At 37.1% G+C, this 239685-nt stretch overlaps 6 protein-coding genes, 2 long non-coding RNA genes and 1 other non-coding gene across 9 annotated transcripts; 5 read left to right on the forward strand and 4 right to left on the reverse strand.

Moving 5' to 3' along the window:
- The first annotated feature begins 224 nt into the window (after window positions 1-224).
- On the forward strand, window positions 225-10159 carry coro1a (coronin, actin binding protein, 1A). The gene is made up of 11 exons (XM_051098623.1): window positions 225-389; window positions 2078-2281; window positions 4419-4541; window positions 5850-5979; window positions 6207-6388; window positions 7263-7382; window positions 7467-7571; window positions 7673-7818; window positions 7928-7985; window positions 9459-9674; window positions 9780-10159. The coding sequence occupies exons 2-11, from the start codon at window positions 2084-2086 to the stop codon at window positions 9867-9869; spliced, it is 1368 nt and encodes a 455-aa protein (XP_050954580.1). The 5' UTR covers window positions 225-389; window positions 2078-2083; the 3' UTR covers window positions 9870-10159.
- A 3704-nt stretch (window positions 10160-13863) lies between these two features.
- cldni (claudin i) lies at window positions 13864-17799 on the reverse strand. Its single transcript, XM_051098740.1, has 3 exons — window positions 17644-17799; window positions 16174-16306; window positions 13864-14967 (listed from the first exon to the last, which is right to left on the reverse strand). The coding sequence occupies exons 2-3, from the start codon at window positions 16303-16305 to the stop codon at window positions 14464-14466; spliced, it is 636 nt and encodes a 211-aa protein (XP_050954697.1). The 5' UTR covers window position 16306; window positions 17644-17799; the 3' UTR covers window positions 13864-14463.
- Window positions 17800-26460: 8661 nt separating this feature from the next.
- On the forward strand, window positions 26461-41850 carry ppp1caa (protein phosphatase 1, catalytic subunit, alpha isozyme a). Its single transcript, XM_051098690.1, has 7 exons — window positions 26461-26955; window positions 32955-33086; window positions 35412-35642; window positions 35746-35850; window positions 36811-37034; window positions 37106-37240; window positions 40077-41850. Exons 1-7 carry the CDS (start codon window positions 26901-26903, stop codon window positions 40188-40190), a joined length of 996 nt encoding a protein of 331 aa, XP_050954647.1. The 5' UTR covers window positions 26461-26900; the 3' UTR covers window positions 40191-41850.
- Window positions 41851-44190: 2340 nt separating this feature from the next.
- On the forward strand, window positions 44191-61145 carry kmt5c (lysine methyltransferase 5C). The gene is made up of 9 exons (XM_051098477.1): window positions 44191-44474; window positions 48784-48916; window positions 49102-49267; window positions 51143-51252; window positions 51364-51527; window positions 51654-51673; window positions 53282-53418; window positions 54120-54280; window positions 54477-61145. Exons 2-9 carry the CDS (start codon window positions 48804-48806, stop codon window positions 59996-59998), a joined length of 6393 nt encoding a protein of 2130 aa, XP_050954434.1. The 5' UTR covers window positions 44191-44474; window positions 48784-48803; the 3' UTR covers window positions 59999-61145.
- Window positions 61146-85944: 24799 nt separating this feature from the next.
- Window positions 85945-195910, forward strand: shank1 (SH3 and multiple ankyrin repeat domains 1). Its single transcript, XM_051098465.1, has 27 exons — window positions 85945-86003; window positions 117163-117705; window positions 136855-137058; window positions 139498-139569; window positions 139732-139840; window positions 141211-141365; window positions 141476-141643; window positions 143749-143865; window positions 144112-144189; window positions 144675-144741; window positions 145116-145285; window positions 147794-147918; window positions 148095-148243; window positions 151103-151216; window positions 151605-151680; window positions 174910-174992; window positions 175503-175627; window positions 175768-175903; window positions 176015-176095; window positions 184174-184182; window positions 184441-184467; window positions 184567-184623; window positions 186136-186248; window positions 186430-186550; window positions 187498-191089; window positions 191575-192477; window positions 192760-195910. Exons 2-27 carry the CDS (start codon window positions 117214-117216, stop codon window positions 192845-192847), a joined length of 7431 nt encoding a protein of 2476 aa, XP_050954422.1. The 5' UTR covers window positions 85945-86003; window positions 117163-117213; the 3' UTR covers window positions 192848-195910.
- On the reverse strand, window positions 156400-157785 carry LOC127156096 (uncharacterized). Its single transcript, XR_007825679.1, has 2 exons — window positions 157455-157785; window positions 156400-157157 (listed from the first exon to the last, which is right to left on the reverse strand). It is a non-coding gene; the product is annotated as an uncharacterized LOC127156096 (long non-coding RNA).
- A 1758-nt stretch (window positions 195911-197668) lies between the features above and the next one.
- LOC127156091 (uncharacterized) lies at window positions 197669-198555 on the reverse strand. The gene is made up of 3 exons (XR_007825677.1): window positions 198491-198555; window positions 198166-198204; window positions 197669-197963 (listed from the first exon to the last, which is right to left on the reverse strand). It is a non-coding gene; the product is annotated as an uncharacterized LOC127156091 (long non-coding RNA).
- Window positions 198039-198129, reverse strand: LOC127163629 (small nucleolar RNA SNORD88). The gene has a single exon (XR_007827515.1). It is a non-coding gene; the product is annotated as a small nucleolar RNA SNORD88 (small nucleolar RNA).
- A 1685-nt stretch (window positions 198556-200240) lies between the features above and the next one.
- si:ch211-51c14.1 (protein kinase C and casein kinase substrate in neurons protein 3) lies at window positions 200241-218384 on the forward strand. The gene is made up of 10 exons (XM_051098680.1): window positions 200241-200679; window positions 205992-206059; window positions 210026-210182; window positions 212140-212375; window positions 212587-212742; window positions 214022-214197; window positions 214308-214428; window positions 215161-215234; window positions 217247-217326; window positions 217422-218384. The coding sequence occupies exons 2-10, from the start codon at window positions 206000-206002 to the stop codon at window positions 217529-217531; spliced, it is 1170 nt and encodes a 389-aa protein (XP_050954637.1). The 5' UTR covers window positions 200241-200679; window positions 205992-205999; the 3' UTR covers window positions 217532-218384.
- Window positions 218385-239685: the final 21301 nt, after the last annotated feature.

Consider the following 239685-nt stretch of genomic DNA (forward strand, 5'->3'; position numbering starts at 1 on the left):
TACAACGATGAATATGAAACTGTCATAGTTGGTCCTCAAATGGTCCAGGGTCACATTCACAAAGCTGAATAGAGAGATAACATTCACATAAACATGTTGGCGAAACCGCGAAGTTCATGCGAGCGCACATCACGTTTGTGTTGCTATGACCACAAGTGTGAGATCAAGTTAGGTGCAGCTTCATGCAACGTAAATCACTTTAAAAGGAAACATAAAGCGAGGACACCTCCCATTCTCATCTACATCTCAAACTCTCACTTCCTCCTTGATTTAGAGTGAGCTCTGGCCACAACTGCTGGCATTCACCCACTTCTCTCCATCTGTCAAGAGTCCAGCGCTTCATCCTCTCGCCTCAGGAGCCAGAGTCCCTCCCCAGCCACAGTTCTCAGGTACGGTCCCCCGTCCTGTCACATTGTGTATTTATGTGTCGTGCTTCCGTCCGGTGTTTTTGGAAACGGTTCATAACTTAGCATCTTTATATGCGTTCCAAGACCAAGTAAGCTGACTAACTAGACAGCATAACAGGGCGCGCCTAAACGCTTCTAAAATGCCTAAAATGCGGTTTAGATAAACAGGTTTTGAAAAGCAGCCCAACTCTGCGACTCGTACATAACACACTAAGTTTTTACTCAGTTTAGTTCTGTTTTTTTTAATAGTAACATTTTGTCATTGCTAAATTTGTCGAGCTATGCCTTTTTGAACCGTGCCAAGGCACGGTTAAACATTTGAGGAAGTTTAGCAAGAGAACTAAACAGTATTTCCAGATAAAGATAAAGTTGAGTCCTGCATGTTATTGCATATAAATAGTGCAGCTTATATAAGCATTTGCTCTTATATCTTAAATAAGCTTGGGAAAAATCAGATAAAGCACTGTAAACAAATATATCAAGCCAGCATAATAGTAGTAAGCTAATAATATTAACATAATAAAAATAATAATAAAACTTTAAGCATTAGCTCTTGCAAAAATGAAAATTCTGTCATGGCTTACTTACTTCCGGTAAACACAAAAGATGTTAGGCTGAATGAATCTCTGTCACATTGTCACATCATGTCTTTCATTGACTTAAAAATGAAAATGCATGATGATAAATGAATGAAAATGAATGGTGACTTACTGAGGTCGACAATCGCTCGCTTTCTGCCAATTTGTGTTCCATAGAAGAAAAAAAAAAATCACAGGTTTAGAATAGCATGAGTACAACCTGCAGTTAATTACACCTTTTCAGTGCACTTTAAATATAATAATTATTGTGATACATTAACTGGATGTAAACAGAGCTGTTTTGTATATCTTGATGAGAACATTTTGCAGCATCTCCGAAGCAGGTTGAAATAACTCCATGTTTGGGTGGAAGGATGTGGTGTAACTGAAGTTCTGAGCGTCTCCTGCGCTCCCACACTTGCTGTGGTGTTAGTCCAGTTACGAGAGTTTCCTCTCAGTCTATTTAATGCTCTAATGCAACGTTTCATTTTTCAGTTTATTGCTGTGAACACAGAACATCAGTGATGCGTTGCAAATGAGTGAGGTTTGTTAGTCAGCTAATTATGCATATGCACAAGATTGCATTGATATGGGAATGAAACAGGAAAAAAGTGGTCAACGGAAAGTAAAACAGATGTGAAAAGGGCATTAAGCGAAATGCCTTATTTATAAAACCTGCAGACGAAGTGGCATCAGACTTGAAGAAGTAACCCAAGCATTTCCTTCTCTGTCACTTCATGCTAGTTTCCTTTTTCCTTCCTCTTTCTTTGAGCTTATTGCCTAAATGCAGTTTTAAACATAGAAAGTCGAAAAAGGCGCTGAACGGATACGTTCGGAACTATTCATTTACAGGAATTCATTCAAATTCAAGAGAATTTAGGTATGAAGAATGCAACCTGCAAGTGTGCAGGCGTACTGACCGCAACAAAGAGTTAAGATCTCTATCAAATGCTGGAATTGGAGTCACAAATAGCTAAACCCCAGAAAAAAAGCTTTAAACTGCACGAGCTTTAAGAGACACAAAACGTATTTTTCCTATTGTTTCTCATGTGTATGTTTCCCTGTGTCTCTTCCTTCTCTGGCTTTCCTCAGGTCATCATGTCTAGGAAGGTGGTCAGGACCAGTAAGTTCCGCCATGTTTTTGGCCAGGCGGTAAAGGCGGATCAATGCTACGATGACATCAGGATCTCCCAGATGACCTGGGACAGCAACTTCTGCTCTGTCAACCCCAAATTTGTGGCCATGATTGTGGATGCCAGCGGTGGAGGAGCTTTCATCGTCCTGCCCCTGAGCAAGGTGCATCCAGATAGCATGTCAGACTCATTAAGTTTGAATTAATTAAAGTATTTATCAAACAACCCTTGGATGAAGGGCAGTGTTTTAAGATGAATTTGGATAGTTAAATGGTTGGACGGATTTTTTGTACTGTAGTTTTAACCTGGTACCTGTTTCAAATGATCTTCCGAGGCCTATGAATTTTGAACTACAGACTTGTCATGCAGCGTTTGTCTAAATAAGGAAGTTCAAGGTTGAGTTTCATATGTACGTGTCACCAGACCTAGCATCTCTTCTCTTTATGCTCTCTTGCATCTTGTTTTTGCCATATTTGGAGTGCGCTGCTGTCAGCTCTGCACAGGATGTGGTGACAGCTTTGCAGATTGAGTGAGTGACAAAAACTGTGAGAAAAGGACAGCTGCCACTTAAGCTTGATGTGCCTCCTTTTTTGTGTGAACAGCATGGTTTACAATTTGAATATGTATTTTTTACTTTATAGAGCTTCATGACTTAAAAGTGCTATATTAACAAAATGCCTTTCACATGTTTGCATCTCTAAGAGAGAGATGGTGGAAACATCTTTTTGTCTTCCTCTTTTTTTGTACGGCTTTTTTTGCTTGTATAGTTTGTCATATGCCATTTCAATAGTTTTTTTTTTCTCATCTTTTTTGTCCATCATCTCTAGACCTCTGTTTCTATATGTTGCTGTCTGCATGGGTCTTATGCTAGAGAATGAATGGAAGTTCTGTCATATTCAATCTGCTGTGCATCTTACACTCGGTGCTTTGCTCAATGGCAGCCATTGTTTCCCAATGAACACGAGAATTCGAGTCAAGCCCTTTTATTTCGTCTGGGTGGCTTGAGGAAGTTTTGAAAGCTCAGTTTTGAGACTGATAACATGATCATCTGGTTCATGCATGTCATTAAGTGGGTGCATGATAGTATAGAAATACTGACATTCATTTTATCAGGTAAACTTTTAACTTAAGTTGTCTTGCTGATAATATAATTTTTATTTTTGTTAGATATTAATGTAGAACTAGTGGTCTCAGACATCTGTACCCTATTTAAAAGATGAATTTGTAAATGAAGAGTTCATTTGCAAAAACAACTCTAAACAACTTTTAACAATTTTCAAAAATCATGTTTTTTTAATTGTGCATTCCAATTAATCTCAGTCAAACTGCAGTTGGGTTATTTGATTAAGTACAAATAACTAAAAAATATATACAGCTAACTAGCACAATAAAACACAATAAAAACATAACATAATGAAAAAAACATGATTTTTAAAAATATAAAAAAATATATTTTTGTATTATATTATATAAAATATATTTTTATATAATATGTTTTTGCAAATAAAGTCTTCAAATACATGTTTGAATGTAAGAACTTAAGTCACTTGGTCTGACACTACTTTAATTATCTTTAGACTAGTTTTATTTTAACTGTAATTACATATTTAAATTAAAATTTTAAAATTAAATTTGAATTCATCATTTAGTTTTCTATTTGTATTAGTTTTTTAAATCTTTTTTTAATTTATTAATTAATTTTATTTAAAATTTATCTCTAAATATTTATCTTGATAAAATTTCACCATTATTTTACGTTTGGTAATTTTCTTTCATTTAATTACTAAGGCAACATTTCTCATTTTTGTTTTTCATATTAAACTTTCACATTAACAGTGAGTTTTAATAGTTTTAGTTTAAGTTACCAACAACAGTGCTTGTAATATCACTGTAATATTTCTTAACTTCTTGCAGCTCCTAATTTATTTCAGTAATAATTTATCAAAGGTTTCTGTACTTGGACTTGCACACAGCACTCACATTTAAAAATACGATTTTGGTAAAGTGAATGTGCTCTCCGTGTGCATGATGGGAACTCTTGCACAGTGCGGTCTTCTCTAAACGGGTTAGTAGTTATTAGGCATAATTGAAGGCATAGCTGTAAAATTGAGATCAGCTGACACAGCCCCCCTCATCTGTCTGAGATCTCTCCTGCTCTTTCTGCTCTGTTAGTCAGAGCAATTGAGGAGTTGAAATTCTATATTTAGTCATTTAAAGGTCTCGTGCATGGTTTTAGTTGGGTATGTTGTGTTTTCCGCTCCTTGTACTTCAACTTATTCTCCCTTTAATTTATATTTTAGACGGGGCGCATTGACATGTCCCTGCCCACTGTCTGTGGTCACACTGGACCTGTATTGGACATCGAATTTTGTCCACATAATGACAACATCATTGCCAGTGGCTCTGAAGACTGTAGTGTCATGGTGAGTGCCATGGGCCTTTGGCCTAATGCTTTGATCAAATGACATTTATGCACCAAAACACCTGATCATTAGTTGTACTAAAGTGAAAATGGTAGTATTATCCTCAGTTCTCAGCCCAGGGCTATTCAGATTATCATAAACATCACATTTATTAATAATAATTACTTAAATTATGAAAATTATGTGTACAAAGCAAGTCATATTAGACTTGCTAGTATGATGCTGGTATGAAAATTTAAGCTGGTTTAAAGAGGGAAATTATTAATGATATTTACTTGCACAACACTTCATATATCCTATAAAGAATAGATTAGCCTTACATAATTCTCATGTGTACTCTCTCATATATACAGATACGTTTCATACATGAGAAACGTTTAATGTTTTAAGTGTGTTAATTAATCATTCCTTTATTTTTACATGTCATTAAAATGTTTAGTTATATATGTATTAAATGTAAATTATAAAATAAATAAAAAGTATATATATATATATATATATATTTACAGAAACAAACTGCTTTGTGTTATTGTGTAAGCCAGACATAGTTTTTATGTCATATTTCAGTTTAAATCACAATATATGACAAAATAATTGCAATATTGTGCAGTTCTCTGTTTAAAAATTTTCAATGAAAACAGTGGAAATAAAAAATAGATGAATGTGACCATTAACCGATATCAGAGAACCATGAGCATGCAAATGTTTTTAATTTATTGAAATATTAACTGAAATATTGATCTTGTGCCATATTGACATATAAACATTAAAAATACATGGTTAAATAACCTACAGAGTGATAATTCAAATAAAATTGTGTTAATCAGTATTGATGCAATATTGAAACACTTCTTAAACCTGGAATGATTTCTGTAAATCCAGTGGTAAAATGCTGTGTCGCCACCTGACTAGTGACTTTTGTGTGAATGTGCACAAATCTTGAAGACTTTCTGACTGTATATAACCAGTAGGCTATTTTAAAAGATGAAAAAGAGGAATTAGGGAGAATCAATAAATGACGAATAAGTTGTAAATAATGTGTAAATCATGTAATCCATAAAAAGTAACTGTAGTCTGAGTACAAGAATTTTAAAAGTAGTAGTAACAAGTAATTGGAATCTGATTACATAATCCAGATTACATGTACTCAGTTACTACCCAGCCCTGAGCACCAACTAGCATAGAACCAGTGGTAATATATTAGTATTTGAACACAGCAACCGTACCGGTGTGACAATTATAATACTGTGGCAAGTCTAGCTCATACTACTTATGATTTGACTAAAAGTCAATGTTGTTATATAATAGATCTGGGAGATTCCAGATGGAGGTCTCATAACACCACTGAAGGACCCAGTTGTGAAGCTGGACGGTCACTCTAAACGTGTGGGCATCCTCAGCTGGCACCCCACTGCCCACAATGTGCTAATGAGTGCAGGTAAACCAATACCAGACACCCACACAACAGCCAAAAGTGCAGGCTAGAACTACACCCATACATGCACGCACTCAATCATGCAATATAGAGGCAGTTGAAATGGAACAATAGCGCCCTCTGTTGGTTCTTCACACATCTTAGGTTTATCATAAATCTGACAGTCTGTCACCTTATATACTACGTTTACCTTGTTGTCCCTCACTCTTTCTCTCGTTTTCTTCATGCAGGCTGTGATAACGTGGTCATCCTGTGGAACGTGGCTCGTGGAGAGGCAGTGGTCCGCATTGACTCAGTGCACCCTGATCTGATCTACAGCGCCTGCTGGAACAGAAACGGCTCTCAGATCCTCACTGCCTGCAAGGACAAGAAATTGCGAGTGTTTGACCCCCGCAAGGGCTCCGTAATCTATGTGCGTGCATGACTTCTCTTTAAAAATAACGCTAACAGTATAAATAATTCATATAGTTGCATTGTTTACCGTAAGCCACATTGATTTTGTTGTCCCATCCAGTAGGTTCTTGTCTTGTGGTGTGAGGATGCTCTAGTTGCAATACTTTAGTAGTTTTAAGGCCATTTTAAGGCATTTCATTAGTTTTTCAATCATCATGTGAGTTTTCAGAAAACTTGTGATGGAGCACATACTACAGAATAATTTAAAGTCATAGTAAATAACAGGAAATGGTCACTTTTAAACCAGGCAGCTCTCTGTTCATCAGCGCAGTGAATCCTTGTGAAAAACTTGAAACTGTTCCGAAATCTGCACAGAATTTCTAATTGTGCTTAATAATTTTAAAAGCCTGGATTTTGCTGGTGAAACTTTGGTAAAAGTAGTAAATGTGACCACATTTTTATGTCTTAATTTTAGCATTTTAATTTCAGTAAAATCATTTAAAGTAATCAGTGTTGGAGGTTACACATTAAGCTTGTTATGAAATCAAATTACTTTTTTTTTCAAGTAACTAGTAAAGTAATGCATTATTTTTTTTTTCTATTTATTGACTAATAAAGTATGCATTACAGTGCATGCATTACTTTCCATAAAAAGTAACTAAGTAATGTAATTAGTTACTTTAAGGAGTAACAAAATATTGTAATGCATTACTTTTAAAAGTAACTTTTCCCAAAACTGAAATTAAGTAGAAAAAAAAACAGCATTTTTTCAAAGTTGTGAACATTTTATTTGGTTCTTTATAGCTTTTTTTTATATATATATAGCTTTTTCTTTTTCTTATATGTTCATTTCTGCCAGCTCATTTACTGTCATGTCTATATGTGTGTTGCAGGAGAAGGACAAGGCTCATGAAGGCTCCAGGCCAATCAGAGCTGTGTTTGTGTCTGATGGGAAGATCCTGACCACCGGTTTCAGCCGCATGAGTGAGCGGCAGGTGGCGCTGTGGGATCCTGTGAGTACAGCATGCGCTACAGAGGCTGTGTTTTTCAGTTTAACAAGCAAGTAACTCACAAAAGCGTGTTGTTTGTGGTTGCAGAAGAACTTTGGTGAGGCCTTGACCCTGCAGGAGCTGGACACCAGCAGTGGGGTGCTGTTACCTTTCTTTGACCCTGACACTGGTGTGGTCTACCTGTGTGGCAAGGTAAGGACCTAAAAAAGGCATTTCAAGTTCAGATTTTATGATCACGAAGATCTGTTTGTTCCTGAAGCTGGATGTTTTAACCAGAGTGTATGGTTTGTCAGGGTGACAGCAGCATCAGATACTTCGAGGTGACGGATGAGGCCCCATACGTTCACTATCTCTCCATGTACAGCAGTAAAGAGAGTCAGAAGGGCATGGGATACATGCCTAAGAGAGGCCTGGAAGTCAACAAGTGTGAGATTGCAAGGTAAACACTTTCCAGCCTTTCACCCAGGATTATAGTGTACTTGCTTTCTCCCACAAACATACGAAAAGGTCAGCATTTTAAATTATGCATTATTTCGTATTTATTTTAGGTTCTATAAACTCCACGAGAGAAAGTGTGAACCTATTGTTATGACTGTGCCTCGTAAGGTAAGTTTGTCCAAGTCAATGATCAGCTTAAATGTTGTCAGTAAGAGTTTTTGTTTGAAAGAAGCTAACAGTTTTAGGCTATACAGGATTGAACAGATCAAAAGAGACAGTAGATATTTAAAATGTTACAAAGTATTTATATTTTAAATAAATACTGTTCTCTTCAACTACAACCAAATAATCCTTAAAAAAGTATTAAGCTGTAAAACAGTTTTCAACTTTGATGTTTTTCTGAAACAAGAAATGTTTTTTGAGCAACAAATCAGCTTATTAGAATGATTTCTGAAGGATCATGTGACACTGGAGTGATAATGCTAAAAAATCTGCTTTTCCATCAAAGGAATAAATGACATTTTAAAATATATTAAAAATAGAAAAAAATTACTTTAAATTGTAATAATATTTCACAATATTACTGCTTTACTGTATTTTTGATCAAATAAATGCAGACTTGGTCAGAGAATTAGACTTCAAAAGCATTAAGAAAACTGTACCGACCCCAACTTATTTGAATGGTAGTTTATTAAAGGGGACATCGGATGCCTATTTTCCACAATTTGATATGATTCTTTAGAATTTTCATGAAATGTCAGCAAATACTTTGGTTAAAATTCCTCAATGGTTGTGAAAAACAACATCTTTTGACCTTGTCAAAAACAGTCCTGTTCAGAGCGATCCGTTTGGGTGCACATCTCTTTAAATGATAATGAGCTCTTCCGTTTTGTGTGTATTTGATTGGGAGTTACCGTCAAAAACAAGACTAATCCACTACATCCTCAGTGGTTCTGATTTCGGGAGAACACTTAAAAATAAAGTGTCTTCACGATGCCATAGAAGAATCTTTTTTGTGTAAATGGTTCCATAAAGAACCTTTAACATCTGAGCATCAAAGCTTCTTTGTAGCGAAAGAAGGTTCTTCAGATTATAAAAAGGTAAGAAAAAATGGTTCTTTAAAGAACCTGTGACTGAAAGGTTCTTTGTGGAAGCAAAAATGGTTCTGCTGTGGCATCGCTGTGAAGAACCTTTTAAAGCACCTTTATTTTTAACAGTGAAAATGAAAACTGTTATGTCTTTTGTTACATCCAACTACAGAACACCTACATCATACTGCTCAGAAATGATATATATTATATACAAAAAGTGAATTTTGCATCCAATGTTCCCTTTAATGCACTCTTACAAATAAAGGTTCTTTACTGGCATCAGTGGTTCCATGAAGAACCTTGAACATCCATAAAAAATTTCGAATGCAGAAAAGGTTCTTAATAGTGGAAAAAATGTTCTTTAGATTTTTAAAATCTAATGGTTCTTTTAAGAACTGTTCACTGAAAGGTTCTTTGGGGAACCAAAAATGGTTCTTCTATGGCATCACCACAAAAACACCCCTGTTTTTAAGAGTGTGCCACACTGTTAATTGAGTGCTGCTTATGTGTTCCTGTGTCTTAATCCAGCATAAACATTTCTTTGCTTTAGTCTGACTTGTTTCAAGAAGACCTTTACCCCGACACGATTGGTCCGGAGCCATCGGTGGAGGCAGATGACTGGTTTGCTGGTAAAGATGGGGAACCAATCCTGATTTCGTTGAAAGATGGTTTTGTGGCTACCACCAAAAACAAAGAGTTCAAAGTCATTAAGAGCTTGATGGCCACCACATCAGCTTCCTCGAGCAACCGACAGTCTGACAGTGTGGTAAGAGAACAGAGGAATCCTCTACCTGTTTAATGTGCTTCATTTAACCTCACAGTGAGTTTCTGTCAAAGATAAACTCATTTTGCCTTTCTATTGCATATACAGGATGTGCAGGCTTTGCAGAACGAGATGAAGGAGCTGAGAGAGATGGTTGAGCAGCTGACCAAGCGAGTGAGTGAACTAGAGAGCAAGTAACTGAAGAAAGACCCCAGAAGATTTAAAAGAAAAATGCAAATGGACATGCACAAGATATGCAAATATATGAAATCATAAAAGGTGCATATTGGAAAGAACATTTTGTTAAATTATGTGAAAGCTTTTTCATGGGATATCATTTTATAGTCCATTTCAGACCAAATTTTTCTCTGCAGGGATTTTACTTTTTTTAAAAAAGAATTTTTAATGTGACCATATGTTTGAAGCCCATTTTAATATATCTTTTTTTTAGGATTTGAAATAAATGCCAGTGTTATTTTAAAAACATATATTTATGTGTCAGAAATTGTTCATTGTGCACACACAATTGTCTTAAAGGGTCATGAAACCCCTCTGTTTCAGCACTGGTTAGTTCTCACCACAGTTTTAAAAAATGCTGCAAAAGTGGGTGTGGTGCGCTGCGGAGCGGAGGGTGTAAAAGGGAAGAGAGTCAACTTCAGGTTCAGACAGTTTCATTTCGCTCCCATTGAGTTAACATAAATAAATGCACACTGAGTGGCAAAAAGACTTGAGTGGCAGCGTTGGTTTCAATGTGAACGCTACAACAGAACACACAAAACACCTCTAAAACCAGAACGAGCTTTGTGATTGACTGTATAAAGAGATTTTACAAGAAATCTGAGGTATATTTTTACAGACTGCTGAAAGATACTAAAAAGAGAAGCAAATTAATCTCTGGAATTCAAAGAAACAAATGGTCTCCAGGCAGCGAAACACAGATTTGCAGTTATCATTTTATGTTAATATGTTGAATTGTGCAGTAAAATCATATCCTATATATTGTATTGCAGTATATCGTATTGACAAGTCATCAGCTAAATATTTACCATCTTAAATTCTGCATAACTGGATGTTTTTAAACAAACACTGACAAAAACTATATATGTTTTTCAGCTGGACGCAGGGCTCTCAAGTCTCACGCATTCGCCGTGAGACGCATTTCAACTAGTTCACACGCTCTCACGCCACACCTTGTATTTCTCACGCTAAAAAGTAAGGGATAACTTGTCCCGCTATATACTGTAAAAAGTCCACTTCCAGAATAACAATTTACAAATAATTTACTCAACCCCTTGTCATCCAAGATGTTCATGTCTTTCTGTCTTCAGTCGTGAAGAAATTATGGTTTTTGAGGAAAGCATTTCAGGATTTTTCTGCATATAGTGGACTTCATTGGTGCCCTGATTTTGAACTTCCAAAATGTAGTTTAAATGCAGCTTCAAAAGGCTCTAAACGATCCCAGCCAAGGAAGAAGGGTCTTATCTAGCAAAACGATTGGTAATTGTTTTCGAAAAATAAAAATTTGTATACTTTTTAAGCACAAAAGCTCATGTAGCACAGGCTCTGGGATGCATGTCCACGGGTCGTTCTTGAATGATTCGTTCATTTTGAACTCGGGAAGAACGAGTCGTTTCGGGGAGTGATTCGTTCAGTCGCTCATGCGCAACATCCTATTAGGTTCTGTGCTGTTTCGAGTCTTCTGGTTTTTCGAGTCGTTCGTTCATCTTATGGGGCTGTCACATGATGCTGATTTTGCTAAAATGAACAAAATTACTCGACAAATGATTCAGTCATTTTGCTGAACGAGACTCAAAGGTCCGAGTCGGTAAAATAATCGAACTTCCCATCACTACTACAAATCACGTCTTCGAATCACCACAAGTTCATCGTCTGTGTACTCTGGCTCAAAAAGGTAGAGTATGTTGAAAAAGTCCATGTTATTTTCTCCTACAACTTCAGAATCGTCCAACATCATTGTACCTTTTTGTTTGTAGCGTTTGACTTACTTGCACTGTCTTAGTCTTTGTGGTTTGCTTTGTAAACACTGGGTCTGTGGTTCCGCCTACGTTTCGCATGACCTTTCGACCTGATACAATAGTAAGTGAACCTGTGCTACATGAGCTTTTGTACTTAAAAAGTATACAAATTTTTATTTTCCGAAAAAAATGACAGATCGTTTCGCTAGATAACACTCTTCTTCCTCAGCTGGGATCATTTAGAGCCCTTTGAAGCTGCATTTAAACTGCATTTTGTAAGTTCAAAATCGGGGCACCAATTAAGTCCACTGTATGGAGAAAAATCCTGAAATGCTTTCCTCAAAAACCATAATTTCTTCACGACTGAAGACAGAAAGATGTGAACATCTTGGATAACAAGGGGGTGAGTACATTATTTGTGAATTGCTGTTCTGGAAGTGGACTTCTCCTTTAATGGAGGAGGCGCAGACTTGCAGGGGGAGTTCATAGCTGTCTTGACAGTTAAATACCACCTACCAGCAAATATCGGAAATTAGAATTTTTTGTTTTCGGGTAAATTACGTCACTCAGCAACATGGAGGCGCACACACGGGATGAGGCAAGAGGTTGCATCGTCACGTGGCTGCCGCTTTCTCTAGCAGTGGACGTTGCCATTTGTATTTACTAAAAACTAACAAAATAAATGCAGTAGGCAACGCATTCTTCAGTTTTTTTCCCCTTCATTTTACGAATCAAATATAGTGAGAGCTGATGTTGGGGAATATAGCCAAACTTATGCAAAATTATTAGCTCTCCAACAGCTCTAAATTTTGGCTACTGGAAACTAAGGAAAGGACTAGATAATTGGTAAATCAGATAAAAACAGACAAACAGTTAATCTTAAAAAATAAAGCATATACATAAACCCAAATATGGAACTAAATCAGTTATTGAATAAACATGTGTCCTATTTTGTGTCCTAAACTTCTGAAACTTTTTGTCTCATATTTTAGAGCAGTCAATGCAATTTAGGAAAGAAATTAATCAAATCTGTGTTAAAATATTCAGATGTAACCCCTTTGTAATTTTTATATGTAACTGTAATTTAACTATACATTGTTTCTCAGCAACGGTAACCGATTAGTTACAGTTATTTTGTAATTAAAAAAAGTAACTAGTTACTAGTTAAGCTTGAGCCCCTACCACTGTCATCAAGGCATCAATATGTGCAACAAACACTTGCAATACAAAATGCCATTCATAAGCTGAATATATGTACTTTCTCTCTCTCTCACACACACACACAGCTTGACATGTTCAGGGCAAGTTCTGCAATGTGTAGGTCTACAGTATGTACTTTGAGCACTGCTGTTTATTGGCTCATTTGGGGCCAAATTTCTTTTGATTTTTGATACATTTGTATTTTTGAAATATACAAGACATTTTATTTAATTTTTTATGAATTTGACTTTAATCAAACTTACCAGTTGTTATAGTTTCTATTTTTTTGTGCTGGTTATGAACAATAGATGAAACCTAACTTCTAGCAAAACATTTATAACACTATACTTTCTATTATATCACCTTTTCATCAAGTTACAAAAAAATAGTTAACGTTATGTGCTTATGTTAACGTTAGTTAACGTTATTATGCCACGGCTATGGCAGGGACGCCTAGTTGCGCTCTAACACTAAATAAATAAAGGAAAATTTGGAAAGTAATTTGAAAAGAAACTGTTTTTGTACTTTACTTTTTTACTTTTATTTTATTGCATATTTGAGGAGTTGCAGCATAGTACAACTGACATCTGTTACAGAAAAAAGGAGAAGAAAAAAGGAGGACAAATATGTATTAGTTTTACTTTATATATTTAAACACCACATCACTTTTTGTGTTTACATCTGCCGGCATCGCAATTTATTTTCAAATAAACGACCATTGGTTACGGCGACGCAAAGAATTGTGGGTTATCTGTAGCAGCGAAGGATACACCGCATGCATCCGAATTCCTGTGAAATAAGGAAGCATTCGAAGGTTGCATTTGGAGTGTCCTACTTGCTTTTCTGTAATGACACAGCCTCTACGACGTATGTAGCCTTCGAATGCAGCCTCGGGAGGGTGCATCCTTCTTAATGAGACACGGCTATTATGCATAGTCTGTTGCCACGTCACAAAGTGTGACGTCAACACAATGTAGATTTTAAACCCGGCAATTGAAAATAGCTAAAAAAACCTCTAAATTAACCAGTTTTATTCAACAATTAAAATTAACGGATGCCAACATTGTCATCTATGATGTGCAACACAAACACCTCTGCTAAAATCTGGTGTTTCATGAACCTTTAAATCAGTCAGTTTTATTGAAAATACATGAAAGGCAATAGAAATGATTATGACCAAATACACACGCAAAAAAAAAAACAAAAAAACATTGTATTGTAAATGTACAGCTTACAGTAGATTCCCATACCCTGAAAAATCCTTACAAAAATATCCGTTCTTTATTACTTAAAAATATTGAATCCAGTTATTCAGTAGCATTTTTGAAATGACAAGGATTTAGCATAGATACAATGACCTGAAAGTATTTTGGACACAAGCTCGGCCCATCCCTGAAATGTTTCCCAAGTGCATCGTTTAATAGCTGCTTTAAGAAATTGCAGCATTAAAAAGCTTAAGGACAGTTTTTCTATGCTCCAGTAATATTTACATCATTCTGGATCTTGACCTTTTCAAGTTTGTTATTCTCGTTACCTACCAACTGTAAAGACTACTTGCTAACACAAACATATTTGACAAACTACAGCTTAGATTTTTGTGACTACTCCCATTTTGTCTAAACGTAATTCTTGCTTGGTGCAGAGGCGCTGTTGCTGTAGTATTTGGCGGTTCCGCTGGATCCTCCAGAGCGGGGTCTGCTGAAGCAGCAAAGCAAGCCTCCAGCCAGCAGGAGCAGGACTCCACCTCCCCAGCCCACAAAGATACAGGCACCCAGCTCTCTCTTCTGAGATTGGTTAACCAGCGGATTGTTGAAATCGCGCACGACATTATTAGCGGCCCAGCTGACGGGGATGATCAGCAACAAACCCGCGACGATCAGCCCAACAGCGGACACCAGACTCACTTTGGGTTTGACTTCTTCGTTTTCGATGCAGGTGGTGAAGTCGGCGCCGGCGCACAAAGTGAGCAGGGACAGGACAACGAGCATGCAGCTGATGATGGTCATGGCACGGGCCGCTTGAAGGTCAGAGCTCAGGATGAGCAGCGATTCGTAAGCTTTACACTGCTGCTGTCCGGTACTCTGAACCACACACTCCATCCACAAGCCCTCTTCCTGAACCTGTGTGGCGAAGGAAGAATATATAATGTACTTTCCCATCCATAAAAAAATCCTTTCTAGCGTGGAATATGAAATTAAACATTTATTTATTTGTTATTTATTTATTTAAGGTAACTTTTAAAAGTTTCTTCCCGTCAGAGCGGCCGTGGCCAATTGTACATTTTATGGGTCTTATTGGGCAAGACTTCTGGCCCATTAGCCGTGGGAACTAACGGAAAGAATAACAACGTGCAGTGAACAGTAAAACTGTTCGCGCTACAAACCGGTGTGCTCATAATTAGGATAATACATTAAAATAATGTGATGAGGCACATTAATTTGCAATATCAAGCAGCAAAAGAGCTGTTTTGTACAGCTAAAAATAGTTCGACAAAGACTGGAAGACAGATTCATAAAATTTACAAGTGGCCACACCTGTTCTTATGGCAAAAATGAGGTGGATTTTATTGAATTTTCGGATGAATATAAGTTTTGTGGAGCATGCAATTTTGGCATGTGCTTTTTTTTGTTAGGCCTATGGTTGTTTTTAAATTTTTCCCAGCAGGCACGTCAATATAGCGTCATATTGACATCAGCTTCAGACAGACTGATTTACAGATTATTACAGATTTACAGATATTTACCTTTCAGCTTTGATATATATTAGCTTTATTTCAAACAACGGAAACAATTTCGATTAACAATAATGACACTGATGTAACACGTACCATTGTTTAACGAAAATAGTAACCACAGCTGTGAAGCCATCCTTGGTAAAAAATGATTTTAAATTCAGTCTGCTCAGGGTTGCCAGGTTTTCACAACAAAACCGGCCCTGCTACTCAAAACTAGCCCAAAACTAGCCTAATCACGCTTCGAGGAGGATCCCCAGTTAAAAACTGCCTTCGGGGATAAGTTGCCTTCAAGTTGCCCTGGTAAATTTGCATTTTAGGGACTAAATGTGACGTTATTGGGGTTGCTTCATCCCGCAGACATCAAAATCTACCCGTGGCAACAGTGTAAAAGTAGCCCAATTCTGCGGGAAAACCGCAGACTCTGCAACACTGGGTCTGTTCCTTATATACAGCTGTTATGGGTTCATGAGATTTTAGAATATGTAGTCCGATGTTTATGTTTTTTTTGTGTCATTTTTACAGTTTGAGTAAATTATTATTTATTTTGGGTGAACTAAATATATATATATTTGATTATGCAGCAAATGTTTACCTGTGCAGTGATAATGTTATTGCCAATAAAAGCAGAAACCTTCCACCTTGGAACAGCAATGGTCACCACTGCTGCAATGAGACCTAAAATTCCCAGTGCCATACACACGATCTGTACACCAGACGAGCCCATTCTGAAAGAGGAATAAAGGAGATTAAACAATAATCAAAACAGGTTTAATTTTGTTACATTATTTGCACAAAATATTGATGCTCTCAGTTTGGAAATGGTGTTCAAACTAAAAGTAAAACCAGCCAAAAGGTGTGACAGTAGCACAATCAGCAAAAACAGTGGTGAAGATAGTGGTTTTAAATCCTTCCTGTTTGCATCGTATTTTGTAACACTAATTCTAGTCTAGTGCTTATGCATTTATACACAAACTCAATGGCTCCACCCTTTAGACAGGCCCATGCAAGAATTTGTACCTCAGGGTTAAAGCCGGAAAAAAACAAAATCTCCAAGATAACCCACATCATGAAGCAAGACTCAAGTCTCAACAGGTCCTAAAATCTGCTTTTACGAAACTGCCACTCCCTGAGAGGGGTCCCACGAACCCCTTGATCTATTCTATTCTAGTCAAATGTCGGAAAAACACTATGTTTTCAGTGAACTGTTTGTTTTTTTCCCCACACCCGCCTCCAAATGTCTATGGCTTTTTATTCACGTCGATCTCACTGAACTTCTCTTATATCTCCTCAGGGTTTGCTCTCGGCTGATTCATAAAACTACTGTTAGAATGTGTGGACTGCACTTAAGACCCCGCAGTCCACTATAGTGCGCTGCCTTGTCTTCCTACTCAGCACTAACAAGGTGCAATGGATTGATGAGGAGCTAGAGAAGGTGACCAGGTGGTGCGTGGGCACGAGCAAAATGACTAACGGTAATTGTGGCTGTTTTTAGTTGACGGTGAATCATTCAGCAGCGCTGTGAGCGATTAACATGCTGTCCGGCTCCTCCAAATATTGTATTCTTTCCATATACGCAATAATAATTTTGCTCTTAACTGAGTTAAAATCATGAATGAGCAAGGAATTTTGCTGTCCAGGATTCAGGTCAATTATATTATAACAATGTTAACAGAAATCCATAGTGAATCCCAAAACTTGATTTGTTCCAAGAAATTGTATAATATATAATGATTTGTTATGTTATATAAGGTAACATCCATATAAACATAGATATCTGCTAGATCTTTCTCAAAATACTTATTTGACATCCCAAAACAAAAAGGCACCACCCTGTAACCTTACGTAATAAGCGGTCTGAACCTGTTTAATATGAATTTATTGCTTTATTTACTGTTTTCTACCTTTTATTCTACTTATTTACTTTTTCATTTCACATAAAACATTTTGAATGTAATTTATGTTTTTTTTTAAATAAATTAAACATTTTAAAATCTTTTTCAAACGTAAGCTCAGTTTGTTTTAATCAACTAATTTTGCAAAGAGAAAAAAGTTTGAAGTTTACCTTTTATTGTTGCTCTTCGAAGAAAATTCTCTGTAAATTTCCTCTTGTTTTTGGACGAAGTCTTTTCGCGTTTTCTTTACGGTTTTTTCTTTACGTAAGTCTCCCACCTTACCAAACGGTTACCTCTTATAAAGGTGGTGTGATGTGAGGATGCTTTTGTAGAGGAATGCAGAGGGTGGGGTATAAATGACAGGCGGGTCAATAAAGAGGAAAAGGCCAGACTGAACTTGTTCTTTCCCCCCCTTCTGCTTTTTCCCCTCTCTTTTTATTTCACCGTCCTCAAGTTCTTAAATAGAGAAGGTCTGTCTTTGTTTTTGTTTTTTGGTTTGTTTGTTTCAAATAATAATAATAAACTGCATGTCATAAAGAATTAACTGATAAATTAGTTTTGAAATCCTTTTTTTTTTTTCTGGATGTGTTCAAAGTAAATGGTGTTCGTATATGTAGACTGATGTTATCATCACATACATCACATGTTATCATGCTACCAAATGGAAAGATTAGTTCTTTCGTGATACTATGAGTCATAAAGGACCTGAAACTGCTGTCACAATCATTGTGACATCTCAAAAACCTTGTATATTTACCTCATAAGCTTTGCCCAGTCACCGTCGAAACCACAGATGATGAATAGATACTGTCACATGTCACAAGGGTGGGTGGGCTTTAAACTGTGAAACATCAGGACTGGGAGACACAACAAAAACACAGCTGTGTGATGCAAGGATTGATTTGTTTAAAAATTGTGTATAAGAGATTGGACAATTTATTCAAAAATGTATTTGAAATACATTTATTTTGCGCTAAGCATACTACAAATACATTTACATATTTATGTGCTTAATAAAAATATCCTGCAATTGAACTTTTGGTATATTTAAAGTCTGCTAAATTGGTACATCTAATTAAGGGTGTAATGCAGTTGAATTGTCCGGAAGTAGGGCTGAGATCCAACTAGATATACAGTAGTCAACATTTGAAGCGGATCATAAAAAGTTGTCCTAAGATAAGAACAGGTATTCTATTTGGTTTAAGGACAAATTTAACGAAAGCTTTTGATCCACTTCAAATGTTGACTACTGTATACTGAAGTATATTTGATTGTGTTAAAGTGGAACTATTGCAAGAATACTTCAGATACACTTCAAATATCATGCATTTAAAGACAATGTTATACAGAGATCATACAGATATTAATAGTGATATTAAAACACATTTTAGGCATAATGTTAAGAAGTGTGCACTGTGCTGTGAAGAAATAGTCCAAATAAAGTTTCATTATAATTTTCTATCAGTACGTCTTAAGTGATGTCAGTAAATGGATTTGAAGAATGCTTTGTATGAAATAAATGTATTTTGAATAAATTATGGCATAGGATTTATTACTAAGGGTTTTAAGAATCAGAAATAGAGCTAGAAGAAGCAAGGGTATCAGAAAGATCACAAGATGACTCTGATCTCTCTCTCACATCCGTTTTTTTTATGAACTTAAAAATATTGCTGATAAGGCACGGACAAGTAATGCATTATATGCACTTTTGATGCTGGACAAGAAAAATATAATAAAGAAAAATCAGGGGGGAAAATATGGTTTCAGTTTTCCAGTTATTTGTATTTTATTTTGTCATTGCGTCATTTTGTTAAAACAAACAAAATCTAAATTTCTAAAAGATTAAAAAATGTGGTGTATATAGACAGAGAGAGAGAAATACACACACACACACACACACACACACACTGCTGTTCAGAAGTTTGGGATTAGCAAGACTTGTAATGTTTTTTAAAGAAGTCTCTTATGCTCATCAAGACTGCATTTATTTGATCAAAAATACTAAAAAAAAACAGTGATATTGCGACATATTATTACAATTTAAAATAACTGCTTTCTATTTGAATGTATTTTAAAATGTAATTTATTCCTGTGATCAAAGCTGAATTTTCAGCATCATTACTCCAGTCTTCAGTGTCTCATGATCTTTCAGAAATCAATAACTGAGTATCAAATAAGCACACTGAATGATTTCTGAAGGTTTGTGTAATGGCTATTAAAACAGAAAATTATTTTAAATTGTAATAATATTTTACCATATTTCAGTACGACTTGTAATGTTATTTAAAGAAGTCTCTTATGCTCATCAAGACTGCATTTATTTGATCAAAAATACTGAAAAAAACAACAATACTGCAAAATGTTATTAGAATATAAAATAATTGTTTTTTCTTTTAATACACTTTAAAATATAATTTATTTCTATGATGCAAAGCTGAATTTTCGTCAGCTGTTACTCCAGTCTTAAGTGTCACATGATCCTTCAGAAATCACTATACTGATTTATTATTAGAATAATCAATGTCGGAAACTGCTGGCAAATATGTTTTTGTAACCTGTGATACTTTTTTCCAGGATTCTTCGATGAATAAAAAGTTAAAAAGAACAGCATTTATTCAAACTATAAATCTTTTCTAACAATGTAAATCTATGCCATCACTTTTCATTAATTTAACACATCCTTGGTGAATAAAAGTATTAATTTCTTTCAAAAAAAAAACAAAAATTTACTGACCCCAAACTTTTAAACAGTAGTTTATATTGTTAGAAATTATTTCTATTTTAAATAAATGCTGTTCTTTTTAACTTTTAATTCATCAAAGAATCCTGAAAAAAAGTATCCGAGGTTCCAAAAAAATATTAAGCAACACAACAGTTTCCAGCACTGATAATAAATCAGCATATTAGAATGATTTCTAAAGGATCATGTGACACTGAATACTGGGTAATACTGGATGCCATCATGTTGCCATTTTCATTTGAATATTTAACTTTCAATAGTTTTTAGTGCATGTGGCAAAGAGGTTTACATACTTCAGCTAAGGAAAGAGGCTTGTACTAGAAATGCAAACAGTAAAAATTTTGTATTTGTACAGTAAATGTGTGTGTGAGATCAGAAAGACTTGTATTTGGCTTATTCAGTACTCAAATGTTATACCTATTTATACAATACAGTTGAATATTGCAATAAGTAAAGTATACCACCCCTATTAGTCAAACATTTTTTATTTTATTTATTTATTTATATATTTAATAATTTATTTAATTATTTTTTGTTATTATACCCTGAGCCCCCCTAAGTCCTAAAATCGCCCCTTCAGGATGCTGAAATCGCAGAAATAAATTCGATTTTGAATGTATATTAAAATAGAACAATGTTGTTTTACATCGTAATAATATTTCACAATATAGCGGGTTTTTTTTGTTTTTGTTTTTTTTTTGTTTTTTGATCACATAAACAACCTTGATGAGCATTAGAAACTTTAAAATACATTCAAAATCGTACTGATCCCAAACTTCGGAGGGGTAGTGTATAAGTCTAAACCTGAAATTTTTAACCTCTTTGCAGGCCTGTATAGGTAAGTTAGGTTAAATATATGGTTTTTTTTTTTTTTTTTTTTTTTTTTTTTAGAAAAAAGTGCAGCTTTTTTGTGCAGCTTTGTCCCTGTTGAAAAGAAAAAAAAATCAAAACTAGTCTTGGTAAATATAAAAGCTGGCCGGCTGAGAAGTGGCAAAAAACTCACTTAAACCGGTCGGGTTAAGTCATGCCACCCAACCCAAAATGAGTCAAATCATGAAAACATATATGTCTGAAATACATACCTTATATGGTATTCTTGTATGGCTGAGTTCTGTAAAAGGCTGACAGTCCTTATGTGGCCCACATGTGGCTGATAGACTAAATTTTTTAACCATATTTATGCCATACCTATTTTTTTTAAATACCCATTACACAGTAAATCTTAAACACATCTTTTTAAAATATAATATAAAAAAGTTTATATAAACACTTCCAAACCATAGAAGTGTGCTAGGGTATAAATGTCAAATGAGTAATTAAACATACAGTAATTGATACTTTTAGTAAGTCTCACCAGTCTTTCTCACTCACAGTCTGTCAGGAAAAAGGAGAGAAAAAGAACATTAGCATATCATAATTAGTATCATACATTAGATATTATTTGAAGCCATGACATGAAGCAAAGACGTGAGTGCTGCTGTGTAGCCCTTTTTAAATGAGGAAAACTCTATTTTATAACAAACTATTTTTTAGACACAATTAATAATATACATGGCATTAATAAAAATGTGAAATGAAAAGTATCCAAACATGTAAATTGCACATAAGCAGTTTTCGAGCAAAGTAACAAGCTGTGGACACTGAATGACTTGCCTGAGGTAAAGGTAATGCTGTTTTTTTTGACATTTTTCCATGGTTGTACAACTGATTGAGATTTCTGTATGAATAAGTGTAGATTACACTCCTAGAAAAAAAACTAAAAACAAAACTGCACTTACCTGAATAATGTGTGTCTGGGCAAAGGGTGTTGTGGTAAAGAGGGAACAAAGCGGGAAATAACGGACATATTTTCAAACTTTCTGTAATCCACCAATAAGAATACAAGAAGACACAAAGCAACCAATAGCATTGTTGAATGGGCTAAGATGTGGACTGCCACAAACATGCCACACATGACTATAGTAGGTTATCTGTGTTTTTCCAAGTAAAAGCCAAATGGTAACCACAAGTTAATTTATTCCACGGTGTGCCATAGCCAACATGTATCGTGATGAAAGCCAAAATATTAAATGTCATGGATTAACATTTACTGAGTAATTAACTTTTTTTGTAGAGGGTGTAAAAATAACTTCAGAAGGATGGCAGCCCTCCATGCATCCTAGGTGTATATGACTTCCTTCTTTCAGACGAATGCAATTGGAGTTATATTAAAATTTATCCTGGCTCTCCTAAGCTTTAGAATGGCATAGACGGGTGTTTCTCCTCATCAGTCCAAATCAAGTCCAATAAGCATGGCAGTACTGAAACACTATCTAAGGCTGTGTGCACACTTGGCATCTTTTTTTTAAACTGTCAGCATCTGTTTTACATGATAATCCTATGGAGTAAACCGTGTTTTCAAAAAAGTCCTGAGCGCTTTTTTAAACGCCACCGCCGGCGTCTTTTTCTGCAGCTCAGAGCGTCTTTTCAAGTTGAAAAAAGTTCAACTTTTTTGAAAGAATCGCCCTACGTCAAGCACCTTTTTGACAGCTGACCAATGACAAGTGAGTAGCCAAAACTGATGTTTCCATAACAACAAGAACAACAAGAAAATATGGAGAAGGTGCTGGTAGATAGACTTTTATTTTATTGTTGTCAACCGTCATTCTCCTCCCTGTTAACTTCAAAAACCGACGCACGGCTCCGATAGCCTTGTGGGCAACGAGTCAACATGAACACCGTTGCGCTTCGAGCGTCCCTTTTTTGAGTCCCAGCTCGCAGACCCTTACCGATACCGTCCGAACCCCCTCACTCTCTCTCTCCCACTTCGCTTCCTGTCTAAAAACTGCCCTATCAAATAAAGGACAAAAATGCCAAAAAATAAAACACTTCCTCTTTTCTCGACATTCATACTATTGCAGCTGTTGTTATAGCAACAAAAGACACCCTCGGCTGCAACGCTGACAGAATTTTTTTTTTTTTTTTTTTAACTAAAAAAGCGCCCTTGTTTTTTCTTGTCAAAAAAGACGGCAAGTGTGAACATAGCCTAAGCTTTTCACCAATCGCAAAGCAGTGGGACAGCTAACCAATCACAACACATTCCGTTTTTCAGAAGGTGGGCCTTCATTAAACCTGGAACTAATCGAGCCTTATGTGCCAGGCTGGGAGAAGTGTATTGTAATAATGTAAATTATGTTAAAAATTATGCAATTTTCAAGTTTTTACTTCAAAGTTTGCATGTCTGTAACTCAAGAAATATTAAAGGTATCTTAATGTCCTTTTAGATGTTGGGTCTTAACAAACTTTCCTTTTGGCATCTTCATTTTTAAGGCCCTAAATGGTTCAGTTCCATAGATATTGGATCTTGAATACGGCTCCTGGGGTAAATTGTTAAATTGTACACATTTTCAATGGTAAAAACCCAATGTGGGTCAATTTGCAAAAATATAATGCTTCTTTTCTTTTAAAGAGGAATATTTAAAAAAATAAATAATGTTGAAACTAGAAATGTAGTTTGTTTCCTTCTGTCAAAACAATTGCATTAAACAGTGCCATAAGTATTCTTTTTTCAAAGTTTGCCTATAACTCAAGAAGTATTAAAGATATCGGCATATGATTTTAGATTCTAGTTCTTAATAAACTTTTGTCTTGGAATCTTAATTTTCATGGTCCTGCATCGTTCAGTCCCAGTGATGGGCATCTCAATGAGGCTGCATTTTCAGATTGTTGAATATTACCCATTTTCAGTGCTTGAAAACCAAATGTTGGTCACTTTACATATAGCTGATACTGATTCTACTTAAAGTGAAATGTCTGAATAAGTAATGCTGAAACTAGAAATGTATCTTGTTTCCCTCTATCAAAACAATTGCATAGGACATACTTGAGTCATAAATATTCTTTTGTTTTCAAAATTTGCATGCCTGTAACTCAAGAAGTATTAAAGATAAAGAATCAAAACAGAGATAAAGAATGACCTGGATTAACTGTTAACTCTAGGTAAAGTATGAACAGTGTGAAATTTTACCATTTACTTTACCAGAGTTTAAATTTACACAGTGTTAGTTATTTCAAGTGTAAGAGGCCTTCAATATTTGAGGTACTCAGGTATCAGTGATTCTGCCAAATATGCCCTTAAGCAGTAGATACTACTTTGATTTATAACTATGTTTCTTTCTTCCAAATATCTCTGAAACTGATTCAGACTGATAACTATGATTCTTGCAGATATCCCTGAAACTGATTCAAATCTTATGAATAGAATCCAGAGAGCAAGGCAATGTGCCTCAACATGACCATGTCATGGCATTTATAGCACTCAGACAGGTATGTTCTATGCATTTGTTCTGGCAGAAGGAAACGAGATACAATTCTAATTTCAAAATGATTCTTCAGACATTGTTCTTTAAATAAAATAAGTATCGGCTGTATACTAAAGCGACCAACATTTAGTTTTCAACCACTTAAAATGTGTAAAATTCAACAATCTGGACACAGAGCCTTATTGAGATCCCCATATCTCCGGGACTGAACAATTCCAAAAGAAAAATTAATTAAGAACTAAAATCTAAAATCATATTGCGATATCATTAATACTTCTTGAGTTATAATCATGCAAACTTCTGAAAAACAATATTTATGGCACTCAGACTGGTGTGTTTAATGCAGTTGTTTTGACAGAAGGAAACAAGATACATTTCTAGTTTTAACATTATTTGTTCTTCACACATTCCTCTTTAAAAGAAAAGAAGTCTCATATTTTTGCAAATTGACCCACATTTGGTTTTTGACCACTGAAAATGTGTACAATTTAACGATTTACCCCTGGAGCCATATTCAAGTTCCAATATCTCTGGAACCAAACCATATAGGGCATTAAAAATAAAGATACCATAAGGAACAGATGTTAAGACCCAATATCTAAAAGTTAAAGTTATCTTGAGTTACAGACATGCAAATTTTGCAACTAAAAACCCATTTTAGAATGGTCACCATTGGCACACAATGCAACAAAGATTGCTAAAGTTGCTAACAGATTTTACTAAGAGAACTACACTGTAAAAAATAAAAAAAACAATTTGTTGAGTCAGCTTAAAATAATTTGTTACCCTGCTGCCTTAAAATTTGAAGGTTAGTCAACTTGAAATGTTAAGTTGTACTAAGTAACAACTTAGATATTTGTGTCTGCTAAACTTAACAGATGGGTAAGTAACCCATCTGCCTTAAAAGTTGATTCAACTCAAATATCTAAGTTGTCACTTAGTATAATTTAACATTTCAAGCTGAATAAACTTTTTCTGAGTTGACTGAACTTAAAATTTTAAGGCAGCCAGGTGTTTTACAGTGTACCAATCTCTGTGTAAAAATAAAATGATGATGCTGCCACCTTTTTGAAGTCATTCTCAGGTGAAAATTGCCATTTTGACCCCCCTCTACAAAATAGTGGATTATTCATTAAATATTCATCCATGCCATTTAATATTTTGCCTTCCATCACTATACATCCATCTATCTTTCTTCAGAAAAAAATATGAGCAAAATCAAGAATTTGAGCCGAGGACCTCTGGTTTAGTTGACACGAAATTACCCAACAGCTATCAGACACATTTGGCATAAAAGTTCTTGCAATCTGGGCAATAAACCAACTTATACAGGTTAAAGCTTATGTCGTCATCAAGGATCTGCAAAACAGGTTGTGAAATGATCAGAAAAATATTTTGCCTGATTATGGAGCAGAATCTCGGGAGTAGTGGGGACCAAGCACCTAACATTCGCCTAGTTTAACTTCAAAACTTTAGCACTCAAATGAAAACTAAACTGGACCTTTCCAGCCGAAATGTGTTGTACTTTACAGTAATCTCGCGCGTGTGTTAGTAAAGGCAGTGTTACTTGCTGTGTTCCGTAAAGTCTACAGAGGGCGCCGGTGTGTTAGAAAAGTATCCTGTAAGGAAAATATGAACAAACGTGCCATCAAACAGTTAATGTTATGACAACGTGATCGCCTCGATATAATAATGTGGCATTGAGCCATTATTTATCATAATGCTATAGTCCCTAAACCTAAAGTACTTTAAAAGCGCCCGCAATTTCATAGTGCGTGAACATCCCCTCACCCGCTCTCTCCTTTTTTCACCTCATTGACGTCATTACTTTACAACTCGGGGCGGAGCTCTGGAAATGAGATGTGTGTGAACGCCAGCCAATGAATGACCACACCCTCAGTTCAAATGTGAGATGTAAGCCAATCATCTCCCTGGGTTCACAAACGGAGGCGGGTCCTATCAACCTCCGTTGATTTCGCTCTTCAACAACACGGTCTTTTTTAAAGTTCCGTAGACGATGAGAGAAAGGGGTTGTGAGGATACGGAAAAATAGGGACGGTTTGAATATTGTAGATGCTCGTGGGACACAAAGAGAATCAAAAGAAGAAACGAAGGGGCATATCTGGGAGCTTTTGTATCATATTAACCGTTTCCTGGTGTTTAAATACGGGTAGGCAATAGCTAGCGCCATCAGGCTAACGGTGTTAGCAGCTAGCGATCAACCAAACGACAAAGGAAATATAGCCAGTAAATCCACATTTCCATAACGATATCTTTTATACGCTTTGCTTGTTCGGATCGGGGCCTTATTTTTTGACCAATCTCCAAGATAACAGAAAACGGCAGACTCGACCTGTTTGAATAAACCCGACCAAAATCCACTAAAATGGCGGAGCCGGACAAATTAAACATTGACTCCATAATACAGCGTCTCCTGGAAGGTGAGCATTTCTTGGCACATTTTCAATTATTAATTGTTGTTCTGAAACGAAATATGTAAAACCAGCAAATACTTATATGTGTGTGTTTGTATTGCATATGTGTCGCGTTATAGAATAATTGTGAGCATATTTTGTGCCCTGAAAAATGCCGGGGGAAGTGGAGCGAATTAGCAGTTGCTAGCCAACCAGTCTACACTAATTTACTAAAACTCTGCACGCGAGTTTAATAGCAAGAGTCACATAACAAAAACCCATATACCTCACAACTGCATGTTCTTTTTTCACTTTTTCATTATTTTAAGCTGATGTGAGCGGAAATCGTCCAGTATTTCATTCAGTGACTACTGCTGTGCTTTAAGTGATTTTCATTTGTATCCGAGTCCAGTTCACATTTGCTGTTTGGTTACCTTCCATTTTAGCAGGGGAAGTCCTGTGTCTAATTAAAACCGGCTGCAATAGGATTACTCTAACTAATGAGGATGTAGTTAGTGGAAGTGCAGCACCAAGTGATCTTCACAATAGAGGCTCTCACAACATGCTATGAACCGTGGGAGACGTGATTATTTTCAATGTTACTGATGAGAGTCTGGATTTGAACAGTTTTACTATATGAAAAGAACATTTCTGTACTTAAAACAAACGATTAGTGATTTGCGACTACACTGATTGTGAATGCTTCATCCCTCAGATAGGATTTCCTCAGAGTGCTGCTTGCTGTATAGTAGATGATGATTACTGGCTTTGGTTTTATTGCCTGTTTAAGGATTTAATTACAAAGATTTAATTGCGTAGTCTTTTAGACAGGATAGACGCAGGCTAATTTACAAAGTAATATCATATTAGATGGTGCCACAGAATTTCATCCTTTTGAAAGCCCTTACATCACTTTAATGTTCTTCAGGAACAGTCAGTTTTCTGTAATATGAATTATAGTTTGAACAGGTTTTTGCATGTATAGTCTCTTTTAGTTCCACGGGAAGTGTCTTTTGTACTTGATGCCTGCTGAGGGTAAACTTTGCGAAGCATAGCACAGATGGTCTTAATAAACCTAATGCAAGCAGTTTATCAAATATCTGAATCACATCAAGCATGTGTTGCATAACAAGAATGCTTTAGGCTTCTGAACTATCTACCATCTTTCCAGTCATTTTCGTAGCAAAGGAAGTTGCGCGTGAGGTCATAAGCAGGCCCACAAAAGCCCTTGTAGCTAATGCAGAATTTATCATTCATAAAATTTATACAAACTCTTGTGTATTAGTTTAATAAATGTTTTTGGCTTTTTGATCGCATAGTTTAACACGTTTTATCATACTTTAAGCTATTTCATTAAATTACAAGTATTTATAAATTCCATGTGGGCTGATGCTGGTGAACAGAAATGAGTTTATTTACTTGGCAAGAAAATGAAACGTCTTTTTCCCAGTATGTAAGAAAAGGGAAACGTACACAATTTAAATATAGTCACACAAGGACCTACAAAGGAAACAGATTTCCACATACGCTGGACCTTTTACCTTTTGGCTTCGGGTCCTGTTGCTGGCTGTGTAAACTTTTTTTTTTTTTTTTTTTTTTTTTTTTTTTTTTTTTTCCTTTCTGCAAATTGCAGTTTAAAAAGTAAACAACTATTTTCAGGCTTGTATTTATATCGCCTTATGTAATCCTGCTGTCCTTTTTTCCCCTTAGAGCTTGATGCCTCCATCCAAAGTCCTGATTCTCCTGAGGATGTTTTTTTTTTTTTTTTTTTTTTTTTTGACAGCTGCTCATTATTGAGTGCACATTATGCAAATTATGCGCATATTGTGTAGATGTATTTTACTTATTTGTGGAAAAAAGTGCTTTGCTCTGTAGTTGCACTCAAGACACGAATGTAGCACAGTGAACGTATCAAAATCTAAATGTCCCATTTACCAAAATTTTCTTGTGTACGTGGTTACTGTGCCTGTAGGTTGGAAATAATTACTAAAAGTTACATAACTAAATCCTCTCTTTTAATGAACACAGTGGTGAGTCTTTTGACAGGAGGTACCGTTTTTTTTTTTTTTTTTTTTTTTTTTTTTTTTTTTTTTAATCATCCGGACCCAACACTTGTTCTGCAGTATGTTTAGAGATTCCAGCTTTTAAGTCTAGATCCTTTTGGTTCATGCTGTGCTGTTCTGTACTGCAGCACTGTTCTGCCTGAAGCCTCATGGCCAACCAACGGAAAATCAATTGTACTGATTACAGGTGACACGAAGGAAATTTTTTTTTTTTTTTTTTTTTTTTTTTTTTTTGCTGGTTGCTGTTTTTGCCCTGCATCTGCTAACGTTTGTCGTTCCTGTTGAGGTGTGACATAAATAAGATGTTTTCTTCTCAGATTGTCGCTTTATCTCATTGCCTTCATTGGATTTAAGTGTGTAGGCTGTCACCTCTGAGAACCTTTTGAGGGGAAAACACATGGATGTCCGTGTGATGAGCGTGTGCGTGCCAAACCGATTAAGCGCTGGACTGTTGGCATGACAATGTATTTCCCCATAGCATGACACTGCTATACGCACACTTGTAGTTAAATTTGATTGATTGCTTTGCTTTTGTTGTTCTCTGGACTGGTTCTCTTATTCTCCAGCTACAGTTTGAGTGGTTTATTTAGTTGTTTATCAACTAAGTACACCCCCGTTTTTGTGGGCGGTTGAACTGTTCTTTGCACTACCTTTTATTTATACGTATCTATGGAATTTGGCACACCTAACTTCGCACACCTACTGGTTATCGTTTGAGTGTTTTATTTTCTTGTTTGTTATAGGTCCACCCCTCCCTTGTGTTGGGTCTAAGCTCTGTGATGCTTATTGGCCCCGTGACTAACTTTAGAGCAAGTGCTGTTAGGGCATTAGCCAGCCTTAATCTGGGTTTAAAGTGACGAGCGGCAGGATCCTATTTATACCCACTTTTCGCTGGCTGAGCCAAAGGGCTTCCGGTCACCATCCAGGCCTTAAAGACCTTCTTTTAGGTGACCCCACCTAGCTGTTAGACTAGCGTTTGGTTTGCGTCATCTGATTTGTTTGTTTAAAAAGTCCTCTGTTAAATACTGCAGCTGTGTATTAATGTCAGTTATCAAAAATGCGAAGTGGTTGTTCCATAATATGGAAGTCAGATTCAGCTTATTGTCTTGCCTTTATAGGCAAGGCAGAAAGTGAAATACAGCTTCCCAGGTGACTTGAGCGCAAACATAGACTGTTCGTGAGAGCGCTGTAGCAACCAAACAATTATCCATTATCGTCAGTGTGCACAAACAATAAACCTGAGGCAAGATAAATATAGAGCTTATCTAGAAATGAGCAGCACAGTATGGATGTCAAACGCACCAGTTAATCAAGCACTAAGCCTACATTTAAAATCAAGGAAAAGTAATAATACTTTCCATCAACATCTACAATACAGAGTACTAGTCTTTCTGCGGGATTATAAGTATCATGTATATATAGATTTAGTGCATGAGGGCAGTCACATGCATGTTTGTTTGCATGCTTATGTAATAGTTACACTACTGTTGAAAAGTTTAAAGTTGGAAACTTGAAGTGCATTAAACATTACAGTATGTAAAGGTTTCCCAAACTAGTGTTTGTGAAGGAACTGCAGGTGATTTATGAGTTTAAAGAAAGGCTAATAATGAAATCACAAAGTAATACTTAAAAAAAAAAAAAAAAAAAAAAAAAAAAAAAGTGGTAAAAAAATAAATTTTATTTGTTTACCTGTATGTCTTGTGACCGTAACCAACGTCAAAGAACAAATTAACATGCAGATGTGATATTTATTGGAAGATCTCAGAGAAAGGATCATATGACTGTTTATGAATTTGTGCTTTTTAATGTGTTTGAAAAACAAAAGCCTTCCAAAGACCTAGAAACGCATAGTTAAATAACCCATAGAGTGATCATTTAAGTTAACATTAATGTGTTCATCAGTAGTTGATGCAATGTTGAAAATGTGGTCAATGTTGATGCAGTGGTCAAATGCTGTTGTCACCTAACTAATGACTATTCTTTCTGTGAATGTCCATTTAACTTTTAACCATTCTGAATGTATATAAATGATAGGTTATTTTTGCCAAGAATATTTAAAAAATGAAGAAGGGGAATTGGGAAGAATCAATTTATTGCTGTTGTGTAACTAATATGCAATCATGTAACCCATAAAGTAAATGTAGTCTGATTATGAGTATTTTAAAATGTAATTTAATCTACAAGTACTTAATATTTGGAATCTGATTAAGTAATCCAGATTACATGTAATCTGTTACTACCCAGCTCTGTTGCTCAAGAAACATTTCTTACTGTTAATGTTGAAAACTGTTGGAAACCATAATGCATGTTTCAGAATTCTTTGAATAGAAAGTTCAAAAGAACAGCGTTTATTCGAAATCGAGATCTTTTGTACCATTATATAATGTCTTTACTATTGCTGTCAGCCAATTTAGTGCATCCTTGCTGAATAAAAGCGTGAATTTCTTAAATTCTAGCTGACCCCAAACTTTTTAACGGGCAGCGTAAATGTTTACTAGTTGTTACTTTGGTATTGAAAATTACTATTAAGAATTAAGTTTAATAAAGTGGTATCAGATTCTGAAATTTTGTCATTATGACAAACTGAATACATAAAGTTTATATTTAAACAGCTGCACAGATGTGTATTCAGGTTGAGCGTTCAGTCAGCCAGCTGTTTCTCTCTGTGGACCTTCATGTTAAATGAGACATCTTCTGTACTGCAGATTTAAATGGGTAGAGATGGCTGGATGCTAAGAAGCGCGCTCTCTCTTTCAGCCTTTTGTCCTGCACCATGAAACTGTTTTGGCAGTAACATTGTTCAGTTCGTTTGAAGTGGTGATTGTGATGTCATAACATTTTTTTTTTTTTTTTTTTTTTTTCTTCTCTTTTTCCCAGTGCCGACTATTTGTGTCCTTGGTTAATCCGTGTGAAACCTCATGCTTTAAACGTTTATTTAGAGGTGTAGGCTGGTTGGATCGATTTTGTGAATGTGCACAAATAAGCCATTTCTCAAATCCTTGCATAACTGCCCGATTATGTGAGTCACCAGGATACGCTCGGTACTATAATTCTTGCCTAAAGCCAGCTATGTGAAATGTATATTTAAAACCCAGCAACTGCTTGAACACAACTGCGGGGCTGCCTCTAGGTCTTTTATCTTTCTTTTCCGAACATCCTATCGCTTCTGATGTATGGCCGGTGCAACCTCGTAGATGTCATTTTCAGCCCTGTCCAAAGAGACTGCAATATGTCTCCTCTCCAGATACATCCTATGCTCTTTCTTTCATCCGCTGCTGCCAGCTAAACCCCCTGAACAGCGTGTCATGCAGCCAGTCGAAAAGGGCATGTTTGAATAATACCGCAGGTCTGCGTTGTGTGAGATGACAGTCTGTTTAGACCCTGCAAGCCTTCTCTGTCACAGCGCTGCAGCAAATCTCTTTGGAGCTCAACTTGTGTTTTATTTTTTATTTATTTTTTTTTAAGAGACTGCAAGGATGAGTACAGAATCTGTTGACCCATGTTTGGTTGTTTGTCATGAATATTTGATTCTGTCTGAAGTTCACTTGCACATGATCTTCAAAACAGGCCAGAAATCGCTCACAAGAAAGCTCTTTGCACAGTATTGTGGTTGTTAAAAGCCGTGTGTGCGGTTGTGTGCAGTTGACAAACGCTAAAGAGCGCTCAAGCAAACCTGCTAAATTCTGTAAATGCCTTTGCAGATTGAAAAGCAGTAGACGTGCATGCTTGAGCAGAGACACATGATATGGTGTTTAAGTGCATTGACGTCTGTGCGTCACTAGTCTGCACATCCCATCATTTCAGAGAGCCTCTTGAGTCGAGTTTATCATCCTCTAGATCTTCCTTCTATTTTTTGAACCATTTATCTTCTGAGAACCAAGTCTAATCTGGCACATTTTGCTTTTTTTGGCTTATTTCCTGCTTTTCTCATTTTGCCCCTTCTGTTTGTTTGTGTGTTTTCAGTTAAAGGCTCCAGGCCAGGCAAGAACGTACAGCTGACAGAGAGCGAAATCCGTGGCCTCTGTCTCAAATCTCGAGAAATTTTCCTCAGCCAGCCAATTCTGCTGGAGCTGGAAGCACCACTCAAGATCTGCGGTGAGTATGTTTGTCCTACAGGGTTCCCACCTTCATAGAAACCTGGAAGATAAAAAGAATTGATATTATCCTAAAGGCCCGTTCACACAAGAATGATAACTATAACTATATAGAAAATGTTCTAAAAATCGTTTAATATTTAGGAGAATAGTAGAGTTCACACCATGACTATAACAATAAAGATACAGGAGAACAATATCGTTGGGATCACTTTTTTTTATGATATATGATAAAACACTGACAGCTAATTACACTTTATTCAAATGTTAAAGGGCTTGTGCATTTGAAATAGCAGGCGGTGTTGTAGAGAAGCAAATAGACATTGCACAGCAAACAGAGTAACATGAAACATAAAAATTACCTCAGGAATTCAGGGCTAGTTTGAACAACATTGTCTTGTCTTTGTTAGTAGGCTAACAGTTGCGTATTGTTTTTATTCCACTACGCGACTATGTTAGATATCAGATAGTTTACGCTAGATTCACTGTTTACTGGACATCAGGGCGTTTTAATTTTTAATTTCTCAACTCCTTTTTAATGGTTAAATTAAATTTTATTAATCAAAGAGCATGTCTAATTAATTAAAATCATGAAACTTATGCAATTACACATCAGTTTAATAAAGGTTTAACAAAAATGACATGTTTAGGGCCCTGTTTTTTGTTTTGTTTTTTTCACCATGTGTTTTATTGTTCTCAAATTGTGAGTTTGAGCATGTCTAATTATTTGAATGCATACGTAGTTTATTTAGATTTATTCTTAAAATAGCCTTATGAAATTCTGTGTGTATTTAAAATGTTCTGGTTATCAAATGAAGGCATAAAACATTAACTTTATTTATCTTTTAATTATTGAAAATTAAGCAAACTTTTTCTTTTTTTGGGAAAACAAAGGAAGGAAATTACTATTAAAATTAAAACAAAGAAATGTTGTGTGATTATCCCCTAAAAAATAATGTTTGTTTCGTTTTAGTAGTAGTAATAGTACTAATATATATCTGGCACAATGTCTTAATGTTAAACCAGACTTTTATTTTGACGGGTTGCCATGTCTGCCTTTACATTTCTGTGTATATGATATAACGCTAGTTTTTCATTTAGTGAGACGACAAACGCCGAAATCGCCGCGAGCGTCACGCGTGCTTCAGTGTGTGTAGTAAACAAAACCGCTCGTCTGCTCCATTCATTAAAACAGAGACACGCAGAACATGCAGGGTTCACATTTAAATGGTATTTTTGCGGCATAATATTTACAGATACTAGTCCATATTGCGGTTTGATTTAAATATAATGACCTACTTTTAATTTATTAAAATGTTGACAAGTTCCGTTTTTATGACAGGATTCTGTGATTCTGCAGTATAGTTATTGTTGTATTTTATAGTTATTGTTATCGCTTTTGGTGTGAACGGGCCTTAATTTGTACATAACCCTTTTACAAGATGTATTATAAATCTCAGCTGTCCCCAGAAATTGTCTGAAGTTTTAACTCAAAATACCCCACAGATCATTTATTACATAATTTTGAAAATGTCTATTTTGAGTGGAAGCAGAGACGCTCTGTTTTCATGCATGGTCCCTGCCCCCTTTTCTGGAATAGGGCTGTCTCTCTACAGCTCGTTGCTCAGATATTCTGCTAAAAAAAAACATCTGTTTGGGTTTGATTATTGTGTCTATCACGCTGAAATCATGCGTTTTAAACCATATTAGTGTAAACTTCTGATATACAGTTTTCTGAGCGCACACATCCGAAGCAAGCGCACAGAAAGCGGCTGTCACACGGCATGTGAGTACTAAACTAAGTTCTCTTTCATGTCTTATTGCGCTTAACCTGTCAAATACACGATAAGTTTATGTTGAAAACACAAAAACAGTTATGCCTGTGAAGGTAAACAGCTGGGAAAGAAATTGCATGTTTATATTAGATGTGTGTGGCAGCAGCATAATATACAGTAAATAAAACAATAAATCCACTGATCTGGTGTCCTGGAGTGTTCTGTGCTGATCTGTGCAGGCAACGACAGAACAATTAGCATGCTTTGCTCAAACTTTTGCCATGCCGTTAGAGCTAAACCGTTACTAAACACAATAGTGGCGTCGTGGGTGGAACGTGCAGATTAAGGGGCGCTTATATTATAAGATCCCTTAAGTCATGGCTTGCAGAAAAAGGCTTAAAAAAAAAAAAAATAATAATAATGGATTATTCTTTTTCACGTTTTCTGAGTTGGTAGATGCACCGGGGACCCGATTATAGCACTTAAACACGGGAAATAGTCTGATTTGTATGATGTTACCTTTAAACACAATTTTTCCTTTGTGTGTGCAGGTGATGTTCATGGTCAGTACTATGACCTCCTTCGTCTCTTTGAGTATGGCGGCTTTCCTCCTGAGAGCAACTACTTGTTCCTGGGGGACTATGTGGACAGAGGGAAGCAGTCTCTAGAGACCATCTGCCTCCTGTTGGCCTACAAAGTCAAATATCCTGAAAACTTCTTCCTGCTGCGTGGCAACCATGAGTGCGCCTCTATCAACCGTATATATGGCTTCTATGATGAGTGTGAGTAACTGAATATTCTCTCTTACAGCTACATTACCACTTACGGCACCTTTCCATATTGCATTTTGAATGCTAATAAGCTTTTTTTCCCCAATCTCTTCAGGTAAGCGACGGTATAACATTAAGCTGTGGAAGACTTTCACAGACTGTTTCAACTGTTTACCTGTGGCTGCCATTGTAGACGAGAAGATCTTCTGTTGCCATGGAGGTAAGTGCATGCGGAGGTCTTCCGTCCCCTTGGCATTTTTTAATCTACTGTCATAACTCCTCTATTGACTTTGCAATTTCCCAGGAGAAGTAAAAATATAGCCGTATCACTGGGAGACCATAAAATTTGGTTCATTTGCACAAACTCAGGGACTTACTAAACAAGGTTTAGCGTACACTTCAGTTGAACTGCAGTGTGGTTTGCAGAAGCCGTGGGAGTAATCTACTCTGGAAATGAACTGTAATTGATTTTTTTTTTTTTTTTTTTGATGGCAATCATCATATCCTTAAAATAATTGCTCTGCTTGGCGAATAAAATGCAGTAAATATGGACCGCTGTAAACATAAAGACCCAGATGGAGTGCTCATATAAAGATGCTGAGGTTATTTTTATTACTTTGAGCAGCTTAAAATGATGTGTTCACTAAAACTGATGTCGTGAATGCATATGTGGGGGAAACGACACAGACAACCAGCATTTCCTGCAGCGCTTATCTACCGCAGCAGCACAAGAAAGCATATTTTAGCTTTGAATGTGCGGTTGGAATTGAATTGCTTTTACTGTCTGCACTCAAAAACAATGCAGGAAATGCAGTGTGATTAGTGTCATCTGATTCATAAAAGAAACAACAAGGTTGTTCATAAATTAAGATTTGACTTATTTATTGGGGGGAATTTTTTTTTTTTTTAATTTTGTGTATATATATTTTTTAGTTAAAAGGAACTCTGTCAACAACATTAAGTCATTATTACATTACATAATTTATTTTCATTTTGTTGGTAATGATGTTCTGTTTACAAATGTGGGGCCATTTATTTTATTCTTTTTACAGCCCACAGCATCTTTGTGTAGTGGTTTTTTTTTTTTTTTTTTTTTTTTTTTTTTTTTTTTTTTTTTTAAATAACAAGTTGCTCCATAGAAGTCCACTGTGAAACATAATGAATTGTTTTCCTGCCCCAGGCCTCTCTCCAGACCTGCAGTCAATGGAGCAGGTGCGGCGCGTCATGCGGCCCACGGACGTACCTGACCAGGGGCTGCTGTGTGACCTGCTTTGGGCCGACCCAGACAAAGACGTGCTGGGTTGGGGAGAAAACGACCGTGGCGTGTCCTTCACCTTTGGTGCAGACGTGGTGGCCAAATTCCTTCACAAACATGACATGGACCTAATATGCAGGGCACATCAGGTCAGTTTATCCCCACAAAGCATTGCAGCGTTAAAAGACTCTACAGAATGTGACGTTATCTTCTTGTGCAGGTGGTGGAGGACGGTTATGAGTTTTTCGCAAAGAGACAGTTAGTCACCCTGTTCTCCGCTCCCAACTACTGTGGCGAGTTTGATAACGCTGGGGCCATGATGAGTGTGGATGAGACACTCATGTGTTCCTTCCAGGTAGGAGAAGAGCTGTCATTTTCCTCCCTCTTTTGTTTTCACCTGGCTTTCCAGTTCCTCTGCAAATGCATAAAGTATGCTTAGATGTAATAGGACAGGCCAACTTCCTCTATAGATTTGCATTAGATCTTCTTCTGAAGGTTTGTTCTCTATAGTGACTATTGTTCCAAAAAGCTAATGCGCTGCCTACAGATGCTGTTTGTCATCATAGGCTTGCTCTCAGTACAAAGCCAAAAAAGCTAGACTCTTTAAAGAGATAGTTGACTTAAAAATGAAAATTACCCCTTGATTTACTCAGTCTCACACCATTCTAGATGTATATGACTTTCTTCTTTGTGACGAATACAATCAGAGTTATATTTAAAATGTCCTGGCTCTTCCAAGCTTCATAATGGCATTGAATGGGTGTTGAGATTTTTGAAGTCAAAGTGCATCCATTCATCATAAGTACTCCACATGGCTCCGGGGTAGTAAAAAAGGCCTCTGAGGTGAATCAATGCATTTGTGTAAGAAAAATATCCATATTTAAAATTTTATGAACCTTTCTGTTGTACGCACATTAATAAGAGAGTGGTGTTCCGGCAGATGACGTGGGAAGTAGGCGTAACGTAAGCTCTGGTAAGAGTGTGCTAGTCTTGTGAGAACCAAGTTTTCAGGAGCAAAGTTTCCTTTGTTTCACAATTTAAAAAAAAAACAAAAAAACCCAGACTCCACTTGGTTAATATTCAAAATTCTTTGACCTTTTTCTTCAGAAATCCTCATTTTGTACTTCATGATCAGTGTTTTATTTTGCTTTCTCCTTTGTCACCTCTGACCAGAGCTTATGCTACGCCCTACTGTATGTCGTCCGCTGGAAACGGCACTTGCTTGTGATTGAGCGTACAACAGTTAGTGGAAGCTGGAGACTGCGATTTTATAAAGTTCTGAATATGAATATTTTCTTACAAAAACGCATCGATACACTTCAGGAGGTCTTTATTAACCCCCTACAGCCATGTGGAGCACTTTCTTGGATTTCTATTGGACTATTGAATCTCAACAGCCATTCACTGCCATTATAAATCTTGGAAGAGCCAGAACATTTTATAATGTAACTCTAATCATATTTGTCTGAAAGAAGAAAGTCATACACTACCAGTCAAAAGTTTTTGACTGCTCACCAAGCATGCATTTATTTGATCCAAATTGCAGCAAAAACAGTAAAAATGTGAGAGAAATTTACTATCTAAAATAAGTTTTCGATTTGAATATATTTTAAAATACAATTTATTCCTATGATTTCAAAGCTGAATTTTTAGCATCTTTACTCCAGTCACATGATCCTTCAGAAATCATTCTAATATGCTGATTTGCTGCTCAAAAAAAGAAAATCGTTGAAAACGGCCAAGTAGATTTTTTTTTTTTTTTTTTCTCAGGTTTCTCTAACGAATAGAAAGTTTAGAAGAACAGCATTTATCTGAAATAGAAATCTGTTGTAACATTATTATTCTTTATTATCACTTTTGATAAATTTAAAGCGTCCTTGCTAAATAAAAGTATTTATAATTTCTTTACCAAAAAAAAAAAATTATACTGACTCCAAGCTTTTGAATGGTGTAGAGCATAATGTTACAAAAGCTTTGTATCTTTCTATTCATCAAAGAATCCTGAAAAAAATAAAAAATAAAATAAATAAAATAAAAATACTAGTACTAAAAAATAATGTATCTTTAACAACAAAACAGCATATTAGATTGATTTCTGAAGGATTGTGACACCGAAGGCTGCAGGAATAATGCTGAAAATTTAGCTTTGATCACAAGAATAAATTGCGTTTTATATATATTCAAATAGAAAAGTTATTAAAATATTTTACAATATTACTGCTTTTGCAGTATTTTGGATCAAATAAATGGCATAAAGGCTTGGTGAGCAGGAGAGAATTCTTTAAAAAAAAACAAAAAAAAAAAACATCTTATTGTGATGTTACCTAGGGTGGCTTGAGGGTGAGTAAATAATGGGGTAATTTTAATTTTTGGTTGAACTATGTTTAATCATGCTGTCATGTAAGATACCTCATTCTAAATGTGCCGTAATATTTCACAAGCAAAAATCTCTGCCTATTGTCAATATTGTAACAAAATACAAAATGTAATTGATTTAAAAACCTTGAGTAAATCTTTAGTTTCTGTTTTTAATTATAAGTTATTTTGGACCTGTTGAGAAATCTGTGTGGGGAAAATAATTTGGGTGTTTCCTTTGAATTAATTTCTAAATAATTTTCACAGGCAAAATACAATTTGCCAAACAATGGTAATATAATATATTTCAATAAGCTCAGTGGGGGGAAAAAAAGCCCAAGATGGTGAATGAGGCAGGGAAATGAAGTTTCGTGAAAAATAAATGTATTAATATTTAAATCAGTTGATTTTAAATTCTCAAATTCTGAGGAGTGTTTATGTAGAGTTCCAAAAATTCCCATTATTTTTGCTTAAATGTGCTGAGTTTAAAATTTTCAACCGTTTCACATTAGCATATGTTGCTGTCAGTTGTGTGTCAAGTGCCTTATGCCGAGTGTCCTTAGAAGGCAGCTTCCTATGTAGGCAGCTCAGCATTGCTAATGTCAAACTGTACCGAAATCAGTTGTTAGCCAAGTCTCCCACACAAAGTTGTCTATGTAGAGTGTTTTTAAATTGGTCAGTTGTGAGGTTTTAGCTCACTAGGTTTTGAAACGGAGCTTCTGCAGTGCTCACTATATGTATCGAAGTGCTCTCTATGTGGGTGGACATGTCTATATTTGGAATTCTGTTTGCCATTGCACGCTGTTGCTTACTCTCGTCCTCTGTCTTTCTCTCAGATCCTTAAACCAGCCGATAAGAAGCTGTACTACGGTGGAGGAGGTGGAATGGGCTCGGGGCGTCCAGTCACCCCACCACGAAATTCAGCCAAGGGTGGAAAAGCCAAGAAATAACACCCGCTGGATGACCCCTCCACCCCCAACCCGGCATCCTCTCTCCTGAAAATTCCCTGTTCTGACCCCACTCTTTCTCTACCTCCCTTCTTTCTTTCCGTCTCCAAACGGCTGTAAAACAAAACAGTACCCAGGGTTGAAGTCCTTTTCTCTCTCTCTCTCTCTTTTTATTTTTATTTTTTCCTCATGTAACTTTACAAATGTGTGTTTATATATGAGACTGCGTGTGTGAGCGTCGGTTATGTTTGTTACGCTCTTTGTGTTTGTTTTTCCACCCATCCTTCCCTCCCCCTCCACCACTCATTGCCCCCATCTCTCCACCTGTCTCTCTGTCAGGGAGCGTCTGACGAAGCCTCCGCGTAAACGCCCAGCCAGGCTCTGGGGAAGATTGAGACAGACAGAGGGGTCAAAAAGGGGTGGGTCGAGAGGTGCGGGTCAAGCCCCCCTCACCGTTTGTGTCCCTGCATTGTTTTGAACACAGAACTTGCACATCCTTCATTAGTTAGAGAGCCAGTCTGAGTGAAATGTGATACATGTGTATACACACACACACAAACACACACACACGCAGGGAGAATGGATGTGCAGAGAAAGCGTGAGGTAGAGAGAGACTGTCACAGGTGCGTAATTTCCATTTAGAGATCCAGTGATTTAAAACAAACAATCATGTTGGAACTTTTTACTTTTTTTGTAGATGGATCACAACAAAAGCTTTGAAATTCTTTGCTTACTATGTGTGTTTTTTTAGTGTCTTTTTTGAAAGACAATTATCAATAAAGAGAACTTTATTTAAACATCCTGTACTATCTATCTTACTGTGTCCAGTTCTCCCAAGTTGCGACTCTCTTCCTCAGGTGTTTACTGTCCTGTTCTCGCTTTTGTTCTCTATTTTGACTGAAGAGGACTGAATGTAGTCTTTCAGGGTTGACCAAAGTTGACATTTGCTGAGAAGGACTGAGATTGTGCGTGCACCTAATCATTTTCTGTTCGTCTCCAGCCTGCTTGCTGCCTCTCTTTCTCTCTGTGTGCTTCCTCTCAACTCCTTTGCCTTCCAGTTGTTTTTTTTTTTCTTTTTTTTTCTTCATTAACCTTTTTAATTACTTCAACATAATTACTCTTATCTGTCCTACTGGTCTGTCTGGTCTTCTCCTCTCACTCTTAACTAGTTAGCATTATCTGGGTTTGAAGCGCCGGGCGTCGCACCCAGCTCCCGGATCTTGCTTTGCCAGCTCGACTTGTCTCTTTCCTCTAGAGATCTGTTGTCCTTCCCATTCCCTTCCCTCCATTTCAAACTGTGTGTTTTGAGTTGCCAGGCAGGATTTAAAGTTTGATCCATTTAAATCTCAGAGGAGCTGCTACTGTAATTAGGATTTAGGAATTTTTCTGCTCGCTACACAAACTCCAATCACTGGTTCCAGCAGATGGCGCAAAACTCTTATTCACTAGTACTTAATGTGTTTGTGAGGGATGAGAATACTGCAAAGCAATACACTAGTGTCCTCTGCTGGCTCAAAGACACACTGAGTTCCTGCAGTGCCCTGCTTTGTATGTTCTGAGATGAATAGTTTTGTAATTTAAAGCAGAATGGTGACATCAAACAGGTCAACCTTTTTTTCTTCAAAAAAAAAAAAAAGTTATGCTTTAGATGCTCAGAAAGAGATCTCACAACTGAGGTCTTCAGGTCAAAGTGTGTCTTTCTTTGTCGATGTAACATTTCTGGTCGTTATAGGAGACTAGCATTGAAGTAATAAGTGTAGTGATTGTATTCCTACACACTTATGTTAACTGTGGACCACAAAACCAGTCATAAGTAGCATGTGTATATTTGTAGCAATAGCCAACAATACATTGTATGGGTTGAAATTATCAATTTTCTTTTATGACAAAAATCATTAGGATATTAAGTAAAAATCATGTTCCATGAAGATGTTTTGTATGTTTCCTACTGTAAATATATCAAAACTTAATTTTTGGTTAGTAATATGCATTGCTAAGAACTTCATTTGGACAACTTTAAAGGTGATTTTTCTCAATATCTTGGCCAAATATTGTCCTATCCCAACAAACCATACATCAATGGTTATTTATTCAGCTTTCAGATAATGTAAAAATCTCAATTTCAATAAATTGACCCTTATGACTGGTTTTGTGGCCCAGGGTCACGTATTGCTTTCTTGCATAACAGAACTATTTGTCATATACAGAACATAACAGTGGCAACAAAACATGAAAAATCTATGCCATTGCTCATCTGGCATCTAATTGTCAGTCTCAAATCTATCATAAATGCCATAATATAATCATATCACTCTTTTCTGATCTTGTATATGTTTTGGGGGGGATTTTAAATCGAGTACATGTGCAATTAAAAAAAAAAAAAAGGCAAAAAGTTGATGTTTTTCCTTTGGTTGACGGCCTTTCTTTTATCTCTGATCTCCTCCTCAGCAAGGCTATATTTGTGCACATCATATTTGCTTTACAGCAACACTGAGATTAAGACTTTTATTAGTAGTAGAGTTGTTGTTGTTTGTTAATATATAATTGTACTTTTGTTTTACTGACAGAGAACAGGCTATTTAGATGATGTGATTTTCTTCCTGCTTTCTCTTATAAAGCAATCAGGGATGTTTTTCCTTAATGCACTGTAGTACATTATTTCAACTGTATCATAATGAGAAATAAGCCAATTAGAGGTTTTAAGATTTTTCAGTGCAATTTGATTTCCAACGGTAAATCCTGTTTCTCGGCTACTGGAAACAAAAATAAAACAGTGTATTTGTACTGGTTGTTTCAATATTCATTCTATGTTTTAATAACTGAGCATCTTAGTGTATTTCGAAAAAGATTTTCCACTTTTAAGTAGGTGTTTTTTTAGTAAACTGATTTAAAAGATGACACTGCTTTTTTTTTTTTTAACTGGTATAGTGTAACGATTATAAATACTGAAATCATACAAATCTGAATTTCTGGAATCACGCTGAAAATGCTTAAATAACACAGCCTTGAAGCATAATTTCCAAGCCTGGAAAACCCATGGGAATGTTTTTTTTACCCATGGGAAATTTGTTTGGTATTTCTATTAAGCTGTTACAATGTATTCAAACGTTGACTAAAATGTGACCCTGGACCACAAAACATATAAGGGTCATACGGGTCAATTTTTTGAAATTGAGATACATAAATCTAAATAAATAAGCTTTCCACTGATGTCTGGTTTGTTAGGATAGGACAATATTTCACCAAGATACAACTATTTGAAAATCTTAAATCTGAGGATGCCAAAAAATCAAAATGTTGAGAAAACCACCTTTAAAGTTGTCCAAATGAAGTTCTTAGCAATGCATATTACTAATCAAGTAGTTTTGATATATTCATGGTAGGAAATGTACATAATATCTTAATGGAACATGATCTATGGTTAATATCCTAATGATTTTTGGCATAAAAGAAAAATCATTTTGACCCATACAATGTATTGTACAAATCTACCCATGCTACTTAAGACTGGTTTTGTGGTTCAGGGTCACAAATGATTAAAAATCCTACTTATCGCTATTTAAGATTTTCAATCTTGAACTCAAAAAACATACAAAAGCTCTCAAACAACCCCTTATGCGACGTAACAAACAGCGCAAAGATATTTAAGTATTAAATGTAAACAGTACAAAGACCACAGTGAGGGTGATGAATATTTAAACATCTACCGAGCATAACCAGAAAACCTTAATCCCATCAAACATGCATTTTCCCCAACAAACAGCCTGCTATTATATTGCATAACTCCAGGAGGTCAACAGGACACGGTTAAAGAGATGAGGCGGGGAATGGGCTTTCTCTCGGTCGCTGATTAGTGAAAGCGCTTGGTATTTTCTACATCTCCACTCCCATTGGCCAATCTCAACGCCGTGTAACTTGGACAGCCAATAGGAAGAGAGGAATAACGCCGAGATCCCTGCCACTCACCAAGCTAACCAATAGGAGCGCGAATATGGATGTCAAGGATTGGTTGAATTCACCTCCAGGACGAGACTTCTACGTTCGAAAACAAACGCAGTATAGAAAAATTAATGTTAGTATCATAGGCGAATCATCTCAACCCGACTGTCATTTTTTTTTGGTTTACAATCATATATCCGTTGCAGAAACGTAAAAATCATGGAATATGGGGCTATCAGGAGCAGATGGCAGCAGCGCTCGTAGCCTACAGGAAGAGCTAGCCTGCTAGCTTACAGACGAATTTCACTACGGACAAATCGACCAGAAATTTGAAGGAAAGCCCGTCAGGTAAATGCACAGGTTCTTTTTTATACAACACAGATGTGCGCGCGTCGCTTTTGCACGTCGTTTTTTATTCAAAGTGAGCTATATTTTGTTTAAAGATTCAATTTGGACCGCCGTGGTCAGCTTATGTTGTCCAGTGAGCTAACTGGACCCCAGTGGTTTCGGGTGAAGTCCGTTAACTCTGCTCGTCTGACAGTGATAAATGGCCCCTCGCGACTCTGACCGTTAATAACCAGCAGTTATGAATTGGAAAAATCAATTATCCTTTGACCTCTAGTCAGGTGTGTTGTTTAATAACTACTAATTGGCGCGATCAAAGCTGTTTGAAGACAGACGAAGGTGTCTCTGTGAGACCATGCGGCATGTAACGTTAATATTTACTGTAATATTGTTTTATCAACCCCTTGAGTGTCTTAGTATATTGTATTTTTTGCCATTGTGATCTCCGGACTGTCGTCTCCCGCTAAGGTCTTTCCGAGCTGGTGTTTACACGCATTCCCGGAGCTCTTATTTTCACGCTCTCGTACTACTCGAACTCGATTACAACTCAAGTGCTATAGTGTTTTCTGACTGAATAGCTGCCTTGTAGTGCAACTCTTGACCTGTCAGTGGAGAGAAGGATTATACGTTTATTAATCCCCGAGAGGGTGATATTTGCTTGCAAGACAGCAGCAATAATCAACAGGGTTACAAAACACAATACCAAACGGATACTGTACAGTGCACTGTAAAAGAACGTCTCTAAATAGGGTAAAACAGTTGAAATGAAAACGAAATTTTTTTATTGCAAGGAAGTACAGCAACATAAAGTGAAAGGGAAAGAGAAAGGGAGAAAACATGACACGCCCCAAATTGTTTAAAAAAAAGTTCTTATCCTATTGTTATAAAATAGCTTTAGTAGAAAGAGAATGGGGGGAAAGGACACGCAAAATTGTGTGAAAAGAAAATTATTTTATTGTTATAAAATAGCTGAAGGTATTTTACAGCAAGGGAAATGTCTGCAAGAAATATGTCAAATCTAGGCAAAGTCTTGACAAATTAGTTTTTGTCACTAAAACATTTACGATATAACACAAAATATGAACAAGAAGATCAATAGCATGATCTCTGCCTGAAAAAAAAGTAAAAACAAATCGCATTTTTAATAGTAGATTGATCATTTCAAATTCCCCAAAGAGATTTAACCTGTTTGCGATGGTAGAATATAATAAGTTAGAGAGATACAATATATTTTTAGGCAGTAACCATGCTGTTTTCCAGTGAATACTGTCAAAATCTTCCTGGAAATGTTAATATCTAGTGGATGTGTGTGTAATGTAACAATTGCTTTATATGTTTACTGATACTTTTTTATCAACAAGACAAAGTCCATTCAAAAAGTTTGGGCATACTTTAAATATCTTCTGTCATATGTAGGCTAGATTGATGGCACTTTGGCTGCATTGGCTGGCTCTGTGTTTCAAAGTGTCTTCCTGAGGAAATATGTATGGTATGTTTTTGCATTGTCAGACATTTTTTATTGTCATTCTTCTGCTATTTACACAGTGTAAAACGTAGTTGTTGACAAAATCCTGGCCGTTCAGATTTTTAGGTTCTCTTTTAGCTGTTGTCTCGATAATTGTTCTAAGTAACACTACTTTGTTTTGTCATTTAAATGTAGAGATTCACTAAATGCCAAATTCTTCATTCTGTATGTATGACCCTGGACCACAAAACCAGTCATAAGAGTAAGAGAAAGATTCATACATATCTGAAAGCTGAATAAATAAGCTTTCCATTGATGTATGGTTTGTTAGGATAGGACGATATTTGGCTGAGAATCTGAGGGTGCAAAAAATCAAAATATTGAGAAAATCACCTTTAAAGTTGTCCAAATGAAGTTCTTAGCAATGCATATTACTAATCAAAAATTAAGTTTTGATATATTTACAGTAGGAAATTTACTAAATATCTTTATGGAACATGGTCTTTACTTAATATCCTAATGTTTTTGGCATTAAAGAAAAATCAATAAGTTTGACCTATACAGTGTATTGTTGGATATTGCGGCAAATATGCCTATGCTACGTAAGACTTGTTTTGTGGTAGAGAGAAAGAGAGATGAACTCTTAACATCACAAAACAACAAATAATTACAATAATGACAAAACAACAACAAAAATTGTTGACACAGAGAAACAAATTTATAGCAGTACCCGCATGATTAATTCATGCTTCACTGCATGCTGGTAACTAGTGAACCCTTAACATTTCATGAGCGTTGTTCAAATTGAAATTCAACAGTGTTTGATTAGTTGGGACAACATGTGGGGGAAATGTCTTTGACTAATGTGGGGTTAGGTAGGTTCAAGGTACCACTTTTGCTCTACACATTATTCCTGACAGCTGAAGAAATATGTCCTTTGTAAAGGAGAAAAATATTCTATTATTTTAGCAATAAAGTAGTGAGATTATTACTTTCATGTGTACTGTTTGTGATTTAGTGGATTATCATTACTACTACTACTGTTACTATTACAGTCTAGCTGTTCTCAGTGAAAACAAAAGGAAATCATTTGGTATTTGAAATTTAGAAATGAAGCTTTACAGTGAAAAACATAAGGTTATGATGTAAAATGAATTTATAGATATTTCAGATTCTGTTTCTGTGTCACTAAAAATGCACATCAAATAATTAGATCTATGTCTACATGAATCCAGAGCCATATGTGACCCTGGACCACAAAACCGGATATTTGGCCGAAATACAACTATTTGAAAATCTGGAATCTGAGGGTGCAAAAAGCCTTTGAAGTTGTCCACATGAAGTTCTTAGCAAATCATATTGCTAATCCAAAATTAAGGTTTGATGTATTTACAGTAAGAAATTTGTGTCTTTTATGGAACATGATCTTTGCTTAATATCCTAATGATTTTTGCACAATATACCGGTACTTAAAAAGTATCGCAATACCCTGCTTTTAAAAACTGTATAATTACGCATTTTACTAGTACCGGTACTTTAAGAATGTATTTTAATAAGAGCCGTATTTCTGCGTGTCTGTGTTAGTGAATGGCGCAGACGCTTGCTGTGTTTTCAGCCTCTGCCGCCTCAATATATGAGTACATGAGCACATAATCTCTAGAACTGCTCTAAGAGTCACTTCGTGAGCATTTTACTGTTTCTTTTGCGGAAAACTATTGTCATATAATGAAGTCCCTAAGGGTCTTCACAGTAGCCCGTCAAAATAAAAGTTTGGTTTAACTTGACAGTCAGAAATATATTAATATATTACTTAATGTAAAGAGAGTACTATTAATAACAATAAAAATATTATAATACAATGTTTAAGGAATATTTACCAGAAAAAAAAAATATATACCATTATTTATTTACCAGAAAATTGTAATTACGCAACACAGTATTTCTGAAAAACAAAAAAGAAATAAATATCCTATAATAAATGAATTCTTTATCAAATCTAATTATCCTTTATAAATTCATTAGACATGCTTTTGATTATTAAAATGTAATGAAATCGATTAAAATAGAATCCAGAAAATGAATGGAAAACAGAGATTCACAAACAAAACTGAATTTGAGAAAAATAATGAAGTGTATTTCATAGGGCCTTAAAAACATGTAATTAAAAATAATAATATTAATAATAATAAATAGCTTTTAAATTCTCCATTTGGATCATCTAATATTCAATTGCTTTTCCTGTTGTTCTATGTTTTTTCTAAGTATCGGTTCAGTAGAAGTATTGTGAGATTTTAGTCAGGAATTGTATCGAAGTCAAGATTTTCTGTCATCTTTGCAGGACTGTACTATGAGGAGTGTACAAAGTAACATCTGTAGCAACAGTGTGAAAGTAGCACACAATAGACACAATACAAGTATAAGCATAGATAATCTATTTGTACAACATGTGTCACATGAATGTTTTCAAAAAGCTCGAGAATGTTTTAGTGTGGCCAAGTCCTTACTATAGTCTAGATGGTCTGATGTTTTAGTTTCCACTGAAGCTCAAGATACTCTTTGGATCATCTCCAATCATACTAAAGGACACTTGTGCAGCTTGACTGCTGCCGTCATTAGGGCAAAAATTCACTTTTCATTCATTAGAATGAATTTGTAATGAGCAAAATACAAGTATTTCCACTAGTGGTCTCAGATGTTTTGAACACCACTCTGGGCTTTCTTTTTCTGTAATTCGAAGGTTATATTTTTAGAAATCTGTATGAAAAATATAATTGCTTTGTTCTCTATTATGCTTGAAGGGCTTGCAGCTGTTTGAACGTGTAACTCACCGGCTTCATTTTGTTTCAGCATGTTGATGGTGGGCGACCATGGAGGGATCTTATAGAATGAGTGTGAGAGAGCTTTGTGAAACAGATGATCTGGCCACGAGTCTGGTGCTGGATCCCCTACTGGGGTTCAGCACCCACAAGATGAACATAAGGTACTTATATTCTTTGCGCTACTGCTTTATGCGTGATCAGCAGTTTTTATGCACGTTATTTAAAGAAAAATATTTTTCTAGTTTTGTTATTCCAATGTAATATGTTTGTTCTTTTGTATAGTAAATGGTAAATGGTAAATGATCAATTCTTTCATTCATGATTCATTTGTAATTTGTGAATGAAGTCCTCCCCCTGAGATCCGGCGATGGGGTTACCTCAGAGAGACACTTCTGCGGTTCAAGCGCACTCATGACTTCCAGGCCACCTTTGATGCCCTGTTGGATGGGGAATGGGTCAGTGGATATTTTACTGGGCTGGGTTCACATCGACAGGAGTTATTGAAGCAGCATGTGAGTATCATATCCAGAATAGCAGGATGTTAATTTGTTTTGCTGTCTGTACACGTGTATAATCATCAGTAAAGAGGAATTGTTTTAAATGAGAAGCTGTTGATGTGTCTAGTGTGGCAAGGATGGTTTGACTACATGTTTGTCTTTGCTAGATCAGTTGTTTGCCTTCTTGATGAGTACAGTCTCTCTGCACACATAAGGATTGTACTGGACCAAAAAATTGTTTGCCTAAGATAGACAAGGGCATGGGAAATATCTATTTTTTTGGTGATTAATTGAAATCTTTAGTTGAACAATCCAGAGACAGATTTAAATTATTTAAACTGAAAATGTTTAAATGATTATAATTAATCTTTTACTACCATTTGCTGTGTTCAACACCGTTAGATCAGAGAGTCTTTCTTTCTTTCTTTCTTTCTTTCTTTCTTTCTTTCTTTCTTTCTTTCCTTATGGGTGGTAGTCAGTACTCAAATTTCTGCTTGTTTCCTCGCTCCTCTGTCCTTGAGCCTGTGATACGGAAATAAATTTCATTTCAATTCTCTAATTGCACCGCGGAATGAGGTATGAGGAAGTTTTCAGAGGAGCTATGAGTGAGAGTACACTGGTGTACCTATGAGGAAGTCTTTCTAGTTGAAAAACCTTACGCATCATTCAAATTCTTCCCCCCCTTCACATCTGTCATCATTTTCATTTTTGTTTTACCTTTACAGTTTAAATAAACCATACATCTCATATGTTTCAACAGGGCACCTTGCTTTATTAATATTTATTTTGAATGTTTTAAATAACCAAACTGTAACAACAAAAGGACAGATCCAGTGAGCGTAGCTGATGACACTTTGAAGGGATGCTTGAGTGATCAAGAATATTCCAATGTACAAATAAGCCTTCCTTTTTTTTTTTTTTTTTTTTTTCAATTTATCCTCGTTTTCTTTTCTTGCATCCTTCCCACACATCCTAAGGGGGTGGAGGTATGAAAGGGAAACAAAATGGGCAAATATAAAAAAAAATTAGAAGCACACCCCCTTTTTCTTCCTTCCTCCCTTCCATTGATCCAGTTTAATTAAAGACAAGCACAGGGTGTCACTTTTTTTATTCAAATAATAAAATTAAAGGAATAGTTCACCCAAAAATGGAAATTGTCACTTACTCTTCTCCATGTCATTCCAAACCTGTAAATCTTTTGTTCATCAAAAAATTGAACAAAGAACAAAAAATTTTGATATTTTTGAAGAAATCTAAGAGCTTTCTGACCCTGCATAGACAGCAGTACAACTGACTGTATGTTCAAGGCCCAGAAAGGTAGTAAGGATATTGTTAAAATAGCCCATGTGACATCAGTGGTTCAATCGCAATGTTATGAAGCTACAAGAATACTTGTGTGCAAAGAAAGCAAAAATTATGATATTATTCAACAATTTCGTCTCACCTGTGCCAGCCTCTACTGCGCGTTCATGAGAGTACCTCGATGTCAGAATGTCAGCAGCACCATACTCATGCATCGATCTGTGAAGGCACATCAGCTGACACAGAAGAGAAGAACTTGTTGAATAAAGTCGTAATTTTTGTTTTCTTTGTCTACCAAAATTATTCTCATTGCTTTATAAATGTAAGGTTGAATGACTGATGTCACATGGACTATTTTAACAATGCCCTTACTACCTTTCTGGGCATTGAGCGTGGTAGTTGCATTGCTGTCTATGCAGGGTCGGAAAGCTCTCGGACTTCATCAAAAATATCTTAATTCATGTTATGAAGATGAATGAAGGTCTCACGGGTTTGGAACGTCATGAGGGTGAGTAATTAATGACGAAACTTTCATTCATTTCAGCGTGCTTTAATAACTGTTTTAACTCGCTTGTCTCTTTTCTTTAGATGTATCGCTATATGACAGCTTTTCTGTTGGACAGTGGAGTGAACATTGAGCCGTGTAACCGCTATTCCTCCGAGACCAATGGAGCCAAAATCACATCCACCCGACACTGGTTAGAATCACTATATATTAATTATTTAATCCTAACTCGTTATAAACTAGTCTGCTTTTTAAATTTTGTTTACTACCATATTTAAGGATATGACCATGTTGAATTCTCCAGGCTTGTGGGAGAACGGGTGGAGGTACTGCAGGGCTGTATAGCTGAGCTGAGCCCTGAGGATAGTGCCGTGCTCAGAGCAGGAGTGAATGACTTCAGTGTGATGTACTCGACGCGCAAGAGATGCGCTCAGCTTTGGTTGGGGCCGGCTGCCTTCATCAATCATGGTGAGAGAGCTGTATGCATATACTGATCAGTAAAATACTTCTTTTTTTCAAAACACTGTCTTTGGTAGCTTACAGGATCTGATTTTTTTTTTTTTTCTCTTTTTGTTTTTATTGTTGGGAAAAAAGACTGCAGACCCAATTGTAAGGTAAGAAACTAAATTAATACTTTTGCCTTAGAGGGAAATTTTTGAATTGCTTAGTTTGCTAGACCCTGTATATATGTAGTGTACCTTGCAGGCTAAATGTACATGTATATACAACTGATTCGTTAGACTTGTTTGTATAGTTTAACTAGGGGTTTCTTTAATTTGCTTTCAGTTTTCATGATGTATTCTCTCTATAATGTATACCAGTTTTTCTTTAGTACAAATGACTGATTCGATACGTGCGCATAGTTGACTGATGTGCTTAGGGTATTTGTTGCGCATTCGTGTGATGCACTTCTTGGTCAAATCCCCATCTTGGCATTTTGAAAGTAAACGCATAAGACAAGAATCTGTTATGTCACAATAGATCTGTGCAAGTGGTGAAATGCAGCCTAATAGACCTGTCACTGTCTGTTATTTCTTCAACAATTATCAAACAGCAACATTAATGAGATAAAGACAAAACCATTTACTGCTCATTTGTGGATTGCTTTAGTGATTTTAATAAGCCTTTTAAGAACAATTTGTTTTGTTTTTCTTGTAATTTCTTGTCTTGAATAATTAAGAAAGCAATGTTTACTTGAGGGCTATGTTTTAATGTTTTTATGTAAATAGTCAGGAGTGTTAAAACAGATTTTCCTAGGATGTCAAATGATTTTAAGAATTATGACACTGATATCGGAAAGAATTACGGAACTTGTAGTATCATAACCCTACCAATGATAATAATGCAAGCAGACGCAATTACGTGGATATTGGCATTTGTTTTTTGAGACGTGGTAGGATAAATATGAGACAATGTGCTGTTTTGTTGTAAAGGGAAGGGAGTATACTGGTGAAGGGCACTGTTGGAGAAATTAACATTTCTCCTGTGTCTGTTTTCTTTTATGTATATGCACATATATTCTACTCAGGTTGTGCTAACTTAACATATTGTGCCATGTACAGGATTTTGAAAAGCTCTGACAGATTGTGCAAACACTGTTGATTATGTGTATAAATAAATAAATAAATAAATAAACATTAAAACCTAGCTTTTTAAAGAAATTTTTAGCCTAATTGTAATTAAATTGACCAAAGTGACTATTTATAATGTTACAATTGATTTCAGTCTTTGTTTGTTGAGGAATCCTGAATAAAATGTTTTGTGGTTTCCACAAATACATTAAGTGGCACAACTGTTTTCAACATTGATAATGTTCTTGAGCACAAATTCAGATTATTATAATGAATTTTGAAGGATAATTTGACTAATGACTGGAGTAATGATGCTGAAAATTAAACTATTACAGGAACAAATTACATTTTAAAATATATTAAAATAGAATGGTTATTTTAAATTGTAATATAACTGTATAACTACTTTTGATCGAATACAGCCTGGGTGAGTATAACCGTATAAAAAAATGTAATGCACATATTTATAGTTATTATATCTTGTTTGAGTGAACAAATCTGACTTCAGTCCTAACAGGGCATCAACCATTGTTTAAAATTACATTTCCTTAATTTGTTTTCACTTGTTTCCTGGCATGACTAAATGGATTATAGTCACACAGTGTATACTGAAAAGTCATTTGCTCATACTGTATCTGTTCCTCCTATTAGTTTGTCCCTGGAGATAAGAATGGAGCATGTGTAAAAGTGGTGCGGCCCATCTCACCAGGGGAGGAGATTACCTGTTACTATGGGGACAGCTTTTTTGGGGAGAATAATGAAATGTGTGAATGTTGCACATGTGAGAGGTGAGCGAATATACATTAATACTGCTTCAGTTCAATTTGAGTTTATTTATTTGTATAGCACTTTTCATGGTACAAATAGTTGCAAAGCAGCTTTACAGAAAAATTAAGTTTCTACAATATATTTAGTAGTAGCTTACTAGTGGTGACAAGTTGATGTACATATGTGACCCTGGACCACAAAACCAGTCTTAAGTTGCTGGGGTATATTTGTAGCAATAGCCAAAAATACATTGTATGGGTCAAAATTATTGATTTTTCTTTTAGAAAGATTTAATCATTAGAAATTTTAGTAAAGGGCAACTTTAAAGGTGAATTTCTCAGTATTATTTATATACATCAATGGAAAGCTTAGAACAGATAATGTATAAATCTCAGTTTAAAAAAAATTTACCCTTATGACTGGTTTTGTGGTCCAGGGTCACATATGGCAGAGAGTATGGTAAAAATCAGTTAATGACGTAACAGACGATGACCACTATTAACAGTAATGATTATATGTTGTAATCAAACTTATAGCAAAGGCTGCTTCAAGGTTGTCTAATGTGGATATTATAGTAATGTTGGATCTATAATACACAATTATCTCAATGGATGCTTGTTATTGGTCTGAACTGTATAAGGCTTTAATGTCAATTAGGTTTCTAATGACAGAAATACATTTGAAAGCCTTTTATCAACTCTAATGATGCCAATCTATGCAGGAGAGGAGAGGGATCATTTAAGAAGAGAGACCAGTCACCAGATGTGGCTTGCTCCGGGGATCCTTCAGGACAGAAATACGAGTTCAGAGAAACCGACCTAAGGCTTAACAGGAATAGGGGAAATGGCACCCCAAAGCCATTTCTCACTGTATCAAACTCGGGTATGCTTGTTATGCCATTCATATTTAGTTATTTCTTCTTATCCTGGAGTGAAATGTGTGTGTTCTGAATGCAAATTGACCAAGGATGTAATTAAGCATCCCGTGCAGTGGTGAAATAGCCTGTATTGTTATAATCCCATTATTGCCAACCACTTAACTCAGGCTGTCTATTCTTCTTGTCTCATTCTCTTGTCAGCCTTGCCAATGAGGAATACATTTTCCCAACGGACGAAGAGGAACGCCCTTGTTTTGAGCAAGATGAGAAAGACTGATAGGTGGAGGAGGGAGGAGCATTGCAAACAGGTGGAAAAGAGAACACAAAATCTCTTATCATCCTTGCCTCACCCCGAGCTAAAGGAGCTGAGCATCTGCCTCTATCAGCACAGCACAAATTTCCTATTAAGCTGCAAGGACCCCTTGAGCAAAGAAAGGGCCCTGTTATACCTAATTGAGAAAGAGCGACCAAAACCAGAGAGAATCATGAGGAACAGCAAATCTGTCTCTCCACCACTCAGTAGTGCTAACATAAATGGACCGGAGGAGAGAAAAGATGAGGATGGAGAAATGTTGAACGGAGACCCCGTCATTAGATTTAAACCCTTTACTCTTGGATGTGTTTCCAGTGTACAAGAAAGAGACGGCATGAAGGCCAAGGGACGTAACGTTGATTCATCATCTGTCAGAATTGTCCACCAGGGCATTTCCTCAAGGACCAGGAATATTCTTCGTAGTCGTCTGAGCAGTCTCCAAGCAAGGAGTCGATCTAAACTCTCCAGATTCAACAAAAGGAGGACCAGACTGATCAAGTCAAACTCTAAACTCTCTACAGGGCAAAATGAATGCTCTGACTCGCAGACACGAGATGGGAAGCAGCAAAAAGGAAGCGAGGTTGAGTCCAAGGACACTACTAACCCTGTTTTAATTTCTCCAGGTAAACCAAGTACTGATAAATATGTGCACGTTGATGGAGACGCTGGAACTAACAGTGACAAATCATCACAAACAGAGAGCACGGTGATCAGAGAGACGCAGCAGAGAGTCTTTAGGGATTGCCTCAGGGAAGTGGCTGGCGACGGGAGAGACATCAGCGGTTCCACTGCTCCTAGGGCAGGTGATGTTAGTTCTTGTGTAGCTTCAGAGACCTCAGGGGATAACAAGCAAAACCACAGGCAGTCTGTCTCTTCTAGCGCTGTAAGCGTTACACCCTCTTTGTCTTCACCATCTTTTAATAGTCCCGTCTCTCTCCTCTCAGGGTCAAATCGTTACCTCAGAGTCAATCTGGTCAGGGTGGCTATCCCAGGAAAGCCAGAGGTTGAAAGTACAGGTCAGAGGGAGGCAGACAGTAGAAGAGACAAGGTTACAGCACCAGCAGCAGCGTCAGTACAGCAGAGCACAAAAATTAATGCGAGCAAAGAAAGCAATAGGCAAGGTAAGAAAGGCGTGAAGGAGTTGTATTTCACACCAGTAAATGTGGAGAGTGCAGATAAGTACCTAAAGGTAACATGTGATTTAGAGATTGGCCAAAATGCAGTCTCACAACCTGTTGTGAAAGAATTAATGGATGTGTGTGGTAAGGATAGGCACAGTGAGCATGAAATTGAAGGTAAGCAAGATAATAAAGTTGTAACGGTTGCGTCTGTTGAAGTCGCAATCCCAAAAAATTCAGAAGATACTGTAAAGAAACGGAAAAGAGCAGACAAGGTTGAGAATCAAACACATGTTGAGCGCATACCTGAGGTGCAAGATAAAGAAAGCAGCATCAAGAAGCAGGAAGAAGCAGCTGTTGATGGAAATTACTTGAAAAAGAAAGTGTTAACAGCACACTTTGGTAGCAAGACTGTTGTTGTTAAAGAAGCAAGGGTACTGTTGACGGATATTAGGAAGAGTTTGAGTTGCAAGTTTAGTCAACAAGATAAAGACGCTAATGACCAGCAACCTCCGTGCAGATACAGTAGTAAAGCTGATAAGATGAAAACACTATCACTTGCTGACAATAAAAAGACAAAGGACAAGCATGATGCACTTAATAACAAAAATAAAAACCCCAAACAAGGACTCTCGGCAGCTGATCAGCCAAATACACCTGAAGATACTCAAGTGAAACAGTTGGAAAACACTTTGATTTCCTCAGAACCTCCATCCGTGTGCATGGTTTCTCTGGATCATAGTCCCCAGAGCAGCATTCCCCTAAAGAAACGAGCATTTCGAGAATCGCTCGATACAGACCCAGAACAGGATGTACCTGCAACAGCCTGTGCTGACGTCACTAAAGGCAAAGAACCCAACTCTGACAATCTGTTACCTAAGCCAAGTGAAAGCAGCAGTGTGGATACAGCATTATTGAAAAGTTCAATACCAGAATCAAGTTCAGCTCTTAAAGACAATGTTGGCGTCGGGTCCAAAAAGCGTGGCTCATCCAAGTTGATCAAGACTTCGTCTAAGCAACTCTGTAAAGGTCCTCAGAGTGCTCATCGTGGCCCAGGCAAAAACAATGTCAAAGTTCCTGAATGCAAGGATACCACGAGTACTGTACATGTTTGTGAGAGCACAATCAAAGACCCTAAGAGTGAAACACCCAAAATTACAGAAGCAGTCAAATGCAACACGGGAGAGGAGAACCAAGCGAAAAGTGACAAAGGACCAGAGGACTGTGAGATTACGGATAACATTGACGATACCACCGGAGATGAGTTGTCTACCTCAAATGTTTCGGATAAGACCGACGAAGAGCAGAGGCTAAACGTCAGAATCCGCCTTAAGAGGAAAAGAGGAAAGGAGTGGTCAATGGAGTGTTCGGATGAGGCAAAAAGTGATGTGGACAAAACAAGCCCACAGCAATGCTTGGCTTTAGCTGACCCCTTTAGAGCCATTTTGGACTCCGTCTCAATTCTAAATGCAGAAATGGAGAGAATTCGGGGTCATGGGGAGGCCGATAATGGCGTAGGCTTGGAGAAAGCCACCAAAGCTGTTCAAGACGTGCTAGAACACTGCAGAAAAGAATGCGCAGCAAAGCCATGTAAAAGACAACAAAAAGTATCCGCTGTTCGCATCAACAAGAAGAATGTTAGTACACCAAAAGAAATTGTTGAAGACGGCGGTGATGTTCCCGACAAGCAGCTACAACAAAAATCATCTGACCCAAAAATTGAGGTGGACATTGATGACATTAAACCGTTACCTCTGATTAGATTGTGCAGGAGAGCTGAAGGCAAGTGGGAGGTGGAGTGGAAAGACGCTCACGACGAAGATGAGAGCACTGATGCTGTGCACAGGGAGCCAAAGAAATTAACATCTGTCTTTGCTACAGCAGCAATAGTGGAACAGATGTCTCACGGCAAAGTTAAAGAGGAAAATGCGCCTCCGTGCCAGCAACCAGTGGCGGGGCGTAGTTGCACCAAGGCGACAGAGACTTTCAGAGATCCACTGAGTTTTGAGACTTCGCCCTTACCATTATCCCTTTCGCCTTTGTCGCTTTACTCTCCCTGTTATGATGGGCTGGCAGGAGTAAGTCATGCCAGTGGGAGTATTCAAGCAAGAGAGAACGTAAGAGAGCACGTGTCGGACAATTTCGATAGTTCCAAGACTGGAGTTAGTAGACCTGACAATAAAGGAAGGAATGACATTTGCTTGAGTCACAATTTGTTACAGATTAATAAAAGTCTGTCCAAACTCCAGGCTCTGAGCCAGTCACAGGTATGTGAGAAAAGTGTGCCCACCAACACCAGTGTAACCTCCTCTCAGATTCAGTCTCCTCCCATTTCTCCCTTTGCCACGGAGTGTAGCTTTAGTAACTATCCCGAAGATGTGCTTGACTTTCCATGTTTGAATCTCGAAAGCTACGATCAGATGCCTGCGCAAAACAACTTGGCAGGCTCTTTAATAGATTACTGTCCTGGTGAACCTCATAACACCGGGTCCTTCAGCAGCCCCTTCTCCCAAAGTCCCACTGATGCATGGAATCCGGAGACTCCTTACCTAGGATCCCCAAGCCCAGTGAGTAACTTCAGTAGCGGCGAGGAGCTAAGTTTCCCGGATATTGTCTTTGCCCAGTCTGACACATCCTCATCTATTGGTGCATCTCAGCTGCTCTTTAAAGATAAGCTCTGTAATACAGCCACGAGTTCTGCTCCTCTTCAAGATCCTGAGAAGGATCTGTACTTGTCTGATGGAGAGTTGTCAAAAACCCCCATAGAGCTCCAGGTTCAGGACGATTCGGCAACACCGTTTCTCCCCAAAGACTTGACAATGTTTAACAGCGCATCTACAAGTGCTAAACAGCCTGGGCACCCAACTGCACGCCTGCATCCTCAGGATAGAAAGTTGAACTTTCTTGATTCCATTGTTAACACCAAGTCCTCCGAGTCAGGCCTTGCTAAAATTGACGGTAAAGACAAAATTCATGGACCTCTCAACTTGCATAGCTCAAAAGCTAAATCCGAATCTGTCTTTCCAAGCCAGCACACACAAAGTCTACTTGGTGCCGGACCTCAGAGTAACCTTGTTACGCCCTTCCATTCACTTCACGTAGGAAGTAAGTCCACCTCAATTGCTGACTATCCAGGTGCATTCAACTCTGGCAATGTGCTTTTTCGTAGCAATGACAAGAAGCTTCCTTTTTTCCCAAACACCAAGAATGTCTCGAAAGCCGAGGGAGGCCAGAATGCTTGTCGAATTTCTGTGGCTGCAGGCAGCTCGAAATCTCACAGCAACCTGGAAAGCCTCTATGCTTGTCCGGGTCCATCAAGTTCTCAGAGCGGAAAAGAGTCTTCTGCTAGGTGTCCTAATGCTGGGTTCTCGAGATTGGCTGAAAATCTACCAAAAAACCCAAAGAACATCCCTTCCAAACAGTACCCTGCAAATCCCAGTCAGCAAGGCGATCGCATCCACCCTGTTTATTTCATCAGCTCTAGCAAAACCACAACGAACATCTTCAAGAACAGTGCAGGTCTAAAACCCCAGATCTCAAGGAACGATAAAGATCCATCCCTGCCCTCCACGTTTTTGTTTCCCTCATCTCAAGGTCCTCAATGTTACAGTACAACACAAAGCAAGCTCTCAAAATTGGAAAAACCCCATGCTGTTGTGGCTCCCACTCAAAACACTCAACTTTCTGGAGTGTCTACTATCCAGCCCAATAAGAATCAGATGTGTCCAAATATTTCTCACTGTGATTCTTCTGACTTCAACTTCAGCTCCTCTCTTTCACCTCCGGCGTCGCAACACAGCAGTCCTCATCTAGGATACAGAGAATCCTCAATCCATGAAGTCCCTTTGATTAAAACCCAGTCAACCACCTTCGAACACGGTCAACCTCCTCACCAATCTTACGTGGTGAACTTCACCGGAGATCATTCGGTGACTCTGGGGTACAGCGAGGATGGAGAAAGCTTGAATTATTCTGGTTCAGGACCTGCAAATTACACTTACCATTGTCTAATGGAGCCTTCGGGAACTCAAGGAAGGCTGGTGGTGGAGGCATGTGGTCCCTCAAACTTCTCACCTCCTCCCTCTGTGAGTAGGTTCGCAGGGTCTAAAGTTCACGGAGTCCAAGTCGGCAAGGATCAGCAGCATCAGGGGACTGGAACTCACCCGTACAACTCTCTACACTTCTCCACCTCGCACTCGCAAAGCACCCCCATAACGGATCGCAAGCCTAAGAGACTTCGGCTTGTGGTGACTGACGGTACAGTGGATCTGGACCTACAATATACTGATTAGTAACGACCATTTGTCCTTGATATGCTGAGACTTTATTTATTTAAAACAACTTCGGTGTAATAAGATGTTCTTTTCATTTTCATTAAACTTGTATGAATTTATGTAAAATGTCCTGTTCTTAGCATCAAAAGAGTTTTCTTGAAATATTTAAAGACATATTTTTATTAGCACACTTAATTATTTGTATGCTACATGATGAATTTTGTTTAGTACCTTATTATAGAAGATAATATTTTTCATGCTAGTGGTTTCTGTATTAAATCAGAAAAATAGACACTCTGTTGGTCCTGTAGTACGTAAGACTCACCACATGATGGGGATATTGTTCTCCACATTGTGGAAATTTCCTCCTAGCCTTTTGGAGTTAGTTGTCTAGATCGCAGTTGTTAGTTGTTAAAAGAACACGTGACCGATCATATGTGAGAAAAATAAGCGTGGCTGGCAGCTTGCACAGCTCGGTGGGTTAGCGCATGAAGGACCAGAGCAGAGATCATGTGCTTTTAATTTGGGGTTGTTTAAATGCCCGTCCATCAAGTTGAATAAGAGTGTGCAGCCTATGACAGACACGCACTTTGAGCAGCTCTCGGACCTCCTGTATATGGTTTTGGGGATTCCTGCATGTGATAAAGGAACTGTAGCGGCTGCTACATTAAATTCACATAAATAACAAACACTTCAGCATTTTTACAGTCTGTCATGTCATTTATTTGAATAGCATCCCATCTTTTCCACACACTTTTTCACACACTTTGCAAGCACAAATGTGTTTTGGCGTTGAGTGCTGCTTTGTTTTTGTGTTTTTTTTTTTAACACCAAACATTTGTCTATATCAGCTTCATGGGGTTTTGTATCATATTGGGTGTTGCTTTGATACATTGGGCCAATGCATAATTAATTAGTTACCACTTGTATTACTCTAGAGAGATGTTGAAGCTGAAGCTGATACTGAGTCAGACTCACTTAACACTTATAGAATATTGTTACGATAATGTACTGTAGTCCTGTAGGTCACCTAGACCCAAAGCTTGACATCATCTCCAACCGTATGTTGTGTTTTTTTGTTTGTTTTTTTTTTGCCCCTCCAATACATGCAGACATGAGAGAGAGCCTTGGGCTGTTCTACATGTTTATGACGTAGTTGTGTTAAGCCTTGCCTTGGTCTATAAAAAGCCAGTGTATTAATTCTATTTATTTTAATATGTTCTTAACATGGTGCTTCAATATAACTTAATTTTTTGATTGTACTGAACTTAATGTATATTACCGTTTTTTAATATCTACAATTCAAATGTCTTTTTCCGGTATGTCTTGTATGGCCATCCTGTTTGTTACTTAGGACATTTGAGAGAAATTTTAAATTGTAATGTTCAACTGTAAAATTGTAAAAAATGAAATTAATGCAATTAAAATGAAATGATTTTAAATGAAACTGTTCATAGTATTTTAACATGCTAATATCTATCCATCTATCATCTATCGGTCTATCGTTCTATCTATCTATTGTTCTATTGTAATTTTCATTGAAATTATATAATATTAGTATATTGGTTAGGCCTTGTGGAGTTTTATTTAACTGAATAGTCTATAATATATATTTCCCTTTTTTTCCAACTCTGCTGATAAAGGCTTTTAAGTTTCATCAGTGTTCTCAAAGAGCACTACTAGTAGGTATTTCTTCAAGGTTACAGGTCTTGCAGGTATTTTCTGCAGTGTCTTATCTGGCCTAATTTCCACAAAGACTAGCCATAGAAGCGAAAAGGGAACATAAAATTATCTGCATATCATCTACTCACAAACACATACAATGCATTATGTATATATTAGCACATTTGTTCCACCCACAGTGCTTTATAAGCACTGTCAATTATCAATCACTGGAGCTTATTCAGATTTATCCCATCAGTAAGCTTTTTTTTTTTTTTTTTATCTTTTTTTATTATTTTATTATCAGTTTTCACATGCATTTTTAAAAAATTTAACTTTATTTTTCTAATTTCTTAATAGCTTACAGCTAATCTTTTTGATGTTTCTTCCTCTTTTTGTTTTAGCAGTCTTCCTCCAAAATATTTGGCTGTCTACATTCCATTTTTTTTTTTTGCTTTTTAGGAGTCAAAACGGGAATATTTGTTTATTCATTTCTATCCATGCTTTACATTTACCCAGCTGCTTCTGTTACAGTACTTCTGGTTCTTCCTTGTCCCTCAATCCTTCTTCCAAACCTTTGTCCACATCCTTTCTGATTCTTATTGCCTGTTCATCCCCTTTCCCCATTCATGACCCATTTTCTCTTGTCTCAACAGTGAGCAGAGGGTTAACGCTGAAGCCAAGTGGAACAGCTTTTTTCATAACGAGGACACAGGCAGCAAGGCAGTGGATAGAAAGTGAGGCGGCTGAACCTTTGAGGCACTGCGGAAAACACTGTAGGACCCAAAAACCTTGCTGTATCACCTTGCGCAGACGTAACAATTCAAGAACCCAGTCTCCAGTTTACTATTAAAACAGGTGACGAAAGACCGCAATTCATGCTGTTGACTCAAATCTGGTGACCCAAGGTTTTGCTGCTTTTGAAGACACTGCCTTGCTCACTGACGAGTGTTACACAAGATTTGTGCCACAAAAGAGATATTAGTTGCATCCTCCATTTTATATTGCTTCAGTGTGAGACAGGCACTAGTACGCTTGATTCATCTCTGCTTTCTTCTCTTTTTGAATTATTCAGTAATCCTTTCCTACACCCAACCATCCTTTCTCCCTCCCTCCCACCTTCCTGTACACGTAATGTTACCAAACATTTACAGTTTAAAATGGCAAAATGAACCTTTCCATCTGTTCCCCCGTGGTAACTTCAATTCTATCTCTCCATCCCTGTTCTATGCTCGTTCTGTCAAATGAAATCTTTCCAAGTGAGCCATTAAAAGACACTTCTTGATAATTGTTACGCAAGGAATCAATTATTAAAATCGTATTACTTTATTTAAGAGGTCCGATCATTTAAAATGTAAATGCAATTCAGTAAATGATGTTAGAAATGTATTGCTGAAACACATTACAAAGACCATGTAGTACTGAATTGTTGAGTTAAACAGTTTTTCACTGTTTTTGTGTCCAGGATTTTTTGGGCGAGCCTGAAATCATGTCTCGATGACGCACTGAAGCCTCTGAGCATGGGCCCTCCACTAACTATAAAAACTAGAGCACATTAGCATCAGCGGTTCACCCGCTCAAACGCGAGTTACTGCCATTACTGTTAGTTACTACAGTCTACAGTTTGCTAACTACACTCTAAAAATTCTGGGTTAAAAACAGCCCAACTTGGGTTATTTGGCAACCTAGCGCTGATTAAATATTGGACAGAACACATGCTGGGTTATTTTGACCCAGCTGGTTGGGTTAAATGTTTTCACCAAACATGCTTGGTTATTGTATTTTATTTAACTATTGTTTAAAAATTATTCAAATAGACTGGAAAAAAGCAAACACAGAATTACTAGAGGCAACAGCAATAATTAAAAAAAAACAAACAAAAAACATTTATTATTAAGCAAGAACACTTGGATAAAATAAGACAAATTGAATTTATTTGGGTGAACACAGCATAGTTTACAATATTGCATACATTTAAACTCGTTTAAAAAGTATTTTAGACATAAAAATGTAATATTTAAAAGTAGCATTTTTGTTTTATTGTATCCAACCGTTCGCTGTAAGCGCTTTTTACCGAAATAGCGCTAATTCTTGTGCCGGTGTGTCGCCCAAATCTTAGCCGGTGAAGGGCTGCTGTTCTCCGGTGTGACTGCGAACTTCAGACCGCGGCCTGGCGTTTCACTCGTAGCTGATAGATGCCGTGACTGACACCGAAACCTACTCATAAACAAACAGTACTGATATTAGAGAACATATTTTTACATCAAATTAAATTAAACTCAGTACTATAACGAATAAAATCGATTTATTTTATGCAAGGCAACAGGCGTTTCCATCATTCGAAGTGACCGCTGCTGGTGCAGCTGACTGACATCTACAATTTACAGCACAAACTTTATAAATGAAATATATGTAATATATACAAATGTATACAAACTTTTATTTCGCTGAAGAAGTGCACCAAACCGGCAGCGCTGAGAAACGCTCTCTCCTGTAGAGTGATGGGTCGTTCTTCAACGATTCGTTCATTTTGAGCGAATCTTTAATGTGACTCGGGACGAACGAGTCGTCTAGGGGAGTGATTCGTTCAGTCGCGTATGCGCAACATCCTATTAGGTACTGGAATAAGTTCACCTGTTTCGAGTCTTCAGGCGCTTCATACTAATCAATTCTAATCAGTTCTCTTTCCGGCTCAGACTGCATTGGATAAGCTTATGAGGCTGTCACATGATGAACGGACAACTCAAACCCGAAAACTTGTCAGATAAGAGGTGAGGTGAGCTAATCATAGACTAAAGCCCCAGGTAAACAACGAATTAATCTTTTCTGTTTCTTATAGCATTATAGTTTTGTCTCGTTTGTAGTGTGAGAACTCAAAAAGCCCGCGCTCTGACTTTAACTAAGCAGCTGGGTTGTTTCGTCAGAGACAGACTTGACCCAGCGGCTAGGTAGAAAAAGCATAATAAATGACCCAGCAACTTAGTTACAGAAAAACTACCTAGAACCTGGGTAAAAATATTAAAATTAACTCAATAAAATGACCCGACATTTGGGTTAAAAAAAAATAAGCCAGCATTTTTTAGTGTAACTATGCCTTTGTCGCGTAAATGTGTATTACCTGGTTGCGATAATTTACAAAACAGCACGGCCTCCTTATTTAAATATATTTGTATTTGACAGTTTAGAGAGGTGGCAGCTTTCCCGCCAGTGGGCGTGGTTTCAGCACTGACAGCGGACACGCCCCCAGCATTTGAGAGCAGAGAATACTGCTTTTTTTACTGACTTATTTGATCTACTTGTCACTTTTTATCATTCAAAACTGGCATTTTTCTTTGGTGTGACAAACTAAGAACGTATTTAATATTGCTTTACATAGACTTTTAAGTATTTTCTGATAGAAGGCTTCATTCGGTGTCCTTTTCCCCTCTCTGTTTTTTGCTTTTTTTGTCTAATTTAAAGGTCTTAGTGCTACAGTTTTCAGTATTCAGCTTCAACAACCTCTCCAGAATATTACGTGATGTTTCTAAATCTGAAGAGTAAATGCACTAAAAGTGTAACATCATCTCTAAATGAAGAACCGGTGACCTCTCTTAGAAAGCCGTGCATATGGCGCTATTTACCGAGACCCGGAGGAGCCTGAAAGCTTGTTGTCATATCCACAGAGGGTGGAAATGGATGGATAATAGATTAGGACAGTGGAAAGGAAGAGGCACTTTCACCCCTTTAGATTTGAAACAGGCAAAGCTGACAAACTGCCATATGGTATTAGTGTCTGTAGACGTTGAAATCGATCCAGAAGTGAATGATGAATTCTTTCCTTAACTGTACGTTCAAGTTCCACAGTCTCAATGTTAATTTAGCAGAAAATTGTATATTGAATTACCTGCCCTGTGACATTATGGTATTTGTAAGCTGTCTCAATCAGCGTCTTTTGCCAGTGGTTTTGAGCATGTCTGTTTCGGCTAGTATTATCAAAGACAGCATTAATATAATCATTAACCAAAAACTTTTTGGAAGTGGTTTGATGATTTTAGTTTATTTTTTTTTTTTTCATTTATGAGCTTTGGTGTGACAGACTAAGATGGTAAACGCACTGGTGTAAAACAGCTATACTTAATTCTCAGAAACAATTGTGTGATGAAGGAAAACGGGAGACAAGGAAGTGCTACGAATCTCAAGGAGGAAGATGGGTTGAGAGAATCTGCACATAGAGAGATAAAATGTTTGAGCAAAGAAAGATGTATGGGGGAGTTTTGAAGACAGCACCTGGTGCTATAAAGCAAAGTAAATGGTAGAAGTGATGAAAGCTTGATAACAACAGTGGGTGAAAATGGTGAGGGATGGAAGCGAGGAGTTTGTAGATGGAAGTTAAAAGCACAACTGATTTAATGTTGAAGGAAGAACCGTAAAGTGATTCCTGAGAAATATTTGCCCAAGTAGTAGGAGACACGAAGCCAAGACTTTGCAATGGAGAAATGTTTTTGACAATAGCAGGTGCAGAAATGACTGTCATATGTTCACTTTTGCAGTACTTAGGGCAGCATTGTCACTGAGTATTGCTGAGGTACTGCTCTGGTTAGATTTGTTGCAAATTGTCACCAGTTTTTTTACAATTGCTGCACAGCTGTGCAAACTGAAACCCAGTTTATTTCAAACAACTTTATAGTCTTGGCTCACACATTGATTTTCAGTAATGCTTGGATCCATGATCGTCTCACGTTAGGATGCATCAAAATATCCATCGTTTTGAAATACATTTCGGCCCTATATCTAATGCATGACATAGCAGGTAATAAACATTGTAGCCAGATTTACTATTTTAAATTGTATATTTACCGTCAGCCTCACCTGATAAATGAAAATGATATACAGTTATGCATTTGCAATTCAATATTTATCAACATAACTTTTAGCATTATTGTACTCTGGCAACACTACCAGGGGTGCACATGAGTTTTTTTTTTTTTTTGGCCTGGTTCTCATAGGAGTACCTGGAGATTTGGTTTGGTCCTCACACTGCACAAAGTGTGACCCATTAAATATAACTTAAAACTTTATTTAGGTTTTATATATATGTATGTATACACACTGCCCTCCAAAAGTTTGGAAACGCCCTAGAAAAGTGGGGTTTTGGACAATATTGGCATGAATCCTTTTTAATTTGTGATAATTTTGCACTGATAAAGGACAACACAAACTATGAAAAACATATTTTATTACATAAAAAGTTTATACATAGAAAAAACATAAATTTTGGATTCATCAAAATATCCACCATTAGCAGCTATTACAGCTCTGCATAATCTGGGCCTAAATTCACTGTATTCTAAACTTAATTGTCAATCAATTGTTGAAGCTATTAAGGTGTGCTGACTCAAAAATCTTTTAAAAACCTGGACCAAGTTTAAACCGGTAACCAGGCATCACAGCTGGCAAAGGGGCATGTCTGACTTTGACATGTATATATTGCCATTATTATGTAATCAAAATGAAAATTAATATTGCTGGTCTTCAATGATAATGTCAGCTTACTTTAATGTATTTGCACCAAAAAATAAATAAAGGATTTATTCTGATATCGTCCAAAACCACACTTTGCTAGGGGTGTTTCCAAACTTTTGGAGGACAGTGTATATACATATATTACTATATAATATCATATTTAACAATAAAAAGTGAGTTTTAAATAAAAATACAATTATTGTATAGTAAATCTTAAAATAAAATGATAATATGCATTTTTTGTATGAAATTTCAAACCTAAAATTAGCAAGCTTTATTTTGGCAGGTTGCTGGCTAGTTACATGTTTAGAGCATCAATTTTGCATTGAGCTTTAAAAATGCTAGCGAATAGGCTAGAATTATGCTTTCAAATATGATAACTTGAAAATTGTCAGTGATTCAGCATTCCGGATGGGGGTGGGAAGATGATTCCACCAGCCAGGAACGGTGAGCGAAAATGTTCTGGAAAGTGATTTTATTACCTCTCTGTGATGGTACCATGAGGTGTCGCTCATTTGTGGATCTCAGGCTTCTGGAGGGGATATAGACATGTAAAAGTGAGTGGAAGTAGGAGGGTGCTGAGCTCTCCAAGTATCAACGTCTTGAACTGGATGCAAGTCTCAACTGGTAGCCAGTGCAGGCAGATAATGAGAGGTGTGATGTTGGCCCTTCTGGGCTCGTTGATGACCTGTCATGCTGCTGCATTCTGAATCATTTGTAGAGGTTTGATTGCGCATGATGGATGTCCAGCCAGATAATCACTGCAGTAGTCCAGCCTAGAAATGACAAGGGTCTGGACAAGAAATAGTACAGCATGCTTCATTAGGAATGCCCTGATCTTTCTGATGCTGTGCAGTGCAAACCTCAATGATTGATTTATTTTTATTTATTTATTTTTTTCCACTTATTGAGTTTATATTAAATTATTTTTTTTCTGTAATTTATTTTAATTTATTTTTCTTCATTGAAAGAGCACCTGCATCTTTTTTAAGAAAGACCCTTTGACCCTTTGCAGGGAGTTAAAGGAGAAGTTCACTTCTGGAACAAAAATTTACAGATAATTTACTCACGTTGTCATGCAAGATATTCATGTCTTTCTTCAGTTCAAAAGAGATTTTCTCGAAAGAGTTTTCCTCAAAAACAAAGTCACAAAAAAGGAGCAGCACCAAATGTCCAAATTCCGAAACACAAGTTGGTGCGGTGCGTAGATCCACAAAAACATATAACAATCAAACAATCATGATCCGCACACGACTGTACATTAAGCTAATACTTCTTCAAAAATTCTTTATTAAATGCTGCATCAGAGGTCATAAAAATACGTGCAAAAGTGCAATAAATGTGCAAAGGTGCAAAACGTTTTCGAGACAAAGCTCTTCCTCAATGCCCCATGAATTGGCGCACACCTGCACCACATTAAATCAGTATTACCATTGACATCATAATATACACGCAGGCACAAAACATGTACATCCAATATCATAAAATAATTTTCTTATACCTATATTAATAGTAAAAATCCTTAATACCTCCATATAGAAAAAAATCTAAATATCCAAAAATACAAGATATATATAAATCCATCCAATCGTACACTTAGATATAATCCATATACAGATGTTTATATAATTTTTACAAGAAACAATTCAAAATCAATTCTTCATTCATACCGAGAGGATATAAAGACCTCAAATCAAAAATCCATTTGCACTCTTTTTGTAAAAGACGGCGTCTTTTAGTATTAGCTTGATGTACAGTCGTGTGTGGATCTTGATTGTTTGATTGCAAAAAAATTTAATTTCTTTACAACTGAAGAAAGAAAGACATGAACATCTTGGATGACAAGGGTGTGAGTAAATTATCTGTAAATTTTTGTTCTGGAAGTGAATTTCTCCTTTAACCAATCACAATGCCGAATATGCCGTTTTTGTCTGACAAAAAAAAACAGACAGGAGAGTAAATTAACTTTGGGTGACTTGAACTTGAAAAATGGTGTCTATTGATGTATTTTAGCGGTGAAAACAATATACCTTCTGTTGTTCATTCATGTTTATTTTGTGCTGTAACTAGTAATAAGGAAGATGGTCGGTTGACGTGCCGCTTAAACTTTGGCACTACAACGATCTGTCACAACACATTAAAGAATCATAAAATGGTATTTATTGTTTGAAAAAAAAAAAATAGCAAAATTTAAAAAATTGTTTCATACTGAAAGTAACCTGCTCTGTTTTGTCTGTCGGCATGATGTCAGTTTGGCGCGGAGAATTTGATGTATGGCTTGAGAGCACCATGGCTTGTCGGACATATCAACAGTAACAAAGGGGGGCGGGTCGTTGCGAATGGTCAGTTCTAGCAATTCTAGTTCAGTTCACAATCAGGAACAGAATTTGGAATTTTAAAAGCATTCTCAGTTCAGTTGGGTGATATCCTATTTTGTGGTGAGGCATTTAGATTCAAACAACGGTTATTACAGAAAAAGTTTCAGACAGAAACACATTGCGGTTTTAGTATAAATGTTGTGCCTTTGGCTGTTTTTTTTCTTTTATTCCTCCTTTTCTCGCCTTTTATCAACATGCAGTACACTATGTACCAAGTAATGTATGCATTCAGAGACTCTTTCCTTTTCAAATCTGATCACAAGTGCACACAAGAGAAGCATTTAAGATATTTCAGCTCCCTGCTTGATACTGCTACAGTGTGGTGTGTATAGGAGTCTATTAAATAGCAAGTGAGATAGTTTTGAGCAGCCTTCATGTAAAATACATTGATGCTACTCACTCTCATCTATTTACACTCAGTAAAGGTACTAAAGCTGTTTCTGGGCTAGTACCTTTTCAAAAGGTGCGCCTTTGTACCTAAAGGGGTGATATTGGTACCTTAAAGATACAGATTAGTCCCTAAAAGGTAAAATATGTACCTTTAGAAAAGATACTTTCCCAGTGACAGCTTTTATACCTTTGTTCTCTATATTCATCTGTCCTAATAAACACTCCCTGAACCTTTTTATCCCTTCTATAATATCTATAATTAATTACATTTATAACCCCTCTTACTTTCTCTTCCCTCCATTTTCCTTCCTTTTTCCTTCCCCAAGAAAATAAGTGATTCATTCCTCTTACAGATGCTTTTTTTTTTTGTTCTCAATTCTTGTTTTAACACGGTTGGCCTTTTCCGCAGAGCCAACATTTCCTCAGACCCCATCTAAAGGTGTGCTCGCTCATAAAACCGCTATCTTCCTCAATAGTCTTCACCCCATGCTGCGAATTGCTTTTCGTCTTCCTCATAATGAGTTTAGCCTGAGTTCACATTATTGCTTTGTGCAGAACGTGTAGCCTAATGTATTTTTCATTTCATCTCTTTCCTTCTTTCATGCCACCCTCAGAAACCGCCATAGTGTAAGACATCTCCTCCTCGTCCTCAGCCAGGAGTCTAGAACTCCTCACAACATCAAAGAAAGCTGGAGAGAAGGAGAGCGGGAAGGAGGGGTCTGCCTTGTATCTGGGTCCTGATGGAGAAGACGGTGGAGAAGAGGGGGAGGGGCAAAAGCGATTGAGAGAGAGAGAGAGAGAGAAAGGCAGGTATGGAGGGAGGGAAACAAGAGGATGAGAGAGGAACGAAGCCAACCAACCAGCTGAAAGAAAACGAGCGATCGGGGCTGTTTGAACGTGGCAGGGAGAAAAGGAGGGAGGAGGGAGAGAGAGAGAGAGAGAGGGTGAGATCGATTGTCAGAACCGAGGAAATAGAAGTGTTACTATTGCACGGCCACTGGAACGGTGTCTGCCCGCTGAGGATATGCATTGGCTCCCAGCGCTCACCGGCTCGCAGGACACGCTCTAAAATGTAATTTCCAAAGGCCTAATTGTTGCCGCGGTGATTTATTTTCCTCCATTTCATTTTTCTTTCTTTCTTTTTTTGTTTTATCTGCCTTCTCTCTCTCCTCTCCTTCTCTTTTTGTCGTTGTTGTATTTTCCCCCCCGTTTTTTTTTACCAGCTGCTGGATTTTCCCCTTCTTTTATAACTGCTGTCATTCTCTCCATTTACAAAGGAGGGATCTACAAATAGAGGCAACCACAGCAAGACAGTAAGTGGGGCTTATTTCTCTTCATGCCTGTGCCGGGGGGATGCATGGAACGGGAGGCTGATGAAAATGTGCGGAGGACGAGGGATGAATGGATCGCAAAAGGGGCTGTAAGAGTAGACGCTGGCTGGTGGATTGCCATTCAAAGTTGAGACATTCAGATCTGGAAATATGAGCTATTGGGAAACAGAGGCGACCCGTGCATGTGCTGGATCTGTTGTACAGAGTGAATGATGTGAGGTGATCAGGGCTGCTGTTGCTTATTATCTGTAGTTTGGCTGCAGCAGGAGAATCAGATCTTCCGTTAAAGAGACAGAGGTTTAAAGAGAGGAAGAGCTTGGCACAGAAAGAGATCATCGTAATGATAAAAATGACCAGTAAATCAGTTCCATGTGTAATATGTTTTTTCTCCTTTTCTTTCTTCCCTGTTTTAAAGGGAGAAGCCTGATATGCAGTATCCTGTCACTCCCTGAAACACACCCACTCACATACATTGGCATGCATGCAGACTTACTCACCGAGCAGTGCTAACGGACTGATCTGCAAGCGTGGCAGCTCTCTCGTATGATTGCATTTCTTAAATGCCACATCGGTTTTCTTTCCTGCTCACTGCCTTTTGTCATTCTTTCTCGCAAACATATGCAATGCATGACAGAATAGGGATAGTTTGCCCAAATAGAAATTTCTCTCATCAGTTATTCACTCTCATGCTATGTCAAATTTAATGTTGTTCTTTATTCTGTGGAGCACAAAGGGTGAAATATTGAATATTATTCCGGTTGCTCCTTTCCATGCAATTAGCAGTGAACTGAAGATTCAGAAAAGCACCACTGGAGTATCATAAATGTGGTCCATACGACTAGTGCACTATATTCCAAGTCTAGTCATCAAATTTAGGTTATTATTTAATAACCTGAGAGTAAGTAATGATCAGTTCTGTCATTTCCAAACACGTAAAACCTTTGTTCATCTTTGACCACAAATTAAGATATTTTTGATGAAATCCAAAAGCTTTCTGACCCTGTGTAGACAGCAATGCAGCTGACATGTATACGTCATGGTACTTTCCTGAATGTGTGTCGAAGACACAGAAGAGAAGAAATCACAGAATAAAGCTGTTATTTTTGTTTTCTTAGTATTCTCGTAGTTTCATAACATTTCAGTTGAATCACTGATGTCACATGGACTATTTTAACAATGTCCTTACTACCTTTCTGGGCCTTGTACGTGTCAGTTGTGCTGCTGTCTATGCAGGGTCAGAAAGCCTTTGGGTTTCATCAAAAATATCTTAATTTGTGTTCTGAGGATGAACAAAGGTCTTACAGGTTTGGAATGACATGAGGGTGAGTAATTAACGACAGAATTTTCATTTTGAGTGAACTGTCTCTTTAATACTTACCATAAAAAGTTGTGAATATAGGATAGGTACTTTTCAGGTGATTCCCATAATCACACCATTCGCTACAGATTCTTCTTCGCCCACAGACACACTGGTGCTCAGACAACCCACTGAATGCCCCTTAAGCAGACAGCCAACTCCTCACCTCACAAGCTAGAAGTGGCACACAAGTGAAGCGACGAGCAAACATTCTCTGCTCTGCACGGATGTGAAGAGATCTTGAGACAGTAGCGGTGTCTGCATGTGCATGTGAGTGTGTGTTGATTTGGTTTGGGACTGTCCTCTGCCATTATCTGCTGAATCTATTATTAGAAGCCTTTGTTTTTCGCATACATCCTCCTCTGACACATCGTCGGTGCTCAGAAGAGGGAAATTGTTGTACGTCTTTGCTGCGGTTACCCATAATTACATGATATATGTATTTCTAGCTAGTTATTGAGAGAGAGAGTGTGTGTGTGTGAGAGAGAAACAACGTGGGGGAGGGAAAAATAATAAGTAATGAAGCCAAAAAGAAATGAAGATCTGTAGTTAATTACCTCTACCAGCTGTTAAAAATGAAGAACGTGTATGGTTCTTTATGCTGAGAATGAAGATAATATTTGGAAAAAAAATTCTGAATAAATATTTAGGTGTTTTTACTTTTACTAAGTCTCATCACTAAATTTGGTTATTATGCTTAAAGGGATAGTTCACCCAAAAATTAAAACTCTGTCATTAATTACTCACCCTAATGTCGTTCCAAACTGTTCGTAATACGAATGAAGATATTTTAGATGAATATATTTCTTTTCTTTGCACACACAAATTTTTGTTTCTTCATAAAATTCCAGTTAAACCACTGATATCACATGGACTGTTTTAGTGATGTCCTTACTACCTTTCTGGGTCTTGAAAGTGTGAGTTGTGTTGCTGTCTATGCAGGGTCAGAAAGCTCTGAGATTTCATCAAAAATATCTTAATTTGTGTTTTGAACATAAACGAAGGTCTCACGTTTTGGACAACCTGGTCTCATGACAAAAACATACCTGGGGGAACTTTTTCTCAAGACATAAAATACGTACCAAAAAGTAAAATGCCCACTGAGTGGCACTGAAAGAGTGTTAGTCCCCCCCACCAGAACATATGAACACACATACGGTACGTTTTACAATAAAGGCTAGATGGTATACAGATGTAGGCCTACTGTACAATAATTACTATTTTTGCATTAGTGTAAGGGGTAGGTTTAGGTTTGGGGTACACTGTAAAAAATAAAAAACACAGTTTGTTGAGTCAGCTTAAAATAATTTGTTACCCTTCTGATTTAAAATTTTAAGTTCAGTCAACTAAAATAAGTTTATTCAACTTGAAATGTTAAGTTGTACTAAGTAACAACTTAGATATTTGTGTTTGCTAAACTTAACAGATGAGTAAGTAACCCAGCCGCCTTAAAATTTTAAGTTGATTTAACTCAAGTTGTCACTTAGTGTAATTTAACATTTCAAGTTGAATAAACTTTTTTTTGACTTGACTGAACTTAAAATTTTAAGGCAGCCAGGTTACAAATTATTTTAAGTTGACTCAACAAATTGTTTTTTACAGTGTAAGTGTAGACATTAATTAAACACAATCTAATAGGTAGAAAATTTAATTTATTTGATGTACCAAATAATGTACCATCTGCACTACATCTAAATCTACCCGATAGTATGAACAAAAGCGAATGTGCAAGTGCAATCATGCCATTTTAGCTTGTTTTCCGATCTCTCATCTTTTAGCTCTTTCATCGTGAGTAATGTTTTTCACGGGACTTATGCCCAAGGATTTCGCATCCTAAATCCAACTGCGTGCCACCTGAAGCACCGAGCAAGCTTGTTACATACAGTGTCTATTTGTGCTCCCCTGTCATGTACACCTACACTGTAAAAACAATTTGTTGAGTCGACTTTAATTTGTTACCCGGCTGCATAAAAAATTAAAGTTCGGTCAGCTCAAAAAAAGTCTTGTCAACTTGAAATGTTAAGTTGTACTAAGTGACCACTTAGATATTTGAGTTGATTCAACTTAAAATTTTAAGGACGTTGGGTAACAAGCCCAGCTTTTAAGTTTCACAAACCAAATTTTTTGTTAAGTCAACTCTAATATTTAAGTTGTCACTTGGTATAACTTAACATTTCAAGTTGACTAAACTTATTTGAGTTGACTGCCTTATTTTAAGGCAGCAGGGTAACAAATTAAGTTGACTTAACAAATTGTGTTTTTTGTTTTTTTACAGTGTACCCCAACCCTAAACCTATCATTACTGTATTAAAAAAAACTGTACGAAAACGATGTTCGCTGTTTTACCACCTCTAGTGTTCATTTCTTTTGGAAACCGCAGTTATATGTACTTATTGGTACGTATTTCACATCTCGCGATAAAGTTCCCCCAGGTACGTTTTTACCATGAGACCAGGTTGGGTTTGGAACCACATGAGGGTGAGTAATTAATAACAGAATTTTCATTTTTGGGTGAACTATCCCTAAACTCGAAATTATTTTCCAATAAAAAAAATACTAATTAAGAAGTAGGAAAAATTTAGGAAAATATGTAGAGTTGTAAAGACTAGAAGGGAATTAATTTCCTCACAAACAAAATGTTATCAAAAAAAAAAAGAACATTTGCCAATAGGATAAGAGAAACAAAAGCTTTTAAATATGTTTTCCTGGCACAGTTTTTGGGGCAGAAGGTTGTTGCCAACATTGCATGTAATAAAACATTTCTTTCTCAGTCACACGCTGTCACAACTGTCACACGCTCTCTTTTCCCACACTCTCTCTCTCTTCGTCTTCCCTCAAAACACACACATACACACAGAATCTCTCCGGTGTAGCGTGAGTGCGTTCGCTTCGAGGGGATATGAGATAGAATGACAGAGTGGATAATCAGACAAAGGCACACAAAGAGAGTTAAAATTAGCCACACTGAACGGGCCATTGATAAATTGGGAAACTAGAACGCCACTGACACCCTTCTACTAAATGCTCTGGAAAACCCAGCCTCTCTTCTCTCATTTGCATTGTCTCATGCATATCATGCATACACTTGAATATGTCCAGAGTACACACTTAAAAATAAAGGTTCTTTATTGGCATCGATAGTTCCATGAAGAACCTTGAACATCCATGGAACCTTTCAAATGCCCTTCAAAATGGTTCTTTTAGGAACTGTTCACTGAAAGGTTCTTTGGGGAACCAAAAATAGTTCTTCTATGGCATCACCTTTATTTTTAGAAGTGTAAGGGTGTGCAAAACCAATTATTTGTTGTGATGTATTATTATATACTTAGTCAGGTGATGAATTCTCAGCATCATTACTCCAGTCTTCAATGTCACATGATCCTTCCGAACTCATTCTAATGTGCTGAAAAGATTTCATATTTGTGCTTATTGGCTCTTCCGCGTCTTCATTTAGAGATGGCGCTGGTATGTGTGAGTACCGCCACTCTCTTTGTAGTTCAAACACTTCTCTCTCATTATGCTTAGCAGGAAGATCTCCTGCAACGCATCCTCACACTTGTAAGAGTAATGAGGAGAAATGTTCTCATCTCAACATAGTAACAGCTCACACCATTTCAGCAGGCTTAGATAAATGATCACACACTCACATAAAATCCACTGCAGGCGTGGACAACCTGACAGCTACCTCACAGAACAATTGTGATCAGTGTAGTCTGATGTTCTTCTCACACTGTCTTATGAAATGAGTAGATACAAATGTGACATTCAACAAACATTTCCAACCTGAGCGTTTTCTAATAACACATTTGCCTGTCTAAGCTAATGAATCCAGGCAGTGGGCGCTACCTGGCCAGCATGAATCGATACCAATGGATTTGATTAAATTAGGCCAGCGTGGAGGCCTGTTATGGTGTTCACTATTTCATTCCTGTTATTTCCTATCAGGTTATGATTGTTCTTTGTTCCATCTTGACTTTTTCACTATTCCTGACAACTTCCCCTCTGTCTCGTCCACTCTTTATTCACTTTACTTCTCTGTTCCCCATACAGTCAGTGAGTTTTTCCTTGCCCTCTAGTCCTTTTCTCCCTCTCTGTGTGTTTGCCCAACAGTTGAAGATGGTGAATCTCTCTCTCCTCTAATATTTACTGTGTAGGCTCTTGGGGAGGTATAGTTCAAGCTTTCGGGATTCAGCCCAGTCATTTTACGCACTTCCGCTCACGTTTTTTTTCTCCCTCTCTCATTCTGCTCGCGGTAAAGGACTGATCTGGGACAGACGGTCTCCCTTGCGCTCTGGCCTACTTCAGCTCTGTCCTTTCTCTCTCACCTCCCCAAACTCTTGCTTTCCTCTTTTCCACTTTCCATCTGCTTCTCCCTCTTTTGCCCTGAGTGTCTCTCTCTTTGGCGTAAGGGCTGGTGACTAGTGTTGGGAAAAGTTACTTGTGAAACTAAAACATGACAATGTTACGAGAAGTTGTTACATTTTGAGAACTTTTTCTCACTGAAAGCTGACTGAGACTCTGTCTTCATCAAAGTAGAAGTGCTCTGCTTGGCTTACAGATGTTTTTGTTTTTTTTAAAACATTAAAAATGCTTTTTATTGTGTTATGGACAAGTGTTTCTCCACTGACACATTTTGTCACATACAGGCTGTACTGCGAAAAGTGCAAACTGATTGTCATGACAACAACGGCAATGTATTTTGGCGGCCATACCTGCAGGCTCAAGGACAGAATAGATCCACTGCTACTTTGAGGCATCACCCAAAAACAGAGTTCAGCTGGATTTTTCTTAAGCACAAAGCTTTATTTTCGTTTAGCAGCAGCATTTGAAGTTTTTTGTAACTCAGATCTCACTGTGGGTTGAAGGAAACTGTGCCAAGCTCAGTGCATCAGCAAGTATGTTTATATGCACATTAAAAGTTCATCTTCTGACTAAAACAATATTTTTAAGACATTATATGAACACTTTAGTGCTTCTAAAATTGCACTTTTTAATTTTTTTTGCAAACATACACTGCCAGTCAAAAGTTTTTGAACGCTAAGATTTTTAATGTTTTTTAAGAAGTCTCATCTGCTCACCAGGCCTACATTTATTTGATCCAAAATACAGCAAAAGCAGTAATATTGTGAAATATTTTTTCCTATTTTAAAATAACTGCTATCTATTTGGATAGATTTTAAAATGTAATTTTTTCCTGTGATCAAAGCTAAATTTTTAACATCATTACTCCAGTCTAAAGGGTCACATGATCCTTCAAAAATCATTCTATTATGCTGATTTGCTTTTCAAGAAACATATGTTATTATTATTATTATCAATACCAGTAGAAACATCAAATATACCAATATCAATATTAAAACCATTGTGTACATTTCTTTTCAGGATTCTTTGATGAATAGAAAGATCAGCATTCATCTGAAATAAAAAGCTTTTGTAACATAATACACTATACTATTCAAAGCATGGAGTCATTTGACAATGGAGGACATTTATAATGTTACAAAAGATTTCTGTTTCAGATGAATGCAGTTCTTCTGAACTTTCTATTCATCAAAGAAACCTGAAAAAATTCTGCTCAGCTGTTTTCAACATAATAATAATAATAATAATACATGTTTTTTGAACAGCAAATCAGAATGTTAGAATGATTTCTGAAGGATCATGAGACTGGAGTGATGATGCAAAAAAGTCAGCTTTGAAATCGCAGGAATAGATTACATTTTAAAATATATTAAAATAGAAAACAGTTATTTTAAGTAGTAAAAATATTTCAAAATGTTACTGTTTTTGCTGTACTTTGGATGAAATAAATGAAGGCTTGGTGAGAAAAAGAGAGTTCTTTAAAAACATTGAAATTCTTACTGTTCAAAAACTTTTAACTAGTAATGTCTGTTGTTTTAAAGTGCCCTTATTATGCCATTTTTACAGTTCCTAATATTGTTTTGGGAGTCTCCCACAACAGGTTTACATGCAAACAACAGTTTAGTTTTCTCAAAATATGCATTTAATATCAGTTCATTTTCCAGCGATTCTCAAACGATTCATTTAAAGCAATTCAAAGATTCAGTCCCTCTAAACCCCTCATTTCCGTGAGCCTATTCTGCTCTGATTGGTCAGATGACCTGGCCAGTTGTGATCAGTCTACCACATTCAGTGCATGTCGGAAACGATACACTCGTTGTAGTTCCGTATTTAAATGCTCGATAGAAAATATAATCATGTATTATTAATTATACTTACAGGTTGTGATTCAGTGGAACCAGCTGGTTCAAATAAACTGGGTACTGAACCATCTTTAAAGAGCAAACGTTTTGTGAATCCCGCATTGAACTCTCTAAGATAAGAGAAGCAGTCGTCAGTAAATTGACGTGTTTGAAAACAGGTCAAGTTGTTTGCGGCCAGCCAACGTAGAGCATAGGTGCGTTGCACAGTGATGTGTAGACATCACGGAAGTAAGCTTTGAATGACTAATGATTTGTTCAGGCTGTTCAGAGTCCATTCTTTTCCTTTGGGAGACAATAACTTTATTTATCATGCACTTTCAGCTTTGCAGATTGTTTGCATTCAAATACAGCTACATTACACACTTGCATGAAAGGCACTATTGAAAATGGCATGACGGGGGACTTTAAGCTGGTCTTTTCAGGAGAGGAGGTTGATGTGTTCAATAGTTTTTGACTGTTGGAGTGGGACAGGTGTCATGTACTCTGGTCGTATCTGGCTTTGGCAGAACTAGAGTGTTGTGCCAAAGCCCCCGTGCACTGACAGAGCTCTTTCCCCTTGTGACTGATAAAAGACCCAAACACACGTCCTGCTGTTGAGATTGGTCTAGCACTTTGGAAACTCAAACAGAGCCAGTGTGAGATGGTGTCTACATCGGTGTGAGCACAGGGCATTGGGGTGTTTCTCACAGCAGTGGTTGAGCGTGTGTATGCACGTAAGTAGAACAGAATCCCATTGCTGAATCTCAGAGGACAGCATCACTCTCTGTTCCTCTCTCTCGTTTTCTTTCAGTCACTCTCTCTCTCGATTTCCCCCAATTGCTTCACTGCAAAAATGCAAGAGAAAATGTGGTTGCAGTAATGCAGTTGCATGCTGCCATTCTCCTTCCTTCCCGCTCGCTGCATGAGGATACGCTCATTCATGCCAATTGATTTGAGCGATTGGCCAGAGTCTCCTGCACTTCTGTGGACCGGATCCCAGTGTATTAGTGCTAATTGCACCATTGAGAGGGAAAGAGGGATGCAGCAAAAGAGGGGGAGTGGGGCATGAATTTTCCCAGCAGTCACCAGTGCATCATCAAAGTACAGCTATTTTTAGACTCGGAAGCAGTGGTGGTGAGCCGGTCGGCCCAGAACAGCAGTTTTAAACTGCCGTGGCAGTGCATTACGCCCCATATTGACTTTTCAGACAGTTTCGCTGCTTATGCACATTTATTAAGTGTTGATGTTCAGGTTCAGTAAGATGACTCTTAGGAGTAGCCTATATGTAATACTCCATATCAAGGGTTTTCAAACTGACATCCACTACTAGGGTGTCCGTGAAAAATTTCACAGAGAAAATAATCACTTAAGTAAGGATGGCCTACAAGATGGAAAATATATGAAATGCAAATTAGAAAAAGTTGAATAATGGATGTAGGGCTGCCCCCTAATAATCGACTAACTGTTAGTTGACGAGAATAGGCTTGGTTGCTCGAAATTGTATTAGTTGCTTAATCGCTGAAAAAAAAAAATTCCACAAGAAGTGGTGAAGCCACACAGTCCATGACGGCTGGAATACAGTACATCGTATGGAAAATGTATGTAGTAGCAACTTTACATGGCTGCTCAATCTAATTTTAACCTAAAAAATTTGCGCTATTCAAGTGTCTGTGCGGAGTGTAAAAGCTGAATAGTAGCGCGCTTACTGCATGACAGATGGAGTTGCCGGTTTGGTCACTTGCTCTTAAAATACTCAGTCGTTTTTGGTCATTCAGATAAAAGTAATACATCTTTTGAATCTGTAAAGACTCTGTTTATTTGTGTGCACTTAGTATAACAACGAAACATTGTGCTTTTGTAAAATAAAGCAAACAGGATATGCTTTCTGCCGTCTCGGTCTCTGTGAACTTGATCGTGAAACTTCGAAACCACTGAGAGGGAAAGAGGGATGCAGCAAAAGAGGGGGAGTGGGGCATGAATTTTCCCAGCAGTCACCAGTGCATCATCAAAGTACTTGCCTTACAGACATGAAAGACTTCCGAGTCTAAAAATAGTAAAAAAAAATAGCTACTTTGATGCACTGGTGACCCTCTTTCCCTCTCAATGGTTTCGAAGTTTCACGCTCAAGTTCACAGAGACCGAGACGGCAGAAAGCACATCCTGTTTGCTTTAATCATTTTACAAAAGCACAACATTTTGTTATTCTGAGTACACACAAATAAACATAGGGTCTTTATAGATTCAATATTTATAGGCGGGGTGAGTAGTCTGTAAAAAATATATCTATAGAGAGCGTAATGTCTACTTATAAATTAACCAATTAAAATGGAAAACAAATGTTTTCCATTATGTAATCTGTATGAAACATTCATACAGGCGCATCCACTACTGTGGAGATGATGAGTCAGTGCTTATTAGGCTATGTAGGCAATTAAAGGCTCATTATTATGATTTATATGGTTTATTAATAAATGTGCGACTAATAGTCAACTAATGCTTATAATGAATGACTACTAGTCGACTAGAAAAATCTTTAGTCGAGGGCAGCCCTAGATGCATTCATGAAATTTCCTACTAAATCAAACCAGAAAATTATTGTCTTAGGCTAAGGCAAGAACATGTTTTGAACACTTTTTTTATGTATTTTGTTGATTTCCTGCAAACAAACAAACAATAAATAAATAAATAAATAATCATCAAATCAAATAAACCTTGATTAAAAAAAAACAAACAAAAAAACCAACAAATTTAATTACTTATTTTTGTCATCAAAAAGTTTAAAAGCCCCTGCTCTATACAGTATGATGCCCACTACTAAAAACCAGGATGTTTTTTTCATCACCCTCTTAACATCCTTTTCCTTTAAGGAACCGGGTTCCCACTGTCTGGAAAACCTGGATATATGAGGTAGCCTATTATCCACAAAAGTTGATATGATTCTTCAGGGTAACATACTTTGGTTAAAATTTGTCAGTGGTAGTGTAAAACAACACCCATTTTACCCTATCAAAAACAGCTCTGTTCAGAGCAAGCCGTTTCGGTGCATGTCCCTTTAAATGCTAATGAGCTCTACTCACCCCGCCCCTATCTTCCATGGGGTGAGAAGCCGTTCTCTGAGAGACTGTAAACTTAAGCTGCGTAACTTGCTAACTAGCACATAGGAAGGGCGATTTGCAAAGATTCATAAAAAACCTTTATACATAGACGCATTTAGGTAGATCAGCGGCGTCGCATTCCCTTCAGAAACAAAAGTAATCCACTGTGTCTTCATTGGCTCTGATGTCAGGAGTTAATGACAACTGCTATTATCATTATTACATCCAACAACAAAACAACTCAATCGCTTAGGAGACATTCTTGTCTACCCCTGCTCCGGTGTCGAAACAATGGCGGACAGTTCACAGCTCACTCAGAGTGGGTCTAAGTTAAAATGCCAGTGTCAATCAAACAATCGTGGAAGCGGCCTGTCAAGTACTACATTATTCTGCCAGAAATCTGAGAATGGCTTGATCTGAGAACGGGGATATTATTTATAGAGATTTTTTTAAAAAAGCACTGGGTGGATTTTTATCATTGTATGGTGGTTGTGTACACACACTACCAACACACACTTACGTTCAAATAACATGTAAAAGTGAATTTCGCATCCGATGATCCGATTTCTAGTCTTAGAAAAGTTATGTAGATTGTTTTTTTTATAATGAATATACATTTTTCTAGTTATTCCAAGCTCTAAAATATTTTATTTGTCAGAAATTTTGAGTAAAAACATTTTTAAAACCCTTTCTCCACTAAGTAAATCATGAACACCTGAAAAATTCATTTAAAAAAGTGGGAGCCTTGAAAACATTCAGCTCTTAAAACATTTGGAAACCTGAAATTTAATTTACAGAAGCTGTGAGAGTTGGACCTTCTAATATAGTTGTGAAAAAATAGGGAACCTTGGAGTTGAAAAGGTTGTTTGTTTTGTTTTTTTTTTTAGTATACATTTGTTCATATTATTGACAACAACGGCCTCCGAAGCCTTTTAAGGGTGCAAATATTTCACCGAACATCTATCTTATTATACATAATCCCATTCAGTCTCATCAGTGAACCATGTCAGGCAAATGGACAAACATGTTTAACTTGTCTTTTTGTGTCAAACTGCAGTGAAGAATGAGCTACAGTGTGTTAGTGTGTGGCTAAGATGCGCTCATCTTCATTCAGAGGGATTATGCCGCTGAGACCTGCTTAATGAAGACGGGAGACAATCCATTACTCATGAATACTTCTGCATAAAATCGCATTGTTTGCAAAATCATATAGTTGCACACAAAACCTGTTGTAATCCAGCCATGCTTGCTTTTCTTCAGTTGTATAACACAGCCAACGCTTCTGATGAGAATATCAGTGTGCAGAAATGGCTATGGCTCACCCCTGCAGATCCTCGAAGACTGAATTCCATTAAGGCAAATGACGCCATCCGGTCTGTTTATTAGGAGCGTGTTTTAGCGTTGCGCTGAACAGATTAACTCTGTGTGTGATCCACGGCATTGGTTGATGAAAAGCTCGTTGGAGGCCGGTGATGCATGCCTGCTATCCTTCAGTCTCAGCTCATCTATTGCAGGTCTAATGGCCACATACTTCAGCTCACAGCGCTAGATGTCTAGCAGCTATGCTAAACTTGCAAATGTAGCTCCTCATACGCTGACGGTTTTGGCTCAGTTTATCAGTGTCAGCCGCACACAGACCATCAATCAACCTTCAGCTTAGCTGCGGTGGCAGTGTCAGCTCAAGTCAACAACTAGATCAATAGGCTTTTAGAGCTGTCCTTCTCTTCAGTCATGTCCTTTTTTAGGTTAATGTTGCACTGCGAGTTGACATGAAGTTCTATGAAGTCATCAGTTATTTTGCATAGCTAGTTACATTTATGAATGTTTTTAGCATTTTCTGGGTACTTAAAGGAATAAATCACCCTAAGGTGTAAATTATGTCATCATTTACTCACCCTATTATGCCCCCTTTTACAAGATGTATTATAAACCTCAGGTGCCAGAATATGTCTGTGAAGTTTCAGCTCAAAATACACCACGGACCATTTATTATATCGTTTTAAAAATGCCTATTTTGAGTGGAAGAAGAAACAGGCCATGTCTCTTTAAATGCAAATGAGCTGCTCCCCGCCCCTTTTTTCCAGAATAGTGCTGTGCCTTTACAGCTCGTATCTCAGATCTCTGCCAAAAAACATCTGTTTGGTTTTGATTTATTTTTACTGTTTGTTTTTCTGGACGCACACATCCGAAGAACGCGATCAGGAAGCGGCTGTCACACGGCATGTGAGTACTAAAAGTTCTCTTTCACACAAGTTTGTGTTAAAAACACACAGGAGTTACAAAAACACAGCTGGTTATATCTGTGAAGGTAAACAGCTGGGAAAGAAATAGCATGTTTATATTAGATCAGTGTATTAAGTGACAGCACGTAATATACAGTACTTATACTGCTGTTTGGGTCTATGCTGTTAATATTACCCAAACGATAAAATAAAAGCAGAAAATCACCAACTGCTCTGGACTGAATAACGTCAATAGCTTTAATAAGACGACGTTTCTTATTGGAATGCTGCTTTTGAATGCTCTGGCGTGAAGATAAACCTGACGGATTGTGTGCTCTGTTTACGATTTGTAGAGATAAAAAAAAGCAGCAGGTGGATTTTTATCATTAGAATTGGTTGTGTGCACACTGCAAACACACACTTAAGTTCAGAAAACATGTAAAAAGTGTATTTTGCATACTAGGTGACCTTTAAGTTGTTCCAAACCTGTATAAACACACAAAACAAGATGTTTTGAAGAGTGTTGGTAACCGGACAGTTATCTGTAGCCACTGACTTCTGAAGTTTTGAAAATACTGTGGAAGTCAATAGTTACCATGAACTGTCTGCTGATCAACATTCTTCAAAGTATCTTCTTCAGCAAAAGAAAGAAATGTAAAAAGTCTGACACAAGTGGAGGGTGAGTAAATGATGACAGTTTGCATTTTTGTGAGCTGTCCCTTGAAATGCACAACAAATATTTCTATACAGACTCTGGACTTTACATATTAAGTATCACCATGAGTTTGACTTCATTAGCCAAGGTTTGGAAGTCACTGGACTTTATACAGGGCTGAGAAATGCATATTGAACATTTTTCAATGACGTCAAAATGCCACTTTTGAAAATTTCAGGCTGTCCAGGACTCTGGAGCACTGTTAATATGTGTTTTAAAGCATTAGTTCACTTCCAGGATTAAAAATTAAAAAGATGTTCATGTCTTTCTTTCTTCATTCAAAAGAAATTAAGGTTTTAAGGGAAAACGTTCTAGAATTTTTCTCCATATAGTGGAATTCAATGGAGATCAACGGGTTGAAGGTCCAAATTGCAGTTTCAGTGCAGCTTCAAAGGGCTCTACACCATCCCAGCTGAGGAATAAGGGTCTTATTTAGCGAAATGATCTGTCTTTTTCTAAAAAAAATAAATAAATAAATGTATACACTTTTTAACCACAAATGCTAGTCTTGCGCTAGCTCGACTTCATATTACGTAGTCATGTTGGAAAGGTTGTGCGTGATGTAGTACCGACCCAGTGTTTGCAAAGCGAACGTGCAAAGAAAGTCAGACGCCCTTAAAAAAAAAAGGTGAAACAACAATGACGATTTTGAATTTGGAGGAGAAAGTGAGAATTTTCCTGCCCTACTTTTTTGAACCGAAGTACACAGACAAAGAACTAACCATGTGTGACCTTTCCAGCGTGATTACGTAATGCATGAAGTCGTAGACGCGCAGTAGTAGTTCAAGACGAGCATTTGTGGTTAAAAAGTATATAAATTATTATTTTTTTTTTAAATTACCAGTTGCTTCACTAGATTAAAACCCTTATTCCTGCAGTTTGGACTTTCAACCCATTGATCCCCATTGAGGTCCACTATATGGAGAAAAATCCTGGAATGTTTTCCTCAAAAACCTTCTTTTTGACTGAAGAAAGAAAGACATGAACATCTTGGATGACATGGAAGTGAGTAAATTATCAGGAAATTTTAATTGAGGAGTGAACAAGCTAATTGTTATTTTATTTTATTATTTTTTTAAGCAAGTTGTTGGCTTGTGTGTTTTTTTAAGAGGAATGGAAGAGGACAGAAAAAAAACAGAACAGAACAGTTCTTCTTTCACTGAAACAGGTGCGTGTTCAAGCCTATAGCTATTAGCCTGAAGAGATGAGCAATATGTGGCGGCATAAATTATAAGAAAACAAGAGCCCATCTGTGCACTTGCATCAAGTTTTAACAAACACTAGTTTTGAGTCATATTTTACACATCTTGTTATGAACACGAGGTAGTGACCTACCTGTTGGTATCTGCAGATTTATTATGTGTAGCACAGAGTTGTCAACCATCAGTTGAAATAATAGGCATAAGTGACTCGAGAGTAACATGATGCACATTATTATTATTATGTGGCTCTCTGGAATTCTTGGTCTGTCACAACAGATGTCTCTCAGGTATTTTGTATTATTCGCCATTATGTATTCACCGCTCATCTGAGTAAGTGAAACCGGGACTACTTTGATGTTTCTCATATCATGCTCATTTCATACAAATGCAGCTGCTGTGGCCTTGCATCTTAGTTATCATTTGCAGTGAAAATGACCTCAGACAACTTCAGTATTAATATTACTGTAATATTGCTCCAGACTGCTCAGAGTCAGGGTCTTAATCACTTTTTACACTTCAGCCACTTCAAAAGAGTTTTCAATTGGAAACCCTAGCGCCTTTAAATGGTTTTAGAATTTGTGTCAAAAGCAGTCATTTTCTTTACGTGTCATCTTTTGTTTTTGTTGTAATGTTCTGCCATCAAAAACATTGACATTTAAATCCAGCCAGAAAAAATCATAATATTTTGAAAAAGAAAAAAACAGAAAAAGACAGAATTACTGTAATGCCCTCTCATATTGCAGCAATGTGATGGTGTGTCCTCAGGTGTGTCAGAGCGGTTATATTGCCCTCACTATGTGCTCAGTCATCCGTTCATCCCATTTATAAGCGATTATGGTGAATGAGCCAGACCCTCATCCACACCAGGATCCCAGTTTTGATCCTCTTCTAAAGCTTGTGCGGAGCTGCTGGCCTTATACAGAAAGCTGTGGGTGGGTCAAGCAGGCAGACAGGCATCTGGAGGTTGTGCATTCGGCTTGCGATGATGGATTCAGGATAGATTGGTGTGATTGGCTGGAGTGGCTGTGTGCATTAATAATGGAGGTTCTGCCGGTTGTATTTATAGTAACAGTGGAGGGTGGCGATGCTGTGAATGGGGAATGATATATGACAGAACCTCCCTAACTACTCAGCCGCCCCCTTGCCTGCGAGGCCGGCATATGAGTGGACGCCAATTGCCGTGACTAACAGCTGCAGAAATAGCGGGCGGAAGAGTCCTGGAGTCATGCATGTACACACAAACAAACATAAACTTGCAACTTTCAGTGCTCCATTTAGCTGAAAACATCTTTTCCTTTGACGTATCTGAAGTTCTGTCCAAATAGTTAAAGAAATATTCGTTTGTGTTATTTTTGTTTTCTTTGTGCACAAAAAGTATGCTCGTAGATTTGTGAAATTACGGTTGAACCACTGATGTCACATGGACTATTTTATCGATATCCTTACTACCTTTTTGGGCCTTGAACTTGGTAGTTGCGTTGCTGTCTATTTAGGGTCAGAAAGCTCTTGGATTTCATCAAAAATATCTTAATTTGTGTTCTGAAGATGAACGAACGTCTTTCGGGTTTGGAACTTATTGTAATTAATGACAGAATTTTCATTTTTGGGTGAACTATCCACAGCTTTTCTCACAGACACAGTGGATAAACTTATTTTTTCCTTATTATCAAGGCGTAAGACTTACTTCTGGCTTTCTTTCAGCATAAGGTCAGTGTTGTTGGCTCTTCAGACTCTGTCCAGGTGGTCGCTCTTATGTCATACAGGGCGCAGATTCTCCAGAGCTTTGGTAATTATGAAAGAAGACTACATAATGAAGGCCATAATCATCACATTAACATTTGAAAGCAGAAAGCTTTCACACTAGACAGGATTGATTTCATTCACATCCCTCAAATGCATTATTGCCAGATTATTGCTTTATTTTCAAATCAGCCATGGACCATTGACTGCAGCACCCTAATTGATCGCTGTCTTAGAGATTAGAGCAAAGAACGAGCATTGCTTGTGTTGTCTCCATCAAAAGAGATTATTGGAAAGCGATTTTACGGAATCAATAATATTAAGTTATACTAAATATGTTCACAATACAGTCAGGAGATTCAGTAACACTGCTTTTGTACTCCACCTCATCAAACAGATGCTAAATCTCAAGCCTGCTCATAGCGTAATTACTCTTTAAATTAAAAATTATCATGCCTGCCATTCTTGGGAAATTTCTGACACAGGTTGCAGATGTTTCTTCATGCATGTCTCTAAATGTAATCAAATAACGCTGTTGTGAAATGGCACTTTTATCATTTCAGTCATACGCATCATTTAGCATTGTCCCGGGAGCGCGTATCCCTACGTTTCTTCAAGCGTAATGCGCAGTTTTCTGTGACAGCTCTGGATTTGGAGTCATGTGAAAGCTGGAGGAATGCTAAGTGCTTTTCTGTTCTTTTTATTGCTTTGAATCATTTAAAATGCAAACACAATTAGGAGGTGAAGCACGCGCACTTATTGTCAAAGCTGAGGGGCCTGGAGGAAAGGGAGGAGAAATAGAAGTGCTGTTTGAAGTGTTTCCATATTGATTGGCCTATATAGAATAGATTAGCATGATATAAAGACGATTCCTTGTCTGTCGGTTTTCCCTTTTCATCCATAGTTTGAACGCGCAAAGTCAAGTTTAATCTTCAGCTTCTTGATACTCTTCTCTCTGTTTTCCATCTGACATTCTCCACTAAAATTAATGAGAATATCAAGGCTTCTGTCATTAACTATCAAAGGAAGAAGCTTTTAGAGGCAGTAGTTAGTGTATGTTAATGAATAATGATTAATGTACATAAAAAAAAAAACATGTAGTTGAGATAAAAGCCTCATTTCATCTCTTTTTATGTTTAACTCTTTATGCATAGATGCTAAGCTAATGACTTTGAATGCACTGAGAATTTGTGGAATGAGGGCTTTGATGTGCTCATGCACAAATAAAGGTTCTTTATTGGCTTTTATGGTTCCATGTAGAACTTTTAACATTCATGGAACTTTAACATTTCACAAACAGCTTTTATAATGGAAAAACAGTGCTTCAGATTATTAAAATATTCTTCACACAAAGAAAAAATGGTTCTTTTAAAGGAGAAGTCCACTTCCAGAGCAAAAAATTACAGATAATGTGCTCACCCCCCTTGTCATCCAAGATATTCATGTCTTTCTTTCTTCACTCGTAAAGAAATTAATGTTTTTTGAGGAAGACATTTCAGGATTTTTCTTCATATAGTGGAATTCGATGGTGCCCCGAATTTGAACTTTCAAAATGCAGTTTAAATGCTGCTTCAAACGATCCCAAATGCGATTGTAAATAATCCCATCTGAGGAAGAAGGGTCTTATGTAGTGAAAAGATTGGTTATTTTCATAAAAAAAAAATACAATTTATATACTTTTTAATGTCAAACGCTCATCAACTCAGTTTTTTTATGGTTCATGACAGTTAGGGTATGTTGAAAAACTCCCATCTCATGTTCTCCCTCAACTTCAAAATCGTCCTATATCACTGTTTTACCTTTGTTGTTAAGGGTGTTTGATCATCTTTGCAAGTTCACTTTGCAAAGACTGGGTCTGTACTTCTGTAGCGATGTCGGTGATTTTGAAATGATTTTTGAAGTTGAGGGAGAAAATACGATGGGAGTTTTTAGACATACCCTAACTGTCTTGAGCCAAAATACACAGAGTTAAGGCAGAGCAAGACAAGACAAGCGTTTGAAGTTCAAAAGTATTTAAATTGTATTTATTATGAAAATAACCAAGTAAGTTAAAAATTGGGGCACCATAGAAGTCCATTATATCGAAAAAAAAAAAAAAAAAAAAAAAAAAAACACTGAAATGTTTTCCTCAAAAAGCAATTTCTTTATGACTGAAGAAAGAAAGACATGACTATCTTGGATGACAAGGGGGTGAGTACATTATCTGTAAATTTTTGTTCTGGAAGTGGACTAATCCTTTTGGGTTCTTTGGGTTTACAACTGCAAAAATGCTGTTTTATGTATAATTATCCAAGTTTTTCCTGAACACGGAAGTCTCACCCGACTGGAACGATGCTTTACATTTCCATTCTCTGGTGTTTCTAGTCAAATTAACGTACATTATTTTCCAAACCGAAACAGCGTATTTTTGCAGTAACTCGCCTGTCATATTTTAATGAGAGGGAAAATGACTGAAAACACATGAGCGCACACATCTTATATACAGCTCCCAATCAGGGCCAGGTTAGGAGGATTTTGTCCACAAAATGATAAGAGAACACATTATTTTAACATATTTTTTTATTAATTCACACACAGTATTTTAACTTAAGCCATGCTCACTTTCATACATACAGCGCTGGACATGGACGGATTTGCTGGTATGCAAAACATACTTTACACGAATTCCTTAAGCTTATTGCTGGTACTGTGGCAGCCTACAACAGCACATCTTAACCTTGCGCACATTTTTCTATGTAGTTATATTGAGAAAGTTTTAATTTAATTAATTCAGGCGATCTTTTTACCCTGTTTTAACATAGATTTCTATGGAGACCAGAACACAAGAGCACCCGAACAGAAGTTAGAATGCATCATTGTGGCGCTCAACAGTTACCCAGGAAAAAGGTGGATAGTGACTCTTTTTTTTAATGTTCTATGGTTTCCAGAATATATAATACAGTGGGAATCTAACCAAGAGAGCATGTTAGAATGTCTGTCAGATCATACCTTTAACGTGCCATTGATGTTTTATGGTGGTCATGTCATTTTGAAGGCTGGCAGGAATATTTATTATTGATTACGGTGGTTAGAAAGCTGCCCACAGAACTCCTTTAAATATCAAGCAGCTTCATTTTCTCAAGAAGAGTGCTCTGATATCTGTGACACCAGCTCCACATGTAATATTGACATTGCCTTTTAAATGTCAGACTGCTATAATTGACCTAATATGACACTTCTTCACAGTATTTTATGCTCAGATGGTGGAACAAAAAAAGAAAGCTGACAAATGACATTGTTTAGATTACTAAGCACAATCCAATAATTTTACAAACTATACAAAATAATAATTTTAATTTATGGTAAATAAAGACCATATTGTAAAATTAAATAGTGGAAGAATAAGCAATGGAGGGTACAATGAAGAGTGTAGTACACAGTATAATAGCCAACATGTCCTTTCTGTCATTGTCAGTTTATAATACACAAATGGGGTGGTTTTAAATTGATGGATGAAGTTTTGATACTGCAACTCAATCTGTCAAATCCCAGTGAGGAAGATGGGTTGTGGTTGGTTTGAAGCCTTTAATATTAGAAAGTGACAGCAGTTTGTATAGGTCTGTTTGATGGATGGCTCAGCAGGTCACAGCATGCGTGTTTATGTGGGTGTCAAAGCACTTTCCTACAAAACAGGGCATTTTCAACAAATGTTTACTGAAGAAAGGTGCTTTAATGTTTATTTAAATAAATTAATTTCTCTGTATTTTATATTTTAAATTAAATGTACACAACAGTTCAAAAGTTTGGGGTCAGTAAGACTTGTAATAGTCTTTAAAGTAGTCTCTTATGCTCATTAAGGCTGCATTTATTTGATTTAAAATATAGAAAAAAAACAGTAATATTGCAAAATGTTTTTACAATATAAAATAATGTTTTTTATTTTAACATACTTTAAAATAGAATTTATTCCTGTGATGAAAAGCTGAATTTTTATCAGCTGTTACTCCAGTCTTAAGTGTCACATGATCCTTCAGAAATCATTCTAATATACGGATTTATTATTAGAATGATCAATGTTGGATAATATCAACAGTTGTGCTGCCAAATATTTTTTGGAACCTGTAATTTTTTTTTCAGGATTCTTTCATGAATAACAAGTTTAAAAAGTACAGTGTTTATTGAAAATATAAATATTTTATAACAATGTAAATTATTTATTATTAACTTTTAATAAACTTTTAATTATTAACTTAATACATCCTTGGTGAATAAAAGTATTAATTTCTTAAAAAAAAAAAAAAAAAAAAAAGAAAAGAAACAATAAAAATGTACTGACCCCAAACTTTTGAACGGTAGTGTACGTTTATATCATGTTTATATCAAAATACAATTTCTGCAATTTTTGTAATCTGTTATTTTAGTAGCATAATTAACACCAAAATTAAGTTGCCAGTATTTACATTAAATTATTAGTTTAATTAAATTAAAATAAATTATTATTAAAATTATTAAAATTGTACATGTTTTTCATTCAATATTACAATATCTGTAAAAAAAAAAAAAAAAAAGAGAGAGAGAGAAAATGAAATGTCGAGCTGTCCAAATGGTTCAGATGTTAAATATATACTATTTCTGGTGTGTCACAAGTTAAAGGAATGGTAAAAATAAAAATTTGAAATGTGAGAAAATCATGCACTAACAGGGATGCTAAACAAGTAAGTGTTTGGTAGGTAAAACGAGTTTATATTTTTACTACAAGAAATTGAGTATTTATCTGATTATTCGATTAATGTCAAAGTTATGAAAATGTTGTATTATTTATTGTATGATGCATGACAGATGGAGGCACCAGTGTGGTCACGTTCTTAAAATAGTCATTTTGGTCATACAGACAAAATTAATACATCTTTTGAATCTGTAAAGACTGTAATTTGTGTAAACTCACAATAACAACAAAGGATTGTGCTTTTGTAAAATAACGTTAATTAATGCAAACAGGATGTGCTTTCTGCCGTCTCAATCTCTGTGAACTTGAGTTTGAAACTTCGAAACTCTGTGTATATTTGCTCTGCGGACATGAGAAATATATCTATCGAGAGCGAAATGTCTACTTTTAAATGAACCAATTCAAAAAGAAAAGAAAAATTCTCAGATTATGTAAACCATATGAAACATGCAAACAGGTGCATCAATACTACAGAAATGACAAGTCAGTGTCACTGACTTCATCTCTTAAACTGAAAGCAAAGAAAGTGCCAGTTTATCAGTAAATTATTAAAATGTTAATGCAGCCTCTCTGCTGTTTTTCCCAGATACATTCATAATTATTATATCTGCCGGTGCGCTGTGCCAAGCTTTTTTTGCGCGCTTGAGTGCTTATTAGGCTATGTAGACAATTAAAGGCTCATAATTATGATTAATTTATTATTATTAATAAATGTGCGACTAATAGTCGACTAATGCTTAAAGGAGAAGTTCACTTCCAAAACAAAGATTCACATATAATGTACTCACCCCCTTGTCATCCAAGATGTTCATGTCTTTCTTTCTTCAGTCGTAAAGAAATTATGTTTTTTGAGGAAAACATTTCAGGATTTTTTTTTCCATATAATGAACTGATATGGTGCCCCGTTTCTGAACTTCCAAAATGCAGTTTAAATGCGGCTTCAGCCAAGGAAGAAGGGTCTTATCTAGCAAAACAATTGGTTATTTTCATTAAAAAAAAATACAATTTAAATACTTTTTAATCTCAACGCTCGTTTTGTCTTGCTCTCCCTGAATTCTGTGTATTCTGGTTCAAGACAATTAGGGTCCAGTCAGAGTAAGACAAGATGAGCGTTTGGCATTAAAAACTTATATAAATTGTATTATTTTTATGAAAATAACCGATCGTTACGCTAGATAAGACCCTTCTTCCTCGGCTGGGATCATTTACAACCGCATCTGGGATTGTTTGAAGCCACATTTATACTGTATTTTGGAAGTTCAAAATCGGGACACCAAACCAGTCCATTATATGAAGAAAAATGCTGAAATGTTTTCCTCAACAAAAAAAAAAAAATCTTTACGACTGACGAACGAAAGACATGAACATCTTGGATGACAAGGGGGTGAGTAGATTATACGTGAATCTTTGTTTTGGAAGTGGACTTCTCCTTTAAAACGAATGTCTATTATCGACCAGAAAAATCTTGAGGGCAGCCCTAGTTAATATTGAGAATTGGACCTTGAAATAAAGTGTGACCTTGTTTTTCACTCAGAAACCAGGACTAAATTTTAATTATTTACAAAGGAATAGCAAGTAACACGTAAAATTAAATATTAAATTTTAAAAGACTTAAATAGTATATTCTTACAAAACATAATCCAATAATCTTTGTTTTATTTACAACTTCAAAACAAAAATTATACAGTGTGGAATTTGTGCCTCTACTGCTTTAAAAAAGTTGTGAAACGCCAAAGTGAACTGTATTCATAGGAAGTGTCATAATCTTTCCCATTTTTTTTCATTACCGTATCACTGCTCGGTTTGGCCTGTGTTTTTGGAATTGAATTTTGACATCTGGAGTGCTTGTGTAAATTGCACTTTCGCAGAGAAAGAGAGAGCATGTACTTGTCGGAGTGCAAGCTCCACTGATCCAGCTTCTTCCCACCCTCCCTCTCCACCATCTCTCTGAAACAGACACACAGAGACATTTTAATCCTGTGTTTGCCCATTCAAATCCCTCTGACGGCTGTATCATCGCAAAATATGTCCGTCACAAAATGCCAAGTCAGCTTGGCGTGCACCTGAGGAAGCCGTGGCAAAGCAGCGGTGTGGCCTGTCAGGAAGCCGCAGCCTGTACCGCTGCAATTCTGTCAAACACCGTTAGTCGGAAGAAGCCCTCAGGCCACGGTGCTGACACATCGCCACACGGCACTGTCTCACACACAGTAAACCAGTTTTATTTGACATGTTAATACAGCTATGATTTATCCAAGTATGTTATCATATTTTTGTGGAGTATTAGTTTGCGGTAAAATCAGTGTGGACTCTGAGAATTTATTCTCAAATGTGCCAGTTGTGTTTCCAATTGCAGTCTGAGAGGAATTTTCAGTTTTGTGTTTAATACTCTCAAACCCTTTTATTTGTAAATCAAATACTCCACTTAGAGATCAAATAACAAGAGATTTATCTCGTAAAGAGCTATTGCACAGAAATGATTAAAATATTAGTACTAATGAAAAAAGATAAAGAGTCGGCAAAATACACAATCAAACTTTCAGCTAGCGTTTAAGGGATTTATGGGAAACTTCTCAATAATGCAGCAGTTTATTGTTCATTCCAGTCTTTTCTGAGATTTTCTCTTTGATTTACCTCAGACTGTCAAGATTACATTTTAATTGTCTTTTTTTGAATGCAACTGTCTGAGTTTTAATTTTTAATAGCCAAACCCCCCCAGACTAAGAAAACCCTTTTTTCACTCTGCGGTGTTGATTTATTGTGGGCATATGATGTGTCTGATCCTTTTGTTAGCTGTTACGATAGCTTACATAGGATTTATTAAGCTCTTCCTAGTTGTATTGTGTAATCTGTATCCATTAGCTCTGTTTTTAACACAAACCTCAATGCATTAGTTCAGAAAACCTACACGCTGACCACAACAGCTGAGTCAGTGAAGCCTTTGTAGACCGCACAGATCCGAAGCGTCCTGTTTTGTTAAAGTTCGCTTGAGGGTGTCTTTTCAGACATGCAGGCAAGAAAAAGAAAGGCCAGGAGAGTTTATTGACAAATATAAGAGGAGGTAGTTTGATTGCGTAACATAGTCATGTTATTTAACAAGTGAACTTTAATGCAGTTATTTTGTCTGTTCGCTTTGCTAAAGACAAATAGAAACTGAATTTATTTATGCAGGGCACCTCCTACACTGCCAACTAACTCATCACATATTCATGAGACAATTGAATAAGATTGATAGGACTAGAGTTGGAATCTAGAGGTTATTAAAGGAGAAGTTCATTTCCAGAACAAAAATTTACAGATAATTTACTCACCCCATTTTCATGTCTTTCTTTCTTCAGTCGTAAAGAAATTGTTTTTTGAGGAAAACATTTCAGGATTTTTCTCCATATAGTGGACTTTTGTGGTGCCCGTGAATTTGAACTTCCAAAATGCAGTTTAAATGCAGCTTCAAATGTCTCTAAACAATCCCAGCCGCGGAATGAGGGTCTTATCTAGCAAAATGGTTATTTTCTAAAAAAAAAATGTATATACTTTTTAAACCTCAAATGCTTGTCTAGCTCTGTGTGAACTCTAGAAAGTTAGGGAAGGTCGAATAACTCCCACCTCATTTTGTCCTCCAACTTCAAAATCATCCTACATTGCTGCAGAAGACCCAGTGTTAACAAAGTGAACGTGCAAAGAAGATTAAACGTCCTTTACAAAAAAACGTAAAACAGTGATGTAGGACGATTTTGAAGTTGGAGTAGAAAGTTTTTCTACCTGCCCTAACTGTCTAGAGTTCACACAGAGCTAGACAAGACGAGCATTTGAGGTTAAAACGTATATAAATTGTAATATTTTTTATTTTTTATTTTTTTTTTAGGAAATAACAGATCGTTTCGCTAGATAAGACCCTTCTTCCTCGGCTGGGATTATTTAGAGCACTTTGAAGCTGCACTGAAACTGGGTGAGTACATTATCTGTAAATTTTAGTCCTTTAAAAGGATTGGTCACCCAAAATTTAAATTCTGTCATCATTTAGTTATCCTTACGTCGTTCCAAACCTGCATGATTTTTTTTTTCTACTGTGCAAAACAAAATGAAGATATTTTGAAAAATTTCAACTGTGTTTTCAATACCGTGAAAGTCAGCGTGTTCCAAACAGCAATGGAACCCACTGACTTTCATTCCACGCTGCAGTTCAAATGTTTGGGATCAGTAAGTTTTTTTTATGTTTTTTAACATAGATCTTTTTTTTTTTTTTCAAGATTCTTTGATGAATAAAAAGTTAAAAAGAACAGCATTTATTCAAAATAGAAATCTTTTCTAACAATATACGTCTTTACTACCACTTTTTATCAATTTAACACCTCCTTAGGGAATAAAAGTATTAATTTCTTTCAAAGAAAGAATTTACTAACAGTATATTATTGTATATTGTTACAAAAGATCACAGAAATAAATTATATTTTAAAGTATATTAAAATAGAAAAACACTATTTTAAATTGTAATAATATTTCACAATATTACTGTTTTTTTCTGTATTTTTAATCAAATAAAGACAGCCCTGATGAGCACAGAAAAAGCTATTTAAAAAAAAAAAAAAATAATAATAATACAAAATAAAAAAAACATTAACAAAAGTGTAAAAAAAAAAAAAAAAACATTTTTAAAATATCTTCTTTTGTGATCCACAGAAGAAAATCATAGTTTTGGAACAACCAGTGTGATTTTAGTATTATTTGTACACTAATATAGTATTTATAAGTATTTTGAATAATCTTTCATTTTTAAATTTTCATTTTAGTTTGTCTTAGTAATTTTTTAATGTGCTTCTGTCAGTTTATTAGATTTTTTTTTTTTTTTAAACGTTCTATATAGCTTTTATTTTTAGATTTAGTTTTTGTAATTTGAGTTCTTCAAACTTGAAACCTATTTCATTCAGTTCTGTTTAATTTTCATTTAAGTTTTAAGTTTAAGCTAAAATCAAATGTTAATTTCCATCTAATATCTAAAAGATATTACTGTTACTACCCCAGTTACTGTTGCTATGTCTGACAAGCCGTGGTGGTCTGACGCCACATATCACATTCTCACGCTGTGAAAAATACAGCAGAGAGGAAACTGAAAACACTCCATGACAAGACAGAGCAGGTTATTTTTGATATGAAACAAAGTCTCAGCTTTCAAATGTTGCCTTTTTTAAGGATTTCAAACCATAAATACCACTTTGTGGCTCTTTAATGTCATGACAGATCACTGTAGCGCCTCAGTTCAAGCGGCTGCGAATGGATCATCTCTTCCTCTTTACTAGTTATAGCACAAAATAAACATGAAAGAACATCAAAAAGACATCAGCACACACTGTTTTCAAGTTCAGATCCACAGACGTTATTCTACACTCCTGTTTGGTTTGTTTGTCAGACAAAAATGGCAAATTTGGCATTATGATTGGTCAGATCACCTGTCAATCAAACTCCTGGCAAACAGTCAGTTGTTAGATAGAATATCTAATACGTAGCTTTAGTTTACAATAAAAACACTGGAAACTTGAGTTTTAGGTGAACTGTCCCTTTAAGACTACAGTCTCGACTATCTCTTATCTTTTCCAATATCATAAAAGCAACTAAAATCAGCATGACATTAATATGCCTCGTTCCGAGTGGGATGATCCGTCCTGCGTTTGTGCCATCGCATGGTGTCTCCAATCATTTTTAAGCATGAAAAAACCCAAGCTTCAAACCCAGAGCCCACACACTTTCTCCCCCTGCAGCGTTCCGCTCTAATGTGTGTAACCTCTTTATGTGCTTCCATTCAGGAACGTTTCGGCGAGCTCTTTCCCATTGAGATGTCTGTGCTCTTATCAGTCTAGCCAGAAAACGCAGGCTAGCGAGGCATTGTTCGGCCTCTCGGAGGTGGTCGAGACTAGAGCCGTTTTCTTGTTATGACATTATCACCGCGCCCGTTGAGCCAGGTTTGAGCCCAGAGGAAATACGGCGCTGTCATGTGGGTGATGAACAGGCCGTGAGGTGACATCACTGTCACACGCGCGCAAAGAAAAGGTGGAAGTCGCTTGCCATCATTTCTGTTGTTGACAAGACATGGTGACCTTTCCACTCTCCCTTGCTTTGCTCTTTCCATACATGCTCGCTTATGCTCTCTCTCTGTCTCTTTGAAAAACGCTCATAAATGCTCTGTATGTGGGCTGCTGCTCTGTGCAAGAATCTCACGCTCTCCTTAAAGAACCACAGGTCACTGGTGATTGATGTTGAACTGAGAAGCATCATTGTGTGAACAGAATATGAAATCACTCCGCTTTAATGAAGGCATGATGCTGAGGTGTTTCATGAGACTAGTGGCCCTTGAAATCTTCTCTTTTCAAGCTCTCTTTCTTCTCTTTTTTCAATCCGCTTGACACGCCATAATTTTACTAATCTCATACGTGAGTATATTTTTAAGGGTGTAAGCTTATTCAACACTGTGAGCCAGATTCTGACTCAGAACAGCGTCTTTTGTCAGAGTACAGTACAGAATTAAAGAATTGGCTCCTTATCAGTTCATAAGTTGAATTGGAATTTGGATTTGAATGACAAAAGGAGAAAGTTTCTGAATCGCACTAACACACTAATGTGTTCAGGGGAAAATAAGTGTACTTCTGCCCTTGGTGCCTAAAGTTAATTTATTAAATATGATTAAATATACACTTCCATTCAAAAGTATGGGTATGGTAAGATTTTTTAAATATTTGTAAAATAAGTCTCTTGTAATTATTTGATGAAAAATACAGGAATCTACACTGCCCTCCAAAAGTTTGGAAACACCCCTGGCAAAGTGTGGTTTTGGATGGTATCAGCATAAATCCTTATCATTTTTTTGGTGCAAATACATTAAAGTAACTTGACATTATCATTGAAGACCAGCAATAATAATTTTCATTTTGATTACATAATAATGGCAATATATACATGTCAAAGTCAGACAGTCAGACATCTGTCTATCTGTCTGTCTGTCCTTCAGTTTGTTCATCTGCCCATCTGTCATCTATCTATCTGTCTGTCTGCTTGCTTGCCTGTCTGTGCTTGTCCTTCCATCTATCTGTCTGTCTGTGCCTGTCCTTCTAGCTATCTGTCTGTCTGTCCTTCCGTCCCTCTATCCGTCCATCTGTCTGTGCCTGTCCTTCCATCTATCTGTCTGTCTGTGCCTGTCCTTCCAGCTATCTGTCTGTCCTTTCCGTCCCTCTATCCGTCTGAGCCTGTCCTTCCATCTATCTGTCTGTCTGTGCCTGTCCTTCCAGCTATCTGTCTGTCCTTCCGTCCCTCTGTCTGTGCCTGTCTTTCCATCTATCTGTCTGTCTGTGCCTGTCCTTCCAGCTATCTGTCTGTCTGTCCTTCCGTCCCTTTATCCTTCCATTTGTCTGTGCCTGTCCTTCCATCTGTCTGTCTGTCTGTCTGTCCGTCCTTCCGTCCCTCTTTCCGTCCCTCTGTCCATCCATCCATCTGTCTGCCTGTCTGTGCCTGTCCTTCTATCTATCTGTCTGTCTGTCTGCCTGCCTGTCTGTGCTTGTCCTTCCATCTATCTATCTGTCTGTCTGTGCCTGTCCTTCCAGCTATCTGTCTGTCACTCCTTCCGTCCCTCTATCCGTCCATCTGTCTGTGCCTCTCCTTCCATCTATCTGTCTGTCTGTGCCTGTCCTTCCAGCTATCTGTCTGTCTGTCCTTCCGTCCCTCTATCCGTCCATCTGTCTGTGCCTGTCCTTCCATCTATCTATCTGTCTGTCTGTCCGTCCTTCCGTCCCTCTGTCCATCCTTCTGTCTGTCTGTGCCTGTCCTTCCATCTATCTGTCTGTCCTTCCGTCCATCTGTCTGTCTGCCTGTCTGTTCCTGTCCTTCCATCTATCTGTCTGTCTGTCCTTCCCTCCCTCTGTCCATTCACCTGTCTGTCTGCCTGTCTGTGCCTGTCCTCCCATCTATCTGTCTGAGCCTGTCCTTCCATCTATCTGCCTGTCTGTTCCTGTCCTTCCATCTATCTGTCTGTCTGTCCTTCCCTCCCTCTGTCCATCCACCTGTTTGTCTGCGCCTGTCCTTCCATCTATCTGTCTGTCTGTCCTTCCGTCCCTCTATCTGTCCATCTGTCTGTGCCTGTCTGTTCCTGTCCTTCCATCTATCTATCTGTCTGTCTGTCCTTCGGTCCCTCTGTTCTGTCTGTTGTCTGTCCATTTGTCTGTCATCTATCTATCTATCTATGTATTTGCCTGTCCTTCCATCCGTCCATCTGCCATCTATCTATCCATCTATCTATCTGTCTATCTATCTATCTATCTATCTATCTATCTATCTATCTATCATCAGTTGTAAATGGTATACATAACCCTGGTCTACTGACATTTAAGTAAAAAATCAGTCAGAAATGTCAGAAAGAGAGAGGGTCGCTGCGGTTGAGTGAGTTAAATTCTTCACTCTGTCTGAGCTATATCACAGATCTTGTAATATTTTCTGAATGTCTTTTGAAATTGCAGCCATTTTGGAGAAGACAGTCTGAGCGGGATCTGAGATCTTAATTAGCCCCATGGTGGAGAGTTGTCGACTCAGAGGGGGAGTTTGATTTGTAGCTTCCCCTAAGGTGCGTGTATGTGGAAGTACAGCTGTTTTCAGCTCTCTAATGTGATTTCTGTTATATAACCCGACGAGAATCATACAGAGTACACAGCAGAGATTTGAGCTTTTGGCATCTTTTTTCCCATCTGTAGGAATATGTTTCTCTGCAAATGTGACCTTGTATGATGTCTTTTGATGTGCCCATGTCATGATGAGTATTTGATTCAGTGACATAATTGGAAATTCCCAACACTTCAAAGTGAAAAAAAAAATGTCAGGAAATGGCGCTTCAGAAGTAGGTCACTGTTATTACCCACGTCATGAAACATGGTGCGCCGGTTATTGTTTTATGTGCTCCCGTGTAAAGATGGCTGATGGAGAGAGGGAATTAGAATGACTTGCTTCCATTATGTGGAGGAGATTGCAGAATAACTCTCCGAGGACTGAATCTCTCTGAGGGGCCGAGCTTGTGTCTTAGTTGGTTGATTGACATATGCTCTGACACACATGATTGTGAGGTCATAAGAGACCAAAGTGAATAATTGTGCACACACGTCATTTCCTGTCCTACCTGTACGGTCTGTCTCGCACACAGAGCACTAGCCTGTGGATAGGCACGTATGTACCTATGCGTTTGTGTATGCGTTTGTGTGTATGTAACTGAGAGAAATTGGCCGCTCCAGTTTCATGGTGTAAAAGTGGGGCGGTCTGTTCCTTGGAAGTTTCCCAGTATAATGTCCTGGGGGCCGAGATACTGAAAATATCTATCTATATAGATGCTTTGTCCTACATTAAAGTGAGGGTGAAAGAGAGAGAGTGAGAGAGCACGAGAGAGAGAGGGCAGAACACCTGAGAGTGTGCAAACGACAGAGAGTGATAAGAGAGAAAAGCCATTTTAGGGATGGATGAAGGACTATTCGGATTTTCCAGTTGAAAACTCAAAGGAGGTCTTGACGGAGAATAATGATCACTTATCTATACATATGCCTATTGTGGTTTGTGAATAAAGATAAACTACAAGAGCTTATGACTGACGTGTCCAAGGGCGTAACAATCTCTATAAGGCCTGGGACACACTAGACCAGGGGTGCACAAACTCGGTCCTGGAGGACCGGTGTCCTGCAGAGTTTAGTTTCAACCCCAATTAGACACACCTGAACCAGCTAATCTACTAGGCATACTAGAAACTCCCCGGTAGGTATGGTTAGGCAAGTTAGATCTAGACTCTGCGAACACTGGCCCTCCAGGGCCGAGTTCAGGCACCCCTGCACTAGACGATTTCAAATCTTAACTGATTTTAAAACTGGTGAAGACAACAGATTTAGGGACATTTTCAACCGACATATGTGACCCTGGACCACAAAACCAGTCTTAAGTACCATCAAAAAAACATTGTATTGGTCAAAATTACTATTTTTTCTTTTATGCCAAAAGTCATTAGGATTTTAAGTAAAGATCATGTTCCATGAAGATATTTAGTAAATTTCTTACTGTAAATATATCAGAACTTAATTTTTAATTAGTAATATGCATTGCAAACTTCATTTGGACAACTTTAAAGGCGATTTTCTCAATATTTAGATTTTTAATAGTTGTATCTCGACCAAATATTGTCCTGTCCTAACAAACCATACAAAAATTGGAAAGCTTATTTATTTCGCTTTCAGATTATCTCAGTTTCAAAAAACTGACCCTTATGACTGGTTTTGTGGTCCAGGGTTGCATATAACATTATAACATCCGAATGCACACATTACACAATTCAGCCAAACTGCGTAACCACACACCTGACAAATGTAGTATAATTTTGACAGTAAAATGAGATCTCACAGAGACTTGCGAGATAAAGTGTGACTTGGGAACAAAAAATGGAGGACGAACAAAGTCGTCAGCTGGTTCTCCTGGCATGAGGTTTGTTTTAAGGGTATAAAAACAAAGGAGAAACAAAAGAATATAGGTGATATTCTTTCTCAATACTCCACTTTTGTGGCACCCATGTTTTACCTATAGAAGCATGCAACATCCGGTTGATAAAGCTTGTTCACTGTCATTAGCCCTTTTCACACATATACAGTCTTTACTGCTGAATTACCAGTAAATGTTCTGTACTGTTAAGAGATCAAGTGTGAACAGGACCTTTTCAGAAATACCTGTAAATTCATTCTGGCAATTTACCGGTTTGAGAAGTTGTAACATTAAAAGTAAACGTGATGGATGTGATTATTCTGAGCTTTTATTATTAGTAAATATGCTTCTTTGACCATTGTGCCTAGTCTCCCAGCTTTTTCAACATTTCACTCGAGACCCAGCCTTCTTTTCGATTCATCAGGGCTATTGGATACTTCTATGCACGTCTTGTGTTTGTAAGAGCAAAAATATTATGTTCTTTTTGATCACCCTCTTATGCCTGTCACTTAGACTTCAAAAATGTTGTTGAATTGGACAGAGTGAAACTAAAGCGCTTTTACTCATGCAGGCGAATGAAGACAGTGGCACAGCTTTTAAAGATAGTTTTTCGATGACTGACGTCACAGCATTTGCTGCATTTTGGTGTTGTTGTGTGAATGGTCTCTTCTGTAAAGGCCGTTGCCTGTGTGAACAGCATAGCTGTGTATTTACTGGTAAAATCATACTGGTAATTTTACAGCAATTTACCATGATTGCTGTGTGAAAGGGGCTATTGGCTAGCGCAGAGATCACGTCAGAGTTGTAAATATCAATCATATTTTAACCTGAAATGTTCTCAAAAGTGCCCTGAAACCAGCCAACAGCTGGGAGACCAGCAAACAAGCATAAGCTGGTTTAAAATGTTTTTTTTTTTTCTCTCTCTCAGCAGGGCTCACACAGACTTTCAGAAATTTACTGGGAGAGCTGCTTTTTCACAAAGCTTCAACACTGTAAAAAAAAAAAAAAAAAAAAAAGAATAAAGTTCAGATTGTTTAAAAAAAAAAACATAGAAGTTTGAAATAAAAATGGCATTAATAACAGCTCTCAGTAACAGCTGATTGACCTGAATTTACTTATTCCCTACTGTAAATGCATGTTTTGTCAATAAATTCTTGTCAATGCAACTATAGATGTCTTGTTGAAAAAATCAGCCCACATTAATGGATTTATATCATTCTGTCATCATAAACTCATTTCAAAGCTGTATGAATTTCTTTCTTTTATGGAAAAGATATTTTGTTTATTTTATATACAGTTATCAATAAATCAAAAAAGACCTTCTTTTGTGTTCTGTAGAGGAAAGAAAGTCATGCAGGTTTGAAATGACATGAGGGTGAATAAATGATGACAGAATTTTCATTTTTGGGTGAACTATCACCTTAACATGACATGAACTGTGCAATCATTACTGCAGTCATTAAGATCTTGCAAGGTAAAGGTCTCGAACTCAAGCAAATCTCAGCAGACCTTAATCAGGTTAGATGCCATATTGATTGTAACACGGGTAAAAATGAGGCTGTAAAGGATAGCTTTACATTCTGCAGTGGCACGCACTGTATAAAGGTCCTAGTGCCTGTAATTTTCACAAAGTTTTGTCTACTTATTTTTTTTTTCTTTTTCAGAAAGGTGTTTGTCAGCTGAACAGTTGGTATTTTGTTAAACAACATTACAATCAATTGAATGCACTGCAGTTCTATCCCTCACAGCCTAGTTTTTATTCCTGTCAAAAATTAAATATGACGCTAAGGTCTAAAATAGTGCAAATCAACAAACACATTAAATGAAAAGGTGAGCTCTAAACATCTCATTATGACAAGAACAACAAAGCAAATCAGCTATCAGCAGCACTTTAATCCAATATATGTAACCGTATAATTTATTCATGCTACAATGCGTCCTGGGAGCTCACAACAATTCTTAGCAAATCATCAACAGGTTAAATATGAAATTGTTTGTCCAGACAACTCTGTTAGGCTAGTAGGGCAACATTATGGCAAAAGTGTTGATCTAACATGTGTTTTAATTTAAATGTAAAGTATTTTACATTTTCATAGCATCTGTGGTTTAAATGCTTTTGTTCCACAGCATGTGGAAAATATTGACACCCCTGATTGGGTCACAGTCAGCGATCAAAACTGAAAGGCACACAAACTTAAAATAACAGGCAAGATTGGTCTGTAAAAAAGACGTAACGCTACACAATGTGTTGCAACCTGCGGTGCCACATCGAACTTCAGAAACCTTGATTCTGAGTAATCGCTCAACAGGCACCGTAACCTTGAAGCTCATTAAAATTTTGTAGAAACACCAAAGTGGAAGTTCGCCTGGACAGAGTAAATGAGAGAAGGGACCCATGGGAGGATAACGAAAGAGTAAGAGATGGGGAGAGATTCTATTATCTTGCACTCGTTATCGCTCCGTGTTTCCTTCTTGCCCTACAGAGGGCATCAATCACTTCCTTTGTCTTGATTCATCTCTCCCCATTTGCTGATGATTAATTGAGATATGCTCAGTTCATTGTGTGCTCTGACATCCTTCATGTCCTATCCAACTATGTCCTTAAAGGAAAAGTTTACTCGAAAATGAAACATCTTACTCACATGTCACTCCAAACCCATATGTGGCATATTTTATGCAAAAATGATTAGTGTATAAATATTGAAGCTGCTATTAAATGAAAATTCACCGTTTTGTAAATGCATGTTATAGGTTTTATTGTGAACAAATCCATGCATATGTTTTAATTTGATTTTCACTTTTTAGTCAAAATGTCATAACTCGATCTTCTTGTAAAGCGACTCTTTGCTGTTCAGACTATATTATCATTTAGTCTGCTTAAACCCCACTTCAGTCATACAGACATCTACAAGATCACATTCATTTTTGGGTACAATGCCCACATCTCACAATCCATCTTACAATCCAATTAACCACTGATGTATAGAAGTCCCGGTCTAACATTTTTGTCTTTTTTGATAAGCCGTTTTACTCAGATTCTGTACGTCACAATACTGAAGAAATTATCTGTCACTATACTTCCGATTCATCGTTCATTCAAAAATTAAATATTACTTACCTCTGTGTTGCTCCAAAACCACTGTAGTGTTCACAGAAACCAACGGTTGTCAAGAAATGAAAAAGACAAAAATATAATATAATAGTATTTCTGTTATAGTACTGTTTTAATTATGTTTCTTCTGGACATAATTGCAGGGTAGATGCAAGCGGCATAGAATGTGAAATTTATCACTGATTATCCACCTTATTTTTCAGTGCGGAATTAAGCTGTTTTCTGGTAATGTGTTAGACGTCTGGTTCATAATCCACCATAGGGAAATAACGAGAAGAATATAGAAGTGCAGTAAACGGTAAAACAGTTTGCACTACAAACCAGTGTGTTCATAATTAAGATAATACAATTAAATAATATGGTAAGACACACCAGTCTGCAATATCAAGCAGCAAAACGAGCTTATTGTGCAGCTAAAAATAGCTGGAAGTGGATGAGACCGGAAACCAAACACAAAAAATGTACAAATGGCTGCACCCACTCTTATGGGAAAAAATAAGGTGGATAAAATGGTTCATTCCAGTCCTCGATTCTGATTGGTCAGCAGTTGTTTCGTTCATGATAAAGCGCGACTATGACCGCTTCACCATTCTGTGTATTACTACGCAACAATTTTAGCGGCACCCATAGCAACGTAAACAATTAATAATATAGCCTCAAAATGTTCTATGTATTATGTAGTTCAGCAAAAATAGCTGTTATTTATTTACTGAAGTATGAGTGACCCCTGCTGGCGTTATGTTCCATCATTCATCTTTAATTTTGAGACCACGCCCTTCACTTCATCAAAGAAACTGTTGTCAAGCGGTGAAATGTTGACGTGTGCGCGTGTCTGTTTGAAAGCCCGCAGTTTGCGAGGTAAGTAGGGAATATTACTGTATTAATTAGTTTTTTCTTTCAGGTATGGTTCTGTATGTACATACTTCCATCAGTTTGCACTTTAATGACCGTTACAAACCCACGCTGTGCCGCGAATAGCGTTGTAAACTAAAAGACGGACCAAGAGACGTTTTCTCATGAGTAGATTTAACGTTATTTGTGAGAAAATATCATATATGGTGTTAAAAGACACAGCGAATGAGAAGAGTTCGTATTCTTTGTTTTTATTTCAGCTCCATAAGATGAGGTACGTTACATAGAAACATTCTACTGCTGTTTACTGTTGCTGTCAGGAACTATTTTTTTTAGGGGATGGACAGTATTTATTGAACAAACTTTTTAAAAAGGAACATATCAATACATGCATTTTTTGTTTTAATATTTTTATTGTGTGATATCCGTTTTATAAAAGAAATATAGTACTCAACATTCATTTTGTGCTTATCGTTTTCGGTCAGGTAGGTTAAATATTAGGCTAATGACTTAATACTGCTTATACATATCTTTGCCACCTATTAAAGGGATAAATGAAAATTACCCTTTTATTTACTCACCCTCCAGGCATACTAGGTGTATATGACTTCCTTCTTTCCGATGAATTCAATCTGAGTTATATTCAAAATTATCCTGGCACTTCCAAGCTTTAGAATGGCATGGGCGGGTGTTTTTCTTCATCAGTCCAAAACAAGTCTAATAAAGTGCATCCATCCATAATAAAAAGTGCCTTTACATGACTCCAGGGGGTTAATAAAGGCCTCCTGTAGTGAATCGATGCATTTTTGTAAGAAACATATCCATATTTAAAATGTAATAATCACTTTAATCTATCTTGTGCTAACTGGTCGTACACGGCGGATGACGTAGGACGTAGTTTTAAAGATGAAACAAAATGCTGTCTTTAGTTTTAAAAACAGCTGATGAAAAGCTCAAATTAAGGTATAATTTGTAGGTATTAGTTCTTGAAAAAGACGTGAAATGTAGCGCAAGAGTTGTCTGAACTACATTTATTTATTTATTTAAGGCACTTTTGTCCGTTTGGGAGTTTTACAGCCCCTTTTTTCCCAGTAAGCTGATCAGAGCAGCATGATGAGTCTTTAAATCATCTCATTTTGAAGAAAGAAAGTCATACAGGTTTCCAGTGACATGAGGTTGAGTAAATGACAACAGAATTCAGATTTTTATTAAAGTAACTCTACCTTTACGGTTCCTTTAGCTCTTTATCATTCCTAAATTCCTCTATTTTAACTCTCTCTCACATATTTTCCAGCCATCATGCACCTTTTCCCACATGTGAATTCAGCTCCTCAGTGTTCTGCTTTTTAATCTATCTGTTCAATTCACATTTTTCTCCTCCCACTGTGCCCGAGTTCCTCTTCCCTGGATCCAGAACCTGCCGAGACTAATCCCTCTCTATCACCATCCTGGCCTTCCTCTCTTCCTGTCTTTCAGTCAGTCTCTCGGCCCAGCTCTTTCCACCCTTCTCCTTTTGCCCTCTATCTCAGCTCCCTCCCGCTTCCCCTCCCCTCATTTCCAATCCCCCTCATCTGTGATTAGTCAGCAGGAAAGAATATACTTTGTTCTTCAGCCAGTGTTTTTTTTTTTTGTACTCTTTCATTTTGTCCTTATCCATATGCTTTTCAGATTCTGCCAGCTGCTCTACCTCTGCTGAACATTGCTGTTTGTTTCTCCTCTTTCTCTTTCCTGCCTCCTCTGTTAGTTACTCTCTGTACTGTCAATACTCCCTAAATCATGTTGTTTTTGCCTGTTTCATTGCTCTGTTGATCAGGGATTTTCTGGGTGACCAGTAGCATGAATATGGTCAGTGTTTCTGCCTAAATTGCACACCATTTTATGGTTTTAGGGTGCCTGTAATGATAAAGGAGGATTGTACGACAGCACAGTTTCACAGAGCTTGCCAAAGGGGCGTTAGTTTGATCTTCGGTTGTAAATAAGAGGGCTTTGTGCTTCATTTATTGTATTTCTTTCATATTACCCTCTCTTCCCACTCTTCTTTTCTCAGCCATTGTCATTTATTTTCTCTGACAGTCATATTATTTCTTTTACAGCCCTTTAATGTGCCCATCACATATTTTCTGTCAGTTTTTCACACTTTTTCATCCCTCTGGTGTTATCCATATCTTCCCCATTAGTTATCGCTGTTCCTCTGATTTCTGCCCCTTATTCATTGTCAGATCTGGTCAGGCTGGTCATCATGCATCATGCGCCCATTCCATAACTCTTATCAGTTTCGTGTTCTCTGTTTTATACAGTCAGCCTTTACTATAAACACGTCTTTACTTGCCCAAGTTAAGGAGGAGTCGTCTTGACAATATCAAATTATACACTTTATTGTACAGCGGTTAGTTCCAGTCCATTAATTTGTTCAAGGCTTGTTCTGATGGCTTATTTAGTGCTAATATTTTGTCCAGAAGCACGACTTTTCACTGTTTTTATCAGTCCAGTGGCCTGTGCTGTCAGTCTGTGCTGGGGATGTGATTGCTCTAACTAAAAAGGAGATGCCAGCCTTTGTATCGATACAGTTTTTTAGCGGTGATCACCAAGATGACGTGCCACGTAGACTAGTCGCATTGGCATTAGTCCTCTAAAGCTAATCCCCCGTGTTGCAAAATTGTCTGCGATTGGGTTGTTCTGACCCAACTGTTGGGTGAAAAGTTTAACCCAGCCTTCTGGGAAGTTTTAAGTATTACTATATTATTTATGTAACTGAAAATTACTGTATTTCTTGCTTAAAATGAACCCAAAATACAGGTTGGAAATTAACATTTATCAATATGTTCAATAAATGAACAATTGAGTAAATAATTAAGTAATGAACATTTTAAAATAGCTTATTAATAAATGTTCACCATTTGATTATTGCTCATGCGTCTAGTAATTATGTGTCTGATTTTTAATTTACAACCTATTTTGGGTTCATTTTAAGCCAGCCATACTGTAATTTTGAAACAATATTTGACTTAAATAAAACTTGAACATTTAACCCAACCGCTGGGGCAAAACAACCCAATCGTTGGGTTTGTCCATATTTCACCCAGTGCTGGGTTACCAATAGGTTACTAAAACCCAGCATTTTTTAGATTGGAGCTTTAACACTATCTATTTTTAAGTTTATGTAAACATGTTGGAGATTATTAGCACAATATACACTCTATGAATCGTTTGAACAAATTGATAGAGTAAATGAATCAACAACTCATAATAGATAAATAAGTTACTTGTCGCCACCTACTGGTGTATAGATGCAGCATGTTTTTTAATATACTCTACTGGTTAAAAATTTTTATTTTATTTTTTTTTAATATGTGACCTTGGACCACAAAACCAGTCTTAAGTAGCACAGGTATATCTGTAGCAATAGCCAACAACACATTGCATGAGCCAAAATTATCGATTTTTCTTATTTGCCAAAAATCGTTAGGATATTAAGTAAAGATCATATATTAAAACTTTTTTTTTCTAACAGTAATATGCATTGCTGAGAACTCCATTTGGACATTTTTAAAGGCGATTTTCTCAATATTTTGATTTTTTTTTTTTCACCTTCAGATTCCAGATTTTCTAATAGTTGTATCTCTGCCAAATATTGTCCTATCCTAACAAACCATATTTCCATGGAAAGCTTATTAAGCTTTATTCAGCTTTTAGATTATGTATAAATCTCAATTTCAAAATATTGACCCTTATGACTGGTTTTGTGCTCCAGGGTCACATACAGTATGTTTTTGAAAAATGTTTCTTATACCCATATGGCTGCATTTATTTCCACAAAGATATTAAGCAGTTAATGTCTCTAAATGTTTGTTGTGCACCAAGTCAGCATATAAGTATAATATATATCATAATACAATGATCATGTGAGATCCAAAACTGCATTAATGGCTGCTAAAAATTCAGCTCTGCCATCACAGGAATAAATTACATAAATTACAAAGAGGAAAGTTATTTTAAATTGTTATAATAGGATTTCATATTTATTTTTATTTGATTAAATAATAGAGACTTGGTGAGCACTAAGGAATTCCTAAGAATTTATATTATAAAAAAAACATTTCAAAAATCTTAATGATTTGGTGGAGTATGTATTCAGCTTGAGTGTATTTGTCCATTAACTTAACTTTTTAAAAATCTTGTTGCATTGCTGTGCCAGTAGGCAGCAATTAAATGTTTATTAAAAGTTGCATTGATTCATTTACTCAACTGATTCGTTCAAAAATGATTAATTTGAAAATCAAACATGACGTGTTGCTTGGAGGAAGACGGGCAATGTTTGTTCTGCTGTGGCTTCCTTTGGAAATATTTGCATTGGCGGAGCAAACATGGACTAAGTAATTGACAATACTGTGCTGAAATTATAAGTCACATATCATTAATTTCTTGCTTATCAAACTATAGTGTAAAAAATAATAAAATGCAATCGTGCTGCTGGTCTTAACTTCAACTAAATAGTATATAGACTGCTTCAGATACTGTTCCTCTGCCACTTTGCATAGCAAGTGCCTTTTCAGACTACATAAATAGCATTAAACTCATTCACGCTCAGAAAATTGAATCATGCTCATGCATAAGCACACATGAAAATAAAAGGCAATCTGTGTTGTAATTGCAGTGCTCGCACACACACAGTTGACTTCTCTGTTCATAAACACATTTAAGCTTTAAATAACCGATGATCAACAACCTGAGGGTCAGAATATTGCATTGAACTTGAAGGGACGTCCTTAAGCCACTACTAAGATACTCTTTCAGGAAGTCTAGCTGTTTCCCTGCCTTCATGTGGGGCACTTCACAACAAATCCACAGGCTCACAGCTATTATGATTTGTGTGCTTTGTTGAAGATGCAAATTGGATGTAATTGTATTTGGCACATTGTCAACTTTGATAGCGCCGCTCTCTGTATATTTTACACTCTGTTTTTTTTAATCGAATGACTGCTTCATGCAGCTAAGATGTTCTAGGGCTATTTTCCCATTGTTTTGAATAGTTTGTGTTTGTGCTGAGGATATGGGCATGTGAAACAAAGGAATTATGTTGCCGTACCCTCAGGAATAGCTTCTGAATTAAGTGTCTGGAGAGACATTAACACCAGCTGCCCTCCAGTACAGAGTCAATAACCCTGGTGGCGGGCAAGCAATGATATCTTGTTCAGTGCTTCAATTGCTTCCTATCTCGTAGAGGTAAAACACAGCGTTTCTAATGAAAACACAGTTAAGGTGATGGCAGACATGGACGATTGGGAATTTGCAGTACAAGGTATGGCATAAATGAGAAATAAAAAGGAAAAAAGTAGAAAGATGCAAAATAGAAGAGCTGTTACTAGTGATGTCAGGCTGTTGGACTAGTATCTCTATGGCAGGGGTTTTCAAGCTGGGGTCCAGGGAAAAAAAAATTGCTAAGTGTATTTTTGTTGCTGTGACAGTTAACGTGCAATTTTAAATATTAATGAAATGTGTGAAATATAATTTGTATTTCTACATTCATATTCAATCATTTGACTCTAAACATTATGGGGTAGTTCCATGGAAAGGTCAACTTTACCATGAAAAAGGAAAGTTTTTACCAAAGATTTTTACTATACTGATAGCATAGATGTCAACATTTGGTAGTTCAAATATCCATGTAAGGTCTCTCTTAATTTTTTAAAGCATTTTTTTTAATTTTAGTGCATGATTTTCCATAGTCTGGTAAGTGCTATTTTCAGGCTTTTAGGCTATTTTCAGTCACATCCATAACAGTACATATTCCTCATAAACAGACCCTTAAGAATTAAAATTAAGTAACAATTCCATTGTGCTTCTCTATTTGTTGGGTATTATTGCATCTGGTTTGTGCATTTTAATTCGCAGAAATCCTACAAAGTATGTAGTCTCTCAAAAATGTTTTTTTTTTTTTTTTTTTTTTTTGTCACATCCATAACACATGATTATTTCCCTTTTTTAACATAGAAACCTTGTGCATAGACTGATATTTTTCTGCTGTTTAGACTCTATCAACAAGGATTTATTAAAATATAAACAGATGGTTTGGTATATTGGTAACACATACATTCTTTAAGCATTTTTGTCACATGCATAACGCAAAATGTCACATCGATAACGCTGGATTTGCCCTATGACATTATGAGATGACCGCAATTATTTTATTTTTTTGAAAAAACTGCAGATTTCTTAAAATGTTATCTGGAAACAATATATTTACTTTTTAAGTTTTTTTTTTTTTTCTTTATTTTAAAAAATATTATTCAGAAAAATATTTTTATCAGAAAATCTGCTTATAGGTTTGTGGTAAAAATAAAAAAATAAAATTAAAAATTAAAATCTGAGTAAATTTATTTAAAATACTTAATAGAAAGTCAGTTTTTCCAGATGTTTTAACAATTTGTTTTAGTACAATGACAACATAAAAGCCAGTTATTAAAGTTTGAAAATCTTTTTTGTTGTTGTTGTTGTTGTTGTTGTTGTTGTTCTCTTGATAATATATTACTTAATATTTTTTTCTCACACAGTATAAATAGGTGTTTATAACATTAAAATATATAGCTTCCAATATAATCTGATTTAACTTTTTGGAAAAAAGAACAAAAAATGCATCATTGTATCAGGGTGAACTTTGTGAAAGCTCCAAAATTTTTCCAGATTATATTGTAATTTTTCCAGATTATATTGTAACTATTATTTATTATTTGCTAAACTAAATTATTGTTCAATATAATGACAATGTAGAAGCCAGATATTTCGGTTTTGAAAACTCACACAGTATAAATGTGTTTCTAATAGGAAAAAAATAGAGCTGCCTTGTATAATGTGATTTACGTTTTTGTGAAAAATTGCTTCATATCATATCACATCACATCAGGGATCATCATATTTGGCATCGTAAAAGTTTGAAAACTCTGCTCTAGGGTTTGCGTATGGAGTGCGAGATTTTATGGGTAATAGTGAACACTTTCTGATACGACAGCTGATTGGCACGAGAACAAGATGCATTGTCATAAGATATCCCCCACATCTAAAGTGTGGGTGCAGCGTCTGAGCCACACAGCAGCTGGATGTGAGTGGCACTACAGAGAAGTAGTTTGTTCCCTGCTAAACACAGTAATCCTATTTTCAAGAGGTCTATTTGAAGGAGAGACACTCTCAGTGCCTGAGAGTGCTGGGCTACAGTGGTTTTGTTACTGATCTGGGACATATGAGGAGTTACAACACTGTGTTGAGTGCTGTTTGCGTGCGCGCGCGCGTGTGCGCGTGTGTGCGCGCATGGATGGCGGCAGGAGTCCCGTCTGTGCTGTAATACAAGAGGTGCACGAGTTTGTATTTGTAGAGAGACAGAGCCAGTGGAAGCCGTCTTCTGTAATACAAGCAGAGCCCGAGTGTCTGTACATTGACAGTTCACTCTCATTATTGTAAGGAGTGTGTTAGTTTTGCATAAGGGCAAGTGGGACATGAGGGGTAGGTGGTAATCTGTGAATGAGAATTGGCTTCTTGCCAAAGGGCCGTTCCCACGGAGATTGTTCTTGAGTTCTAGACAGTGTGCAGTGGAATTGGAACATAATGTTGATGTCTTGACAATTTGATCTGTTCTTAAAGGAATAGTAAGCCAAAAATGTAAATATTGTGATACTCTTGTTCATCTGAACATTTAATGAATATTCGGTTTGGTGAATTCAATATTCTGGCAGGGCGTCATGAATCACTTTTATGCTTAATAAAGCACCCAAGAGCATCAGCTAGGGTGACCACCTGGAAACAGGTGATTTTGCGGGACACGTGTGATGTAGATACATTTTCTACTGTTATGCTGTGTAAATACTGATTACAAATACTGATTTTTATCGTAAATACTGATTACGATAAAACGATATGAAGAGTTCGATAAATGTTCGATATAATTTATGCGGCAAAAGCTGCCACGTGCCTACATTTGAAATAACAAACTTTTAACTGTTTTTATCATGATTTAAAATGTATGCTTGCTACTATGGGAGACCAATGCTTAAAAAAAAAAAAAAAAAAACGGGTCCGAATAAATGTAACCATATAAAACTGAGGTTGCTACAATTTTTACAAATGTTACTGACAAAAATTTACCTCTGCATCCTCAAGCTACTATCAAATATGCGTTTCTAAGAGACAAAAAAGTGATGTTATTATTATTATCATTATCAGATAACCCAAACCTGTTTCTTGATTTGAAACAATATAACTCATTCGAACATTTTTTCTGTTTAGGTATTTATTTTAAGGAAAATGAATGGTCTGGTTTCTACAACTGGTGCTGTTGACTGGAAATTTTCACTATTGTCAGTGGCAGTTAATATTAGCTGGTTCAGTCCCAACACCTACAGTACCAGGATGATAAAGATGAAGCAAGGGTGGACATTTCAGCAAGACAATGATCCCAAACACAGCCAAGGAAACTCTCTATTGGTTTCAGAAAGAGAAAATAAAGCTGCTAGAATGGCCCTTATAAGAAAATAGAAACTAAAGATCAGAGTTTATAGAAGAGGCCCACAGAACCTTCAATATTTGAAGACTCTGTGGAAGAATGGGCCAAAATCACACCTGAGCAATGCTTGCGACTAGTTTCTCCATACTGGAGGCGTCTTGAAGCTGTGATTACCAACAAACAAAGTATTAAATAAATTTCAGTAGTTCACTACTTTTCAATACTTTTAAGTTTCTAACTGGACTGAACTGGTGCACAGGATGATGATGATAATGATGATAATTTTTTTTTTTTTTTTGTTTTTTTTTTTTCATTTATTTTATTTTTGGGAAAACAATTAATTTACAATTACAGTGATTTTACACTGGATCTAGGGCCCTATAAAAATTCATTTTTTTTTGTTTTTTTATTTTTCTGTATTCAGTTTATTTCTGTTTTCATGGTTCTGGACTCTGTTTTAATGGTTAAATTAAATGTTATTAATAAAAAAGCATGTGTAATTAATTGAAATCTTAAAACTTACACAATTTAACAGCAATTTACTAAAAGTTTAATAAAACTTACATTTTACGACCCTGTGAAATACGTTTTATTTTTTCCTCAAATTCAGTTTTATTTTTAACAAATTCTTTTTTTTTTTTCAATTTTCTGTATTCCATTTTAATCGTTTAATTAATTTTTAATCATCAAAAGCATCTTTAATTAATTTATTTTATATATTTTTAAAAATTATATATATATATATATATATATATATATATATATATATATATATATATATATAATTTATTATTATTAATGTAATTATTCCTTAAAAATGTTTTAATAATAATTTTAATAGTAGTAGTACTATCATTACATATAGTATTTCTGTCACAATTTCTTTTATTGTGACGGATTGTCATGAGGACCTTTAAGTTTCTGTTTGTGTATGATATGATGATAGTTTTTCTCAAAAGAAGCTGTAAAATGCTCATGAAATGATTCTCAGAGCAGTTCTAGAGATTATGTTCATGTGTTCATGTATTCATATATTGAGGCAGCAGAGGCTGAAAACACAGTGAGCGTCACATGCGCTTCAGTATGTGTGTAGTAAATGAAACCACTCGTGTTTGTGGCATTTCACACAGACAAGCACAGAACATGGAGGATTGATATTTAAATAGTCTTTTTGCAGCTTAATATTCACAGACACTAGTCCATATCGCGTTTTGATTTACGCGTACTAACCTACTTTTGATTTATTCATCCAAAATTTTACCAATTCCATGACACTTGGCGTTACTGCGATTCTGTCTGCTTTTTCCGCGTTGGGGAAATCATAGAGTCCTATGGATGCATTTGTAGTATCTGCTTTTATTGTTTTTAGTGTAAACATGAACTAGGCAAAGTCTCCTGCTATGAGTGCCATGTTTTGGAGCCACTGTGTCAAGTTAAAAGAAGTTCATCTTAATTCTGTCCCATTCTTAAATGTAATGCTTGTGACGCGAGACGCTTCAAAAACAGCTAGACACAACTGTCAAAGACCTCTAGTGTGCGTTTAAAAACGGCACGAATGCAAGAACACGTCTTGCATGAGCGGCCTGTTGTGTCTTGGTATGAGCTGCTGAGTGATGGAGCGATGTGGGATTGTTTGTTCTTTTATATTCGCTCGAACTCCTACTTCTGTTCTCTCAGTCTGCTCTCTCCTCCTCTCATCATCCACCTCTCGCTATTTCTCATGCTTACACTCCTCTTCTCTTTTCACAGTGTGTCTCTGGGGATGATGCCGTTGCCGCTGGTGCCACTCTCCCTGTCGCCATGACGATGCCGCTCAGCCCCCTCTCCAGCGACGAGGAGCAGCAAAGGATGCTGGGAAACAGTCAACACCTTTATCCAGGGGCGGAAGAGGAAGAGGAGGAGGAGGAGGAGGAGGAAGAGGAAATGGATGACGACGGCGTGGACGAGGAAGGCGAGGAGGAGAATGGAGAGCTGGAGTTGGACGACGAAGAGGATGTGGACGACGAAGATGACATCAGGCGAGGACCAGGGCGTTTGAGAGGAGGCAGGGAAGAGGGGCACAGGCAAAAAGGCACAATGGCTGGACGACTTCCAGGAGACCGACCGCTACGACCCGGCAACCCGGGCCACGCGGCCAACCCGTATTCGTCCAACCCTGGACCCACCCACCAAGCGCCGGCTAATCAGCAGCAGCAGCGGAAGCTACGAGAACGAAGTTCAAGCAACGCACCTGACGACACACACATAGCTATGATGGTCTTTCGGATTGGCATTCCTGATATCAAACAGACGGTTAGTCACACACACACAAACCCACACCTGCTTTCCAATTACCCACTCATACGCTATGCAACATCCGACTTTTGCTAACCATGCCTGGTTGAGCCCACAGCATACATATTAACCAGGCAGTCAGAGCACCACCGAACACCGTTCAGAGAATCAATTAGGCGAATACTGGGAGTGACACAAGTGTACGAATCTAAAAGCTTGGAAAAGCTGTTCAAGCGTCCAGTGCCATCTCAAATAGTCTGGCGCATGTTTTCTGCTATGGCAGGCCAGAACTTGCTCTCTCTTCAATAGGGCCAGACACCTATCGGTCAATACACATGACCTCTACTGCACAAAAGACCTGCTATATTTCTTCCCTAGCAGTACCTTATACATATATAAAATGTGAGTAGACTTTGAAATAGATCCCAGAGCACAGCAAGTTGGCAGTGGGTGAGCCACACACTCAACAAACACACATTTACTGCTGCGGCTGCCACTACGAAGCAGAAGTGCCATTAGCACTTTCAATAAGTTTGTTTACATGCACTTTAAAAGTTGTGTTTTAGTCAGTCTAGGGCAGTAACTCTTTTTTTTTTTTTTTTATGGGGTCATCGGATGCCTATTTTCCACAAGTTGATATGATTCTTTAGAGTCGTAATGAAAAGTCTATATCGTATTTTGGTTAAAATTTCTCAGTGGTAGTGTAAAAACACCCTTTTTACCTTGTCAAAAACAGCTCTGTTCAAAGCAAGCTGTTTCAGTGCATATCCCTTTAAATGCTAAAGAGCTTTGCTTACCTTGTCCCTCTCTGCCCTTGGGTGACCAGCCGTTCTGTCTGAGAGACTGTAAACTTCAGCTGCATTTTGACACGAAACTTGCTAAATAGCTCATTATTAGGAAAGGTGATTTGCAAAAATTCATTAAAAAAACTCTTATTTCTGTAGGTGAAGCTGGATCACGAATGATTTGCGTGAACATAGACGCATTTAGGTAGATCAGTGGTTCTCAAACTGGGGTACGTGAGGTGACGGAGGGGGTACGCGAACAAAATTCTGAGTTTTGGCATTCATTTAATTCTACGCCAAGTTAAAGTAATATTAAAACTGAACATGTATTTCTGACAAAGCAATGTCCAATGTAAAACCCAGGAAAATGGTCAAATACATGATAATCCAATCAGCTTACCTCATCTTTTGTGGTCAAAACTGACTGCATCCACACAAGCAGCGTGCATGTGATAGGATACCCACTGAATATGCTGCTTTAGCAAATCGCTCTGCTGTTCAATGTGTTTTTAAAGTAGAACACTTAATAGCATGAAGAGCACATATTGACATGGACTGTACATTGAGATTGATTTAAACCAGGGCTGTCAAACTCAGTTCCTGGAGGGCCGCAGCCCTGCAAAGTTTTGTTCCAACCTTGCTCCAACACATATACTATGCAGTTTTCAATTAAGCATGAAGGACTTGATTAGTTGGATCAGGTGTGTTTAATTAGGGTTGCATCTAAACTCTGCAGGGCTGCTGCTTTAAACTTTAGAGATTTAAACTCTCTTTGATACACATACCCTGTGCGAGATCTTGTTTTCATGTTTAAAATACGAGCAAGAATGCAAATTTCCTTGAATATCCAAACTATGGCAAATGTGAGAATTTTTTTACAACAGTTCACCAAAAAAGGTAATATTAAGTTATATTAAATATTAACATTTTACATTTTAAATTTAGTCTACATTTTAAACAGAATATTGTCATGTTTGTAATATTTTGCAATGAAATAATAATATATCCAACATATTGTTTTCAACAGTGTTTCGTTAGTTAACGAATTTGCAGATTTAAGCGAATTAGAGAGTCAGTGATGATTATTAATAACCCATTCATAACTACAGCATTTTGCTTCATTACTGAATGAAAGAATGAATTACGCAATTCCTGGCTCATTAAGGCAGTGACTTGCTGCTACCTGTTGGTGGTTTTATTCTTAAATCTACAAGTATCACTTCGATATGCCATAATTTATTGTTTATTTATTATATTAATAATACACTTAATGGAATGTTAAGAATATGACATAAAACATGGTATGCAATTAATAAGGATAGAAAATCTGCCTCTATAAAGGTAAAAAAAAAATGCACCTGTAAATCAGTTTAAGGGGGCAGATATTGTCCTTTAACAGAAAAGGTGTGACTGTGGTCTAAGTGGAAAAGAGGGGTACACAGAAAAAATGAAAGTAATCCTCAGCGTCTTCAGTGGCTCAGGTGTCGGGGATAAATGACGACTGCTATGTTCATTATTACATCCAGCAACAAAAAACCTCAGGCGCTTGGGAGACTTTTTTTCTCTATCTCCTGCTCCAGCGTCGAAACAATGGTTGACAGTTTTCAGCTCACTCAGGGTGGGTCTGTGTTGAAACGACCGTGTCAGTCAACTATTGTAGGTGTGGCCTCAGTCTGTGTGACGTCTCACAGCCAAGAATCAGAGAATGGCTTAATTTGAGAAAGGGGTGATGATTTATAGAGATCAAAAAAAAAAAAAACACTGGGTGGATTTTTATCATTATAGGGTGGTTGTGTACACACACTGCCAACACATATTTATGTTCAGACATGTAAAAGTGCATTTTGCATCCAATGACCCTTTAACTTGCACCAGTCTGATGCAAAATTGGACAAACAGACCTACATGTTATGATTATATCTACATTTGGTTTCAGCGCTGTGCGCATTCTCCAAAAACGAGAGGTGATGCGCAATGTGTATTTAGTCCTTCAAATTTTTGATTATGCATTGTCATACTGTATAGGATAACAACAACATTTGTATTAGGGCTGGGTAAAAAAAGATATGATTTTCTTTATTTTAACCAATTCTCATTTTTAAGAAAGAATATTGATTCTCAAATCCCAAGAATTGAATACTCTAGCCTGTTTTCAGTTAAAGTGCCCTTATTATGGATTATGAAAGTTCATATTTTGGTTTTGGAAGTCCCCAACCACAGGTTGACATGCATGCAAGGTCTAAAAACGCTTTCATTGTCTTGTAATATGCCTTTAACACACAACTAAATACGTATTATGCATGCTACAGAGTATATGAGAAAATAACAGTTTTTAAAGTATTACTCCACTTTCAGAATAAAAATTTCCTGATAATTTACTTACCACCATGTCATCCAATACATTTGTCTTTCTTCAGTCGTAAAGAAATTAAGTTTTTTGAGGAAAACATTCCAGGATTTTTCTTCATATAGTGAACTTCAGTGGTGCTCAATAGATTAAAGGTTAAAAATGCGTTTTCAATGCAGCTTCAAAGGGCTCTATACGATCTAGCAAAATGTTTGGTCATTTTCTTATAAAAATTCATATTTATACACTTTTTAACCACAAATGCTCATCTTGTCTAGCTCTGTCATGCGCATGTGTACTCTGTGCATTCCGGTTCAAGACAGTTAGAGTATGTCAAAAATCTCCCATCTCTTTCGGACGATTTTGAAGCTGGAGGAGAAAATGAGATGGAAGTTTTAGACATACCCTAACTGTACCCTAGTGATCGGATTTACCCTCACAGTGCAGAGCACAGCATCTTCTCGACTTCTCTATGCTATCCTCAGGAATCCACTATAGTGCTTACGGGAGGGGGAGGTTCAAGTTTTCCCAGGTATGCGCGTGCAACAAGTGGGCGGGCAGTACGCTAATGTTTCATGATGACGTCAACAGAGACAGTAACTTTCAGATTTAAAACTTTGTACAATGTTGGTTTAATGGTTTAATAAATGGAACATTGTAGCACACCTTCCATACAATAAATCGTAATAAGCTTTGTGCTTTGTTACTTTTGATATGAAACAAAGTTTTTGATTTCAAATTCTATCCATTTTCTTACAGTATTCAAACAATAAATGCAGTTTTGGCATTTGATGTGTTTAATGTGGAGGGACAGATGCTGTAGCACCGCAGTTCAAGAAAAGCCACAGTGCGAAAAGCTTGTAAATTGATTATCTCCTCCACTTAAATACCAGTTACAGCATGTAAAAAACTTCCGGTGAGGCCGCGGACGTAGTATACCAGTGGTATTTTGTGTGCTAATTAGCGAAGAGGTTTTTTAACGTAGAAATCACTTTCGTAGACACCTCACTTTCTGTCCAGTCATGTGCGTGATTCACTTTGCGTGTCATAATGTTCGACCCCCAGATCTTACTTTGCCAGTAAATTTTCATTGGGACTTATTTAATTATGACATTTTTAAATACCCAGTCATACAAGTAATATCAAGAATACAAATTATTTCAGGAAAATTAAATATTTGCCATACGCAATTAATATATGTGTACACTGTTCTTGTACATTTATATTGATATTCGTACTGGCATTTAATGGCACTGTTTGATGGGTAAATTAATTTATCAGAGTCAGAAATTCAACAAACAAACACACTCACGGTGCATATAAAGAGTCAATCTATGGAAATTGTGGTGAATGCTTCTTCCGACAGAGCTTCACAGGCATTTGGCTGCTTTATTTTTTTACTAACCAACAGATTGTGCTGTTTTCGAAACTCTTGAAGCTTTGAATCTTTTCCCAAAACAGTCAGAGGCTTCATTTGCCCATCACTCCTGTCAACTGTTGAATGAATGAGTGTCACGTCCCGCTTGTTTACTTGAATCGGAAGACGCTCCCACTTTTGACGTAAGGCCACGTGCGTAGGAAACATGTGGATAAACAATGTCATGATTTACCTCAACATTAACCATAAACTCGTTAGTCAGCTAGAAAAATAAACTCCAGAGAGGAGCATTTTGCTAAATATATGCAGCATACAACATATTCATTAAAATTTTCTACTGTTCTTCAATGTTTAATTTATGTTTAAATAAACAGCCACCATTTAAATGTGTATATTTCTAAAAACTGATTGTAACTTTGTAACTTTCTTATTATATAAACTTAACTGAGTGTAATTTAAGTGTTTTATACAGATGAGTTAAGTTTCACCTTAAATTATATAGTAATGTAGTGGGATATGGGATTAGTTAAGATATTTTTTTTTTTAAGAAAATCTGGCATGCACTATTTCTGATATATAGCCAAAATAATTGATATTAAATTGAATCAAATCGAATCACAAGCTTGTGAATCAACTGAATCAAATTGTGAAATTTGTGTCAAAACCCAGCCCTAATATTTATACTTCCGTGCAAAAGAAATTAATACTTTTAATCAGTAAGGATGCGTTAAATTGATAATAAAGACATTTATAATGTTCTAAAAGATTTCTATTCTTTTCAGAGTCCTGAATAAATGTATAATGGTTTCCACACACACACACAAAATAAATAAACAGCACAAATGTTTTTAACATTCATAGAAATGTTACTTCAGTAGTATCAAATCAAAATATTATAATGATTTCTGAAGGATAATGCGACACCAAAGACTGTAGTAATGATGCTGAAAATTCAGATTTGTCATCACCAAATAAATAGTGTTTGAAAATATATGAAAATGCCGATCCCACTCCCCTCTCTCCTCTCAGCTCCTTCCTGTCATCTCTCTACTGTCCTATTGCAATAAAAAAGACATAAAGAGCCCAAAAAATATGTAAAAAAAAAACCAAAAACATCTTACCTATCACAAACTTTATTACGGTATTGTAAATGTAGTTAGCGACTCAGTGATCCACTGGTCACTTTACTTATTCAAGCCTCATTATTTTCAGAAAGAGTTTCAAATAAATCACTGATATGTCCAATTACTTTGAACTATAACTATATTATATTTCACACATCTCTTGATATGGTATATAGTTTTACAGGATTCTGATTGCTCAGGAATCTATATTTAAATATGGGCTGACGCTGACTGGAACTGCTGAAATTGCCCTCCAGTGTGCGCTCATACGGTCTGTGTGTGCGTGCATATGTGTGTGTGTAAGTAAATTTTATTCAGACCTCTCCTCCATACAGATGTGCAAACCTCGACATTTTTTTTTTCTCAGATAAAGCAAAAAGAAAGAGCGAGAGAAGAATGGAAAAAAAAAGACGAAACAAGGGAAAGTACGTACAGGGACTCAAACATCCACATGGCAAAAATCCTTCCCAGCCAAAATCCTGTAAACAACTGTATGACTTTCAAATAAAAACAGACTCAAGGTGACCTCGACCACTTTAGATGAAGAACAAAAGAGGGAGGGGGGAGATGTGGGTTTGAAATAGCCCAGTAAAAAGCGAGTGATTTTTGTGCGGTTTTCAAGTGAAGCTCTTTTTCACAAGACAGATTAAGAGGTTCAATGGTTTGAGGAATGAAATCACCACTGCTGTAATCCGTTTATTGTACACCACAAATTAAAGCAGGCACTTTTAATTAAAGTCACTGTGGACATGTTTGCCAAAAGGGATGCAAACGACGGTGCTGCTTCCTCCCAGACTAGAAACACATGACAGCATCTAGTACTCTACAGTATGTGTTTATAGTTGTGCTTCATTCCTCTGAATGACAGTACTGAGGGTGACTTTACCATCATGCTCCCTAGCCCGTCCTATAGCTGTGGGCAGTGGCAGGAGATTAATGAATCATGAATAATATGATTATGCTTGATAATTGAATTAAAATGGCAGACCTGGGCCCAGAGTGTTCTTTTAGTGGAAGTCAAACTGAAGGCGGTTTTGCTGCCTCGCTGCCCATTCGACCACTTACTCAACAGAGCATTTTGATTTGCCTTTTAGGCACCGGAATATAATTTAAACTACCAGTCAAACATTTTTGAACAGTAAGATTTTTAATGTTTTTAAAGAAGTCTCTTCTGCTCACCTGCATTTGCTTGATCCAAAGTAAAGCAAAATAGTAAAATTTTGAAATATTTTACTATTTAAAATAACTGCTTTCTATTTGAATATATTGGAAAATGTAATTTATTCCTGGGATCAAAGCTGAATTTTCAGCATCATTACTCCAGTCTACAGTATCATATTATATTATATTATATTATTAATATTTACAATGGTTGAATAACATTTTTTCAGGATTATTTTTTAAATAGAAAGATTAAAAGATCAGCATTTATCTAAAATAAAAACATTGTACACTATTGGGTATTTGTAATATTACAAAAGATTTCTATTTCAGATAAATGCTGTTCTTCTGAACTTTCTATTCATCAAATTTGGCTGTTTTCAACATAATAATAATAAATGTTTTTTGAGCAGCAAAACAGCATATTAGAATGATTTCAGAAGGATCGTGTGACACTGAAGACTGGAGTAATGATGCTGAAAATTCAGCTTTGAAATCACAAGATTAAATTAATTTTTAAATATATTAAAATGGAAAACTGTTATTTTAAATGGTAAACATATTTCAAAATTTTACTGTTTTTGCTGTACTTTAGATCAAATAAATGCAGGTTTGGTGAGCAGAAGAGACTTTAAAAAAAACCTTAAAAATCGTAAAAAAACATTCAAAACTTTTGACTGGTAGTGTATACCAGTGTTATTTTAATATTATATATGTACTGTTACAGTTTTACAGTTTTCAGCTTAGTACTTAAGCTTATTTCAGGCAACAAAAGTTTTTTTATGTAACATCTGTTATTATATTATTTTATTGGTATATTTATAATTATATATATTTCAAATAATTATATTTCTTTTTTATTTTGATTAACAAAAATGTGTATTTTGAGCTGTAGAAAAAGGACAAGAAATCCTAGAAATATATATAAAAAAAACCCTGGTCATTTACAAAATCATTTGTTTCAATCACTCACTCAGAAATTATTTTTATTCTTGCAATCTACTGCCAAACCGCACGCACAGGATTGTGGGATATTTGCATTCAAATATTGACCAGATGGAGGCATTTTTGTAGACTTGATGTTACTCAAACACCGGATTTGGACGTGCCTGATGAGGGAGCATGTTCAGTTTCGGCAAGTTTTTGGTAATCTTTCTCTTTTTATTCTCCGTATTTAAGCCAAACTGTATCTGCTCTTGCTTTTTTACTCTTCTAATGTGGGATTGTAGAATTAATGTAGGTGTGCATGTGTGCAGTAGCCTGTGTGTTTGTGAGGGGGAAGTTTGTGTATGTTTGTGTGCGAGTGGAAGAGAGAGACAATGAGTGCTATTTTCTTCGTTCCAGTTATCCAAAGCTGCCTATTTACTCCAACAAGCCACTAGCAAATTGTAATTAGTGTAAGATTGGTTGATAGATGAAACAGGATGGCAGCGAAACACCTGCAGGTGATCTGAGCTGGATCGAAACACTCTGCCAAACATTTTTCTTGTGTTTTTTTTTTTTTTTTTTTTTTTTTTTTTAACCCATCTGCAACACCTGCCGGTGCAAAAATGATAAATGAGTCTGAAATAGAGTGATGCATTCATGATGTATTAGGTTATAAAATCAGAGAATTATTTTATTACAAATTATATTATATTAAAAGAAAATTAAAATTCACATCTATTTTCTGTGTTATTGATGTTATGAATGATTCATCCATTGTTTTGACCTTGTAATTCTTCATCAAAATGGCATAACTCAGTCTTCCAATAAAATGTCAGTCTTCTCTCTGATGATGTATGCCATGTCTTCTCCAATCATTTAGTCTGCTTAAAACCCACCCCACCATCATATAAAAATAGATGGCCCTATTTTTTTCTCTTCTAATAATTTCATTTGGACAAACAGTACAATCACAATATGTAAGAAAATATCGGACATTACTTCCATTATATTGCAGCTAACTAGTTATTCATTTTCTGTATACATTAAAGAAGGCAGTCAGGTGTCGAAAGCTGTCAATGTAACTTTCAGACTCTCTTTCATGTCTTTCTGTCCTATGTCTTCCTGATTTCAGTTTTGCCTCAAACCATGTTCTTTTATGAGTCTCTCTCTCTGTTTTTTTTTTCTGTGTGGAGTAATACGTCTGCATAATCCCAGTACATTAGGCCTGCTCTACATACCAGCTAATTCACCCTCAATAAACTGCAATTGCTCGTTAATTGTGGTTTAATGAGTTCGGGGAGAGACAGGAGGTGCGCAAACACAACTGAGCAAATGTAGGGCTTCGGGATTGCCCACTCACCCTTTAATGCATTAAAAGCTTTTGGACACAGATTTGCCATCTGACTTCAAGCGGCGACCCAAAACAGAATTGTTTAACATACAAAATGTATACACTGAAATGTATTAATATTACCACAAACTGCATAGGAACTGTATGCTAAATAGCGACAGTAATAGTTAAACAGCTGTGTTGGCAGTGCAGGGCGCTGAAGCCTGAGGGGCATCAGGGCATTATCAGAGTGACCCCGCATCTCACACTCATTAACCACAGAGTCTGCCTGAACCAGCGATCGGTGAGAGAGCTCAGAGCAATAGTGAAGAAGTAAAGATGGAGAAAGAAAGAGAATGAGGGGGATGGAAAGAGGATAGGACGCGTCAGGGAGGGAAAGTATTGCTAAGTTGACCCTTCGCAAAGACCCGCTCCCCTTAGTTACGCCACACATCATGTTGTCACAAATATATTGTGGAGCAAAGAGGAAACTGACAATGCACTGACAGACAAGACAGATTACTTTTTGGTATGAAGTCTCAGGCTTAAAATTTGGTCATTTTTTTAAGAAATTCAAACTCAAATAAATACTGTTTTGTGGCTCTTTAATGTGCCGTGACAGATCGCTGTAGCGCCTCAGTTCAAACAGTATGTGAACCAATCGTATTTTTATATTTACAAGTTAAAGCATGAAATAAACATGAATGAACATCAGAAGGTATTTTATTTTAACCACAGAAAGACGTCAAAACGCACAATTTTTCACGTTTACCAATGTTAATCCACTCTCCCGTCTGGTTTGTTTGTTTGTTTGTTTGACAAAGTGGCTTTCTGGCATTATGATTGGTCAGATCACCTGTCAATCAAACTCCCTGCAAAGGGTCAATTGCAAAAAAAAAAAAAACTCTTTTACATTATTTTCTATCTTAACGTGTTTTCTTTTTTTTTTTAAAGAGGTGTCTTCTGCTCACCTAGGCTGCATTTATTTAATCAAAAATATAGTAAAAACAGAAATATTGCAAAATATTACTACAATTTCAAGTAAACGTTTGATTTTAATACATTTTAAAATGTAATTTATTCATGTGATTTCACACCTAAATTTTCAGCATCATTACTCCAGTCTTCAGTGTCACGATTCTTCAAAAATCACCCTAATTTGCTGATGTGGTGTTCAGTAAATATCTCTCTATTATTACCATCAGTGTTAAAAACACGTGCTGCTTCATAATTTTGTGGAAACGGTGATACATGTTTTTCAGGAATCTTGTTAAATAGAGTTAAAAAAAAAAAAAGAGAGGCATTTATTTGAAATAAAAATCTTTTGTAACAATGTAAAAGTCTTTACTGTCACTTTTGATAAATTGAATGCGTCCTTGATAAACAAAAGTGTTAATTTCTTAAAAAATATTCTTACATTTGTTAGTTTCACTCCACTGGCTTTTTTTGTTTTGTTTTTTTTGTTTTTTTTACTTCAAGCATGAACTTCACTAATATCACATTTGGTTAGATTTGTGCTTTATAAAAAACTGTTTGCCAATGTCAAAAACACTGAGCAAAGACTGTTTCACACTGAGTGAGATGTGAAAAAGCGAGAGTAAATCTGTTCTCAGACACCAATGATAACAGGAACTCAGCATCTACTCCCTTCTCTTTTTTTGCGGGATACTTTTCTTTGGTGTTTGTTTACACTGGTTTTCGAATCATTGCTACAACTCTCGCCCTTTTGTGCAACAGCAGCTGCTCCTGGCACGTGATCTAAGCTTAAAGAAGTTCACTTCCAGAACAAAAATTTACAGATAATGTACTCACCCCATTGTCATCCAAGATGTTCATGCCTTTCTTTCCGCTGTCGTAAAAGAAATTATGTTTTTTGAGGAAAACATTTCAGGAATTATCTTCATATAGAGGACTATGGTGCTCACGAGTTTGAACATCCAAATTGCAGTTTCAATGCAGCTTCAAAGGACTATAAATGAACCCAGCCGAGGAAAAACTCCCATCTCATTTTCCCCCAACTTTAAAATCACTGTAAAGGGTTTTTTGTAAAGGGTGTTTGACCTTCTTTGCATGTTCACTTAGTAAATACTGGGCCACTGTAAATACTTCTGCAGCGATGTAGGACAATTTTAAAGTTGGAGGAGAAAATGAGATGAGAGTTTTTCAACATACCCTAACTCAGGGGTGTCAAACTCAGTTCCTGGAGGGCCGCAGCCCTGCAGAGTTTTGTTTACAACCTTGCTCCAACACACATACTATACAGTTTTCAATTAAGCCTGAAGGACTTGATTAGTTGGATCAGGTGTGTTTAATTAGGGTTGCATCTAAACTCTGCAGAGCTGCGGCCCTCCAGGATCGGAGTTTGACACCCCTGCCCTAACTGTATTGACCCGGATTACACAGAGTATGCATGCGCATCACAGAGCTAGACAAGACAAGCATTTGAGGTTAAAAAGTATATACATTTTTATTTGTTTTAGAAAATGACCGGTCTTTTTGCTAGATAAGACCCTTTTACCTCGGCTGGGATCATTTAGAACCCTTTGAAACTGCATTTTGGAAGTTCAAACTTGTGGGCACCACAGAAGTCCAATATATGGAGATAATTCCTGAATTTTTTTCTCAAAAAACATAATTTCTTTACGACTGAAGAAAGAAAGACATGAACATCTTGGATGACAATGGGGTGAGGACATTATCTGTAAAATTTTGTTCTGGAAGTGAACATCTCCTTTAAATCTAATTGGACAGTCAGTCTTTTTTTGCGTTCAGTATGAAAAGGCCTTAAAAAACATTTTTTCCAGTGATAGAGGAAGAGGAAGAAAATGAGAAGTAGGTGTAATTGTGAAGACTAGACGGGAGTGGTCTTGAAGAAGGCAATGATAGAGAGAGAGTAGGAGGAGGCTGTGAAGGTTATTTCCCTATGGATCTCATTAAAGTCTACTAATCCCCCCTGCTCTGGCCCTGCAGAAATGGGCTTTAGGGAGCTCCTAGAAAGAGAGAAACACACATGGAAGGTTACATGAAACATTGTACCAGTCAGACATGAGTAAACACTTTAGTTAGACTACAACATCACATAATGCTTGCATATAAAAGAAAGACAGTTTCAAATTACAGCAATGATTTACTTCTTTATTACTGGGAGCAGTTACTTTTTTTGAGTATACTTTTTAAGTGCTCTCTCCACCCTAGTGAAAAAAAAAAATACTAAAATGTATGTAAAATACATTTATTTCATGCTAAGTATACTACAAATACATTTACATACTTGTGTGTTTAATAAAAATACCCTGCAATTGTACTTTTAATATACTAAACTGGTATATTTTAAGTCGGTTAAATTGGAACAGCTAATTTTAAACTTAATTCACTTTAATTGTCCAAAAGTAGTGCTGAAGTCCAACTAAAGATATACTAAAGTATATTTGGTGGTGCTAAACTATTACAGATATACTTTAGGCACACTCTAAAATATTTTGCATTTAAAGACTAATTATTTAAAGATCATACAATCCTCATCAATAATGACATTAAAACATATTTTAGGCTTAATATTAAGAAATGTGCATTGTGCATAAGTAGTACTCCAAAAAATAAATGCATTTTAAATCTGTTACTTTTTTACTAGGGTGTGATTAGCTCAGTTACGTTTTGTCTGATATTTAAAATTTTCACACGCATATATTTCCATGTCCCTATTGAACACACCATGTAAAAATTCACCAATTTTAAGATGTCTGTCAGAGATGCCCAGTCTATAAAAACAGTGAAAAATGTTGAGTTTTAGAAGCTGGGTGATGCAACAAGACAATAAACCAAAACATAGGAGTATATCAACAACAGAATGACTTTAACAGTCCTGAGTCCTGACCTCAACCCAACTGAGATGCTTTGACATGACCTTAAGAGTGTGATTCACTCCAGACATCCCAAGAATATTGCAGAGCTGAAACAGTTTGTGAAGAAGAATAGTGCAGAATTCCTCCTGACCTCCTGAAGGTCTGATACGCAATTACAGGAAATGATTGATGGAGGTTATTGTTGACAAAAGAGTCAACCAGTTATTAAACCCAGCTATTCTGATTCTTTGTTCACCCTGCACTGTGAATGTTAACATAATATGTTACAGAAAGAAGACATACATTTTTGTGTTAATTGTTTAAAGTTTATGTAAAACAATATTAAATGTGTTCTGAGTTTGTCACACCACAAAAAAAAGTGTTATTAACCACCCAGCCAAATTTAAATGAATAAAAAGCCTTCCAAGTAAATAAAATAAGTTATCCAAATCTAAAAAAATGAGTATGAAAAATGAAAAAATAAGCAGTATTCTCTGCTTTCAAAAGCTGGGGGTGTGTCCGTTGTCTGCACTGAAACCACGCCCACTCACAGAACAGCTGCCGCCTCCCTCAACTGTCAGATACAAATACATTTAATTAAATAAGTGTTGTAAATGATCTCAACCACACTGTAAAAAATAAAAAATACAATTTGTTGGGTCAGCTTAAAATAATTTACCCTGCTGCCTTAATTTTAAGTTCAGTGAACTAAAATAAGTTTAGTCAACTTGAAATGTTAAGTTGTGCTAAGTAACAACTTAGATATTTGTGTTTAAGTTGATTCAACTCAAATATCTAAGTTGTCACTTAGTATAATTTAACATTTCAAGTTGAATAAACTTTTTTTGAAGTTGACTGAACTTAAAATTTTAAGGTAACAAATTATTTTAAGTTGACTCAACAAATTGTTTTTTACAGTGCAGATAATATGCATTTATGTGGCAAACTGTAGGCTGTAGTAACTAATGATCAATTTATACGAGCCATTTAACCCAGAGTACATCTTTATTAACATACTTTTCCTGCAGCTGTACATTGGGTGTCTGTAATATTTCAAATCCAGAGTAAAATATTAGTTTGTCATGCAGAGCAGTCCTTATGTATTATATCAGCAAAATGTGACATTTTTCTCTTCTGTATATTATACGCAGTCTGCAGGGATCCCGGCCCTCTGAATCAATAAGGCTAATCTAGGACATTTGGTAATGTGGGGCACCTAAACTCAATTGTGTGAATTTTTGTAATGGCCATGTTAGCAAATCTATGTTAACATGGCCCTATTCTAGCTGGATTGTTATTTGATAAAATTTTTGTTTGTTAGTCTGACAGTCAAAAGGGCAAATGTGATTTGTTCACTTATGTATGTGCACAATTACTTTTCCCCTGAGGGTGTTCAGATGTAAAGTAACAGAGATGGAAGTGCTTGTGCAGTAAATGATTTTTAACAAGCTTAGCCATGAAATAGACTTACATAGTAAGGGAGGGACAGCCTCACTGGTGTAGAACCGTTAAACCAAACTATTAAACAAAGGTTGCCTTTTTGATATTTTAACTTTTCTGAATGTTGTACCTCACTCTTGGCATCGCACTTAATGAGAAAATGGAAGTAATGGGTTCAAAACAAAATATTAGCTAAAGAACCGAGAAAAACAAGTATGAAAACGTCAAGAGAGACAGATGTAGCTCTTAAACAGAATCTTTATCAATACAGCAATTACACCAGGAGATACAAGCAAAGACATTTAGGTACATTTTGTTTAATTAGCTAATCTGTTTAGAACTTTCATCTATAAATTGTTCCTCAACGCTTTAAAAACACCACAGGATGTCAGGCTTATTGTCAGCGGGAAAAAAGAGAGGATGGCATTGTGAAGAAGTCTGTGGTTTGGACCTGAAAATAATAGCTCTTAGATTAACCGCCAAATTACTATAATTAGATATCATTATAATAAATCATTTTCCAGGTTGATTATCATTCCAACAAAATTATTGTAATCGCATGGGTGCAGATGAACTCACGTCTGCATCTGTGTTTTTTTTTTACCCATTTGCATTGTATGTGTAAAGTTAAAGGAGTAGTTCCCTTCCATAACAAAAATTTAGAGATAATGTACTCTCCCCCTTGTCATCCAAGATGTTCATGTTGTTCTTTCTTCAGTCGTAAAGAAATTATATTTTGAGTAAAACATTTCAGGATTTCTCTCCATAATGGACTTCAATGGTGCCTCAAAATTTGAACTTCTAACATGCAGTTTAAATGCAGCTTTAAAGGGCTCTAAACAATCCCAGCCAAGAAAAAAGGGTCTTATCTAGCGAAACAATGTCTTTTTTTTTTTTTTTCTAAAAAAAAAAAAAAAGAAAGAAAATGTATATATTTTTTAAAGGAGTAGTTCCCTTCCATAACAAAAATTTACGGATAATTTACTCACCCCCTTGTCATCCAGAATGTTCATGTCTTTCTTTTTTCAGTAAATACAAAATTGTTTCTTGAGGAAAACATTTTAGGAATTCTCTCCATATAGTGGACTTCAATGGTGCCCCCAAGTTTGAACTTCCAAAATGCAGTTTAAAAGCAGCTTCAAAGGGCTATAAACGATCCCAGCTGAGGAAGAAGGGTCTTATCTAGACAATTTAGAAGCTTTTTAACCTCAAATGCTTGTCTTGTGTCGTCTCTGCGATGTGCATGCATAGTCTGTGTAATCCGGGTCAATACAGTTAGGGTATGTTGGAAAACTCCCGTCTCATTTTCTTCTTCAACGTCAAAATTGTCCTACATTACTGTTTTACCATTTTGACCTTCCTTGCACTGGGTAGGTACTTCTGCAGCAATGTAGGGCGATTTCGAAGTTGGGGAAGAAAACAAGATGGGAGTTTTTTGACATACCTACCATACATAACTGTCTTGACCGTATTGTGTTCACGCAGACTTAGACACGACAAGCATTTGAGGTTAAAAAGTATATAAATTGTCATTTTGTTTTCAAAATGACTGATCATTTTGCTAGATAAGACCCTTCGTCCTCAGCTGGGATCGCTTAGAGCCCTTTGAAGTTGTATTTAAACTGTATTTTGAAGTTCAAACTTGGGGGCACCATTGAAGTCCATTATATGGAGATAATTCTAGAATTTGTTTTCTCAAGAAACATAATTTCTTATCGAATTTCTTCTTAAGACAGAAAGACGCGAACATCTTGACAAGGGGGTGAGTTCATTATCTGTAATATTTTTTTCTGAAGTGAACTTCTCCTTTAACCTCAAACGCTCGTCTTATCTAGCTCTGTGTAAACTCTGTTTTTTCCGGTCATGACAGTTAGGGTACGTCTAAACTAAAGTCTCATTTTCTCTGAGACAGGAGTTTTTAGACGTACCCTAACTGTTATGACGGGAAAAAACAGTTCACACAGAGCTAGATAAGACGAGCGTTTGAGGTTAAAAAGTATATAGATTGTAATTTTGTTTTAGGAAATAGCCAATCATTTCAATAGAGAAGACCCTTATTCCTCGCCTGGGATTGTTAAAGCTATTTGAACCTGCATTTAAACTGCATTTTGGACGTGCAAACATGCAGGCACCATAGAAATCCATTACATGGAGAGAATTCTTGAAGTTTTTTCCTCAAAAAAATGTAATTTCTTTACAACTGAAGAAATGAATGACAACAGGGTGAATATATTTTCTGTAAATTTTTGTTCTGAAAGTGAACTAATCCTTTAAAAGCCATTTTTTTACTAACCTAATGTCATTACAATCCTTTATACAATACTTTTTTTTTTTTTTCTTTTTTTCATACAGTGAAAGTAGATGTGAACCACAGGATGTCCAGCTCCCAAAAAGCACCCTAACAATAGTCCAGAAGACTTTCTTTTGAAGTACACGTTTTTTTTTTAATCTTCTAAAGCCATTTACTGAATACTTGCCTTGACAGCTGTGGTCACCGTCCACTTTCACTATATTGTAAAAACCTTGGATGTACTGCTATAAATGTCTTTTGTGTTCCACAAAAGAAAAAAAGTCATAAGGGTTTCAAAAGGCATAAGGCATGTATAAAAGATGATGAAATTTTCATTTTTGTGTGAACTATTTTGCCTGTCCTTGCATATGCAAGATGTTAGACTTATACGTACTGACATGTGAGTCATCTCCACACGTCTTGATATTCCAAAAGTTGTCCACTACACCTATGACCTCTCTCGAGCAGAGCTCCCTCCAGTGTAGTGCACTCCGTAAGATCACAGTGAAACACGTACACCATACCATAGCGCACCAAGGGACTGCTGAGATGTTTCTATGGAAACCTGCAGCTTGCTCTACTAATGAACTGGTTGCCATGGTGATGGGGATTGGCTGTGCACAAAGTGAGAGACTGAACAACAGAGGGAGGAAGAAATTTCACACTTCTCTGTGCCACTGCATGTACACACACATACACACATGCACATGAAGACAGTGGTAAAGAGAGCAGGAAACTGACCGTTTCGGACTTAACCCCCTAAACGCAACCGCGGACCAATCACAGCTACTCCTCAAGGTCAGAGGAGGGGATTTCTTTCCAGCACTCCGCTGCAGGGCTGTCCCATTTTCACAGTTCCTGGAACAGCGCTGCTGTCCCAAAATGCAGCCTGAGCTGCTCGAAGCTACCATGTCCCTTAGCCTGGAGCTTATGCTCAAGCTTGTAGGGTAGGGTGTAGAGCTTCAGGCAGGAACCGTGCAGTATTTGCAGAGTGGGGTGTGTCACAAATCACATTGCATTACCTGGCCTTCCTAAGCATCTATTACGGTACCTGAGCGAGCTGTGGATTATAGCTATTACTGCAGACTAATTATTCAATTAGCACTGCTGTTTAGCGCTACCAGGCTGACCGAAGACTCAAATTAGATGCTAATGAAGCTGACGGACAGTTGCTGGTCAAGGGTCTGCTAATCCGGCAGTGATGTTTCACCTGAATGAATCACAATGTCTCCCTCTAGTGCACATCAAACAGAACTCCATTTTTTTTCTTTTTAGGGTCAGTAGGGATAGTTAGTCAATACTAGTAATTATTTGGTACTTATTATTATTATTATTATTAATAAATTAAAATAAATTAAGCGTGTTTATTATATATATATATATATATATATATATATATTATACATGTAATAGCACACACATAAATATACATTGTCATTCAAAAGTTTGGGATCAGTACGATTTTTATTTATTTTTTTATTTATTTTTTTACAGAAGTCTCTTTCGCTCATCAAGGCTGTATTTATTTGATAAAAAATCCTGAAAAAGCAGTAATATTGTGAAATATTATTTAGATTTAAAATAACTGTTAAATGTAATTTATTCCTGTGATGCAAAGCTGATTTTTCAGCATCATTACTCCAGTCTTCAGTGTCACATGACTCTTTAGAAATCATTCTAATGTGCTGATTTATTATCAATGTTGTAAACAGTTTTTTTTAACCTGTGATTGTTTTTTCAGGATTCTTTAATAAATAAATAACCGCATTTATTTGAAATAGAAAGGTTTTCTAACAATGTACACTACTGTTCAAAAGTTATATTGTTAGAAATGAGTTATATCTTGAATAAATGCTGTTCTTTTTAACATTTAATTCATCAAAGAATGCGGAAAAAAGTATCACAGGTTCCCAAAAAAAGTAGCACAACTGTTTCCAACATTGATAATAAATCAGCATATCAGAATGATTTCTGAAGGATCATGTGACACTGAAGACTGAATATGTATATATATATATATATATATATATGTAATATTTCTATATTAAAATATATAAAATAGAAATAGAAAAAAATAATAGAAAAACTATTTTTCTAAAAAATAGAAAAACATTATTACTTGATGAGCATAAGAGAATTCTTTACAAAACAATTAATTTTTTTTTACTGGTCCTAAACTTTTGAATGGCAGTGTATGAAAACATTAATGTCTTGTGACACTAACTTGTGAAAATATTTCACAATATAACAAGTTTTACTATATTTATGATCAAAATGCAGCTTTGGTGAGCAGAAAACACCTTTGAAAAACTTTTAATGTTAGCGTCAATAATATAAATTAAAAAATACAAAACAAAAAAACTAATATTGTAAATATAAATATTTGAAATGTAATAATACAATATATTATTTGAATAACATAATAATTATATAATTATATATAATAAAATTGTATATAATAAAGAGCAAATAGTTAAATTGTGTAATTTTGTTAAATCAGTTTGTTTATCTAACAGCCATTTTTTTTCTCTTTGTCTCTATAGAAGTGTCTGAGGTTCAACCCTGATGCAACCGTATGGAAGGCAAAGCAGCAGGTGCTGTGTAGTCTAACTGAATCTCTAAGGGATGTATTAAACTATGGCCTTTTCCAACCTGCTACTGACGGGCACGATGCCAAGTTCCTGGAGGAAGAGAGGCCCCTCCGCGAATACCCACAATCCTTTGAGAAAGGAGTACCCTACCTGGAGGTACCCTTTCTTGTGTTCTCCTATTCATTTTAGGCATTTTCTTATTTTTTTTATTTATTTTTTTTTTTGCCTCTTGTTCTATAATTGAATGTGAATGTTGGTGCTAGGAAACTGCTGCTTCAAATTGTTTGTTGCCTAGGTGATAATAATTCTTTAAGCGGCTTCTCTGGTAACTATGAATCCTAATAACCCTGATATGATTTATTGGACATTTGTCTTACAATGAAAAAATTAAAATGTTTTGTATTATGTGTAGAGCACAGGGCAATATTATACAACAGTAGTAAACTCAAAATCTAATTAATTAAAGGAGAATACCACTTCCAGAACAACAGTTCACAAATAATGTACTCACCCCCTTGTTATCCAGGATGTTCATGTCTTTCTGTCTTCAGTCATGAAGAAATTATGGTGTTTGAGGAAAACATTTCAGCATTTTTCTCCATATAATAGAGATCATTGGTGCCCTGATTTTGAACTTCCAAAATGTAGTTTAAATGCAGCTGCAAAGGACTCTAAACGATCCCCGCTGAGGAAGAAGGGTCTTATGTAGCAAAACGATCAGTCATTTTTTTCGGAATTTTTTTTTAATACTTTTTAAGCACAAAAGCTTGTGTAGCACAGGCTCTGGGATGCGCGTTCACGACACTACCTACTACTGAATCAAGTCGAAAGGTCATGCGGAACGTAGGCGGAACTACAGACCTGGTGTTTACAAAGCGAATGTGTAAAGACTAAGAAAGTGCAAGTAAGTCAAACGCTGTTTACAAACAAAAAGCTACAACGATGTCCTCCTCTCAAGTTGGAATTTTTCACCATACTCAGTACACAGACGATGAACTTACACGTGATTCGTAGTAGTGATGGGAAGTTCGGATCATTTTACTGACTCGGACAGTTGAGTCTCGTTCAGCAAAATGAGTCATTTCATGTTACTTCCCTAACACATCTACTGCTGACACAAACGTTGATCACACTACAAACAAGACAAAACTATAATGCTATAAGAAACAGAAAAGATTAATTCATTGTTTACCTGGGTCTTTAGTCTATGATTAACTCACCTCCCCTCTTATCTGACAAGTTTTCGGGTTTAAGTCGTTCGTTCATCACGTGACAGCCCCATAAGATAACTGAACGACTCAAAAAACCCGAAGACTTGAAACAGGAGAACTAATTCCAGTACAGAACCTAACAGGATGTTGCGCATGCGCGACTGAACGAATCACTCCCCGAGATGACTCGTTCTTCCCGAGTCACATTGAAGATTCATGCAAAATGAAAGAATCGTTCAAGAACGACCCATCACTAATTCATAGCATCGTGGACGCGCATCCCAGAGCCTGTGCTACACAAGCTTTTGTGCTTAAAAAGTATACACATTTTTATTTTTCGAAAAAAATGACTGATCGTTTCGCTCGGCTGGGATCATTTAAAGCCCTTTGAAGCTACGTTTAAACTGCATTTTGGAAGTTCAAAATTGGGGCACCAATAAAGTCCATTATATGGAGAAAAATCCTGAAATGTTTTCCTCAAAAACCATAATTTCTTTACAGCTGAAGACAGAAAGACATGAACATCTTGGATGACAAGGAGGTGAGTACATTATTTGTAAATTGTTGCTCTGGAAGTGGACTGCTCCTTTAGCAAAAACTTTAACTCTTTTCATCTGAAGTTGATAATAAGGGTGGGCGATATCACTGATTTTCTTTTCATTCTGATACCAGATTGACTACTTCCAGCACCAATTTGATACTGTTTTTTTTTTCATTTATTAATTTAATTTAGGCTTGTGCTTCTGAGCATTTCTGCTTGTGTTCAGTTACAGTGCTTTTTTTGATACCTCGAGCTTGATGTTTTTTTGCATAAAATCTTACATCAGAATTATTTTAATATCATTTACTGTTATAGTGTTTTTTAATATTCTTGTAAACATTTATTATTATGGTTTCAGTTTTTATTTTAATTTTAGTCATTTTAATACTTTAACTTAAATATAGTTGTTTCAGTTAAATGCCAAGGCAACATTTTAAATTTTCGTCATCTTTTTTAAGTGTTTCACCTAATATTAATAACTTGCTTTATTTAACCTTTATTTAAATTACCTGTAAATATTTTTAATAGTGTTAGGTTAAGTCTAATAGTTTTAGTTCATTTTAAAGAAATAATAAAACAAAACTATTTTGAATCAACACATCAGTACTATAAAAGTATGCATCCATAAAGGAATTGTGCTAAAAAATAGAATTTAGTGCATCTAAAAAAGTTGCCCTGACTCAAAAGAACAGTTTAGAAAAGACCAAACATGTATGCTTATGCTCTCCTTATATTACATTACTCATCTTTACATTACTGTAAACATTTTTCCCTCCATAATCTGATGGAAGTTTCTTTGACGGCTGTCATTCCACTGATTTTGGCTGATTTTCTTTCACACAGTTCCGCTACAAAACCAGGGTGTACAAACAGACAAATCTAGATGAAAAACAGCTTGCCAAACTACACACAAAGGTAGGCGTCACCACAGAAATCATCTTATTCTTTATCAAAAATAGAAATACAAAGTGAATATTCAAGGTGAGCTACTTTCGTGTTAGTGTGTATGTTAAATACGATAAGTAGCTTATCCTCAGGGCACTGCCTAACATGAGTTGCATGTATCTCCCCCTACAGGCCAGTCTGAAGAAGTTCATGGACTACATCCAGGCCGGGGCTGTGGAAAAGGTAGCCAAACTTGTAGACAAAGGTCTTGACCCCAACTACCACGATCCTGATACAGAAGGTGAGGTGTCAGGGACTGCACTGTTCCCTTCCTGTGAGAGTTAATAAGCTTCCCATTAGTAAGCTGGATAATGAATTACCGCCAGTAGAGCATAAACTGGCCCACACACATGCTATATGCATATGGAAATCAGGCTGTATGAATATTCAATGAGCGTTTACAGGAATGGACATTTGCATCTTCTCAAACGATCCATGCAGTTTCCAACAAAAGTCATTTGGAGTTTAAATTATGCAACAAATGCGTGAAGTTAGCGTTGGACTCAGTGGCTGCCCACTAAATAAACAAACAAGAACCCAGTTACTACTCTTGGGCTGTTTAATGAGATGAAACAATTACTGCAGCTCAACGGTTCAGTTCAGTGCGTGTCAACAAAGACCACTGAATAATTTGAACACATTTGTAACGGGGCAGCATCTTTTATGCCATATTAATTCAAGTTTTTTGCACTTTGGCGAGCATTTGGTGAGGCGGAGACGTGGCCAGACGTGCCGTGAAAGCCGTTTTATGGACCAGATGACAATGCAGAGTAATATTAGCATTCGTTTGCGGCAGAGTTTGACTTGCAAGACGGCTACCTTGAGTGTTGTTCACAGTTTGCGTCGTCTGCGTAGTCACAGAGTTGATGTTGTGCTTGCCAGGCTGACAGTCACTTCTCAAAGCAGACCTTGCTAACGTGGAGTGAGAACTGCTGCACCGTTTGCAACCACTAGGAGGCTGATCTGAGAAAAAGTATTGTCTTGTAGTTAAAGGAATAGTGCAGCCAAAAACTAAAATAATAATTTTGTTTGCTCACTTTCATGTTATTCCAAACCTGTTTAAATGGATAGTTCGCTAAAAAAATGAAAGTGCATATCCTAGGTGCATATGACTTTCTTCATTCAGACGAATACAATGTGAGTTATATAAAGTAAATATATGTGACCCTAGACCACAAAACCTGTCTTAAGTAGCACAGGTATATTTGTAGCAATAGCCAAAAATACATTGCATGGATCAAAATTATGCCAAAAATCATTAGGATATTAAGTAAAGATCATGTTCCATGAAGATGTTTTGTAAATTTCTTACCGTAAATATATCAAAACTTCATTTTTGTTTAGCAATATGCATTCCTAAGAACTTAATATGGACAACTTTAAAGGTGATTTTCTCATTATTTGTATTTTTTTGCACCCTTTAGATTCCAGGATTTCAAATAGTTGTATCTCAGCCAAAAATTGTCAAAAATCCTAACAAAGCTTATTTATTCAGTGTGCATAAATCTTAATTTAAAAAAAAATTGGCCCTTATGACTGGTTTTGTGGTCCAGGGTCATATACATAACATTTATTATCTTAGTGTAATAACTGATCGCTTATGTGTGACAGAGACCCCACTGACTCTGGCTGTACAGACGGAGCCGGGTGGAGGGGAGATCATCAGGGTGCTGGTGATGGGGGGAGCCCACATTGACTTTAGGGCAAAGGATGGCTTGACCCCTCTCCACAAGGCTGTCAGAGCACACGCACACACTGCCCTACTGGTAACACATATATGAAACCACAATAGCTTCCCAGAACCACGTGAAGAATGAAATTATGCTAGTAATTAAAATTTATATTTAAATTTAGTCGTATGTTTTCTGTTTTTTAGACGCTGTTGTCTTTGGGGGCATCTCCTGATTATAAGGACCGCCGTGGGCTGACACCACTTTATCACACTGTGCTGATAGGGGGCGACACGTCCTGTTGTGAGACCCTCCTCTACCACAGAGCCAAGCTGGGACTCCGTGATGAGAATGGCTGGGACGAAACCCATCAGGTACAAAAAAATGTTGAGAAGAACAGCGTGTATGACATATACAGGAAACACATGAATAACTGATGTGTAACTGAGAACTGCTGTAATATATGCGCTACCAGTCAAAAGTTTTTGAACAGTAAGATTTGTAAGTCTCTTTTGCTCACCAAGTCTGCATTTATTTGATCCAAAATACAGCAAAAGCACAGATATTGTGAAATATTTTTACTGTTTAAAATAACTGCTTTCTATTTGAATATATTTTAAAATGTAATTTATTGCTGTGATCAAAGCTACATTTTCAGCATCATCACTCCTGTCTTTAGTGTCACATGATCCTTCAGAAATCATTCAAATATACTGATTTGCTGTTCAAGAAACGTTTTTTATGATGTCAGCACAGATAGCCTTGTGGGCAGCATGCCGACATATGGCGCAATTGCACTTTGGGTGTCCCAAGTTTGAATCCTGTCCCCCTCTCTCTATCTCTCTCTCAGACTTCCTTACTGTCATATCTCAATTGTCCTATTACAAAAAAGCAAAAAACGGTTAAAAAAAAAAAAAAAAAAAAAAAAAAAAAAAAAAATATATATATATATATATATATATATATATATATATATTAGAAATTAATATAGAAATTATTTTTTTTATTTAGCAAGGATGCTTTAAATTGATCAAAACTGATGCAAAGACATTTGTAATATTACAAAATATTTCTATTTCAGATAAATGCTGTTCTTCTATTCATTAAAGAAACCTGAAAAAAATCTACTTAGCTGTTTTCATCATCATCATAATAATGTTAATTATTAATAAATGTTTTTTGTGTAGCAAATCAGCATATTAGAATGATTTCTGAAGGATCATGTGATACTTAAGACTTAAGTAATGATGCTAAAAATTCAGCTTTGAAATCACAAGAATAAATTACATTTTAAAATATATTCAAATAGAACCAGTTATTTTAAATAGTAAAAATATTTCAAAATTTCACTGTTTTTGCTGTACTTTGGATGCATACAGTACCATTACAGTAAATTACAGTATGCTTGTTTTTTAACAAAGAAATGAATATCCTTTATTCTGCAAGAATGCATTAAATTGATCAAAAGTGACAGGAACGACTTTACATTGTTACAAAAAGTTATGTTTCAAATAAGTGCTGTTCTCCTGAACTTTCTTTTTATCAAAAAATCCTGAAAAATGTATCACGGTTTCCACAAAAACATTAAGCAACACAACTGTAAAATATTAGTTAAGCTGGTAATATTACGAAATATTACACGAGGACCAAATCAGCATATATAGTAATAAATTAAAAAAATTACATGTGTTAAATTTATAATGATGTTTCATAGAACAAAAATGACACTATATTTTTTAATATGTTTAAATAATAAAACATGTAGCCTTGGTAAGCAAAAGAAACTTCATTATAAACACTGAATCAGCCACATACTAACAAGAAACTGTGTTCCTTTTTTGACTCATATTACACTAGATATCATTTAGCATTATCAGTAATATTTTTAAAATGGGTATTATTACAGTGATTCATTTTTTAACTAAAAACAGTCAAATTGTTGTTGAAAAACAGACTTGCCAAGTTTCTACTCCCTTTAATAAATCACATTAATAAGCTTTTTTTGCCTTTCTCAGAGAAAGTACTTACAGGGAATTTGACTTAAAAACAGCCAAATGGAATGTCTAACAAGAATAAAAAAGTCATTTGCAGTTCCTGTTGGTGTAATTTAATAACAATCACAACTAAACAAGTTGCAAACAGAAGTTACAAACACAAAGGCAATAGAGACTTACAAGTTCAAGAATCCGAGCTTGAGTTTCTTCCAAGCACCACCAGTTGGGAATCACTGCTCAGTCCTTCTTCTCTCTCTGTGCATGTGTGCATTTCCATATCTATTTTGATTCTTTCGTTCTCTTCCTCTCACTCACACATTCACTGTGGTGTTAATTAGCAAAGGTGTCTGTTCTGACAATGTATAAAATCTATTCTTCTCTCCCTCTTTTCCCTTCCTCATGTCAAATGACTGTTTCTGCTCTTCCTATCCACTTCTCTCATTCTGTGTCCGTCCTATTTTCTCTTGCTCTCTCTCTTTCTCCAGGCTTGTCAAAATGGGAACTCTCAACACTTAGAGCACCTGCTTTTTTATGGTGCAGACTCCTCATCCCAGAATGCCTCAGGAAACACTGCCCTGCACATATGTGCTTTATATAACAAGGTATAACCGCTGGTCCTGACACAAAAATCAAGCCAAATAATAAAATCTTATGTCGAAAATGTCTGTCTTACACTAAGACAGACACATCTTAGTGCTGGTTAAGCATAGATTTCATTATTTTGTGTTGAAGTGGTGTATTTACTGGAGTGCTACAGTTGTGTGATGTATAATGCTTGTTATATTTTATGGCCAGCATCAGATGGCCTCAGTGTCTTCAGGCCGTTATTGTCTGATTTCATCATTTAGGAGAGCTGTGCCCGTATCCTGCTGTATCGGGGAGCCAATAAGGACACAAAGAATAACAGTGGGCAGACCCCCTTCCAGGTAATTACGAGACACTTGCAGATTGTTATTGGGGCTTGTTTTTCAAAGCTCTGTGTGCATGTTATTAACAGGTTAAATCAAGTAATTAAAGAAAACGAAATACTATATAATCAAGCTTTTAAAATGACATGATTCTAGTTATCATTGTTTTTTGTGCTCGTAAACTCGTTTTTTATTTTCGCACTTCCATCTGTTAATGCTAGTGGCACCATCGTTTGCTGTTTCGTAGCTCGTAGTGTGTTATCGTTTTTGTATGCGTTGCGAGTCCCAGGTGGAGTGAAGCAGCAGCGAGCGAAAGAGTTTTACTTAACCTCAGCCGTCTCCACAGAGCCAGCTGTGACTGTGATCGTGCGTTTGCGTTTAATATGAAGGGAGGTTAATGCGCGTGTGTGTTTGTGTTTAATATTGTGTTATTCCCCAGCCTTGGCGTCACTGTGCGTCATTCACAGATGCAAATATTAAGCGTGTGTGAACTTCTTTTCTAGGTGGCTGTGATGTCTGGGCATTTTGAGCTGGGAGAAATCATTAAAAACCATCGTGAATCAGACGTAGGTAAGGAGCGCAGATTTATTTCGGTTGTACCGGTATTTTTATTCTGTGTGAGATCATTTATTTGCTCTTCAAACTTTGACATTTGGAGCTTGATACTTTCGTCTCTCTTTAGCTGCCTTGCGACTCACACAGTCCCTAAGCAGTGTTCACTGCTCCCTACACACTCAGCAGGGGATCTGTTGAACTTCACTTCATTTGTAATGCTTTGCAACAACTTTGAATACAGACCGCACGTGCAGTGTACGATTGTACGCTTAAGATGGCCGAATATCCTGTGAAGTGCATTTTACAGGACATTATTGGGCAGTTGGAGCATACTTCTGTCTCTCTTGGCATCTGTCTACATTACTATTTCTCTCCTGATTTCATGCCAGTTCCTTTTTTGGAGTCTCCAAAGTATGCCCCCCAGAGGAGGGAGAGTTCTCGTACTCTTGGATTACCCCATCCTCACCCCTTCTTGCGGGCCAACAGTGACAACAGCATGAACGTTCCAGACTGGATCGCTTTTCCCAACGCTGCTGGATCAAACCTTGTCTCTGTGCAGGTAGTTATGAGAATTTTTTTTTTTTTTACTTTTATTTATTTGCTACTGTTCAAAAGTTTTGGGTCTGTAAGTTTCTTTTCCTTTTTTTCTTTTGTATTTAGAAAGGGTGCATAAAATTGCTCAAAGTGAAACTGAAAATATTCCACCAAAATATTAATATTATGAAAAATAGGAATAAGAAGAAATGTTTAAGTACCAAATCAGTTTGTGAAGGATCATGTGACACTGAAGACTGGAGTAATGGCTGCTGAAAATTCGGCTTTGCCATCACAGGAATAAATTGCATTTTAAAAATTATCAAAATAGAAATATAGTTTTAAATTGTAATGATATTTTATAATAATTACTGTTTTACTGTATTTTTGATCAAATAAATGCAGCCTTGGTCAGCATATTATTGTTTGAAAAGCAGTTCAAAACTTACTGACCTCAAACTTTTTAATGGTAATGTTGTTTAAATAAATGTAAAAGTAATGATTCATTAACAAATGTGCAAAATGTAAAAATTGCACATTAATATTAATACATTTGTAAATTAATTTATAAATTTGAATTCATAAAAGCTATCCATTAGCATGGGAGTTAAGGGGCTAACTGGGCCATGCTAGAAACTTGAATTGTTACTCTTTGTATTTACAGTTGAGGTCAAAAGTTTACATACACCTTGCACAATCTGCAAAATTTTTATTATTTTACAAAAATAAGAGGGATCATACAAAAAGCATGTTATATAGTACTGACCTGAATAAGATATTTCACATAAAAGATGTTTACATGTAGTCCACAAGAGAAAATAATAGCTGAATTTATAAAAATGACCCTGCTCAAAAGTTTACACACACTTGATTCTTAATACTGTGTTGTTACCTGAATGATACATAGCAATGACTGTATGATTTTGAGATTAATCTTTTCACACTGAGGACAACTGAGGGACTCATATGCAACTGTTACAGAAGGTTCAAACACTCACTGATGCTCCACAAGGAAACACAAAGCATTAAGGGCCAGGGGTGAAAGCTTTTTGAATTTGAAGATCGGGGTAAACTGAACTTATTTTGTCTTCTGGGAAACATGTAAGTATCATCTGTAGCTTCTGAGAGGGAGTACTAAATGGAAAAATATTTAGGCAAAATAAGAAAAATGTACACATCTTCATTCTGTTCAAAAGCTTACACCCCTGGCTTTTAATGCATTGTGTTTCCTTCTGGAGCATCAGTGAGTGTTTGAACCTTCTGTAATAGTTGCATTTGAGTCCCTCAGTTGTCCTCAGTGTGAAACGATGGATTTCGAAATCATACAGTCATTGTTGGAAAGAGTTTAAATAAACAAAAATGCTGAAAAACCAAAGAATTAGTGGGACCTGAAGCATTTTTCTGAAGAGCAGCAGGCAGTTTAACTGTTCAGGACAAACAAGGGACTCATGAACAACTACCACTAAACAAAAAAACACAGGTGTGGATCATTCAGGTAACAACACTAGAAGAATCAAGCATATGTAAACTTTTGAATATGGTCTTTTTTATAATTTCAACTATTAATTTCTCTTGTGGACTATATGTAAATGTCTTTTATGTGAAATATCTTATTCAGATCAGTACTAAATAAAAAATAACATGCGTTTTGCATGATCCCTCTTATTTTGGTAAAATAACATTTTGCAGATTCTGCAGGGTGTATGTAAACTTTTGACCTCAGCTGTATGTTCATACTTTAAGTGTTGGGGAGTAACTAGTTACATGTGTTACGTAACTAGTTACAGAGTTATGTAATTTATTTGCAAAATAAATGTTACAGTATGTTACAAAAAATGTGTAATTAAATTACAGTACTACTGAAAATGTTAACGATTACAGAGGGGGTTACATCTGAATATTTTCACACACACACAGATTGAATTGATTTCTTTCCCAAATTGCACTGACTGCTCTGCAATATGAGACACCAATGTTTCAGGAGTTTTAGGACACAGAATAAGACACGTTTATTTGATAACTGTTTTCTGTTTGGGTTTATGTATATGCTGTATCTGTTTTTTTCCAAGGCATTGTTAGTTGCCAGCTTTCCTCTTTCAAAAACAGTATCACAGCTAATAAACTATTTATTGTTATCATTTTAAATCTGTATTTAACCTTAGAACAACCTCAAAATAAAAAGAGGTGCTAAAGCCTGATTTTGTGGTGACTGTGCTTTTAAAATTACATTTTTATGATCTTAGTTCAAGTGATGCAGGATTTTGAAAGTCTGATAGTAATCAGTATTAAATAGTAACGTAAAGTTAACCCTGCCTGCTTTAAATGTTTGAAAATGATTAACAGCTAAAAAAATATTCATTAGAAATTTAGAAATGTAATCAAATGTAATCAGTTACATTGATAAAGCAATAGAAATGGGTACACTACTTATTGCATTTTAAATAGGGTAACTTGTATTCTGTAACCTATTACATTTCCAAAGTAACCCTCCCAACACTGATTGTTACTCTTCGTGTTTACGTGTATCTCTCAGGGTCTAAAGCATGGCGGCACGTTGCGTAGCTCCAGCAGTCCCCGTGGAGCACGAACCCGTTCCCCGTCCCGTGGCCGAACAGGTGACCGAGACGATCGGAGCCGGCAAACACGGGGAAGACAAGGGTGAGAAAGAGAGAGCAGAAAGGACAAGGCTATAGCTTGTCATTCAGCGAACTCTATGCCTAAATCGTCATCAAAATTCACGTCCCATGAAGACGGACACCTGAATGAGAAGAGCTGGTAATAAATGTGCATAAATGAATGTTAACCCTGTGTCTGATACGTGTGCCTTTGTACAGGGCGGGCTCTATCAGTAGTCAGGGCACAGCAAGCGGGCAACGGCGGCGTCTCTACAGTGCCGTGCCCGGGCGTGTGTTTGTGGCCACCCGCTCGCACTCAGCCCAGGGGGACCGCGAGATCAGCTTCAACAAGGGAGACAAAGTCAAAGGTGAATGGGTGTGGGTGTGTGTGTGTCTGCTTGCGTTGTGTGAGGGGGTGTGTATATATGTCAGCAAGAGTGCCATTAAATGTGTGTTTGTTTCTGTATGTTCTTCACAGGTGTGGATAAACGTTGTCTGTGTATGTATTCTGGTGATATGTGTTGGTATGTCAGTATATGTCCGTTCGCGAGCAATGTCAACATGCATGCGTGTGTGTGTGTGATTAGTTGTAGAGTCCATGTTTAGATCTGTCACTATAGCTTTATATATGCACGTATTAGTAAACTCATAAGTGATAGTGATTTTGCATGCGATTTGTGATTACAGTTGTTTGTGTGTACTGAGTGTGTATCAGGGGCGTCATGCACCTATGTTTTTTAAGTGGTACCGGGGCAGTCCTAGCTCTTTTGGTGCCCTAAGGGGTATTAGATAAAAACAGTTTTGATGGTTTTGAAGTGTGTGCAGGGGGGCCACATTCATCTCCAGAGTGAATATATTATAAATAAAATATATATATATATATATATATATTAATGACCCGTGCTGATTATATGAGTCGGAATGTGCACCGGCAAAAAGAGTGGAAAATGTACATTTTGGATGAATTTGAGGTTTTCACAAAAATTCTTTCACGTCTAAAGATCCAAACACTTTAAATGGTAATTAAACATTTAAAATGACCTTTATTTGTATGTTTTCTGAAAGGTGTACCTTTTTCCCTGCTCGCTTTTTGACAACTGGTGCTTCCCCTTAGCAAAGCGTTAGTTGTAAAGCACAGCATTCCAGCTTTGTTAATATTCATAGCAAATCCTCGATGGCATGAGTCTGAACCCGTGAAATGTGACGATCGGACCCATGCTGATGTAAACAAAATGACTGCATTGACTAACACATCCGAAGCATGTGCATAAAGACGGATACGACCCCGAATTACAATATTTTGAAAGGTCTGTCCTTGCAAGTATTCACGCAAACATAATCTGTTATGTCTTAAGTTAACATTTGGTTAACTGTTGGGGAACAATATCTAATGTGTAACATTACTGTAGGTTTTAATATATAGGCTGTTTGTCTCATTAATGTTAATCTAACAATGAAAAGAAAATAGGGAATCACTTGCTGCTCTTGATTGAACTGCTTTTGTAGTTTTAATAATCAGTTTATGTGTAATGAATACACTACAGTGATTTTTTTATATTTGATTAGCCTATTTGTTTTTCCTACTTGAATGCTTGTTTAGATGTAAGATGAAAAAAAGTAATGCACTATTTAAGTTGTCTGTCTTTTTTTTTTGTCAGGTATATTTTTAAGTATACTTTATGTAGTAAGAATACAGATATCAGTGTACTAGTAGTATACTTTTAAGTGTACTATTTCAATACTCCTTGGGACTAAATTGGCCCACTTTCTAGTATATAAAAGTATACTTTTAAGTATACTTTAAGTATAACAGTAGTAAACTTTGAGTACACAACTAGTTTACATCTATGTTTTCAGTTTGTAGTGAAAGTATACTAAAAGTGAACTTATAGGTATACTGATAGTTTACTAATTAAATACTTTTTTATGCATTTTTAGTACACTTTGAAGTGTAGTCTCAGTAAAGTACTACTTTAGTAGTTTTATATTGCAAGTATACTCATAAATTTTCTAAGTGAACTTTACATCATACTTTAAGTATACTGCTACGTCCCTATTCATTTTTATTAAGTATTAATTTATATATATATTTTGCTCATTGCAACTCATTTTGCCAGTACAGGTCACATTTCTTTTACAATCTCTCATCGTGAAAAACCTGGAAATATTAAGAAATTTTGAAAGAAATATAGTAAAATGTTGAAAGTTGTTGATCAAACCCAGCAATTGGGTTGTTTTGACCCAGTGGTTGGTTTAAATGTTTAACTCAACCGTGTGGGTAGTTTTTTAACTGAACAGTTTCTTCAAAATGATTGTATCTCTTGCTTAAAATGAACCCAAAATAGGTTAGAAATTAACATTTATTAATATGTTCAATAAATTAACATTTAATAATAAGTTGAATAAATAATTAAATAATAAACTTTTTTTAACTGCTTATTAATAATTTTTCACCTTATGATTATTGCTGAAGCCTCTAGTAATTATGTGTCTGATTTCTAATTTACAATCTATTTTGGATTCATTTTAAGTCAGCCATATAGTAATTAGTTGAGTTAAATAAAATTACCCAGAGGCTTGGGTTAAACATTTAACCCAACCGCTGAGTCAAAACAACCCAATAGCTGGGTTTGTCCATATTTCACCCAGCATTTTTTTTAATGTGTTTGAATATAAAATCCTCTACAGTTCAAAAGCATGGGGTCAGTAAATTAATTTAATATTTAATCAAAGACACATTGATCAAATTGATTAAAAGACATTTATAATGTTACAAATGATTTCAAATAAATAGGTATAGGTATGAGTGTAAATTTATCAATAGAAATTTCTCAGTTTTAGAACATCGAACAATCATACTGAAGTCATGGGAATTAATTAATAAGTGTATGAAGAAAAAAAAGACTATGATAATTGGAAAAAGTCATACAGTTCCAAGTAAATAATTGGTGGACTAGAGAAGAACTCAAATGGACAGAACAAATGTAGACACAGGAAGGACTGATTTCTGCTACGGCATTTTAAACAAACACTTTATTTTCTACCATAACCGTGAAACCTAAATGGTGATGGTGTTTCAAAATCCACTTGGCTCAAAAATGTGTCTGGTCATGACGCTTCTGTTCTATATAGTGTGTTTTTGTGGTTGTACACTGTTCATATGTTTACTGCTCACACACACACACACACACACACACACTGTTGTTTCTTTCTCTTGATTCTCTCAGTGTTGAGTGTGGGTGAAGGAGGCTACTGGGAGGGGACGGTTCGAGGGCGCACAGGCTGGTTCCCTTCCGACTGCGTGGAGGAGGTGGCTCTCCGCAGCCTGGAGTCTCGCTCAGGTGAGACTCCTCATGCACACGCACACACATCTCACACACGTTATAAGTATCAAAGACATCCACGCTAAACTCGGAGCTGTCATTTTGATAGTCCCATATGTAGGTGTAGGACAGTCGGACTGCCACAGCTTCTCTGTGAAGTTGTGATGTCAGACTTGGTGAGGGAGAGCAGCTATGATGACTATTAATAGTTTACAGCACTACTGGAGTGTGAGCGAGACCGATTGTGCCATTTCACGCTGGCTAAACTCACCGTGGTTTGGGCCACCGCGCTCTGTCAGAGCGGGAAACTTCAAGTCGGACATGTATTTTCTTGTCATGCTGTAGTTGCACCCTCACGCACCCAACCTCATGATGATGTGGATGCGGTTGTGTGTGCGTCTTTCAGAGAGCCGCAGCGAGAGAGCCAAGCGACTCTTCCGACATTACACCGTTGGATCCTACGACAGCTTTGACGCGCCCAGGTAAGAACACTTTCAAATTTATGGATTGCTGATATTTTGTAATGAAAGACTTCCTGCAGAGAAGACCTGTTTAGAGTTTGTTTATGTTGGTTTGGTGCCGATTTAGCTAGTGGACCAGTGTAAAATACTCGCTAAAGCATAAAATTCAAAATTACAGCATACAATGCAAAAATTGCAGTCAAAGGACATCTTGCTGGTTAAGGTCGTTAAATGGCATCTAAAATGCTGGTCTTGTCAAGATACAGATCCTTCACAGATTATTTTCTCACAGCTGTCAGAAACCATCAAAAGATTTGCTTTCTTTATCATCAACTTGCATGCCTCATGGGTTAGACTAGGTTTGGTTTAGCACGTGGAGAGTTTTCTGCCGGTTCTTCTGAAATGCTGCCGTTGGCAGTGACTCACCTGAGGAGGCCTTGGCGCCTTTTCTGGCACTGCTGTGAGTGTGAGTGATAGACTGACAGGCATGGAGACGGAGATGCCAGCATGTGATTCATGCATCTCAATATTTGCGGCCTGTGAGACTGGTTTTCGAAGTCAGATGCGAGTCTGTTATGTTAAATTCATTTCAGAATTAAATAGCTGAGACTGACACTGAAGAATGTGAGGTTGAATACAACTACCGTACTGTACATTTAGTCGTTGTCATTGAAGTGGTTAAAGTGTGGCATTGTGATTCAAACTTTATATTTCCTGTAAGTTAGTGTAGCCCAGTGTGGTAACCTGAAGGTTGTAGACTTGATTTTCACTAGTAATTAACCATTACCAAGTATAACATCTATGTCCAGGTTGTAGGCCCAAAAATATATATTTCTGTATTTTTTGGTTGAATTGCGATATATGGTATACATCACTGTATTTTCTACATTTTTCTATTTGGATTTTATATATATTATGCAAAAAAGAAGCTAAGATCATATTACATTCTAACATTGTCGTTACAATCTAAAAACAAAAAATGTTTTTTAAAGCTGTTTAAGCTGATCCAAAGTACAGCAAAAACAGTAACATTTTTTACTATTTAAAATAACTGTTTTCTATACAAATATATTTAAAAATGTAATTTATTCTTTTGATCAAATCTATATTTTTAGCATTATTACTCCAGTCTTCAATGTCACATGATCCTTCAGAAATTATTCTAAAGTACTGATTTGCTGTTCAAGAAACAATTATTATTATTACTATTATTATTATTATTATTATTATCAATATTTAAATCAGCTGAGTCCTTTTTTTCAGGATTCTTTAAGTTGTATTTTTTTATCATTTGTATAAAAGTGATAATAAAGACATTTGTAATGCTACGAAATATTTCCATTTCAGATAATTGCTGTTGTTCTGAACTTTCCATTCATCAAAGAAACCTGAAAAAATTCTACTCAGCTGTTTCCAACATGATGATAATAATAAATGTCTTTGAGCAGCAAATCAGAATATTAGAATGATTTCTGAAGGATCATGTGACTGGAGTAATGATGCTAAAAATTCAGCTTTAAAATCTCAGGAATAAATTACATTTTAAAATATATTCAAATAGAAAACTGTAATTTTAAATTGTAAAAATATTTCACAATTTTTCTGTTTTTGCTGTACTTTGGATCAAATAAATGCAAACTTGGCGCGCAGAAGAGTCTTCTTTACAAAAAAAAAAAAAAATTAAAACTTAACTGTTCAAAAGCTTTTGACTGGTAGCGTATATTTTAGTCAGAAAGTAAGCCCCACCTTCTCGAATGCAGATGAGCTGAAGCGCTCTTTGTTTTGATGGAGTTTATGTTACAAAAATGGTAAAACAATGTGCCTGGGGTTATTTTTTTATTCAACGTTAATTTTCTAGTTGTCATACTCTCATTAAGTTACAGTTTTCATCTGCTCAAGCAGAACGTTAACGCCTTCTTGTGCTTCAGCAAAGTATCTCTGGCTAAAACTAGCTAAAGTTAAAGTACACTGTAGGTCAAAAACACATAAAATGAAGGTCTACAATTGAGCGCCTCTTCATATTAAACTGGGTACATGTAAATTAATTTAATCTTACCCTGCGGTACACGAGTGTTGATCCTGGATGTTGTAATCTGCGATCGTGACGACCGTAACATGAGGCTACTCCCACTTGCATTGTGATCTGTAAATCCTGCTTCCAAATTAATCCTGTTACCCATCATATTTATTTTAAAATCTTTTATATATCCCTCCATGGCATATTTAAGTACCACTTGAATGCTCCTCGATGTGAGGTGGTCCTTATGTGTCCAAAATGTGTCAAAAACATCTTGGGAAAAGGTTTTCACACTGACAGCTGTTATTTTAAGACAGTTGGCAACTCCATTTGTTTGTCTGAGTGAGCAACAGTAACTAAGGGGGGCGGGGCTTACCAAAAGGTCAATTATTGCGCTGTTACTCTGCATGCGCACATCAGCGCTTGTTCATTGAAGTCTGTGAAATTTAGCGGACAGCAAAATGAAACAATTTCCATGACTGTCAGATGTACAGATGGAGAATATACCTGTCAAATGTAAGTTATGCACTGAGGAAAACACCACATTTCAAACGCATTAAACAGCAGTGTCTCTGTCAGATGGGGCACTTTAAACTCTACATATTAACTATATCTCACAAGTTATTTTAAAGCCCTTAATATAAAGTATGTCTCATGTTTAGTACAAACTTTTATGGACTTTCCTCCAGAAGCTCACTCTGTGTAGTCCGCTTTTTTCAGATGCACTCATATCAAACTGTATATAAATGGTATTGCCTCATACCATATTGTTTATACAAAATATTTATTGATATATCATACAAACTCGATATACCACCCAGCCCTACTAGGTTGCTCCAGGGAACTGTTCCTGTAATAGATGTACTGTACAGTAATTCACTTAAAGGGACAGTTCAAACAAAAATTTCTGTCATCATTTACTCACATAATTTTTACAAATTGTAAGACTTTAATTCTTCCACAGAAAACAAAATAGAAAGAAGATATTAGGGCCAACCATTAGTCGACGAGAAGAGGCTTGTTCGACCGAAATCTCATCAGTCGTTTAGTCGCAGAAAAAAATTCCATAGTGCGAAGTCACACAGTCCTTCACGGACAGATCGTTAACTGCTGGTCTATGTGGTAATATAGTACATCGGGCAGAACATCCAAACACTCACCTGTCATTCATCGATCTCATAATGGCTTTTCATCTGAAAGATGTAAGTGGCAACTTTACATGGTCGCTCAATCTAATGTTAACCTAGAAAAATGTGCACTATTGATGTGTCTGTGTGGAGTTTGGAAGCTGAATAGTAGTGCGCTCACTGCATGACAGATGGAGGTGCCGGTGTGGTCACCTGCTCTTAAAATACTCTTATCATTTTTGGTCATTCAGATAAATGTAATACATCTTCTGAATCTGTAAAGACTCTACATTTATATGTGTGCACTCAGAATAACAACGAAACGTTGCGCTTTTGTAAAGTAATTAAAGCAAACAGGATACGCTTTCTGTTGTCTCAGTCTCTGTGAACTTGAGTGCGAAACTACAAAACTCCATGTATACTTGCCTTACAGACATGAAAATGTATCTATAGAGTGAAATGTCTACTTTCAAATTAGCCAGTTCAAATAGAAAACAGATATTTTCAGATTATGTAATCCGTATGAAACGTGCATACAGGCGCATCAATACTACAGAGATGACGAGTCAGTGACAACTTCATCTCTTAAGCCGAAAACAAGGAAAGCGCTAGTTTATCAATAAATTATTAAAACGTTAATGCAGTCTCCTTGCTGTTTTTCCCAGACACATTCAGAATTATTATAACTGCCGGTGCGCTATGGCAAGCTTTTTTTGCATGCACTAGAGTGCTTATTAAGCTATGTAGGCAATTAAAGGCTCATTATTATGATTTATATGGTTTATTAATAAATGTGAGAGTAATAGTTGACTAATGCTTAAAATGAAGAACTACTAGTCGACCAGAAAAATCTTTAGTCGAGCACTAGAAGATATTTTGGTAACCAGTTTTGGTGGTGTTTCACTTTCATTGTATGTAAGAAAAAAAAAAACATCTCTGAATATTTTCTTGCATGTTCCATAGCAAAAAGTTTAATTCATTTTATGTTACTTTCTCTTTAAAGGGGTCATTGGATGCAAGTTCACATTTACATGTTGTTAGAACATTAATGTGTATTGGCAGTGTATGTACAAATCTACCCTATAATGATAAAAATCCATGCAGTGGTTTTTAATTAATCTGTAAAAATAATATTTCCTTTTCCAAATCGAGCCATTCTCAGATGCCTGTCACACCGACAGAGGCCGCTCCCACGATAGATGATTGACATGAGCGTCTTACTTCAGATCAGCTGTAACAGTCCAACCTCCTTTGTTTCGATGCTGGAGCAGGGATGTAAGTTAGACAAGAATATCTTAGATTGAGTGATTGAGGTGTTGTGTTGCTGGATGTAATAATGAACATAGTGGTCGTCATTTACTCCCGACATCTGAGCCGCTGAAGATGCAGTGGATTACGTTTGTTTGTGAAGGGAATGCGCCTCCCGATCTACATAAATGCTTCAATGTTCGTGCAAATCATTTGTGATCCAGCTTCACTTACAGCAGAAGTGAGTATAAGGTTTTTTTATGAATCTGCAATCACCTTTCCTAATAACATGCTAATTAGCAAGTTTCAAGGCTAAAGTAAACAATCTCTCAGAGCAGCAGAGAGTAGAGGGGGCGGGGCGAGCAGAGCTCATTTGCATTTAAAGGAACAATCCCTCAGATTGGGATGATTTTTGCAGAGCTCATTTTGACAAGGTAAAAAGGGTGTTGTTTTACAAAACCATTAAGAATTTTTAACCAAAGTATATTAGAGACTTTTCATTAACACCCTAAAGAATCATATCAACTGGGCATCCGATGACCCCTTTAAGATCCACTTCATGATGGATTTATAAACATGTTTTTGCATTCCAATATGCTGTTTTTCCATATTGGACCGTTTTTTTCTCTGTGAACATGCACTATGAATGCGTCTTTTGTGTAACAATACAGCACAAGTTAAAAGAAGTTCAGCTTTTAAAAACCATGTCAACCATGCCCCAGTCATCAGTAATCTCCTTTCGTAGGATGTTCACAAAAATGTGTCATGTGTCACCCAGGGACATTTTCAGGGGCTTGGGGAAACGAGGGGAGCTACTGAGGTCCTCTATGGTGTATCCTCCTTACTGGGCCTTGGGGAGCAGGGTGGGTCTAAAAATATTCAAATTATGTGACGCTTTGTGCGAGACTGTCATATCTGTTTTTGGTGGCCATGTTGTAATCTCACTCTCTCTCTCAGTCTGACTAACTGTCTGTGAGTCGTGTGCTGGTAAATTAACACCGCTGTGCTCTTTTCATTAGCACCTCACAGTAAACATAAAGCCACTTCATGTGATGTCATTGTGTCCCAGTCACGAAGAGAGCTCACGCTCATCTCATCCCAGCAGCCTGCAAGACAACACAATACAAGCCTAGCAAATTATTTACATACAGATATACACGTAATAAATCAGATTTTTCATTAATCCTCTGATTCTCGCTGGTCACACTTGCTTGCTCCCATTCACATGCACATGCAGAAATACACACATGTATCAAACACACAAATTGATACTTTTTACTATGTTTTCAGTTTCTAATTTTTTTTTCACCCCTTCCGCTTTTGGCTTTGTCACCCCCTCGTCCAGCTCCAAATCTCCCTTGCGCTCCCTCTCTCTCTCTTTTAATTCCTCCCATTTTACTCACCCCCTGCACTCTTTCATTTTCTCTCCATCACCCTCCCACCCCTGTGGTGACTCCATCTGGAGGTCAGACTATGAAGGGCACTAAAGAGAGAGAGAAAGAGAGGGATGAATGCATGGATGAATAAATGGATGCAGAAGCATTCTTGCAACAATTGACATGACCAAAGAAAAAAAAACTTTTTGCCACCAAAGTATAGTCTTTATACAAGTGTGAAAACATGTTAGTGTAGTAGTGAGCATTTCGTTGTCTAAATCACATTCTAAATCACATATATATTAGGGCTGGGCGATATGGCAAAAAATTTTAATCAGATTTTTTTCAGAACGTTCTCGTTTTTTTTAACCCTCTATTCTAAGTGGACCACACATGAAGTTGTCAACATGATGTAAATGTTAAACAAATCACTTGTTAAATATCTTTGCAGAAAAGATGCATGAACTACAACTACATCTTGTACAAACATATTATATAATACGAGGGAAATACTCAACCTCAAAAGTCAAGGTAATTCAAATTAAAAATGACTGAAAGTATAACACCAGTAGACTATTATAAATATAAATGTTCTGTAAAAACAATGAACAGCAGCTTTCAGCCTGTCATCATGATGCAAACATGAAATATCAGACATACAGTAGTTCAGGTTCACAGGTTTTTTATTAGATTGTACTGCTTTTTCATTGTTGTAAACATGGACACAGTTGAATGTTGCACTTGCATCTCATGCATGAAATGGCATTATAAAATTGTGGTGCTCAAGTTAAAAGTAGTTCACTCCCATCTTCTTGCATGTTTTTGCTATTCCACAGCCTGCGCTGCATTTTTGTCAACAAGCGATATGAGCGTTTCACACAAGAGCAGTTAATCACGTGCGCCAACATGTGGTTGGATCGTTATTTTCTCTTTACTATTATTATTGGCATATTGTCAAAGTGTCTAATTTTAACGTTTGGTAATATTTCTATTCAAAATCGCGATTCCTCAATTTCTAAAAAAATAAAATCATGGCAACACATTAAATTCTAATTAATCAGTAAAATCGGAAAAATCGCCCAGCCCTACTATCTATAGGAAAAAAATATAAAATACTATAAATATACTTTTACAGTATATAAAAGTAGCGTGTTAACTCAGGCGATTAATTTTAAAATATTTAAGGCAGTTAACGCAGGGGTGGGGCTAAGATTGGCCACCCCACTCACAACTGCTGCTTCTGTCTTTTTTCTCACTTTTCTTGACAAGAAGTGTGTCGCAGAACGTCTTTATGACCACATCAAACAGGAGACTTTTCAGACACGCACTCCAACTTCGCCTCAGCGACAGGCGCTAGTCAAATGAGCACAGGAAAGGTACAGGTGACGAGGGAGTGAACTGTAAACTGTGAACAGTGAACTGCAGTTAGATGAGGTGTAATCAGGCCATATGTCAGTAAAAACTAATTTACCTGTCCTGTCAGCCGTTTTACTGTGCTCCTAGCATGCAGTGGTGCACACTGTAGGCTGTATATTAAAGTGTAAATGAAACTACGAGCATGCAGTTTAAATGCAGTTTAAATGCGGCTTCAAAGGACTCTGAACAATCGCAGCTGAGAAAGAAAGGTGTTATGTAGTGAAAAGATCGGTTATTTTCTAAAAAAAAAAAAAAAAAAATTGAATTTATATACTTTAACCTTAAATGCTCATCTTGTCTAGCTCTGGATCTGGGTCAATACAGTTAGGGTACATTGAAAAACTCCCATCTCATTTTCTCCTCCAACTTCAAAATCGTTTCTACATCGCTGCAGAAGTATCGACTCAGTGTTTACAAAGTGAACGTGCAAAGAAGGTCAAATCCTTTACAAAAAAAGGTAAAACAGCGATGTAGGACGATTTTGAAGTTGGAGGAGAAAATGAGATGGGAGTTTTCCAACATACCTTAACTGTATTGACCCGGATTACACAGAGTACGCATGCACATCGCAGAGCTAGACAAGACGAGCATTTAAGGTTAAAAAGTATATACATGTTTTTTTTTTTTTTTATTATTAAACATAACCAATCTTTTTGCTAGATAACACCTTTCTTCCATGGATGGGATCGGTTAGAGCCCTTTGAAGCTGCATTTAAGCTGCATTTTGGAATTCAAATTCAAAATTCGGCACTATTGAAGTCCACTATATGGAGAACACTCCTGAAATGTTTTCCTCTTTATAACTGAAGAAAGAAAGACATGAACATCTTGGATGACAAGGGGTTGAGTATATTATCTGTTTTTTTTTTTTTTTTTTTTTTTTTCTGGAAGTGAACTTCTCCTTTAATTTAGTATTTAATAACTTTATTCAGTTTCGGTATATTTCCTACTTGCTGAAGGCCACAGGTAAATAATGAGTTTGTGAATTAGAAGTTGTTATTTTTTTTTAAGTCTGTAAATGTTAAAATTGATAGCTGTCAATTATACTGTTGAATGGCTATAGTCAATGGTTAAATATTAGGAAGAGAAGAACAGTTACCTAGAATTACATGATACTCACCTTAATCGCGATTAATTTCTGAAAATGTGCAAAAACATAATTAGTTAATTTTTTTTTAAACGATTGACAGCACTAAATATTTAATGTATTATGAATGAACATCAAATAACAATTAAAAAATGACATTTGTAAGATTTTATTAACCTAGATTAAATGCTATAAAAAGATTTTCATCAAACTGCCTCTATTGTTCCTCCAACCTCTTCTGTTCTCATCTCAGCCCCACTTTTCCAGAACCCCACACATGACTACGTCCTTTCTGGCATCGCTTCACCACCTCCATCATTGTTCTTCCTTCGCCGAGTCATTTTTAATAGCAACTTCCTCTCTCTGCATCATCCTTCTCTGCTTCTTGTCTTCCTTCGGTCCGTGCAAGCTCAACTGTGTCACAATTCCAGCGTCCCTGTCCCTGAGCACCCTGCAGCACTCTCTTTTTCCCTTCCCAGCGCACGTGATCTCTTTATAGGACAGTGATCTGCGTAATAGGGTCAAGGACGTACAGTATAATTTCAGGTAAAAGTTCAGCGAACAAGTCCGCACGAGCGCGGCTGCGCAGTCCTGCGCTGAAAACGTGCCAGCAAGTTTTCTGGCGTAGATACAGATATAGGAACACGCGTACCAATACATACTGTACTGTACAGGCACACATACGCCGTCTGCCACTATCCACACTTGCTTACCCCCTCTCTTCCTGCTGATTCTCCCTCTCTTTTGCTCGCTCTCGCTCGCCCTCCCCTCCTCTCTCTCTCTCACTCTCTTCATCACACACACATGCTCTGAATGAACAGCGGTGTGGTGTAGTCTACCATGCTGGAGGACAGAAAGAGTGTGAGAGTTGTAGAAAGAGGAAGAATAAGGCAGTAGATTGTGGATCCAGCAATGCCGTAGAGAGCGAAGGAGGCAGAGGGAGACGGAGGGGGAGGGCAGCGAGGACCAACATCGACATCCAACGAAAGAGGCTTTGACAGAGATGATGTGAGTTCTTGCTTTCTCTCCCCTTTAGCTCTCTCTTCCTCTTCTTGTCCATGTCTTTCTCTTCTCAGCTCTCTCATCCATGGCCGTGTTTCTTCTGAGAGATGGAGATGCGTGGCTGCATTTCCCTCTTTTTCGATTCCCTCGCTCGCTCTCCTCCTTCATTCATAGGTTCCGCTTTGTTTACAGACATTGTTAAAGGAGAGGGAGGTGACAGGGGTAGGGGGAGGGGTCTCTATCTACCTTCTAGTGCATGCGTTCTCTGGTGGGTACATTGGTGTGCTTGTTTTTAAAGGGATAGATCACCCTAAATTGATCATTCTGTCATCATTTCGCTCCAGAATGCTGTGAGAAGTTTAGTTGAATGACAGAGCTGCTCGCTTCCGTATGCATTTAAAGTAATGGACACTTTATACTGTAAAATGTGGTGATCTTTTTAAGGTAAATTGTTAGCTTAAAGAGCTATTTCTACCCAGTTTGTTGGTATAAATGAATGTATTTTGGTTGATTTAGTGATATTAAGTAATAGTTTTGACCTAAAACGAGTTTAGATTAGAACAGTTAATTTACCATTTTTTTTCCCAGTGTAGGGCAGTGGTTCTCAAATAGCATCGGCAAACCTCTAAGGGGGCCTCAAGATGACTTAAAATAATTTGAATTAGGACAAAACATGCATTGAAATAAGCTAAAATAACTAATAATCAAGAAACACACTATTTTAATTTGTCCCCACAACTGTTTGTTGCGCTTGAAGAACACAGTCATAAAAAAAATAAGCATAAATGATGTAGCCTATTTTTTCATAGAAAATTATTTAAATGAATAAAATCATAAAAAAAAAAAAAAAAAATTGTAATGAATATACAATTTTGTAGCTATGGCAAGCTCAAAAACTCGGGTAGAAATTGTGAGTAAAAGAAAAACATATATATATTCAGTAAATCATGAACAACTGGAAATTAGAGATGCACTGAAATTAAATTTTGGGCAGATACTCAATGCTTTGTAGTTTAAGTCTTACAAAATTAATTTTATATTATTTAATAAAATAATATATAATAATTATGCACAATTTTTTTAAAATAACATAAAATAAATTTTGTAAGACTTAAACTTAATTTAACTCAATAATTTTAATGATATTGAATTTAAAAAGCACAAGCCAATAAAATAATCACACTTTTATCAAAAGTAACAATCAAATTGGGCAAAAAATATATAAATATAAATTATCAATATATTATCTTTTATTCCGCTGTATACAACAGAATCAGATATAACAGTTTGTTTTTTTTTGACTAGTTATCCAGATAATGTATAGTCCTACAAAGCTATGATTAGATGATAGAGCATGTGAGCGGCATATATTTTCGGCTCATATTTTCAGCTGTTTTTTCACAACTCTTTTTAATGCATTTTCATGACATTTCCTGAAGGGATGCACCAAAATTTCAGCCACTGAAAATTATGGGTTGAAAAACAAAAATGCCATTTTCGGCCGATAATTTTCAGTGGCTGAAATTTTGGTCCAAATGAATTTTAAAAAAAAAACTGTATCCCCGAAGAACATTCAGTTCTTTTTAAATCATTTAGAACATTCAAAGCTTATTAAATAAATTAATTGCAATTTAATTTACTGAAACTAGGAGTGTGGGCTGTTAGAATATTTTTGTAAACCGTTGTAAGATTTGCAGTCCAAAAGGTTGAGAACCACTTGTATAGGTGTTGTCAAGCTCTGGAAATGATGAAAAACACCAAACAATTAGTCTTTTTGACTAAAGACTTAATGACTTTGAAAAAGTCATTTGATGTCATGACTCAAATTCAAAGTTGTTATTTACTGAAAATCTTGTTCAGTATCAGTGGTCGCTTTTATTGTATAAAAATATACAGCTTGGACATTTTTTAGAGAAAAAAAAAAAAACTCATATGAGAATAAGTATATGAAGACAAATTGTCATTTTGGGTGAACTATTCCTTTAAGTAAAGACGGCATGATTTTAGTGGGTTTAGCCACTACTCAAGGTCATTGCAGAAGTAAGGGGCAGTGTCAGTGTAGAACTATGATAATAAGAGAAGACAGAGAAAAAATAAAGGGCAGAGAGGGACAGAGTGTGATAGGAGTGGGAGGACAAGCAGAGGAAGGAACAAAGGTCAGATGGACAGAAGGGAGAAGAGGAAGCAGATGGGTGTGGAAGTGTATACATCTGCCACGGTGCAGAGACGGGGACAGAGCAACAGGTTCAGAGAGGACAAAAAATACACCACGTACACTTTAAGAGGCAGAGGAAGAGTGTGAGATTGTTCATATATGTTTTCTTTCCCAATAGTCGGTCGTGTAAGTAAACAGATCTGCTTGGCTCTGTCCAGTGGCCAGTGGGGTTTCCTGTATATGAATCTCTCCCGCTCTTATTGCTCGTGTGACAGTGATTATTCAGTTGGTACATGTAGCATGCGTGGCTAATGTCGCTGACCCATGGTCTGCTTATTAGTCTGATTAACACGCAGAGACTCTTGGACCATACAAACATTAAGCTCATTAACACACCAATTACTTTTTGACAGTTAATTAATTTATGTAATTATGTAAATTATTTTATTCAATTATTAATTTAAATCAGTCATACTTAACTCTGCACAAAATACTTATTGTGTCATTGTATGCATTTAAAAGTTATCATCTTAATTAGAAAATATCCCTTTAGTTCTTGAAGGTTTTACAGTAACTCTTGTAATTAATGCTTTTATAAAACAATATGTGACGCTGGACCACAAAACCAGTCATAAGGGTCATATGAATGCTGAATAAATAAGCTTTCCATTGATGTATGGTTTGTTAGGATAGGACAATATTTGTTCAAAAGACAACTATTTGAAAATCTGGAATCTGAGGGTGCAAAAAAAAACAACAACTAACTATTGAGAAAATCGCTTTTAAAGTTGTCCAAAATAAAGTTCTTAGCAATGCATTTTACTAATCAAAAATTAAGTTTTGATATATTTACGGTAGTATATTTACAAAATATCTTCATGGAGCATGATCCTCAAAGAAAAATAAAATAAAAAATGATCATTTTGACCTATACAATGTATTCTTGGCTATTGCTACAAATATACTTAAGACTGGTTTTGTGGTCCAGGGTCACATATGGAAAGTAACTTTAGTCAAATTACTAGGGTGTTCATTGCTGTAGTTTTAAAGACCCGACAAGTTTTGTGGCCATTAGTTGGTTTAAACTAATAAAACAGATAGTTTAAACCAATTTTTGTTTTGTTTTATTAAGGAATATAGACTTCATCTCTTTCACACTGAATCGAAATGTTTTATCTAAGTATAATCCAGCATAATTACATTGTGTTTGCAAAGGTTTTATTTAAGAACTGGTTTCAAACCAAGAGACATGGTAATTACTAGGACAAAGAAAAGCTTACAGGTGACGTTTTTGACAAGTATATTTTGCTTTTCCATAAAAATACTGTACACTGGAATGAACGCACTGTTACATAAAGTATGTACAGCAAGGATGCATTAAATTGATCAAAAGTGACAGTAAAGGCTTTTATAATTGTACAAACAAATTAATAAATCACTTTTTCCACAAAAATATAGATGTTTTAACACTGATAAAAACAAGAAAGGCTTCTTAAGCAGCGAATCAGCATATTAAAATGTTTTCTGAACAGTCATGTGACACTGAAGACTGGAGTAATGATGCTGCAAATTCAGCTTTGCCATCGCAGGCATAAATTATATTTTAAAATACATTAAAACAAACAAACAAACAAACAAAAAACAGTTGTAATGCTTTTATGTAATATTACTGTTTTACAATAGTAGCTTACAGTAGTAGCTGTTTTACGAGTGCAGCTAACCATTTAATTGAGTAAATTAGAAAAAGGAAAAAATGTAATTGAGTTAGCATGTGTGTCTAATCATTCTCAGAGGTATTTTGCAGCAGATTTATGTTAATATGGCTAATACTCAAACAATATTTATCCTAATGTTAGTTACATGAGTCACACTTCTGCTGTCTTGGCTATTGTAAAAATGACAGAAAATCCATATATGTGACCCTGGACCACAAAACCAGTCATAAGGGTCAATTTTTGGAACTTGAGATGTATACATCATCTGAAAGCTAAATAAATAAGCTTTCCATTGATGTATGTATGGTTTTGTTAGGATAGGACAATATTTGGTTGAGATACAACTATTTGAAAATCTGGAAATAATCAAAAATATTACTAACCAAAAATGAAGTTTTGATATATTTACAGTAGGAAATTTATTAAATATCTTAATGGAGCATGATCTTTACATAATACCCTAATGATTTTTGGCGTAAAAGAAAAATCAATCATTTTGACCCATACAATGTATTTTTGGCTATTGCTCCAAATATACCTGTGCTACTTAAGACTGGTTTTGTGGTCCAGGGTCACACATCACATTTCCTCAAACTCCTGTATTACGTGTCAGTCAGCGTACGACAAATCTGAGGATTGTGAATCAGGTGTGACTACAGGCAACAGCATCGAAAATTGCAATAAAAAACAAGTGTTCATTCAGTAGCTGGTGATATTGATGATGTAATAGGCGGATGGTGGTTCAGAGCTGTAGTGCTCTACGGCTACCCAACAAGAGCACTAGAGAGTGCTCTATCGCTCTCTCTCTCTCGTTCGTTCCCGGTGTCTCTCTACCTCTCAAAGGCTGCTGCCAGTTTTATGAATGGGAAAACAGTGACTAGTGGAGGCAGTGATAGAAACATCGCTCTGTTCTGCTGAAGAAGAGCGGAAGAGGCAGACGCGTACATGAGAGGGAGGAGTAAAAGAGAGACGGATGAGTGTGTGACAGTTGTCTTGCCCTAGTGTAACTGGTGCTTGGCATTTCAATTGCACCCTGCTGACGGTTTGATCTCCTGTACTGCAGCAGGTGTGCACGCATTCGCCATGTGCTGTTTTTGTCTACGTAAACATGCACTAGATGTGACCGTTGCGAAGCGGCTGTTTTTTAAGCGCCTCGCGCAATGAGCGCTGTTCAGATACTGTAACAGACACCTGCGATTCGTTCCTAGCTTTATTAAAACGCTGGACCTCCTAGCGTCCTTTACGTTCAATGCATGCATTAGCTAATCAGCAAACAAACTCAGTCACCTCAAGCCCCTCTCTCTCCCTCTCTCCCTCCATCAAATTACATCATTTCTCTCCTCTTTCATGCTAAACCATGTCTTCCAACCACACATTCTCTCTCTCTGTCCCTCTATCTCGCCCTCCCTCCCTCTCTTTCTCCTTGCCTCGCTCGCTCTCCCTCCTCCTCTGTCGCAGTCACAGTGAACCATCGCTCTCTCTCTCGCTCTCTCTCGCTCTCTCTCTCTCTCCGTCTTAAGTATGAAAGGGTTGGGAGAGCTAGGCCCTCGTTCTCACTCTCTCCGTCTCTCTCTCCTCCTCTCCTCCCCTCGCACGGCTCTCGCTTGCTGTTCTCTGGCTGGAAGAGGAGCAGCAGTAGGAGGAGGAGGTGGAGGAGGAGGAGGAGGGGGGGGAAATGGCGATGGGAGGATGCGGAGAGGAGGATCTCTCTCTCTCCCTCTCCCTCTCGTCGTCCTGGCCGTCGCTAGGCCCTATGAATCGCAGCGTCTGGTTCATTTACAGGTACTGGCTGTTTTCATGTTTTTCTCACGGTCGGTAGGGAGGGAGGGAGGGAGGTGGGCTCGGGAGAGCGCCGCATGTGTGCAAGGAACGAGCCGGAGTGATGGAGTGGATCGACAGGCAGGGATGTGTTGCAATGCACGCGTGTGTGCGCGCGTTCGGACGTGTGCGTGTGTCTATGTGCGGAAGAGCGAGAGCGCTCGCTCGCGCATTAGCCAGCGTAGCGCGTCTCCACCGCTGCATGCATGCGTGTGCGCGCGTGTGTGTGAATCGCAGCTTCTGTCTCTCTGTTAACGGCCGCAGAATACAATGTCTGCCTCCAGCCTGATACACCGCTGCTCTGATGGACAGAATGCTAAACCGGTGTGTGTTTCTGCGCGTGCGAGCGCGCGTGTGTGTGGGACGGAGGGAGAATGTGCTGGGCTCTATTAGCTGCTGATTTAGAGGAGTTCGCCTCACTGGAAGGGGTTGATGCTATTGGGCTCTTCTGTCATATGTGTGATTTGCATGTGTACATTCAGGAAATGAAGAATGATCACTCACGAGGGGACGTTCGCGCTGCTTTCTCGTAACCCCTGCTGCGTTTATTGTGGAGTGTGTTCTCGTGCAATGTCCGCTTGCCGTTTTTTGTGCATTGTGTACTGATGTTATCATGTGTTAGAACTGAAACTCTCATTAAGTTGGACAATTATGGTGCCTGCAATTTGGCTGGGTGTTGGTTTGTCACTATGAAGATTGTGTAAAATCTTAGTACATTGTGTAGGCTTCAACATATGTACAGTAGCTACATATGCGGCTACTGTATAAACTGTCTGTATCACTTCACAGGACGAACCTAATGCCCGAAACGTCAGAGAGAGAGAGAGGACGACAAGATGTGTGGCAGAGAGGTTCAGCGGGGTGTGAGATGTCTGTAACTTTAAAAAGGGAGTGCCAACTTGAAGCGAGACCATCACTTTCTGCACATCAATTCATTCCTGGCTTGTTTTCGATCTGGGCAGGGATGAGTGGGTGATATGGAGAATGGCCACCGTTGGCATCCCTCTGTGCAGGCGCGATGGAAGATATGTGAGGAGGAGTGCGGACGGACTGTTGGAGAGAAGAGAGGACTGAGATAGAAAGCAGGGTAGGAGGTGACACACAGAGGAGTTTCTGAAAGAGTTCACGGGGAGATATGAGTGACCCCCTGGCCCCGGGTTCGTGTTCTTTAAGAGGTTTGCTGAAAGCTTTTACATTTGGCTTTTAGATGGAGACTGGAGTTCGGAAGCATTCAAGGAAATAGAGAGGAGAGAGAGAGAGAGAGAGAGAGAGAGAGAGAAATGAACAGATGGAGTGGGTTGAAGGCTGAGCTTGTGTACAGTGTGACTATCAGCATGTGGGTACAGTATGGTACAGTTGAAACAATTTCTCACCAGCACCTGACTGGCACTGGACACACACACAAGCACTCACACAGACGTAGAGTGCAAACAAACTTGCGACGCAGATAATCAAGCTTCAAAGTGACACTTTTACTTACCATACAGATAGATAATTGAGAATGAATGGGGAAAAGTCACATGAGAGGAGGCAGTGCGTCCATCGCAATGTTTTTAGATATGCTGTGTTCAGCTGTGATTGGTTCATGCGATAAATCCCACTTCTTGTGTTTGTGTGTGTTTGCAAATCAGTCTGAATGAACAATATAATGGCATTAATGGGTTTAACCACTTTGTTTGTCAGAATAAGACTTGAAATGGCCTGAAAATATGACCTTGTGTGGGAGCTTTTAGTGAGTCAGCTTGGTGAAATTTAAATTTCATTGTCTGTGACCAGTATTTATATAGCTTTGATGACTGATGGTAAAAAATAAAAAAATAGTTAAAAGTTAACTATTAAGTCAGCACCGCGTGGACAGCGTGCCAACATTTGGTGCAGTTGTGTTTTGGGTGTCCGATGTTTGAGTCCTGCCTCATGGACCATTCCCGATCTCGTCCCTATCTCTCTCTCCTACTCACTTCCTGTCAAAAATGCAAAAACAATGTTTTTTCAACCAAGAAAATGTGACTGGGCCATGAATTTACATTTGATTAAAAAATGCCTCAACACTAGTAGATAGATAGATAGATAGATAGATAGATAACTGAGAAATGTCACATAAGAGGAGGCAATGCCTCCATCACGATATGATATGACTGGATATGTTTGGCTGTGATTGGTTCATGCGATAAATCCCACTTGTGCACATTTGCAAATCAGTCTGAATTAACAATATAATGGCGTTAATGGGAATAACCACTTACTTTGTCAAAATAAGACTTGAAATGGCCTGAAAACATGATCTTGTGTGGGTGTTTTCAGTGAGTCAGCTTGGTGAAATTTAAATTTCAGTGTCTGTAACCGATATTTATAGAGCTTTGATGACTGATGATCCTAAAAATTCAAAAATAGTTAAAAGTGAACTATTAAGTCAGTACCGATTGGCTTGTGGGCAGTGCGCCAACATTTGGTGCAGTTGTGTTGTGGGTGTCCCAAATTCGAGTCCTGCCTTGTCGACCTTTCCTGATCCCATCCCGATCTCTCTATCTCCCACTCACTTCCTGTCAAAAATGCAAAAACACCCCCCCCAAAAAAGTTAACTATTAAAAAGAATGTAAAATATTTTTTCTTTATTTTTCTGATGGTGTAAGCAATGCTTATTTAACCAAGAAAATGTGACTGGGCCATGAATTTACATTTGATTAAAAAATTCCTCACCACTGATAGATAGATAGATAGACAGATGTTACAAACTGAGCAGTTTTAACACAAGTTAATGCAAAAACTGTATATCTTACTTTGTATCTAATACCAGCGTTTGCAGGCTCACCAAACTCAAAATCATTTTATGTAACATAATTTTCAAATTTGTTCATTTCTGTGAATTAGTTTGCTCTCTTATAGCAAATAAATGTATAGAACTTGCAGATAATTTACACACTTGTTATCCAAGATGTTCATGTCTTTCTTTGTTCAGTCGATAAGAAAACATTTTTGAGGAAAACATTTCAGGATTTCTTTCCATATAGTGGACTTCTATGGTGCCCATGAGTTTGAACTTCCAAAATGCAGTTTCAGTGCAGCTTCAAAGGGCTCTAAACGATCCCAGCTGAGGAAGAAGGGTCTTATCTAACAAAATGATTCTTTATTTTCTGAACAAATTGGCAATTTCTATACTTTTTAACCTCAAATGCTCATCTTGAATAGCTCTACATGAGCTCTGTGTAATGTTTACAATGAGAACGTGCAAAGATCAAACGCCCTTTACAAAAAAAAGGTAAAACAGCAGTGTAGGATGATTTTGAAGTTAGAGGAGAAAATAAGATGGGAGTTTTTCGACATACCCTAACTGTCATGAACCGGAATACAGTACACAGAGTTCACGCAGATCTAGACAAGATGAGCATTTGAGGTTAAAAAGTATATAAATTGTCATTTTTTTAGAAAATGACTGATTGTTTTGCTAGATAAGACCCTTATTCCTCATATGGGATTGTTTAGAGCCCTTTGAAGCTGCATTTAAACTGCATTTTGGAAGTTTAAACTGACGGGCAGCATTGAAGTCCACTACATGGAGAGAAATCCTGAAATGTTTTCCTCAGGAAACATAATTTCTTTACGACTGATGAAAAAAAGAAAGACATCTTGAATTAGGGGGTGAGTAAATTTTTGTTCTGGAGGTGAACTTCTTTAACTTTCGTGGTTTTCAACTCAGGGCAGCCAAGGGCATTCTAGGAGTGTGATACAGTTCAATACACTCACACGTTCAGTGCACTTATTAATATGTGTCCCTGTGCGGACTCGGTTGTGAGTCTTTGTGTGCTTGCTTGGTTGTTTTCCACTTGCACAAGCTCTACTGTACAAGCCCACAAACTGTGGTGGTGAATTAACAACACGAGCGCAACGCTGGCCTGAATCCCTCTAACACTGACCTTATAGTCGAGCCCTGCCTTAATGCCACACATTAAGATTCCCCAAAACACTTTATCTTGGATGAAAGCAGACACATGGCTCTGGGCTGTACATGCACACCTGCAGCATTTGGGTTTGGAGCTTTATAGCATGAAGGCAGTTTTTCTGATGGCGTTTATCAGAGCTGCTGCACATGATTCATGAAATCACTGGCCATATGACTCATGGACTGGCAGAGACACTGTTGGACAAACAACCACACTGACTCACTAACACAGTAACTGACTCATCTAACTCACTGAAACCTATACCATATAAGTATCAGCATAACTGACTACTGGCTTCACACATTCATAAATATATCAGGGCAGTGACTGAATGACAGTGAGTGATATAATGACTGTGAATCATTCCTGTATACACTCATTAAGAAGCATATGAGTTGTGTCCCAAATGACATACTATACACTGTGTACTTACACTATGTACTCAACTCTCTATTGTATGGTTTTTGAAGTTTTCAGTGTGAACACACTATGGGCACTATTTATTCTACAAAATAGCATAGAATAGTGCATGAAGACACAAATGGGGATGCACCTAGGGTTGGTGAGATTTTATTTTTCTTCTTTTTGCATAAAGATTTTTACATGCCCTACAAACACTTTCACTGACCTCACTAACAAAAACATATGTATTTATTTATACATACACCTGTGTTTATTATTATTTTTATTTTGCAAATTATTGCAAATTATGAATGACACATTTTAGTGGTAGATTGTTCATCCTGTGAAAAGATTACAATATGTGACTCTGGACCACAAACCTAGTCGTAAGTAGCACAGGTATATTTGTAGCAATAGCCAACAATATATTGTATGGGTAAAAATGATCGTTTTTTTCATTAGGATATTAAGTAAATATCATGTTCCATGAAGATATTTTGTACATTTCCTACCATAAATATAACAAAACTTAATTTTGATTAGTAATATGCATTGCTAAGAACTTCATTTGGACAACTTTAATGGCGATTTTCTCAATATTTTGATTTTTCTTCACCCTCAGATTCCAGATTTTCAAGTAGTTATATCTTGGCCAAATATTGTCCTATCCTAACAAACCATACATAAATCCTAATTGCAAAAATGACTGTTTTTTTGGTCCAGTGTCACATATAAACAGACACACAGGAGGCAAAGTCCTTAACGTTTTTTTTTTTTTTTTTTTTTTTTTTTAAATCAAACGGAAATTCATGTCCCAGTCACATAAATAAACATTACTTACACTATCAGAAAAATAAAAATAAAATAAAACAATTCTATTTTATACAATTCGATTCTATTTTAATTCTATATTTTTACATTAACATTCTAATCAAAATTCTATTTCATTAAAGCCAAGTATGAATCTCATCAGGTCAGTGTTTTTAAGTATTTTGCATTTATTGCAAATTAATATCTCAAGGCAGTAACAATTTAAACAGTATATTTTATTTAGCTATTCCTTTTAATAGTTAACTTTGAACTATTTTTGAATTTTTCAGATCATCAGTCATCAAAGCTCGGTAAATATTGGTCACAGACACAGAGATTTACTTTAAATTTCACCAAGCTGATCACTCACTAAAAACTCCCACAGATCATGTTTTCAGGCCATTCAACAATGTGGTTATGTCTGAGTTGTTCACTTGCATTATTAAATTAGTCTTCCCATTAATGCCATTATCTTGTTCATTCAGACTGATTTACGAATGCGGAATGCGCATCAACACAAGAGATGGGATTTATCATATGAACCAATCACAGCTGATCATAACCAGTCATATCCAATCATATCGCAACGGAGGCATTGCCTCCTCTCACATGACTTCCCCCCAACAGTTACAGCCCACCAAACTCACGGCATGCTTTAGGAGGTTTGTTAAAACTCAATGGGCTCAGGGGAGGCGAGAGAGACGCCGACTCCCGCTGTAACTTTACTGGCTGGTGTCACTGTTGGACACCGTTTCTTTAGAAAAACAAATGATTTGTACACTTTTTAATAATTTTTCCTCATCCAGTATTTTGAAGAGACATTGCCTCCCTTGCCTCCTTGGAGAAAACGCCCCTGTGATATATATAAGACAACCAAAAAAATTAACATATAGTATTTATTTTATGATGTATAGATCTCGCAATTCTATGTATTCTGTGTCAAATGTTCACTACCTCTGCAGACCTCTGAAAGATGCATTGAGATCGCATTGCTTCACTTACTATTCTGAGCAAACAGTCCTTTGCCTAAATATAGATGTGATCTCAGACATAACAACCAGGCTTTGCCATATTTTTTCATATTCTTGCTGTGGCCAGTTATGTCCTTGGCCCAGCTTACACTGGTTTGATTTTGAAAACATTATGCTCGAGTGCTTTGTTGAGATCCCTTCGAGGTGAACATTGGCATGCTGAATGACTAACTCTGTTCAATATGGCTGCCAAGTGTGTGTACTGTATCACTCACTGTGCATGTCTACATATTAGTCTGGCTAGCTCCTATATCCAGTTCTGGCCGTTGCTCAGGCAACCGCCAACATCTCCCTTACAGTGCCCATTGCACATACAAACATCACATAGATGATCCGCAGTCTCTTTCCTAACTACAGGACAAAATGATTGTGTAATTGCAGTGGATGGACTTGTCCTGCCCCGTTTTCTGCTGTGTGACGTTTGAACTACGTTCAAGATTGGCACGATGTTGTGAAGGTTTGTGCGATGGATTAACTCTGCTAATTTTTTTCAAAATTTTGACAACTTATTTACTTGCCATTATTTTTTTTAATCATTCAGATTTGACTGGGTGGTTATTAACACATTTTTCTGTGACGTGATGAACTCAGGACACAATTAATATTGCTTTACACTGGGGTGGGAGAAAAAAATAGATTCTCAGATGCATCGCGATTCTCTCTTCAACGATTCAGAATCGATTTTGAGCTTGTTTTTTTCCCGCATGTGGCACGTGTGCACGCTTTGGTCGACGCAAGCAATTGAAATGAATGGGTTTCGTAGCGCAGCCCAGCACTTTCCGCGTTCGGTGTGAAAGATGCTAGACATGGGCGCATTGCTTCACAATGTGTGCTTTCACCTGCCGTGTTTTACTTTAGATATGCTTTCATTAATGCCATTTGGAATGCAGTACTATTAGATGCACGAAACTTGTGCACTGACAGACTTTCACGTGCGCCTTGTGTTTGTTGTCCTGAAGATCGATTGCAACTGCGGTTAAATGTACTTCAATTTTTGAATACTTTTATACGAAATTGATGTTCACACAGTCAGTTATATTTTCAGAGCAGGACAAAACATCTGATGTATCGAAAGAGATTTGTGTATTAGTGTGAATACAGTCTGTTAAAGCTGCCACTGTCTATGATCTCATCAGTAATAATCAAACGGCAATACTGCTGAGGAAAAAAGAAAAACCCATAACTATTGTCTGAAAACTTGCAGATACTTAAAGAACACTTATTTTAAATACGTGATTGTTTTTAAAACGTAGCCTGTTTATATAATAAAAAATAAAGTTTGCACAAGATAAATTTGATATAAAATTTATGAAAATGTAGCCATGTGCAGTAATATTGAAAACTGAGAATGTGATACATAGTGATATTGAGTTGATAATGAAAATTGTAATTGAACTGAATCATGAAACCAGTGAAGATTCACACCTCTACTTTTAAGATGGCAGTACTGACATACAGAGATATCAACTATAAACAAAAAGCAAAGAAACTGCAATTTTGGTTAAAATGTGAGGTTGTAAAGATGTATTTGCACAGCAGAAGAATTAATTGGGGAAAAAATGTAGATCAAGAATCGTTTTGGAATCGGATCGTGACTCCCAGAATCAGAATCGGATCGTGAAGTTCCCACCCTGACTTTAATATTTTATATTCAATTTAAATAGCTGTTTCCTATTTTATTTGATTTTAAAATATAATTTGAGTTTGGAATCATTTGTTTAGAATCATTTCGAAATCATTCTAATATGCTGATTTGGTGCTCAAGAAACATTTCTTATTTTTATCACTGTTGAAAACAGTTGTGGCATGTTATAAACAATTATGTTAATGTTTTTGCGGAAACAGAAGAGTTTTAGTATTGAAACATTGGCACAATTCACCTTTAAAGAGTCAGTACAGTCTGTCCTGTAGTGTATATGTTCATACACTGTACTCTGCTTTACTCGGCCTCTGACCCTCCCCCCGCCACCTCCTTCACTCAATAGCTTGTTCAGGATTTAAGTGTTTTCCTGACGCAGTGGAGATATTTACCATGTGTTCTGTCCTCTTTTATCTTCCTCTTCTACCCCGTAATCTCTCTATTCTCTACCTTTCTTTCTTTCATTTAGTGACTACATAATCAAGGAGAAGACAGTCCTCCTGCAGAAAAAAGACAATGAAGGTTTTGGCTTTGTGCTGAGAGGAGCCAAGGGTAAGAGCAGGGTGCAATATGTTCTTTTTACATATAAATATATGTTTCAGCAATTCATTAGTCACAAAGTTAAATCACATATTTGTCATTATGCAGTAAATAGACAGTCATAAACAAAATCATCACAAATGTCACTTGTTTTTGTTTAAAACATATTTAATGTTACTAAAGCTGATGGTGGGGTGGCAAAAAAAACAGTTGTGTGACATTACCCAAAAATGACTGTGCCCCAGAAACTGACAAAAATTCTTTTAATAAATCGACCCCCTGAAAGTCATTGAATAATTCACACACTGCATAAGAGGGTACATTGGCTCTTGCTCTTTATCTCTTACACACACATTTATACTGATGCGCTCCAGAACTGGAATGAGAACATTCGACGCAATCTTTTATCACTGTTCATCTTTTCTTTTTCATTTTCTCATAACTGTCCATGTATTGTAAACCTCAGTAGAACATTCTGCACATGCACACTACACTGATTATATAAATGTCCTCTCTTTGTAGCTCAGACCCCTATAGAAGAGTTCACTCCCACCCCAGCCTTTCCAGCACTGCAGTACCTTGAGTCTGTCGACGAGGGAGGCGTGGCTTGGAGAGCTGGTCTGCGAATGGGAGACTTCCTTATCGAGGTGTCTGCTGAACTGCATCATGGAACTTATATTCCGTTCTTCCCTCTTTATCACTACTTGAAGTCTCTCTAGATCTGTCCTCATTACTCAAGGTCTCTCTTTCTGTATCTTTCTGTATATGGTTTCTTTCTCTTTTCCAGGTGAATGGTCAGAATGTGGTTAAGGTGGGACACAGGCAGGTGGTCAATATGATCAGGCAAGGCGGGAACAGCCTCATGGTCAAGGTGGTCATGGTTACCCGGAACCCTGATATGGAGGAAGGGGTCAGAAAGAAAAGTAAGAGATACGAATTTAAACAGCAGAGACAACATTGAAGCATTATTTGATGATGTTGATCATCATGACACCAGTGACACTTTCTCTCTCTCTCTCTCTCTCTCAACACAGTCCCACAGCAGAGTAAAAGGCTGAGCACACCAGCTATCGCTCTGCGCTCCAAATCCATGACATCAGAACTGGAAGAGATGGGTAAGATGTGGGAAATGGGAGGATAGACGAATGGGGGGAAAGCTAGTGCAGTGTTTCCCAGCCTATTTTGAGCCCTACAGCCCCTTTACTATGCCTCAATTACCCCTTAATCAACACAAACCAGAAATGTTTCATTTTAATTTATATTATGCTGGATATCATTTACAGTTATCATTCTATCAAATGACAGTGTCAGGTGTTTTTATGTGGTACATACTCTACTGTTTAAAAGTTTGGGCTCATTAGGACTTTTTTTTAAAGAAGTGTAATATGCATATCAAGGCTGCATTTATTTGATCAAAATACAGTAAAAACTGTGATACCACCAAGTGTTATAACCCAACTTAAAATAGCTGTTTTCTAGTTCGGTAAATTTAAAAATTGAATTTAGCAAAGCTAAATTTTCAGTAGTCATTTACTCCAGTCCTCAGTATTACATGATCTTTCAGAAAGCATACTAATATGCTGATTTGTTGCTCAAGAAACATTTCTTATTATTATCAATGTTGAAAATGTTTCCGTGTCATACATTTAGTTATACATAAAGTTAAAGGGATAGTTCACCCAAAAATGAAAATTAGCCCATTATTCACTCACCCTCCAGGCATCCTAGGTGTATATGACTTCCTTCTTTCAGATGAATCCAATCAGAGTTATATTAAAAACTATCCTGGCACTGGATAGTTTGACATGGGCAGGTGTTTCTCTTCATCAGTCTAAAACAAGTCCAATAAAGTGCATCCATCCATTATAATAATACATAATAAAATACATTATAAAAAGTGCCTCACATCACTCTGAGGGGTGAATAAAGGCCTCTTGTAGCAAATCAATTCATTTTAGTAAGAAAAATATCCATATTTAAAACGTAGGAATCACTTTTATCTAGCTTGCGCCAGCTAGTTGTTCACGGAAGCAGCTCTGGGCAAATGACATAAGATGTCGACATTGCGCATACGCCACGCTGTGGAGAAACCAAAACAAAATAACGCTCATGAATTAAAAGTACAAAACGAGGATTTGTAAAGAAAAATGATTTCGATATAAACCAAAAGGAGACTAGATTTCTTTTGCTAAAGTAAGGAAACTTGGCTTCCTTTGCTCCTGTAAACAAACGTTGGTTTGTGCGAAACTCATCGGCGCATGTGCAGCGCCGACATCCTATATGTCATCCGCCCAGAGCTACTTCCGTGTACGACCAGTTGGTGCAAGCTAGATTAAAATGATTCTTACGTTTTAAATGTGGGTATTTTTCTTACAAAAATGCATAGATTCACTACAAGAGGCCTTTATTCACCCCCCCTGGAGCTGTGTGAGGCACTTTTTATTATGGATGGATGCACTTTATTGGACTTGTTTCGGACTGATGAAGAGAAACACCCACCCATTGCCATTCTAAAGCTTGGAAGTTCCAGGATAATTTTATTTTTAATTTTAATAATAATAATGTCCTGATTTTAATTTTTGGGTGAACTGTTTCTGTTTCTTTAAGAAGCACAGTGTTGTGATGCTTAATATTTGTCTGAGGGAAAAAAATGTGTTATCATTTGTCATCAAATTATTTTAAATAGATGGTTCACCCAAAAAAGAAAATTCTGTTATTAATTTCTCACCCTTATGTTGTTCCAAACCCATAAGACCTTCGTTCATCTTTAGAACAAAAGTTAAGATATTTTTGATGAAATCCGAGAGCTTTCTGACCCTTCATAGACAGCAACATAACTGATACGTTCAAGGCCCAGGAAGGTAGTAAGGACATCGATAAGATAGTCCATGTGACATCAGTGATTCAATTGTGATGTTATGAAGCTACGAGAATACATTTTGTGTGCAAAGAAAACAAAAATAGCGACTATATTGAAAAAATATATTTTATGTTCCCGAAGATGAACAAAGGTCTTATGGGTTTGGAACGACATGAGGGTGAGTAATTACAGAATTTTCAGACAGAATTTTCATTTTTGAGTGAACCATTTCTTTAAACATTTTGAACAGTAGTATATATAATGTAGCATTATTACATGCAAAAAGTACAAAACATATCATGCTAAATAATTGTAAACAATTATTTTAATCTATTAGCAGCCCTAAAGTGTTAAGGAGTAATCTCTGTGTTAGGGGTTCAGCAAAAAGTAAAATCTTATCAGCACTCCCTGCTTATGTAACCCCTGGGGTTTGCATACCCTCGTCTGGGAATCACTGCACTAGAGGTCAGGACCAGGTTTAGAGAGAGAGAGGACAGTGAAGAGAGAAATTCAAGAGAGGATGAAAGAGCCAAATAGTTTAAGAAATAGAATAGTTTGAACGGTCAGAAGGGGAAGGGATGGAAGAAGAGAGAGTGAATGGAAGAATAAACCATCAAAGTGATACACTGAAAGGAAGTAGAAAGGATGGAGGGAAGTGTTTGAACTGGATGGCATAGAGATAGAGAGGAAAAGTAAGAGAGAGAGAGAGAGACAGCATTAAGAATGTTCTTTCACTGTTCTTTCAGAAGTTCCACACTGTCACTACCAGCACCCCCACTACAGGTAACCCCCCAAAAACTGTCCCCTCCCAACCCTTATATCCCCCCCCGCCTTCCACCTTATCCCTCAATCCCACACCTGCAACCCCTCTTAGCTTTAACCCTAAACCTCAATCTAAACCACCTTCCCTGTAGTCACACACCTCTGGCTCTCAGAGAAACAGGTTTCTGAGTGCTGCGCGTGTTGCTGTAGTAACGCAGCGGGCGGTGGGCATTGCTAGAGAGGCACAGTATGTGCCGGCTCATGGTGTCACCATCACTGACAATCATTTAGTTTACCAATCAGGCTTACAGAACATCAAGAGAATCAGACTAGACCATTTCAGAGGCCCATCACCAAGACAAACCCTGCTTATTGTCATCTGTATCCAAATTGATGTGTGCCTTCCCCTATCAACCAAAACCAAACCAAAACCACCTCGGTAGTCCATTAAGGCATGTTTTCCCTTCTTCCTTCTCCCTTCTCTTCAGCCCAAGCAATATTCTCAGAGCTCACAGTCCCTAGTGGCACTTTGTCTACTGTAAATGCTCAACGCTCTCCTCAGCCCAGTTCCCATAATTCAGTAGTCATGCTTAGTCAAGTCAAGTCAAGTCAATTCACCTTTATTTATATAGCGCTTTTAACAATACAGATTGTGACTAAGCGGCTGTACAGTATTAAATAGGAAATAGTGCATCAGAAATGCAAAAGGGCAACAGTAAACACTCAGTTTTCAGCTAAAGGCAGTTCATCATTGAATTCAATGATGTCATCACCAGCTCAGTTCAGTTCAAATAGTATACTATATCAAAGTATAGTTAGTGTGAGGTGTGATGCAATTCAGCAATAGTGAGTACTGATTATAGCACTCAATCAGATTGGCTGGTTTCTGTGCGGGTTCTGGAAATCAGGGTGAACAGGTTTTAATTCTAATCATAGTCTATTTACAGTGCACACTTCTAAGCAAGAACTAAGTGTAAAAAGATGATGGTATTGAATTTTTATAAAGGTATTCACAGTTTATTTGAAGCACTTAGTAGCATGTAAAAAGGACATCCTTGTGCAAACAGTGCATATCCACTACAGATGGACAATATATCAGCTGTCATATTAATACCATTATAAGTTAAACAGGCCAATATGTATACACTACTGTTCAAAAGTTTGGGGTCAGTAATATCAAAGGGGTCAAAATATGAACAAAATTCATCAGATGGGACCATAAAGACCTTTACACTGTTACTAAGACTTTCTATTTCAAATAAAGGCTGTTCTTTTGAGTTTTCAATTTCTCCCTCACACTGAAAAAAGTGAAACTGAAAATTCTGTCATTAATTACTCTCCCTCGTGTTGTTCCAAACTCGTAAGACCTTCGTTCATCTTGGGAACACAAATTAGGATATTTTTTATAAAATCTGACAGCTTTCTGACCCTGCATAGACAGCAACACAACTAACACGTTTAAGGCCCAGAAAGGTAGTAAGGACATCTTTAAAATAGTCCATGTGACATAAAAAACAAAAATAATGACTTTATTTAACAATTTCTGCCTTGAACATTTAAAGAGTTTATTTGCAAAAACAGACAACTCAGTTTTTTTAAATTTTCAAAAATCATGTTTTGTTCAATGATGTTACTATGTTTTTATTGTGTTTTATTGTGTTAGTTAGCTGTATTTTTTTTGTTCTTTTTACTTAATCAAAACAACCCAACTGCCATTTGATTGAGATTAATTGGAATGCACGATGAAAAAACATGTTTTTTTTTAAAGATTGTTAAAAACAGAGTTTGAAAGGCAATGTCAATAAATTATAATGATCAAACAATCACAGGATGCCAAATTATTTTTAGGTGGCCTACCTTTTGATAAACACAAATAAATAAAAATTCATTCAGAGCCTGTAAAGATGCTTTTATCTATGGCACATAGGCATCTTGTTTCGTTATTCTTTTTCATTCTATTTATTATTAAAGTTATATTCTCCATTTAGCTTTTATTAAAGAAAGTTGGCCATAGGTACAGTGGTGGCCAAAATTATTAAAACGCTAGAGCCCTTTTCACACTGTGCTTTGATTTTGAAAAATTGCTGGAAAATTGCCGGGGTGCCTTCTGTGTAAACGCAAACACATTCCGGGATTGATTCCGGGAACGATCCCGGGTTGGGGACCTAGTAACATTGCCAGAATCAGTCCCGGAAAGTGCGCTGTGTGAACAAAAGCCAGAACCAATGCCGTAAAGGCTGTGTTGTAGTGATGACGCAGGTTATTGTGTGACTCTTTTACCGGGTGTTTTGACGGCAGATAAATGTTCACGATGAAAAAATATGTGCAAACTGGAATGAATCAGCGATCAGGGAGCTCCTCACTATCACTATCCATGCAGAAGCGGAGATCGTTCGCCCGTTTAATTGTACGCATCCCATTACACGTCACATCCAAATGTCATGTGTCTTTACGAGATCTTTACGGGTTGTGTGCGAATGCACACACGTATTCCGGAAGATCACTGGCAGTGTGAATGAACCAAAATCAAAAGATTCCGGAACAAATCACGGGACACATTATCCGTGTATTTTCCAGAATCACTGTGTGAAAGAGGCTTATTATTTTCACCAGCTAAAAATGGTTTTAAGTCAGTTATTCCTTTCTTTGAAATGTCATTTTACATTTCCCAACATTCATTTAGCTATTATTTATAATAATCCACTGAGATATTTATTTGCACAAGGAGTTTGACAACAGCCAGTGCTCCCCCTAGAAATCTGGGGCCGGTTGCATAAAAGGTTTAGACTAGTCTTAAAAGTTAGTCATCTAACTTTTTTTTTTAAAGACTGGTCAAAATTTTTCAAATTTAGTTACATAACTTAGATTAGTCTAAATTGAATCCAAAATATAAGACTGATTACCCTTTACTTAACTGCTAGTTGGTCAAACTAGTTCTTAAGTCACTGTCTTAACATAGAGGCTACGTTTATAGAACTGGCCCCTGATCTCATCATCATCCAGTCTGTCTCTGGAATGACATGAAGAAACAGAACAAACTGAGACAGACTAAATCCAGACGAACTGTGGCAACATCTCCAAGATGCTTCAAGAAACCTACCTGCAAAATTATAGTACTGTTAAAGATTTTAGGCACTTGTGTAAAAATGCTGTAAAAGGAGGATGTTGTCAAGAATAATGTCATAAATAGATTTTATCAATTAACTTCTATCAATTAACAACACCATCCTTTGCGTTAAAAGCAGCTTTTGCCCTAGGTGCACTTGTGCATAGGTTTTTAGTTAGCTTTGCAGATAGGTCTCTTGAAGCTTCTTGGAGACGTTGCCACAGTTCCTCTGGATTTAGTTTTTTCTTAGTTTGTTTTTTTTCTTCATGTCATTCCAGACAGACTAGATGATGGTGAGATCAGATCTCTGTGTGGAGCACTGGCTACGTGTGCAAACAAAAATCTCACTGGATTATTACAGTTAAAGAAGAAGTCCACTTCCAGAACAAAGATTTACAGATAATGTACTTACCCCCTTTTCATCCAAGATGTTCATGTCTTTCTTTCTTCAGTCGTAAAGAAATAGTTTTTTGAGGAAAACATTTCAGCATTTTTCTCCATATAATGGACTGGTATGGTTCCCCGACTTTGAATTTCCAAAATGCAGTTTAAATGCGGCTTTAAACGATCCAAAATGCAGTTGTAAACAATCCCAGCCAAGGAATAAGGGTCTTATCTAGCGAAACGATTGGTTATTTTCATAAAAAATAATACAATTTATATACTTTTTAATGTCAAATGCTCGTTTTGTTTTACTCTCCCGGAACTCTGTTTTTTCCGGCTCATGACAGTTATGGTATGTCGAAAAACTCCCATCTCATGTTCTCCCTCAACTTTAAAATCATCCTATATCGCTGATCTTCTTTGCATGTTCACTTTGCAAAGACTGGGTCAGTACTTCTGCAGCAGTGTAGGATGATTTTGAAATCATTTTTGAAGTTGAGGGAGAAAATACGATTGGAGTTTTTCGACATACCCTAAATGTCTTGAGTCAGAATACATAGAGTTCAGGCAGAGCAAGAAAAGATGAGCATTTGACATTAAAAAGTATTTAAATTGTATTTTTATAATGAAAATAACCAATCGTTTCGCTAGATAAGATGCTTCTTCCTCGGCTGGGATCATTTATAACCGCATTTGGGATCGTTTGAAGCCGCATTTAAACTGCATTTTTGGAAGTTCAAACTTGGGGCACCATACCAGTCCATCATATGGAGAAAAAATGCTGAAATGTTTTCCTCAAAAAACATAATTTCTTTACGACTGAAGAAAGCAAGACTCTGAAGAATGCATTCTCTGTAAATTATTGTTCTGATGGTGGACTTCTCCTTTAATAGCAAAATGAATGTTTAGAAATGTAAACTGATATTTCCTACTGACACACTACGTCAAAAGATAAAAATAACTGACTTAAAACCATTTTAGCTGTTGAAAATACTAGTGTTCTAATAATTTTGGCCACCACTGTATGTTTAATTTCTTTATCAATAGTTAATAGGTCTACATTTCTGAAATGAATTGTTTAATAAGAACGTTGTAAGAAAGTTTATAATTGCCATCGACCAAAATTTCTTTATCTGTGTATCCCTAGAATACAGCTTTTGTTTTCAGACAATATTTTCCAGTTTCATTGTTGGCAGAGTCTGTTATGCCATTATTTGAATGATCTACCACTTTGTTGCGTACCACTTCATCGGATCATCAGATTTACCTATCCCTAAACATAGAAACATACAAAAGGCAAAGTGTGGTTGTGTTTTTTTACATGTTGGCCAAGTGGTGTTTTCCAGTCTAATTTTTTATTTATTTATTTTTTTTGTCCAGAATAGGCTACTATGTACAAAAGACTTAATGGCAGATGTCTATGGACTAATGTAGGGCACAAGAGTAATGCATGTCTGCTGTTACATTTAATGCGGTTTAAGTTAATACTCCATTATAAAAACTTGATCAAAATGCTTTTGATGTGTCTTTAGTATCTTCTCAGTGTACTGAAGGTGTCTCAGGTGTTTAACGTGTGCAGGTATTATGTTATTTAATACCATGTGCCTAATGAAATGCAGCACTTTAATGTGAGCGAAGAACTCTCACCTTTTCAGATGTGCTCACCTCTCCACCTGGTGCAGTGCCCAACCTCACTGGCTGTCATGCTCTAAAGATAACCAAGATTGCTCTAGCATGAATGTCTTGCTGTACTGATACCTTATAAAAAACAGGCAGCAGCACTTAAATGTAAAAAGAAAGATGGAAACAACTCTAGGACGACAAAAGAGCAGATTATTTAGTTTTAACAGACAAGCAGATCAACCCCTCCTCTAATTCCCCTGGAATCCCTCAGCTTTAAATGCATACGGAAACACCGACACACGTGTACACAATCCCTACACGTTCACTTGTGGCTTTTATGAACCTTTCCTGCACACTTTTGTCGCACGGGTTGTTTTGTAGTTGATTGATTGAAATCCTAACTAACCTGTCTGATAACCTCCCTAATCTTTCTGTCTGTCCTGGCATTCCATACACAGTGGACAGAGGTAAGAGACACTTCAGTTTCACTTTAAGTGTTTTGTGTGTACAGGATTGGGAGTGTGCATTTTGTGTGCATCCTGGAAATTAGTGTTTTTTCTGTATGTTTGTTTGAAGTGCCTGACCTAAGTTAAAAAGAAAGTGTTCAACCTCTTGCTGCTTTGTTAGTTCATGGGAATGTGATTACAGCATTAACAGCTCATACAGTATTACTACAGGCTGATGGTGTTCTGCCTTACATTGACTCTCTGTTTGCTTGAACACAGCCTCTGCCCCATGGAAAAAAAAATCAGGTAAAGCACTTTGTCCACTCTATCTGTCTGGTATGAGACACTTGACCTAATTGGTCTGCAGATATTTCTTATTGGATGAAACCTTTCCATCTGTTACAGAGTTCGAGTCTTCACAAGCTACAGAGAAGAAGAGGACAGTTTATCAGATGGCTTTGAGTAAGAGGGTCAATGGTTTTGTCATACATCTGGTCATATATAGATAAAGGGATAGTTCACCCAAAAATGAAAATTCTGTCATTAACTACTCACCCTTATGTTGTTCCAAACCCATAAGACATGGGTTTGGTTCATCTTCGGAACACAAATTCATTTTTGATGAAATCCAAGAGCTTTTTGACCGTGTATAGACAGCAACACAACTGACATGTTCAAGGGCCAGTAAGGTACTAAGGACATTGTTAAAATAGTCCATGTGACATCAGTGGTTCAACCTTAATTTTGTGATGTTACAATACTTTTCGCTCTCAGATTTCATAAAAAAAAAAAAAAATTATTTGTGTGCTGAAGATGAACAAAGGTCTTACGGGTTTGGAAAGACATAAGGGTGAGTAATTAATGACAGAATTTTCATTTTTGGGTGAACTATCCCATCAAGAAATAGGTCCCACAAAAATGTATGTTACGTCATCAATTAGTCACTGTTACATAATTCAAAATCATATAACAGAGACTACGTTTACACTAGTGCATTTTCGTTTTAGCGTAACTTTTGCTTCATTTACACTACCCCGGCATTTTTTTGACCCTCGAAAATGGAGACGTTTTAAAACTCTGGGGTTGCATTTCAGTGTAAACAGACCAAAAAGGAGACTTCTGAAAACGATGGTGTGGTTACGTATGTTTGATGACCGTGTAAAAAAACAACACCATGCTCATTATGAATGTTCATGTGATATGCGTTTTCGGTTGTGTAGTGTGCACGGAGATCTTTTCTGAAACGCAGTAACGCCAGTGTAGACAAGAATCATTTTTATTTTTTTTTATTTTTTGCCATTTTGCTTTATTATGACAGGACAGATCAGAAATGACGAAGTGGGAGAGAGAGATAGGGGTGAGATCGGGAAAGGTCCTTGAGTTGGGATTCGAACACGGGACGCCCGGAGCGCAACGCCGCTGTTTGTCGGTGCGCTGGTCACAAGGCTGTCGGCGCCGACAGAATCGCTTTTATTTTGAAGTGCAAAATGTTAAAATGAAAACGCACTGGTGTAAACCTGAGCACCAAAGAGATATTTAGCACAATGTCTGAGCCACTCTATTTCATACAATGAAAATGGACCAAAAAAGAAGACCATGAAGCATCAGAAAAATAGTCCTAGTCCAAGTCTTATCAACCATATTCCAAGTAATTTGGAGCCATATCATTTTTCAGTTTTGTGTGAGGTATAGTATAGGCTAATACTTTGTGGTCATGCCTGTCAAGCAAGATTTTCAATTTACTTTCATTGTATGGAAAAGAGCAGCTTTGCTATTCTGGTGTAAATAAATCCCATTGAGTTCCATGGAAGAAAGAAAAGTTTTCAAAGAAACGTTGGTGAGACCATAATGATGGAGTTATCATTTGTTGGGTAGACATCTCCTTCAAATCAATTTAAGCTAAGAATAAATAGTTTGTAAATTAATTAATTGATTAATTGATTAATTATCTCTCTGTCTTTTATTCTATGACAGATAAACTGGATGAGATTTTAGCAGCAGCACAGCAGACCATCAGTACCAATGATGCCCCAGGGCCCCGGGTTCAGGGGGTAAAAAGAGAACGGGGCAGAGGCTTTTATAATGAGGTGTGTTTGCGCGTGAGACCATTGAAAGAGTTATTAAAGATCGCTAAGATCATGATGATTGTGAGTTGAGTTTTATTAGATAATGCTCAGGAAGTTTTTTAACAAATTGTCTGGCAAAATTGCATTTTTTAAAAAAATTGGTGCATAATTTTCTTAATGTTCTTTGTCTGTATTTTGGCAGCCAATTTTCGACCAGTCGGGAATGGGTATGACATCATCTGGGGCAGGGCTAGGCTACGACCGTGGTCAATTTGTGTCTGGCCACGGCCCCCCGCACGGTATGCTGCGACAGAAGTCCATCGGTGAGGCTGTCTGTTAGTCCATCTGTCTGTCTGCCCACCTGTCTGTCTAACCATACTGCTGTACGTCTATGGTACGTGCTTTTAGAGCACTCAGAAGAGTGCAGCTGTGGATTTGCCTTAATGTTTATCGTCTGTAATGTTTTGTTGCTCTAGAATAGAGGCCGTACATTTCAGTTTGTTAAAACAATCCATAAGAATCTTGTCAGGGGTTTGACTGGGTTACTGAAGAAACCAATTGCCATAACAAAGGTGAATTTATTTTATCTGGTGCTCAGCATCAGTGTTCATTCTTGGTTGGACTATCAAATTTAAAGCCCATTTATAACCCCCAAGATTATTAGCACAGTATTTGTAGGATAAGAAATGCTTTCTGTCCCATGCCTAAAATATGTAAAGCTGGCAATGTCAACATGTGATTAAATGTTCAATATGAAAAAAATGTATACACAATTGGGAACTTTATTTGTAAAATAAGAGCCTTTGTTTATATTGCATGCCATGAAATATAGCTATTTTATTTGTGTAATTGTGTCACTTCTTGCGTCATCAGGTAGACTTTATGTATGTATTGCATTTGTCCTTGTATAACACACTGTAACTAAAATTGGTCTGCACTGACACAGAAGAGCATTGCTGAAGTAGAGAGGTGAATGGCTTGTACATGTTACTGTTGGGAGATTGCCTAGTTATGGTAAAAACAGACAAGCTGACAGACAGACAGAAGTACTACAAGATGGTCTCATTTTTGTATCCCACTTTATTGCCCTCTGCTCATTTTTAGGAAATAAAGATATATTTTCCTTTCCTTCCTTTTTCTCCTTTCCAGCTCTTGTGCATTCTCTTTCTTTCTCACACATATTGTTCTTTTGTCTTTTCTATTCATTCTCCCTTAATTTATTTCCTTGAAAATGTATTTCATCTCTCTTTATGGCTTTCTTTTTCTACAGGGGTTCCAGAAGAGGAGAAGCAATTCCTTCATCCTCCAGCCATGAAGTTTGCCCGCAGTCTTTCAGTACCTGGCCCAGATGACATCCCTCCTCCGCCTACTACAGCTCCCCCTGAGCCCCCTTTCTCCTCAGCTCCCCCTCTTGGCTTTAGGGGCAAGACATCCCAGCAGCCGTCTGTTTCGGTGTCCCAATCCACTTCTTCTTCTGCACATTATCAGCTCTACTCGCAGTCAGTACATGTCACTCATGGACCCAGAGACAGGTCCCCTGGACCACCTGCTGGGTCCGCAACTGGGGACCTCTCTTACTCCCACGCTCAAGCCCACCCCTCTGTGCCAAGCAGGACTGCCTCCAGGAAGGTGATTGGGTACACAGGGGATCTTGCAGGGGCTGGAGGAGCACCAGGAGCCAAGTCTGCAGCATTGAGAAGAGGCTACAGCAATGCAGTCCCACCCACTAGTGTCGCTACTGTAATTCCCCAACAGCAGCAGACTACTCAGAGCCAACCTTCCAGGATGGACCGCAGTGCGATAGGGGCAGGAGCAGGGGCAGGTGGTGCACCGAAAGGTGGTGCCCGGAGAGGGAAGGGGCCCCTGGTGAAGCAGTCAAAGGTGGAGGATCTGCGTCAGGGTCAGGGAACACTGGAAGGGAAGGGGTCAGTGGAGAAGAGCTCAATTCCTATCCCAACCATCATCGTTAAAGCCCCTTCCACCAGCAGCAGTGGTCGCAGTAGCCAAGGCAGCAGCATGGAGGCTGAACCACCTCCTCCAGGAGAGAGTGACAGTTCTAAACCCCAACCTGTGGTTCCCCCACCTGCACCCACCGTTCCACCGCCAGCCCCTCCATCTATGCCGGCTCCTCCACCTCCATCGCTGCCATCACTTCGTACTCAAGAGAGCTTGGACTTCACCAGCCAGTTTGGTGCTGCCATAGTAGGGGCAGCTCGCAGGGATCGAGAACGATTCCATGAAGCACGACGAAAGAGTGCCTCCTTTTTTCTTTCTGCTGAGGAAGAGCTGGGTGGAGCAGGAGAAGTGGGAGGACGGACCCAGACTTCTCAACAGCAGCTGAGTTCCCAGCCTTCACCACGCCTGCGACCATCCAAATCTATAGATGAAGGCATGTTCTCAGGTGATACTTTTATCCACCACACACGCAGTATGCCTCCTGCCTTTGGCCTGCCTGAGTACTCCTCACCTGCTCCTCCTGGGGATTACCAGCCTAAGTCTGTACCTGCTGACTTCTATGGGGCGGGAGGCCGACAACAGCAGCAGCAGCAAGCCTCCACCACAACTTTCATTCACCCATTAACGGGGAAAGTTCTGGATCCTTCATCCCCACTAGGCTTGGCATTGGCTGCACGGGAACGTGCCTTGAAAGATGATGGTCGCATACGCAGGGAGAGGACCACTGAACATCATTTTACCCGTCAATTGTCCAGCATTGGGGCCTTTCCCTCATCCACTGCACAACCAACGTCACACATCTCCTACTCAATGGCCTCGTCTTCCTCTGCAACCTCCTCTGCTGCTCAGTCCTCAAGCTCCTCCTCGTACTTAGTTACCTCCTCATCACTAGCTGCCACCACCACATCCACTCGGCCTCCATCTCCCAGGATCCTGCGTGGAGCAGGAAGCAGCTGGGGTGAGGAAGCAGGGGTTGGAGAGCGTGCAGATAGGGAGGCTGCTGGCACCTCCGCTCCCAGAGAAGGCCTAAGAGTTCGTTTCTCAGAGGATAAAACGGTCCACACGCACCACTATCAGTCTCAGCACTATCAGCCCACCTACAAGGAGCGCGAACGAGAGCGGCAGAGAGAGAGGTCACGAGAAAGAGAAAGAGAGAGGGAAAGAGACATAGAAAAAGCTCAGACCCAGTTACAGCAGCAGTCCACACAGCCAACGCCCCAGCAGCCTCGACGCCCCTCGTTCTTGAGGATGGAGAGCGAGGCTGGGGCATACATCCTTTCCTTGACACCACCTTCCCCACCTCCAACAACAGCCCCTACACGTCCCTCAGCAGGAGCTGCAGGTGAAGGTGAAAGTGGCACCAGTCTGATGGTCCTCCCTCCCCCAGCTCCCTCAGTAGATGTAGATGATGAGTTTGTGTTTGCTGATCCTCTGCCTCCACCTCTGGAGTTTGCCAATAGTTTTGATCGTGGTTTGGGTTACTCTGCGATGATGTCTCACAATGTGGCAGCCCGCCAGCAGCTTCATCCTCATTCTCATCCTCATCCTCCACCTCCACCACCACCTCCACCACCACCTCCTCCCCCTCCAAAAGACTCCTTCATGAGTGGGTTCCCACCTCACACACCCCTGCCCTCACCCCAGGCAGGAGATTCCACAACTTCCAGCCTTACTTCCTATGACAGTGAGGTTGCCAACCTCACCCAGTCAGCCCCATCTCCCTCTCCATCTTCCCCCAACCCACTACCACCTCCCTCCCCCTCCACCTTGCAGCCCTCTGGGCCACCTCCACCTCCTTCTGTATCACCTCCGCCACCACCCACCTCCTACCATAGACCGTTTGGCCTATCTCAGTCACAACACTTATACAATAGTACAAATTCAGCTGGACGCTCCTCTTCTCCCACACCACCTCCTCTCTCTATTCCAGCTCCACCTGCCTACCGGGGCCCTCCAGCAGCAACATCCACCCCAGCAACTTCTGTATCTCTCAGAGGCGCCTCTACTGTGACCGCAAGCTGTTCCACAACTGCTTCTACAACTGTCGTCTCTTCTACTACTGCTGCTGCTGTCGCTGTCACGCCACACACACGCATAGCAACTGTCTCCACGGTAGCTACAGGGGGTAGCAGGCGGCCCAGCGCAGAGCATCATCCGCCACCCAGTGCAGCTGCAGCTAAGAGCGGCGAATCCCAGGAGACAGTCGTGGACTCTGGGATTGAGGAGCTGGACAGCCGAAGCAGCAGCGATCATCACTTAGACAACATTCTTGCACTCAGTGGTAGTGGGGTCAGAGAAAGATTGGAGAGAGCAGGGATGGGGAGCCTAGGTGGAGTTGGAGAAAGAGTTGGGGCAACAGAGGCCGACAGAACAAGTGGGGCAGACTTTTTAGAGTCGTACATGAGCTATCTTGATGGACAGACTTTTGAAATGCACAATGCCAAAGCCGCCAGCACTGCATCCACCTACCCAAAAACACAAAGGTACAGAGAAGGGAGCCGGGCTGGAGACCTTCGACGCCAAACCAGCACGGCACCCCCTGCATACCACCGTCGTAGGGAAGAGGAGGAGGAGGAGGATGAGGCAGAAGAGGGAGAGGAGGAGGATGCCCGTGATGGCTATGGAATGAGGGAAGGGCCAGGGATTGCTCGCTCCTCTGTAATGTACTTTGACCGGCCCCGCACTCCAGAGATAAAACCTCTGTGGGGTGATGGGTCGGCCGGAGCAGCACAGTCCATGGGGGAGGGAGGGGTACAGACCGGGGGGACATATGTGGAGGCACGTAAACTGCATCCTCCCATGTCCGGTATGAAGGCAAGCATCATCAATGAACTAAGCACCAAATTACAGCAGAGGAGCAAAGGAACGGAGAACTGGGGAGCTCAGAGATCACTGAGCAGACACAGGTATTTGTGTGTTATCAGTATAAGTGTATGTGCATGACTATGTGTTAACGTCTGCATGGTGGCCTTGAAAGCAGGCATGTGGCATGAGAATCTCTAAGCTGCACGAGCATTGTGTGATTTGGTATGCCATGAGACATAATCAAAATATGAGCCACTCAGTTTAAGAACTCCTGGGATATTCAGAATAACAGTGCGTGAAAATAATTTTGTAACTGGCATTTGATTATCAATGTCTCAAATGCCAATGAACTCTGTGTGTGTACTGTGTAACTGTGTCTGTTTAAACTGTTCCTCTCTTTTGTGATTTCTGCTTTTTATCGCACTGTCCATGTACGTCTGTCTGTCCCACATCAGACACAGGTAACTGCTGCACTATATCACTCTCGCTTTCTCTTGACTGTCAAACTCTTCTTTCCTTTTTCTCTCTTTTTGTTCTACCTCTTATTCTTCTGCCTTAATTTGCGTCGCATTTTCTCTCATTTCAGGTTCTCAGAGGACTCTACAGGTGCACTTAGTCCTCCCTCTGTCCGCTCTAGCTCCCCATCTCCTGTTCAGCTCTCTCAGCCTGCCTTGTCTCCCTCCCCGACCCCTTCTTCCCAGCCGCTCTACCCAAACTGGGCTCGGTCTCCTTCCCCTCAGCCCCCTGCTGCCTCATCCCAGCCTCCTCCCCGATCCCACTCACCTGTTTCTCCCTCTTCATATTCGCCGTACCCCACCTCACCCAAACACCGGCCCGTTTACCGCACCAAAGCCCTGGAGTTCCAGTTTATCCCAAGCCGCGAGTCACGTAAGGCAGAGTCGCATCACGCTCAGCGCAGGCGAGCGCCCAGCCCGTTAATTTCTCCCTCAGACCGCCCCAAGCTTGGCCCTCCCCGCCCCTCTTCCCTTCCTATTCTCCCCACCACGCCCCTCTATAGCAGCTTGTATGACCTCCGTGGTTCTATTACTCCACCCTCACCTGCCAATCCTCTTGGCGACCCTTACTTCTCCCCCTCTCCCCCTCTCTTTGCCCCCTCGGGGGCTCCGCCTCCTCCAAATTCCTCTCTGGTGGTCTCTCGCTCCTTGTCTCCCACCCACTTCCTGTCAGGGACTTCATCCCCACCACTCCACTCCATTCCTCCACCCACTTGCCTGAGTTATCCCCACCTCCCGCCCCCTTCACCCACCAAACCCTTCGCCTCCAAACCACTCCCATACTGGACCAAGTACGACGTTGCAGATTGGCTGGGCTACCTGAACCTGGGTGAGCACAGGGAGCGTTTCCTAGACAACGAGATTGATGGCACGCACCTGCCCTCTCTTACCAAGGATGACTACTTGGACCTGGGTGTGACCAGGGTTGGCCATCGCATGAACATAGAGAGGGCACTCAGGAGAGTGATGGACAGGTGAGAGGAGGGATAGAAGGGGAGGCAGAGAGACGCAAGGGAGGACAGCGATGGAGAGGGATTAGGGTGAGAAAGGGGTAGTGCATGAACAAAAAACGCTAGCAAAGATGAGGTAAAACATTGATATGCTATTGATTGCTAACTTCTGGGAACCTTTGGAGTGGACCGCTGCATGAGGTCCGGGATGGCATGGGGAAAGAGATGGAGAACAGAAAGGGGGATGCGGGTGACCAAGAGAAAAAATTCTTTCCTTATACTCTCCACCTTCCCCCCTATCATCAGGCTGTCTTCTAGCACTTTCCCCATTTCTGCCCTCTCCTCTCGAGATGAACGGACAGACAGAAGGAGAGACGAGGCCAACCGGAGTTGAGAGGACAGGAAAGATGAGGTGACAACTGCTGCCATCAGAGATTATTCCCTGAATTAAGAAAAACGCAGAAAAAGGTGACTTCAACATCAAACTGCCGACTCGCGGATGGAGAGATACAGGAGAAACAGAGAGCACTGAAGGCTTGTGGAACTGTGAACATGCCTGCGCCTATGTGTGTTTTGCTCAACGAAAACATGAACACCAACATACACATCCGTACATATCAACATCTAAACAGAACACACTTAGTTTGAGCTTGCAGGCACTCACAAGCGGATCAAAATGGAAATGAATCACATAGGGGAATCTAGCTCTACGAGGATACCCAAGTTCAACATGAGAAGGTAACATACTACATACCTGAGCCAAATAATTTGAGGGAAACAATCAAAATGCTCTTTAGCTTTCCTGTTTTTCTGTAGTTCTATAGGATGTGATAGGGAGAAAGAGAGATATTGAAACCTCCTTTGCTATCTTTCTCTTTTTCTCAGAGTCTGTATTACCGGCAAATATTTACTAACGGTCTTGTTTTTAGAGTAGATTCAATGGAGACCAATGCAGGGAGGGCAGGTACTGACAAACCTCCTGTCTGGCATGACTAGGGAAGCCCTTAAAATAGAGGTCAATTTAACGGCAGGCACTTATTTGGTAAGACTGTGTTTATGCTTGGGTTCCTGTTGTTTGTGTGTGAGTGCGTGTGTGCGCGTACTTGATAATGTGAAAGGTTATCACTAGAGGCATGACCGTGATTTGTTATGTGTTTTTACCTCACCAATGGAGGGATTCTATTTTGCCGAAGCCAGATTGAGGCTTGTGCTTATCTTGTATTTCACTAGAACTTCTTTACCTTCTCATGTCTTATAATGAAATAATATATATATACATAAATATATATATATATATATATATATATATATATATAAATATATATATACAGACTGGTCACTGTATTACAAACCCGTAGCAAAAATAAGTGCCCAGACCAACATAACAGACATGCACACATGCACTCAGTACATCCTCAGCCTACTGACAGCAACATACACAAACGTACGACAACGCCTGTCGATGACAACACACTCATCTGTTTTATTTATATAACACATAATGGGACACAATAAAATATCTATGTATGGATACAAGATGAAGATAGTTAAAACGCAAAAAATCTTTTAAAGAAGGAAGATGATACGACATTGTAAAAAGAAAAGAATATATATACTGAAAATTTATCAACATTTTTACCACAGACTCTCAAAATATAGAGGTGACTACGACTTCAACGAACCTATCAACGATATCAAGGCTCCATTTTAAAAGAGGAGACAACATGGAGATGAGGGAGAGGGAAAACCAAACTGCCTGTATTTCTTTCCAAGTCACTCTCCCTCTCTCCTTCCAAAAAAAAAAAAACACTCTTTCTATGGAGGCGAGGCTAGACGAACATGCACTCTGACGTGGGTGAGGGATATGTGCTAATATCTGTTTTAATACGATGATTGTTCCTATAACAATTTTTAAACTCTAAGTGGGTCTGGAGTTCTGTTGTTGATTTAACAAGAGATAATGTTATTTATTGCAGTCACTGTTCTCATCGTCCTTGCTGTTATCGCTATAAGCTGCAGTGTTTCTTGTTTGTTTCTGAGCGCAAACGCTGGACAGGTGTTTATGCTTGACCTTTTGTTTTTTAATTTGTGACCACGTGCAACGTGTTCAGATCTTCGTTACCTCTAGGACTTAAATTAGAGACAAGACTTTCATATCTTACAGTGTCCCTCACCCTCCCGCTTTTCCCTTTCAACAAAATTAATGTGACATCACTTTGTATGCAAGGACTATCAAGGAGTTCATTGTCTGTGGCTGTAGACATACCCTTTACATTCATATTCAAGTAAATCTAGTGACCTCCAGCCCTCATTTCCCATCACAAACAGTTGCTCAATCAATTAAAAGGGCTCCTCATCATCACATCGCACCTTTCATGAGATATTCGTCCTCTTTCCTCTTCCTTTCATCTGCTGTCACCTTGAGTCCAAACCACTAACGCCTTCACCTTTATGTTACCCTTCCTGTCTGTGTCTCTTTCAGGACCATCAGTAACGGTTTCGCCCCCTTCATCTCCCTCAGCCCATCTCGCATCTGTTCGTCTTCTCAGAATGAGTGTGGGATTCATGCATCATTCATCACAGCGCTCGCTTAACCTTAATCACCCATACTGGACAAAAAGATTGACGAACTTATTGTATTTTTGATGTTTAAGACTGGTAAGTATAGTGATGTTGATAACAGTAAGGACAATGAAGGAATTTATCATTCTGAGATGGAAAAAAGGATTCCAAGTTTTAAAGAATCTCTGTCTTCCAAATGTTTAACATGAGTTTAACGTGTAATCGAATCATGCTTTCTACACATCCTGTGTTCCCTGTCGTCTCATCTTTCCACAGTCAAATTCATCGAACCAATTCGCTTCAATAGCAGCTCGTCTTGTACCCTGATGAATGGTAAATATTCTCACTTTCCAATATTGTCCACTAGGTGGAGTAAAATTCACACAGTTCTCACCTCCTTGACAGTTTCCGTCGAGCGTCTGAATGAGTGATTGGACTATACGAAAAACAATGCAGAAACGGTTTTTCTGGTTGGGAAAGGAAATGTTTCAGTCTTTGTTCGGCCCTCAAGCTCTGCAGCTCAGATTGTCGATATTACAGCTAACAATAGAACAGTATTCAGACACGCTTTCACACTGCAGAGATATGCATAATCATGCCGAGGATACATGCACATTGAAAATCACATAGCCATTAAGAGGTCTTGGGCAGTGTGACCTACGAAGAGGTCACGGATCACACACACAGGAGCAACTGATGCAGTAGCTGTGCAGGGTGTGCAGAAAGCATCTTTTTTCTTTTAAATTGAAGAAAATTAACTATGAACAGATTAAGAGGTTATTTACAGAATATATATGTGTATGCGATTATACATATTGATATACACATATGAAATACAAATGTTTTAAGAAATGACTAAAGGTTATTAGAATTATAATAAAAGATGCAGGAATTACTTTGAGTGGCTTGTGGTTTGTTTACTATAGCTTTAGTACTATAGCATATGTTATTTAGTAAATGAAACCTACAGTTCTTTTAAATTTACATCCTGCTACACGTGTTTGCATGTAATACAAAAGCCAAAATAACAGCCAATTTCCCTTACAAAAATTAACCATTGTTTTATTATAGTCAAAGTGTAGTAACCATGTTTTTTGGCGCATTGATTAGCATTTGTATGACCACAGTTTTGCTACAAATGCCGTGGTTAAATTATGGTTAGTGTAGCAAGACCATGGTTAATATGTGGTTTCCATGGTTTAACTATACCCTGATAGCACACGTACATCACGGAGATGTCTATTTCACGTCTGCATTTAAATCTGCAATTTTCAGCGTGTTTGCTTATCTGCAATACGTCTGTTGGACGTTTTCTATCAGATGTCAAATATACAACTATTAGATGTCTTTAAGATGTTTATGATTTAAAATGTATGTAAACTTACCAACTTATCTTGCAGATGTACGTGTTTCTGGGTAATAGCTTTTTTTTATTATTATTATTATTTTATTTGTAGTAAAACCATGGTTAATTTTCATAAGGGTTACACAAATTAGCCGGTTCTTAATGAGGTGTGAAGTTTCTCAATGATTTTTGCATGTTTTGTGATAGTAGTGCCAGTTTTGTCCCGAGTAGTGAAGCTAAACATCCTCCAGGTCTTGCACATTCTCTGGCTTTCCAGCATCTGCGCATTTCCAACAGGAATTTAAAACGACTTTGAGATTCAGCTCTTCACAATAGAACGAATGAGGAACTTGTACACAACTATAACAAATACAAAAGATGCAAGTGTCCACAGATATCCATGAAGGAAATGCACTACATTAAGAAGAGCCAAAGGAATTGTTGTTTTGTCTCCTAATACGTGTCTTATGCAGCTTCTGAATGGCAGTAAGATGTTTACATATTCCCTTTCAATCTTTAGTAATTTTCAGGAAAACGGGCTCCCCCTGCTGCTCGATTTTGTTCTTCGTACTTTTTTTTTTTTTTTTTCTCCCCCATTGTTAACTTTTAACAGTGCTTATACTCAGTTCCTGGACCACAATTTTGCTGCAACTTTAATTAAACACACCTGATCCAGCTAATCAGTGTCTTCAGGATTACTAGGAACTTCCAAGCAGGTGTGAACTGGAGCTGGTTGGAGCTAAACTTTGCAGCAAGAGCTGTGGCCCTCCAGGAATTGAGTTTGAGACCTGCCTTATAACATGTTCACTAGTAGCTTTCCTAAAGATAGATTGCATTATGGAAAGCAATACACAAATTGATTTTTAGTTTATTTGCAATGCTCCTTGAGGGCCACAACACTGCAGAGCCAAGCTCCATCCCTAGTACCTGAAGTTCTGCAATTCTTTTTCCATGAAATAAGACAGCTATACATTCACATAAAGACAAATGGACACTTAGAAATAAACCTGTGCAAGGATAGTTTTTCAAAAACTTGTCTAAAGATTTTCCACTGACCCTCCAACACCAGTTTGAAAACCCCTGATTCAAATAACCCTGAAGAACTTGATTAACTGGTAGTTGTGTTACTTGGTGTTGGAGCTAAACGCCACAGAAAGGTCCCTTCCAGACCAGGATCAACATGATTGATTAGAACCAGCTTAAAATAAATACCAACATTCAGCAGGGTTCACACACCCTCACCCTCAGATTCACTTTACAGCGAATTTTTGCCAGTTACACATACATTAAGCACTTAATGTTAAGTGTACAATAAACTATAATCTGCTTTGACAATTTTTAATGACTGGGAACACTAGTTTAACATTTTCCAAAGCATGCAATCTGAAAACAACAGCAAGCTTGATGGGTTTCAAAGTCTCATTTATTAGTCAAAAAAAAAAAAAAAAAAAAAAAAAAAAAAAAAAAGTACTCAAAAATTAGAGCTCTAAATAGTTACACAAACACTACCAGCATTTGTATTGTCAAAACTTTTTACACATTAAACAGCATTTGCAGAAAGGCGGAAGCTCATCCACAGGCCACACTCACATGTCCCCAGATTCTGTAATAGAAGAAACATGTTTTAATATGCATGTCGCATTTAATTCCTTTTTTTTTTTTCCATTAAGTTTTAACAGCGCTTCTCAGATTCTGCCATGTCAAGGAACAGAACCGCACAGTGTCCTCAGATAATTTCAGAGCCCAGTGCTAAAACATCACAGAAGCATTTTACAAACCATAGTTTGTTTTAAAGGCACTCTCACCTTCAAGCAGCGGTGAGGAGTCCTAGTATGCTCGGTCTTCTGCAAAAGGAAAAGCAGACATCCAAAGGTAAGGCTAAAAATTAATACACGTTTTCAGCTAACGTTATCCGGCGCAAACCTAATTTAACAATGTAAGAACTTTAGCAAACTATCCATACACGCGGGACATCTACGCTAGCCACGTGGTAACAGTAGCACTAACCAACTCAAATCAAATATAAAATGCATTAACCTATAACGTTAGTAGTTTTACGTTAGTGATCGTTACTACATAAATCCTTGATAAAACACTAAATACATGTTTAACAATAAAACAAATACTCACCCACACATAGTACCTCGGCTTCGTCCACAAGAGATTGAGAGCTCTTCCACCCGCAGTGTGGCGCTTTATATATCTTGAGTAGGACCTAACTTTAGGTGTCCGTTAATAGCGCCTTTACAAAATCAAGCAAACAGCGCTCTGGTGCGGTTATAAACATGCCTTTTTAAAAGTGATCTTCTTTTCACTCTAGACTTTTTGGTTTTGTTATTAATTTAATCTGTCTTTTTTTTTCTAAATTGTAATCGTTGAATTTGGAGTAGTGTACTTTATATTATTAGTTTGAGATTAAACAGTTTTGTTTAGTTCTTTTACTTCTTTTTTTTAGTTGTATACGGGGACAAATTTTGAACCTTTAAAATACTAATCATGTCATTGCATCAACTATACTATACAGGCTTTCGTGATATTTCTATAGGCTACTTTGTTTCAAATTATGTATTTTTGTTTATTTAAAATCGAATAATATTGTTTTAATCATGGTTTGTTTTTAGATTAATTTCTTTCTTTTTGTATTGTTTTCTAGCAGATGAATGCAATACTGTAAATGTGTTATATATTGTAAATAGATAAATAGGTTATGATGTAATAGAGGGTTTACACTTACATCATGAATTACTCAGTTACCTGGATACTCGGATGTAAACAACAGGATGGATCGCGTGGTTAATGTACTGAATATGCTGTTCTGCTCATTTATGCTGTCTAAACCACGGGGAAAAAATGTGTGGAAGCTGCTAAATCATTTAGAGAAGGATTAGTAAGCAGGAAAGGGCACAATATTTTAAAGTTAATAGGTGGCAAAGATACGTACGAGCAGTATTAATTAAGATATTAGCCTAATATTTCACCTTCCTGACCGAAAATTAAAAGAACAAACACGAATGTTGTCAAGGTTCTTGCACTGGAAATCCTAGTTCAGTTTGGCCAAACACAAACGCCTTCGGTTCCTCAGACAGTTTTTTGCGCTCTTCTCCTTGGTTTGTTATCGTTTGGCAGTCAGGTAGTACTCCAAATGTTTTTCCAGGTCCGACCGATTAGTACTGCCCAAAAATTGACCATTTTCAGCAGCAAAAATCAGCGAAATATGCAAGTTGTGGTTCATTGGCGTTGTTTACGTTCAGTGCTGCCAATATGGCTGATGACGCATCCTAAAAACTCTGTGGAGAGGGATGAGGGTAAGATATTTGACCTCGATTATGACTTTTATGGCTTTAAGAATAGCACATAGATAGAACAGGGTTCATTATATTAATTTTTGAGATGCTATTACTGTTCCTAAGATTATAAAGATATAATTAAACCATGCATGCCAAGATATTTGAGACAGGCTCTTGTCAGTGTTTACAACAGCTGCCATATTTGTAATACTGAGTCACAGACCTTTGTTCAACACAATCTGAGGGTCTTCTCTCATCTCCCCCTCCCCTTCCCTCCCCTCCGCAAGAACCACTGGATGTTCCAGTGCCAGGCAGCTGTTGTGTGGACCTCCTGAGACCATGGGAATTGTGAGATTAAGCATTTTTGAGCCAGGTAAGTTGCTATAGTAATAAACATAGCTGTTACAAAAGACAAAAATTGTAACAATTTACAGTAGGGTTTCATTTGGTAACATTAGTTATTATTATTGCTTATTGTTAGTTTATGTTAGTTAATACATTAACAAAATGAGTCCTTATTTTTATTACCATGAGGTCTTTAAATAGATGGGTGTGTAAGAAAGCCTGCAACAGGTATGTGTCTCTCTTTCTAGGGTTATTCTTGAATGAAACACATCCAAACTAATTGTCTGGACTGAACCCACTTCATTACCACTTTACTGTGAGGAACAACTTTGTGCTTAAATGAGAGAGAGAGGGAGAAAGAGAGAGAGAGGCATGGAGAGGGAGGAGTGTTGTCATGTAGTATGATCCACAGAGCGAAAAGTCTGTTCGCCCGCAGCTGCTTCGGAAAGAGAGGGATCTGGAGAGAGGGAGGAGAGGAGAGGAGAGAAAGAAAGTGACAGGAAGCCACCTCATTAAACACTGACAGCGGGTCAAAGTCAGAGAAGAGAAGAAAGAGTGTGTCCAGAACACACCGTAACCATATGGTGGTCTTAGAAGTGGAAAAGCCAGCAGAAAAGGGGTGGTCTGTTACTTCAGAAAAGAAAAAAGTTTGAACTAAAAGGAAACTTTCCCTGAAAAAGTTAAGAGGTGAGTCTGATGTCTTCTTTTTCTCTGTCCTTCTGTTTTTTGGTATGTGTTTGTGTCGAGTTAGATCACATTGCATTGATGAGTTCTGCAGAATTCATATACTATTTCTGTCTGATGCATTCATAAGTTGCTATATATTTCTTCAGTGTGTGTTGAGTTATGTGTGACACTCAAAACGGGGACAGGGGGAGGAGAGAGAAAGAGAGCCAGGGTGGGTGAGGGGTATGGGGGTTTGAGGGGCTTTGAAAAGGGGGAGAAAAGAGAAAATAAGAGGAGAGCAGAGGGAGATTCACTGCAACGTCATGATGATATTTTCAGAGAAGTGGGTCATTCCCTCCTCTCCAGTTACAGGACCTTTTAAAACTTTCAAATAGTTCTTGATCTCCATTTTGAATGTACTATTTGGTCTTCTCCCAAATGCAATACTTTATAACACGCTCTTCTAGATGTGTTTTCCTTGACGTTTTAGAGTACCTCAACAATCTGCTTTTATCTCCAAAAAGTGATGATTCAGTCAGTCAGATGTGTTTATTCTTATATGTAATTGTACATTAAACTGCGATTTTATAATAGGTTGTGAAGACTAAACAGAGATGGGTTATGAAGATTAAACCCTTCTGGAGAATGTTAGGTTAGCCTCACACAAAAGGCCGCAAACAGGCAGCAATGGAAAAAATGAAAATACTGTTATCACATAGGTACCATCATGTTGCTTCAATCCTGCATAACTTTCTGCCTTGCATGGAACAAAAAAGGAGAACCTCTGATAAATGTGGTTGATATTTTTTTCCATGCAGTTGTGAATGCAAGTGAAATTATTTAATCTTCTAAACTAATGTAAAAGAGCATCTCAAAAGTATACATATGAATTCATATGTTTTGAGTGAAAAACATTAAATATTAATTCACCGAAAATTATGATTTATTATTTATTTATTATATATTATTTAATTAAAACAATTATTATTTATTTATTTTTTGATCTGATCATTTTTAGTCAGAATGTAGTATCTGAATCTTTTGGTGAAATGACACATATCTTGGATTTCTCCAGTCGTTGAGTTTCTTACAGTTGACCAAAAACCCGCATTTACATCTGCCCCCATCCAGTCAACAACCGAAAGATAGAAACAATTCTACATACTACATTGTTTCTTTTTTCCTAATCTGTTTCACGATATTCCACAATATGGAAGAAAAGATCATTCACAACTTTAAGAACTGTATCAGTCTGGTTTATGAATGATTCGTTCAGATTTTTTAACTAACTACATTAAAGTCCACTTTCAGAACAAAAATGGACAGATAATGTACTCACCACCTTGTCATCCAAGATGTTCATGTCTTTCTTTCTTCAGCCATAAAGAAATTATGCCTTTTGAGGAAAACATTTCAGCATTTTTCTCCATATAATGGACTGATATGGTGCCCCGAGTTTGAACTTCCAAAATGCAGTTTAAATGCGGCTTCAAACAATCCCAAATGCGGTTGTAAACAATCCCTGCCGAGAAAGAAGGGTCTTATCTAGCGTAGCGATCGGTTATTTTCATTAAAATAATACAATTTATACACTTTTTGATGTCAAACGCTCGTCATGTCTCACTCTGCCTGAACAGTTTTTTCCGGTTCATGACAGTTAGGGTATGTTGAAAAACTCCCATCTCATGTTCTCCTTCAACTTCAAAATTGTCTTATATCGCTGTTTTACCTTTTTTGTTAAGGGTGTTTGACCTTCTTTGCATGTTTACTTTGCAAAGACTGGGTCGGTACTTCTGCAGCGATGTAGGGTGATTTTGAAATGAATTTGGAGTTGAGAGAGAAAATACGATTGGACTTTTTCGACATACCCTCTTTGTCTTGAACCAGAACACACAGAGTTTAGGGAGAGCAAGACAAGATGAGCATTTGAGATTAAAAAGTATTTAAATTGTAGTTTTTTAATGAAAAAATCTAACTGAAAAATCCTGAAATGTTGAACTCAAAAAGCATAATTTCTTTACGACTGACGACAGAAAGACATGAAAATCTTGGACGACAAGGGGGTGAGTACATTATCTGGAAGTTCTCCTTTAACGATTTCATTCCAAAGATCCAACCTAAAATAATGCACGTGTCAGTGTGTTCCTCACACAAAACTATGAAAGACTTGAAACGTCTATTTTTTAAAAGGTGCTTTACCATCGTTTTGAAAGCTTGAAAGCTTGTTTTCGAAACATATTTTGTCTTCCGCAAAACTAAGAAAGTCAAATAGGTTTAGAATAACAATAAGGATAGGAAATTGAAGACAGATTTTTCTTTTTTGGGTGAACTGTCCCTTTAAGCTCGTCCCTGCTCATATTCTCAGAGAGCCCAAGACTGTCTGGAGGGAGAGGAACAGAGGGGGAACAGGAAGTGAGGTTAAAGTTCAAATATAGAGTGATTTACTATACCCATGACCCCTGCAGTGGGAAAAGGCGATAGGAAGAGAAAATGTGGGATGATGCACTGAGGCCCATGAACCCTCTGAGAGGGAGAGAGAGAGACAGACAAATAACAGCTTGTTCATGCACTTCCCTTCTGTCATCTTCTTCTCCCTCCGTGTCTTGTGACAAAATGCGGTCTATTACATTCACCGAAACAAATGTCCACAGGCATGTTGTGCAGTCGGTGCAGCTCAGACATGCGCCTGTGTAGGCATGTCAGCCGGCCACATGTGCTTATGTTTGCAAGCATATGTGTTGAGGAGCTCATCAACATGTGTGGTTTCAAAAGAGAACCAGTGTGTATGAGTATGTGTTGGTGTTGGTGAACTTGCACCTCATGTTTATTTTGGGACGGCTCAAATGTCAAAGCCCAGAGCTCTGGATCAAGGCAGATAGCAGTGGAGAGTATTAACCACTATCTGTCTGACTATAACCCCGCTTCAACACTCACATCTGCTTTGAGCCTTTTCATTTCTTACGCATTTTTCATCCTTTGATCCTCTGTAAACAACCTTGTATATAACTATCCTCCTTTCTTCAAAAACTAGACTTCAAGACAATTAAACTTGTTTGTTGGAGCTGTGCACTTTCCGACGCAGTTCGTAAACTGTAGTTTAAATAGAAGAAAGCTTGTAAAACACAACGCCCTCCAAGCATGCTATTAGAGACAGTATGTAGTGATTCAGCTCTGTCACACATATCTGACTATTGTCTGCCTGTTAAGACAAGCTAGAAATAATTCCAGCCATTTGTCCCTCTGGCATGTCGGATGGAGAGTACTAGCCCAACTACTGACCTCTGTTTCTCACAGCTAAATGAAGAAATAAAAACTACTAGTAATTTTGTTCTAAAGCTGTATCAGTAACTTTTTTTATTTGTTGCATTATTTAATACACCAGGCATTTTGGACTTATGCTGACACCTAGTGGTGTGGATACAGCATCATGCAAAAACTAAACCATCACAGAAATTCTAATGATTTCCACTACAAATACCAGTACAAACATTACTAACCATCAACTATTAACCATTAAAATCATTAGTAAATGGCTTTGTGTAGCGTGTTTTGGGACATTTTCCATTAGGATTTAGTGGTTTTAACAAGCCATCAATAGAAGATGAGAAATTACCAGTAGAGACCCAAAGGGACCATTACAGTTTTCATTAAAATCAATACAATTCCCATTATAACCAGTAAAACCATTACAAATTCTGTGATGGTTTCTGTTGTTTTTGTCAGCAGTGTAGTTAATGATGTCACTGTAGAAATGTGATATACATTAGTCAGCAAGGATAAATTTATTCCATAAATGAAAGTATCTTATAACAAGGGGTTACTAAGGTGAAGAGAATAGTATTTAGCTAGTCTTGTGATCTCAACATGGTAGCTTTCACAAAGCGACCCACCCTGTGCAGATTAAAGGGGTCATGACATGGATTTTTAACCATTTTTTAAATATTTTTTTTAATATGTTCCTTTGGGTTTACTTATAATGTTAACAAAGTTTCTTCCACAAATATGTGGAAAAAATATTATTTTCAACCTTCATTCTGACCCCTCTGTCTAAAACGAGCTGTTTTAAGAGGCAGGTCCTTTAAAGCTTGTCAGGAATTGGCCACTGTTATGATTGGCTAATGTCATTGCATAGGAAACAGTATCAACGTCCCATCGCTATTTCATGTGAGTGTTTTGACAACATGATCAAAAACAAACAAAAAAAACAACAACAGTAATTTCTAGACAAAGCATTATGAGATAATTTACTTACAGTTTGTGATGCAGCTGCAGTCAGATCTAGTACCGCTTCATCTTTCAACAAACAGTCTCTCCATGAGACTGTGCCTCATTTACAAAACAGAATGCTCTGATCAATCCTCAGACACAATCTGGGATGCCATTAAAAATAAACAATCCACTTGTTTCTTACACTGGGATCCTTCTGGTATCTGTACAAAAACGTAAACGAGCTGTTTAAATCAAATGCGCCGAAGCGAACGGTCTTTCATTTCATTTGTCCGACAGACAATAAACTCAGGCGCGTGGATTGTGTAAAAAATCAAACGTGCATCTGTATGCTGTATCCAGTGTAGATAAGGTAACGGCAGTGATTGTAATTTATATTTGTTTTTGACACAACTCATATTCAGCGTGTCGGGTGTTAAAGTATTAGTTCACTTCCAGAACAAAAATTTACAGATAATGTACTCACCCCATTCATCCCAGTCATCCAAGATGTTCATGTCTTTCTTTCTTCAGTGAAAAGAAATGTTTTTTTGAGGAAAACATTTCAGGAATTTTCTCCATATAGTGGACGTCAGTGCTGCCTGTGACACTCTCAAAGCTTTGAATCTTTTCCCAAAAGAGTCAGAGGAAAGTCTCGGTGCTTCACGAGGCTTCATTTGCCTGTCACTCCTGTCAACTGTTGAATGAATGAGTGTCACGTCCCGCTTGTTTACTTTGAACTGGAAGACGCTCCCACTTTTGACGCAAGGCCTCATGGGCCGTGGAAACTTGTGGATACAAATTTTTATTTTTCTATTATTTGTAAATTGTTGTTCTGGAAGTGGAGTTCCATAAATGTTTTGTTTATAATGAGGAGGACGTTTTGAGCTATAAAACTTGCAGGATGTTTTAATGGTACAAACACCTCTTAAATGGCAAAAGATCAAGGCAAATTTGATTTCTCATGTTATGACCCCTTTGAAACACAGCAGTGGTGATCTCATGTGAATGTAGATGATTTTAAATATTTTTCAAAGGTACTATTAATTATGTAAAACGGTTTTTAATGAGGAAAATGAGTGTGCATTTAATGCCTCACAGTGTTGTTTGTCATATCTCTGTTCCAGACTCCATCATGTCAACGCTCTCGGCAGAGACGGGCCCTGAGGATGCCAACAATCAGAGCTTTTGGATGGTAAGTGAGAGAGGGAGGAAGGAGAGCAATGACTCAGACAGGGTGATGGACCTCTAGAAAATACCATCCGCTTCTACTTTGTTATAAATATGTTAGCAGAAATGCATGTGGGTGATGTAGCTTGACTTGGTTATAACAGCTAAACAGTTGGAGCAATGACAGATGACATGATTTGTTTGGACATTAAGTGGAATGCTTCACAAAAGCTTCTGAACACTCTGCATTAACCAAATGAAGATTAATATCCAAGTGAAGTCTATTTTATTTCTTTGAGACTGCTGCAGTATGTTTTATGGTTCTTTAACCTTTAATCTCAGTCTATAAATTTCATCCATTGTGCCTCCACCCATTTTAATTAGCTCAGCTTTTGTCTCTCAGCTCCCTAATTGGTTTGCTTTCATGCTCTGCAGTGCTGCTGGGAATCATGCAGAACCTTGCCTTTTAATACCTTTATAAATGCTTGAAAATAGTACTCAGTGATGCTCACAGTAGTTTTTTCACTGTAAAGTGTTTTTGCTTTTGGTTTGTTCAAACACCCTGTGGATAAACAAGAGGTGTATTTGTTCGTGTGTTGTAGTTTTCACTTTTAATTTTCTGTTTTATATTTGTGCATTATTTGTGCATCCTGAGCATTTCTCAGGATTGTGACAGTTTCATGGTTTATCACATATTTTCCCTGACTGTGCCTTTATATGAATCAGAATGCATGAAACAGTTGCAGTTGAATTTTAAACACGATCCAAACGAACATGTAACATATGGTATGAGCAGTTTTTTTTATGTAAATTAGATTCTATAATTTCAAAATTGAAAGCAAAAACAGAATGGTCTGACCTTAGCTTTGTGATATTATGGTACATAAAACATATCTGAATGAAATAAAAACAGCAGACAGGCTGAATGAGACGCAAATTCAATCTCTGACAGCAGGTGGCCCTTTGCAGGCGTTAGAAGCGATACAGCGTTTCCTCAATTACAGCTGTAAACAAAGCAGCACTGTACTTTTAAATACTACATTAATATGCATTATATGGAGGTAAGATGAAAAGAAAATACCATCTAAACTTTTCTGGAAACAGTTCCTCTCAGAGACACATTCATATAAACCCCTCACCCCCAGTTCAGTGTTTATGGTTTTCTTTCATTGTGAACAGTGAGTTGGCTTAGCCTGCTACAGTATTTTCTCCTCTTTGCGTTCACCTTCAGTGTCTCTGGTTTCTATAAACTTCTGTTTCCAATTATTATATATATATCCAATTATGTTTATTTCCCCAGTTAAAGAATTAGTTGAATTAATAGTTGGGTCATTCTATAATTGTGGGTACATCTCATGTCCGTGAAGTATATTTTAAATATATTTCATCCAATATAAAGCCCCGATGCTTAATTTTCTAGTACACAATTATATTTTTTCCCAATCACACTACTATATGTTGAAAAAGCCAATATCTTTTGTTCAAAAATGATGTTCATATCACATACAACCCTGGTATTCAGCTGTCCGATTTTGTAAACTTGCTCATTCTACTCTGCTTTTAAGCATGAAAATTACCTCAAATATAATTCATTTCATAGTTTTGCCTTCAGTTAGATGAGGTTATCAAGACATTTGGGTGTGCGCTTCAAAAATAATAAGTGTTTATTGTGACATAACTTGTTTTATTTCTGTCTGAAAACCCATTGTCAACTAAGTTACCCCTCAAAAAGGAATGGTTTGTCCAATTCTCGCATAATTTGCACAGTATGATGATATTTCCTCTAGAAGACATGAATGAAACACTAGAAGTTATGTTCTCTCTCTTTCCTCTAATATTGGTTAAACTATCAAACCTGTTACCCAAGTATTACTGCTGCAAATTTTACTTTTTTTAAGACAATTTAACTAAAACTTATGTTTTGTTTATGAAAATGTATTTTAAACATACCATATGCTCAGTAGTTCTAGGCTTCCATGTTGAGTATAGGCCCAAAACACTAAAAATGTCAACTAAGTTACCTGTCAACTGTGTTACCCAGTAAAGGTAACATGGTGGACAGTAACAAACATAAATATAGGTATTTTATGCACATATTCCCTTTGTTTATATAGTACTTATGCAATTTGGAATTTAGAAAGCAGCTATGTAAGGTCATGTTTGGGTGTTTGAGAAACAGGAAAACTGTTTTCTTCACATTGTCAAATTCTCAATGTACCCCTAATTATAGAATGACCCAGTTCACTTGTACGGTATGTCTTTTTTTTTTTTTTACTAATTCATACTGTGGACGTAACTTAGAAGGGTTTACCATTTGAACCGGTATATCGCCCAGCACTTAAAATATTTCTAATAGGTTCTTAGGATACTAATAATAGTAATTATGTGATGATACTTTCCATATAATTACATATAGGCACTATTAAGTGTCATGTTGACGTTCAAACTTATATTTAGTAAGTAAACAGCAAGCTGTTATTTAGCAGTTGCTTTTATCCAAAGTGATTTACAGTATACTTATTACAGTGACGGCCCCCTTGGAGCAAACTGATGTTAGTTAGACGCATAACATACTGAAGACTTGCTCTTCACCACTGTTGTCTTTATTTTGAAGTAATTCTATTCCATAAGCCTCTTGGAAACCCGACAGAAACCTTTGTGCAAAGTAATTTTGCATCTACAGTAACTGAATGTGCATATAATTGTATACATTGTATACACCCACATATACATTGTAGGTGAGTTTTATCTGATGAATATTTATGGAGTGTCCTGTGGTGATTTCTTGTCATTATCAATGACATCTAGAGCACTTTGAGAGCCGTATGAAGCTGTTTAAGATTCTTCTCAGCTCTCTATTTAGCCTCGGCTCTTTTTGCTGAGTTGCCATCCCATCTGGATCTTGGCCAGTGCTACGGTTTTGGTTGAAATGCTCCGACCAATGATGTTCAGTCAGTTTACAACAACCACACTGCTATCGCCTGCAAGGGTTTTGTTGCATGTCCTACCTTGTAATTGGCTGGCCACTGACCAGAACTGAGCGCTGTAGGGTTTTTGTGTTCATCCTAGATGCTGTGATTGGTTAACCACAGCACTGGCTGTAGACTGCAGTGATGAAATACAGAAAGTTTCAGCCAGAGTTGAATAGGATGGATTTTTAAATGTTCAGTAAAACAGTTCTGTTTAAATGTTATTCCGCTTTGAGTCCAGCTGAATGTTATATTCTTATTGACAGGGATTGTGTTACTTGTTTGATTTCTGTGTTTCTCTGATTGGTTGGCAGGTGCTGCTCTGCACCGCTCTTGGCCGGAGTTGAGATTCCTCAGCTGTTTTTACTTTTTTCTCAGACTGGGAAAAATACGTGGTGCAAACCACCGCTAAGAAAGAAAGAGAGCGAGAGAGAGAGAAAGAACCGACAAAGAATAGCACAGAAGGAAGATGTAGAGGAGAGAGATGAATTGATCAAATTGTGGGGGAGCCGCTAATAAAATGGAAGAACACGCTCCACATCAGCAAACGCGACGCCCATTCTGGAAATGTCATTATGTTCGCCCTCCTCCCTCATTTATTGTGTTATTGCAGTTAATCAACCCCTTTCGCTGCGCTGTCCATGTGATGCCCCACTTACCGTGGCCTGAATTGTCTTGACTCACTGGTACTCATCTAGTCACAGATGTTTTTTTGGGGGGAATAATGTTTGAATTGTACTCTGGTTTTCCACACCACATGTTGTCTTCGGGCGTTTATATAAGAAACAAACCTTACGCTATACTGATAACTTGCCCAACAAACTCAGTGACCCTGCTGGAAAAGAAATGAGGCCAGTCCCTCAGAAGAGAGAGGGACATTTTCCCTGTAAATACCTCACTCTTGACCTCTTAAACAGCCTATAAACCTTAAGCGCCAATTGCTAGTCTTTCATTTTCTTTTCCCTCTGTATTTTGCGATTAACCTTACAGTTTTATTCATGCTGTGTCTGTCTGTGTCACAGCCAGGGAACTACCACCGGACAGTGAAGAGGACCGAAGATGCCTTCCAGGCGTGTAATGATATAGTGGCGTGTTTCCAGGAGAGGGCCAGGGTCGAGAGACAGTACGCGCAGCAGCTTAGTGAGTGGAGTACCAAGTGGAAACCCCTAGTGGATGCCAGTGAGTATTGAGGTTTTGATCAAGATGTCTTGAACAAAAAACGTATTGCTTCCTGCATACTGTGCTGTATGTACTGTTTTTTTTCGTGTTATATAAAAAAATTAGGGTAACACATCTTACAGTAAGGTGTCAATGGCTAACATTAGTTAACATTACAACACTTCTAATTAAATGCTAAGTGATTTTAACATGACCTTACACTGTTATTTATTTCAACAAGTTGAGGAATAATCATTAATTAATTTATTGATTATTTTATTATGATTAAAAATAAATAATAAAATGATTATTTTGAATTTCAATCAAAATAATGTATTTTTTATTGCACACTGTGCAGTATAGACTGCATATTGGATGTTATTTAAAAAATAATAAATAATAGTAAATGTTTTATTATGTTTACTTTTCAACATATTAATAATGCTAATAGTATGCTAAATGATTGTGACATAACCTCACTATTTTTAATTCATCACGTTTAGAGGTAATATGAGTTAACCCTTTAACTGTCATGCCCACTCCACTTCCCTAAACATAGACATAAAAATGCACTATCCAAAGTTAATTTTTTATAGTTCATGAATGAAAACATTTTGTAATATGATTTTGATGTACAATTTCCATGGTAATGCAATGTCTGATTTTAAAATGGTTTTCAAAGGATGAATTTTGAGATTTTAAGTTTTCAGTTGATGTATAATTTCCATAGAGTTATATTGCGTGATAGGTAAAAAGGCAACGAAGAAAGTCTTTTGGTGACAAAGGTCAGAACTCCTGATTTGATGTAGATTTTTGAGGTGCACTCTGTTCATAAACTAATCTATTACTTTTCCTACATAATTTGTAACACAAAAGAGTGGTAAAATATATTTATTTAGGAGTCTTAGACCTCTCCAACGATATATAGTTTGCCATGATTAGATTAGGATTTATTTAAGCATATTGCTTACTGTGTACTACAACCTGTAATTTTAAATACTATGCTGGAAATAAAAATAAATCGTTTATTGAGGTTTTGTTTATATTTAATAAACAAACTTTGCTAAGCTTGTGCTATAATGTTGTCATGTGACTTTATATGTGACCCTGGATCATCATTTGAAAGCTGAATAAATAAGCTTTCCATTGTATGGTTTGTTAGGACAGGACAATATTTGGCCGAGATATAACTATTTGAAAATCTAAGGGTGCAAGAAAAACAAAATATTGAGAAAATCACCTTTAAATTTGTCCAAATGAAGTTCTTAGCAATGCATATTACTAATCAAAAAGTAAGTTTTGATATATTTACGGTAGGAAATTTAAAAAATATCTTCACGGAACATGATCTTTACTTAATATCCTAATGATTTTTGTCATAAAAGAAAAATCAATAATTTTGACCCATACGATGTATTGTTGGCTATTGCTACAAATATACCCATGATACTTATGACTGGTCTTGTGGTCCAGGGACACATATGTTGTTCAGCGTTCATCAACAAGTTCATCTGAGGAATAAACATTATTATTTATTGATCAGATTTAGTCTAAGAATGAGTTTTGACAGTAATAATAACAAGGAGAAAGTACTGTTCACATGTGATATTTTATACACTACGTTGGAAATGAATCATCAAATCTGCAGTGCACTGTGGGATACGATATTTCACACATTTCAGTGTGTATATACTGCATACTGAAAAAGATTATGAGTATGAGTAGTATTTTGAATATAACATAAGAGTCTTTTGTGGAGAGTCACACAGATGTCATATAGTTAAAGTGATAGATACCCGAAAATGAAAATTCTGTCATTAAATACTCACCCACCACTATCCCTTTAAGGAGCCGTGACCGGCGTTTTACATGAGATGCCCTCATCTTTAGTTTAGTATCTGATGAAGAAGATTTTTTTGTGATTTTAAATAGTTTTCTCATTTATTTCATGAATATGTTTGTCTTCATCTTTGTGCAGGTCCTCTCTACGGCTCTCTGTTACAAGCATGGCAGTGCTTCCTCTCTTCTGCTGACCGCCTCTCCTCACTGCACTCTTCCATCTGCCGTGCTCTGGTGTCAGAAGACGGAGATCGCATCCGGACGTGGCAAAAGGAGACGTTCCATAAGAAGATGTTTGGAGGTTTCAAGGAGTCCCAGGATTTTGAAACCGGTTTCTCACGTGCTCAGAAGCCCTGGGCCAAAAGACTGAAGAAGGTAATGCAAGCATTGCAGTTCTGAGGGTAAAATTTCACTTATTTTATTTGTTCTGTACACAGTATTGTAAGGGCAAAAGCAAAAAAAATTATAAATCATAATTGTTGAATAATGAACAGTTGAATTTTTGAAAATGAATGTGTACAGTGTGCAGTACTGACCCCTGGCCTATATGAATCTGACCTGGATGTGTGTTTTTTTATTGCGGCAGCTAGAGAAGGCCAGGTCAGCGTTTCACAAAGCTTGCCGTAAGGAACACATGGCTCGTGAGAGGGAGGCCCATGCCCAAGGCAACCCTGACATTGCCATTGAGAAACAGAGGAAGATTCAGGAAGAGACCGAACTGGCTCGTCAGGAGACAGAGAAAGTGAGTGCTGCGTGGGGGAGACTGTCAGAAAGAAACAGAAATAGAGAGGAAAAAAAAATAGAGAGTTTCAAATAACCTTGTATCATCCGAGTCAGGAAAAGGAAGCAAAAAAAAACTTTGTTTACATTTACAAGCTGCTTAACGATGCAGTGGAATCACACAATATATTGCACACTTACTTGTTTACCACATATTAATCTAATGTACATACTTGTTTTAACAATTTAGTAAACCCTAATACATGTACATCTAGTCTTATTTGTCATGTGACATTTTTGGACCAATACTTTTTATTTATTTATTTGATTAAAAATACAGTAAAAACATTTCTATTGTGAAATATTATAACAACTTAGAAAAAATACATACATGCACCAGTCAAAAGTTTTTGAGCAGTAAGATTTTTACTATTTTCTAAAGAAGTCAAGCCTGCATTTATTTAATCCAAAGTACAGCAAAAACAGTAATTTTTTTAAAAATTTTTACTATTTAAAATGACAGTTTTCAATTGGAATATATTTTAAAATGTAGTTTATTCCTGTGATTTCAAAGCTGATTTTTTTTTGCATCATTACTCATCATCATTTGAATATTCTAATTTGCTGCTCAATAAACATTATTATTATTATTATATTGAAAACAGCTGAGTAGAATTTTTTCAGGTTTCTTTGATGAATAGAAAGTTCAGAAGAACAGCTTTTATCTGAAATCTTTTGTAACATTATAAATGACTTTATCATCAATTTTGATCAATTTAAAGCATGCTAAATAAAAGTATTTATTTCTATAATTTCTTTCCCCCCCCAAAAAAAAAAAAATTATACTCCAAACTGATCTTTGGAACTTTCTCTTTCTATTCATCAAAGAATCCTGAATGTACTCAAGTGTTTTCAGTATCGATAATAATAATAAAATTGTTTATTGAACAGCAAATAGAAATATAAAAATAGAAAAATGTTATTTTAAATAGTAAAAATATCAAATTCATATTCAAAATTATACTGTTTTCGCTGTACTTTGGATCAAATAAATGCAGGTTTGGTGAGCAGAGGAGACTTCTTTAAAAAACATATAAAAAGCTTACTGTTCAAAAACTTTTGACTGGTAGTGTATATACATATTATAGTTATTTATAAAAAGTTAGCCATGCGTTTTTATTGTTTGGAAAATAACAGCTTTGACAATTTAAAAATTGTTTTGAAGTTGCATTCAAAATCCAGTTCAGTCTAAAGTGGAACATAAACACAACTCACATCTAACTGGCTGCAAATTCCTGCAGGTGCGAGCTCGCTATGAGAAGGTTCTTGAGGAAGTGACACGTTATGCTCCACGCTACATGGAGGAAATGGAGTCTATCTTTGACCAATCACAAGAGGAGGAGAGGAAGAGGATAAGTTTCCTCAAACAGGCCTTCCTGTCCATCCACAGACACTTGGATGTCACCAACAATGAGAGGTGTGTGAAAGGGTTAAACTGCTCAAATCTTACATTCTGTCCATTTCAGTATGACTCTTATGAATTATAAAAGTTCTTTCTCTCTCTCTCTCTCTCTCTCTCTCTGTTAGCGTAAAAGCCGTGTACAATGAGCTCCATAATACTCTGATGTCCATCAGCGAGCAGGAAGATTTGCGCTGGTGGAAGAATACACACGGGCCAGGAATGCCCACCGACTGGCCTCAATTTCAAGTAAATACAATAGAGTATATACAGTGCAGTTTATATTGCAAATATGTTTAACAAACATTTGCTAAAACTTAATTTTTACATTTTCTAAAGAAAATCTGACTGGTGATTGCTTGTGCACAACTCACTGACAAGAGGTTATGGTCTTGTAGGTGACTTCTAGATAGTTGCCTGTTGGCCTGTGTTAAAAAACCCTGACCTCGTGTCTCTCTGATACTCTGGATACTCTATTTTCTGTGAATGTGTAAGATTTCTGATTTATTATCTGCTATAGGTGAATAACTAGAAGAATTAATTTATTGCAATAATTAAAATGACTGTATATGATAACAAATACCATTCTGCAGTATCAAGCAGCAGAACTAACGGTTTTTGTACAGCTAAAATAAATGGAAGCGACTGACATCGGAGGCCTCGCAACTTACAAATGATCGTACCCGGTCTTATATTAAAAATAAGGTGCATTATCTGCAGTGAGAAATGTGCAGTAAGCCACATTCATATCACTCAGGTCCGCGGCAAAAACAAACTGTAGCACTTTATGCTTCAGGTTTGTTTTAAAGTATAGTTTTGAGGTTAATGCATTCTTGAGGGTGTTAGAATGACGACTTTGTTGTTATCTGTGATATTTATGTATCGCACAGAGGCACATCTTCAAATAGACTGGGTTCTGTTGTGCCAAAACCCACATTTACTCCCTTACTCACTCCGTCTCTCACTCTCTTTCTATTTCAGGAGTGGACTCCAGACAAGAAGCATAAAAAGGGAAGGAAGGAGGTGGAGCAGAAAGCAGTAGTGATGGAGAGAAGGTCAGTTTACTACAGTGGTATTTGCTGTGGGGCTTCACAGCGCTAGGCTGCCTGACTGTTATTCACTACAAACCAAACTGGGCCTTTTTTGAACTTTAGGTCTTGTTATTGTTTGCTGGTGTGTATTGACCCATGGCAAAGCTCAGTCCACTTGGATACTATTGCTCAGACAAGCTTGACAAGGAATGAGCTAGGGATTGAACAGTGTGATTTGCAGTAAAATACAGAAGCAAACATTGATTGGATATTACGTCCAATGCTGATATGAATTGTGACATTGCAAAACAGTTTTCTTTACAGAAATCAATAATTTATGCAGTACTGTGAGTAAAACTGTGGAGACTGTGAATTGTAATTGAAGCAAATGCTGATGCCAGTCAACTTAAAGGGATAGTTCACCCAAAAATGAAAATTCTGCCATTAATTACTCACCCTCATGTGGCTCCAAACCCATAAGACCTTCGTTCATCTTTGTGTATTTTTTAATGAAATCAGAAGAGAAGAATTGTTGAATAAAGTACACAAAACTTATTCATGTAGCTTTGTAAAATTATGGTTGAATCACTGATGTCACATGGACTATTTTAATGATGTCCTTACTACCTTTCTGGGCCTTGAAGGTGGTAGATGCATTGCTGTCTATGCAGGGTCAAGAAAGCTCTCAGACTTCATCAAAAATCTCTTCATTTGTCTTCCAAAGATGAACGAAGGTCTTACAGGTTTGGACTGACATAAGAGTAATTAATGACAGATTTGTCATTTTTGGGTGAACTAACCCTGTAAATGATAAATAAACTTTTATTTTAAAGACATTACATATGATAACATTACATTACATTAACTCTTTAATTGCTATCAATAATACAGTACAATAATCTGAATCAATAAATGAAATGATGCTAAGCTTGGAACATTAATATCCTTGGAGCAAATTCTTATTCTGTGTATTATAAGTGCTATGGCAGCAACAAAATTTACAGTATTTTTGAATAAATTCAGTTTAAAATAGTGCTGTCAAAATATTAATCGTAATTAAGTGCATCCAAAATAAAAGTTTTTGTTTATATGTGTATGTGTACTGTGTATATTTATTATGTATATATAAACACACACACATGCATCTATATATTTAAGAAAAATATGTTATTTATATATTAAATATATTTATATATAATATAAATTATGTGAATATAAATATATATGTAAATACATGTAAATATTTTCAAAATATATGCTATATGTGTGTGTATTTATATATACATTATATAAACATTATATATATTATGTAAACAAAAACTTTTATTTTCGTGATTAATTGCAGTTAATCACGATTAATCTTTTGAACAGCACTAGTTTAAACCTATCCAAGGAAATAATAGTCCTTTAATATCCTTCTTTTTTTGGTCTAGTGTTTGACAGTATTACATCTGTAAGTTATATGGTTTTTAAAAAGTTTATATTTAAGAAATAAACAAATCGGCAGTTATGTTTCTTTGATGTATTATAATGGAAGCCCATTTTTGCTGCATAAGAAAAAAACATGCTTTGGTTGATCAGAATTATCACATAAAAAGTCATACAATTATGACAAACAAAGTAAAATGATGAGATACTACATCATAAATTATGAGTTAAAACTCGAAATTTAACAGTGGAAATTGTTAGATAAAAGGTCATAATTATTAGAGGATCTCATAATTTTGAAATAGATGTAATAATTTTGACTTTATATCTCTTACTTAAAGGGATAGTTCACCCAAAAATGAAAATTCTGTCATTAATTACTCACCCTCCAAACACGTAAGACCTTCGGTCATTTTCAGCAACGCAACTGACATGTTCAAAGCCCAGAAAGATACTAAGGACATTGAATAGTCCATGTGACATCAGTGGTTCAACCTTAATTTTATGATATGAGAATATTCTGTGTGCAAAGAAAACAAAAATAATGACTACATTCAACAATTTAAGATGGTGCTTATTTTAGTGACTGTTTTCTCTCCTCATCTCAGTGTAATGATTGGAGGAGTGAGAGTCAGAGCTCTCTATGACTATGTTGGACAGGAGACAGATGAACTGTCCTTCAAAGCAGGTAATCTGCCCTTGTTTATGTTTGTGTATTCATATGTGCCTATATGACGTACATCTACCGCCTCTGATGCTTTTTATGTTTGTGTGTGTGTTAAGGTGAGGAGTTTCTAAAGATCGAGGATGAGGATGATCAGGGTTGGTGCAGAGGCATGATGGACGGAGGGAAAGAGGGCCTTTACCCAGCTAACTATGTGGAGGTGGTGTAAAACCACAGGACAGCATCGACCTCAAGCTCTGGGGTCCGTAAATGCCTACAGGCAACCGTGTTTAGGCCTGTTTCACAGCCATGTTTATTGAAGATTGCTTTGTTTTCTCTAAACGGATGACAGATGGTACACAGGTATGGTTTTAGAGGTGGTCTAAGTGTGTTCAGTTGGGATCAGAACGAGAAAATGCTTCCAAAGTTCTTTCACTACGATCTTACTTGAGAACAATGTAATATTATATTTTATTGTGTGTCACATTGTAGCTTTAAATCAAAATATACAGAGATTTTCATACGTTATAATATGATTAGGTACCAAGATCCTCTAATACATAGAGAGAATTTGAACTGCATTGTCTTGATGCTTGCATGAACCTACAGAGTTTAAGGACAATGTCTCACACCAAAGACTTCAGTGCTTATTTACGTTTTAGCAATGACATAGTTCTTCTGACGAGAATTACGTTGTATCTAAAGCCTGTGTAAAAGGGGCCAGATGGTTATGATGTCATCTACAGCTGCGAATATCACGCAAGGTGTTAATAGATATGATAGTATGCTATATTTTATCGCTTTGGTCTTGTTGTTAAATGTCAATTGTCTCACATTTAGTCATTTTAGGCAGTACTAATCAACACCACTTTAAAGTGATAGCCATGGGACCCATTATGGTCTCTTCTTGTGTATTTCTGTTGTGTTTTAAGATGCCAGTCTAACCAAAGAAAATGTATGCAAATGAGCACAATGTTTGTTTGTACCAGAGTGCGAGTAAATTACATTGGATCGGGGCAGTATTTTACGCACCATCACTAATCTAATGCGAACGCTAGCAGTATTAAAAGGGATACATATTACTGTGCGTCTTGTTCTTATTAATCATCTTGGAAAAAAAAAAGTTCAGTATGCTCATACGCATTATTATACATAGAGACATTTCATTTTTACTGTTCATATTTCACTCTCTGCATGTCCTGAGGCCACATGCTGATGCAAATATATTGGGCTGTAAATAAATATTGGTGTGGGGGTGTGGGTGTTATTCACGACTATAATTTGGGGATAATATTTTCGAAAAAAGATTTTTAAATGTCTTAGAAATATTTTTATGCTCACCAAGGCTGCATTTATGATCAAAAATCTAGGAAAAATAGTAATATTGTAAAACATTATTACAATTTACAATAACTTTTAAATTTTAAATATTTTATTGTATTTTGTTGTATTTGTTGTAAAACAATAAAAAAGTGTAATGTTATTGCAATTTAAAATAACTTCAATATATTATAAAATGTACTTTTTTCAGTGGCACGTGATTCTTCAGACATCACTCTAATACGCTGATTTGCTGCTCAAGAAACATGTTATTATCAATGTTGAAAAGTGTTGTGTTTAATATTTAGGTGGAAACTACAGTACATTTACGAGTTATATGTGTGTGGACTCACGTATGAGTCAGGCTGCTCACGTATCTCAGGATTTCAGCTCCACTGGACCCCGCAGCGCATCTTTTAATAGTGTCAGATCATTCAGTGTGTTGCCCTGAGTGGTTGTCACACACATTCTCACTCACATACATGCTTATCGTGCATCATGAGTACATGAGTCAGAAATGTTCCCACTCTGAGCCTGATTTTCCTAGGGTCAATTCCTTTCCCACAGTTTTGAGCAACATTAACCTTTCCCCTTTGCAAAAACAAGCACAGCCCATAAATGTGCTGATTACTGCTGGCTGTCCGCATGAAATTCCTCACAGGGAAAATAATCGCGCTCAGGCTAAGTAAAGCTGGCATAAGCTATGAGTAGGTCAATGACGCAACCAATTTCAGACCAAAAAAATGTGCTTTTAATTTACAGGTTTTTAAACGGACACACTGTTTGCCAAGCAAAAATTTGGATTTGGGTGCTTACTTGCTTTCATTATCACAGTGAATATAGTCAATACATACCTGAGAACAGTGATGAGGAGGGCACCTAACTTATTAGGCCTGGTGAAGAAGCGAAAAAAGAAAAATTGTAGGAGGGTCAGTGAGGAAATTTTCCACATATTTTTTACATTTGTGAGGGCAATTTTTATAATCACCTTATTATTATTATAAAAAACACTTAAATTCACCTAATTACTTGAATCAACATTTTAAATTGCTGTCAGTAACAACAGATGTTTAAAATTGTATCTAAATTACACATATAAATACAGGAGCTCACAGGACTGCAATATCATGACAAAAATCATTATTGAATGAACATTATTGCTCTTTACATTCATTTTATGACAATATAAAATGTTTTTGTTTCGTTTTGGGCACGTCACATTCTTGCTTCATAGACAAACATGTTCGTCCATGACATTAGTCAAGTCTAGCACAAGTTATGCAAAAACTCCTGTTATAATCACTGAAGCTACAAAATCAATCATTTGTTTACATCGTATCTGCGCTCTGTTGTTTATGACCAGTGAATTTGCGAGCGCGCGAACTCATCAACAGCTCGGCGTTTTCAGCGCTGACTAATCAAGCGCCTCTGATTGGCCAACGCATTCCTAAGTTCTACACAAACGCGTTTGATTGGTTATAAGGCTCAAACTGATGCAGTGTGAGGAAATGTGGGCGTCTCAATCAACTCCCGAGCTTGTGAATCAGTATATCAAGTACAAGAATTCGGTCACTGGTAAGTTCCCTGGCTCACTAAGCCTGTTCACTAGAATGTCTATGTACATGATCCTTCGCAAAAACCCGCCCTCTTTAGTTACTGTTGCCATGTCCGACAAACAATGCTGCTCTCACACTACACACGGTTTTCTCACGCAGTGAAAAATACATTGCGGAACAAAGAGGAAACTGACAACAAGCCGACAGACAAGACAGAGCATGTTACTTCAGAGCAGGTATGAAACAAGGTCTCAGCATTAGAATATTGTCATTTTTTTAAGAAATTCAAACAATAAATACATTTTGTGGCTCTTTAATGTGTCCTGATAGTTGTATTGCCTTATTATTAGATAAAGCGACACATGAACCGATCATCACTTCTTCTTTACTTAAAGCACGAAAAAAGAATGAACATTAAAAAGTATTTCATTTCTTCTGCGGAAAGACGTCAATACACACAATGTTTCAAGTTTAAGTCCACCTAAGTCAATCTTAGGGCTTAGAGTCGATTCCGAAAAGAATCGATTCCGAGGAATCGGAAATAAGATTCCATCAAGGGGAATCGACTCCCCATTCATAGTCGTTTTCAGTTCAGCAAAGCTTATATATGGGCGCCTCTCGAACGAAAGGCTGCATCATAGGAAGGCTGCATACCTCGGCTGCTGTCATCAGACGTCGCTGAACATCGATGCGCGAAAATAAACTGAATGAAAAGAGTCGGTACTGAGCTCGTTTGAGGATGCAGCCTTGCTCGCTAATTTTGATTAGAAGTCTATTTCCGTCTTCAATTAAATGCTGTTTTAAACCTTTCTATCAGCCAATGATAATTTTAAAAGAAAACGCCGAGAGCACAGACCGGTGGCAGAGAGCGCATCTGATTGACAGATAAACACGAGCTCTTATATCAGTGTTCTGGTTATTTTGTTTCAGTGTACAGTTTGTTAATTTTGCAACGCATGCCGTTGAAGTACACATCATTCAGCTGAACTGTGCCTTGTTCCATTAATGCAATAAACGTATGTCCATTGCTGCACTGTGGGATATGACTATTCATGGTGCAATGCAGACAAAATTACAATTTAAATACAGAAACGTATCATAATTAAAAAAATATATATAAAGCTTCACATTATGATAAGGCTACTTTCTAAGACCTACAGTTAGTCCTCCACTCTAAAAAAACAAGAATCGAAAACAGTGAGGAATCGATTGTTGGAATCGAATCTTATCGATTCCAGAACCAGGAATCGGAATCGGACTCGATTTCAAAATTTTCGGAATCGAACAGCCCTAGTCAATCTACTCTCCTGACTTATTTGTTTGTCGGAGAGAATGGCGAATTCGGCGTTATGATTGGTCAGATCACCTGTCAAACAAGCTGTTTGCGAAGTGTAAAATCGCGAATTGACACTTTTCATTCATTTTCACATTGAAGTTTAACCGCGACAGCTGCTCTATTTTTTAATTTTGCAGGGGCATTTTTTTTTTACCTCTTTGTCTTGAATTTATGGGGCATTTTTGTTCATTTTGGTTGCATTTTTGCCACAAGCGCTCATTCATTTCTGACCCTGTTGTGCAAAAACTGTTAATTTTATCCATATTTCTTAAATCCCAGATGCCAGGACAAGTGCCGCCCTGCTGACTATCCTTACAGCACCTCCAACACTGTGGCCACCGCTGGCAACACTTTTGCTGCTTGGGTGGCTACTTTGAACCCAACAGGACACTCAAGGGCTTTAAACTTCTCCACTAGCAGCTTTGGAGTTATTTTGAACAAAAAAGGCTGCTATTGATGGTAAGTGAAGGCTTTTTGAAATTGTTTTCCTGCTGGTAGATACATTTCTGCAGGGTTCCTGAAGAAAGGAGAAAACATTATTTAAAATAAAAAACATTTTCTGCCAATACCATCACAACAGGTCTTTAAAAAGACATAATGAAAAAAAAATAATGTGGATTATGTGGATGTTTTACGTTAAGTTCTTTGATATGCCCACATTTCTGCACAGATCATGAAGTTGACTGATATTCAAGGTCATAAGATAAAAATTTGTTCAGTGAGAACTAAACATCTCATGCTCAGCAACCCTATTTCTGCAGAACATGGCAATAATCACAGTCTAAGCAAAGGGAGTAAAGATATTTATATGCCGTGAACGCTGTGTTCTCCTGTCTGTCAGAAAGAACAGTGTATCCCAAACTAAGCCATGCTGGACGTGGAAGCTTTTATAGATCGATATTATTTCCAGTGGACACCAAGCGCCTCTCAAATTTCATCGTTTGCCTGCCAGCATGTTCTCATAAGCTGATTAACTAACAATACTGATGTGCTCTATTTATCATTTCAAGTGGGTAATTGTTATGTAACTTCTATAGAAATACATAGCAAGGCCTACATTCGTTGGTGGGTGCCAGCAGAGGGCGCTGTTGATTTATGAAGCAATTAGCTTTGATGACTGATGGTCTGTTACTGCTAAACCCATAAACGCTGACATCCAACACAACTGGGTCTCGAGCCGTTTTGCTCCGAGACCTAGATTTTATATTGGACATGCAACCCAGTATCATAATATTTGTTTTTGTACAAAGGTAAGTAAAATCTGTAAACTAAATGAAAATAAAAAAATATTGAAAATAAATAAATTACATGTACCTAAAATGATTAGCTTAGTGTAATTTTAGGCCTAAAACAACAAACCCTGTGCCAAATATTGCATTATCATTAGCCATATTTCTACGTGATAGATGAATCTGGTCCAGAATGCCAAGTTTGGACCCTATTTGCCTGTTCTAACTATTTGCTAAAAGCTTTGTTATTCTAATTATGCACCCTCGTATAGTCACTAGACAGTAGAATTTAGCATTTTTTCCCCTGCTTTTCATTGTTAGATTACAAACCTTATACCCATTTTTCACCCACCAGTTGAAGTACTGACACGTTCACCCTCACACCGACAGACAGAAGCTGTTTAAGTACAGTCATTATATTTTAAACAGGGTGCATGCGTGTGCGTGTGGATCATGTCGTTCTCAGAAAGCTTCTCATCATGACTATGGAGGTCTATATTTACGTTGTTTATTTAAATCATCATGTCATCAAGTCTACTAATGTTTTATGCAAACAAACATGCGTGGATGTATGTTGATGATTTGAATTCAATGCGTCTGTGATAAATGCACATAAATGTGTATGGATATGTGTGTGGGGGGTGACTCACGCTCTTCCAGCGAGGCACACAGCATATGAGCAGTTCAGCAATCTGTCATTCACAGGCTCCCCCTCACTGTCGTGTGTGTAAGAAAAAGAGAGAAATAGAACGACAAAGGGAAACACAGTCACTCAGAGACATGGAGATTATGTCCTTTTGCATTTGAGTAGCTCTGTGTGAGTTGAACCAAATAGATATTTTAGTGTGTGTTTCTGTGTTAAATTTTACACTGGAACATGTTGATAAATAATAATCGATTACTGCAAATGATTACACGGGTCTCTGGAACACTTGATAATGATTAAAGGATAGTTCATCCAAAATTGAAAATTCTGTCATCATTTACCCAAACTGTTCCAAAACTGTTGCACACAAAAGAAGATATTTTGAAGGATGTTTGTAATCGAACAGCTAATGCTATAACCATTGGAAGTTAATGGATTTGGAACAACTTGAGGGTGAGTAAATGGTGACAGAATTTTCATTATTTTGTAAACTATTCCTTTAATTGTTGCATTTAATTGATATTTCCTACTAAAGGGTTCAACAGTGCCGATCCACTTTTTTTTTTTTTGCTGCCTTGAATCCAGAAGTATTTTTCCCATGCTGTTAAACACAACTATAACTATTATACATCTATAAAAATAGTGGATAACTGATACCAGCACTACTTTCATGTATCAAACCACAGACTCACGGTTTGTTTTATGCAAACATATAATTGCGTCTCATTTATTGACTGTATAATGAAAATGACCTCGTTAGTCTCGTTAGTATTAATATGACAATAATGTTGTTGGTGAGTGTTCATCTTGTGGTAGTGGACTGTTTTTCTTAGTGGAAGCTTTAAAATAATATATGGATGAGATTATAACATAATTTAAACTCAAATCAATATTTTATGTCCACGTTTATAATAAAATAATGTACAGCAGGTTCGGAAATTAACAAGGGATTGTGGCAAAAATGGCACAAAAATGCCCTGTAAATTCAAGACAAAGGCGGAAAAAAATGTCCTTGCACAATTAAACAATGTATTACGTCTGTCGTGATTAAAATGAAATGTGAAAATGAATTAAAAGTGTCAATTCGCGGAATTACTTACATTTAGCTCGCACTGCATCAGATTGCTCTTACAGCTGTTTTGTGCAGCATTGAGCCTTATAACCAATCAGACACGTTTATTTTAAATATAGGAATGCATTGACCAATCAGAGGTGCTTAGATTAATCAGCGCTGAAAATGCTGGAGCTGTGCGCACACTTCCGAATTCCATCATCATAAACAACACAGTGCCGATATTTTGCATAACTTGTGTTTGACTTGGCTAATGTTGGAACATGTTTGCCAATGAAGCCAGAATGTGACGTGACCAAAACGAAACAAAAGCTTTTTGTATTGTTTTCTATATCGATAATAATAATTATTACAATATAAAGTGCAACAATGTTAATTTAATAATGTCTTTTGGCATATTGAGCCCTATGAGCTCCTGTATTTACATGTATAATTTAGATAAAATTTTAAACAGTCTATTGTTATTGTGAGTATTTGACATTAAAGACAACGTAGTATGATAATTATAACAGTAAGGTGATTATAAAAATTGCTCTCACAAATGTAAAAAATGCCAGGGGGCAAACATATTCTGACCCTGATGTACAGTCAGTCAGTCCTCATTGAAGAAGGGTGATAACAGGTCACCCTGCCTGGGCTTATTTTCCGATAATGATCGGCTTGCTGTACATAAAGTTTTGATACAGTGAACAAAAAACTTCAATTTAAAGCAAGACATCAGTCTTCACTGGTGTACAGAATAGCTGCCTGACCCCTATCTGCTACCGTTATTTGAAAAATACAAAAGATTTTAGGCTGAAATTGGCATCCAAAGAAAATTTCCACCAAGAGGACAAGTTCATCAGTCACCCTGACCCTGGAGCTGAGCTGAGAAAGAGAATAGTTATAAGACCCACTTTCACACTTTCAGCATAATTCCATGTAGCCCAGTTAGGAACAAATAAATGGTGTTGCAGGGGTGATTGAGATATCGGCACAAACATGATGAGTTTTTTGTGGGTTGTTTGTGACGTAAAGCACGGGGAAAATAATGATCGGTTACGTCACCCAAAAATGAACTTCTTGGAAATACTTATTACTCACCCTCACGTCATTTGAAACCTTAAACGTATTACAGGAACATATTGGACTTTTATGTTTTTGTTGCTGTCCACTGTTGCTTGAGTGATTTTATTTTTTGCTAAATAACAGTTTATGTTTCACAATTAGGTTTGTAAAAGATGACAGCAATTATATTTCATTTTTCTACAGCTGAAGAAAGTTTGTGATGACCTCAAGAGAGCGTTTCTCACCAGACATCACAAAGATATTGAACTGAAACACTTTTGTACAGAGGAAAATTCCTCTTGATCTTTGTGCCTCTGACCAGCAATTACAAAAAAACATTTTGTGGAGGTTACTGAAGGTCAACCAGTTATTAAATCTAAGGGTTCATAAACTTTTTCCACCCTACACAATAAATGCACTTAATTTCTGATATCTGCTATCTCATTCTGTACCATCTCTAAAGCTCCCGGATAGCCTTTACCTGGTATTCAAACTATTAGTGCTATTAGACTACCAACAATACCACCAGATAACTTAAATATCTAGATATGTAGACATATAAAAGGCTGCGAATTGAGGAAGGTTTGGTATGGGTCTCTTATCCTCACTCTTTCGTTTTCCCCATACTTCAGAAATTGAGTCCATTAACTCCATGTGTTAAGGAGCTTATTGTGTCACATCATATAAAACCTCTGACAGAAAGAAGTGGAGCTTCAAGTCATCCTTCACACTAACAGCATGAGTGGGAGAGACAGCAAGAAAATGTGTGTGTACTGGGTCAGCTGAAGGAAATGAAGAGGCTTGTGCCGGCTTCATTTGTCTGCTCAATTCTTTAACGCACAAAATTATGAGTAATCAGGAAAATGGTTATGCTAGCTTTTTAATTAGCCTAATTAAATAAGAGTTTGGCCAGCCGCTGAGAAGAGGGATTTAATCTAGTGTTTGAGTGCATGTGTGCAATATTCTGAGACAAGCTGAGGGCTTAGATGGGCAGTACGCTCTGATGAATATGTGAGTGTGTTTGTATGTGTGAATGTATTGGGAAAACTGGGGCTACATAGCACTCTTTTTAATTATTTCTCAGGGTGGATTTATTTTAAAAGAATTCTATGTAGGCACATACCTTAATGCCTTGGCTAGAAAACGTTATTCCACATTTCAGCTGTCATTGCTCAGAGAAAAAGGATGCAGTTCATTGAACCATGCCATTCAGAAATGAAATGAGAATACCTTTTAATTTCCAATTCATTTGAATTGAATTTGAATTAAGGTAGAAAACAGAATGAAGCTGCAATTCACATTTCAATGTAAGAAAATAGATTTTAAAATGTATCACTAATTTAATTAGATACACTAATTTTAGCGCTGATGATATTCTTTTGTTTTATGCCTGTGATAATTATTTAGATAATTAATTAGAGTGAAACATCACGTTATTATTGTCCATCAAACAGTGCCACCTCGAGGAATAAAGGTCAATTGCTCATATTGAGTCATACGTATTTTGTGCACAGAAAATATACTTACAATATTACACACCCTGGGTCTCTAGCGACCCTATACACTTTTAACAAAAAATGAATCAGAAAACAGACACTCTTTTATATATATATATTTTTTTTCTTGCTGAATTGTTTATAATGAATAGATTAAGGAATACTGGAGACTGGAAGTTGATGTCAAACAATTAATGCTTTTTAGAGGAAACAGCTTAAATCATTTAATGAATCGACAGCCTATTGGCTAGTTTTCAGCATGTTTTACACTAAACAACACTTTTGGATTGAGGTATTTTTGGAGTTTACACCAAAAAAATGCTGTTTTGTAAGAGGAGTCACTGACTTTTTGCAATTGGTGGGATTCAGTTTTCAGTTTAAACAACTCACACACTTAGATATAACCACTTTGTTACGTCAAAATAAAGCAATAAGCCCAGTGAAGCCGTGGTTTACAGTGAATTTCTATGCCTAACAACACCCCTTAGCTGTTATAAATTCACTGTAAACCATGGCTTCACAGGGCTTATTGCTTTTATAAAATGGTTGTTCCATATACATAGTAAGGTTTCACAAAATAAAACGGAGCAAATAAAGTGTAATGATATTATTAAAAACATTATTCTTCCGCCAAACAATGTAGTTCCTCAGAAACAGTTGAGGTTGCAACAAAGTGGTTGCCGAGCAACACACAAATGTAAACAAAGGTGTATGTTTGTAGAGTAATTTACAACAGCTTAGAATGCGGCTCAACCAATCAGAATCAAGGGTCGGAACTATCTGTTTCACAATAAGACTTAAAATGGCATGAAAACATGATCTGTGGGAGTTTTTAGTGAGTGATCAGCTTGGTGAAATAAGTAAATCTCCATGTCTGCGACCAATATTTATCAAGCTTCAATGACTGATGATCCGAAAAATTCAAAAATAGTTAAAAGTTACATATTAAAAAAACAGCTGAACATAAGTTCCTAAATAAAATGTATTGTTTAAATTGTTACTGCCTTGAGCTATTATTTTGGAAAAAATGTAAAATGCTTAAAAACACTAAACTAGTAAGATTCATACGTGGCTTTAATAAATAGAACACTGATTACATTGTTAATGTAAAAATCTACAATATAATAATATAAAAAATAATAATAAAAAAAATAAATATTTATTCTGTTTCTGATAGTGTAAGTAATGTTTATTTAAAGGGGTCCTATTATGCACTTTTACAAAGTCTTGATTTTGTTTTGGGGGTGTACTAGAACATGCTTTCATGCTTGGTAGTTTGAAAAACGCGTTATTTTTAACATAATTTACATTATTACAATACATTTCTTCCAGCCTGGCACATAAGGCTCGATTAGTTCCGGGTTTAGTGAAGGCCCGCCTTCCGAAAAACAAAATGTGTTGTGATTGGTTAGCTGTCCCACTGCGTTGCGATTGGCAAACAGCTTAGATGGTATTTCAGTACTGCCACGCCCCTTGTCAAAGAAGCAAGTTCCGTGTACAACTGTTAGCGCAAGCTACATTAAAGTGATTCTTACGTTTTAAATATGGATATTTTTCTAACAAAAATGCATCGGTTCACTACTGGAGGCCTTTATTGACCCCCTCCCCCCAGAGCCGTGTGAGGCACTTTTTACTATGGATGGATGCATATTATTGGACTTGATTTGGACTGATGACGAGAAACAAACGTCTATGCCGTTCTAAAGCTTGGGAGTGCCAGGATACATTTTAATACAACTTCGACTGCATTCGTCTGAAAGAAGGAAGTCATATACACCTAGGATGCATGGAGGGTGAGTAAATAATACGCTACAGTAGTGTCGTATCATCAGCCTGCGAGATCGTCAATACATGATATTATCGTGCAAATGTATTTAATTATTTACATACTTAGTTTTATTGCCCGGAACAGCTCCAGTAAGGCTAAAAGCAGCCTAACAATATCAAAGAACGTCATCACTGATTAGCCTAGCTTATTCTAGTGCAAGTTTATGCATTTTAAAAAACATTCACGTGAAGCTATCTACACTGTATGATAAATAAATATATTATCACACACTGCACACATTTGCGGCGCGTTACGGCTCTGAAGCGGCCACTCTAGTTAATGCTTGTGTTTATACCCGCCGTACAGCGGCTTGCTGAAGCGGTTCTCCGTGCTGCATTGCTAAAGTTAAGCTAATCCCCCACCTCGTTTCTACCCACCACCCAACAATTTGAATTTCCATGGGCTTGATTTAATTTAATGATATTCTAATGTACCGCGTTGGATGCGAAAAAAAACGTTGTAGTCCAAAGGAGCTATTCGTTGTAGTTCTTGAAAAGGGATTTTTTAAAAACGAAATATCTTCTTTAACCAAGAAAATACGACTTGGACATGAATTTACTTTTTTTCAATGAATTTACAAATATTTATTAAAAAATTAAGGCCTGGTTTCACAGACATGGCTTAGACTGAGCCAGGATTAGGTCTAGTTCAATTAGGACATTTAAGTAATTTTTATAAACTTGCCTTAGAAAAAACATTACTGTGCATCTTGAGACAAAACCACTGATACATTTTAAAATCAGTCAGCGCAAATTTCTCCCAGCTGAAACAGTTCAAACTCACATTTTAGTCTGGGACTAGGCTTAAGCCTTGTCTATGAAACTGGTGGAAAATATATACATTTAATCTGGACATGGGATAAAAAAAACACCTCTGCTAGAAATCTAGCCCTGGCCTTTCTTATAATTATGGTTGTACACCCCTAGACACCCATCAGTTCAATCTCTCTGAGTGACCAGTCTCAGGTAGCAGCAGGAGGGGGAAGGGCCAAGAGAGAGAGAGAGCGTGCGAGAGAGAAATAGCCTCCATTAGCAGAGAGCTGGAGCGCTGTAGAGGTTAATCATTACTTCAGCATCACTTCTTCAGCTGAGAGCCAGATGGCTGAGTGGAACCCTCACAGAGACAGAGCAAGTACCGAGAGTAGCACCCCCTGCTGGACTACATGTACACAAACACACACACACATACATAGACACACTTGTCTCCAGATTTCTGCTCCTCCACAGTGTGACTGTTCTGCCTGAAAAGAGGAGCGCTCCCCAGTGTCAGGCACAACGGCTGAGTGAGCATGTAGCTTATTCGCCACAGTGATGGCTCTGTTTCCACAACTCCAACATGTTAAGGGAGATATCATGCACATGGATTTCACATTGACTGGCCGGCAGCACTCAGAGTGCTTGTATTCAGGTGGCCCTGAGGGCTCCTTGTTTACGGACAGAGATAAACACTCTAGTGCTTTGTTAGGTTTCCAGAAGTTTCTGTCTGTAGTAATTACTTTCAGTGTTTTTTCTCCCCTAAAGCCCAACCATCTCCTGTCACTGTGCTCCATCCCTCATCAGTATTTCTGTCTTTTCCCCATCCTCTCAGTCACAGTCTAATGGTCATGCTTAATTGGCAGCTGTCTAATTGCTTCTCATTAGCTTGTGAAACCAAACATCCCTGACACAACAAATAAACAAAGCCTTTTTTCATTTGCTTCATTTTTTTTCCCAATTCCTTCAGGTCCCACACCACCCCGTCTTCCCCCTCCTCCTCGAGATTTTTTTTCTTAAAATGTTTGTCTTTTATCTCCTTGGTTTTGGTCTGTTTCTCTCACAACTAGGTTCAACAGAAAGGCTTCTCTCTGCATTTCTCTTAATATGGCCATTTTTAGGAACGTCCCTTTGTCAAAATCGTTCCAGTTCAGTGAAAACTGAAATTCCCAGAATGCACCTGGAGAGACAGAAGAGGAAATACAATTCCCAGGTGAGTAGCTATAATTGTAGTGACGTGTGTCGTGGGGCGATGACGTAAAACAGTCAGTAAGTGCTGTCGGTCGTGACCAAAGTCTTGACTGCTGTGTCAGAACAGTCTGACGTGCAAGATAGACAATGTCAGACAATCTGCCTCAACTTTTTTTTTTTTTTTTTAACAGAGTTACACAATCTGATAAAGAGCAGTCATAAAAGGACAGAAAATGACTTTCACATCATTAGAGAATAAGTGGAAATGATATTTCATCCCTTACATGGATGCAAGGGAAACAATACTGCAAACTTCAAAAATGTTATACAAAAATTTGAGTCGCTAGATTAAAAGAGGAGATCAAACAGATGAATTCCCCCCACACATCTTTTGAATTATTTGCTCATTTATGCATATTCTGCAGTCTTGTGTGTATTATATTATATTTTTTAAAAAAAGAAAAGGACTTTATGCAGCAAACAGTGTTGCTGATAAATAGCAAGTACATTTAAATGTGTTATTTCATAATGAGATCATGTGAGGTGAGTGCTCCAGTGTTTAGTAGATCAAGGCTCTCGGAACTAAAAGGGATGGTTGACATGAAAGCTCGACAATCATCCAGTATAAGCTTTATATCCAATCTTCAGTGTCACATAATCCTTTAGAAATCATTCTAATATGCTGATCTGGTGCTCAGGAAACAATTCTTAGCATCATCAATGTTGAAAACAGTTGTGTGGCTTACTATTTTTGTAAAAACTATGATATATTATTTCAGGATTCTTTAATGAATAGAAAGTTCAAAAGAACAGCATTTGTTTGAAATAGAGGCCTATGATTAAATTATAAATGTCGATCCAGTGACCGTTTAAAGCGGCAGATTCATCATCTATTTATAGTGTAGGGGGCTGGACGCTTCAGATTCTATAGAACATTTGATTGAACAGAAAGTTTGGTGAGCAGCTGAAGTGCAGGGTGATGTCATCAAAATCTTGTTTGTGCATTTTAATTTGCAGAAATCCTACAAAGTATGTAGTCACATCTATAACGCATGATTATTTCCCTTTTTTAACACAAACTTGTGCATAGACTTATATTTTTCTGATGTTTAGATGTTTAGGTTTATTAAAATGTAAACAGATGGTTCGGTATATTGGTAACACATACATTCTCTCAGCTTTTATATGTCACATCCATAACGCTGGATTTGCCCTTTAACAAACCAAAGTAGTTAGTTTTAGTTAGTCAACTCAAATTTCTAAGTTGTCACTTAGTACAACTTAATATTTCAAGTTGACTAAACTTATTTGAGTTGACTGAACTTAAAATTTTAAGGCAGCAGGGTAACAAATTATAGTGTAGATAACCTTAAGACTGACATATTCATAATAAAAGTAAAAAAAAAAAAAACTGTAAACAACATAAAACCAGCCAAATTAAGTTTACATTTTAATCTTTAATTGTTTGCGTTTCTGAAATAATATGTTGAATGCCGAAGTTGTAATCTTCCCAAAAACAGACTGAACAGAGAGTTTTGTTGAGTAGAATTAAATAAAAAAAAAAAAATTAGTATTAGAACTAAATAAACTAAACTAAACCAGTCAAGTAATGTCACATTAAAATAGCAGTTTATCCTTTAGAGATTTAACTTAAGTACCTTATGGTGGGGTAAGTTAAAATGCTTACCAATTCAGGCTACTCTATAGCTAGATGATTAAATGATTTGCATGGTTTTATATGTTGCTTAATTACCTATATGCATCATAAATATTTTTAGACCTGGATAAGTTTATTTTGATGTAGCAGCCATTACATCTGTTATGCTAAAATTTTACTTTGGCCATCCAAAAACAGAAAGAAGTCATGGCCATGAGAAATTGTTGCCTCAACATAGGATCTCAAGGCTACGACATATTATCACCATCCCATTAGTTAATATGTCGTGGACATGACAAGCCTATGTGAACCAAACCTGTCTCCTCCTGGTCACTGTAGTATATGGCCAAAATGCTTTGTTGCAACTGTTCGGAGATCAACTACTCTTCCCTGTGGATGACCTCTGACCTACTGTCTGTACCATCTGAATTTCAGCGTTTTGAATTTTAGAGTATTGAATTTGATGTTCCCGAATTTCTTCTTCATCTTGAAAACTTGAAGCTGTATTTTTAAAAACTAGATATTTGTAGTCTAATAATTCAAAACAAAAAATTCGCTGTTTGAAAATGCATGTCTATAGTTCAAATGTTTAATATTCAAGTAAAAAAAAAATCTAATTCAAATTGTTTTGTCATATTTGATATTTGTCATATTTTCGTGTTTCTCCTTTTCACAGTCTGGCAGAAATGATGTGTTGTTTCAAAATACATAGTCACATGACAGTAAAAAAAATGCACAGTTGCCAAGATACAGGGGGTGGCTCAACTTACCCACTGGCTCAACTTACCCCACTCTCCCCTATTTATTTATGCATGCATGCTTTATGTGCTGTGCATTATCTTTTTCAACAGTTTGCCCATCAGCCCTCTTAGAAAAGTTGCATCTTTAATTTCATTCCCTTTAAAGCACCATACACACAATGGAAATGTCATATTAAAAATAGTCTTGCTCTCCGAATAGACCTCTTCTTTCTGTTCCATTATATTGCTCTTCGTCTGGTAGATTTTATGATGTTGAGTTGAGTCAACCGACTGGCTAGTCTATTTTGAAAATATGTAGTTTTGCTTATCCCTGCTTGCAAATTGGCGTTCACAATCTACTGATTCACAACACAGGCAGCTAGAGAGTAGAATGGAACCCAGTCTCTCTCTTCAATCATCTGCCTCCCTGCATCTCTTTGAATTTGGCAATGTTTGAGTGTCTGGTAACCTGTATCACCTTTAAATCTATCCTCCGTGTACTTTCATAGAACTCCCGATTCTAATTCCCCTCTCCTTGCAGAGTGCTTTAGTGGCCTGCTGGCCAACTCCATACAGTCAGCAATGCATCAAGCTTTAAAATGGACATCTGAACAGCAGAGCAGTTTAGCCAGAGCCGCGTGATATATAGAGCCCCTTGTTTCAGTGGTGAAAAACATCAGGCCATGCGAACGCAGACGCCTCCCTATGCCACCACTCTGCCTTTGCCACAGCGTGTCCCTGGGGTGTGAGAAATGTGTGAACAACAGTATTTGCTTTGAAGAGAGACGCTGAAGAGATGACTGCTTCGGGTGAAGTGCACTCGCTGGTTTTTTTAGCCACTCTATCACTCCCATGCAAACAGCCACACGCAAAGTATGCCAGAGGATTGAATATTCATCACTTTTCTCTTTAGCTTAAAAGGAAAGGGACATAATCCTGCCAAATAAGTCTGAGGGATGCATTCTCTTTTTTTCTAACGCAATATAATGCAACCAGATATACTGTATATTTCTCGTAGATTCACGTAGGCATGGCTTCTTTGCAACATAGGGTACATTTACACTGTCATTCATGCTCTTTAATCGATTAATTGTGATTCAATTTGGTATGCTTTTTCAGTTTACGCTTCGCCAAAAAATGTCCCAGATAGAAGCCTGATCTGCTATTCCTGAGCTATATGCTAACTTCTGCAGCAAACTTTGTTTAACAGTCTCTTTGGCCCGTATAGCAATAAGCATTTGCTGTAAGATTTGCATTTGCTCTGTTCATGACTGTATCATTCACGACTTGCCGTTCGAATGCAGTTTACAGTGTCCCAAGCGCCCATATGGTGATGAAGTTGATGATGCTAATGCCACACAGCAACATTTTTAATTGAATGATTTCTTAGCCCATAGGGCAAATAGTTTCATGCTTACTTCATTAGTGCATCTCATTTATGAATGCTCATTCAAGTGTGGCTTCTTCACTTAAAAAAAACTTCCGGACGGATCTGTTTAACTGCACTGACACGTTTGGATGAACTGAACTTTGGAACTGAATTGAACCCGCAAGACCTTCGTTCATCTTTAGAACACAAATTAAGATATTTTTGATGAAATCCAAGAGCTTTCTGACCCTGCATAGACAGCAACACAACTGACACATCCGAAGCCCAGAAATATAGTAAGGACATCAATATAAAAATAGTCTATCAGTGATTCAACCTGAATTTTATGAAGCTATGAGAATACTTTTCGTACCCAAAGAAAACAAAAATAACTTTATCTGACAATTTCTTCTTTTCCGTGTTAGTCTCTGACATGTGTTCATGAGAGTACAATGACACAAAAAAGTATTCTCGTAGCTTCATAAAGTTAAAGGAGAAGTCCACATCCAAAACAAAGATTCAAATATAATGTACTCACAGCTTCAAATGCAGCTTCAAACCATCTCAAATGCGGTTGTAAACGATCCCAGCCGAGGAAGAAGGGTCTTATCTAGCGAAACGATTGGTTATTTTCATAAAAAAATACGATTTAAATACTTTTTAATCTCAACCGCTTGTCTTGCCTTTCTCTCCCTGAACTCTGTATATTCTGACTCAAGACAGTTAGGGTATGTCGAAAAACTCATCGCTGCAGAAGTACCGACCCAGTCTTTGCAAAGTGAACATGCAAAGATGATCAAACACCCTTAACAAAAATGGTAAACCAGCGATATAGGAAGATTTAGAAGTTGAGGGAGAACATGAGATGGGAGTTTTTCGACATACCCTAACTGTCATGAACCGGAACAAAAACAGTTCAGGCGCAGTGAGACAAGACAAGCGTTTGACATTAAAAAGTATATAAATTGTATTATTTTTATGAAAATAACAGATCGTTTCGCTAGATAAGATCCTTCTTCCTCAGCTGGGATCATTTACAACCGGGGAAAAAGGCTGAAATGTTTTCCTCAAAAAACATAATTTCTTCACAACTGAAGAAAGAAAGACATGAACATCTTGGATGACAACGGGGTGAGTACATTATTTGTAAATTACTGTTCTGGAAGTGGACTTCTCCTTTAAGGTTGAACGTATAAGTTGTGTTGCTGTCTATGCAGGGTCAGAAAGCTCTCAGATTTCATTAACAATGTCTTAGTTTGTGTTCTGAAGATCTTATGGTCTTATGGGTTTGAAACGACATGCGGAAAAGAATGAAAAGAATTTTCATTTTTGGGTGAACTGTCACTTTAACACTGTTACTGAACTGAATTAAATACACACCGAATCAACTGACAACCAAATAGTGATGCTATTGCTTTATTGAGCTTGTTTCATAATTGACACAATGTTTTCACAACTTGACACATTTATTGAACTGACACTTTCACTGAACTGAATTGAAGGAACACTGAGGTAAACTGAGCTGAATAATGATAATATTGTCTTCTGTAGTGCTGCTTTACAGCTGAAATTGAATTAGTTTAATAACTTCTAAATTTGAAGCAGTAACACTATTGTTATTTTTCTTTTTATTAATGCTTTGAAACAGTCTGTATTATATAAGTGTGACTTGACTTAAGTGGATAGTTCAACCAAAAATTCATTTATTCATTCATTCATTCATTCATTCATTTCATCCCAGATATGCATGAAATGGAAATAATCCTGCAAACATTTTTTAAAAAGGAATTTAAAAAGCAGGGTTTCCATGGGTCCTTAAAATCCTTGAAAGTTTGTGAATCTGAAAAAAATTTCAAGGCCCTGGAAAATTTTTGAAAATCAACATAAATAGATACAGGTCCTTGAAAGTGCTTGAATTTCTTTTTTGCAAGAAACTTTCTGGAAAAAATTCCACATTATTCCCTTCGGTCCGCTAATGTGTTATTTTCCCAACACTTTATGACCTATGCATACTAGCTTGTTTGATTTACGTTACGTGCACACGTGAAATACTTTGTGTTGTACGTTGCCATGATGTTCATGCGTGCACAAAACTACTACGATGGTAACTCAACGTTTCACAGATACACTGTGAAAATTGCAAAAATAATGTGACTTTATCACAGGCTGAAACCGCTGAAACATGATGCCTGAAAAATGCAAGTTTCAAGATATTTGGCTTACCAAAGACGATTACAAAGAATGGCTTGCCAGAGATCCAAAGGACCATCACTTGGCTAGGTGTAGAGCTGAATATTCTTCAGTTTTATGCAAAACAGAAATACAACAAATAGAATATCAGATTTCTGTCATATGGACAAAAATAAATACAAAAAAATAAAAAGACCCCCCCCCATTTAAGTTTTATTACTATTCATTTATGTATGGTCTGAAGTTTTATTAGTATTATATTAATGTCTAAATGACATTATGTTTATATAATATCAGTTTGAGTAAAAATGCAAGCCATCTGGGATGAGTGAAGTTTACTTATGTGGCCTGAACAAAACATATTGAAACTTAGCTATGTTGCATCTTACACCACTCAAACTGCATCTGTTGGATTTCTATCTACTGTATCTCAGTTCATCTTGGAGGGCATTTACTTTTGATCTCTTTTATGACTGGATAGCTAACCGATTAGTAAAAAGCATGAAGTACTTCCATAAAGATCTTTTTCCTGCTGCATGTTTATTTTGATAGGATGGCTTATGCTTTGATGTCAATTTAGGTGATGTATTTGATGTTTAATCTTGTAGAAACACATTTTTTACAGCTTTTGCTTATTGATCTTTGTCATTCTCCCAATAAGCTTTTATTAAAGTCTGTTTTGTTGCAGTTTTAGACAGACACTATATGTCAGGAAGAAGAAAAATCCAGAAGCTCCTCAGCACCCATCTGAAACTCTATATGGTGGAGATGTTTGGAATGAAGCATAAATATTTTATAGCAGACTGTAGTGAGAAAGACTGAACATAAATCTGTACCACATATTACAGTGGTACTGAGAAAAAGCTGGGCTAAAGCTGAAGAGTGGAAAACTGAGAGTCACACTGATGGTGCAAGAAAGAGTAGGGGAATGAGTCGAGAAGACAGAAAGATGAAAGTCACTGCAAGGAAAGTAAAAAATGAAAGAGGAAAGGGAACGAGAGATGTGGGCGACTCACTTAGAGACGGTTGTCATGGTAACAAAATAAAATGGAGAACTCAAAAAGGAGCAATCCAGCGAAAGAGGGCAGACAAACTGTTGCGGATGAGAGGGGTGAACTTGGGCAATGAGACTTGAGACGATATCAGTATTTGCACGGTGCGCCACCTTGCTGTACCTCTCAAGTCTGGTGCGAGATTTTACCGACAGAGAGTCAGGAGTCAAAACAGATAAAAATAAGGTCAAACGTCGCTTTAGATGGCTCTTCACGCTTAACGTGATTCACACAAGTAGGGCATGTTCTTGGATCAACATCACCCATTTACTGCTCTCTGATTTTAGAGGTAGTGTTGTGGCTATATTGGTTGACAGTAATCTTGTTCCATTAGCAACAAAAGATGATGATCCAGGAATAGTGATGAGGAATTTAAGAATTTACACCATTCCGATTACTTAACGATTCCATCACAGATTCGTTTAGTACTTAAAGAAGGCTGATTCAGTCAGTGAATGAATCTTTAGAGAATCACAATCAGATTACTGATTCATTTAACAAATAAAGATTCAGTCAATGAATGGGTGGATAGACATATTCATCTAAAAATTCTATATATGAATGAATTCTATATTTGAATAAAAAAGAACTGACTTAAAAGACTAGGCCAATTCAGTCTGTGAATCATTAGACTCCTCAGAGTACCATATACATTTTCACAAGTCTTTTTAGCCATTTGATTAAAAAGAACAGACTTAAAATAGTCTGTGATTCTAAGTCATTTCTTTGGCCGAGAAGACTAATTTAACACATGAAGACAGATTCAGTCAAGGAATGAATCATTAGACTTGTTTATATACAATTTTATATATAAATAACTCATTAAAAAATGACTTTAAAGAGTAGGCCAATTCAGTCAGTGAATGAGTCATTAGATTGATTCAAATGAGCACTATATAAATTGAATTACTGCACAAGAGCTCATGACTGATTATTTGAGTCTTTTTGGCTTAATGACTTTATATGAATTTACTTAAAATAGTCTGTGATTCTGACTCTTTTAAGCCAGTTCTTTTAATTAATTAGCCAAGAAGACTGATTCATATAATACATGAGGACAAATTCAGTCAATAAATGAGTCATTAGATTTGTTCATATACTAATTCTATATATGAATAGCTCATTAAAAAAGAGTAAAAAAGAGACTTAAAAGAGTAGGCCAATTCAGTCAGTGAATGAGTCATTAGACTCATTAGAGTAGTGGATATATTTTCATACCTCAAGACTCCAGGGCTGATTATTTGAGTCTTTTTGGCCAGTTGATTAAAAAGAACCAGCTTAAAATAGTCTGTGATTCTAAATCTTTAAGTCAGTTCAGATTCAGTCAATGAATGAGTCATTAGACTTGTTAATATACAAATTTTCTATATAAATAACTTAAAAATTACTTAAAAGAGTAGGCCAGTTCAGTCAGTGAATGAGTCATTAGATTGATTCAAATGAGTATTATATAAATTTGATCATAACTCAAGAGTTCATGGCTGATTATTTGAGTCTTTTTGGCCAATTAATTAAAAAGAGCCAACTTAACATAGTCTGTGATTCTAAATCTTTTAAGTCTTTAAGTTCTTTTCAATCAACTGACCAAAAAGACTGATTAATTTAACAAATGAAGACCGATTCAGTCAATGAATGTGTCGTTAGACTTGTTAATTTTATACAAATTTTGTATAAATGAGTCATTAGACTGATTCATATAAGTACTATATAAATTAGGGCTGATTATTTGAGTCTTTTTGGCTTTTTTTTCTTACTTAATTAAAAAATTACGTAAAATAGTCAGCGATTCTGACTCTTTCAAGTCAGTTCTTTTTTAATTAACTGTCCAAACTGAGTGATTCATTTAATACATGAAGACATATTCAGTCAATGAATCAGTTGTTCGACTAGTTCATGTATAAA

The sequence above is a fragment of the Labeo rohita genome, chromosome 3 (assembly GCF_022985175.1).
Source record: "Labeo rohita strain BAU-BD-2019 chromosome 3, IGBB_LRoh.1.0, whole genome shotgun sequence".
NCBI lineage: Eukaryota > Metazoa > Chordata > Actinopteri > Cypriniformes > Cyprinidae > Labeo > Labeo rohita.

What these genes read in the sequence shown, in the direction of transcription:
- shank1 (XM_051098465.1), top strand. Translation starts at nt 117,214, where the DNA reads ATGACGATGCCGCTCAGCCCCCTCTCCAGCGACGAGGAGCAGCAAAGG. An exon ending in ACGCACACACTGCCCTACTG is followed by an intron (nt 141,366 to 141,475) that starts GTAACACATATA and finishes TCTGTTTTTTAG; the next exon opens with ACGCTGTTGTCTTTGGGGGC. An exon ending in TGGGAGACTTCCTTATCGAG is followed by an intron (nt 175,628 to 175,767) that starts GTGTCTGCTGAA and finishes TCTCTTTTCCAG; the next exon opens with GTGAATGGTCAGAATGTGGT.
- ppp1caa (XM_051098690.1), top strand. Translation starts at nt 26,901, where the DNA reads ATGGCGGAGCCGGACAAATTAAACATTGACTCCATAATACAGCGTCTC. An exon ending in AATACAGCGTCTCCTGGAAG is followed by an intron (nt 26,956 to 32,954) that starts GTGAGCATTTCT and finishes GTGTGTTTTCAG; the next exon opens with TTAAAGGCTCCAGGCCAGGC. An exon ending in TAATATGCAGGGCACATCAG is followed by an intron (nt 37,035 to 37,105) that starts GTCAGTTTATCC and finishes CTTCTTGTGCAG; the next exon opens with GTGGTGGAGGACGGTTATGA.
- cldni (XM_051098740.1), bottom strand. Translation starts at nt 16,305, where the DNA reads ATGGGCTCGTCTGGTGTACAGATCGTGTGTATGGCACTGGGAATTTTA. An exon ending in ATAACATTATCACTGCACAG is followed by an intron (nt 14,968 to 16,173) that starts GTAAACATTTGC and finishes TTCGCCACACAG; the next exon opens with GTTCAGGAAGAGGGCTTGTG.
- si:ch211-51c14.1 (XM_051098680.1), top strand. Translation starts at nt 206,000, where the DNA reads ATGTCAACGCTCTCGGCAGAGACGGGCCCTGAGGATGCCAACAATCAG. An exon ending in GAAACCCCTAGTGGATGCCA is followed by an intron (nt 210,183 to 212,139) that starts GTGAGTATTGAG and finishes ATCTTTGTGCAG; the next exon opens with GTCCTCTCTACGGCTCTCTG. An exon ending in GCAGTAGTGATGGAGAGAAG is followed by an intron (nt 215,235 to 217,246) that starts GTCAGTTTACTA and finishes TCCTCATCTCAG; the next exon opens with TGTAATGATTGGAGGAGTGA.
- coro1a (XM_051098623.1), top strand. Translation starts at nt 2,084, where the DNA reads ATGTCTAGGAAGGTGGTCAGGACCAGTAAGTTCCGCCATGTTTTTGGC. An exon ending in TCGTCCTGCCCCTGAGCAAG is followed by an intron (nt 2,282 to 4,418) that starts GTGCATCCAGAT and finishes TTTATATTTTAG; the next exon opens with ACGGGGCGCATTGACATGTC. An exon ending in ACCGACAGTCTGACAGTGTG is followed by an intron (nt 9,675 to 9,779) that starts GTAAGAGAACAG and finishes TTGCATATACAG; the next exon opens with GATGTGCAGGCTTTGCAGAA.
- kmt5c (XM_051098477.1), top strand. Translation starts at nt 48,804, where the DNA reads ATGGAGGGATCTTATAGAATGAGTGTGAGAGAGCTTTGTGAAACAGAT. An exon ending in ACCCACAAGATGAACATAAG is followed by an intron (nt 48,917 to 49,101) that starts GTACTTATATTC and finishes TTGTGAATGAAG; the next exon opens with TCCTCCCCCTGAGATCCGGC. An exon ending in ATCACATCCACCCGACACTG is followed by an intron (nt 51,253 to 51,363) that starts GTTAGAATCACT and finishes TGAATTCTCCAG; the next exon opens with GCTTGTGGGAGAACGGGTGG.